The 286850-nt window shown below is 40.4% G+C and overlaps 3 protein-coding genes across 12 annotated transcripts; 1 reads left to right on the top strand and 2 right to left on the bottom strand.

The window, feature by feature from the left end:
* Nucleotides 1-62962: 62962 nt before the first annotated feature.
* On the top strand, nucleotides 62963-198568 carry LRCH1 (leucine rich repeats and calponin homology domain containing 1). 8 transcript variants are annotated; one of them, XR_004409085.2, is made up of 22 exons: nucleotides 62963-63326; nucleotides 128951-129095; nucleotides 132240-132366; nucleotides 139300-139405; nucleotides 139899-140035; nucleotides 141249-141376; nucleotides 143374-143458; nucleotides 147990-148095; nucleotides 149385-149497; nucleotides 153268-153335; nucleotides 154382-154468; nucleotides 157273-157362; nucleotides 157474-157510; nucleotides 158204-158317; nucleotides 160499-160546; nucleotides 161751-161823; nucleotides 167049-167153; nucleotides 172010-172119; nucleotides 176799-176936; nucleotides 178162-178239; nucleotides 186119-186376; nucleotides 195942-196146. XR_004409085.2 is itself a non-coding variant. In XM_033006641.2 (21 exons), exons 1-21 carry the CDS (start codon nucleotides 63077-63079, stop codon nucleotides 196053-196055), a joined length of 2262 nt encoding a protein of 753 aa, XP_032862532.2. In that variant the 5' UTR covers nucleotides 62966-63076; the 3' UTR covers nucleotides 196056-198568. The 8 variants fall into 8 exon arrangements, 3 of the variants coding, with proteins under 3 accessions (XP_032862532.2, XP_032862536.2, XP_032862534.2); XR_004409084.2 differs by having other exon boundaries at nucleotides 167046-167153; XR_004409086.2 differs by lacking the exon at nucleotides 157273-157362 and having other exon boundaries at nucleotides 62965-63326; nucleotides 167046-167153.
* ESD (esterase D) lies at nucleotides 190595-214420 on the bottom strand. 3 transcript variants are annotated; one of them, XR_006166809.1, is made up of 10 exons: nucleotides 214225-214420; nucleotides 213124-213199; nucleotides 212099-212187; nucleotides 210241-210339; nucleotides 207413-207537; nucleotides 206278-206397; nucleotides 204712-204810; nucleotides 203033-203200; nucleotides 199754-201954; nucleotides 190595-194064 (listed from the first exon to the last, which is right to left on the bottom strand). XR_006166809.1 is itself a non-coding variant. In XM_042806229.1 (9 exons), exons 2-9 carry the CDS (start codon nucleotides 213189-213191, stop codon nucleotides 201874-201876), a joined length of 849 nt encoding a protein of 282 aa, XP_042662163.1. In that variant the 5' UTR covers nucleotides 213192-213199; nucleotides 214106-214165; the 3' UTR covers nucleotides 201732-201873. The 3 variants fall into 3 exon arrangements, 2 of the variants coding, with proteins under 2 accessions (XP_042662163.1, XP_042662162.1); XM_042806229.1 differs by lacking the exons at nucleotides 190595-194064; nucleotides 214225-214420 and adding an exon at nucleotides 214106-214165 and having other exon boundaries at nucleotides 201732-201954; XM_042806228.1 differs by lacking the exons at nucleotides 190595-194064; nucleotides 214225-214420 and adding an exon at nucleotides 213759-213941 and having other exon boundaries at nucleotides 201732-201954.
* Nucleotides 214421-229939: 15519 nt separating this feature from the next.
* On the bottom strand, nucleotides 229940-259095 carry HTR2A (5-hydroxytryptamine receptor 2A). The gene is made up of 3 exons (XM_009966287.3): nucleotides 258396-259095; nucleotides 253191-253391; nucleotides 229940-231376 (listed from the first exon to the last, which is right to left on the bottom strand). The coding sequence occupies exons 1-3, from the start codon at nucleotides 258808-258810 to the stop codon at nucleotides 230577-230579; spliced, it is 1416 nt and encodes a 471-aa protein (XP_009964589.2). The 5' UTR covers nucleotides 258811-259095; the 3' UTR covers nucleotides 229940-230576.
* Nucleotides 259096-286850: the final 27755 nt, after the last annotated feature.

Genomic DNA, 286850 nt, shown 5'->3' with positions numbered 1-286850 from the left:
AGTAGAGCTGGACTCGGGAGCTCAAGAAAAGAAAAGTGAAAAGACCTTGTAGTTTTCCATTATAATCAGGCTGTAAAGGCTTTCCAGTATTGTCCATTTCAAGGCAGATGGGAGAACTTCGCATTCTGGGAAAAGGTTAATCCTTGTAGCTATGAACTAAACATCAGAAACAGTTGAAAAAGCATCGCTTTTGGATATTTTTAATAGTAAACTCTGTACTAACACAACTGCTGAGGCAAGGATTATACAGTGTCTTTAAAGTCAGTAAAATACCATATGTACATGCATATTTAAGTAACTTCTGTTTTTAACATGTTGCGTAGCTCAGGATGCAACTATTCCTTATAACTTAAAAAAACCCAGTAATTTAGAAACATGATTTGCATAGTAATTTTGGAAATGAAGTATGGGGAGAAGCATGGATTAAGTAGAAAAAGGGAGAAGAGTGAATCACACGGGAGGTTGAAAACACAGGAAATTAAGACATTTAAGAACTCACTCTCAACTGCGTTAAGTCCTCTTTACGTGGGGTAAAGAGTTGACCTCACACACTGCTTGCTGATGATGGTGGAGTTTCTTGGCATGAACGTGTGAGAGAGAGAACAGATACTGTTAACAGATACTGTGGACTGTATTTTTCTATGCACCACCTGGGTAGATACAGAATATATTTTCCCAGACGGCAAAACTGGTCTTGCTGCCACCTATCTCATCTCATAGCTGTGTGTTCCCACGTCTACTCTGCAGCTTATTGCTCCTTCAGTTGTCAGTGCCACTGTAATTCAGACTATACACTAAATGGAAAAAAAATTAAAGAGATAATGTAGCTTATTATTAAATTTCATTATTTGGCAATCCAGTGTACAGCACAGCTCCACAAGACTGATACAGATGAGGAAGCAGAATTGAGAAAAGTGACATCAGACTACAAAATACAGAATTGTAGGCTCAGAATACCAGGTTGGAAGGGGCCTCAAGGATCATCTGGTCCAACCTTTCTTGGCAAGAGAGAAACGTTGAGAAAATACTTTCAGCTGCTTCAAGATACTTGCCTCTGTCATCAAGCTTCTAGGTCATTATCTTCATGGAAAAGTACACAAAATGTGTACCAGTTCAACAAAAAAGTTATTTTTTTCCTCCAAGCATTTTGTTTTCACAGTAGATGGTAAAGTAGTTACAGTCGGTACATTTCATCGCGGTTAATGATGTTGATGGAAATGCAGATGTTCGCAGTTCAGCATCTTTGAAACAGATGACTAGTCATTCACTTACTTCTGCCTTCCATTTTTAAACAGGAGTTCTGCTATTTAGACATCCACTGTCCTTTCAACTGTAACATGAACCAGTCCAAATGCTGAGATTATTTTATTAACTTCTGCTTTTCAGTATTTGCAACACTAAATAGTTTAACTAAACAAATCTTGCAAAAGCAGTTGAACGGTACGTACAGGACAGGCTTGCATTTGTTTAATTAGACTCACTTACAAACTGGTGTGGCATTTGTATTGCAGACAGAGCCAAAAGTCTTATTTTTGGAATAGCATTCACATGCAAAGAGTCCCCAGGAAACCGTGAGCAGTGAAGGGAGGCACAGCTGTCCCACCTAGGCAAACCCAGCAGGAGCAACCCAGTCTAAGGCTCCTTCCTGGAGAGGTTTTCTTGTTGTGATGGAACAGTCTTATTCATATAATGAATATATTCTGCTCACACACTGTTCTGGTGACAGAGAACACTGAAATGTCAAGATGCGCTTTCAGAGAAGGAGAGATTGAACTGTCAAGTGCTTAAAAGAGAGGCAATTCCTACAGTGAAAGGTAATATCTTTTATTAGACCAGATGGTGCAGTGGTGAAGAACAGTCTGGCTTTCAGAAAGACAAGAAGCCCTTCATCTTATTGAGGTTGATGGCCCAATTCGTGGAGCCTGAATTCCATCCAAGGCCACAGTTCCACGAGATGAGAAACTGGGTCCTAGAGCACAAAGCACTGGATCAAAACCACTGCAGTTACTTGGCACAAAGTAGTACAAACTTGTAATGCCAGCTGAAGCATAATATATATTTTGCAGAGAGCATTTTGTCCAAGCAGATTTTATGGTGGATCAGGTATCATCTGCCAGCCACCCAGGACCACAACACTAGTGTAAACACCATTTCCTATGCTCTAACATGACAGAAGTGGTATTCTGTGCTCGCACTTCACATGGATGAAATTTATACTCTTAGGTGATGCTGTAGCACAAATCCGGTACCAATGAATGAGAAAACACACTCCAAACCAAAAGTGCTTGTTTTCAATCACCTGGAATTTATGAAAGGTTTTCCATTCTAAACATAGATAAAACGGGCACACACACTCTGGAATCCTTTGATACTTCTCAGTGAAGTGCTGGTTAAAAAATAATAATCTGTCAGTATTATACTGATTCTTTGTAGTTCCAACTCAAAATGGAAAAACCACCTTCGGAAAATCATTGACTTTAGTAATGATGGAGAAAGCTGGTCTTTGGCATGAAACAAAAGAAACACTTTTAGTGAAATTCATGTCTGATACTGATACTTTCCTACATGGGAAAAATTATCAGAACATCCAAACTGGCCTGTTAGTTCAAATACAGAGGGGAAAATGCAGTAGAATAGTGTTATTAGCGTTGTTACAGAGCTAACTTCCCTCCACATAGACACAGTCATGAGATCTAGGCTAATGAATGTGCTCCTGTCTGCCTGGAATGACAATGAAATGCTGCTGGAGGAGAAAAAGAAAAAAAAATCCCAAATTATCAAGGAATTCAGAATTCCTGCAGTTAAGGTTTTTCAGCCTTACTTCCACTCCAGGCTGTATTTTTACCAGTGGGAGAGGGGTAGAATTTGCTAGCTCCCGTCACAGGAAAAACTGCTCCACCCACATGGTTTCAATCACGGGGATTCATTAATAATTGGTCATTGTTTTATTAATGTCACATAATCGCGTGACGATCAGTGCGCTACAGGTGCGGGATCAGTAGCAGCAATACAACAGATAACCCAGAAGGCGAACAAACACCTAGAGGTGCCTGAACACCCTTCTATGAATAATCCCCCAAATTCCAACCCCCTCCCACACGCACAGGCACCCTCAACTCATGCCCCCCATGCCGATGGGGTGACGTCTTGTGCTGTCAGGCTGTGCTTCTCTTCCCCCTCACCATGGATTTGTATGCTTTGTTTAGACGTCTTTTGAAGCTGACATTTTTTTTTTTTTTTTTCCCCCCAGAAGCCTGTTGGTAATTTCCTGGTTACTGTTTAATCCAGTTGATGGCCATCTCTTAAGCAAACGTCATTATTGTTATTTTCCTCTTTAGCGTGACCCGCTTTGGGGCAAACGCCCTTGCGGGCAGTTTTGGGGAGTCTGTTCACTCACACTTTTCCCGCCCGCATCCTGTCACATCAGCGGCTCTTACCCACCCCACAGCACCGAGGTGGGGTCCGTGTGCACTGACCCTGTCTCCCAGGTGAAGAGCCAGACGTTTCACCCAACACCTTCATCCCCGCCGGTCATCCTCAGCCAGGATCAGCTCATGCACATCTAGGCTGCGATTCAGCTCCTCCTAAGGGGAAACAGCTAAGAGGGATCAGAAACTCGCACTGTAGGCATCTAAATTAGGGTCCCAGCTCCAGCCTTTAAAGAATGTATGCTTTGTTTAAAACATTTTACTAAATGGGAAAGTAGAAATGAAGCTGGCTTGACTTGTCACGCATGGATAAAGCTAATTGCAAGAAGCGTGTAAGCTGCAGGCTTTATGCTGTCCCTCCCTTACCAAGATACATCATGAGAATTTCCCTTCCTGAAGTCACTTACGTGGTGACCTAACGTCACCAAATTTAGTTACAACTCTGATTTCCTCCCACTCTTCTCTATGTGGCTCAAGGACTTCTGTAACAGCAATGTGAGGGATTTGGGGTTTGGCCTTAAAGCGCCCTGCACATGGTTGAGCCTGCGCCAGAGGTTTCTAAGCCAGCATTTGTTCGCACGCTATTGTGGCTCCCGTCATTTCCTTGCAACGCGTAGAGCGTCAGACCCTGCTTTCACATTTGGCGGTAGCGCCGCCTAAGCTGCTTTACCAGCTCCAGTCTCGCCTCCCCGTTCATGACGACTTCTTCCCATCGCCTCCCAGAACCACCCTGGCAGCAGCTTGCGCAGCGAGGTGGTGAACCAAGTGGTGGGATGGGGGCAGCTTGGAATAATTCAGAAAAAAAAGAGGTTGTTTTCCAGCCAGGACGGTTCACCGTGAGGCTGCAGACACACACCTGAATTTGCCTCATGAGAATTTGCAAGAGGAATGGGAGCTCCGTAAGACACTCTTGGCATCCAAAACAGTATCTGCGTAACCATGTCCTCCAAGGCCATCAATTAACTAAAATAAATGAGAAAATCTTGCTAGGGAGATCTCTCAGGTGCTGCATACCTGGTACTGAAGCTCCAGCTGTGCCTGCAGGATGAACTGCACAGTATTTTTCAACTCCTGAACATTTGGAAGGGCCACTGGAAAGGTCTGGCCCTGCATGGCTCTTGAGCTTCTCAGGCCCACTGCTGTCACGAGGAGCTGAGATTCTGCGGCACTTCACAGATGGTGACTCTCTTCTCCGGGCTCAGATGCTAAAATAAATCCTGGGAGTACACAGCCACTGGGTAGCATGCTGCACACCCGGTTCATGTGCTCTGGAACAAGACCATGTATGTAGCAAACAGCCTTTGCAGCAGCCACACGCTTGAGTGGGCAACCCAGCGCCTGAGCATTTATTGTTTAACTGCTTCTTCCAATATGTAGTTTATAACTGTTTCCCAGGTATTTACTCTTGTTTAACCCCATTAAATCCATTGGAGAGCTGAGCTGTAACTCAAAATCATCACACGCCCTGTAAAAGGTAGATCACTTTTTTTACGTATCACTGACGCTTTCTCTTAAATTCAGAGCTAAAAGTGGATAAATATTTAGCAGCAGCAGCAGCCTTCTGCTTTCCCCCCTTAAATACATATAACATCCCCCCTTAAATACTTATAACATTTTGTTGCTAATTCAAGCAAGTCAGAGTAATTTTCCATATATATTATTTTCTGTCAAAAATGCTCCCTGACAAAACATTTCAATGAAATTATGGCAATTTTTCTAACAAATTACTTGCCTTTTTTTGTTGAAGGAAAAAGCAAGACAAGGAATGTCAAAATTTCAGTTTAGCAGTATTAGAATTGCATATTAGGTACAACTGTACATAGTACCACATCAAATTATTTTATTTTTCTTGTACTGTGTAAATGAGAATATCAGCTGTTTCTAATATCGTTGCATGAGGCTGCATTACTTTTCCAAGATATTAAAACCAGCTGGTTTTCAGGCCTGGTCTGTAGCTGAAAAATTTTGCTGAAACATTAGATGGGTACAGTTAAACTGAAAAAAAAATTCCTACTGTGCATGCAGCTTACACCAGTGAAACCAAATCTTAGCACACACCACCTATTTCAGACTCTCAAAATCACAGAACTGTTTACATACCAACGTGGAACAAACTAAATACAAGAATTTAAGAAGTAAGGTTTCAGTCTAGCCCACCCTAGTGTGTATTTTCACTCTGTGTTAAACCATGTGAGTCCCGCGAGATATCACTGCAGTATCTCCTACTGCTCTCCACGGCTGCTTCAAGGCACCTTTCTGGGCAGCTTTTCAAAATCACCAGCAGAAACCTGTGCTCGCAGGACTTCAGCTGGCAAAATCCTTCAGTCCAGATAAAATCTAAAGTGCCTCTGTAAGATGTAGGGCAACCGGTTATGAGAAAGGCAGTTTCTTTCACAACACAGAAAGGAGAATCCAGGTGTCTACTTCGTTATTTGTCAATTAGAAACCAATTTGTAAATCCACAGTAGGCGGTGGGTGGCAGAAGTTGGAAGAGTAAAATACCAGGTGTGCCCAGGTTGCCAGATGAGTTTGGGTTTGAAGTTGTTTCCAAGTACAGACTTGTTACTGAGCTTGACTGTGTGCACATAAGTACGGAGTTTATCCTGGCTTTGGAGTCTGCTGGAAACAGAATTTAAATAGATCCAAACTCCCATTAATAAGATCTATGCAAATGGCCAAAAGCCAGACCAAATAGGCACTTCATTTCACAGTGTCCACCAGCAGTCAGGCTGAGTTTCATCTGATGGTGGCTGGGGGGACACCTACAAAAAAAAAATGGATAAGGAACAGCTGATAGCTCTACAGGGGGAAACTTCATTCAGTCTTGCAGCCTGGTTCTCCCCTTAGTTACACAAGCTTGAGGCAGGTATGGGTTCACTGAGAAAGCTAGAACTGTAAGGGCTGTAGTACTGTAAAGCAATGCTGCTAAAGTGGGAAGAAAGCTTTATGAAGGAGGGCTTGAGATTGTGTTTATTTTCAGAGTATTTAACATTTAGAGCATGTGAATTACGTTGGAGCTTGGGCTACTGGTGGGATTTTGTAGAATCACAGAATGGTTTGGGTCAGAATTGACTTTTAAAGATCATCTAGTTCCAACCCCCCTGCCATGGGCAGGGACACCTTTGACTAGAGCAGGTTGCTCAAAGCCCCGTCCAGCCTGGCCTTGAACCCTCCCAGGGAGGGGACAGCCACAACTTTCAGGGCAACCTGTGCCAGTGTCTCACCACACTCATTATAAATTTTTTTTTCCTTATGTCCAATCTAAACCTACCCTCTTTCAGTTTAAAACTGTTGCCCCTTGTCCTGTCACTACAGGCCCTGGTGAAAAGCCTCTCTCTCAACTTCCTATAAGCCCCTTTTATATATTGAAAGGCAGACATAAGGTCTCCCGGGAGCTTTCTCTTCTCCAGGCTGAACAACCCCAACTCTCAGCCTTTCCTGGTAGGGGAGGTGCTCCAGCCCCTTCATCATCTTCATGTCCTTTCTCCAGACCCATTCCAACAGGTCCATATCTTTCTTGTGCTGGGGGCCCTAGAGCTGGCCACAGCACCACAGAGGGGCAGAATCCCCTGCCTTGACCTGCTGGCCATGCTGCTTTTCATGCAGCCCAGGACACGGTTGGCTTTCTGGGCTGTGAGCGCACATTGCCGGCTCATGTCCGATTTTCCATCCAGCAGCACCCCTAAGTCCTTCTCCTCAGGGCTGCTCTCAATCCATCCATCTCCCAGTCTGTATCGATACTGGGGAATGCCCCAGTCGATATGCAGGACCTTGGACTTGGCCTTGTTGACCCTTAAGAGGTTCACACGGGCCCACTCCTTGCCCTGACTTTAGTCTTCCATCGAATTTAGTGAAGTTTTCACAGAATTCTTAAAAAACAGTTCATAATGAAGGTAAAGTACTGCACTAAATAACAGAAGCTATTTACTGGGGACGGAGGGAACACCACCTCTCTATGCAGGTTGTGGTTATATTTGAAACTTAACAGTGTATTCTCTAAAATGATCTGTTAGCAGCTACTAAAAAGTTCCAAATTTTGGAAGAGGCAGAGTTGAATGGAGGGGCAAGTTTCCATTAGCTGGAGAGAAAACAGGCAACCTTTTGCATCTGCAGTCTTTTATCGGTTCTTAGAAATTCACTGCAACACCTATGTATTGAATACATTAACCACGAGTGGTTTTGTGTCAGTAACTGAAATATTTGAATCTAGAAATTCACAGCTAATTGACACCTGGGTAGGAATATTTGAAAAAGTCAGTTTTCATTTGGCTGCCCATCTGAACAGCTGAAAAAACAAGAGCAACAGTCATACCTTTTTTGTCCAAATCATGAATGTTAATAATTCAGGTTTGCTTTGCTTTTTCCCCCACCCTGGGAACTGGAGAAAATGCTACCTTTCAGTTGCAGGGAAGCAAAGAGCCAGGCTTTCTGAAAGAGGCCGTGTTCTCAGCTACAGTTCCCACTGAGAAGGCTGGGGTTTTGGTGGGTGCAGTTCCTTCCTCCTTGTGAGAGGTCTCACACACTGTTCTTAGCTTGGAGTGGAGGGCCTTCAGCACCAGGGCCTGGGTTTCTCTGACCTGCGTGTGCGTGGTTTCCTTCTAAATTAAGAGGTAATGTGAAATAAAAATTTTCTGTAAACCCCAAAACACAACAAGTTGATTCTGTAGCTTAGCAGTCGGGCCATTCACGTATGGAAGGGGCTACTGGGAGCCAGCCTTGCTTTGAACCCTACACAGTATAAAGTACTTTTGCAAAGAAATCCTCTGTCGCAGATGTGTTGGCCTCTGTTGTATTAATGACTGAACAGAGGAGAGACAACAGACGTCCTCAGTTACCACAGGGGTGTTACACTCTGGACTGGGAGCCCAGGGAGTTGTAAAGGTTCTGTGATCCCTTTGGGTTAAATTAAGGTGAAACACCACCAAACAACTAGTTAAAATGTTTTACTTGCAGTAGAAACAAATTAAACTTGGAAAAGGATAGTAAGCGATGTGATCTCTTATTGATAAATATATAAGAAAGGAAAGAAAAAGAAAGGAGAGAAAGAGAGTCGAAGTATCCAGATCACCACCCCAGGTTCCAGCGTTGTCTCAGGTCCGGTAATCTTGGGTGGTGGGTGCACACCCAGCAAAGTTTTCTGTTGCCTTTTAAGTTCATCTGATCATCCGATAAGCATGCTGGACAAAGAGGCAGGTATTCCATGAACTCTTTTCCATGAGAGACAAGGGAAAGGCGGAGCACGGGTCCTGTGTGTGCACTGAGAGGGGGACAGGATGCACCAACCCCCTCATCCAATTGAGTCGGTGGTCATGCTCCCTCCTACCGCCTTTACTTTTTTCTCAGTGTTTGCTTCTTCGGTAATTGTCCAGCCTTTAGGTTATCCTTAGCCCTTCTTCAAGGGTACAGCCATAAATTATAGTATAGGCATTAACCCCACATCTGGTTTCACTCAGTCTATGTCTCCCCCCGTTTGGGCCTAATCTAAGGAATTTGGCAAAGGAGTGAAGATGTTCTCCCTTCAATACACTCCATGCTCCCTTGGGCAGCGTTCCTTAGACTAATCACAAAGGCCACAGCTTCTCAAAGTTTTCTGCGTTGATGAATGTTTGAGACATTAATTCCTTCAGTTCCTTATAAGGGGGTATTAATCTGACAGTGAAGGATGCAGCATTCAACCATTAATTTGGTGAAATCCAGTGATAGGACCCGTTTGACATATCCTAGTATTCTGTCTTCTTTATAATGCTGACCTAATAGTACAGCTACCTCTCTTCATTCATCTTTCCCTCTCTGTCTCATTCCAGTTTTGTTTTGCTTTGCTTTTTCTTCCTAATTATGAGTGCAGTGCTTTTGAACTGTTCTGATATGCAGGCATCCTACGCTTTTTTTCAAAGGGAAATTAGTGATCTAGTTTGAATGCAAAGATCTTGATATTCATAAATGAGCCTAAAGACTTGACTTACCTGTGAAGAGAGAAGCTACTTGGTTTTGTTAAGACTTCAGTGAAGTCCTTGAAGCTGCATGAAGCCCTGGCAGATGGCTGTGTTGCTTGAAGAGACAGGCACTGTGGTAGTGTCAGAAACATGGGAGGATTTCACAGGTCACCAAACACCCCTGAAGAAACCACAGTATGATAGAAAAATCATCAGTAGGCAGGAGCTATGAAAGTGAGAAGTAGTGAATTTTCAGTATGGAGGGGTTATTCCAGATGGAAAACAGATATCCTTTCCTGCAATCTCACAGGCATCAAGCCAAGTTGTGATTCTCCTCTCAATGAAATCCGTGGAATTTTTTTCTCTATTTGAATACCACAAATAAATGCAGTGTTTGTTCTTTTGCTTCAGGCATACAGTGTCTGTTACATCCTCTTTTGCCTATTTTTTTCTATTCATTTCCCCCTCCCTATCTATATGATTTATATTTGTTTTCTTTCTTTGCTTTGCTTGACGTTTCGATTCCTTTTTATAAAAGCTAATGTCATATGGGAGCATACAAAAGAGTCGCTCTGACTTTATGGGATCTGAGCCTTGGGTTACAAATCTTGCCGTACTGAATGAAATGAGTATTCTGCAGAGTGCTGCCGAGGTCGGCCTCATGGGGCGGTTTGGTAACCCCGCTCTTGGCCAGGGGCTCCTGCTATTTTGGTACTTCTGCAGCAGTGAACCAGCCACAGCAGATCGGTATTTGAGGAAATGAAGCTAACGTATATTGAGATAAAAGAGACCAACCTCTTGGCTGCCCTGCCTGTTCAAATGTCAGCCCTTGCTCCTACCTCCTACCCTGTGGAAAAACCCCACTCTCGTGGCTCCATGACAGCTACCTCAGGCTACCCCAACACCTGCTGGCTTCTCTGATCTCCTCTGCACCCCCATACGTTGTCACTGATGGCCAAAGATGGAAAGGCTCATAGGCTCCATGGGAACAAAAGCCATCATGCAACACTGAATGGATATCATTATCAGCTGAGAAGCAAATGAAGCAAATCACTGGGAGTAATTAATAACATCATAAAATGAGTGCAGAGTCCCCCCCATCAATTCTCAGCATTGCTTAGCAGCAGTGCGGTAACGTGTTAATAGCTGACAAAGAATGTGCTAGATTTAGAGTTGATAATTAAGGTGTTTTAGGCATTTATAGCAGTGAAAGGAGGAATTAATCTTTGAACATTAAAATGAACTAGATAGCTATTTAAAATAGGATTTCCAATTATTGCTTTCCCAGAAAAAGGGTAATGAGTCCGTCGAAAGGCTTTTCTGTTTTTATTTTTGACAACACTCACTTTGTACAGGTCAATTGACTTAGGTGATCTAATCATTCTGTGCAATAAAAGGCTCTGGGATCTTGAGAATAGAAAATATGCCAGTGTTTCCGATTTTATTTAGGAAAAGTACTAATTTAATCAGCACATAAGGGGAGCGTTGTACAGCTCTTTACCCTGTAGTTGCAGATAAGTTGGTTGTAGCTGCAGAATGCCTGGTGTCCATGGGATTAGTGTGAGATCATTAGACTGTCCACACAAAAAAGCATAAAAACAAATTGTGCAAGAGCACTGCCAAAACATCACAAAGACTTTCCTTAGGGCTTCTGTGTCTTGAGGAGGGGATCATATTTGTTTTTGTAAAGCTAGTGTGTAGCTCCCAATGCAATCTGATTTCTTTCAGTGTTAGAAAGAAAAACAGTTTGTAGCTCCTGAAAAAACAGGTAATGAATGCTGAAAGTACAATTGGTGTATGTCATAGTATGCCTCTGGTTTTGCTACAGTCTCCCAGTTTAACAGGCTGGCTGAAATAACTTCAGTCTGTTGTTGGAAGGCGGGGGACATGGTAGTAGTATAATATTCAGTATGCCCAAAGGCTGCTCCAGGGCCATCTCTAAACTAAACTGGTGTCCTCAGACTCAGCTGGGGGACAGATATCAGCTTCTGGGAGGGGAGGAAAAGAGGCAGATGACTGTTGTAGCCTCAGATGAGACAGAACTAAGCCGTCATGGAACGGTCGCTTTTTATTTCTCGTTGTGTCTGCTTGCTTTGGCGGGTGCACGGCTGGGAGTGCGTGGCTGTGGGATCTGGCCCCATGTCATGTCTGGGCACAGACTTCCCGAAATTGGAGTTTCGAGGTTGAGAAAGGGGAAACATCTACGGAGGAATCCTCATGCAGAAATCTTTGTTTACAGGTTATTAAATAACAGCACATGCTTTCAGTTCCAGCAGCACACTCAAAGAGTTCAGTACTTCACAGTATTTTATTTGTTGTAATGCGTTTCATGCATTACATTTTAGGAGGACAACTTTTGTTTTGATCGAAAATATTGGCCTCTGCGTTTTCAAAAATGGACATCGGGTATTAATTTTCCCCAGAGCAGCTGCTGGAATTAAGATGCTGATTGTACTTGTGTTGGTGTTACACAGCTGCCCATGGCTGGCGAGTGGGGTGCTGGAGCCAGCAGCTCTGCGTTAGGTTTACGCCACAGTTAGTTACACGAGAATCAGAGGTAGTGCAGTGACCTGTGCACTGAAAACAAAACAAAACAAAACAAAACAAAACAACCCAGCTTGTATTGTATCCTCAGGTGCTTATGGCATCACTCGCACGTCTTAGGAGCGAGGAGATTTGCATTACGTTTTCCCCACACCCGAACACCCAGAAATACGCACAACCGGAGCGTAACCACCTCCTTCCCCGCACTGGAGGGCCGGAGGAGGAACCCTAAAACATTCCGCAGGTCCCTGAAGCCGCACGGTGCCAGCGCCTGCCTCCCGCTGCGGAGCAGGCCGCAGCCAGGACGCCAGGACGATGGCCGGGCCGGGCCGGGCCGGGCCGCGCCGGCCGCGGGAGAGCGCCCAGCAGGGGGAGGCAGAGCCCGCCCGAGGCCGGGCCCCGAAATGGGCGGGAACGCGCTGCTGTGGGGAAGGGCTGCGGCGCCTCAGGCGCTCCCAGGAGAGGCCCCGCTCGGTCAGCACCGGCGTTCCGCCGCACCGTCGCTCCCTCTCGGGGGTGGCCCCGGGCTAAAGGGGGGGATTTGAGGGATTGCCGCGGTTGGCGAGATGCCGTCGCGCCCCGAGAGGCAGCCTGTCCTCGAAATGTGGGGGCTTGGGCGCCGGCCTCCTCCGGCGGTGGGCCGAGACCCCGCAGGTCTGCTTAAACCATCGCGGAGACCTTTTCTGATGCTTGAGAAGGAGGGATGGATGTGTTTGCCCATCCTCGGTGTGGCCAGCCAATACGTAAACCATGTTGTCTTGTGCCAGCTTTGCGTATTTCATTATACACAGAGATCTGCACAAAGCCACTCATCCCCGGACGTTCTGAATCCAAGTACTGCCATCTGTGAGACAAGAAAAGAGAGACTCATAATACCTGTGCTTTTTAGAGGCCAGCTAATGGCCTTTTTTCTCTTTGAAGAAGAAGAGGAGGTACTAAGATCAAGATTCAGTATTAATATGGTCTGATACTACAAGAGTGAATATACAAAAGCTCATAAGTAAGCAGAGGAATAATGAGCCATTGTGCTGATATTGCTGTCAGGTAGGAAAGAAATTAGGTCACCTGTGTCTCTTACCTGCCCTGGCACAGCTTGCTGGCACCCTTGCCTGTTCTCAGTTAAAGTTGCCATTTTCATATAAAACTGGGATGTTTGCAGAAAAAAAAAAGTTGCTCTCTCTAAATTTAGACTGTTTATCTTAACAAAAAGTGTAGGAGATTTTGTTTCAGTCACGAGTATGTTAAACTACCTCATGATGTCAGCCTTATCAATACTGAATTTCAGGGGAAAACAAGTTCAAGCAGAATTCATGTGCAGTAAAGAACATCCATAGGTAAATAGCAGATAAATACTTCTCTGAGCTGACAATGGTGTGATAAAAAAATCTTGTCAAATAAGGAGAGTATTTCCCTGTATTATGGGGAGGTATAAGGACAGACTCAACAAGCAGCATTCATATCTTTCAAATCTGGTGCCTGTATTAAGCTCAAGGCTTAAAAATGATGCACTTGACCCCAGCACGGAGATCCAGAACTCCTTATTTAGACTTATAGCCTCCCTTTTACTGTTAATGGAAGACAACAGGTACCTCTGAAGCAGTATCTAGAATGCTCATGTGTGGAGAGGACCCAAAGGAAAAGAATAGCTGGTAGGAAACACTCATCACATCCCCTTTCTGCAATGTAAGAATCTAAGTTTTGGTGTCCCTTTGAGGAAGGTTTTCTCCTTTAAACAAAAAGAGCAAGATACATAGAGAGAGAGATGCAGGTGGTGGCTGAAGATGTTGCCTGACTAGTCTGAGAGTAAACATCCATTTTAAGAAGTTCCCCTCCTGCCTAAATACAGTACCCAGGGTTATCTGCTAATGTTCACGGTAATGCTCAACAGGGTAAAGCAACCAAGCTCAGCCTCAGTTGAAAAAAGGCAGAGAAAGTTTGGCTTTGGGCCAGTAATAATTTAAGGACTGCTTGCACACAGTGTCTCAGCCCCTTGCTTGGGTTGGATGGGACTGTGGTTAAAATAGCCCACTCTCCTCAAGGTAGCCACAAATTCAAGTAGAAATACAGTTTAAGCATCTGCCTCAGGCCAGTGTCATTTAACTTCCTCAGGGTAAGACACACCTTGAGTCAAAATAGTTAAATTGGCATAAAAACTATGTGTGGGGTGGGCTGTGCTGTAGATCCAACTTAGAAATTTGCTTTGGCTCAGACTCAGGTGCAGTGGCTACAGTGAAGTTTTCAGGCAAATCAGAAAGTGACCATCCTTTAGTTAATCTTTGGTGCCTTGTTCATATGAACAGAGTTAGCTGGGTTCAATAAAGTATTTAACAAGCTCAGCTATGTTGTGACTGGTAAAAAAGGCACTTTTTAACATGTTCTGTGGGAAATAAATACATTAATCATTCTTAGATTCATGGAAAGTAAACAGGGATAAAGACCAGTACGTTTATCTCTGTGCCTCTCTCACCTATGAAAAATTATTCCCTATGCTGCGTTTTGATTATTTAATCCAGTCTTTGTTGAATATAAGAAATGCAGGCTATTTCTCATGCAAGATAGTGCATAATCCTGCACATTTTGCTGTTCTTATTTAATGTAAAATTTTAATTCTTTAGTCTCCCTTCACTGCCTCGAGTTACACCTGTTCCCACCACTGAGAAATCCCAAACCATCCCGTGCTTCCATGGTATGGTGTATATGTATAGTACATTTATTTACATGTTCATGTGTCCCTCTAGTGACTAACCTTTGGATGGTTCAGCTGACATCCATGAAAATGCTGAGCTGTGTGAGAAATCTAAACTGAGTCACATTTGTCTTGGTTTTCACAGCTGAAGCTGAGGAGTGAGAAGTCTCTGATCGTAGAGGAGCTGGGTAGAGCAGGAGCGGTAGGTCCATGCAATACACTAAGGTTTATGAGCTTGACTAAGCATGCTCTCCACAGTGTTGTACCAAGATGCCCGAGCTCATTTCTCACAGAGCTTGTTCCTCAGTGCAGCATGGTTTATCAGCTAAGCTTTACACTAAAGCATCTGTATGTCTTCCACATCCACAAAGAGCTACATTGGCAGGTGCTGTTGTGCACCTAAACCATTAAAGCTCTACCTGAGCTGTCGATGCATGCAATCAAGTGCAGTTAATCCTTGAACCAGGTAAATTACTCAGAGATGCACAACAGCTGAGGACTTCTAGTATTAAGACTAACAGCTAAATAGGCACTTCTTTAGTTTAAACTAGTTTTTGTATGCAAGCTTTCATCTCCACCAGCGCTTTCTGCACCACACGCTGTTCAGCCAATGCAATTAGTGGGCCCCAGACCATTTCCTTCCAGCTGTGACCTAAATGAACTGTTCTCTTCTTTCAGTAGTCACGCAGGTCCTGCCTCTCCCTGCTCTGCCCCTCTGTGTCCCAACATCCGACATCAATCCTGTTTTAGTACTTCTGAGTATGGTATTACATAGAGGAGGTCTGGGTGAGAGCTGCTCCTTCTCCCTACTCCCTTCTCCTCTTTGCCATTTCCATAGGCTGCCTCAAAGACAGCAGAAAGTTTTAAGAGCACCTCTGGGCCAGATACTCAAGCACTTGAGCCTAAGACCAGCATAATCAAGCATGGGGTCCTACTGCCTTTATAGATCCATTAAAATAGAAGCCACCAGTGCCAAATAGCCATGAGTCTTCCAGTAGGGTCTCCTTCAAAAAATGCTAAGTCTTTTTCAAAATGTGGGCTTGATTTAGGTGCTTAATTCTGATTATTGAGCTTAATTTCAGACGTGAGAATGTTGATGAGGTAATTTTTTCTTTGCAGTCTTTACATGGGGAAAAGTATTGCTTTGCTTCCTGTAAGTTAAGGTCAGCATAAATATTTACACAGTCCCTGGTACATTATCTCACAAATTCAGTGGTGTGTCCGTGTTTCAGCGGGTATAAATTCACACTGCTGCCTGACCAAGCGGTGTACAGCTCAGTATTAATGGCCAAGGAGCCCTGTACCTGTTGGAATATCCAGGTCATGCTACAGGAACCTGGTAGGAGAACGGGGCTGTATTTCAATGTACAGTTCCACAGTTGCAATTTCCCTTCCTGACACAGTGTATGTCTGCCCTCTCCATTGAGCAATGCAACAGGTTGTATGGCTGGACTGCAGAGTGGATTACTGACATGATTTAAGCTAAAGAATTAAAAAAAAAAAAAAAAGTCTATTTTTAAACCGAGATCATTGAACTGATCCTGTTTGCAGCACAGTCCTCAAAGCAGCTGCCTCAGCACAACTGAGGGGAGCTTCAGCTGCAGCGTATGGGTGGGAGGGAAGGGGTGGAAATGAAGAAAGGAGCAACATTTTTAACCAGTTACCCACTGGCAGAGATGGCTTTCCAGACCAAGTCCCTCAGCTTCTAAGGGGTCAACCGTCTGCTCTGCACTGATGCCTCTAAACTCTCCCCCCACAAACTTGATTATTGTGAATTTGAGGAGACTTGCTGAATGGTGCAGTGCTACCAGAACAAGCCATTGCTGTCTTTTCTGGAAGAGGAGCATTCTGAAGGGAGGGCTGAAGAGAAAGGTGACCTGAGCTGCTGAATTCCAGTTATTCTCAGCTGTTGCAGTGGCCTTGATGGGGGCTGCAGGGGGGCAGGGGTGCGGCAGCTCTCTGCAGCTGAACAGAAGTCATTGGAGAGCTGAGATGGTGATTTATGCACTGGTGACACTGGAGGCAGTCCAAGGGAGAAGAAAAAGGCTGTAAAGCCCTGCCTGTTCCTTGCCTCCTGTTCTGTTCTTGACACAACTGATTTTAAAAACCGGACAGGCCCTTAGAAAACCTTGTGTTCACTTTCCTTAACTAAAGGAAAAGCAACTCTGCTGTAATTGTGCCACATGTTATCCCTCAGCCTAGCCTTTTCAGAGCACTACAAGATGGTCTCACAGCGTAGAAGGGCAATGGCTGAACAGGGAATTACAAATAAAGAGAGGATCAAGCTATGTGCGCTAAATCCTGAATGCTCAGGCTAAACACATTTTTCCTTAAATGGATCTCATCTGACTTTGCTGCCTGCAGGCACAGTTCTGAGCGTGAAATTAAGATATTAGGCAAAGTCTAGGACGCAACAATAAACTTTTTGTTCATGTTAGTGAGAATCATGTGGTTAAGCCACTCTCCAAAGTCACCCTCAGTAATTAAGAAACATACTTAGCTCGTAATGGCGAGTTAATGGATTAAAGTGATGCCTTATTGCACAGTGGTTTGACTGTGCATGGCAGCTTTCATCCTAAAATACTTCAAAATCGCTGGGCTCGGGCTTGTGGCTGTTGCAATCAGTGCTGAAATTGTGACTGAGTGTCCATCAGCCTTGCAGAGAGACCTCATGCTGCCCAGCATCGCCGAAGGGACCTCCCTCCCCCCAGCCCCACCAGAGCTTGTGCCTGAATGAAGAGTGGTACTTCCATGCCAGTCCTTGTTCCACAGGCAGTTCACCTGTTTTGCATTCATCTGCATAAACTGCCCTTGAAATAGGGATTAAACCAGTTTTTTTCCTTCCCGGGTGAGTCCCTTAACCCTTGGACAACAGCTGTGCTCATCTGTGTATGGCCTCTGTTGCTGTCCCCTGCAAGCTTTTAGTCTTTGCTGCAAAGTAGGACAGCTTCACAGGGCAAAGCAGGGTCTTCCCACCAGCTGTGGTGGGGAGATGTGGATCTGAACTCTCTGGCTCTGCTCCTGTTGGAGGGAGATTGGGCTCAGAATTCAGGACTGTGCTTTCTTCTCCGAGGCCCAGGCTCCTATAGACAAGGTGTCAAAGCACTGAACATCAGAGCACCCAAGGGCCATTGTGGATCTTGCTCCAGGTTAGTAGGGGCTTTGTCATCCTCATCTTCTGTCTTTTCTGAACTAATCCCCAAAGCACACTGTGACGCAGGAGTCCACATCATCTGATAATGAATTGAGATGACTTCTACTTGAAGGCATAGCTCCAAAAAATCTGCATCATAATTAAGCCTTGCTACAAATAAAAAACCAAAAAGACAGAGCACAAAGCAAATGAATATTTTTAGGCTAAGAAATCTGGGTGTTCCAACTTTATCTGCTGTTGAGCAAGTCTGTAAGAGGAAGATTCAATGTGCCATTGCCTTAAAACAGGCAAACACTGTTATTGTTCTATATTTATTACTCTGTCTATATTTAACATTCATGTATAAATTAATTTTACAAAGCTCTGGATTAATAAGAAGTTTGGAATTCTGCAATGTTCACAGAAGCCCTCAACCCCTTCTGAAAATGAGCATAAATTAAAATTAACAGCTCAGTATTATTTATCCATTTTGAATGAGACTTAACGTGGGGACAATGGAACTGTAAACTAGATGGTTACACAGGACATTCCCTGGTTTTCTTTCATTTTGCAAGTTAGCTTCCAGGCCTGTGTGCCTCCATCCACATTTCTGAAGCAGAACAGAAATGCTTGGAAGGCTCGGCCTAGGACTCTTGACCAAGGGCTTGCCCTGTTGAGGAGGACAAGAAAAAAATGTATAATTTATTCATGCTCAAGCACAGGCTATAGTTTCGAATGCAATTTACTTCGTGATCTGAAAGACTTCTGTGCAGAAGTTTATTGTCATTAATTAAACTTCAAAGGCTTTGATAGGTCAGCAAACTGCTCTGCAGCGATACGACCCCAGTGGTAGCCAAAACGTATTAATAATGGAATTCAGTAATGCAGAAATGGAATAGCCAAGTCTCGTTCTGATTTACTAGTCTCCTGGTAAAGTTTTTCACCAGTTAATTTATACATTATCAACTGAATCATTTGAAGTCTCACTAGACACAAATGCACACAGACGTACAATATGTCCTCCTCTACCAGTTTAATAAATTGTCATTCAGAAATCCTAGTTTTAAAATGTCTCTTACTTCCCTCGTAGAAGAAATAGGATTCTCACAAAGGATTTGCACACAGCTTTACATATTTTTGTGTTATTTCTCCTTCACCTTTTCTTTCACAATGAAATCAAGAAATACTACACATCGAGGGAACAGGGTAATTCTAAACTTACCGGATCACTTTGGCTGTTTGCTGCTGCTGTCATTCATGAAAAAATAGTACTTTGATGCATGGATGGTGCCACTGGATTCAATGAAGCTAGTGATTTGGGGCAATAAGATACTGCAGGGGCGCGTGGCAGGCTTTACCCAGGGATTGTATGCATTTCAGGACAGAGAAAACGTCTAGCTAGACAGCACATACAGTCTCCATCTCAGCTGGCAACTCCGGGCACAGCTGTAATACATATTAATAACAATTTTGTTGAAAGGTCTTATTGTAGTCTTTGATTTGCTTTGGCCCAGCCACGTGAAAGGACATCCAAGTAAGAACAAAGAGTACAGACCGTGGCCAGGGACAGAGTCAGCTAGTTAGGAGCATCTGGGGCCAAGAGCTGAGGGCCCCAGTAAACCGGTCTGGCATCTGATCTGCATGGCTCATTTGAAAAAGGCTGTTAAAAACGGCAGAGAGAAGAGTCGAAGAAATTTTAAGGAAACGAAAAGAAGACCTGAAATAAGGCAAACGGATGACTTATTTTTTTAGCATCTCAAGAATAAAATTAAGAGATGAGAATGTTGTACTGCATAAGTACTGTGATTGAGATAAAATGCAGGAATCTTTAGGAGAGCAAGGCTTAACAGAAACAGGTGGCTGTAATTTAACTAATTTAAACCAACAAAGTTTAAAAAAGCGGCAGGGATTTTTACGTGAGGGTCTCTTGAAGTGAAGTCTAAAGTGTGAATTGTTTGTCTTTTATGATACCCAAAACACTTTCCAGGATTTCAAACATAAAGTTGAAAATAGATTCAGACAAGGGGTCTTTTATGTTTTGTGTTTTAGTGTGTTACGTGCACTATCCCACAGATCTGTGAGTTATTTTACAGTGGAAGCTCTTTCTTGTTTTGCCCACAAAGGCCTTTCCAGAAATAAGGGTCTTCGTGACTGAAATTTCACTGAAACAGAAAGTTTTCATGAAAAGGTTAGACAAATTGACGTTTTTTTAATTTAAAAACAGAACAAAACCAAATCTTAATTGAAAAGTTCCCAACCAGCTCTAATGAAATAATCTCATCTCAACAACTTACATTTTCAGTCAGGAAGCACAATGAAGCAGATTTTGTAATAATTTATGTTTTGTGTGTTTTTCCACTAACATTACTTGTGTACTAAATGACATCTTGATGTACCACGTGGGCTCTCAGAGTTATATTCAACAGCTTGACTTTTCTAACTTGCTTGATTTAAGTCTGAAGTTCCTGCTAATTCTCCAGTGCACGAGAGTGGAATGTTAGCTGAAGTTCTCTTCTTACCTTTGTGCAGAATTTGAATCAGGAAAAGTATGCAATATTTTGCTTACCTTTCGGAGATACCAGAAAAATCCCCCTCCTCAGAAAGACAGTATAGAAGGAGGATGAAAGGTGATGAATTTTGTTGGAAGAGGTATTGAGCAATGCCTACAAGAGGAGCGTTGCTTTTCAGCAGCTGCAGTGGCAAGGCTACAGGAACTGTACAGCTGGGAGACGACTGAAATTGCAGTAATCCATCAGCTTGTTGTGGTTTCACAGACAGGCCATTTCCCACAGGACCCGACTGATCAGCCCTGCTCGATGGCTTGTCTGCAGAGATAGAAAAGGATTCCCACCAGCCCCTGACCTCTACAGTCACACAGGGGCCAAGCTCCAGCGATCACAGAGCAGGGACTCCATATGAAAATGTTGAACTAAAAATACTCTGGGAAACCACGGGGAATAAGCAGCTGAACTGAAGTGTGATGCTGTGAATAAAAAGCCTGATACATGTATGTAGTACATACACTTAGGGCAACATTATGTAAGAGCAAGGAGGTTGTTTTCCCTTGAACTGATCCCACTACAATCATTACTGTTCTTGGCTTGACCCATCAGGTAGAAGGTGAGTGGGCACTAAACTGTAAAAAAAGTTGTCATTTTGAGAAACAACAAGTCCCAAGCTGATTTTAATAGCTAGTAAATGTCAATCTAACTGAAGACATCTTTTAGGCTATCCTGACTTACTGTGGTGACAAGGAGGTTTTGTATTTTAATTGCTTGTGTGGTACATTTTGATCCAAGTGTGTTTGGAGCAGGGCAGCTCCAGATGCAGAGTCACAGGTCTGGGGATATGGAATAAGAATCACTCCAGGGGGCACCATGTCATTCAGAAGAAATGGTCACAGCGGTCTTAGATGTCATTACTGCCGGGTGTTGATAACCTGTCTTTTCTGTGGCTGTTATGGTCATGCCTCTTCCTGCACATCTGTGGTGTTTCTTTGGGAAAAGGTGGTGCTGCAGCATGACCCTACCCTGTGCAGGCATCTTCTAAAACGAGGATCCCACCCTCAGCACTGTGGTGGAGCCATCTAAGATTGCATAGATAAGAAAAGGCCAAGGTTACAAATTATGAGGACTATTAGGGAAAAAAAAAAAAAAAAAAAAAAACACAAAAGGAAATTGTAAATTATACCAGTTCTGTTTAAATCATGTCAATTAATTTTAGCAAGTGGAGAAACACCATGAGGATAATGTCAGAAGCATATTATATTTGCACTCCCTGGCTGAAGGGAGGCAACACACACATAATATATGTGGTATGTAGCTTGAGAGATATAAATCTTAGATATAAATCATGTTTGGTGGGCTGTTCAGTGCAGAGCAGCCTTTCTGACAGACACGTTGATAGAGTTTATCTACAATCAGGAAGATGTCCCCAGGCAACCCCTCCACAGGTCTCTCCTTCGTTCTGAAAAAAATTTAAAAAAGAGTCCTCTCATTTTGCCAACTGAAGGAAGAGAATCTGGGTTAAATCTTTCTCTGAGAATATTCAGCATGTCTTTGCATTTTAATTAACTTAACCTCTTTCAGGTTTCTCTCAGATGGGAGGATGAGGCTGCAGGTTGGAGCCAGGTGAAGGATATGAAGCATTTGGCTCCTTCATCAACATTTTATTCTGGTTCCTGGCAATGCTCTTGAAAATGCCTTCCCTGAGCCAGAGTCTGATGAGGTGCTGCATAAGATGGCTGCATAGCTGCCTCATAGCTATATAAATGTACTTAAATGTCCTTGGTGGCTGGGATGGTGGAAAATCCAGAAAAGTTGATTCCTAAAGCAATTTCTGCTGGGTTTTCCTGATTTGTTCTGTGTGAGTTTTCTGCTGCACTGGGGATTTGAACTGCCTGGACTGGGGGTGATGTGAGAGGCAGAACTAATGCAGGGATGGGACAGGAGCGTGCATTGCGTGTGGTCTGGGTAGGCATTGTGTGTTGGTGCAAGTGGGCACGTGGGTGTGCGAGGTGAGTGGGGAAGGAAGAGCAGGACCAGCCCTTTTGGCACTGGTGAGCCCAGCTGGCTGGTGAATACTCCCTTGGGAAGGTGCCTCTGCCAGAACGAGCGGAGAATCTCCCACCACTCCAGGTAATGCACCCACTGTGGGCTGCTGCAAGGGACTGCGCTGAAGACAGGACAACCCTGAAAACAAATCAGTATCCACGTTCTATATCTTAGACTACTGTATAACCAAAGACTAGGCTAACTTAACTAAGCAAGGACACCTTTTAAGTTCTTTGCACGTTTTCCCCAATTGTATTTTAGAATTGCAGCAGCTTCTGGAGCACAAAATCTGGTATTTCTGTATTTATAGTAGTGTAATCACTATCTATTAGAACAGCTTTCATTGAAGCTTCTCCAACCCTTTCACTGGACTGAAATATAAAACTGAGTAACGTGACTGACTGTAAAATCATTTTAGCTATCGGTGTTTGTAAGATGTGCCTATCTTTCAGCTTGTGTGTACCCTCAGCACATTTGCTGTGTGATGTGGTTGACACGCTGGAGGGAAGGGATGTCATTCAGAGGGGCCTTTGCAGGCTGGAGAGGTGGGGCTGTGCAAACCTCATGACGTTCAACAAGGCCAAGTGCAAGGTCCTGCACATGGGTCGGGGCAATCCCAAGCATAAATACAGGCTGGACAGTGAATGGATTGAGAGCAGCCCTGAGGAGAAGGAATTGAGGGTATTAGTGGATGGAAAACTGACTATCGATGAGCCAGCAGTGTGCGCTCACAGCCCAGAAAGCCAACCGTGTCCTGGGCTGCATCAAGAGAAATGTGGCCAGCAGGCTGAGGGAGGGGATTATCTCCCTCTACCCTGCTCTTGTGAGACCCCCCCTGCAGTGCTGTGTCCAGCTCTGGGGCCCCCAGTGTAAGAAGGACATGGACCTGCTTGAGTAGTTCCAGAGGAGGCCACGAAGATGGTTGGGGGGCTGGAGCAGCTCCCCTGGGAGGCCGGGCTGAGAGAGTTGGGGGGGTTCAGCCTGGAGAGGAGAAGGCTCCGGGGAGACCTTATGGTGGCCTTCCAGTGCTTAAAGGGGGCCCACGGGAAAGGTGGGGAGGGTCTCTATCAGGGAGTATAAGTGGCAATGGTTTTAAACTGAAAGAGGGTAGATTTAGATTAGATATAAGGAAAAAATTTTTTCCTGTGAGGGTGGTGAGGTGCTGGCCCAGGGTGCCCAGAGCAGCTGTGGCTGCCCCCTCCCTGGAAGGGTTCAAGGCCAGGTTGGACGGGGCTGGGAGCCCCCTGGGCTGGGGGAAGGGGGCCCTGCCATGGCAGGGGGGTCAGAACTAGGTGATCTTTAATGTCCCTTCCAACCCAGACCATTCTATGATTCTATGTTTTGTGCCAGGGCTATATATATCACTAATTATACCAGCATTAATATGCAGTCACAAGCAATTAGGGCTGTAGATGTTCTAGGTCCACATCAACATCCACAACCACAGAAAAGGCTGTGAAAGGTATCAGCAGCATCCTGATTGATTTAGGATTCTCATAGAAACTGAATTTCCTGTGAATTTTAATTTCTTATTGTTTCTCAAGTATTTCACTGGTCGCTTGTGATACTAAAGCAGGCATGCCAGCATTAGAATGATTTATATCTCCTATGATTTTCGTAGCACCTGGTTACGTATAGATCATGCCATATACATAAAACTGAGGAAAAAAAATATGAGGAAAACAACATCCTGATGTAACAGAGTTACAGCAAGAAATATTATGATTGTAAATGGAATGAGGCGTGGAAGCTTGTTTTATTGTGTCAGTGAGATGTGAGCTTTTATCAGGTTTGGATACTGAGCGTTTAATCTGCCCAAGGCAAGGGGCATTTATAAATATATTGGCAGACACTAACCATGAGGTGAAGGAATATTTTTCTCACACACCACCAGCGTAAACATCAGGATGGCAGATCTATTTAACATCATGCCCAAAGGGAGAACTAGTTTATTCTGCTTTGACTCACTTCAGATGGTCTGATTTCAGCCCTCAGTTTATATAGTCACGACTCCGCTGAAGGAAACGCAAATGTGTAAGTGTACCTTGAGGACAGACCACAGATCATCATCTCATCATTAAAATGACCTGGTGAGGTCACCTGGTCTGCAAAACCATTTGGGGCAGCTGAAAACAGTCAGATTCCTCTTTCTCACATCATTTAAGAGAGGACCATCACTCTACTGAGAGAGTCCCTGCAATAAGAAATTGCTTTCCCTTCTTATTACCACTTTCTTTTCTTTTGCTGCATCACCGGTTTGTGGCTTCTCTCCTATGGTCTGGTTATGTATAAACCAACGTTTTCTTGCTACTGCTGCTTTGTCTCTGAGGACAACAGATCTAGCCCAAAGCCAGGGCTGGCCCTAGCTCCTTCATGGTCCCAGGCAGCCCCCATGGGGCTAATCCCTCAGCTGCAGTCCCAGGAAGGCAGCGCACTGCTTGGTCAGCAAGACTTGCATGCACGTCTGTGTTACTGATGAGCTAAAAATGTCCCTGCTGATTTTTTGGGGGGGATAGGTAGGGGGAATCTGTGTGGTTGGCAGCTAGCCAAGCCACGTTGCATCTTTGGGAATGCTTCCCTCTAATTTGTCTGTCCCAGGCAGGTGCCGAATTTGCTCACAGAATGGATCTAGTCCTCTTGCCCCTTTCAGTTGTATCACTCGTGGCTGTGAAGGCTCCTGCATCTCCGCCCTGGGGGTCTGCCAAGCCCCCTCTGGAGAGGGGGGCACACATCTGTCTGGAGCCCGCACATCTGGCCAGTGGCACTTCTTTGCAGCTGTGTTTGTAGCCAGCAGAGCACACACCAACACCTCTTGGGGAGTCTGAGCAGCTGTGGATATCCCAGGTGATCATCCATCCACAGAGAGACCACACCAGATTTCATTCCTCTGCTGCCTGCATCCACTGAGCCTTGACAGATCTTAACACCCAGTTATATCTTTTGTAAATTTATAAATACATATTTATGTCCCTGTGACTTTGCTGTTGGAGCTATATTACAGGGTGGGATCCCACTTGATGAAAACTAGTCATACCAAAATAACCACAAAAGTTCCTTCTGTCAGGTTATCCTGAGGCGGTACAGGATGAAACATGTGAAACAGAAACCATGGATGAGGCTGCCTGCTAGAGACATTGCCTAGTAAGATGCAATGCTCCTCTTTTTTCATTTGTAACCCAGGAAAGAAATGGCCTGCAAGGGAGAAGGCTTTGGATGGGTCACTGTGAGCTGTATAAGCAGCACACGCACAGTGCACAGGGTAAGGCTTTAAACCACGGTGTTGAGAGACTTTTTTCTAGCATGGCCTGGAGGTGTCAAAGCTGAGGTCTCAGCAGAGGTCCTGGAAATGCTCCTCCAGCTTCAGCAGTCAGGGGTTTGAGTGTGCTGTGCCAAGGGCTCTGCGATGCTAAGGTGGTCAGCGGAAGAATAAAACTCCCAGATGATCCCATCATGGGAAAGCAAGTGTTTCCTTCTGAGTTTAGGGCAAGGATTGGGTAAGAATTTTACAGAAGAACTGAGACAGAAAAACCCTTTCAAAAAACTGGACTGAGGATGCCTGCAGTTCCCGTGGTTTGCAGATGGAAATACCTGGCCTGGATAGGTAACCTGCTGGGAAAAATGAACCGAAGAACCAAGTGTACTCACTTCTTCAGCGGGACTTCTGAATGAATGACCCTGACCTATCTTTGCTGGAATTCACCTCATTTCCCCCCAAACTCTCCTGTTGTAGATCCATGCATGTTAACTCAAACATATATTCATGTTTAATCAGTACATATAAAACCAAACGGTCCTATGTTTCTTTCCAGTCTTCACAGAATCATGGAGCCACAGAATAGTTTGTGTTGGAAGGGACCTTAAAGATCATCTAGTTCCAACCTCCCTTCCACTAGATCAGGAAGGTAACCTTATTGCCCTGCCTTTTAGTATCTAGAGTTAATTTATACTTTGAAATAATTAGGGGATCTATACTGGGCTGCACGAGGCACAGCATGTGGTATTGATCCGACAGGCATAGGGTATAGAGCAGATAATGGTTATAACCAGCCACAGACAGAAAGAAGACTGAGAGCAAGGAGATCTGATCACAGAGGAATTATTAATGGGAGAAATTATTGAAATATTTTTCTTGCTAACAGTGCAGTAGCCGCTGCTGGTACTACAGCAGCATTAGCCATGGTTAACCAGGCAGATCAGCCTGTCATGGCTGCAACTTAAATAATATTGGTTCCAAGGCTGGCCAGGAGCTAATATGATGCATTTTGGTAGGATGAAAGTTTTCTGTGTTGTCCACAGATTTAAGCTTCCTTTTCACTGGAAAACAAAACAGCGGAGATGTGGTTGAATGCAGCAAACGTTTCTAGGGTTTCAACTAAAAAAGGTCAGATAGTATCCCATAGTTATTCGATATTGCACAGGTATGAAAGGTAACCCATCATGTTGTTTATTATTTTCACGGTAGTGATAAAACTGCACAAGGAATATCTGAAAATGCAAAAAGTTAACTAAATGAAAATCATTTTAATTCGGACAATGTGCCATCAATAGCTTCTGATAATGCAGATGTTAACTTTGGAAGATGCCTTTCTGGTTGCAGATTAGCAGAAAAGAAAATAGTATTTTCTTCTAACTGTTCCAACCCCTCATAAAATATTATAAAGCAAAGTAATTTGATTTTAAAAGCAGTTTAACAACATCTACAAAACCCTTTTCTTAGTTCCCAAGAATTTTAGAACTGCAGGAGAGATTTAATTTTTGTTAACTTTGGACATAAGGAAATATCAAGGTATATCTCCGGATGACAGTTATCTCCATACAGTTGCATTAAAATAATTTTTAAAATAGTTTCTAGATCTTTAAACAAATAAAGAAATTATTTCTTCATCTCTTTGAATGTTAGATAAAGATTTCCCAGCTGCGCTTTTAAATACTTGAAAGATCACTTAGATATGGTTGACAGAGGGGCATTATCAAAAAATTAACATTTCTTTCACAATGTGCCACAAGATTTTTTTTTTTATGATAACCTTAAAATTAAGTGGCGTTATGATGCATGTGCTGAAGTTAATTATATCATACATGCATTGAGAGGTAAGTCACAAGACAGATTTGGTAGTTCCTCATCATAAGTATAGCTTTTATCTAAAACCCTTCTTAGTGAAGAAAAAAAGGAGAATTTCATTTCACACCCAAATACTTGACTTTACATTTTAATTTCAGTCCTGAGTCTGACTAAGATGCTTTCTCTGACAGAAACATTGACTTTCAGAACACTGTAAGTTCTCCTGAGTGGATTCAATCCTATGGAAAGCTGGATATGGATTATTTGCATAAGGCTTATTGTATACTGAGAGGCTTAGAATAGCTGCTTGAATGTGTTTCAGGAGCATTGCATTAGGAAATAGGCTGAATCCTGCTTCTCTCACGGTCTTAAACCGCTCAGAACTCATGATGCCATTCCTACTTCAGACACAGAGCCACACCGAATATTTTTCATGTGAAAAACCTGTTAAAAACTGTATTAGCGTAATGCTTCAAACTAAAGTAATTTCAGTTACGTTAACTGATTTCAAGACACACCAGATAAGCTGAAATGTCTCAAAAGAGGTTGTTGTCAATTATGAGAAAATAAATGATGCTCTGACAGTCATGGTAATTTAGTTGGGTAGTGGAGGGTATTTGAAGTGAACGCTTGAGAGACACATCCATGGTCAAAGGGAAAATACAATCTCCTTAAGGTATCCCATATCGGGCACGGTTTGTTCACAGGAGGTGACTACCTGTGCCATGAAAGACCTGCACTCATCCACCTCCCGGTGAGCCCTGCCCCAAATGGGGTCCCACCGTGGCCCCATTCCCCTCACCTGCCTCCCATGGAGCCTGTCCGAGCCCCAAAACCTCCTGCGAAGCTCTAATCTCTGCTGCTCTCTGCTCATTTTCATGGCAGTTTCTTGCCGGAAAGGGTTAAAGGAGGAGAAGGGTTGCGGCAAAGGTTGGATGAACTCCTCTGGCAGGATGCGGGTGGCCCAAAGCCACGATGTGGGACCTCGAGGAGGCTGGCGGGAGCGCCGGCTCGCTGCTGATGTCGTGCTGCTCGCTGAGCTGCAGCGATGCAACTGCTTGCCACTGTCAGAGCAGAGCCTAAAATAAAAAGAGAAGCGAGGCTTTTTTAGTGTGCTTGTGCAGTGTAGGGTGGCGTTTGGTGTGCAGCCGGGTTCTCCGCTGCGTGCAGTTGGCTTCCGCCCTGTGCAAGCAGATTTTTCTCGTAAGGAGGGTGAAGGAAAATAAAAAGATATCAGTAAATTGCTATTTCTAAACAAAGCTTGGCAAGGTTTTCAGGATAAGGTACAGTGCTGCACTTAATCTTTTTTCCAAAAGAATGGATTTGAAGTTAATGACCTCTGAAGCACATTTATTGGCTCCGTAGGAGCAAGCAAAACATCCTCACTTTTTTCTTTACATGGGGACAAGAAGGGAGGTTTGCAGCACCGTTTACTTCTATTTTACCTCTTGAAGGACAATTCTGTGATTCACAGGAGAATATTTACATGATTTTCCTGACTTAGGAAATATACTTTGGGCCGCAGGGGCAGGAAGCAACTACTGCAAATATTTTAGCAGAAGCTGTCGGTTGTTGGCATTGCCACAAGCACAGGTCTGTCTACAGGCAAGGGCTGTGCTGTTTTCAGTATGACTTTGTCTTGATGTTGACATGTGACCTGTCCGGCCAAGCCAAAGCGTGATAAGACTCGCAACGTGATTTAGCAGTGCAGGAAGAGGAAAAACAATGATTGTTTTTGAGAGTGTCAGGAAAAGAAATCCCGCTCTGCTCAACTTTTTTTTTTTTTTTTTTGTAAATTGTTTTCCAGAGTAACTCAAGCTTTTAAAAAAAAAAAAAAAGAGCTTGTTCTCAGTATGAATTTTTCCTGTGGGTAATTATCTGGACATACATAAAACTAGGTCAGTGGTTCCCACCCTTTCCAAGCCATGTTTGCAGTTACTGGATTTCTGCCAAACTTTTCAACATCCCTCATTGCCTTCAAGTGGAAGAGCTGTGGCAAATCAGACCTGTATAGCTCTGTCACTCCCAGCAGCAGTCACGGTGCAAACACAACTGTCTCGGTGACTACTCAGATAGTTTTTACTGATCTCCAGCTGCTGAGACATGGCTGGAAGCTTGGCCTCCAATCTTTACATCTGTCAGGGTGATTTAAAAATATATGTATAGTCAAAGCTATGAATGCTAAGCGATGGGTACTCACGGAACCCAGCGAACGGTCAGAATAAAATGTTGATACCTCTTTATGCTGACAGATCTTGTCACTCAATGACCTTGGAATGCATTGATGAAATATTTTGAGGCTTCTACAGCAATACACTCCACTGCGGTTCAGGGACATTTTGTTAATATTTCTCTGAACACAAAGAATAGTTTTTCTACCCAACACTGGTCATACTTGTTGCCAGCTGACATTGTGATCATTTCTGTTAACACTCTTTGGGTTCATTACACCCCAGGAAAGATGGGCAACATTCACAAGAAAAAACACTTTCCAAAGGACAAAGTCATCTCAGCAACAGCGTTGTTGCAAAAACAAGTCATAAGAGTGTCTATCGATGTGTATGTATGTATCTGTCTAACGAGGAGATATCTATAACTGCTAACAACATTGGAGAATAACAGCAGGTATATCACAGCCTATACAACTGAACTTCGTAAGCATTTCCCCTGACAAAACCAGTATCATTTTAGGGGAAAAAGAAAGCAGTTTGGGAAAATGTACGTTCCACACCAGCTCTTGGATCAGCTCTCCCATCAGTGATGTGTCATTCCTCCACGTGCCCTCTGTTCTTGCTCATTCAACAAGGTCAGCCAAATAAGATGGTGCACCCATATTATATCTTCTGTAACATGAAACAGCCTTGGAAAGACAAATAAAATTCGACTTTTTACAACTGTTCCCATGGCCTTTTCCCAACTCTGGCAGCACACAGACTCCCCTGCAGAGGATCAGTCCCTTGTCTTGTGTGTGCCATTGACTTCATATACAGGGCAAAGTCAGATTCCCATTGCTCCCCAGCATAACCTATCGCTCACGTGCAAGTATTGGGCTCGTTGCTCTTCAGACAGACACAGAGCTTCCTATAAACCTTTAAAGTCGTGCTCTGAAACATAATGCTGGCAGCAAAAGCCAGGATGTGGGAAGCAGGACCATGGGATGCAGGCACCCTGCTCCTCTGTTTAACCAGTAGGTCACTTCCTCTTAACAGTGGGGTTACCTCCTACAGGCAAAGCCATAAATTGTGCTGCCCAGCAGCCACCAACTTGAGAAAGCCACCTCTGAATTTAGAAATTGTGTCTTGAGCTATGCCACCTATTGCTTCATGCCCTATTCATTAAGCTTGAATCTGTGGAATTTGTGGGTTTTTAGCCCAGCTCATAAAAATAATGTCCTGGATGATCAAAGCTCTACTTTGATCTGCAAACCTCTTCCTTTGTCTTGAGGCACTAGCCTCAAACACCTCAAGGACATCTGTTAATGAGCCCAAAATGAGTCTGTCCTTCTCTGTGCAGAGCAGAGCTAGATGGACGAGAACAAGCAGCCCTCAAGCTAGTTTGTGCAGTAGCACGCTGGACAGTTTTCCATTTGCCTTAACCACAGCAAGGGCTCTCGGGTGTTGCAAGACATCTTGCCTCCAACCTGGTCTATCTGAAAGACAACCATTTGTTCCAGGATTTCATCAGCTGTCTTCAGTTCAGTTCTGACTGAAAACTCCAATTACTGTGATAGGTGATGGCTCAGAAATCTTGGAAAACCATCTTCATTAGGGCCAGACTCACCTCAGACTGTTCTCTTTCCCAAGAGAGATCTTGGTGGTACTCGGGCACGGATTTCCACTAATCTTCAGCTTGGTCTGATGGGGAGAGCTCAGACTTTGTCAAACCTTTAACAAGCACCAGGGTATACCCCTGCATGTATGGATGCTCTGGGAATGCTCTGTCTTAGCTACTCCTATTGCTGTCCTGGCACATGGTGGTGGGAAAGACACGGTCTTTCCAGGAAGCATCCTGACATGGTCTACAAGGGATAACTAGGATTTGTAGATACCTTAATCTGAGTGGTCTTTTGCATGTGGGTCCTTGCTGCTAAGCCTGATGCACACTATGAGTGTGCATGGACTGGGTGTGAGGAAGAACACCAGGTTTTTCTGGCTTGGCCAGCTCAACTTGGGTTTAGGTTTGCCAAAAACTACTGGGCCTTGCTGCAACCTGTCACCACCCCAATATCTGCCTGTGACGGCCTGAAGAGCACGTGGTCCTCAGGAAGAACTGACTTGTCAAAGAGGTGAGGGCTGCTCTATAGAAATGACTGGGTGAAGGAAAGAACCCAAACTATGTGAAATTCTCACTCTATTTAATGCTGTAAGTAATAAGCAGGCTTGTGCTGTAGCTGTGTAGGACAGGAGCAGAGGGGTGGAGAGTTGTATGACTGGTAAGTTCCCAAACTTGCAACATTAATGAGTTTGAGAACTTGAATTAGGAAATAAAACTGAAGCTCAGAAGAAAACAAGAAGTAGAATTCTGTGTCTATAATTTGGGGGGGGGGGTTGGTGCACAGGCTAAAAAAAAGCACCACCTGGGATCTTAGAGACTGAAATGTCCTGAGCTTTCGCAGGGAACAAATGCATGGTCTTATGGAACAGTGCCCATGCACAGACATGTGGCCATCAGTGTGGCAGCAAATTAGTAGGGTACATATGTCACATAAAGAGGTGAACATCAGACAGATTCCATGATTCCTGGAGTTCCCAAACAGGCCATGATCAAGACAGTAAATGGAAGAGAAAAGATTGAGGTCAAATTCAAGGTCAAAGGCCAAAGTCAATATCAAACACAACACCATTTTGATGCAGAGACAGATATTTCAGTGCACAGCAGAGAAACAGCTGAAGACTCAGTACTCAGTCACCAAGTCCAAGGGTTTCCAGTCCTTCGCTCCCCCATGTCTAATGTTGGCTCAGTACCAGTGAGTGGTGGTTTGGACACAAGGATGTGTAGCATTTAGGCACAAATATCTGTAGCATGTTATCAGGCCTCAGTAACTAAGATTTACATAACTTTCTGACTTTCCCCCAAATGTTAGGGGTGCCACAGATGGGAGAGTTTTGCTGAGAAGGGAAACCTGGATTTAAGCCCAGGCTAAACACATGACTTGGATATGCGCAGTATTCCTGCTACATTTACAAGCAGTTTACTTGACTCTTTCATGGATTAAAGACAATGGTTTTGACCAGTCTGTGTGCCAATCCATTAATTTAATCCTATTAATTTTGAAATGAGCATATCTCTGTGTGTGCATTTATACTCCACTGAGTAGTGGCTTCAACTCCTCCTGGACACTGGTTGCTTGAGTCACATTCAATCCATGTACAGATCCCAAGACTGGCTGCTGGAACCCAACTTTTTAATGTTTGAGTGGTTAGGTGGTGTTAGGAAACAGGTAAAAGGCCCAGTGGATATCGGCAGCTTTCCTCCAATGACATATTTAATGCTTAGAGGGGAAATTATCATAAGATTGGAGATACCCAAATCTGATGAATAAAACAATATAGGACCAGTTTCTACACATACATACATAAATATACACACATATACATACAGGTCCTATATTATCGGGGGTTTATATATATGTACATATGTATACATCTATATGTGTGCATGTGTATATGTATATACATATATGGGGGAGTGTCTCTGTATTTGTTCTACTGATGCTGTTAGGTTGGGGTTGGTGAGCAAGCGCAGCTTCTGGAGCACCCCAGCCCGTGGGATTGGGGAGGGGGGTGCCCCGCTAAGGAAGCTGGCCCGCTCTGCCGTGGCCCCAGCCTGCAGCTGGGCAGCTGCAAGCGCAAGCGGGTCAAGCGCCGTCTGTTCGATGCGGCCTCTGAGGCATGCCCTGAGCTGCAGCATCTGAAGGGCCTGGTGATTTCTGTTTCTAAAAAGCTCATAGGGCAGAACCCAGATGTCTCCGCTGGAATTAGGTCCCCCTCCAGCCGGCCTAGAGCAATGGGCACTCCGATGGCACAATTTCTGACCTGTCTTAGGGTGAGATGACTCACTCTCCATAAGCATGTGGTTCTCACCACTGAATAAACGGGAAGTGAGGGTGACTAGCTCAAACGGTGACTACTTACATTTACTTTGGATTTGTCTACGTTTAATCAGATTATAGAGAAGTCTGCGGTGTTCCGTAAACAACCACTGGCTTTCTGCAGAGATGTGTCTGGGGAGAACAGCTGGAGCAGAGCATTGTCATTTTGGGGTGCACAACAGATAAAGCCAGCCTGACCATTTCATCTTTGCATCCACAGAATTACATATTTTTAACCAGAAATTAAGCATTTTATGTTTAATTCTATTCTTCATTCATATACATAATCCAGTGGTAGACAGGCTCTTCTAATCCTCTTGTCTTCGAGAGCTTTGTAGGGTTTGTGTTCTCTAAGATGATATATCCTAGCAACACCAGAATTAAACTAACTGCAGTGAAACAGGGAAGCTGCAGGAATGTCCAAGGTATTAGACATTTGCTGTCATCTGATTAATACAGCTGCTCTCCGTGAAGTTTCAAACAGCTCAGTGGCCCAGTGATGCATCCTAACAGTGGCATCATCAAACGAGGTATAGATCATTTCTTACAGCCACGTTTTCAGATCCCTAAAATCCCCTTTGATGTTATGCTAATTGGTGGAAACACTGTAACATGGTTACACGGGTAGCTCTCAAACTCAGAGGGAGAGTATGTGAGTATCTAGCAGGGAGAGATGGCACTGCTTCTATTTCTCTGAAGGTGAAGAAGTCGTCCACCCTCCTATGCTGTTGCTGGGTATCTCCTGGCATGTGACCTCACAGAGGAAGTTTTCATTTTAATAACAGCACTTCTCTCCATTTTTAATTTTTCTTGATCTGTTTTTATTGAAGCTGAATCAGCTAAAAAAGGAAAACCAGAGTCCTGCTACAAAAACCATATCTGATATGATGCAGCAGCTGGGGCGGCACTTTGATCTACAGTATATCTGGATTAGCTTCTGCATATGTTCCTGTGTGATACTGAAAGATGTCAGTGAAGAATAAAGTCCATAAAAATTCCCCTATTTTTAACCAACCAACCAACCACCACCACCACAAGCCAGCAGAGAAAGGTTCTTGCCTCTGATGTTGAAGACTCCCTGTTGAGCTGCAGCTCAGGTGGAAGGCACCTTTCCCAGCACTTAGTCCCTGTTTCACCTTTATGTCCTGAACTTCTGGGAGGAAAAACTTTCATCCTGCCACAAACGATTTAAATCTCCTTCATCTCACTCATTTCGCAAACAGACCATGTAACTCGGCTGTCTCCTTTAATGCCAGCCCAGTTTTAAAGAAGGGCAGACAGGCTGGCACACTTCCCAGTGTGACATTCAGTTCTGTTCACTGCTAACCCCCCAGGCATCCCTCTAAGAACATGTGTCACAGTCCAGGTCTCCTGGTGCCTCCTTTCTTCTGACTGTTATCAGCCCTCCTTCATCCCCAGGGCATTGTAGGAGGGAGCTTGCCCTCCCTTACCCAAGGGATTTTGGTGCACCCCGGTTTGCCCTCTTGCTCTGCCATCCTCCCACCAACGCTGGTGACTCCACTGCCCTTTCGCCCGCTCTCTCTTTCCTTCCCTTCTCCTTGGCATTTTCATTCATTCCTAGTCTGTAAAAATGATGCCAACGTCATCTGGGGCTGTGGCCAGAGCTGAGTTTAGGTAGAAGTACCCATCTGCTGGGAGGCAATAACTCCACCACCAGTGATCTGCTTTAAAGCTGATAGTTAGGGTCAGAGGGTATCATGTCACATGGCATTTATCTCCTATTCCTTTCTAGCTCTCTGATTGCTCCCTAAATCGATGGGCTGTGCCCATGGTTACCTGTAAGACACCACATGATTCTGGAATTGATTGACTTCTTCAGCATCCTCATATGGCTGCACTGGGGCAGAGACTTGTCCTGTAATTGAACAAAGGGGTTGGCTTTTCTTTGAAAAAAAACAAAGCCAAACAAAAATGGAAATGTTTCTTCTGAAACATGAAAAAAAAAAACCCCAAACCATTCAAGATTAGTTGCTTGCTTATTAGACAATATTTCCCAGAGGTCTGTAAGACAAGCAGGCTGAGTTCACACAATATTCCCTACATAAATGCTCCAACCCCTGCCTGATACCTTCTTGAAGGGAGGCTCAAAGTGAAATCAATGAATTTTTAAAAAAGGCCATATGAGAAGTTCAGCAGATCAGTGTAACTGTTCTTTAGCATGTGATTAACTCCCAAATTTCAGAATACTAGGGATCTGTGCATACATCAATACAGTCAGTTTTCTTGATAGATTACTGCCATATCTGCAACATTACCAGACCACACTTACAGCACATATACAGCACATACAATAGCACCCTGGTCAACAACATATAAAAATGATTGATGCAATCACTCTGTTAATTACTTGTTCTTTATCAGAAAATTGTTACTAAATTTAGCTTGCTAATTTATCACTACTATCACCGTATTTGGCACTTTGCCACTACTTGGAATGATTTGGTTCTGAGACAATCAGAACTTTTATTTAAAGAGATAATTTTAAAAGGCTTGAACCATTATGCAGGGAGACATGAAAACGCAAATTAAATAGGCCCTAAAGATCCAGAAACCAGGAGGCAAATTGAAAGAGCTTATGTTCACTTAAAAAACGAACAAACAAACAAACACACAAAACTAAAAACCAAACAAAGAAAAACTTCATGGTTTTCAAGCCGGATTCCTACTACTCAAGGTTGTGATACATGTGGTTTAAAATCCTGAGCCTGACAATGTTGCTAAACTCAAAAAACTCCTCAGAAGTAGAAACCTTCTGACATACTCCTTCACTGAGCTCCTGCCTGCTCCATGCTGGGCAACATATTTTTTTTTTTTTCCAGAAGTGTCCCGGCTCCCTGTGACAGCATGATGCTTTTCTCAGTTTCTCTCCTCACTTCTCTTTCCCAGCAATGTGAGATGCTGAGCGCTCCCACTGCTCCTAACTCCTTCCCATTCGCTTCGCGCTTGCTTTTTTGTTTCTACTCTTGTTTGCTTGGACTTCTCCGCAGGACGCAGCTGCGAACAAACAGCCAGTTGCAGAATTATGCTAAGGCAGCCCAAAGGGGGAAGGGATGCCGCCACCAGCCCGGAGATCCTGCGTAGCTGCTGTGGCATTACAGGCAATCCCCAGTGCCTTTACCAGCTCCTCCTTCCCTGCCGCAGCGGCTGCCACCTCCTTTTCTTCAGCTCTTTGCGCTATTACCTGCCCCGCAGGGCCTCAGGGACAAGGTGGGCAGCCCCCCTCCCAGCCCCATCATGCTGCTGGAGGGGTTGGCATGTCGGAGAGGAGGGCTAGGGGATTGAAGACCACCACCACCACCACCCCCCCCCCCCCGCCCCCGGGAAGCAATGCTGGGGCAGCTGTCCTTCTCGTGTTGCCCACACTGGTTGTAACCTACATCACGTCTCCTCCTGCCTTCCCCACTCCCCATCCCCTCGCCCCCCCAGCAGGCAGAGCCACCTCCCCTCTCCCTGGCTCCCAAGCTTTCACCTCCTCGTCTTGTTTGATGACAGCGCCAAAAGCAAATGCTTAGACAGACAGAAGGTCAGGTGTAGGTAACTAATCCAACACACCTGTAAATATTTGTCTTCGTTTTCTGAGGGAGGGGCTTTGGCCATAACAAGGTCCCTTTCTGTAACCAGTTAAACTGCACTGGCAAAAAAAATGTTCAGAGAGGTGGGAAGAGGTGCTGGCCCTGCGTGACAAGCTCTATCACCCTCAGTGCTGCCAGAATTTTAATTTGATAGACGCTGTGAATCTAATTGCTGTGGTACTGCACTGGCTTCTTAAAGCCTTTGTTGCAAGTTTTACAGCAGTGTTCCTGCCAGCATATGCTTATCACCGAAATGCTGCTTTCTTCTGATTTTCTGCTTTTCAAAGGAGGGCAAGAATGTCCTGCTGTCAGTGGGAGCAGGCATGAAAAGCCCCAGATTACTTCCTGAAATGAGGTTTGAGGATAAAATCAGATCTGACTACTCCTTATGGTGGTGCTGGCTTCTTAGCACAAGATTTCCACAACTAAGCATACCAAGCACTCTTTGTAAGGCCAGGATGAAGGTAGTCTTAAGGCGATACTGTTTAAAAGCACATTCCCACTGTTCCAAACACAATCCAGTTCAAATAAATTGCACCACACAGCAGTCAGCAGTAAGGAAGGTCGGAAATGCATGTTCATCTTATATTCAAATAGAAGTCCACTGCTACTTCCATTTCGGGGCTTGAAAAACATCTGAATTACTCACTGGTATATTCAGTGTGGGACACTGGAGACCTAAAAAAAGACCTTTGATAAATGCTTCCATGCTCATTGCCCATAGTAACAAAAAATGTTCAGTCATCTCTACAAACCTCGACCTGAGATGAACTGTTGCACTCCACTCCCCCCGCCCTCAGCTCAGCCCCCCACTCTCGCTCGGCTCAGGGGTGCTGGCTCCAAGCACCCCTACCTGTTTCATCCAGACCTGGAAGATCTGGTATATTTTGGTAAGACTAGCGTATCTGTATTGCGCTAATTTTTCTTTCCCGTGTCTTTTCCTGAAAGGCAGGTCATTGTTTAGCTGCTGATCGCCACACCAGGAGGAGCCTCACCTCAGTGGTGGGAAGTTTTCTCCCTGGGTATTGAGCAGAGTACTTTGAAATCTCTGGAAGTTAAAGGCACCAACCGACTACAGTGTTATTCTCTAACTAAAATGCATGAAAGGAACTAAAATATCATCTCTCTCTGCACTGCAGATCTATTTAATATTCCTCCCTTACCAGCAAGCAGAACTTCTACTGACATTAACTGGAGCTTTATATGCAAAATACAGTAAATAGCAGAGTCCTCGATGCAAATGGAGGAGGGAAACAAAGAAATATCAAACACAAGAGGAAAAACTTGCCTGGTAGGCACCCAGGATCAGGGGTCACCTCTGAAAGCTTTGGATGCGATCTTCCTGTGCATTGATTTCTTCCTGTGACTAGGGTTTGCAGTACCATATGGATAAATTAGTTTAAATTAATTTGAACGTCTGGTTCATCCAGATATAATAGAGCATCATATAATGGCTTGTGAATACACGCATAAGCTTATCCTAATAGAAGGTCCCAACAGATAGCGTTCTGAATGCACGCCTAGCACTCAAAAGAGCATCCCATGTGATTTTGCTTGCGTTGACTCATGCTCTAGTCGCGTATGCACATATATGGGGAAAGATGTCAGGTCATGGTAGTGTGTATCATGCACCCCAGCGCACAACCGGCACGACTGCTGTGTGTAAAAATAGCAGGAAAACATGAATCTGCTTGTGAGCAAATGAATCAGGAGCTGTGTGCGAGGGGGGCGGGGAAGTGGCTGTGCTGGGGTGCCACGTTGGGATTGTTTTGGGGACCCCTGAGCTGCGCTGGAGGAGGGCCTTCAAGGCACTGATGTGTTCCTGGAGGCAGCTCTGCAATCGCTGGCTGTCGAACACCTCTGACATGTTGAAGCAAACTCCTCTGGGCGAAATGTAGACAGACTCCGTGTCACTCTTAGCAAAAGATGATAAGAGGTGTTCTGGTAGGTGCATTAGCGGGGAGCACCAAAACCCCTCCCTTAAATGGCAATCCTGGCTTCCTCTCTTGCCCTGAGCTGGAAGGAGCAAGGCTGTTAATCCTGAGCCCTCAGCAGCATGTGCTGGGTAGGGGGGAGAGGAATTATGTTTATTCTTGTAGCAGATTGCCACGGGGTCATTTTCTCTCTCTCTCTCTGTGCATCACCAACTCTCAGACTTCGCCCTTGAAATCCAGCAGCCCTTCCTGGTGAGCCCCTGCCCGCTGACTGCACGGTGAGCCGTGGTGAGGGTGGGCAGCTGCTGTCCCTCTCGCCCTGTCTCCCCTACATGGTCATTTCTGCCAGGCATGTGTGCAGGGGAAGAGGGGCTCCAGCTGGGCGTACAGGCTCAAACACAGCAGGTCTGAAAGCTACACCATGGAGAACCACCAGCCCATGGTCCAGATGCAGCCCGAGTACACTGGGGATATTTCTGAGATGTTATGTCCTTCCCTGGGATGGAGGAGTTGCGATAATGCAGCCACAGCCATTTGCAGTGTATGTTTTGTTCTGGTTGATTAAATAGGCCATTTTACCTTTATCCCTTTTGGTGGAGGACCTACGCTGCGACTGCGGTGGGGTGACACCTGCAGAGCTGATCCTTTCTGACAAACGAGCAGTGCCGCAGTCACGGCGGCCTGTCTCCAAGAAAATTGCCTGGAAGCCTTCCAGTAACTCCTAATCCTGTCCTCTATCCCAGCAACCAGCACAGCCCTAATCTGATCAGAGAAGCAGGTTCTGCAACTATGGGGTAGTGAGGACATGCTTGGAGTGGTTGTGTTCTTGTCCAGGAAACCCCACGATTGCTGATGAGTACATCCTTCTTTATTTGGGAGGAAAATAATAGGGAGAGAAAGCCAACTTTTTTTTTTTTTTTTTTTTTTTTTCTGTTAGTTTCATAAGATTGCTCAGGGGTGAAGGAAGCACCTTTTTTTCTGGGATAAGAAGATCGGCAGGAATAGTCTTTAGAGGGACACACAGAGTAAGTCAAGAGGATGTTGGGGTAGGACTAGACAATCTGTAAAGGTCCCTTCCGACCCAAAGCACTCAGTGGTTCAGTCAGGATTTCCCTAACCAGACCATTCTGGTTCAGCCTGGGCGAGATAAAGGTTTGCTTTGAAATAGGCTGTAAAGCTACAGAAAAATCCCACTTTCTACAGGGAAGACTCCCATTGGCTTCAGACAGAGTTTTGCTTAAATGTAGGCACCAGGATATGGTCTAAATAAGATGAAAGCTGTGTGCAAACAAATTGTGTAGCAGCTGTGAGACCCAGAAAGGCTTTCTCCTACCCTGTGACAGACATGGTACCTGCCCAGCAGAACGTGAAGACCCACGGTTCGCCAGCTTATGTGACAGGTCATGCTAAAACGCCTGCTGCAATTATCGTGCTTCTGATGGGAATGTAACAAAACTGGAAGATCCAGATCAAAATCTGCCAGCTCCAGGGAGCCATGAGTCCCTGGGATCGTGGAGCACGGGGAGAAGCAGCTCAGGAGGAAGTGTGGCGCCGATGGAGGATAAGGGCAGGGGAAGCGGGGAAGTGCCCTGATTTCAGTGCCGACTCCGAGGGCAAACCTGGGCCCTGTGATGCTCAACATGTCAGCTCCGAGATGCACGAGCTCAGGATGGCTGCGTAGAGGTGTTTGTGGTGGCGAAGGACTGATGGGGTGGTCTAGCTCCTGGCATCACCCCACTGAAGTCGGTACCCGACCACTACGGGATGGGGCATCCAAAAGGTCTCTGGGAAGGGCCGAATTTCCCCACCCCTCCCTTGCCAGGGGACATCTGTGGTGTCCAAATACATACAAGCCCCGCACCATTGCCTCAGCGAAGACCACAGCTCTTCCCACTGATTCACAGCCATTTCTGTAAAAGGCACCTTTTCTACCTGATCCAAGACCACGTAGTGCCAGTACTCAACGGAGGGGAAGATAAAATATTTAAATAGCTCTGAGGATCGCTTAGTGTCGAATACATTTTTGACCCTGTTGGAGGAAACACCCTTCCCACAGCTTTCCATCACCCTGCTCTCCTCCTGGCCTGTCTGTGGTGGGGGGTGAGTGCTGCCCCCCGAACACTGCCATGAGGAGGGACAGCAGAGACCCACTGGAAGCCCAAAGCAATCTTCCTCCCTGTCCTGTCATAGGTGGTCCTCGCTACTCCCCTTCCCCTTCATCACCTTATTTGGGAAGAAGGAAAGAAGCCGAAAACGCCTCTTAGATGCTTCCTTTGGCTTGGAAGGGGGAGCAGCTGGCTGTGACACTGTGGTTGCCCTCTTGTCCCTTTGCCAGCCCTGGGGCAGAAGGTGCAGAGCCCCAGGAGCCATGGAGATGAACTGGGTGATGCGGGCTCGACGGGGTGTAGAGTTCACGTTGGGGCAAAACCATTCCATGGAGTTGCTGGTTGTGTGTGAGCCGCTGCCAGGGCTGGGGTGGAGAAAGTGGGGGTACAGCACAGGGTGTTGGGAGGGTGGATTTGGGAGGGCTTGGAGAGAAGAGCGGATATTGGGACGAGCGTATTAGGTGACTGGGAAAACAGGCTCCTTTCGGGCTTTGTGTCAATTCCTTACTGGGCTCTTAAAATTAATTACGAGGTGGGAGAGTGAGCCAATGTAGGGCCAGTAATGTGCCAAGCCCTTCATACACATGTACACATGCATTTTTTCCCAGCCACTTTAGCAACAGCCTGGCAGTACAAACCCCTCTCATCTCTCATTTCTCATTTACAACCGACCCTCAATAGATGTGGTGGGCTTAACAGGCAAAGGCAAGAGCTTGTCTTGCAATTTCATCCAATACACTGCTCCAGACGGGAGATACAAATGTAAGGTGGGGAGGGATGATCTGGGAAGGGAGTGACAAAAGACACCCTCACAAGTTGAAAAACAGGTTGTCAGCACCTGCTCAAAACACAACTGGCTCTCACTAGACATCTGTAGCTGCAGAAGGGATAAAATCCAGCAAGACAAAAAACTTCAAAGAGTGAAGGGATGTAGGACTATAAGAATGGTGGGGTAGGACAGGTGGCACTGGAAGCTATCAGGAAATACTTGGACCTTTCTAATGGGCAGCAGGTATAAGGAGGTTGTTTCAGGATGTATTATTTGATGTTCTTACCATGATCAGTATTGGGCCCTGTGTGCAAGCGGGGAAACCTGGAAGCTCTGGCTACCCTGCTAGGCAGATCTAAAGGGATGGTGAGAGCTAGAGAGATAGTGAGAGAACTGGGACGAAGCAGATGGCAGCATATAAAATTAGATCATCTGTGTCTTAGAAGTGCGTTATTTTCTCCTTTGCTTATAGGGATGCCACTTCAGATACAGACATCTCTCCATAAAGATGTCAAGTCAGATGCCGTTGGTTTGTCCCCAGTCTCTCGTGTGCTCCCAGACACAGAGCTAGGTGTGGCCCTGGTCTTGCAACAAAGACCCACCAAAAGCTTCTGCCTTGTTTTTGGCGTACACAGGCTACTGGCTGCTGCTGTGTCCCTGCCATGTCCCTGCCATTGCTGGACAGACTGTTTGGTTGCTTGTTTGGTTGCATTCGCTTCCAATGCCCTTTCAGGTGAAGCATGTCAGGCTTTAACAGGAAAGGCCTATTTATGAAAATTTTTAAGGTAGTTTTGGCTGAATTAACAATCTCATGGGCAGTTCATCCATCTGGTGTATGCACCAAGCTGAGAAAGCAGGGAGAAAATGCAATGAGAGTGTTCACTTGGGGTCCGGGCTCCGCAAAGGACCTGAAATACTTGGCCAGTATTTTAAAGAAAGCAGCATCTCCGTTATGTTTAGCATGGAAGGCCACCCCACAAGCTCATGTCAGCAGCAGTGCAAGGAGGACTTTCATCCCCAGCTGCTCACGAGGCTCGGGGGAAGTCCCTGCTCCAGGATGGTGGGTGTTCTCCGTGTTCAGCCCGGCCAAAATGCACTGCCGCTGCTCACATGCAGATGCAACATTTCAGTCAGCCAAGGAAGTTCTGAAATTGCAAACAACCTCTATAAACTGGGATCCTCCCAGGGTGAGTGGGGACTGACCAGTTTTTTCCATCATTGTTGCTCTGGGTTCGGGTGAAACAGGCCAGTTTTAGACATCTGTGTCTCCCCTGGATCTGTCATTTGGTGGATACAGAATGACGCAATATGAGGGAGCCCAGCCTTTGTGTTCTGCTCCTATTCTCCATCAATGGCCCCATTTTCAATTTCTGTGTGTTTGCCAAGCAGATGAGAACATGTTTCTGCAGTAGCTTGCAAAATTTAGGGGGTTTCAATAAGCAAATCTTAATTTGTACTGAGCTAAGATTAGATAAGATTAGATCTGTGCTGTTTTGCCACTTAACGAATGTAAAGACAGACCCAAATTCTTGAGCTTTAGCCCATACGTAGCTAACAGTGGGAAAAAAAAGTGAGTTCTTGAAGAGTGAACTTCAGGAGCATTTTAGTACAAAGACAGTATCTACGTAAAACAGCCAAAAGCACTGGGATTTAAAAGAAGGGGTTGGACAATAATTAGTTTTATTATCTATGATCTGGCATTTCTTTATGTCATTTTTCACTATATCTCACAGACTGGAGTATGTTTTCAGTGGCCTCTAAACTTGCACACTTCAATGGTGGAGCTCCTGAGGGTGAAGAAATAATGATGACCAATACAGGCTATCAGAAAGGTGGCTTTCAGTGGATGAGCTGGGACGTGACCTGTTGTAACCAGCAGAACCCTCTGCTAAGAATATTATAGATCCAGTTTAGTTTCCATCTATAGTAATGTACATTCACGGAGATGAGTGGAGTTCAGTTAGTGGAAGTGAAGGGAGAACTGAGCCCTTTAAGTATCCTACATCTAGACAGTCCTTTTATCTGACAGAGGCATAATAATATCACGGCACTTTCTCACTTTTTTTGTCTTTGTTGATCAGATGATAATACGTTCCCATAGCAGCCTGCAAAATTTAGGTATGAACCCTTGATTCAGCTTCAACAGAGACTGAAGTTGTTTCGACATGGATATATAATGATTTAATAAGCAGATTGGTACATCTCAGCTTGTTGAATTAACTTATGGTTGACTTTAGAGAGGCAGGGCGAGGGGCAAGGAAAAGGCAAAATTATCTGTCATACCACATCATTTTTCACTGAACCACTGCTTTGAACCAATATCTAGATATGAGTTTTTAGTCCTGGTTTCAGTTCTGGTTCAAAAAAGACAAAAAAAAAGAAAAAAGAATAAATCAGGTTGAAATGCAGCTTGAGAAAACTTCAAGCTTTTTTTTTTTTTGATCAGCTTACAGCTCAAGTTTCTCAGTTCTGAGATTTTATTGCTATGCAATATATAAATTATATAGATATAATTTAAACATTTAAATTATATGTATCTGTAATTTTAATATAGAAATTAATATTTATATATGCCAAACACACAAGAACTACCCTCTTTTTGGCAGTGCCAACACACTGCAAGGAACCATCTTTCATTTCCCATCCAATGCATTGCCTGTGAGGGACAGCTTGCTGCTGGAAGTGGTCTCAGTGCTTGGAGCTGGAAACATCCTGGGGCCTGGCGAGAAATCTTCTGGCCTGAGACCCCAGAGGCTGAAGTATAGCCCAGCCTCCATGCACTGCTGCCCACCCCTCCAGCCCCACTGAGCTCGGGGGGAGCTTTTGCAAGGTCGCTTCTCCCTGACTGGCAGTAGCTCCCATGTGTAATTGTAAACGTCGTAGAGTTCAGAAATGTTTCAATAAAATGAAGTTCTGGTTCTCTTTTGTTACTTGTTGCATGGTGGAGTTTGTTTGTTTGTTTGTTTTGTTTGTTTGCTTTTGTTTTTGTTTTTGTTTTTTTTTTTTGTTGTTGTTGTTGTTGTTTTTTCTTTAAACAGAGGGTGAACAAGGCTCAGCAAGTCTTTCAGGGCTGGTCTGGGCATCCTTACTGCAGCGAAAGTGATGCTTCCTCCTGTCTGTTAGCAAATGTTTACAGGGCAGCATTCAACCAGAGGCAGTCCTTAGCCAAAATTCAGCCAGTTGAAGTGTCCTGGGTTGAGTGAGTGGTGGAGCTATTCTAAGCAGCATCGTTTTAATTTGAACAGAAAAGCTGAAAATTTATTGGAAAACTGAAGCCAAACAGAAAACTAAGGATTAGATACATTTGAGGCAATGGTTGGGAATAAAAATAGGCTACCAAGGGTTGAAATGAAACGCAGAAATAATTTCCTTATGGCACAAGTGTACACAGCAAACCAAGAAAATTCAGAGTAAAGAATCAACTTATCAGAAAACAACCTAAACAAAACATGGTACCAAGGCACCTAATCAATCTTACCTTTGTCCTTATAGCAGAACTTGGCACTCCTTGTGCTTATGAATTATAAATGCAGCAATGTTTGCTACAGAACAGTGCCTTTGGTCCAAGAAACATTAAACTAGCTGTTAATCAAAACAGACTGTTCCTCTCTTTCTTTGTGTCCTGTATATACAATTCTAAAAGAAGGCAGTTTTAACTAGTCATTTGGAGATTTTAATGTGTTATAAAAATCCAGATTAAAAAAATTCCCAAACTTTGCTGATAAAATGAATCTGTTAGGGGGGCCTACAAGGTATTCCAGACAGCAACGTTGGTTTCTTGCATGGCATCAGTGTGTGTGGAGGTGCTAGGCCGGCAGCAGCTTTCTCATCCAGCCTGCTAGATCTTTGTTATTCCCTAAACCATTTTTCTCAATCTTCTCCTCCAGTCCAAACACCCACTGTTTGGACTGACTTCCTCACTTCTAAAGTGAAAAAAAAAAAAAAAAAAAAAAAAAATTACTATAAACTTCAATCCATTTCCTTGTGTGGTTCACTGCATGGCTGCACAGATAACAGTGGGGGGTGGCAGAATAAATGGGACAGAGTAAACTGGCACTGGCACTGGAAGGAGCTGCTCTTCGAATCGCTCTGTCACTGTAATGACTCTTTTCAGCACTACTGCTAAAAGCAATAACTACAGGCTCTAAGTCTGGAAAGTAACGGGGATTCCCCTGTCCCTTGGTGATGTTTGCTGTGCCTCGCGTTCAATACAGAAAATCACATCGCATGGCTGCAGCCTTGCTGTATGTCTGCCTGAGGGATGAGCTTTACTGCTCTTCCTCCCCGTGAGTTATCAGGTGAGCCTTGAGAGGCTGTAGATGAGGAATACCCGGGGGGAATGATTTGGGAAAACACTGTTTAAACTCCAGCCACCCCTAGAGTCCTTACATTAGTTGCTGAAAAGCTGAAGGTTGACAGGACCCTTCCTCACACAAACATCTTATTTGCTTCTCAGTCCTGCAGCTCCTGCCTTGAGAGCTGCCCTGAGCACCCTAATTCCCAGAAGTTAGGAGGTGCACCATGGCTCAGGCTCAGCTCCACAGAGGGCAAAGCGTCCTGCTTTCCTTACGGCTGACTTGCATTGCGACACTCGAAAGGTAATAAAACACCAATCTGCTGCCGCGCATCGGAGGCAGGCAAGGCTGGCCTATGGTCCTGGTGTAAGAAAGATAAAGAGTTAGCGAGCTGCCTGCAACTGCAAGACGTGGGGAGGCAGAAGGACTCGAAGCGTCTCTGCTGCTTTCTGGCAGTGCTTGACTCGTGTAGCGTGTGGCAAGTTTTCCATGGATGCATTGTGTTCTAGGGGAACCTCACCCAGATTTCTACTTCATGACTAAGCCCTTTAGTTCTCTTTAAATTTATAATTTCCTTCCTTAAAGTTCTTTACTGCTTGCGTCTGATCCTAGTGGGGAGGTATTTTATGTGCCTTGCATGTTTGCTACACTTAGGGTTTTGGAGACCCATAAACTACTGAAACTATTGCTTCCGGAGTGCCTTTAAGCTTAAATTTCAAGCTAATCTTTTTGTGCAATATGGAGATCATCACAAAAAGCAAGTTTATGGCTGTCTCGGACCTTGAAAAATGTGCTGAGTAATAATGAAAATAACCCTTTTATGGCCTTTCCCCATCCTACAGGCTGTTGTACAAAAAAATAAAAAAAATTACGTTCTTTATTAATGAGGGTTATTGAACCACTGTTATCTTTTGCATAGACAGGAATATGGAAATTATATTCTAGGTCTCAGAGCTGGAAGCAATATTGTTGATTCTGGACAACAATGGCATCAACATTATTTTCTCTGTCTATTTCTTGCTTGTGTCTACCCCACATTTCCACCGGAGACAAATAAAAATTAGATATTTTTCTCAAAGCACCTGACAGCTAGTACTTTAAGGAAATTTTTGTTGGTGGTAACGTGTAAAGAAGAGCCTAATCAGTCGCACCTCATAACTTTGAAATAATAGTACTAATTAAAAATACATAGATCCAAGCATCCAAAGGATGATAGAAATGACTGCTTCTAAACTGCATATTTTCTGCCATAATTTTCAAATTCTAACGCATTCAGCTATTACCAAGCATGCACATAATCCATCTTTTGCAAGATGCTAAATGTTGGAACATCTATTTCTATTACATCTTTTAAACTGCCTCATTGGAAATAAATGTGTTCTGAGTCATTTTCATTGAGGAATTAAATGCTATGTTGCTGTCTCTGTTAAAAATTAACAAGAGATTATCAGTACCCAGGCTCACATTTCTATTGTTCTGAATCTATCTGCATTCATAATCTCCATTACTGATAAAAGGCCCAGACGCTGGAATTAAATGTTACGGAAATACAAATGTTAAACATTGTTTCCATGTGTTTTGGCAGTAATGACTCAAAGCTAAACTGCTGTCTCTAGATGTCTCCTTGCTCGTGTGCTGTCCCTGCGGCTCTGCTGTGTTCAAAGTCCTGCTCTCCCACCCCTCTTTTCTGCAGAAGGCGTTCAGCTCACGGACATCCACGCTGCTGGGACGGGTGGGACGTCACCGGCCCCAGGAGCGCCGGAGGCAGAAATGTAACGGGGAAGGAGTTGGTACTGCAGGGAGGGATGCTGTGGGCTATCATGTCCTTGTGTCACTGGGGGGGCCAAGTAGTGGAAGAGCACCACCTGATACCAGGGGTTGTCTTGCAGTCCTGGTAAACAGTGACTCTGCAAGGGGACTGATCTGTATAGACACATTCGGCAAACCAGGGTATCGCTACAGACTTGTCCCTGTTTTTTTCTTTTTTTTTTTTTTTTTTTCTTCAGACTAGACCTTTGCCCTTTGCTAATAGCTGCGCATTGAATTCCTAAAGTTTCAGACTGATTCCTAAAGTTTTACCTAAAAATAATTGCTCTGGGACTACATGAAGCACAAATCTCTTTGAACTAGTATTGCACAGACTTTGCTATGGGACTTTAATACCTCCTATTTGTGCTTAAAGGTTCTCATTTTAAGTGTCAAAATGCACCGAGAGTCTTAAGGCAGCAGATTAGATCCTAAGCATAATTGCTGCACGATTTAGCTTTCATCATCTTGCGATGACCCACTTTTAGAACATATGCCTACACTGCATTCAGTGCCGTAAGTACAATGCAAATGCACCGAACTGACCTTGAATAGAAGTGCTGAAGTGCTAAGAATAGCTTAGGTGCCTGCAATCACCCAGCTACGCAGCAGCCAGCCTAAGCCAGATCACTTTGATCCTTGAGTGGGATTTGCAGATCCTGCTGAGTGGCTGCAGTAGAGTTGGGCAGGGAAGAGCTTTCTCCTTCCAGGAAGGAGAAAATTTACTTTCTAACATTCAATATAAGATGCTCTTCACCACAGAGCATCTTCTCACCGGTGATGTGAGAGATTGGGCTCAATCCCTTGATTCTGACTCGAGCACAGTAGAGTCCCAACTGTTGTTTCAAGCTGAGCTATTTGACCACCTTGGTCCAGCTCTTCTGAAGCAGTCTGAACTGCAATTGTTTTTTTTTTTTTCCTTGCCACACTCCTTTCTTTCCTGAGGAAAAGATTTTGCTTTTGACAAATCAACACTCTTTCACAAGAGGTTTCTTCCCAAACATTCCTGAAGCTGAGCACTCTCAAACACTGTCAGTCTGTGTGGAAATGCAGTGTCAGGATGCTTCCAACTGAGTATGCTTTAAAGGAAGCCGGTCACTACATTAGAGTGGAACACCCCAGAGCTGCGTTCTGCCACTTATTCTGTGTCTTTGGGCAAGTCATTTCAGGACAGAGAGAATAAAATACAGAAATGATTGCTTAATTCCTGCTTAAGGCCTCCTACTACAGGATCTTTGTCTTACTCTTCCAGATTCCTGTCTATAAAATGAGACTTCCCATCCTCACTGTGTTGCTATCAAGAGCTCAAATATTATGGCGTGGAGTAGGGGAAAAAAAGGTAGCTGAATTCCTAAGGTAGATAAATATAGTAAGTAAAATCAGGACAAAACTAACCTGATAAGTATTCTTGAGATTCTGACTGCCTGAGAAGGTGCTTCAGCTCTAGAGATTTGTATTTCGTTTAGGCAGTAATTTTACAAGGGAGGAACAATAACATGCATAGAATCTGATACTTTTGAATAACCAGCCTAGATCTATAATGAGAGGTGGTTCAGTCCATGGGAGGAAACAGAGAGCCCTGCTGGGTATGGTGTTAGAAAACAACAACCCCAAACAGTGGAAGAAACCTTTACTAAAATCTCCTGTAAAAGAGAGTAGAAATGCTACTGTACACGCTGGCAAATATTCCCGTAACCTTTATGATTCTCTGCTCAGGAGACCAAGGGGCTTTGGACATGCAACAATAAGGCTGAATCAGGGGGATCACTGTTTGCTGCTGATATCTGATGAGCGGAGAGACCCTTGCTGCGAGGTTGCTGTTTAGCAATAGATTCTTAATTTCTAGCTCTTATCAAAATATAGGACTGGCTTTACTAGGTTAGGCCTCAGGTCCATCTGGGTCACTGTCTCATCTCCACCAATGTCTGTCAGTAGATGCCTGGGAGAAAATGTAAGAACAGGGCAAACATAAATGATATTTCTTGTCAGTAATCTTCTAGCCATTTCCAACTCGGAGACTTCCTGATAGGGAAGGCTTAATATATTACGTGCATAATAATATTTTTAAAATAAATATGTTTTTCATAACTGTTGGTAGATTTCTATTCCATGACTTTATCCAGCCATTTTCAGACAAAAAAATACAAGAGAGAGCTTGATTAATAGCTCACTTTCAGATTTTCATACTGAAAGAATTTGCTAAAAGTACCTTTGGTCTTCTGAAAGAGTAACCGAGCTTCTAAGAGGAGAAAAGGTTTAAAAGAAGTAAAAAGTGTTTCCAAAGAGACAGGCAGAAGAATCAGTGACATTGTGTGAGCTTTTTATTGCTGTTGTTTAGGATTTGGGAAAGAGGGCATCTGCAGTTGGGAAAAAAAAAAAAAAAAAATGCCACTTGTGCTCAGCCTGCACAAAATGGGGCCAGGGCTGCACTTGGCCATGAGTGCTGGAATTCTCAACTGGCTGAAGGAACCCAGCACCAATGCACTTGAGCACGTAAGAGAACCATATTGGTGCACATCTGCTGCAACTTAATGCTCTTATTATTTAGTGATTACTGGAACATAGAAAGTGAACTTCTCATCCCTCCTTTTCTTCTCAATGCTGGATTTCTGTCCATCTGTGTAATTACTTTAGGGTACAATGATTTGTCCCAAGTTGATAATTTCTACAAGTTTCTCTTGTTTTCTATTCCCTGTTTACTCTTTTTGTTCATAACCTTACAGTATTCTCATTGTTAATAATTTTCTTATATGCATTAAAAATAGATTCTCAGTTACCATAGTGGGGGGTGATATATATATATAACTCAACTAAAAGGTATTGAGGTTTTACTTCCTGGTGCATTTTATCTTTTCTTTAAGTATTTTTTAATTAGTAAGTTCCATTTCATAGCATCCTATCTGTTATTACAAAGCTGCCTCCAAAAGATCCTCGGCTTGTTTTCATCTCAGCAGTTGGTTTGCACTTTATTGGTGCTATTGGCTCTCATCGATTCCCCAGAGCTTTCAGTCAAATGTCCATGTAAATGCAGTAGAAAAGAGAAGTAAAGCGAATCCTTTGCATACTTAATGAAGATTTTATGGGAAATCTAAAAATAAAAAGCTTTATATTACTTGTGGAACTGTCTGTTGTTGTTTGTCCGATGCTTTCCATGGTGAGCTCCTGTTCTCTGTTGCTTATAACTTTGCCAAATGGTAACAATTGGGAATAAAAATGTCCCTGCTGGGCATCTGCTCATTTAGCTGAAATTTAAGTGTATAAATAAAACAGTTCAGTCATTTCCAAGAATGTGGCTAGAAAATATGTATTGTTTTGAAGATACTAATTTCTTCTTTTATTCGGAAACTGTAGTGGGCCCCCATGCTTTGTAGGAGGGATGTGAAACTGACTGTAGATGACTTTTGTGTATTATGTATCTCCAGAAAAATGAACCCAAATATGGTCAAGTTATAGACCTTTTACAGAAAAAAAAAAAAAAAAAAAAGCATTTTACACATACTTTGTAGATCTCTGCTGCAGCTCTGAGCTATATACCTTAGAGACTCTGACTGAGCTGGACACCATTCCTTCTGGACTGTGTAATTGCAACTCTGGGCTACCAAGGCGTTGGGTCCTGTTTTTTGTGGCCTCTCCACATCCCTCTTTTTCTGGCTGGTGGTAGTGAGGAGAGAGAAGCTGTTTGTTTTAAATTTAGGACAGATCAGAGCTAGAGCTTGGAGATGTGTGAGCAATTTTGGAAAAGGATAGAGGAGGGGAAGAATGGGGGAATGAGGGGATGTTTGGGTTGGGTGAGAAAACGTAGGAGGCTGCAACTGGACAAGGAGCCAGGAATGGGAACTGATGAGGGTGGGAGGGCGAGGGGCAGAAGAGGTCAAATTTGAGCAGGGCTGGGGAGGAAAATGTGTGGCCACTCACATGTGATCCACTGCAAAGCCCAGGTGTAATCCATGAGAGGGGCCATAGATTTTGTATAGTCTGTGGATAGTTTTATCTCTCACCTGTCCTCTCTAGAACAGGGTCACTGAGAAGACAACCGCCTGCCAAACACTCCACAGTGTCCTACAGACCTCTGCCACTCGGTGACCCAATCAGCTCCAGCCCTGGCACTGAACCTGCCCGGTGAAGGCTAAATTAGGGGGCAGAGAATCAGTATTTTCTGGGGTTTTAAAAAATAAAAAATAGAGAAACAAGTTCTCTGCTCTCCTACCTCCTGCCCTAAGCATTATTTCAGAAGAACTTGTTGGTTTTGTTTTGTTTTGGTGTTTGGTTTTTTTTTTTTTTTTGTTTTGTTTTGTTTTGTTTTGTTTTGTTTTTCAATACCAGACATTCAAGAGGTAGGAACTCCTGAAGTTAATATAATCTCTGTGACTTCAATTTAGCTGTTGGTTCAGGCTTAATGTTACAGTCTCTGTTCATAAAAAAAAAATTAATGGTACACTGGTAAGCTTTGGTTGCCTCAGGGCCAATGATCGTGATCTGATTACATTCAATAGGGGCAAAAACTGCACACCGGCCACCAATAGTGTATGTGTATTGTTTGTCCTGAAAATTAATTTTCTGAAGCAGGGCTAAATTATGAGAAAAGTGCATAGGAGGAAAAAGATAGATAGAAAATCGAAAATAAACATGAGAATTTATTTCAGAGAAGTTTATTTAGATGGAAAAATGTCAGATTTTCCCCTGTGTCAAGGAGGAACTAAACATCAGTCATGATTTAGTAGCAGAAGGAAATCAGCTGTTGAAAGACATAATTTCTATAGTGAACAAAAAAGAAAAATCCATATAAGTAGAAATTATTAAGTGTTGAAAATAGATAAATAAAGATTTCAGGAAAAAAAATCTGCAAATGATAGCCAAGGATAATGTGATAGCATTCAATTATTGGGCATAATGATGACAGTTTTAGGCCCATCACTAGAAGCAGCAGACAAAACTGATATCAGTGGTGCAGAACAGGCAGAAATATTCAAAAAGTATTATGTTATTCAGAATAGAGCAGGTTTTGTGTTTGCATCCTAGCAGAGTCATACACAACTTTCAACACATCATCAATTAAAGGTGCTTGGAAAACACCTTGAAATCAGAAACAAATTCCAGAAGACTGGGAAAATACTGAGTCCGTGCCAGAATTCAGAGGGTGTGATGAGCCGCTAATTATAGGCTTGTTAGCCTGACATCAGTTGTAGGCAAAATGTCAGAAAAATGACATGAGGCTTCAAAGGAGCTGGCATCTACAAATATAATTATTACCCGTCAATATAAATTAATGAAAATTAGTTATTGTAAAGCAAGCCTGGTTCCATACTTGAAGAATTTGTATAGTTGGCTGATAAAAGTACTGTAATATATTTAGCTTTATTCAGACTTTTGACTTTATACTGGATGGTGTTGTTAAACCATGGGTGCTAGCCAATTTTCAGAGTTTTTATTGCAGATATGTTGCAAATGTGAGATGCACCTGGTAATTAGCCTTTAAATATATGCTTGTCTTGAAGTCAACCTTCTTCACTTATCTGGTTAAATAACCATGGCCTGTCCAAAGTCAGCATGTGAGGCACTAGGTAATTTGGAGAAGCTGTGAATGAAAGACGCAGTGTTGCTGTGAATATAAGTGCCCAGCATATCTAGATAAGCACTTCCAACACAGCTCAGGAAAGGCATTTTATAAGTTTGCCGTGTATTTTTTTCCCTCCCTGAATTTTAACAAACTGCAGTGACCAAAATGAGGCATGCTTGGCATAATTGCCCACATAAAGGCAATCCAGAGAGGTCCTACGGGGGGTGTAGAAGTTTGCCCCATAGAAGCCAAACCCACCTGGGGACTGGACCAAAAATTCCCTGTGCTCCAGCGCTTGCTGGGAGAGATGTGGAGCCGCACGGCTTGCCATGTAGGAGATGCTGCTGCAGTAGGACTTGCTGGCCCAAAGGACAACTAAGTGGCCATAGATGAAAGGTGTGAGGAGCTCGCTGCTGGTTTGTGTGACCTAGAGCTGTCCTGTGTATACACAAAGAAAGGTGATTTATGACTTCAGAACAAAACTTAAATGGTTTATGAAACATGCCTCACTGATGTGGACTGTAATTACAGAGAGGGGAATCTCGTCAGAGCAGAAGGTATTTGCATTACAGTTGCAATCGTCCTAATAATTTCCCAGCCTAATATATTGGAAAAATCAATTTCTTCTTTGCAAGCACAGAGAATGGAGAATGTTTTGCAGACAAACAAAAAAAAATATCAGTAAAGCCCTGGTTGCAATCTCTAATTTCTATTTCCATTTTTTTTTCTGTAAAAATAATCTCTATTCCCTGTCTATCTGTCATGCAAGGGCTTTCCCTGACCATCACTTTCCTCCTTACTTTTTTTTTTTCTCCTTCAGAGTACTAAGAACATTTGTTTTACTTTGTTTGCTAGCTGTTTTCATCCTTTCTAAAGAGCTCTCTAGGCTCCCATGAAACAGATAAAGGATATACCCTTGCCATCTATATGCCCAAATGAATTCAGGGAAAGGAAGCAACATCCCTGAAAGGTTTTTCTCAGGGACTTCTGCTGTTTCTCTTTCATTTATTAGAACCACCGAGGACTAGTAATCTGCATTACTGCCTGGGTGTTTTAGTAATAGCAGTGTTTTCAGTGCTATACACAACGCATGGAAAGAACATCTCTATTCTGCTACATGTAATGTAGGCTGTACAGGCTGCTCTGTGTTTTACATATTAAGAGAGATGTACAGATCACAGACAGGGGGATGGAGGGAAAATTGCTTTTCCTTCCCCTTTTCCCTGTGTACGCTTCTTTACTTAGCTCTGCCATTTCAGTGTTCTGCTCCTATTGTTAAAAGTAGAGCATTAATTCTAGGAAAGCACTTGAAGGCGCAAGGTGAGGGAGATGGCTCAAAAAAACCTGGGGGGGGAACAGAAAAGGACATTCAGGTGGGTGTCCTTAAATGGGTGCACGTTGAGAATACAAGGACTTGTGCCCTTACGGATGGATTCTGTGTAAAGGTGAGCACCCTCCACTCCCGTCAGCTTCTGCAGCAAGGGAGGACCTCCTGGCACCCCCCGGGAGCTAAACTGTTGTGAGAAATTGGACAGAACCCTACCCATCCCTGGGCACCTTCCTGGCCTCCGCTACATGCAGGTTATGAAACTCCACAGCTAACTGGCTCGCCTTTGCTTCGCCAAGCCCCAGAGCAGGCTGTGACCCCTCCTGCCAGCAAGCAGGGAAGCCGGCCTGGAGGGTGTGCACTGCCCAGTCCGACAGTGTGCATCTGGAGGAAGAGGAGGAGATAAAGGGAGGAGTGCTGCCAGAACCTGGACCTACCCCATGTCAACAATTTTTGAGCTGTCGTTTGCCGTCAGCCTTACTAGGAACACTGCATACTATTTCTTTCCAAGAGGAATCTATTATTTCCAGTGTGCTCCTTGATATTATGCCTCTTACTTCACTATATATACTCAGTTGCTAAACATGCAAGCCTGCATGTGTAAAATATGATTTGATACTTAAAATGCAAGAGATTCTGGACAGTAGCTGTCTTCCTGCACAGTGTGGTGCAGAGCAATGAGGTCTTCATTTGATGGGGATCTTCATCACTTTTTGCTTTAACAAAAATGAGAGGAACTTGCCCTAAACAACAATCAGTTACTTTGGTTCTTGTAAGTATCTTCTTTGGCAAAGATTGAGATGCTGTCATGTAACAGTGTGGTTTGGAAAGGGACAGGGACAAGGGACAAGTCAGGTGATGGGGTTTGGAGGGAGGCTGCAGAGGAGGGTGCTACGTTTCTAGCAGGGTTCATCTGAGCACAAGTCCTGCCTGTGGCTCCCACTTGGCTCCTGTCGTGTCTGCTCAGTGGTACCTAGCACATGAAGTTTTAGAGCAGTGGAGGGTTCGCAGCCCCATATTGTGACTGTAGGATCCAGACCTCACTGGAAGGCAGCAGGAGTCTGCTGTGTGAGGATCCTGCTCACCTCCCAGAGCTGGGAAGTGCTTTCTACCGCCGGTGGAGAAACAAGCCCACACCTGGAAGAGCAGTTCTCATCTCCTCTTCTCAGGCCCCCCCTCAGCATACCCTCTGCATCCCAGTCCACCCTGTACTGGTCTCCAGTGATCCAGTTCACAAGCTGGGAACTAATGTTAAGTGACTGTTCACAGGATGGAGTCTTTGTTATGGGCTGGAAGAAGATGACTGCTCTAAAACAAGTGGTGTATTCTGTAGCTAACTGGGAGTAAAATGCCTCTAAAATATTGCTTATAAGCTTAATTGTTACAGAGTTACTATAGTTAATGTAGATGTGTTAGTGGCTTATGATGAAACATGCCGAGTCTGTTTTTCTCTCAAATAAACCAGCAAGTGTTATGTTTCTTGGTAGCTATGTCAAAATTATTGTTGTTGGCATGTTTAATACGAATTGCTGAATGCCCTGATCTTTATGGAAGGGGTGAAGACACTTAGATCATAAACTGTGATGTTGACTTTTTGCTGCTCTTTTTTAAGAGCTGTCCCATGGTACTTGCAGCATAGCAGACAAAGGGCAAATATGGATTTAAGTTATTTTTGAGCACTCGAGGACCCGCAAGACACTATCAACCAGTGTGGCATCATGTATGAACTAGAAAAGAACTGAAGGCTCCTGTTAGACATGCTTTTTCTTTGTAAGTCATACAGCCCATATTTCTTGACATATGGAGTATACTGGGCATCCCCTTCCTAGTCCAGCACTTCCCTGGGCTGTGTACCAAGGCAACATTCCCCCATGGGCCAGAACTCGTCTCCGTAACACATACAGCTTCACTTCCATGAAAAGTGTTTGAAACTAAGTGATTAAAACTGAGAGTCCATGTGACTTGCTCTTCAACAAAATGTTGTATATCGTTGTATATTGGCATCCTTGCTGACATTTGGGGGCTGTTAGGACATGCAAGGGAGAGGTTATGCTTTTCTAGTAAAAGCCTTATTCTGCTGGTGCTGTTATTACAAACAACTCTTGGTTCATTGGACCTGGACACCAGTTGGAAAGCACAGATACCCCTTACGGGTGAAATACATTCTCACTGAAGAAGTGCTGTTGGTTACAGGGATCCCTACTTGTGTGCGTTATCAAAGCATTGTATCTAGATAATCTCATGTTCTGGGATACAATTCCCCATTCAGGAATGCCATTCATGCTTTTTTATTCCCTCCCCAGTGGCATGTATTTGAATGCCCTCTTTGCAATTTTACCTTCACACTTATTGCTGCCAGTCAACTGGTATCAACAACCTGGTTGGATGGAGAGGCATATACACAGCGCCGGTCAACTAAGATTAGTTACCTGACTCAAGTCATTTGAGTGGTTTGCAATCACCAGGCTGGTGCTGGTTCATGGCTCTTACTGAGTTCCCAGGTGTCTCAAGAACTTGTTTATACCAGAGAGTTGGTTTGTGTGGTTTGCTGGGCAAATATTTGGGCTTGCGTTCAGGCAGAGTTGTTCTTCCATTTCCACTGCTGCTTTTGGCTTTGAGGCCTTCATTTATTTATCCTCACTATGCATCACAACTGCTTACTAGGCAGTAGTTCTTTTTGGTCTCAGTGGTTTTGCTGTTCATAATAGGGTTATGAAGCATTTTACCTGCTGCTTTTCCCATAATCACGAACATGGGTCTTACAAAATCTTTGCCTTGTGTGCTCCACCTAGAAACCAGAGTTCAACTGCTTGGCTGATGTTTTCTATCTTCTTGCATTTTCTGGATTTTGCAATAGACTGAGGACACTCTAGTTCTGTTTCAATTCCATGTCTCTGTGCTAATAGTCTGCTGCAGGTAGGAAATCAGGTTTGTGTGGTTTTTGTGAAACAGATGTATAAACTGGAGTATTTCAACAGCATACACTGCTAGTGACAATAACCAATTGTCTTCCCTATTTTTATTAGAAGACAGGTTATTTCTTACTCTGATGGCTTCTTCCCCTACTAGATGCTGTTTCAAATTTTCACAAAGGCAAACTCCTGCAAGACATTCCTTTCCCAACTTAGGCATGTCTTTGTTCTACTGACCTGTGCTGCAAAAACCTACCGCTCTTCCTGTTTCAAAAGCCAGGCTTTCACCGCGGTTACAGTCCCCTGAATCTCCACTGAATCTCTGTTGAAGTTCTATTTCAGCAGCAGAGTCAAGGTAAGCCTGGACGTAGTTACCACTCTATCACATTGCATATTTCAAGGTCATCTGAGAAACTTGGAACAAACTCCTCCAGTTTACAACTGCTAATGGTCTTTGAACTAAATTAGTACTTCAGGTACGGGCATGTTACTATGTTGCCTTTGAATGTTTAGTCAGGTCAAGTGTTTCAGGGATTCTAAGTTTCATTTTGATTTTAGTTTGCCCTTAGGTCAATTTTCAGGACCTCTTACCTGAGAGCTGAGCTTTTGGTCATGATCTCTTGCAGCTTCTGCCCTGTTGCATCTGTGTTTGTACAGCAGCATTGCTACCATCACAGTGAGCCTTGCCAACACACCTAGTGCACGTGGTGCTGTTTGGATTGATTTTGCTGCAGTTGACCCCCGCCAACTAACACTCTGTGTGTGTTTTGAGCCTGCCCATCCACTGGGTCTCAGGACACAGAGAGGGAGATGCTTTCCTGAGCTCCCAGTGCTTGACATGATCAGTCACTGGGACCAAGAAGTGCTTCTTTGTCTGTAGCCATTAAATAATTCTGACCCTTATGTAGTGAATTTGATCAGATCTATGTGAGGATGAACCTTGTCTGTCTTCTGAGCTGTGATCATAGTGCTTACCTACCTTCTGAGCTCATGCTTTATATATAAGCTTCCCCTCATCTTCTGCATCCTAGCAATTAATTGCTCGCTTTTTTTTCACCCCCTTTTTTTTCCCTAAGAATTCTGTGAGGCAGGTGCTATATAGATGGATTTTTCTGAGCTATTTCCTGATACAGCTTCCCCGCCCTTCAAAATCTCTGCACCAGCTTTGCTGCAAATAATCTGCAGCATGTTGTCTGCTCCGTGTAGGATACTCATTCTTCTGGTGTGTCTGCTACGAACCTCTTGTCTTAGGCATGCTGTGAGCAGTTCGGGAGTCCCTGCTTTAATTGAAATCTGCATCTTTTAATCTGTGCCACCCGAAGCTCCAGTCTGTATGTTTTTTCTCTCAGGATTCATCTAATTACTTCCCTTGTTCTGATGCCATTACAGTCATGCTACCATGTATAGGATGTATAACGTGGCCTTTCTGAGTTGTGACTGCTGTTTTATGTAGCACGGAGCAGAGGAGTGATGCCCACTTTCTGTTTGGCATTTGCCTTAGTGTTTGTGTGTTGTTTCTGCTCCTCACCCAACAGCTTGTCCACCTGGGGCATTCACCTGAAGAAAGCCTTGGCATACCCTGTGTATGAGCTACTCCTTGTTATTGCCTCTTCAGGATTTTCTTAGAGCGCATGAAACGTGAGGTAAATATCTGGATGTTGAAGTAAAGGGAGACTCTCACACTCCCTGCTGTGAAAGTCCCGTGTCTAGTACAGGACAGGTACTCCACACTGAGGTCACACACTACCTTGTGAGGCACCAGCTCCCTTCACCTAATCCCTCACCCAACTCTGATTTTCATGAGCCACGTGGGCCTTGTTATTTGTGTCTTTTATGCCAGTTTAATTAGTCATAGAAATTCACTCTGAGGCTCTAAGGCTCATGGTCTCCATCAGCTATGGCACTTTCTGTGCATCTTTGATAGGACTTTTCTTGTCACAGCATTATGTGTGACCCAATTTGTAGAACGGTCACCTCTGCAACCTCATCCTTCTGCTACACCCATCAGTCTTCCTTCTGCATTCCTTCTCTCCTCTACTACACTGAAGAGCATCCACTGTTTGGTTTGTTTGTGTGTTTGTTTGTTTTTTTCCCTTATAGAGTTAATTTTTAAGCTGCTCTAGGTCTCATTAAAGAGTCAGACAAATGCAGATACTGTCATATAGGAACTGGGGACATTACATAGCTCTGGGCAAGGAATGGAAGGGCTGCTTGCAATGACATCTTGCCACTAGCTCAGTTTAGCTATTGTGACAGGCTGTGCCCACTTTGTAATCTTCCAAAGTCTATATATGGAGTGTAACCTTTTATATACATGCATGCATAGGAAACTGATGCTGCTGTGATTGATCTTTTCTTTTTTTCTGTAGCGTTTCCAATTCCTAATCCTTTGTATCTATAGGAACAGAGTTAGATCTGGCACAGCACTCAGGCAGAGAAGAGAGAAAGTCAAGGCAATACAGCTTCAGTGCTATATATTTTTTTCCTCCACAATCCTGAGAACGTTAGCAACCTTCAAAGTACTTCCAGGGGTTTCTACACCCTATCTGATAAGCACAGGTCATGCCTGCATTGCACCTCAGCCGCTCAGATCAAAAAGCAGTTTAAAAGAGACTTGCTCCCTGATTACTGGTGTGTGCCTTTGCATTGCTACAAGGGGGAACCTGAATCTTTAACCCCTGCTAGACCATGTACCAGGGTAGTCCCAGCCTCTCTATAGCCTAGCTGTCCTGATGTTGGGTGTCCTAAGGGGGAATGCTGTGCCGACTTGTCTGTCTCTGCCAGCCACAGGCCCTTGGTGTGAGCCCAGTGGGGCAGCCAAGGTGGGCACCCTGTGCCTGCCCACAAGCAGGGGAGCCTGACGCCTCCTTGGCACCTGGGGTGCCTCCTGCAAAGGAGGATGAGTTGTCCTTCAAATGAGGATGAGAAAGATGTTGCTGCTGGCCTCCCTTATGCGAGATGCTTTAAATCCAATCCCAGAATTAGCAATACAGTGTGAAGACAACGAAGAGCAAAAAAGCCTTTTTGTTTTTATCAAAATCAGCACAAGAAATCATTTTGTCTTACTGGAAGTGGGAGAGGAAGGAACATGGTGTCCCATTGGTGGGAAAACTTACCAAGCTTCACCAAAAGACAGGCCTGCTACCTGATTTAAAGAGCTGATGCTGGAAGATGAATTTTGCAGATACGCTGTCTGAATGTTTAATTCTATATTAGTTGTTTCAAAATAAAGTTCCGTGATGTTGGGGAATTTAATACACAGGAAATCTCCTGCACAAAGCCATTTACTGAGTTATAAAACTTACGATATTTCAGACTTCTCTAAGTGTAAACGAATATAGTATCTAGTTCATTAAACTTGCATTTTAAAAACTTTCCATTATAGGGGAAGCCTAGCAGTTGCTCTTATTCACAGTTTACTCAGTTTGAACTACTGTTCATCAACACTTTTCTTTAAATCACCGAGACGATGTAGCTATTCATCTGTTTCTTTATGTTTTCCAACAGCAGTGCAAAGATTGCATGCAAGCTGGAATTAAGCCTTTTAACAAATCCAAAACATGCTGTGACTAGTGGAAATTTGTGGGAAAGACTATCTTAAAAACCCACCAACAAGCTTTGTCAAAAGTAATGTGATATCTGGGCACAACCATTGATGTGGTTAACTGTTGATTTCCTCTTCAGCTAGGGGTTGTTCCAAGGAATGGTGTCAGGAATCACTCTCTGGTGCACCCAAAATTCCTTCAAACTGGTAGGACATTGAATTTGTCATCCTGAAACCCAAGATCTCTGCATCAGACATGAAGAATTGGCAATTGTGGCTATGAGGGGAGTTTGGACTGCAATTTAAGCTCAGGGCCTATATTTAGATGCAATATAAATGTACTTACAGTAAAATAATCCCCCTCCTAGTCATCTAACCTTACAGCTCTTTCCTTAATGTAAGTCAGCCTCTTTAAAAACGCTGCTGTGCTGCCTGCAACACTTCTACAGTGATGCAATGTAAATAAAACTACCATGAAAAATGCTGATACTGAGAGCGTACCTTAATTATAAAGAACAAGTTTTTAATGGATATTATTATGCTATTATGGGAAAAGACCTACCTCTAACACTCTTTCTCCCTTTTAACCAGTGCTGTTTCTTGCTGGGACTGCTGAAGTTGCTACGATCTCTCCTGTTTTTCAGAAACTGAGAGTTATTTCCTTGTGGCAATTCGGTCATCTTTGTCCCTGTAGCACTCAGTGGCTGAACTTCCTGGAGCTGGGAAGGCTTTGGTTTAATGTCAGCCATTGATCACAACACAGGCCGAGTGAAATGTAATGGCCTGTAAAATACAGGTCATGGGTGATGATGTACGAGTCCTTTTTTAGCTTTGAGCTTTGTAAACCCTGTGGAAACACTCGGCTTTGCTTCTCTCCCACTCCCGGGCTCAGTTTTGCAAAGCTGCAGAAAGGGAGGGAGAAATAAACCAAAACTAACACGCTCACCCTCTCAGAAATGTAATTCCACTGAAAACTGAACTGATCATGGTTCCTGTGTGTGGTTTGTCACTCTGAATCACACCTTTGAGGGTCTCTATTTGGCAGACTGTCCCCGGGGACCACGCGCACGTGTGAACCAGCCCCTGCGGGCGCAGCAGGTCACAGAAAAGCCTTCTGCAGGGCAGATGCTCCCCAGGGCCAAATTCAGTGGCAAGAGCCACTGCAGCTTTTAATTTTCAAATGAGGCCTGCCGCCCCAGCACTTGCATGCGCGCACGGGCGGTTTCACGCGGGTTGCTGCGCACCCAGCCCCCGAGCCGGCCGGCGCGGCGGACGCGCTCCGGCGGAGGCTGGGAGAAGGGGACAAAGGAAGCGGTTGGGCAGACGCCCCCCGCCCTGGGGGCCAGCCTTTAAACGGGGAGGCGGTGGGGGCTGTCGTGACAAAAACAAACCAAAACAAAACAAAAACCACAAGGCAGAACTTGCGCGCTGTTGCCTTTGCGGGGGCATTTTGCAGGGGGGGGGGGCAGCGGCGGCGGCGGCGGCAGCTGCAGGGGCGGCGCAGGCCGCTAGGTGGCGCCGCAGTGCCCCACCCCGCGCAGCGCCCGCGGGCGCGGTGTCTGGGGGGGGGGGGGGGGGGGGGGAAAGGGGGGCGGTTGTGGGGCCGGGCATGCGCAGTGCGGCGCGCCTCGCCCGTTCGCCTCCGCCTCCTCCCTGCGCTGCCGCTCCCCCTCCCCCTCACGGCGGCGGCGCCGCCACCACCTCAGCGAGCGGGAGGAGGAGGAGGAGGAGGAGGAGGAAGGGAAAGAGGGAGGGAGGCAGGTCCGGTGGCTCTCTCGGGTACCCCCAGCGGCGAGGGAAAAAGATGGCGACGCTGGGAGGCGAGTCGCAGCCCTTCCCCGCCGCTGCTCTGGCGGTGGCAGCGGCCGGGGTGGGCGGCGGCGGCGGCGGCGGCGGGTCGCTGGGTTTGCAGGCGCCGCTGAACCGCGGTCTGGAGCGGGCGCTGGAGGAGGCGGCGCACTCCGGGGGGCTCAACCTGAGCGGCAGGAAGCTGAAGGAGTTCCCGCGCAGCGCCGCAGCCCTCAGCCACGACCTCTCCGATACGGTGCGGGCAGGTGAGGCCGAGCGACGAGCCGGGGGTGCGGAGGGAAGGGGCGGCCGGCGGCGGGCATCTGCCCGAGGGGGCGGGGAGCGGGGTAGGAAGGTGGGTCCCCCGGCGATTTAATCGCGATTTAATCGCTGGGGGACACACACACACCCCTTCCTCCCCTCGCCCCGCATCCTAGTGTCCCCCCAACCTCCCTGTGAGGAGGACGCCCGCTCCCCACCTTTTCACTCAACCTCCGCGGCATGAGGCATTCGCCCTCTCCACGGGCCCGTCCCCACACGGAAACTGAGTCAGCTCCCAGCTCTCCGTGGAGACCCTATGCTTTCTTTATTCCCCCCCCCCCCGCCTTTCTGTATGAGGTAGGTGTTTGCTCCCATATGGCTGGATCGCTGCACGCTCTCCCCCCCACTCCCCACCTCGTCGTGTCCCCCCCCCGCATTTGGTGAGGCAGATCTGGCTCTCCCGCGGCACACTGGGGGGGGTGTGTGTGGGGAGATTCTTGCTCGCACCTGTCTTCTTCCTCCTCTGGGGACTCTGTGTCTCCGTGCCACCCTTCCCTGACTGCTGAGGTTTGAGGTGGCAGCCAGCCCACCTTTGAATAGGTTTCGTGAGGAACGCCTGCCAGGTTGGATACCCGCTCCTTCCATCCTGCTGTATGTAGGTGTACCCACCCGGCACGAATGGAAGGCATGTCTGTACGGAACCACGTTAGGACACTCATGTGCCTCTGAACATCTCACCTATTTGCACGTCGCAGACGGAGACGTGACCATAGGGACACTTTTGCTCTGCAGCTACCCCGAAGAGCATGCTGCCTCTCACTAATGCCACTTGTCTGACACTGGGGTTTGCATCCACCCTTGTATCCTTACAGTCATGTAGTCGTAGTTCCACCTCTGTATGCAATACTATCTTCCAAGGAGTGTGGAGAGAAATCCTGGTCTTCACAGGCACTGTATGTATTCTACAGTGAGGAACACCATCATTACATAAATCTGCAGCGGGGACAGCCCTGCAGGCAGGAGTGGGGAGGGAAGGTGTATCCACTCTGCATTTACTTTGCTCTCACACACTTCTTCCAACAAGAAGAAAGGCACACTTGTTTCTCACCTAAGGAGACAGATCCCCACAAAAGGTCCTGTCTGTTTACCTGCCCCTATTTGTGCCCGGGATTGGAACCCAATCCATTCTTTACATAGTGTCACTAGGTAGAACAGTGCAAATCCACACTGGAAGAATGTCTTAGTGTATTCTGAAGATCTTCAGTGTACTGCCTCCGCATGCACTTTTGTGTCCCCATCTGCCTGCTGAGGATTGTTGTGTTGTAACAGCAGAAGAGCAGACAAGCAGTCACTTGTCCTTGTCACACAAAATAGCAGGTGCTATACCTCCATGCAGACATGTGATAACACGAACCTAAATTCTCAACTACTCCTGCACATGAGGGTATTTATGCCTTCCTATATGTTGAGACGTACGTGCTGACTGCATCGTTTTATCTATCCCAGCAATAAGGAACAGAGTAATGTCTTAGATGTGTGGTAGGCGTAACATGTAATTGTTATTTAGCTCTGTTACTTCTTTGCTGTTGCTGAATGGATTTCGCAGCAGTTCATAGGAACACCTCTATCACCATATCAATAAAAGAGAAACATGAAGAAAGCTTGATGAATGAAACTGCCATGAATTGGTAGCATGAATTGCCGTGCTAATCATTAACTGACTTGGTAAGAGATGTGATAGTGAAAGGGATAAGGCATGATAGTGGAACTGAATGCAGTTAGAAGAATGACTTTCAGCTTGTCTTCATAAGCAAGATGTTTTATCTGTTTTCTTTTTTAAAGTTGTAGTCTAATAAAGACATGCTGTGATACAAGATAAGTAGTTTGGAAATCCAGAGTTAGCTCGTTTGGTTTGACGTAATATCGATCCAAACTGTTGGAAAACAAAATTATGTACTGGAAAAAATTCTTTGATTGGCAGTGATTACATGTTTGTATTTGTATATTGTGGAAGTATGTTCTGTACAAGCCTGAGCTGCGTGTTGTATGTATAGGCAGTACATGCTTGTTACATGCTTACTTGTTCTAATAATTTTTCTATTCAAAGGAGAGCTCAGGAAAAAAAGTAGTCCTTCAAGCAGTAATGTGATTTTTGTCAGAGTTTACACGGAAGACATTCAATATGAAATTAAATGTAGAATGGGATTTTTGTTCTCTGTTTGGTATAAACAGCAGTGTAGCACAGCCCATGTCCCAGTCTTGTAACAGCAGCAGCCCTTTTTTCATTGTCCCTTTTTAGGAGAACCATGTGTTAATCTAGAGTTACTTTGTGTTTGTTGTTTGTAACAGCATGTTGTAACTGTTTAATGGGAATTGTTTGCCTTGTGAGTTAAGTCCTGTGTCAATGTATTTCAGAAAAATCTGTGTTCCTTTTCACTTGTTACATTACATACATAGAATATATAAACAGAAGAGATGCTTGGCTTAAGTCCAGATTTCTGAAGCTCTTGGGTCAAACTCTTGATGGGAATTTTCTCTCTCACTTCCTCTCCATAAATGTGCATAGTATAAAACCAGTACTTTATTGTACTACTTGGAATATGGCCTTGCAAGGAGTGACTTTTACTTTTGGATTCGATGTGCTGATATGTCTCTGAAGGCCTGAAACTTTGGTGTTTGGGGTAGGGGTAGCTTTTCAATGTTAAAGCATTTTTGCTGGAGAGGGCCAATCTCGCTGAAGAACACAGTCAGTCCTTGATTTAGAGAAGACTAGTCTGGGGGATTGAGTTTAGAGATCTGAGGAGCAGGGAATTTCCAGAAAACCGAAACCATGTCTGCGTCTTGACAGTGTTTTAGTGTGAGATACTGACAGTATTTTTCAATTCAGAAAATGATGGTCTACAGTTACTCTCAAATAAAGTATTAACAAGCTTAGCTTGTTTTCTAGAAAAGTTCTGAGTGCCTTAGGTAGGTCTGAAGAAGACAGGAGTGTTAAACTTTAAATTTTCTGTTCATGCATTGATTTTTTTCCTGAAGTTAGATGTTGGATTTTATATAGCAGTTGATATACTTATGAAAGGGACATAGCTTGTTTGTCTTTAATAGCTGGGACTGAATGATTTGACTTTTCTAGTTCTTACTGCAGTTACATTCCATAGTAACTGTAGAGGCTTAACTATACTTTTCGCTTTCAGTTTGTGCAACTTCTTGGTATGCTTTTGCTTCTGTGACTTTGCACTGAATACCTCTTGCTTATAGAGACATGACAGGATGTTTCTTCTTCAATCTTTAGAAGTTTTGCCCAAGAGCTGAGTGACCCCGTCAGATGAACTTTCAGGCAGTATCGTTGCACACAGAAGGGAGTTTGCGTGGTGTGCAGTCCTGTTAGAAGAAAATAAAACCTGTATATAAAGTATCTTGAGTTTAGTCAGATGTTCTAAACCACATCAGTGTGGATGCATTGCAAAAAACCATTTCAAAAATAATAAATGCTATTCTTATCACTATTATTACAGGCTGGGTTATGAGAAGACAGTGGCGCAGTAATCACATAGCTCTTAAGTAACAGTATGCAATTATAGTCCTCAAAACCACTGGGAATGCTGGAAGCATGTTAGTTTATAAAAGAGGATGAAAAAGCCCCAAAGCTGTTACTTAAATGTGTAACCATGGCTGCCTGTATCGCTTCAACATCTTTCTGTAGGCTTTGGCTGTATTTCTGAAGACAGATCCTCTGAATCTTTTCTGGTGAATACCTGTTTCATCCGTTTCTGTCGTGAGCTAAGCACACGAGCTAAGGATTACTTGCTGCTGCTTGTGATGACATGGGAGAGAAGCAATTTTTTTTTTAATCATGAATTAGATTGATAAGAAATACAAATTGTAGTATTTAATTGCTAGGAAATTCTGGAAGGAATATGTATTTATTTTTTGTGCTTTAGAATGATCACTAGACAAAATAACTCCTACTTATTGTTGTTTAAATGTTTATAAATGGACTGTGCTTGCTAGACAATGCTGTGTTGAAGACACCTTAGCCTGTCAGCGTCTTTGAAATAGTTGTTTGAACTTTATAACTACGGATTTGTTTTCAAGATGGTCCAAAAATCACAGTATCACCTGCGGAGTTTTGTTTTTAGCTTTTGGGGCACTTCAGCTTGAGTTTTGACACCTTCCCATGGAGGCATGTAAAGGGGGGAGGGGGGAGAGGGAGGGAAGTTACAAGCTGCCTTCCATCACAGCTGAGTCCAAGAAAGCCTTTGCTTGTACCCAACAGTTGGAAGTTCTTTCTGCTTGTCTTTCTGAAAAAAAATTATTGTTTGGGGGATTGGTACTGGTTCAGGTGAAATATGCTCATTTTAGTCCTCTTTGATAAAATAATACATCTTCCCATTTTTTTTTTTTTAAAAACAACCAGCTATGTGGATGGTGCTCTGAGCAGCCTGATCTAGTTCAAGGTGTCCCTGTTTACTGCAGGGGGATTGGACTAGATGACCTTTAAAAGGTCCCTTCCAATCCCAACTATTCTGTGATTCTGTGTATATTAGATCGCCATCATTTATTCTTGCTGATTTTTCTCCAGCTCCTTTATTAATGTAATTCTTCCTTCACTTCTGAGAATTCTCCTAATTATTGCAGCAGATATGCGGTTGATTTTGCTTACTATAAATACAGGTTGTTCTGGGAAGGACGTCACAGATATAGACTAGTTTGTTTGTGCTACTACAAACTTTCATGAATCAAAAATGCCTGCCAAACAGGCTGTTGTTTAGAATTTGATTAATATTTGCTCACTAGGGAAAAAAAGAGATTCGATATGCCCCTCTCCTTTTAAGAATTTTCTCTGATAATTACTGCTTTGCATCATTCATCATCTTGAATTCATATTTTGTTTACATTGTAGGGTTTTTTTTGGATGAGGCTTTTTGAGAACCTTTCATTTTGCTCATTTTACCCAAACTCATATCAATAAAAATAACATCTTTAATTATAAAGCTGAAAAAAGGAATAAAACTCTGATTCCTCTTTACGTTCAATAGTCAGTCCCTTTGTACAACCTTCCTGTGTTTATTTGAAGATTTCTAACCTTACTTACTCTGTCTCTTACACAAATAATATTCTAAGTGTATTAGGACAGAGAGAGAGAGGAAATATGTTTGTTTATTCTCACAAATGAATATTACCCTACAGCCAAAACTTTTGTTTTGGGATGTAACTCTTTTTTGAGATTACCGCATAATGTGTCTTTATATCAAGGCTAAAATATGAAGATAAATCTATTTTGTTTTCATTATTATTTATCCAACAGTATATGTAACATTATTGTGTATCCAACACAACTTCATAATGTGGTCTGTCTGGATATCTCTGTGTTAACATATTGTAGTTTATTTTTTTTTTCAGATAAGCAATGCGTCATGAAAGAGCTTTATCAGACTAAATGGATTCTTTAGAAACATAGACATGCTTAGCAATTCATAGCTGCAGAATGCCCTTTAAAGCCCTTTGGTCCTTTTTTTCTTCCCCAAGTCTGAGTATGTCCTTGCTTATGGGTCATATAAACATTAAGGCTATTGACTCCTGTTGAAAAGAATCTATTAGTTCTCTTGCTACATAGTTTAGTCAGTTGTGCTTTTGAAAGTTACCTCTTTTGTCTGGAGATTTATGCCCCCATAGCTGAAATGCAGTCAGTGACTGCAGGTGCTGTTAGGCTCTTCTCAGCACAAAATAAAGTGAATTAGCTCAGAGTGCCTTTTGTTTCATGAAACAAATTAGGAGTACTCAATTGCCTGGCTACTGTCGCAGAACGTGGCTTGAACAGACTAATGGCTTTCTACCGCTGATTCAGTGTGTGTGAGTATGTGTGTGTGCCCATCTCCTTACCCAGTGTGGGTTTTTTTTTTGTTTGTTTCTTTTTTGACTAGCTTGCTTTGTTTGCAGAGAGGCTTCAAAACTAGCGCAAGGGCTAAGTGGTGGGAGAGACGACATCCTTAAAAATCACATGATAGGAGGGAGGGTGAAACCTCTCAATTTCAGAAGGCGTAAGCTCAGCTGTTTATTGAACCTTTACCCTTAAAGTTAACTTCCAGTTTAGGGTGGCCGTTTAAAAAACAGCTCTACCTAGATTTTCCAAAGCCATGTTTGGCCACGCTGTGCGCATAAGTGGATGAAAACTGCTTCTGTAAGAGTGATATTACTTTTTGTTCCCTTGGCCCATCTGCCTTGGTGTATTGGCTTTACATGACAAGGTTTTGATAGTGGGGGGGCTACAGGGGTGGCTTCTATGAGAAGCTGCCAGAAACTCCCCCCATGTCCCACAGAGCCAATGCAGCCGGCTCCAAGATGGACCTGCCACTGGGCAAGGCTGAACCCATCAGCAATGGTGGTAGTGCCGCTGTGATAACATATTTAAGAAGGGGGGGGGGGGAAAAAAACAAAACAGCTGTGTAATAGAAACTGCTGCTGGAGCGAGGAGTGAGAATATGTGAGAGCAACAACTGCAGGCACCAGGGTCAGTGAAGGAGGAGGGGGGAGGAGGTGCTCCAGGCACCGGAGCAGAGGTTCCCCTGCAGCCCCTGGTGAAGACCACGGTGAGGCAGGCTGTGCCCCTGCAGCCCGTGGGGGTCCGTGGTGGAGCAGATCCCCACCTGCAGCCCGTGGAGGACCCCACGCTGGAGCGGGGGGATGCACCCAAAGGAGGTTGTGACCCTGTGGGAAGCCCACGCTGGAGCAGGCTCCTGGCAGGACCCGTGGAGAGAGGAGCCCACGCTGGAGCAGGTTTGCTGGCAGGAGCTGTGACCCCGGGGGGGACCCACGCTGGAGCAGCCTGTTCCTGAAGGGCTGCACCCCGTGGGAGGGACCCACGCTGGAGCAGTTCATGAAGAGCTGCAGCCCGTGGGAAGGACTCATGTTGGAGAAGTCCATGGAGGACTGTCTCCCGTGGGAGGGACCCCACGCTGGAGCAGGGGAAGAGTGTGAGGAGGAAGGAGCTGCAGAGACAATGTGCGATTAGCTGACCGAAACCCTCATTCCCCATCCCCCTTCACCACTGGAGGGGGGAGGAGGTAAGGAAAATCAGGAATAAAGTTAAGCCCAAGAAGAAGGGAGGGGTGGGAGGAAAGTGTTTTTAATATTTGGTTTTATTTCTCATTACCTTTCTCTGATTTGATTGGCAATAAATTAATTTCCCCAAATTGAGTCTGGTTTGCTGGTGACAGTAATTTCTGAGTGCTCCCTCTCTGTCCTTACCTCGACCCGTGAGCCTCTGTTATATTCCCTCTCCCCTGTCCAGCTGAGGAGGGGAGAGATAGAGCGGCTTTGGTGGGCACCTGGTACCCAGCCAGGGTCAACCCGCCACACTTGGAAAAGACTGACTCAGAGCTCCAAAAGTGCTATTACAGTAGTAAAGGTGCCACAGGCTCCTTTTCAGATGTTTCTAGCTAATCAACTTTGTTTTTGAAGATCCACCGGCATGTGATCACATGCCTTGTGGGAGGTAGAAGCCAAATATCCCTATGTGGTTTGTGAGCCTCATTTTCTTCCTTCCCCTGGTCTATTTCTCTTGTGTCTTCATCATAAAAGACATCTTGATTTAGACATCTGTAAATCAGGAAAGACTGTGAATCTTAATACAGTTACTCTATGCAGAGTTCTGAAAACATTGAATACTTTTGAGAGGGAAAGAGACCAAGGTAGAATCTGCTATGACAAAGTAGAACGACTGCCCCGTAAAACTGTAACTTGGAAGAGGAAGGGGGCAAATGCCAGTGTAGTATAGGTTTGAACAAGAAAATGGATAGAAAGAAGATACTATTTAAAGGCTGAAGTGTTATACAAAGTGAGTGAAAATATATGAAGTAGTGAGTGAAGGTGTATGTAAGCGGTGCGAGTGAAAGAAGGGAAAGGATTATAAAGTGGGGTGAGTTTTATATTCTTGCTTGAGTGCAATGGCTTGAGATACTTTTCTGATATTTGCAAAACTGAGAAAAAATGCATTTCTTGAGTAGTTACATTAATGATTATGTTTAGAATTTTTGTGAACAGAGAATTAGGTAAACATGCAGAAAATTTTTTGACTCTTCATGACATTTACAGGCTTTATGCTACAAATCGTAGTTGAAAATTCATACTTTAAAAGATTAACTGTTGAATTTTAGTTTGGGAAGCTTATCATCCATTTGCCTGCAGAAGGACAAGCCAGTGATATTTTTGCTGCTTACAGAGTTGCAGGAGCAACCAAGACAGAGGGACTGATGCTCTGCATAGCAGAATGACCATCTGAGTGAGGATGAGTAACTTCCCCAGGCCACTGACTGTTCATTCTGCCTGCCCTGTTCTTGCTGGCTCTGTTAGTAAGCATTTACTAGACTTGTGAACATTCCCAAGCTCCAAGCTGATTAGATCCTTAATTCACAATTAAAGTCAGTACAATTACAATAATTTAAATGGCACTTCTGAAAACAGAGAGGTATCCATAACATGTTCTGTTGAAACCAGAATTATGAAAATAGCATACCCATTTATTGTTCTCCCTTGTGTAAAACTGAAAGAGCCAGAAATGTTATCACCCTATTCAGCGTGCAGATCGCTTTCAAAAGTGGAAATTGGTGTTATGTCTCCTGGCTTCTGACTGCTGTCTGCTGGCCATATTTTGCAAAACCTAACACACACATCAGCGTAGTTCTTTGGAAAGGTACCGAGGAGTTAAGCCTCTGGAGGAATAATTGCTTTCCGCTAAATTTGTGGGTAGAGGCATCCTTGTGGGAGGAGTTCAGATCTAAAATTCTAAGGCTTCTCCCCAGGCTCTTTCCCCTAAGGGTGTCTTGCTGGCCAGCTTGCCTTTTTATCCATTTCTTTCCTTGTATGGTACAGAACACTAATATCTGTAAACCTCCTAACTATTTAAAAATAGAAATAACAATAACAGCCTTTCGTCCTTCTATCCTGGTCTGTAGGAGAAGTATTTTTAAAGGAGAAAAAAAAAAAAAAAAGTCAAAACTTGTGAGATGATGATCTTGGCAGAGCCAAATGAGGGTTAGTTTTGCATTTAATTTAGAGCTTGAGGTTTGTATTTACTTTTGAAGCTGCATGAAATGTTTCATGTCAAGCTGAGCTTGTGGGAATTCTGACTTCTCTAGTTAAAAACTAGGTGATAATTTCATGATGCCAATGTGAGGTAGGTCTTTGAGGTATGGTTAGAGAAGTTACTGGAAGTAGCTGGAAGTTTTGAATATCAGAATAGAGTTCCTGAATGGATCTTTATGAGAAGCAGAACAAGAGCAAAACAGGTGAGCACCGTGTTAACAGTGACCTGTGCTGCTGAATGGATAAGGTTTTTATGTTGTTTTTTTGTAGCCGGGTGATTTTATTCCTTGGCCTGAGTTGCAGTAGTTGTAATATTGAGTCTGGAGGATGCGAACATGTACAGGTAGTTTTATTTTTCTTGGTTTGGAAATACTCTTAGTGGAATGGAGGAAATTACTTGTACTAAAAAAAAAAGGAAACTATGTCAGAAAATACTTGTCTGTTACCTATTCTGTTTTTCAATAGATAAATTTATTGAAATACACCAACTGCTTGCATATATAAATCGCAAATGTTGTAAAGATTATAAACGTTTTGTGTCTCCCTACAATTGTTCCTGCACTTTTTTTGATAATCCTTCCTTTTTGAAGTGGGTGTTGCCAATATCAAGGTAGGCTTGAAACACCTGCTTTAAAAACAGAACTTTTATTTCTTTCCAAAACTGCAGTGTTGTAAAATGCAAGATAGGTAACAGATTGAATTTCTAGTTTTTGGATTTAACTATATAGACTAGTTAGGTGTTTTTTTACTAATGCTGCCCTATAAATATTTCTTTCTGGTAGAAAGACAAACTGCTGGGACAGCCAGCATTAATATGTGGGTGGAGGATTTAAAGTAAATAATTTTTTGAATTAAACTAAATTCAGCAAAAACCATCTTGGAAGCGTATTTAAACATGGCATGTGCCTTGATTTCTGTATACTGTAGACTGTATTATAAAGTATTATGTTTCGAAAGTAGCAAAATAACTACAAATGACAATTTCACTTTGATTTATCGTGTATATACAGCCATGTCAGGTTTTTTGAACATCTAAAGTCTGCATCTTTGGCTGCATTATTTGCGGTGGCATCACTCCTTTGTAGCACTACATTAGACAGTCAAAAAGTAAAAATTAAAAAATCAGATGAGAAATAAAAAAGCCTTCACGTTTATATATGAAAAGAAAAGCATGAATGACAAGTTAGATCTGTTGTTTGGTGAACAGAAAGAGGTTCATAAAACTTGTGCGCAAAGATAAATTGGTCATCACTGAAAGTGATGGAGAAGTTTTGGAAAATGGGAAAGAAATGGGGTAGGAGAAGAAAATTGAATCGGAGATTAATTAAAGGAAAGACATGGAGCAGGATACACCCTTGGATGAGGCATAGAGGAAGTAAGGCCAGATACCAAAAATACAAATGTAACAGTTCATTTATAGTAAGAACCTTGTGTCAGAATTTAAACATTGTTCAACAGCTATCATGGTAAGTGAAGTTACTATTAAAATGACTTTAAAAAAAAACCCAAAACCCAACTGTTTGAACTTTTAACTGTTTATAAATTTAGGGACAGGAGAAATAGGCAGTAAAACTATTGAATACTTGACAGGTTGTATCATTGCCATTGTTAGATTACTGTATTTTGAGAATAGTGAGGCCTAGCTCTATTTATTCCGTTCGGCCTTTTTAAGGTATGGCAAGTGTAGTAACAACAAAACTGTTTGTTTACTTGGTGGGGAAGGAGGAAGAATGTAGTGTCATTCATATGTTATATAATTAAAAAATACAGACAGTGGTGAAGATTTCTAGGATGGGATTTCTGGTTAAAGATGAAAGGAGCCTTCTCAGCTGTCGAGGTGGAGGGAGGATGCCCTGATTACTAAACAGCAGCTGTGATCGGTTAAGGGGAGAAACTTAAACCCAGGTTTCCCATGCTTGTTGTGTTGCTAGGGTTTATTTTTAATTTTTTTGGAGTTCATCTCAGTTCAAGAAAACTGTATTCCACTATGTACAATGTCGTTTCCCTCCTCAGTAAGTTTTGCCTGTGATCCCTGTTCCAAGATTTGAATTTCAGTCTGGCTGAATGCCTACTCTTTGCCTGTCTTTCGTTTCCCAGCCAGTTCAGATTGCTTTGCGTTAGTGACTTGTTTTTTTTTCCCCTACTCACATACGTTCTATCACTTGCAAGTTTTACCAGACGTGGTATTTTCCCCTGCTTGGTAGTGTTTTTGAAGAAAGAAGTATGACCAAGAATTTGTTTGTGGGGTCCACCTAAAATATTTTTTGTGTTTCCATGCTTGGTTTTATTTTAAGATTTATCAGTACCAGTACCTAGTTTGTATACAACATCAACATGCTTTGTCACTTTGTGTAGTTTTTTATTATTTTTTTTAATCTGAGCTACATCATGAGCAGATGATGTAGTTCATTAGTCAAAATGTCTAGAAACTAAGAGAGTGCTTTACTGAATTATAGCTGTATTTTAATGGATGTTTCCATTCTTTAATTGAACTCCTAAATTTGATGGAAAACTACCATGTGACAAGATGCAGTTTCATCCATTATTTTTTCTGAGGTATTTTGGGGTGATGAAAGAGGCTTCTGAATCTGAAATTGCTTGTTTTTCTTAAAAAAAAAAAAAAGGCACATTTCTTCTCTGTCTTTGGAACTGCCCTCTTTTTTTCCATGTGCTTACTTAAATTCGTCATGAAAAGTGAACATGATCCATGACACATTCTTAAAAAAAGTCTTTGATGCAAGTAGTATGGTTCTTATAAACTGACTGAAAAGATGAGCTAATCTAATATAAAATATATAATAACTTCAACTTGCTAAAGTTTTTGCCAGGGAATTTAGAGATAAGACAGCCACTCTCTTGGTATATTTTTTTGTCATGGTATTGCAGCTATTACTGTCATGTTAGTGTGCTGTGTGTAACTTTGACAATCAGCCAACTGATCACGAGCTTCTAAGGATAGAGAAAATAGTCTTGAATTTCTTGTTTTTTTTTGATAATTACATAAAAGGCTTTTAAAATGTATATTGAGTGTTAATATCATGACTTTAAGAGCTGATATCTAGCTTTAGTTAGTCCTATCATAGACCTTGTTCTATGTTTCTGATAAAAATTAATCTTGCAAACTTTGCTTTTCTCAGTGAATTATTTCACTGTTGTATGATGCAGGTTATCCCTGGTTTTGCAGATTAGAAAAACTGAGGAACAGAAATTTTGAATGGCTTAATCCCGATCTCAGAACAGTTCAAGGACAAAACTATGAAAGGAATCCACCTTTGGTGCTCTGGCTTTTATTTTTACGTTACAATCAAGACACTGTAACATATCTCGAAGAATGGTGTTGAGGCATTTAAACTGAAGCTTTATTCTGGAAGATGTTGGGACAGCAGTAAAGATGTAAACCTTGAAGCTTTCATGATGGTGTTAAATCCTGGGAGTGGTTTTAAATGTATTAACACAATGCAGAAAGGCAGAGCTCCCTTTAGTGTAGCATATAGCACAGAAGTATGATTCAAAACTAATCAGGCTCTAAAAGAATATCACTATAGATTTGCAATCAGCTAAGAATCAGGTAATATGACAGAGTATTAACCTTACAAAAAAAAAAAAAAAGTATTTTGGTAACAAGTGCTGTACTCTTTCTGTCAGTTTTCATATCTTTGTACATTTGGCTTCCTAGAGGACTGAAAAGGTTATTTTTGGTCTAGTGCCCAAGGCTAAAAATGGCTTCTGGAATCTTATAGCTCAGTTTGGTGTTGAACAGTTCTGTGCAGTAGTAACATAACTGCAGTAATTGGTAGTCTCACTGAAGCATTTTAGTTATGCACTTAAATGTTAAGCTGTGGGAGTTGTGGCCATGTGATCCTTCCAACATCCAGTTTATCAGAAAAATTTAAGCCATGTTTATCTATGAAGCAATCATAGCCTGAAAAAAAAAAAAAAAAAAAAAAAAAAGAGGTTTTTCTACATGTACTCATTAAAGACAAGTAAGAATGAGTGTAAGATTTAGCTTCTACAGGAAAAAGCTGTAAAATGAAGAAATAAATCATGGTATTGTTACGGGAATAGTGAAGCACGAGTGTTGCAGTTAAGACTATACATGTGGGGAATAGAACAAGTCCGTGAAGTTCCCTTTTTGTTTCTGTGCAGTGTAGTAGGATTTACCTTTAAAAGTGGGGAAAAAAAAAAAAAGCAAACCCACACACTGTGCCTTCTCTGCTGAATGATTTCTGAATCATTTGGAGTAGTCAGGAGAATAATGAGATGCTAACTATTTAAATCTGAGAAGTCTTATAACAGTAAAAGGTCTGAAAAGGAGAAGGTTTATGAAGAGGCTGGTTATTTCTTCCTTCTACATCCCTCCCAACTCTGTTAGCTTTTTCCCCAAAATTTTTATTGGAACAAGTGGGAATAATGCATTGTGATGCAAGAGAAGTAAAGCTTTTCTGACTAGACTTTGTAAAAAATGCAATTATATTCACTTTTTTGTGGGTGAAGTCATCATGGACAAATTCTATCTGAGAATCAGTGTTGCTTTAGACATAGCTCATAAACATCCATGAAACACTCATTCTAAAATCTCCTAAGAAATCGGTATTGTTTTTTTTTGTGTTCTAAATTTGCAGTGTAAGGCTTTGTTAACACAGCAGTCTGGAAATACGACCAAAATAAAATGAGTTCTGATGAACTTTGTGATCACACAAATCTGAGATGGCCAGACTAGTGAATGACTTTGCAAAGACTATTAATTCTGTATCAGCCCTAATGTTTGAGAGCTACCTAACTCCAAAATTACTGTTTCTAAAATACAAATACTGTTGTTCTATTTATGAAAAAGAATCATTCCGGATCAGCTTCTGTGAGATACCTGTACTCAATCTGCAGAAAGGATGAATTTTGCTTACCTGATCTAATCGGAAACCTTGTCAGATGTCCTAAATACAGCTGTCCCTCTAAGATTGAATCTTTTGTTACATGTTTTGATGGCTAAGTAGACTAAGCTGTTCACATTTCTTGCTTACAACCTCTAGACCAATAGCTTTATAGGATGTTTGCTATTTAAAAAAAAAATTGTTTAATATGGTACTTATTGAAGTTAAATGACCCTTTCAGTTAACCGTATTTGAAGGAATTAGACTGTCTGAAAATTTTTCTTCTTTGTCTCTAATGAAGCCATCTTATTTTCCAATGTTCTCATCACAAAAAGATTAAATTATTTGCAGTTAGACGGTATTCTTCTGCCTGTAATTGATTCAGCTTGGAAAAAACCCAGGTATCTTTTGTTCTCAGTCTTAGTGCATTTACATTGTGCCATTGTGTGTGTATTAAATATATGGAATGCATTATATATTTGAAAAAAAGTTTCACCTGCTCTATGCATGATACAATTCTACTCTTTCATATGTTTCTAAATCCTTCCTTGATGCATGAAATAAGTATAGCCCAAAGACAGCCCAATCAAAATGTGTGAGAAAAGTGAGGACATAGGGAGAAATACATTACTTTATTGATAATTATTATGGTTAAGTTATTAAGGTTATGTGAGCATAACCACTATATGTCTTTCCCGTGGAATAGTATAATTAAATCCGTGGGAAATAGTGTTACAAAAAAGAAAATGGTAGAGAGCAATAAGCTGTTAAGTTTTTTTTTCTTTATTAAAAGAAGCCGCTCACTTTTCAAGGAATTTCTCTAATACTTAAAGAATATTTAGTCACTTCTGTCATTCTTTACCAGCTCACCTTATTTCATGCTGCTGTTTTCAGTCTGGGGCTACTGGACTGTACTTGTTGAAGCATGGAATAATTGATATCTCTTAATACTAAAAGAGACTTCTGTGCTGATACAGCTTGACCCTCTGCCTAATAGTGGTGATAAATTTTCCTGAGTCTTTATATCTAGATCAGAAATTTATGGCTTATATGTGCTGTCTTGATTTTAAAGTAGACCAGTGATAATAGTATGGTAAATTATGTATTTCCTTTGGAAATAAAGAAATTATGTACACTGTTTTGTATTTTAGCTTCAACTTCTGGTCATTTGTTCTTTTTTCTTTAACAAGTAGGTCAGCTAATCCACTATATCAGACAATTCACTGTTCTGCAGTTGTTTCTAAATTAATTTTTACCTGTGTCTGTAATAAAGTAAGAGCTTTGATTAATGAGGGGTAATTCCTGTTACTCGAAAGATGCTACTGCAGTTGTCCATCTAGCTTCCGACTGAAAGGTACTGCCCATCTGACTAGGGTGAGAAGACTAAATGATGATGAAGGTGGATTTAAACAAACAGGACAGGCTCTGGGTTGTGGTGTTGAGGAGCGGGCACATGATTCCGCTTGCTGTCCCTGTTGTAGGGAAGGTGACTGCCAACCGAGGCGCAGAGGGCAGAGTTGGGGCTGCTAATACCTTACGTTGCTGTAGTGAATGTTGCAATGGCTTGTGAGTCAGTCCTAAACAGGCAAACCTTTGGTCTTCTGCTGTGAAATATGATTTCAGATCCCAAATCTTACGATTTTATGAAACCTCATAGGTTTTTGGGTGCTTTAACCTTTTTATTGTCTTTCATTTAGTTATTAACTCAACAACTGGATACAGCAATTTGTGGTGCTTTGCAAAGACTGTCAGTGGGGTAATTTGTGTTCAGTTTACTGGTCAATAGTTGCTGTTAATGCACTCAACTTTCATGACGGTCATGTGCCTTGGATTTGGTGGGAGTTTGTGATTGTCATCACTCCAAGCTTACTCTGTCACTTCCAAAGGCTACGATTGCATTCTCCATGTTGTATTTTGAAGTTTTCATATTACAGGGTTAAGTATGATCTTGATTGTGTCTAACCTACTGTGTGCTCCAGGCCATCATATATCTGTAACTTGGCCTTGCTGTTATTTATAGCACCATTAACATCAATCACTTGCAGATTTTATCAGCAATGACTTTGTATTCTGGGGGGGAAAGACTCAAGAATCTTGACTGATGTTGGGTTGTGAAGAAATGCATCTAAAAATTTTCTCTCATGAGATGCTTAATGACTTTCTTGAGGATGTTGTTTAGTTTCTCTGAGTAGATGTTGGATTAACACTCTACAACCAAATCAAAATGACTGATGTTTTGGTATGAACAAACCAAAAAGGCTCTTCCTAGTAGACAGTATACTCATATGAGATTATAGATTATGTTTTGTTTTAGTAGGATACATGTTTTAGCTTCTGATGTTTTGTTTTCTTTTTTTTTTTTAAATATCACACTATTTTTTTTTTCTTTACAATAATTTTACGCTTGTGTCTTCCTTTGGTGTTTTGCTATGTGCATTAGTGACATAAAAATGAAGATTACTTCTAATGTAGAAGAAAGTTTTAAATGAAATACAGGAAAAGTTGCTTTTTAATTATGAATTCCTCCTTGAGTATCCATTCTAGGATGGATTGCTTGACAATTCTGTTTATAGAAGCAGGATGTTTTGGTTTTATGAAATGTGGATTTCTTGGGAACTCATTTTGAGAAAGTGTTTGTGTGCCTCCACCCTTGGTGGAATGCAGATGACATCAGGTTTTTTTATGTACTGGTGCTACAGCCAGTACACAAAGACCAGCTTTAGGAGTGTCAGTGACATAAAAGGAATTGCATGCTAAACAGTCTTACTATTTAAGGTGAATTGGTGGTATCGATGTCCAGGTGATCATATCTAAGGCAATAAAAATAGAGTAGTAGGTGGCTTGGCATTTTACCTATATCATTTAAAATATTCTAAATGATTGCGGTATCGGTTCCACCTTAGATCATTTTGTGATCTTTCTAAAACATACCCCTTCAGCTGTCCTTCTTGGATGGCAAAGCTGAGTTGTTGTTCACTTTTGGATCTCATCTCTGTGGTTTTCTCTCATTTGTGATAATTTTGGTTCAACTGGCATTTGATTTTAGTGGCAACTTCTCCCTTTGAAAACTTTTGGTTAAGATCTAATTACTTCGCAAAACCAGCTTCTTTAAACAGAATATTTGTTTGTAAATAAAAAGGCAAATATCAGTTAAAATATGCAGTTAATTTAATTTAAGCCTTATTCTAACTTTCCATCTAAATTTTATGGAATCGTAGAATAACTCAGGATGGAAGGGACCCCTGAAGGTTATCTAGTCTAACCATCTGTGCAGAGCTGGGTCAGGTATGAACCTGTTCAGTCTGTTCTTGCCAGCTGCATCATATTTCATTTAGTTGAGGCATTCCCAAGTTCTTGCATTCTCTGGTATTATTCCTGTTGTGAATTCCCAACATTTTCTGGGTGAAAAAATATCCAAGGTGATTAACTTTTGTTTACAGCCTTGATTTGCATCTACGCAAAATATACTACTCAGACACCTTTTGTCTGCCGACATATTTACCCATAAACCTACTGGGAGAGTTTTGCTTCAGCTGTGTATTGACATAAATTCTGACGTACGTTGCGTCTATTACCAAATGCAGACTCTCATTCTTAGTCTTTCTAGGGAATACTAAAGAAAGTACTTAGGTTAATGCATTTTGGAATTGCTTTTACAACACTTTAAAAGAAAATATGGTGGTCTTGGTTATAATTTTAAACCCTATTCTGAATACATTGGGGTTTTCTCCATTGGAAAGATGTTCATAAGGAACTTGTAGCACTCAGAACTGAAATGCGTTGTAAGACTATTAGGAGACGTAGATTTCTTTTTAGGTTGAGATAGTGGTGTTTTTGTTTTGTTTTCTTTACGTTCTGATGGCAACAGTGGAATGCCTGTGTTTAAAATTACAAAACTAAATAGTATGTTGGTAATTTTTACTAATTTGTTCTGGGTTAACCCTATTAGGCAGCTGAGCCACACACAGCTGCTCAGTCGCTCCTCCCCAGTGGGATAAAGAGAATTGGAAGGGTAAAAGTGAGCAAACAGGTGGATTGAGATAAAGACAGTTTAATAGGTAAAGAAAAAGCTGCCTGCACAAGCAAAGCAAAAGAAGTTGTGTTTTTTGTTTTGTTTTTTTGTTGTTTGTGTTGTGTTTTTTTTTTTTTTTTTTTTTTTGACAATTTGGTGCTCAAATGCAGGTAGGGTGAAAGGCAGGCGTAACTGAAGTTATTGGCAAAATACCTTCTGATGGATGTATGTGGGATTTTCCCTGTTCTGAATTTCCAAAACAAATGATACTTTATAGGATGAGGTTATAGCAGCGTAAAGTAGCTTACTGCCTTTTATCTGCATAAACCTCAGCACAGGTTTATTCAACCGATTTTCTTGGCAAGATCTCCTGTCACACTGCTTTATTTAGGCAGCTGTCAGCATCCGAGTTTAGTTTTTCTGTTTACAATATCACTGTAGTAGTATAGGGGTCCGTATACAGTGTGACTGTAGTACTTTACACGTCTGTAAACAATGTGACTTTGCAATTATAGCTGTTGAAAGAATTATTCTTACTCACTAGCTAGTGTGTATGGTCTTGCATGTTATGCCCTGGTTTTAATTCTTACTTTCAGACTGTCTTGGGGAAGCTAGCACTATATCAGCAGTAATGGAAATAATAAAATATTAGGATAATTTCTTCTTATATTCTAGTATCTGCATGTTAGAAAATTATATCCTGATATTTATATTAACTGCAATGTATTTTTATTATATGTAGTGTCACTACCATATAACTTCATTAAACATGGTTTTAGTATGTGAAAGTTCTCTTCCCGCCCGGGTAGAGGAACAGAGTGTATGATAGAGGACAAATAGTTGTTTTCTTTTATGTTTATTCTCTTTGGTTTCTTCTCTTTAGTTTCTTTAGCAAATCTCCAGAAACTGTAGCTGTTAAAAGCAAGACAGTTAAAACCTGTTTTCTGAATTTAATCAGATTAAAATCTGCAGGAGAACTCATCTGTGACAAAATGATACCAGGCTACTTTTATGATTCAGCCATGTATTTAATGTAAAATGATTTAGGTAATGAAATACCCCAGGGGCTGTTCTCTTCATCATCACTACTGCTATTGGGAATTTGTTTCTTCTTCTGTATGGAATGACTAGCTTGAAGGGCAGTAACATATTTAATCAAGCAATGTCATAGAATGTAATTCTCACAAAACTCTTCTATTAATTGAATTTTCCATTCTGAAATGTGGTTACCAGTGTGTTTTCTACCTCATAAAATATTAATGCAACGTTTAACGGTATTTCTGATTTTTTATTTATTCCCATAATACCCAGCAAAGGCTATAAACTTTCTGAATGGTAGATTTCAACTAGTGAGAACCTTCGTGTTATAACTCGAGAAGTTGATGAGGAGTGGAACAGGCAGCACGTATGTTGGGACATGACAGATTTCTAAGTAATGTTTAAATAATACTAACCCTCCAAGTGCAAATTTTTTTGTGCTTTCTGTTAGCCTTTATGGCTAAAGGATTAGAAACAAGGAATAACTGTGATATATTAGGCCACTGGCAAAACTGTAGCAAATAGTTACGGTTTTACTGTTTTAGCTGCATGGAATGGTTTTGAACATGAGTATGGTTAAATCTCCTTTAACTGTTTCTTGTATTGTCCTTATAAATATAGCAAGCTATAAGTTTTAAAGAATGAGGAAGTACAGTGAGGATAGTCATTTAGTTTATACCCTAGTATACTGTATTTATAGTTTGGTAGCAGGTATTTTCCTTGGGGTATTGCTCCATGTTCCTTAATTTTCATTTAAAATGTTTGTCAGTCAGTGTACCTGGCAGTAAATAAAGTGGAGGAAGTCAGTGTTTAAATAATATCATTTGACTGCATCATCCTTAATGTTTTCAGGGGTTTTCCACTGGATTACCACTGTGGTAATAGGTATTTTTTAGACAGTTGCTACTATGTAAACACTGAAGTACAGATACAAATTTTGCTCCAAATTAATAAACTGCAGTAAAAATGGCTGAAGTTCCAAGTTAAATAGCATGCATATGTTGTTTTGCACACTGTTTTAGTAGTCAATACATCTGTACTGTACGTGAGAGTAAGATGGAAAGGCTAAATCTTAGGACACCTCTTAGAAATTTGTTCCTCCCCCCTTTTGCTTTAACCTCTGTTTTACAGTAATGAAACTAGCTAATTCACAGAAGACTTGAGTCTTGATGCAGCACTTTCTCTTTTTTTTTTTTTTTTTTTTTTTTTTTTTTTAGAAAAACAAATTCTGAGATGTAAAGCCTTGAAAAGGGGATTGTCCAAGAATTTTGCCTTTTTTTTTCTCAGTTGTGCAAGAAAGTGGATATGAAATTCAGAATGGTTATTTAATAAAGGAAAGTTTATGAAAATAAATGTATGATTACCTTATTTTCATCAACTTTGTTTTCAGTGTCCTGTGTTACTTGGAAGTGAAACTTGAAAAAACAGTTTTTAATACCAAACAGTAACTTTCAGCTCCTAACAGACAGACATCACATTGCACACTTAAATACCTTATTGCTTGTGACTGAATCTATTCATTTATAACTGCATAGAAAAATCTTTTGCTGTCTTTATGTAACTTTTTTGTATGGAGAAATTCAAATGATCTGTAATTGCCTGCCTGATATCTTGCTTCAAGTGAATGAGATAAATATGAAAAGCGAAGATGAACTAATTCAAGTTAGCAAAATAAATACAAACAGGCTTATGTGGGATACCATAACCCCCGTATCTCTCTGACCGATAATTTACAATATTGCATACTTTTAGCAAATGGCAAAAGTAGTTGTGTAATCATATTTCCCAGAATGCTAATTTTCATTTAAGAATAAATTAATAGGCCTACATGTGCTTATTTTTTTATTACAGTGAAAGCTTACTTTGTGAGGGCTAGTTGAGTCAAAATTGCTGAAGGTTACAAGATCAGTATTCCTTGCTTCGGTGAGACTGTCTGACCATATGTGCTTCATATTTGTTTATATGACTTTGAGGAAAATTTAATTTATAGATCACTGTTACTTTTTATCCTTGTTTGTTTTGTGTGGGTATATATTTATCTTACTCAAGTATAGGCACCTCTAAGCCTTTGTAGGGGAGTTAGTGTAATTATTTGCCAGAAAAAGCCACAGTTAAGCCATGAGAATGTATTTCCTCAACAGACTATTCCCTGGGGTAACTATTCACATAAAAACACATTTGTTTTTAGTTTCATAAGTATATGCAGGCAAAATATTTCAAATTATACTGGCTATTGAAATTACTGCTTACCTGAGTTTTCTATAAAGCGGTTTCTCAAGCAAGGATGTACTTGAATAAAGAACTGCTTCAATCATTGTGTATGGTAATCTCTCATTTGCAGGGGTGTGCAAGCACATGTCCCTAGACATGTGAGAGAACTATGCATGCACATACACACACTTCAGGCATATGGACTTAAAATTTGGATTTTCATTTTCTTGTAGCTGGGGGAAAAAAAAGGCATGTTTTTATGTCCATAATTTGAAAATTAGAGGTCATTCTAGTGTAGTTATGGGAGCTTTTCAGGATCAGTTTTAAGAACAAAGTTTGTGATTTATGGAGTTTATTCAAAGTTGTGTATACATTTCATTCTGAGTTTGATTGTTATCCAGAATACATATGTATGGAAATATGTTATTTTTACAGTAATTTCTGAGTGGTCACACTTTTATGTGTTTAGGTAGTAATGTAGCATTAGCTATTTTGTTATATAGTTATGTATGTTATATGGTAATCCTATGTAAAATATGCAGTTGACTACTGATTTAAAATCCCTATTCACCGTTTTTACAGAAAAAGTAAATACTGGCAGAGTATGAGCACCTCAAAATTCTAACCTAATATTTTTAATTTTGTTTTCATCCTTGTGCAGTTGTTTTTGTAAATACGTCTGGCTACAGTTTAGCAAGAAAAAATACATTTTGCGTTTCACTCATGATTTTATGATTTCTGTAGCTAATTCCACATAAGTTTTAATGTTGTGCATATCATGATTTCCAAGATTGCTAAGGGACTGAGAGAAGTTACCCATCTTAAGCATATGTGCTGAGATATTTATGACTGTATTGTTGCCTGTTTTCTGATTCCTTTTTGATATAATTTTTTCCTTTCTTAGGCAAAGGAAATGTCTTTGTATTTCAAATACTTGATTGCATTCTGTTCCTCTGTGTGATGAGCAATGCTAAAAGACAGTATTTTAAGTGGATTTAATACATTTGAGTGCTTTTAATGCATATAAACTCTAGTGAAAAAATTTTGTGCCTTCTCTGGGATGTTTTTATATCATAATTGCGTTCCTTAAAAACCAGACTCCAGCCACTAATTCCTCCTCTTAGATGTCAGTGGATTAGTGTCAATATGTTACTTGAAGCAAGATGTGTTAATCCTTTATTCAAGGTTTAAATCTATGAATCCTATAGAAAAACTGCTTAGAAGCTGAAGCAGTCCTGTCATCTGTTAAATTTCAGGTCTAACAGGCAGTTTTACTGTAGGTTGGTTTGTTTGTTTTTTTGGTGGATTTTTTAAAAATTTTTTTTAAGCATTAAACCCTGAGACAGGTGTAATGGATGAAATTACCAGTGAAGGTTGACTTAGTTGTACAATTACTGTTTTTTCATATGGATAGAACTGTATCAGTTAGAGATTTGTCTGTCTATACACTGACAATTAGCACAATTGGTAAGGGTGGACCTTGAAAGCAAAACAGTTGGTGCTGGAGCCCCAGTCACTTATTGTTACAAATTCAAAGGGATGTTATTTTTGATTTGTTCAGATCTCATAGACTGACTGTCCTTTTAGGAGTGTATTTTCAAGTTTTGTTGCCTCTAAAAGTTGATGTGCTCTCTGCTGTGCATTATAGCATGGTAAATGGTGATCATAAGGGGATCTGATCTATAAAAGATGCTACAAAGTGTTGTGTCAAGAGTACAAAACCAAAAAAAAATCACTTCCTATTCTGCTGAAACAGGAGATTAATATCTCTGTCGGTGCTTTGAGGGACAGAATGCCTTCAGTAATTCTGATTGTATATTGCACTTTAAAAGATCTGGATCTAATACTTTCAGAGTTGCACTTAAGTGGCTTACACTTGGCCATTGTCCAAATTTTGTTTTAATAACTAGTGCTGATTGGGGTGACTTTCTCTCCTTGTTGTACACGATTTCATAAAGAGGTAATAAGATTTTTTTTTCAGCTCAGAAGACTTTAAATAAGGCTGATCTTGTTTTGAAAGTTGACAGGATAAGATAAATTAACATTTGATTATTTAATATGATTCCCAAAATATTATATTAGCTAGTGACTTAAATTTTTGTAATTTATATTTAGAAACTGGACATAGGTGAAAAGCTAGTTTACATTAGCAAATTTATAATGCAAAATTAAATTGTATCATAATCAGCTTTTTTAAAGGTAATATTTGGAGCATAGCTGTGGCTTTAAAAAGATAGATGTACTTCTAATTCATGTAATTTTGGAGGGATGAATTTTTGGTCTGATGCTGTGTAGAAATCTATGTTAGGAGTTAGCTGATATGTTGCAAGAACATTCTAATTAACATCTCTTTTTAGCATAGCTGTGCCTCCATTTTTTTTTTTTTTTTTTAGATGATGTGATAAAAACTCAGCTGTAGCCTCACGGAGGAGCACAGAGAGATAGTACAAGAGCAGGACCCCAAATAATAACCTGCCCCAGCTACTACAGGCCCATCACAGGAGCCATCAGCCCATCAAAGGTCCGTGCCCACAAGCCCAGAGGAGCTCAGAGGCACAAGAGCAGGCGAGGAACACAGATTAAAGATTTGGAAGAGATGCTCTCCCAGGAAGCCTGAGCCCCGTTATGCAGGTGTGAGACCCGTCAGCATGAGTCAAGGCTGAAGCACCTTTTAGACTGAGAGGGGCCCTGCCCTGGGGTACGGGGCACACTCTGGGCTGCAGTAGGGCATTTGGGGTTTGCACAGGATTTATTGTGGCGTGCTTTGGAGGTGAGCCAGAAATGGGGAAAGGGAGTGATATAAGTGGTTTGAGGAACATGTATGGGGAAAATTGGGGTATTTAGAGGATAAGAAAGGCCAGTCCCTTGAAATAATTTGCTGGTCAGTACACTTATCTGACGGTGCCTTGCCCCTGATCAGTCCAATCTGATTTATTTTATTAAATTCCTTCTTAACTTATTTCCCGGGTGAGGGACTCCCTGTTCCGTGCACGTGGGGCTGAGTGTGGGCCTGGGTGCCAGCAACTGGAGTTGGACCATGAGTTGGAGGGCCTGTTGTCTGTGTGTGTGGTGCCAGCAAATGGAGAGAAAGGTCTGAATGGATTTAAGTGCCAGCAATCGGAATGGGATTGCAGGTTCCAGGGTCTGTGGTGCCAGGGGCTGGGGGGGCTGGCATGAGTGAAACCGAGTGCTGGTCACTGGAGTGGGACCAGGGCTCAGAGGCTCGTGTGTCTGTGGTGCCAGTGCCTGGAGAGTGTGTGGGGCGTGTGGATGTATGAGTGCTGGCAAAGATCAACCCAGACGAGCCAGTGAGTAGGTAAAGTGGTGAGTGTGCCGTGAGGGGGGGGGGGGGGGGGGGGTGTTTAAGGGCAAGACTATGGGAGCAGCTGCCTGTCGAAGGATCAAGGAAGTCCTGGCCAGCTGCCGAAGAGACTGGAGGGTCTGGTGTCTCTAGGGATGAGACCTGTGTATGTGTGCGCCTCTGATGGGGACCAGGGGAGTCCTGGCCAGCTCTGTGTGTGTGTGTGCGTGCACACATGGTGCCTCAGGGCCTCTTCTGTCCACTTGCCAGCAACTGGGGAGACCGAGCCTCTGAACTCTGTTGCTGGAGGGATCCACATCATGCATGTGTGTCTATGTAGGGGTGTGTATACATATATATATATATATATATATATATATATAAAAAAATAATTCTCACTAGCAGACTTCCATCCCATTCGGTCAGAAGGGGGGAGCAGGATGAGACTGTTAGTGCTGCCTGTGATTGTGTGAGTGCTCTGTGCATGTGTCGTGATTATCTGTGTGGCCAGTTATGTGTAGATGCATATGTGATGCTTTGTGTGCGCCTGTCTGCTGGGAAGACATTTTCCACCTGGCTACTGGTTGGACCCAGGGGCATGGGGCTGCAGCAGTAGCTTCTCTTTTCTCAGGTTGTCCAATCTGACTGGATATTTTCCCCTAATACCTTTTCATTATGGCACACTGATTTTAATGTTTCACTATCAATGCTTTTTAAGGTATCTTAATATGGAAATTGGAGAATATTTGTTATTACAGATACAAGGTATTTGATGGATCCTCTTCTATATTAGCATTTATTTAAAAAAGCAAGTCTTCTGCAGTAATTGAGTGAAAACAGTGCCCTGCATAGACACCCCACACTTGTAATATAGTTCAGGCATAGGTCATTGTCTTAACATGGAAAATTACCCAGTGTGAAGAGACTTTGATTTTGCTAACATCTGTTACCCACTGAATTTGAAGTGATTAATTTCATTAAAAAAAAAAAGTGATGTTGCGTCTTCAGTAGTACAGCACTGTTTTCAGTAAGCAAGAAGCAGGAGCCTGAATTCTCTCTTGTGTTTTAAAGCAGGAGAAAAACAATGTCACTTGAGTATGTGACATCTTTGACTATCACTACAGTGTTTTAAAACTGGATTGTATATTTGTGACAGAATATATCAGAGAAAAATTCTGCCTTTCCAGGGCTGTCCCTTAATTATGTACCTTTCCGCCTCCATTTTTAAACTATCATTTAACAAAGTCTAACAGAGGTTACTGAAAATCAGGGTAACATAATGCTGACACAGGTGTGTCCCTAACTATGGTGGCTGTATATACTTAAGGTCTCTTTAGACAGTCCTGATGTTTCGGAGCTGCAGGGATAGGGACCACTGCAATAGCTAGGGTATCCTCATGGCTTTGTAAAATCAAGATGTATGTATGCTATGCAACTTGAAATGAAAGCTTTTGGTGTGCATTAAGGTAGACAAAACATGAAGCCATTTTATTGGGTATGTAACATTCAAGGGTGTGTAAAAGTTCACTCAGGTATTCCTTATAAATTCTTACTGAAACAAAGGTATAGAAAATCTTTCCCTCTGAACTTACATTGCTGAACCTTCCATGTCAGATACTTTCTCTAAGTGTTTTGGATACACTGGAATTGGAGGTGTAAGAGTTCTTGCACTGATTTTTCACTTTGGACAGTTTCATTATGACTATAGTTACCAAACTGAAAAATATTAATTACATAAACTCTTGAAAGTGCTATTCCACTCAAACTGTTTACAGATCCTTGACATGAAACCTGGGGATTTCCTGAAAGAGCATCCTCTTTCCCTTACGACTACTAAAAATACAAGCAGCAGCCAGAAACAAAACCAAACTCTGAGTGCTAAGCAGTTTTGCAAGGGAGAGCTGGACTGCCTAATCCAGAGATTCTAGAATGACAATTTTTGTTTAAGAAAATAACTTCACCTTTTCTCAGTCTTTCCCATTTCAGATGGTCTTCACAGATGAATGTAAAGGCCCTGGGTACAGGAAAATTAAGTTTAGCCAGGCAGAATTGTAGAAGGAGGAAGTTTTTATGAGAGTTACATGAGCAAATATTAAAGTAGTCAATTTACAGTTTTTAAAGAAGAGTTAGACTTGGTAGGAGCTCTGCAGACTTCTACTTAAAATACATACTTTGTTCAGAAAATTTGTGCTCTTTTTGTAGGAGCTGAAAAACTGTGAGCACCTTGACTGTATACAGCTTTATTCCTTCTTACGTACGTTTGGTTTAAAGCATCTGAGGAGGAGTGCTTCTCTGTATTCATTTAGGATTACAGTTTTCCCTTCTTACTGTGCAAGAGCGATTATTGTAGGGTTGTGCAAGGCTTGCTTCCTGCAGAATTGCAGCTGAACTTCCAACGAGATAAGATTGTGGAAAGCATGTACAAGAGAGAGGTAGTAAGCAAGCAAATAATTTCTAGAAGTGAAAGACAGCAATCAATTTAAAGGTGGGAGGTGTTAATATAGGTTCACTGTGGTCCACAGATGAGGAACATGACACATAACTACCTGTTTTTTGTAACTGATGAAAGATGTCGCTTTCATAAAGACAATTCCTGTGAACGATTGGTTCTGAGAATGATTGTCTCTGCAGTGGTGGTTGAACCTTCCTAAAAATGCCTCAAGCCTCTGGTAGTGTCAGCTTCAAAAAAATCTGGAACACCTTTTGTTGCAGTGGCTGTTTTTGCAGTCTGTTACCCTACCAATACCTGAATGTAATTTGTGTGTAAATGAAGTTATATGAATTCTATCTGGAATACCAGTGGTAGTGTTTGTCCCTGCTAGAATGTTATGGCTTCCTTTAAGTTCCTAATCAATGGCTAAGAATCAGTTAATATAGCTGCCTTTTTTGTATGTTGAGAATTTGAAGGCTACGGTTGTATCTTGGACTTGAGAGTTGACAGAACTTTTCATTAACCTCAGAACTTGTGTGACCTGTTTATTATTCCTAGTAACAGAAGACGATAAATTCATATCGCAGTAAGCAAGCTTGAGGGAGGCACATGGCTTTTGTGAGAGAAACAGGAGGAACCTGGGAGGCATAACGTAACCAGATTAATTTAACCAAGGATGGTTTTAAAATAGGGGGTTTGTTTTTAAAGTGGAGATAAGGAAATCAAATAGATTAGTACAACTCTTCTGTGTTAGAAGGAATTTAAGGAACTTGCTGTCCGGGACTATGAGATGGAGTACTGAGTTGTGACGAGCTTTTGAATTGCGTAAGTGATCTTTTACATATGTGTATTTCTACACATTGGGAGCAGTTTTCTCTTACAGCATGAGGTACTATTGTTTTTTAAGCAAAAAGCAACATATTTTTCTTTTGTAATTCTGAATATTTTCACAGCTCATAAGCATTTTTATTGGTGTGATTAAATGTTATAAATTTGTTTTTTTTTTTTCCTGTCAATGGAGTCTTGTCCACTAAAATTCTCTGCACATGTGTAAAAGCAACCAATTGTTATAAATCTTACACTGTATAAATGTGTTTTCAGATCATTACTTTCAGTTTATTTTATCACTTTGGACAAAACTCAGAATATCTGCTAGGGTGTTTGTCTGGCATAATATCCTACAGGATCTTCTCACGGTTAAACAAAATGGTAAGCCATTTTACTGTTGGCTTGACTTTCTGTAACCTAAGTGTATCAAAATCTCCCTGGCAGGTCCTCAGTTTTGAAGTGGTTTTAAACAAATCTATTCATCTTGTTGTCACCAGGGAATATGTTATTAATGTTCCATAAATATAGTAGTGAACAGTGGTACTTTCAAAAATACCTATATTTTTGAGGTAGCAAATTTTAGATAAATAAGCTTGATTTCAAAACTGCAAGTTATTTTATGGCTGGTGATAATAACTGAAGCATATTGAGCAGAGTAGTTATTCACCTGAAAGGTTTAGATAGTTTCTTTTAGTAAAGGTATTTTATTTATTGTGAAAATGATTTCATTTGACTGTGTAGAAAGAGGAGTGTCTGGGTACCACCATATTGTTAATGTAACAGCTTTATTTGTCTGGGTAATTTTTTTACTCTTTATATGAATATTCTAGACTCTCAGAAAAGATACTTGATTAAATATTTGTTTTATATTCAAGTTCACAATTACTCTGTGTTAAATTAGAAGTAGAGTACATTTTTACAGTATGTTTGGAAATATTTCAGATGGACTGTTTATTTGAAAATGGGAAGCAAGTTTAAAATAATTTTCTTTTTTTTTTTTTTTTTTTTTGATCACGGCTTGTCAGAACTTTGTCTGTCCCTTGACAGTTCAGATTCATAGTTTGCAAGGTTTTCAACAAAAGGAAGGTAGGGAGGAAGGTAGGTTCCTAAGGGTTATGCTGAGGTCCCTGACTGTGACAGTGCTTGTGGTTTCCTTGTGGAATTTTCTGAAATGAATGTGAATGAAGATGGGACCACTGGGGAAAGAGAAAAAAGCAAACAAAGGCGTACATTAAAGGAAACAACAAAACCTTCAAATAACATAGCAAATGAGTATCCTGTGGCTGGCCATAATGAATGGACTAACCACAGTATAGAAACTGTTTCTGGATGATGTTGATAGCCCAGGCTAAAATAAACCCCTTTTTTTTGATATGCATTTATTCTGTGTGATATCTAAATTCTCAGTAGAAATGAGCCTTTTTTATTATTGAATGTAGTTGCCATCTAAGAGCACACCAGAAAAGCAGAGAAAAAAGCATTTTGACAAATGAATGCCTAGTATTTGCTTATATATAAAGCAATGCAAGTCACTTTTTAATTCTGAAAGAAATAGCGAATAAAATATAATTACCTTAAAACTTCTTTGCGTCATTTAAAAATGGGGTGAAATTTCTCTGTTGGAACTAATAGTGAGAGCTAAGCAAGGATATTTTTGTCCGTTCCCTAACTTTGTATATCGTTAGACATAGCAAAAGTATCTATATTATCACTAGTTTATGATCTACACTGTTACTATTGTTAATCCACTGGCCCCAGTACAAACTAGGAATCTGAATTTTGCCAGTGTAGGCATATTTTCTGAATCTTAATGATTACATTTAGTAAATGCTTGGCAATGTAACTCTTCAGTCTGCTGCAAAAACAAAAATAAACTGAAAGTGTCTTGGATTCTTCAGGCAAAAGCTGGCTTCCGTTCTTGGTGTTTAGAACAGTGTTTGTGTGTGGTAGAGACAGGGAGATTCTTTGACTCTCTTTTTCACCCCTTTGTGCACTTTTTTCCTCCTCTGAATCCTTTTACAGCCTCTTTGATAATTTTCTATTGAGAAAATGTCATCTTAGAACGTATTTCTGAGGTAAGACAGACAAATCTGGATTTCCCCTATTACTCTGGCTTTGCTGGCTTGTATTACTTATTCAATGTGAATAATACAACTTCCTGTGCACTTGAAGCAAATAATGTGTGGTATCTTTGAAAAACTAATTTCAAGTCAGCCAGATAGTTGCTGTGTCTCCAATCCCTGTCTTGTAAAATAGACATAACAGTAATTTCTACCTGGTAAGAGTGGCTACGCAATCAACTCAGGACTCATGAAGATGTGTCAACAAGATACAAGAACAAGTGCTAGAATGAATAGGGAAAGATGGAATAAAGGTTGTAACTAGGAGTGGGGGAAAGATGGGTTATATTATAGCAGGAAAGAATAGCATTGCCCTGCACCACCAGTTGTTTTAACAGTTGGGTGTAATTTGCAGCTACATTAAGCTGTCATTAAATTTTTCTGTTCACCTCATTTTTTATTTTTTTTTTAATGACTACAGTATACTGAAAATGTATTTATTTAATCATGCTTAAATGCTTTTAAATAGAAAATAGAACTAAATAATACAATAAAAAAGCTAAAATGTTGGTGAAATAATAACTAAACTGTCTCAAAAGCTTGTTGGTTTTTGAGATCATATGTGTAAGGTTATCTGGCTAATGGCTATTGAGATAGTCAGATAACAACCAGAGGAATAATGATAAGGTAGAGAATTGAGCCATCTTAATCTGTCTGAATCAGCTGCTCCTAAAACCAGCAGAGGTGACCCATGAAGCCATTATTCCTGTTGCAAAACCTGCTGAGGTGATTCACTGGAAGAAACTCTGTGGAATGCCAGGCAAACTGGGGAGGGGGAGCTGTTGAATAAAGGTGCATAGGATGTGTTGAAGTGCTGGAGGGGTGGATTGGGGACTGAACAGAAGAATTTTCAGGTTGTACAGATCTGTTAGGGGATGTTTAAGGCAAGGACAAGAGGTGGAGAAGAGAAGGACCAAAACAAAGTTGGGAGGAGGAGAGAAGGGATAAAAGGGGCCAGATGCATTTAAGCAGGCAGCTGATTAGAATATTTGCCTGGTGAAGCCCTGTTGCTTGATCACCATGGCTTATCCTATCCTATTGAGGGCTTTTTTTTTTTTTTTTTTTTTTGTTCCTCCTGTGAATGTCTTTCTGGAATGTATGCGTGATCTGCTAGCAGACTTCAAGCCGGACTAACCAGCAAGCAGGATGAGGGTTTGAGAGATAGACGGTATAGAGGAACTGACGTTCTGGGAGGTAGCTATTACAGACACTGGTGAAGGCTTTTTTATCTCTGAGCATTGATCCGTAGGAACAGGGTGGACCTATCCGTGTTTGTATGGTCATTCAATGCAGTACTGTTCTCTTCTATTCATCTGTGTGTGTTTGTGGTGAGCTGTATTATCTACAATGTGTCTCTGTCCCTTTGGAACTATTGCTCCACCTTGCTATTTGGAAAGGTGTTGGGGAGCAGCAGCTTTTATTGACCAGACCAGGAGAGAAGGGAATCCGTGAGTCCCTCAGTATACCATATTTGGCCACCCCTAGGAAATAAGTTTTTTGCTTCTTCAGTTAGTTACCGGTGAGGGATCCTTTGCAGTGTTTGACACTGCCCTCAAAGCTAGTTTTCTTTTTTCAGGATTGTACCCTGTAGCGCAGAACAAAATTTTCCATTTTGTTGGCCTGGTATTCAAAAAATGGTTAACACCCTGAACTCTGGTGGACTTTGATATGCTCTTTGGGTGATTATCACCTCTGAAAGTTTGGGTACTTTCACTTTTGGGTTTTAATGCTTCAGAGTCCTAACGACTTTATGAATAAACACTGTTACTGATTTAAGTGTACACTGTACCTTTTAGCACAACAGCTAAGTATTCAGAGTTTTGTTGTTTTTTTTTTTTTTTTAATAGTAGTCCTATGTTATTGCTGTAAAATTACTTCATAGAAACGAATAGAAAGTGATAACGGGGGAGAGGGGTAGAATGATTTTTAGGCAAGAGCTTATGAGAAACTATTGCAAAACTAATTTAACACAAACACTGGTAAATGTGTAAACATGAACAGGTAAGAAGTGCTTCTTAGGGTTACTCCCCTTCCTAGCCCTTCCTTCTTAACTGTTTCCAGCAGTGCTGTTAGTATAAAACTTGTTTTCTGATGAAAACTGCAGAAAACAAGTTTTCTGTTGGGTACGTGTATCTTCTTTGCAATCCCAGTTCAGTTGTCCCTTCACCATATGGAGGCCAACTGATGAAATCAGCCATCCAGAGGGACTAACCTGCTATGCAGCTGATTTATGAAGCACCACATATGTGAGGGGAAAGAAAATCTGTGGGATGTAATTGGATATGAGGTTTTTTTTTTTTGTGATTTTCATGGTTTTATAGTTGGATTCTTCAGGGGCAACTCTGAAAATCAGTTTTATCTGAAGAGGAAATAGCAGTGATAATTTCATATTTTTTACATTTATTTTGTTGTAAACAGTTCTGAAAATAAGAGAAATTCTTCATGTGAGAAGAGCTTGTCTTCACACTACAGGATGTGATTATAGGTAGTGTAGCATGCATTTCAGAAGGCATTGCTGCTTATTATGTTATGGTTTTATTTTAACAAAACTTACCTGGTAGATTTATGGTTGTAATTAATTTTGTTAAACCCAGTGGCTGAAGTAGAGAGCTTCTATAACATGATTTTTATCTCAAAAGTTTGGACAGTTTGTTTTCTACAAGCTTTTGCAAACCAGTATTCTTAGAAAGCTGGTTCTGAATTCTTAGAATACTTAGTTGTTAGTCACCTGCTCCTCCTCCAGCTTAAAATGTAATGCTCTCCTGCACCATTTTACTGTTTACTTTCTCTGTGTTGGATGAGTGTTGGGTTATCATGCTCTAATGAAGAGAGATTAACTTCTATGTCATCTCCAGATTCATTTTTGTTGTATACTGTGACTGGATAATATATGTGGCACCAGGCTGCTTCCTCTGGTTTCAGATGCTCTTTAACAAAGTGATTCAACTTTGCCAAGAACTACTGCAAGACAAGAGTTTTACCAGCTCTAGTTAAGACAAAACATTGTTTGTTATGGATTTGACAGAGAGTAAACATGATCTATAAACATTGCAGAAGTATCTGACTGCCAAGATACATAACCTCTTCCTTGTACCTGTTGATTTAAGACAACTCCTCCTAACAGCAATGGCATATTTTACAATAATTTGCCACTTGCAGCTCAAAGCAAAGACTTTCGAAGTACTTGTTTGGAACCACTCTTGATGGATGGTTGTGTTCTATTTTGTATCTGTGAGAGTATCCTTGTACAGTCCTGTAGCAATTTTAAGGGGTTTGTGAAATAGAAATAGAAAAAGAAGCAGTAAGAAACTTGGTGTTAGTATAAAATAGGTTGAAATTATCAGTGTTCCTGCAGTTCTGTATCAGACAAAACTTCATTATTTGGGTACATTTTACCAGCAATAAGGATGATTATTTTTTCCTAGGCCTGTATTGCATACTGTCCTTATTCCTGCATGATGAAGAAAAGGATTTATTACCCAATGCTAGTAATGACTTTGAAAGACTGCGTGTGACTGCAGGTATTTACAAAAAAAAAAAAAAAAAAAAAAAAAAAAGCTGGAGGGATTGTGTAGCCTACCACTTCTACACTTGTTAAAATATTTCTGTTGTGTGACAGCTGGACCATTTGAAGTTGTTAGGTTGAGAAGTTCAATTGCTTGCTTTTAACTTGCTTTATAAAGAGTGTGGAAAATTTACTAGTAGTCAAAGATATAAAATTCTCAGGCCTCAAAAAGACCATTATATAAGCCATAGGATCAGCAATAAGGCAGTAGATGCAGCAGTTTTTATCGGCACCCAAAACATAATCCTTACGTTAGGAAACGGATGATGGAAGACAATGTGTGGTGGTTCAGTTACCCTGGAAGTGACTGCCATCCGGGCAGCTGGCTGAAAAAAAGAGGGCCCAAAAAGACAATGAGGAAAAAAGAAAATTTAAATCAAGCTGACACTTGTTGCCATATTTAGTAAAAACCTCTTAACAAAAATGAACTTGACTTTTGACCGGGTTCTCCCACAGCTGTGTTAGCTGTTGGCACTAACAGCAGCGGACTAATTCTAGCTGTTTCTTTTCTTTTCTTTTCCTGAAAGATGCACTCATCAGCGCATGCTTTTACCTGAAACTGCAATTTAAGCTTCCCATAGTTTGTGCAGTTACACTGCACTTCGTGAACTTCACTTCATGAGCAGGTAGTTCATGAGTTTCAGCCTCACCTTAAGTTTTTCGCTCTGGAATTTCTTACTTTCTAGCAGGTTCATAAGCCCAAAGTTTGATCTCATTTCTGAGTAGTACTGGCCACCTTTTTTGAAGCATTTGCCAGGTATAAAGCAGTTCTTGGACAATATTCCATAACAGTAAAGTGCTGTTGGTTTATTCCAAAGACAGTGTTTTCAGTTTGGCCAGGTGAAGTGAATCCGTGTCAGCTGAAGGAACATATTTCTGGGACTTCTGTCCTCTTTTTGATAAGTTTGAAATAGAAATTGTTTTTAGGAAAATTAGAAAAAGATGAGGAGATCCTCTCTTAGTTTTACTGCACACGTGTGCTGTTTTGACAACTGCATAATTGTTATATGGATTAATGGATCTTCTGTTTAACGAAGTACATTAAAGGTCATGTAGTATTCAGGTGTGTAGTAGTTACTGACTTTTTAAATAATGTCAAGGGATAAGCTTTCGGAAGGGTTGAAATGGTGACTGTGCAGTTTTATCTAAACTATTTTTACTAAAAAGAATTGGGCATTCATAGAAGAGAAATCATATGGGAACATAAATCCCACCCTTGGTTTGTGATAATTGCATCTGCCTAAACTATCTTGAATCTGGTATGCTTTGAGTGAAGTGGCTGTTATTAAAATACTAAAAAGCCATTTTATTAATAATCAAATTTATTGTTAATAACACCGGAACTATTATTAATAAGCAGCTATATAAAAGCAATATTAAGCATACTACACAAAGTTGTACTTGATCATTTGCTTTAAACCCTTATTTACTATAGGGCTGTTACATGTCTAATAATAATAACATTTCTTATCAAAGAAACCTAAATATAGCTTTTGGGTGGATGCTTTGGGTAGATAGTTTTTAAAGGAGAAAACAGATCAGAGATTACAAAATCTGCAGTCTGTGAGAAAATGTATAGTGACTAACTGTTTTAATTCTATAATTTTTTGTTTGTTTTGATCCTGGACTTTTTAGAAGGAAGGGTTTTACTTCCCAGTCTAATCCACAAATTGTCTCTCTTAATACCATAGTCTCTTGCAAGAGCTCTGGAAGGGGCTTTCCTGGATCCAGTTCAAAGATCACCATGAGTTCCAATGTGCATATTGTTGTGTTGCATTTGTGTTTGTTCTTAGTTTCTCCCTACAGCATCCCAGTTTATCTGCGCTGCAGTTATGGGGCATTTATGGATTTAGGGTAAACAAGGAAATATACAAAATATTCACCCCCCTTTTGCTCTAAAATGAGTTGAGAATCCAAGTATATGAATTTGCTTAAAGGAAATGAATTATAGTAGTTCATAATGAAATTACTTTTAAATATTTTTTTCACATATTCCGCACATTCTTTGGTGGTTTCAGAATAGTAGGTGTTTAAGACTAAGGTGTTATATTTGGCCATCCTTTTCCAGATATTAGGTAATCTTGATATTCAGTCATTTGTTTGAATTGCAGCCAACAAAAATAAAATAATGTAGACACATCAGAAACATGATGTGTGCTGTTGCTTCAAAGGAAGACAGTGTTTTTCTTCATTATGTTGTACCACTTGTGATGTAAAGGCTGGAAGTTTTCCAAAACTAAGTTTTCTCCCATTAATACCCCATTTTGAGATGGAGAAAGGAATGCTACTGTCATATACTACAGGTAAATGGAGGAACTCAAATTATGCTTGTGTGTTCATGAACAAAAATGTTTGAAATTAATAAGTTAATTTTTTAATGTGCTGTCAGTGTTTATGTAGCATTTTTTGGAAGTCCACAGTATTGCAATACCAGCATTGCCTTAAGGCTCTGCCAGATCTTCCAAAGTTTTTCATAATTGTAAGACAGGAAAAAAAAGTGCCTGTTTCTAAAGTGCAAAGTCTGATGTCTTTTCAGATGGAAGAAAATTTAAGAGTCCATAGAAATGACTGTGGAATGGAAAATTTGTGTATTCCCTGAGTTAAGTATGTTGCTTGTATTATGAGATTATTGAATAGCTTAACGCAACTAAACTGTGGGTAGAGTGAGTTTGAACTAGTGTAGAGAGGCAAGCCTGTTAGTGTAACTAGTGTGATTGATGGTCTTACTTACCTAAGTGATTTAATATTGGGTTTGCAGAGATAGCTGCAAAATATAAAGAATTAGGCAATTTGTTTCCCATTGGCGTTCCTGAGGGTATGTTGCATATATTGCATTTTATTGCTTACATTATGCCTTTAATGCATGCAACATGTTTTCTTTATTGAATAGTTAACAAAGACAGAGTAATGGAACAAGTGACCCTATTGACCTCTTAAAAATAAATTTTGTGCGCGTATTGTAGCTTGCTCAGTTGTACTCTGAAAATACTTAAAATTCTGATGAATGACTGACTGGTTTTCCTGCCACAGTGATCCTTTGTGTAATATTCCCCATGTTTTTGGAATAGTCATACTGTTATGTTATCTTTTTTACTTAGCAAAATAGAAGTCTGTTGACTCAGTTGGAATATCAGAGTCAGAATTTACTGGCACAAAAATCTAAATTTTATTTTGTTAGAATGTAGTTTGTTTTACTTTTGTATGCTCCAGATTTTTAGAAGTATATTATAATTTGATCAAAACAAAGCCATAACCACTTTTTCATTAGAAATAAAGAAAAAGCACAACATCCACAACCCATAGGGCACCCTAGAAACTACTGGCTCGATCATTTTGTGCTATGTAAATAGTACATTTCTATGGCATACCAGAGATTCTTTCTGATTTTTCTCTCTAATGGGGAGATTAAACGGGGAATTTCTAAGGAATTGCAAAAAATAGTTTTCAGAATAGCTACAGATCGTCTCAGATTTTTAAGAAATTAGTTTTACAGAAATTTCTTCATAACAGTAGTAAAAGTTTCAGTCTGCAGGACTGTTTTGCAATGTATAATGATTTTTAAGAGCTCTCTGTACAGTAAATCTTAGGGTTTTTTGTTTTTTTTTTTTTTTTTTTTTTTTTCCTGCTTTTTGATGTTTATTTTTTCCCTATGGAAATTCTAGGACACTATCTTCTGCAACTGGCAAGAGCCATTTGTCTTTAACTTCCGGGACTGAAAAGGGAAATCACTACTGAATTTGATTCCTATTTAATATATGGCATGCAGCTATTTTTAATGTGGTTTGAAAAATACTTGTGAATCTTTGCAGTACTATATGTATATATATATATATTTTTAAATAATTTATTTGATTTTGTTTAGAGTTCTGTTAACTGCAGTCGTTCTGCTGTGGTACAAGAATTCCACAACTTAATTACATTCCTCAGGAAATGAGAATCTTTTACTTGCAATGAGGTCAAATACAAAAGAATTAAATCACGACTTTCATCAACTTCTTCTTTTACCTTGCACAAATCCTAGAATTCCAAAGCCTTAAAGAACTTTTTTTTACAGCTATATATGAGCATGAAGAAATGGGTTTAGTTTGGGTTTTTTTAACTAGCACTGGCACTGAGGCTGTTTGGTTTAAGTTCAAAGTTTGCAGGGAGCCAGTTGCACTAGTTGAAAAGAGTTGAAGGCAAAAGTCAAGATTTTTAGGTGTGCAAGTCATACCCCAACTGTAAAACATAAAATATTGCATATGTTTTAATTCATTATACACCTAGATTTTATGTGCTTCTTACAGATTTGCATAGTGGTTATATGTTTTCAAATTATATACCACACTTTTTGTGCAGTATCAATTACTTTCTGTGTTTTTTCTCAACTAATTTCTTACTCCAGTAATTATTTCAAAATCCAAATTTGTAAACTGTTAATAGCTTATGGTGACTGTTTACTTTCTTTTTGTTTCTTTAGTTTAACCAATCTAATGTAAAACTTGGAAATATCTCCTTACTTCTGCCTTGAATTCTTTCGTCCACCTGTCCTTCAGTCTTCATGTTAGAAATTGAGGTATTGCCTTTTCTGAAATGAGTTTGAAACAGCTGAGCTTGGAGGATTGTAATGTTGGACGTACTGAGAGGGAATTCAGAAGGGAGTTGGGCTGTTATTCAAGTCTCATGAATTTAAATTTTTTGAATCGGAGAAATGATTAGAGAGCTTCTTGTTAAAGGAGTATGACTTTTGCCTCTGAGATTAGAAAAAATTGTATGTATCAAAGAAACTGCCTTGCTGGGATATGAGGTGGGGTTGAGCACTGTACTTGAACCAGAAGATACAAAGCCAATAGTAAACCTGGGCTTATTTATTCTTCTACTACTTTAGTTTTATTTGCAAGATGGACCACACAATACAAAGTGCAAAGAACATTGATGACTTCTGTAATAACATGGTCACCTACCAACTCTTTGTTTAGATGAGGATTTGTTCCTGTACGTGAGTCGTGACGTTTTTTTGCATATAGTTTTGGTATAATTTTGAATTCTCTCTGTTTCTGCCAGACAATTCTGAGACAGGTGACTGTGAGAAACAAAGCTTTGTGTGATCTGGGAGGTGTGGATTTTGCAACAGCCTGCCTTGCTTGCATTGCCAAGTTTCCATTTACGAAGGTGATAATTGGGTAAAGGTGATGTTAAGTATCATATATAATTTTTCTACATAATTGAATTATTTTCATGATTAATTCTCTTCTGACATTATGTATGTAATAAAGTAGTTCTTCAAGGGAGAGACATTTTGATTCAGGAGACCTGGAGGCATCTGGCCAGACTGAGGCTTTGTTTTCACAATTAAAAGAGAAAAATAGAGTGGCGTAGGTTTGGATTTTTTTAACCATGGTAACTGTGCGTAGGCAGTGCTGGCAAAACAGTGAGGACAAGGTATTTCTGTTTTGCTGAGGTAAACTTGCTGAGGCAAGACCTGTATCTCTGTTTGAGACTGACCTTGTGTTTAGTTTCCCTAGAGGTAAAAATTTTTTTACCGTACTCAGCAGTGCTGAACAAACCTGAAAACTTGTGGCTGTAAAACCAGCTTGGAACTAACTTGTTAAAATGCAAGTATTTTTAATCTTGCCTGTTCCTTCTTTCTCTCTATGAGATGTTATTCTGCAGTGTGAAGCAAAGTTACATGGCTGTTGTCTAGTAATTTTCAATATATTTTTCCCTTTCTTTTAGATGTTTCTAATTAACATGCATATGTGTGGGATTTCTGAATATGCTGGATATAATGTCATCCTGTGAAAGCAGGCTAGCGTAAGATTTTAAAAGATTTAGCTGATGGAGAGGTCCACTTCAAATTTGATCAGAGGTGAAGGAAGTTGGAGAGTTCATAAAGGTACTGAATGCCTCTTTAGGGTCATTTTCCTCAGTCTAAGTCTTGTTAAAAGATGTGTTTTTTAAGTTAAATAGGTGCAACTGAATAATGAATCGTCTCCAAGGAAATGTGTTTGGTTTTGGTGTTTTGTGGTTTTTTTTTTCCTACAAAATGTTTGTTCTGCTTTATCTGTGCGTAACTGCTCAGGAACATTATAAATTAATGTAGAGATTGATATATTCAAAGACTCATATTGTTGACTATCAGGGATAAACTACGCAGATTATGTAGTTTAAACCACAAAAAGCAATTTATTGATTTATTAATGTGATGTAATTGGCAATCAGGGAACTATATGTTTAGGACTGCTATCAGGAATAGAACAGATAAACGAGAGTGTTGGACCATTACAAAATTGAAGAAACATCTACAAATATCTAAACACTTGTCATAACTAGTCATGAAAAGTTCTAATCCCCCTCTTTTCCCCCAAACTTACTGGCACACGAGCTCTGTGGGCAGTGCGGGTTACAAGCAACGCTTCCTCTTCCAGGACTCCGCGGTCACCTAATTGCACACACCTCTTCCTGGAGATATGGATGTTCCAGTTTCTTTACCAGGGCCACTCCCTACAATCTGCTGATCTGCAGGCCGGGGGTCGAGTTGTCCGTCTGTCCCTCCATCCACCTGAGCCGTGGATCCCCCCCACCCCCCCCACCCAGCTGCCGCTGTGCCGGCTGGAGCGCGGCTGCCCCTGTCACCCGGTGGGGATGCTGCTCCCCAAGGCAGCACCTCGGAGGAGGTGGCGATGCCAGTGGGGTGATTTCTCCAGTCAGGCTTTTGGTCACTGCTCTGTTGCCATCCCGAGGTTCCTCCTCCATTATAAGCAAAGCATGAATGCTTGCTCTTCTTTTCAAGCTGACTCCTCCTTCGTTTCAAAAGTCTCTTTGTAGTTCCCCAGTTTGACTGTTCAGTCCTTCTCAGAGTTGTCTTCCAGTTTTCTGACAAAACACTCCAATAGTTTTGGGTGTTCCAGTCGCATGCCGTTTTACACTTATGCTTCTCATTTTCCAAGTGGTGTCATCCAGGCCATCTGCTAAGGGTGGGCCATATGGGTGCCCTCTTGTTGATACTAATCTCAGCATAATTTTGTCTGCATGGAACATTATTATATTATCTATTTATCCATTAGATTATTAATGCTGTGTCTTTTCTTGTTTAGCCTTCTGTGCTTAAGTGATTATTTTGCTTTAAATACACTAATTTGTAAATTTGTGGTGCATCCTTAATAGTTTCCTGTGTATATTTTACAATTTAACTCTGTTGAAAGCATTATGTTCAGAGAAAGAAGGTTATTTTATAATTTTACCTGTCTGAGGCCGGTTATAGCTGTGGTAGTTGAACCATACTCATAGTTTTCCAGCTGCAGTTAGGAGTAACATCTTCATTTGTAGTGCTGTTCTGAGACCTTATCTGTTGGCATGTTAAATGGGTTGGCTTCTAAGTTACTATATTTCAAGTTACTTGTGGATAGTGTAGGTCTCTCTTCCTGTGGTTATTTTATACACAAGTTTTCCAATAATGTAAAATCTGGGGCATGGTTTTGCCTCTGTTAAAATGGTTTAGTCCACTTTGCTCCTCCATAAATGCACTTATAGCAAATTGATTTGAGAACCTCTTAATTAAGCACACAGCTTTTGTGTCCTTCTTTTGACATTGTAGTTTGGGAATGAAATATTGAACTGATCTACTGGGGCTTCTATTTCCCTGTGTCTTAATATGTAAAGTATTTGTACATGATGAGTTAAATACAAATTGATGCGATTTGAAAGCCTTTTGGAGTGCTGTTTATATTGTATTTGCTTATACATGTAGGTAGACTGTTTTCAAAGCACCAAATATCCTTTTCCAGTAATCTTAGGCTTTGAAATCACTGTAGGTGGACCTTGGGTCTCCTAAAGTACCTCGGCCCAGATCTTCAGATGTTTTGGCACTGATTAAAATTAGCACACTACGTGTCTATCTGTTTAACGAATTTTCAGGACTTGAAAATTTTTCAGAAACTTTTGAACCTGTTGTGTTGTCAAGATAACTGATTGAATAAAACTTTTTCCATCCTTTGGAGGCAACCTGTTTGTAGCCTGTAAGTTTACTTGGGTTTGACCACTGTATATATTGTTTCATGCTACTGTTCCAGTGGTTTAAGGCTTTGTCTCAGTGCCCAGAGACAGGGGTATTTTGGGTTGGTTGAGGAAAGTGTTTGTATTTCACACTTAAGTTGCTTCTGTGTTGATTTTGATTAATAGAGGAGAAATACTGACGTGTTGGAGTGAGTCTTGAGGGCTACCAGATGGCTTGGTGAGCTCAAGTCCATTAGGTATGAGGAGAAGGTGAGAGAATGGGGTTTCTACAGACTTCACAAGAGAAGGCTGGGGCAGGGGATCATATTGCTGTCCACATCTACTTAAATGTGGAATACAAAGAGACAGAGACACCCTCTTCTCAGAGGTGTACAGTGAGGGGGCAAGAGGTACATGAACACAAGTTGCAATGAGAAATTCCAGTGGCTGTGAGGGCAGTGAGTCACTGGAGCAGGTAGCCCCGTGATACTGCGATAACGCGATACCTCTGTCCTTGGAGATACTCAAAACACTGTAGCTCAGGGCCCTGTACAATATAATATAGTTGGCCTCGCTTTAAGATGGAGATTGGACCAGGTGATTCCAGAGGTCCTTTCCAATCTAAATTAGTCACTGATTTTGTGCAAAACATGGGTGTGATATATATGAAATCCAGTCTTTGTTTAATGTTATGCCATGTTTATAAGTGGGTTTGAGATAGTTGCATTTCACCTAAACCCATAGTCTACTTATTTCTAGAAAATGTTTTATTTGTACTGTCTTTATATGCGATATACTTTCTTTTTACATCTTTTAGGCAGCACCATGTGTTTTGTGAGTAAAAAGACAATTGACATCTGGTTTGGAGTTGTGCTTTCCAGATTGATCAAGCTGCATGCCAGATAGACTTAGTTTTACTCTAAGTGTTTTCTTCTGTCCATCTGCAGTAATGTCATTCAGTATAAAACTATGTATTATAGATACATGCTAGGCAACATTTTGCCTAAAAATAGATTTGGCAACAATTGCATTTTAATTATTTCAGACCTTGTCAGTAGGTGACCTTGCTGAAAACTGTTCCTTATTTTACTGCTTTAAATTTTTACCAACCCTTTTCTCTTGAAAAGCTTTACAAAAATTCATCAGTCTTTATATAGCTATTGTGAGGTTTATGTTTTTGTTGCTTATTGCTGGAAAAAATACTGCAGGGGATCGGTCAACTTTGCCCAAGGTTATCAGGCAAGTAGTCTTCTGTCAAACCAATTTGTTGTATTTAGGTCATGATTCCCTCAGACAAAAGAGCATCCTGTGACTAAATTATCATAATGTTTGAGCCAAAGGAGGAAGCAAATGGCAAGTTACACTTGAGTGCTCTTGTGCTTGCAGAATGTTGAATATATGTCCTAATGTGGTCGTAGTGAAATATAGTCAGTGAGAGTCAAATCTCAGACATAATGAAGTCAATGCACCTTTCCTTCTTCACAGGAGTTCAGATTTAATCTGTTAAATTCACTGTCAGCATTGTGCTTGAAAACCAGTGCCCCTTTAAGTGTTAGATGCAGGTTCGTCATCTTCATAGGTGCAATTGCTGGCTTAATTGAATAAAATGTGTTTTGCATTATCACATGTAATTTAAGGAGAATTTTGGAGAAAGCATCCCAACAGCTCATCCAGAGATTCAAGCAATGTAAACGCTTTTTTGTCTTGACTGCAGTCCTATGCTGGAATACCACGAAACTGGGAATTTTAGCATATGACTTCATGTATTGTCAGATGTTTTGAACAGACATCCTGTCGGAAAGTTGTCTTATTTAGCGCTTTTTATTGTTTGCCCTTTGTTACCTGGTGGAAAAAATAATTCTAACTGAGATCTTCCAGCTTTGTGAAGAAAGGTAGGTGGGTCACATTTTGTTCTTTTGATATGGTTCTAGTTTTTTGCTTGTAAATCCATTATTGTGTAACATAATGACATTCTGAGTGGAATGCTGGAGGATGATGATTTATTATTGGAAAGCAGCGTTCGTGTATAATTTAGTAAGGTCTGCTAGAGAACTGTGCCTGTCAACTTCTGCATGTTACACACTTCCTATGTGTTGTTGCCTACCTTTAGATTTAAGAACTTTTCAGAGAAGAGATGATTGTTCTCTGTGTAACACGTTAGTTATTCATATAAAGTTAACAATTCTTCTATATGTGGATATAGCTTTTTTTATACTGATGTGCCTCTAAAACAATACACTGTTTATTATCTTATTACATGAACATATTGCTGGGATATGAAGAAGTTGTTTTTCCAGACTATTTTTATGAGACTGCATATATATTCCATTCAACCCATAAGCTATCATGTTGACAGAGTGGCTGCAACCATTTTCCATTAGAATTCCTGCTTCTTTTCATTTATCTGTCATCTTAAAATATCAAGCTGTCGCACATATGAAACTTAATGTGTTAAAAGTCTTGAAGTATCCTGAGGCCTCTTAAATGCCTACTTTAAACTTGAAATAATTTTGACGTTAAATTAAAAAATACTGTATACCAGGTTTGCTGTGCAGATGGCACAGTGAAATGGCAAAAATATGGTAGCAGCTCTGCTTTCCATTGTTATGTGGCTAAGGGACTATGGTAAATCACTGAACTTTAGTCCGTAATCATAAGGTACTACTGTCAATTGGCAGTTTTAACAAATCCTTTGCCCTGAATTTTTTCAGGCTTTAACTTCATGTGAGCTTTTTATATACTGATGAAAGAGAAGAGCTTGCAGCAGTAGCTGTTGCTTAGCCCAGTAGCCTGTCTCAGTAGTCCATAGTGTGTGCCTAGGAAAGAGTACCAACCAGTTTAATGTGTGTTCTCACCTCCCCAGAACACATAGCTAGTTTCAGAAATTCTGCAACTGAGGGACTTCATGAAAGTGTCACCTTTGTTTTTAAGTCCTCAGTGGGTATTTCTTTCAGAAAGTTTGTGTAGCTCCTTTTTGAATCCCAGCAAACTCTTGTAAGGAGTTCTTTTTTTTTTTTTTTTTTTTTTTTTTTTTTCTCTCCCCTTTTTATTAGAGACAGTTGTGTTTTCATTCTCTACTGACTATATTGTTTCCAGTCCTGACTTGGACTCTCATATTCCTTCCACCAGGTTATCTTCAGCCTGAAGAATCTCAAACAACTCAATTTTGCTTTTTATGGAAATTGTTCCAAAGCTTTTATTTTTTTTTTTTTTTGCTGCTCTTTGGCTTTTTTAGTTCTGGCCATATTCTTTTGATAAAGGGGTTGTCAGATCCACATGCAGTCTTCAAAACAGAATGCTTCATGGATTTACATGGTGGCATAGTTTTTTGCTGTTAAGTCCATTCATGCTTCCTTCCTTGCTTGCTTTTCTGAATGTTTCAATTACTTTTACAGTTGATATTGAACACTGTGCTGCTCCTTCATAAACCTATTATAACTCAAAATCTCTATCTTCTCAAGTAACATACAATTCAGGAAAAGAGGGGAAAAGAGTCATCCAACTTTGCTTACTGAATGCCTCTTTAGGATATGGAAAAGCATTAAGCATACTGCAAACAGTGCAAATATTCTAACAATACTTTCATTTTTTCTGGGAACTTTATATTCCTCTCTTACCCTGCACTGCTGGATCAAGGTTTTATATTCCCATGCCTTAAAATCCGTTATTTGTTACGTTAAATCAGATTCCTACCCACCGTATGCATTATTTCAATGCTTCATTCATCTTCCCGTGCAGCACTGGTTGCTCAGTGCCACAATGTTGTTTGGCAACACTTAACTTGGCCTTTGCCTGTGGAGCCATGAGAAGTGTAGTAGTATCAACTGTGTAGCTGTAATGCTTAACTAGGTCATGATCTAGCAGGCCACTATTTGACTTAAATTATGCAAAAAGCATTATTGACTTACCAAGAATATAGATGGAAATATATATATATATATATATATATATGTACTGTTGAACAGCTGCTCTTAAGTTCTCCCTTTGATCAGGTAGAATAACTTTACAGCTTGCAAAATAAACGTTAATAGCTGAGCTCATTTAGGAAGATAAAAGCTTCTAAAACCTCTTGGATCTGACCCTGATAATTTTATCATAACTCCTCATTCAACTCATGCCCTTTTTTCATCTTGTAGTTCTAGAGGAATAAAGCTGAAGGCCTAGTGATCTGCTCTTATTGGCTTGCATGCACGCACAAAATTCTCTTACCAATTTTGAATGATTAATTTCAAATAAGAGGAATGTTGAGGCAATACTGACTTTTCACTGTTCTGGATCTACCTTCATGGTGGATAAATAAACTTTAATATAGTGGTAAAAGACATTGCTGGAAATGATGTAGGTGGGAACTTTTCAATTGTAAGATTAGACTGATCTGGAATGATAAGAAAAAGCAATGCTATGTGCAGTTTCTTCTCATAATGTTTTTAAAGTCTGTTTTGTTTCTTAGTTTAGATTCTTAAACCTGTGCAGAACAATTTATATTGGATTTCTGTGATATTTTTAGTTTCAGTACTGTATAAGTAAAGTTTCAGCTTTACATAGAGAATACAGTAACTCAAATGTTCTGTTTGGGACTCAGTTAAAACAGCTAAGATGGTTGGGCATATTTGATGCTAATATAGTTTGAACTCATTCTGCTGGGTTTAGCTGTAATAGGTACTATGTTTAAATAAATTAACGCCTCTTGCCTGCAAGGGTAGGGACACTGAAGTTTGTTTTCTATAGGGAATAAATAGTACATTACAGGTTTTATTATGAAGTTCTTCATTCAGTGTAGAGTAAAAAGCAGTATGTTTTGGATATACATAGTACACGTTACTAAATGAACTTCTAGCACTGTTGAAACAGTGGTATAAAAATAAAGCTAAACTTCTGTTGCATATTATTAAGTTCCAGATGTTTGTTTTGTTTTGTGTGTTTGTGTTTTTTTTTTTTGTTTTTTTTTTTTTTCTTGTTGTTATTACTTTGCCTGTACTGAATTTAAGCAGTGTCGGGAACTTCTAACTTCTTTACTTGAGTTGTTGATTTGCTCTAAGTGTTTGCTATAGATTGGCTGCTTAAGCATTCAAAGCAGCAGCTGAGACAGTGCAATTGTCTGTGAATAAATGTATTTACAGTATTACTTATAACAGCATAGTTAATATTTTTCCCACATAAACTCCTTTGAATAGACTTGCAGAAGAAGTTTAGAAGTTTGAGTTGAAAACTATATATCATAACAATCTTGTTTTCGTTCCTGTATATCAGGTACTGATTGTGATCTGAAGTGAAGGCATTTAAACTCCTTCCACACTTTGTACATTGTGTTCATATGGGCACTCACTTTCATCTGTATATGCTTTAGCTGCTCCTGAAGCCATAAAATAGCAAATTTGTGAAGTTTTATTTTTACTGATAAAAAGTGGACAAAAAGAGGCTGAATTTATTTATTTATTTATTTATTTTTTAATATTTTATTTTAAGCAGCTTTCCTGGTCTTCAGACTTAGTTTGCATTGTTCTAGGAAAATATTAATGGACTATGTTGCTCTATATAAAATGTCTGGATAATCAGTGGTGAGTTAGAAAACAGTCCTGAAGAGGAATCAGTCAGTGCAGTGCTGTAGTCTGTAGTCCTGTATATGTCAAAATTCAGATTTTGCTTATGCCAAGAGTGGAATGAAAAGTCCTTTGACCTCTTGCCCTGAAATGTATGTCCCCGCATGGTAGGGGGATATCAGAGTTCCAGACCAAATTACACAGTATGAAAAATAAATTCTGTGAGCCCTACACGTCGGTCTTGAAGCGGACACGTTAATCTTTACAATTCCCAGGCCTTTCCAAAGCACTTCAGTTATTTGTTTGTTTTTTTTTTGGTTTTTTTTTTTTTTTTTTGTCCTGGACAGAGGATAACCACCACTTAATCCATATCATGCAAGCAGGGTAATAATTTAGACCCCAGTCTAAAATCAGGAGTATTTTTCCCCTTGTTTCACAAGTTTTTGATTGATCTCTTCATCCGAGTACTGTATGGATTGCCTGTCAATCTGTGTGATCCTTTTCATGTTAATATTACCTAGATAGTGATTTGGTTAACTGTTTAGTGAACTTCACAGTTCACTGAGCATTACAATAGAGTTAGGGATCTTTACAGTTCATTAAACTTAGGGCACTGAAAACTTATGATTTGTAAGCAGTATGTAACTTACTTGAACACTATTTTCACAATTCAGTGCAAGATTAGTCATGTTGCAAAGTCAGTATTTAAAACCCATGTGAAAGCAAGGGGTAGAGTTCCTTGTTCAGCTGGATTTTCTTGGAAGTACTTAAGACAGGAAAGCTTCTAGAAACACCTAAAAATTTTTGTATAAAAGTCTGGAAATAAATTTGAAGTGATTTGACAAACTTTCACCGGCTGCCTTTGTAGTGCAGAGTCTAATGCATAGAAACTGTAGGCACGAGTTCATTTATCACTTACAAGTTTTTTATTATAATACCTTTAAAAATCAATGTATTACTTGCTTAAAATATATGAAGGACTCATGGAAATCTCAAAGGGCACTCTGAAGTACTGCTCAATTACTTTTTAAGTGAATTTAAAGGCTTAAAAGAGACTTCTTGTCTGTCAGAATTGGGCTGTGAAAGCTGCTGAAGAACAGTGAGTGAAGGCTACTGAGTTCTTTGCTTTGTTGGCTGTCAAAGAAAGGTTGTATTTCTTATTTGTTACACCTTTTAATGACTGGGAGAGAGGTTTGGGGAGTTTAGTTGTGGTTTTGCAAGATACTGTTGCTTAGTGGCCAAGTTTGAATAAGATGTACTGAAAGTTGTTACATGCTGGTGCAAAACAGTAAGGGCCAAAGAGCAGCTGGAAATGACATGAGTCTACCACATGCAAATAATTTGACAATCTGTATACAGAGAATGCAGAAACAATTTAAAAAATGTAGACTGCTCCTGCTGGCAATAAATTCCCTTGTCTACAACTAGAAGCAGCTTGAGGCAACTCAGTGATATGTTTTTTTATCAGTTGCTTTATGTTCATATGCCAAAAGAAAAGAAATTAAATATATATTAACAGAGACTTCATGTAATTATTTCTGTGCTTACGGAGATTTCTTTCCTGTGTTCACTTACATACATATAATATTGCTGTAATAATGATGCTTCGAATATTATAGTCTAAAGAGTTAGTTGTGTTAGTGACACTGGTGCTTTTGAGAGGGGTTTTCTACCCCTGTTTGTTTATACGTGTAGAGTATGAAAGGACTGAGATTTCCTCCCCCTTATTTTTGTGTTCCAGACAGTGAAGAAATGTTGTAGCAGTCATGTAATACCTGAATTGAAATTTACTTTCTCTTAAAGAAAACCAAAGCAGTTTGGGTGTATTTAGGTTATGGTAATGTCTACTGTAGAAGTAGTATAATAATTAAAAGGACTGAAAAAAAACCCCTCACCTTAGACCAACCTTTTTATAGCAGTTTAAAATAATGCAGTCTTATTTGTAGAAGGAGTTCTGTTTTTTCTAAAACATACCTGTGTTTTGTAATGTTAATTTGTTCGGGTTTCCCCTATAACAGATGTAGTTTATGCTGTGATCCTAGGCCACCATATTACTAATCCAGGAGAAGAAAATACTACTTTCAGCTTTAAGACATCATCTTCCAGCATTTAAAACTCTTTAACCTACTGAAATGGAAGAAAGTCTGTATGTATTGCACACCTGAAGTAGAACTGAATTCAGTGGACAAAATGATCCTGCTCTGCTATTGTCTCTGAGGCTTTTTTCCAATTTTTTCAAATGAAAAAATGAAACTATGTTTTTATGTCCTTGGAAAGAAATGGAGACAAGTGAGTTGATGAGTACTGGCTGCATTGAACATTCTTCTGCTGAAGGAGAAGACGCAGGACCCGGACTCTGCCTTCCCATTCTTTCTGTCAAATCTGGTGATCTCACAGATCTGTTAATAACTCCACTTGAGTCATTGCTTGATCCATGGCTCTGAAATCTTTTAAAGTGTTGTGTCCTACATGCTGCTGAAGATTACTTGTTCACTGAAGCTAAGCAAATAGAGGTTTTCCCCCTCTCATTGAGTGCTGTTATTCCCTCTTCCTACTTTGTGTCTTTAACACGTGCAAACGTGGATTGCAGCAAGACTTCACTGTAATTTTTTGTTAAAAGATGCAGTGTCCTGCAACAAGTTTTGCAAGGGGATGCTGGTCCAGGTCTGTGTCAACCTGTTTCTTCTCCTTTTTGCTAGACAGTATGTTCAGTGAATTGCTAGCGTGTCCATATTGCCTGGTTTCTGTGCTGCAGCCTCTGAAGAGGCTACACTCATCATGTCTGAAGGAAAAGCTAAATTCCCTCCTTCCTCTGTGCATGCTAGAATTTGTTCCCCTGTTTGAAAAAATATTTGCATATAAATTCAGTCTATATAAATTGTTAATAAATAACATTATTGGAACTTGGCTACAATGTCCAGACTCATAACTTATTTGCTTTCTTGCTGTTTTTTGTTTTTTTTTTTTTTAATTTCTCAGTAAAAACGAATAGTGGGATACCAAATGAGTCTTCTCTGACGGAAGTTGTTGAGGTTGGTTGTGTGGATTCTGTTGCGTTGGAAGGGATGCAACATGAAATGGAAATGCTAGTGCATACCTCCTTGAGTCATTGATGTCAGCTGGGAGTTGTTGACAAATGACTGATGTAGTTTCACATCAGAAGATTATCCCACAAATGTAGTGCCCACATACTTTATTAAAGTAAGTTTAATCTGTCCATACTTGGTTCAGGAGTTTTTAGGTGTAAATGAGGTTTAAATGATACCTCTTTTTAGAAGTTTAGTAACCTTAAAATAAGCCTAAATAACCTCTTTTTTTTTTAGGGGTTTATTTAATTGCTAAAAAGAGCTTTGCTAGTGGAAAATGTAAAGAACTGGGGTTTGTGTTCATGATTAAGATATGGCTGATTTATTAGTGTCAAGGAAGGATGTGGGCAAGAGCCTCTTCAGATGCTTGATGAAAGCAGAGCTAGGAAAACTTGGTAACAAATGGCAATAATCATGTTTCCAAATAATCCATTGGTAAAGGTGGTCTCGTTATTGGCTTAATTTACAGAAGTGTCATGGCTTTTATCTTTGGAATTACAATTGAGAGCTATAATGCCAGATACTCTTAAGATTGTGTAACAGTTTACTATTATAACCTGTAATAGAAATTGCTATTGCTCACAGTTTTCTTGTGAGCAAGAACTTGTTTGGGGGGTTTTTGGTGGTGGTTGTTTCTCTGATTTCTTGAATTTCAGCTGAAGTAGGTAACCTATTTCTGAGGCAGAAAAGTTTGTTATAGAGACAAAGTATTTTCTAGTGTCAGGTTTTTATGTGTGTTGTTTTTTTTTTTTTGTTCGTTTGCTTGTTTTTTTTCACCCAGTGTTGTGTTTCTTGAGCACTCATTTCTTTTTGGTGAGAACACAGACTTATGACAACAGTCAGGATATGTTTAATGTTGGGAACATTCATTGCTCTATGAAGAAACGTCCAGAAGAAAGGCAGATGAAAATTTAAAGAGTCAATAAACAGAGTGTCTGTTCTAAGTCGTGGGTTCATCACTTGTAATTAGTAAAGGGAGAAAACCTGGCTGTGACACTTGTAAGATAGTCACAAGCCTCCAGTATGACAAATCTTAAACATCTGGTTTTGTCCTGGGTCTGTATCAGAAGATGTATTTCAATAGGGACTAGAAATTCTAATGATGCTATGCATGGCAGTGGTGTAATATAATGCTCCTACGACTGTTATGTCTCATTCATGTTCAAGGGAGATGACTTGAGACTGAAACAGGTGCAGAAAAGGTCTACTTGGATGGTCAGGAAAACTGTAAGAGAAGGAAACCAGAAGAATCTAGCTTGTTTATTAGTCTTGCAGAAGAACGATTGAGAGAAGATATTGTTCCCACTAATATATCACAGGAAAAAAGGCTGGGGGAGGACAATCTTTGTCCTTAGCCTTACATATTCATGTGGTTGGTTATATAGAAAGCGGGCTGCAGAATAAGAAAAAAGCCTCTTGCATGTAAGGCACTGCAGAGAGGGCTATAGGAGAATTTGTTATCTACAAATGTTTCTGGCAAAAGATTTCAGATGATATATCAGACCTTGACAGAATGTATCTTAAGCTTGCTGGCATTTTAAAATCTTGAGGTATTTGATTCAAATGCATAAACTAACCTTTTAACAAAGTTTTACCAACCTTTTAACCTTTTCCATTTTTTAGAAGAGCATAGTACATAATAGATATTTCTGTTCTCAGTCAGTGGTTAAAATTAGCTATGAAATCAAATACTGTTGTATACAGAAAACAGATCAAGTGATAATTTACAGCATATTAGTTGTGTAGTATCTTGCACAGTGTATATAGCTTTGTGATAATGTAGTCTTTTGAATAATGCTCTTAGTATATCTGCAGGTGTGCTGGCAGAGGGCTCAGCATGAGCCACATTAGAAGCTTTCTGTGTTAGAGTTGATTTTCTATCTATGTCAATCTTGAATAAACAAACTTCAGAGATGAGACTTTCATTAAATAATCATAGGAAACACATTGGGGGTATGTGGTAATGGCAACTCCAGAGAAGGGATTACTGATTGAAATGATTCATAATCATTTGCAATCATATTGCTTGTATTATGTGGAAAATAAATTGTAACCTGAGCAGAATGCCATGCAATTTTCTGATTAAAACCACAGTTCTCTCATTGGGTATAACCTCTTCTTACTGGGCATGACTAAAGTAGTTGGCAGTCAGATACCAAGTCATGAGAATGCACTTGATAAGAGTCAGTGTCCTGATAGGAATAGTTTTAATGTTGTCGTAAAGGTGATAAAATCAGCTAAATCACCGGTGGATCACTCTAACTACCTGTGTATTAATGAACTAGTTGAGGGTACAATTAAACAATATTAGTCAGAATGTTTTGGGAGTACAGTTAAAAGTGTCCATTATTGAATCAGTGAGTTTTGCAGTGCATTACTGACTTAAAAATTGAATTAACTCAGAAGAATTGCTGACCTGAAGTTCACAGTATCAGTGAAATTTTAGCCACCGAGTAATAGCAGTGGTAGTATAAGGTTAGCAGGTTCAGCACCCCCACTGGTGGAAAACTGTTAAAAATGAACAATTCATCTCAATAAAGATTTTTAAATGTATATGCTGGATAAACAGACCAAGCCAAGAAGTACTTTATAAAAATCTTTTGCACTTTCTACTGCTATAGTTGAAGGTGTACTCTCCAAATCTCCAAGTTCTAGGCCAGAAGCTTTTAGCTTTATTCCTCTTTTCACAAAACCTGACCTGGATTGCAGCAGCATGTGTATCAAACTGCTTGTCACTGATTTGATCAGGTTCACAGCTTGTACTGCAAAGACTTTTTTTCTTCTGACAAGGGTAATTTAACCCCAACTGATTCATTAAGGCATTATTCAATTTTATCAGCAGGAAGAAAGCAGACGGAGTAAAAAAAAAAAAAAAAAAAACAAAACAAAAAAAAAAAAAAAACCAAAAAAAACCAAAGCAACAGTAGTGTACACTGCAGTTACTGGGCTTCTTAAATCTAAGATTTAATACATCTGGCTTACACTTTCCTTCTACCCATCAGGCTACGATAACTGAAGGGAAGTAATGCCATCCGTCTGCTCTTCACAGGGTCCGTATTATCTACCTGTAGGGGTCTGATTTGGGCCTGAATGAACAAGCAGTTATAGCCTCTTTGGGATTAGACCTTGGAGCAGGTAATTGTTTAAATTTTGTTTTAATTATTGATGAAGAGGGCATAGTGAATTAGCACTTTCCTGTCCCTTTCCTGCTTTATACACAACCTGTTCTGTGTCTGTGCTAACCCACTGTTGCTACGTAGAGAACACATTAGCCATCAAGCAAAGAGGAAGATGCAAAGTAAGAGACACATAAAAGCAGAACAGAATTCCTTCAGAAAGGGAACTCAGTCCGAAGTGATTCTTATAGAAAAGTATCGCTGTAATACTTCGCATGTAAGATGGAAATTAGACCTCCTGAAAGGTAGTTTGAAAAGAAAACAAAAAAGGAAACAGAAATGAATGTGCACCAGAATCAGGAATTGTAGGGCAGGCTCAGTAGGCTATATAGATAAGCATTAGACATTTTATGCATTTCAGAAGACTGTCTGTGAAGTGTGCGTATCCCCCCTCCAAAATAAAACAAAAAGAAGGAAATTAGACCAGAAGGAAGCATTCTTTTGTCCCTTCAAAATGCAGTTGTTGCATACCACCAACACTTAAGGTTTACCTGTGGTTGCAGACTGGCCCACAAGTGCCATCAACGCCTGCTGGCTTGTTCCCACCTGTGTCCCCCAGCGAGTATTATGGCAAGTGTAAGGTGGTTTCTGCCTGCCCAGTCACAGGGACTAGATTGTTTAGAAGTAGAGGGTGTGTGCGTGTTTTACTTCCCCTCCACACTGTCTTTTTTGCAATCTGTCTCTGATGTCTCTCACCTTATAAAGACGTTAGATTAAAATCCTGCTGTAAACCAGGACTTGTTAAAACACGTTTAAAAAAAACCCCAAAGTTGCATGTGTTATCCATCAAACGCAGCCCCTCCCCTGACTGACAAGCATCATATTGGATGAGATCTCTTCTGGGTTTGTTTTCCCCAAAGAAGGCAAGGTTCTTTGATTCTGAAGGAAAGAAAAACAAGAAGGCTGAGGAACATTGTCACAAACTAAAGAAAAAGCCATGGGAACAGTTACATAGGATAGAGACCTTGGTACAGAATTTACGGGTCTATAGGTCTGGTGGGTTTTAGTTTGTTTGGGTTTTTTAATGATAGTGACAGTATGTACTGTGTTTATTTTGCTTTCTGTTCAAGGAATTATTTCTATTATTTCCTTTTCTTCCTCCCCCTACCCCTCCCCTCCACCCCACCCCCCCCAGCCCCAAACCAAGAATTAGCCATCTGATTTTTGGTTATTTATTATAATTTAATTTGTTTATTCCAGGATTTTCTTTCTTGGTGCCTCAGTCTCTGATAATGTTTTCAGGGATTCCTGTTTTGCTTAGAAGTTTGAAGTATTTCTTAGCCATTTGTTTCAAACGTTGTACCTCCTATGTAATAGCCATATAATCAGTTAATTGTTTAAGGATGTGCTCAATAGCGTAAGTCAGCTTGTATGGTACAAAACAGATTTGTGTTGATAAACTGGTACAATTATATTGTGCTGACTTCAGGAACCATTGCGGAGAAGTACATGAATAATGTAGATAAGGTAGATTAACCCTGGCATCTGTGGGAGATGGGCAGACAGAAAGGGAAGTTGTTAGGTGACTAATACTCTGCTTTCCGTGTCACTATAAATTAGCATCAGGTAGCTTTTTCATGGTTTTGCCCCCATGCCTTTTCTATACCCAGTGATCAAATAACTCCTGTTCATTTCACTGTTCATAGCAAATTTTCCTACAGAAGGTGAAGCAGTTCATGTATAAAGATGAATTCAAGATGAACAAATCTAGTATTTTAGTCTGTCAGGTGTGAAAAATGCTCATCTTCAGAGCATGGGCAAGTGAGCTATTTCACAGAAACTGGTTTATGTGCTACTTCTACCAGATGGTTAATGTGAGGTAAGTCCTCTTTGAGCAGGTCACCGAGGCAGATAACGGATAGCATAAATAGCGTCCTCTCTTCACAGCCTGGGGAATAATAATAGTAATAGCCATTAAAATAGAGAATGAAGTGACAAACAAACGTCGACATTGCATTCAGCTGGTTCCTTCTAGTATTGTTGTCTGTGGGCTGGAAAAGGTTATAGACCACCACCTTACAGCCTGCTGGGTTTGGGTGCATCATGTAGAATTCCCTCATGGAAGTGGAAACTGTTGGTTTCTTTAAGCTATTCTATTTCTTTAAGAAATGAGATCTCTGTGGCTGAAACAAGAGATTTGTAATAGAAGACTCTAGAGTACATCTGTGCGGGAATCCACCACCATCTTTAGGATACAATGTAATTCGTGTTTTTGTTTCGCATCCTTCATTGTCCTCCAATAAGTGGAAGTTAGTTGCTTGACTGAAATAAGGTGGTGTGCCTGTGTGTTTGTATATATACATATGCAGTTTATACCTTCTTGAACTTTTGTTTTGAATTTGGTGAAAGCTGCGGTCTCTATTCTTCTTTCAGAGAAGAATTTAATAATCCAAGTCCTAGTCCTGTGAGAAGTCTCTAATATACCTCTAAGTCCTCTTATAACCCACAGTTTACCTGATCTCATAGCATTCCATGGTAATAATGAAAGTGCATCTGTGATCGCTGAAGCTAATCTCAAAGACTTCTCAGTATCAAGGTATACTTTCAGTTTTTGTTTCTGCAGAGGAGCCAGGGAAGGTCCTGCTCTCATGTGGGTGGGTGTTCACTGTCAGATTTTCTTTCATGTGCCAGTATGAACAGTTTAGGCAGACAACTGAAATGTAGTTTGATACAGTAAAGGTGTTCAGCTGGATGGTGTTTGATGTGAACGTGGCAGTTTTTGTTCCTCCAGTGATCTCCATCAACCTACTATAAAGGCAGAAGATGGTGAAAAACAGTTTTTAGAGTTTTTAGTTGAGTGAATATTTCTTCCTCCTGCTACTGTGTCTGAGAAAACACCTGAAATATTTAAGTCCTGCTGAGGCTGACTAGTATAATACTGGAATGATACAATCCATTGATACTTCTTAGGCTTGGTTGTTTATTAAGGAGTGAAAATTAATGACTTGTATCCTCAGTCTTGTGCGGAAGGCGTGCGAGAGGGAGGAATGCTTCATGGCCCATGAACTGAGTTTCATACCCCATGTTATTAAATGTTATTCTGTTGAGGGAAGGTATTTTCTGTCTGATATTGTTTCCCATCTCATGATACAACTGTTTGGGTGCCTGTATTGGGTTTATGTGGCAGGATTTTGGTAATGGGGGCTGCAGGCGGAGCTTCTGCAAAAAGACACCAGAAGCTGCCCCCCTGTCAGGCAAAGCCAGTTCCAGCTGGTTCCAAGTCCACCACTGGCCAAAGCTGAGCCCGTCAGCAATGCTGGTCGTGTCTCTGTGATAACAGTTAAGCAAAGGTAAAAAATGCTTCCTCACGTGGCAGCAGCAGACCACGGTGAAGCAGGCTGTGCCCCTGCAGCCCGCGGAGGACCCCGCATTTCAACAGGTAAACGTGCACTGAAGGAGGCTGCAGCCCATGGAGAGCCTACGCTACACATCAGGTTCTGGGCAGGGACTGTGGCTTGTGAAGAGTCCACGCTGGAGCAGGTTTTCTGGCAGGACCTGTGACCCTGTGGGGGACCCACACTGGAGCAGTTCTTGAAGAACCGCAGCCCATGGGAAGGACCCGTGTTGGAGAAATTCATGAAGGACTATAACCCCTGGGAGGGCCCCACGCTGGAGTAGAGGAAGAGTGTGAGGAGTCCTCCCCCTGAGGAGGAAGGAGCAGCAGAGATGAAGTGTTTATGGACTGACCACAGCTTCTATTCCCTGTTCCCCTGTGCTGCTGGGGAGGAAGTAGTAGAGTTATGAGTCAAGTTGAGTCTGGGAAAAGGGATATGGGGGGAAGGTGGTTTTAGTTTTGTTATTATTTCTCACTATCCTACTCTGTTAATTGGCAATAAATCCATTTCCCCAAGTCTGTGTTGCCTGTGACAGTAACTGATGAGTGATCTCCCTGTCCTTATCCTTGACCCATGAGCTTTTTCTTTGTATTTTCTCCCCCTGTCCTGCTGAGGAGGGGGAGTGATAAAGTAGCTAGGTGGGGACCTGGTGGCCAGACAAGATCAACTTATCACAGTCCCAAATCTGTTTGTACCTACATGGAGATGGGCAGGAAGAATCGTGTTGTTTCATATTATGTTTTTAGGGAGTCTCATGCATTTTCACACCAGATTCATCTTCAGTATGTAAACAGAGCCCCCTCTGGAACCATTTTTTTCTGCCAGCCTTAACCCCAAACTGTTGTCCTAAAGAAGAGGAAACAAAAGATAAGGGAGAAATTCAAATGTCTTATGTTGCCCTTTATCAGGGTTGTGGTACTGTTTTGAGCATGTTTCTTTCAGAGACATTTCCTTTCTCTCCTTGGAATTGGAGTGTGTCACGGAGCTAATAATGAGAATGTTACCCTTTTGCTCCCTCTTTCCGCCACCCTTACTTCACATAGAGGAAGCAGAAGACCCTGAAGTGATGTTTGTTCAAAGTTTTGTTGTCTGGGAGAGCTAGCTTATGCTGTTGGATTGCTTCAGGCTAGTTGATGCACTATCCAAGAAGAAATGTATGATGCACATTTCTTACAGTTGGCTGTGAATTATTGGGAGGTTACAGGGCACTGTGGAAAAGTAAGCTATGTATTCCATAACAGAGTGATGGATGAAATATAGAGTAGATGAGGGTTGTTGGGGTGGAGCGAGTTTGCAACTAGAGTCTTTGTCAAATGTATCATAGAATTATAGAATGATCTGGGTTGGAAGGGAGCTTAAAGATGATCTAGTTCCAACCCCCCTGCCCCGGGCAGGGCCCCCTTCCCCCAGCCCAGGGGGCTCCCAGCCCCGTCCAACCTGGCCTTGAACCCTTCCAGGGAGGGGGCAGCCACAGCTGCTCTGGGCACCCTGGGCCAGCGCCTCACCTCACTCACAGTAAAGAATTTCTTCTGTACATCTAATCTAAACCTACCCTTTTTCTGTTTAAAACAGTGACCCCTCTTCCTATCACTACGCTCCCTGACAAAGAGTCCCTCCCCATCTTCCCTGTAGCCCCCTTTAAGCACTGGAAGATCACCATAAGGTCTCCCCGGAGCCTTCTCTTCTCCAGGCTGAACAATCCCAACTCTCTGAGCCTGGCCTCATCGGGGAGGTGCTCCAGCCCCCTCATCATCTTTGTGGCCTCCTCTGGACAAACTTGAGCAGGTCCATGTCCTTCTTATGTTGGGGACCCCAGAGCAGAACACAGCACTGCAGGGGGGTCTCACAAGAGCAGGGTAGAGGGGGAGAATCCCCTCCCTCAGCCTGCTGGCCACACTTCTCTTGATGCAGCTCAGGATCTAACTTCTAATTCCATTTTTGCTGTACTGCAGAGAGCTCAGGTATACCTCAGAAAGAAATTAGTGTATGTATTTGAAAATAATTAGAAATCAGCGTATATGTTTGCTTCCTGCAGTAATGGTTGCAAGCGTGTAGCCTCATTTTTCATATTTTGAAAACTCTGGTGCGCGCTAGGTTCATAGGAGTTCCAGGGAGGGTTATAAAGTGTACCTTCCTATTTCTGTCCTTTTCATAGTCGGTGGATGGTCTCTAAAAGAAGGAAACGGTTACAGAAACACCGTTACAGGGTGTTGGCCAAATCTGTGAGATCAGGCCCCCCTCTAGTGGTGACACCTCCACCAGACTCTGAGATGTTCTTAGCCCATTATGGTCCCTCGCTTCGGGTTGTTTTGTTTTGTTTTTCTCCCTCTAAACCCCACATTTAGGTCCCCTCTAATAACTGTTGTAAATATGTACGGTAACTAGCACAGTTGTTACTTTGACAGGTAATAAATTTGGTTCGTTCTGACCATCAGTAACACAGAGAAGACAGTGTTGTGTTGTATATCACTAATGTTAGCTCTTTAATTTGCCTGCATATTATAATGCTATGTCAAGACATGGAATAAGAAAGAATCAGAGAACTCACATACACAGTGGCAAAGGAGAAACTTTTAATATGTGAAATCATAGTAATGATAAGAAAAGTGGATACAAAAGTACATGTATCATCACTTTGAAATTTGCTACACCTGTAGTGTAAGCTTAATTTGTCTGTGGCTTTGAGGTGGAGAATTTTAATGTTAATTCTTAAATTAACAATGGGAGACAGATGGAAAAGGAAAATATGCTGACAGCACTCCAAAAAGTAGTGCTTAGCAAGTGTGTGAAACAGCAGAGTTGCTTCATAATCTGTTCAAAATATTTTTCTTGCAACGTCGGTACATTTTTATGTCCAACTGCCTGGGATAGATGCACTTTCTACATGTTTTAAGTCAGCAATCATACATCTAGACTCATTAGTGTTGATCAGTGTCTAGCTGCTGTTATGTTACTGTGTCAGTAATGATGGCTTTCTCAGGAGTCAGCATTAGAGTTACTTTTTTCTCAATCTGTTACAAGCTGCGGTTTCAGAATGAAAAACCTTGAGTCCATGCACTCTTATGTTCTATGTATTCTTATATGGAAGCAGAATTGTTTTTACTTTATTTGGCATTCTTTGTCTTCTGTTACTTGTTCTTCTGTCTGCTAAATAACTTAAATAGAAATGTCTCTTAGTGAAGAAATGCCATGCATTCCTGTGGCATAATTGTCATGAGCAAAGCAGGATCCATTTGATGCCAGAGTCAGTAGAGGTCTTTGCTGCCTCCTTATTTTTTTTGTGTAGTATTGCTGTCAGTAGAAGTTGCTGATTACAGTAAAAACTGGCTGTACATCCAGGACGTTATTCATTGATACTGGCAGACAAAGAGGGCAGGTAGTTGTGACAAAGTATGCCGCTGTGTGAGATAATGACAAATTGTAGGGCATGTCTTAAAAGCATAAAGCACTTCCTAATTGCATTACGGTGTTTACATGACTAATACATAGCATTTGTCTATAGAATGATGCATTCTCCTACCATTTAGGGGGCAAAATTGGGTAAAGGCTAGAAGGAAGTAATTGCTTCATTAGAGCATTGACTATTTGGTATTCTGATAGGCGCAATTACATTGGTGATGAATCACCTGCCTTCCTCGCCAAGGCGAGTGTGGGTGGGATACAGCGTTGCCAAAGGTCTGAAGAGCACTTCAGTAGATATTTCAAAAATTGTCTGAGATACAATGCCACCAATTTGTGGTTTCAGATGCCAATTAAGATGTACCTGTGGAAATACAGGCTTCCAAGAAGCCTAATAAAAATATGAGTAGCTTACAGTATAGAAGGTAAAGCTCCATACAGTTGTGTCATATTGTATATAGACTTCTTTATGTATTTCCTAGCATTCTTATTTGCATAATTTTCCCGTGAAATTAGGGTTGAAGTTACTATTTTTTTTTAGGCTCTTGCAGTGAATTGCTGGCATTCTTTGTCAAATCCAATTTAGATGTCTCATTTGAATACCTTGAATGGTATCTTAATACAAATGCAAATAGGTTCTTCAAAATAATTCCTGTCTTTTATTCAGTAAGTGTTGAAGTCTACAAAAATAGGAACTTGGTGGGCTGCAGTTAAGGTTGTTTGGGTGAATTTTTACCTTGTAATTTCTTGATTTCAGAACTCCATATCAAATACAAATATTTCTTAGCTATATAAATATATATATATATATATATAAATTCCCTGTTCAACTGTGAATAGATGCTTACTTACATAATTCTAACTTTTGTCTGTTGTAGGTTTTTCTGTTGGAAGTATAAATTTATAGTGAATTTTTCTATAATCTGAAAACTGTAAACCACTGCTTTTTAATAAACTGCTTTCATTAAAAGATTTGTAATGTAGTAGTGCATATGCATATTTATTTAATGAATTACTGTTCTTATTGTTTATTGTTTAAATTGTTTAGGTCTCCCGTGAATAGTCTGCAATTTTTATTTAATAATGTATTAATAACCAGTGTTTAACAATGTGATAATAACAGGAAGGTATGAAAATTGGAGCACTTTGGTAACTTTACTGAAAGAAATGTAACTATGTGACTTCTAGTATTATTTGGGTTATTTTGACAATGCCATTTTGGTTTCTGTGGTGGCAGTGTTTTACACTATGCATATGCACATGGTGGCAGTTGGTAATCTGCCTTTAAAGCATGAAGTTAGACAGGTCCTAGTTCGGTGGTGGTGATTCATTGTGGTGGGCATACTCAGATCTGTGGGAATTGAAAGATTTTGCCCCAAGGATGGGATCAGTGATCACCGGTGTGATGGCAACGTGGACCCTGACCACGCAGTGTGCCAGCTAGCAAACAAGGCTTGGAGTCTTCTGTTAAATGCTTGCTTACCAGTCTGAACTTTTTGCTCTTTATTGTTTGCTCCCAGCTAAGGAAGTGCTTATTTTGTGTAGTTCCTGTCTAGCTTCCAACATAGTAATGTTTCTCATACAAAAGCCATGTCATTGTGCCAGAATTGTGCTGACTCTTTTAAAGACCAAGATTCCATCTAATATTTTTCTAAACTGGCTTGCTTATTTTTCTGTGTTCTGTTACTTTATTTTGGACTTTTAACAAACTTGTTCTTGGCAGGAAAAGGTGAAGCAAAGCCAGATGTGGTTTGAAAATGTCTTGATGTCACAGATACTGAATGAATAGTGTATTTCATTTAAAACAAAAAGATCACTTCAGTGCGTAATGCCCGCCCTCCCACCATTTCCCCCTTCCCCTTATCTGTTGATATTTGTGTCACCTATTTCATAATGAAGGTTACAGGAAATAGTCACCTCAGGTGAAACCTACCTATACTGGCTTGGTGACCATGAAATATCATTCTGCCATCAGAGTCATTAATTCGTTAGAACTCCTTTGTGTTATACAATATAAGCGAATTAATTAAAATTCCTTTAAACACCGGCAAATTCCATCCCTCTGATTTCCATTTCTGTGGAAAAACCTAATCTGCACAGTAACCTCATTATTATTATTAATTATTCTCAAGCGCTATTCTTCAAAGTAATGAAGCAAGGGGGATGTGCAGCTTAGTGATTTGGGAAGCGCGTAGTTAAAAAATTACAGTAAGGAAGTAAAGGTTTGCCGACCAATTATTTCTGTATTTTAAAAATATTTTCAGAAGTTGTTTAAAATTTTAGTTTCTGCATTTTTCTTTTTCCGTAAATAGTGAACCCAAGAGGGCCTTTGCAAAGTATTTTTCAGAAAGTTTATGAATTGTGACAAAACCAAGATACATGCATACTGTTTTTTCTCAGTGTGTTCAAAAGGTTCTGCAGTTTTGTTAAAGCTTAACCCTTGTATTTTATTCTAGAACTTCACTATCTGAGTAAACCTGAAATACATACAGAATGATTGTAAGATGCAGTAAATTGAGGCAAAAGTACCCGTGTATAATGTAGTATCAGAATAATTATGTAAGCTTCAGAGGTTATTGTACATGTATATATATGGTTTTAAGGTACGGTATAAAATTGTTACGCAGGCTGTTTTAATTTCTGAAGATGTGCGCTTTTCTGTATGGAATTTTCAGAGACATCTGAAAGCTGCTGGGCGTTCTTCACAGCTGCGTTATGTTCAGAGGCTTACATTCATTCTAGGATTGAATAAAAACAATCTCTTCTCTTTTGCTTCCATTTGATCAGGGAGGTCTGTTTTTTGGCAAAAATCATTGCCACTAGTTAAAAGATGTGATGAGCATTCTGTATGTCAGATCCCATTCCAGAACTCTGTTTCTCAAAGACATTTTGATTTGATATTAATGATAACCCTTATCAGTAAATTATAGTAGCAAATTTCCGCTTTTTCTATTAAATTATGTTACAATGACATTAAATAAAATGTATAGTTTTTATTCCTGTGCTGCGATTTTTTTTTTTTTTTAATTATTAGGAAGCAATAATTGATTCAGGTGTTGAAATGATCTTAAACTATGATAACTGGACAATAACAAATAATTGACTTCCTTTGTTGTAAATTAATTCTTGAATTACTTTGTTGTGTACGTAGCATGCCCTCTAACCCATGGTCCTGACAGTGACAGGAAGGAATTTGTCTGTTATCTGCACATTTTTTGTTCTGTCCGTCTTCAGAGTAACAGTTAAAGCCCTTGAGAACAAAGAGTAGTAACAGAATTAAAAAAAAAAAAAAAAAAAAAAAAAAAGGCACTTTGTCATAGTAATGTCCCTTATAGGAGCAGGGTTAACTAGTTGCTGTTCCAATTTTTTGAGGTACTAGAATTTTTCAAGGCCAAGTCAAATGTTGTGGCAACAGTCCCTTTTATTCAGTGCGAAGGTAAATGAAAACAGGCATGAAGATGGAGTTAAGGTGGCAGGCTGCAGTTTTATTAGCTTGAGAAGGAATAAGATTTTTCTGTTCCCAGGTTCTGTTCTGTATATCACTTGAGAAGGCTCAGAAGAAGGATGAGGCGTTGCTTTCCACGTACCATCCAGTGCCATGCAGGTTGTTTTCAGCCTAGGCCTAAAGTTCAGTTCACTCCTCCGGATCTTGCTGCTCCTTCCCCTTTAAAGGAGGAAACAAGCAGCATGTGCGAGGCAATGTCACTGCAGAAAACTGTGCTTTAAAAAAAAAAGTCAAGGTTTTCTTTGTGGTTGTACTGTAAAATATGAAGGTCCCCTGTACGATTCAAAAAGTTACAGCATGGCAGTCCTCTGTTAATACCTGATAATAAACATAGCTAGGAAGACAGCAGGAGGGGGAACCTGGGGTAATTTTTTTGGAATGCCATGTTAGTGAACAAGTGCTCTCCTGATAAATAGGAAACAGTAGAGGATTAAAGCACTAAAACAGGGGAACATTGAGGAGTTTTCTTCCACTTTGAAGCAGTTAATAACATTCATTCAAATAGGGAATGCTCTGATTTGATGACAGAAGTGAAGGAAAGGAGAAGCTGAGGTACTGCTGCCTCTAACTGCCATCGAAACCTGGTAAGAGAAAGCAGAGCAGTTGTAGAGTAACTTAGACGTGAATAATTTTGGTTGGGGTGCTCAATTCAACCGTACTGCCATTTGGGTCAGCAGGGCTGCTCTCAGTTACTGCACTCATAGGCCATTGCTGTTGTCTTGATAGAGGATGCAATAATGAAACCAACTTCTTGTTGGAAGCAATGAGGTGAAGCAAAGTGGAAGCTGACAAGGGGAATAGAGCACACTAAATTTCAGCTTGCATTGCAGGAAACAGGAACAAAAATAAAAATGATCAAACTTTCCTACTGATGACAGTTTTGAACTTAAGCTGTGCCTCTGCACAGCAAACTGATGAGTCTAGAACTGTGAAGGAAGTTAAAAAGATCTTCAGGCTTCTGCCTGTTTGTTCATAAAAGCGAAGAATTGCTTTATGGCCCTAAAGAGAGGAGTCAGATCGTTGGTGCTCTGGAAATATATCTGCTATACTTTGGCTGCTTTTCCCTCTATGTGGTTTAAGGAAGTAAGCTTCAACATAAGCTTTGAAGGATCATGGAGGAGGTTTAAAATAGCAGCAGTGAAGAAGTGAGAAGATCATTAAGTTCCGTTTCCTCCATGTATCCTTGCCATCAGTCATCTCACTTTCAGCCTGGGTACATTCCTCTTCCTTCCACTTAAAACAGGTGACCGTTCCTCAGGTCAGGTTGTCCGTCTGCTGGTACGAGTAGATGGCATTTGTGCGGTTTCTGATGATAAGAGATGTTTGTTCTGCAATGCTGTTTAAACATTTCTCTGAACTCCATTAATTCGGTTGAACACTGGCATGTATTATTATTTTATGACTCGAGCTCACATTAGTATTACAATACCCCATTTTTCATACTGTGGTAGTTAAGGAACAAAGCTCAGTAACATTACTTCCTACTGATTTTACTTTGTGTCTGTGTGCTTAAAATGAGAAATAAAGAATAACTGGTCAAAAATCAAAAGCTTTTGTTCTGTGGGTACAAGCACTCACTTGGGAGATTGGAATCCATCATTGTTATCTTATATGTACTCATATCAAATCCATTCCTGAAGTCTTCATCATTTTTATAGGCAACATTCTCTTATGATTGATTGAGATCTAGGAAATACAGCTCAGTTTGAAGTTACCCAAAGAACTTTTTTTTTTTTTTTTTTGTTTAAAGAAATTAAAATATAATCCTTGTTGGTTGTTTCCTCTAAACACTATGATCATTTGCAGATGTCTAGCTGTGTATCAGCTGGATCTCTGAGTGTATTAGATGAGCTTTGGAATCTGTACTTGGTTCTGTTTGTAAGTATTTCCTCAGCATATTGAGTCCTGCAAATAATTACTTTTTATTAGACCAAATAAATTTTACTTGAATGTTTGCTCTTTTATACGCAGTCTGTTCCATTTTAAGATTCTAAAGGTTAGCACTAGTTTTATTTTGCATAATAAAAACATTGGCTTAATTTGCTGTCTCACTGTAGGATTACATTTATTCATTTATTTTAATAAAGACGTGTAGCTTTTCAAAGTAATCTTTCTGATGGTTCAAAAAAATGTACCTTTTCTTTTTCTCTTCTCAGATTTATCCAAGAATAGATTAACAGAGGTTCCTACGGAGTTGTGCCATTTTGTGTCACTGGAAACACTAAATTTATACCACAATTGTATTAAAATTATACCAGATGCCATAGTAAACTTGCAAATGCTAACTTACTTAAATTTGAGGTAAGTTTAACTCTGCACATTTTTTGTTTATTTGCAAATGTGTAAAACTTTTTTGTCTGCACTTTATGTGTTCCTGGAACAACTGATTACATTCTTCATTTTATTGGAAGCGGTAATGCAAAACCTCATTGGCTGGAGATACAGCTCTGTATGAAGGCATTGTGAAGGCCAAAATGTAAAACTAATTATTTAAAGAAAGCAAGTAATATGAATCCCCTTATTTCCCTTTTTCTCCTAGCAAATTCAAAATGATAATCATATCAGCACAGTTGGATTCTTTTAATTCCCTTCTGATAATAAATTTTATGAAACTTGCCATACTTTTTGTAGTTAAAAAGATGGAGGGACAGAGACAGAGGATCAATGTTTTATTTTTTTTCATGAGGAATGGAGAGGAAAAGCATGATACTTTATCCACTTGTATCCTCTCATGCAAGAAGTATAGGAAGAAGGGGCAAGGAATTAGGCAACTTTGTCTCTTTTCAATGAAAAGTGTGTGTGAATGCTAATTTGTAAAGAGAGTTGCTACTGGTTAAAGTGCAGGTGAACTCATATTTGCTTTTTAGAGAGGGCACGTCACTACTTTTTCAGTTGAGACAAGGTGTGGAGGTTTCTTTGCAGGTGAGTATGTAAAAACTGTAATAATGAAGATATAATGATCTGGTCTTTTCAAGAATGAGGTTTGAGCATGGGCAAAGTGGCTCTTGGGCTTTTAAATTCAATGTATGAAGGCTTGATCGTCAATTTTGTAAACAAGCCTTCCTGAATTGTTACTGTACTGCAGTTTTGTCCACCATGGAACAGTAACTTTGGCTCTGCAAATTGAAACAGAATAAGTGTCGCCTGAGTATTTGCACACATGTAGGGAATAGGACTTGAAATTTTGAAATAGTGTTTTTTAGATATACATAAAGTAATTAACACTGGAATGAATTATTAAATTAACAAAACATCGTAGTAAATTTAGGAATTAGAATGAACTCAGAACTCAATGTAGTGAACTAGTGAATTAGTTCTCAATGTAGTGATGGGATTTGTGTGACTCATCACAAAAGCAGAATAGTTACAGAGTTAATAATCACGTATCACAGTAAATTAGACAAAATAAAAGGAAATTTGTCAAGTTTAAGTAATGTCATTTCCCTCAGTTTAAGATCTCTGGATGTGCCCTTCCCCCACGGTAAATCAACAGTAAGTCTGTAGAAGAAGGAAATATATCCTTGACTTTCTAACCACGATGCTTCTTGGCAAGAAAAATATCATAGATTTAAAATACATATTTTTCTGCCTGTTACCAGCAGATCCTGTGTGCTAAACAACATTAGAAAGTCATGCCAAGAGATATACGTAGTCTCTGGGCCTTGGTGGATACTGTTCGTGTTTTATTTAAAGAAATGCCTTTTAAAATAATGAGGATTTATTACTCACTCTGGTTATGTGCTGTTCCTTATCTCCTAGCGGGTTGCTTCAGAGTTCTGTAGAACTTAAAAATTATTTTTACTTGTTGTTTTTTTTTTTTTTTTTTTTTTTTTGCATTTGATCTGATGCATAGGGTAACTTTTTTAGATTCTAGACTTCCTCAGTTTGAATTCCTGAGAACGTTAAAATATTTCTACTTATTTTTTAAGATTAAGTTGGTTTTTGGCCCTTCTGTAAGGGGACTAGAATTGAGAATCCTGGCTCCACAATATTCATTGATTCTTTTTTTTCAACTGCTGCTGGTTAGTAGTTGCATTTCTCATTTTAAATATCCTTGGGTTTGTGATTTGACACTTGTCTGTCTCCCAGCCTGTGTAAGGGATATGGTGATAGTTTTATTTGTAAAATGTTTTGAGACTGTTTTGTGGAGCAAGAATATACGTCTTTATACGGAGCATTGTAGCAGACCACTGGATTGGCAGTTGAAGAAGAAATGTTTTGAGACTTATGGAATTTTGATTTTTGTTTCCTTTTAGTTCAATTGAACGTTGCAGCTCTTACTGAAATTACACAGGACAATTTTTGCCATCTGTTTTCAGAGTTCAGTCATGCATATTTCTTCTTCAGAGCCTTAACAATCATACAGAAGCTAACTAGAATGGTTTTTACTGGGATGCCACTTTAAGTTACTGTTCATTGTATTCTTACAGGTTAATACCCATAAAAAAAGAAAAAGTAATATTTAAAAAAAACCTTCAAATATTCTAAGAAAGACGGTAGTTAATAAATTGTTCTGTTGAGCTTAAAGTTTATTCTGGGAATTGATCCACAAGTCACATGAAATTAATACTTTTAATCATCACAAAGGGTTATGACATTTGTCGTCTTTAAGTTCTAGCATCTTGACTAATTGTTACTAAAATGAGAACCTAAATCTCTTGAAAGTTTTCTACCAAATTTTGCCTTTCATTGCAAATCCTCTTCATGAAAATCTTCTCGCTACTTTTTTTTTTCCCTTCTTTTTTTTTTTTTCCCCCAGAAATGTGGCATGAAAAATAACATGGCCCATGTCAGTCATTTAAAAAAATTGTTTTAGCAATTTTAGGAAAAAGTAATAAACAGAGATAAAATGGCTCAATATGAGTCTTGGAAAGAAATGAACCATTGATGGTCCCAGAATTTTTTTCTGTAGTTACCTGGGTTAATATCACAGAATCATAGAACAACAAGTGCCAAGTAATCTTCAACTATAAGTGTGCTTTAAAGGAATTGAGAAAATAACCATTTTATCTCTAATTTATTTATTTGTGTTTCAGTTGGAACAAAAGACATCCACTATACTGTGCCATAAAACTGTAGGAATGTTTAAATACTTGCTTAAAAACTTGTCTCAGTTGACTTTCCTGTATTCATTAGGAGGGGAAACAGCCGTTCTAGGTGACAACCAGACTTGTTACAATATTATTAAACTGATATAATGCATTTTTTCCAAAACGGTAAATTCCACAATACCATTCAGTCCGTAATGCAGATATTTTTGATGTGCGAGTGTTTTCTTCAAGATTGCCATTTGAAAATTTTAAATTTATCTGCATAAAATCTGACCCATGAAAACAAAGGAATTTTACAACTCTCAGACTTTATGTGAGTATGCAGTAGAACGCCACTGGTGGTTTTAATGGTTGTTTTTTTTGTTTTTTTTTGTTTTGTTTTGTTTTGTTGCAGTCGAAATCAGCTTTCTTCTTTGCCAGCTTGCCTGTGTGGTCTTCCTCTAAAAGTCTTAATTGCAAGTAACAATAAGCTAGGTTCCCTTCCAGAAGAGATAGGTCAGCTAAAACAGTTGATGGAACTGGTATGTTACTGATCTTTTTTTATTTTGACTTCATTTGTGTTTAACTAGAAACACTAAAATTCACTTTGCAAATATATTTGAACAAATGCCTAAGACTATAATGTGGGTTAAAAAATTAACTTTTGAACGTCTCAAGTATGTTGGGTAGTAATACAAGAATAGTTTCCTTTGTGTTCTTCAAGACCCTTCTAAACATCATCACAGCCCTTGGTTCATTCACAACTCAGCTTCCAAGTTCGTCATCTACCAGTTTTACTCACTGCCTGCACTGGCTCCCTGTTTTGCTGTATCAGATTCATAGTTTTGGCATCAGGCTCTGCAAATCTGTATCCCCCTCTGTAGCTCCTTCCCCTCCTGCTTCCTTTCTCTCAGTTATTACTATGTATTTATCACATTGCATTCCACTAGTGGTATCAATACCAATCAGTATTGGTCTTATTGGTATATTTCCATCTTACTTCAGTATTTTTTATCATGAAACCTTCCTTTCCTAAACACCCATCTAAATAGATTTACAAAATTTTTATATTCCTCTTGTTTTCCAAGCTGTCCACGCAACCACTGCTTCCGCAAGCAGTAGATAATCTATACTGTCTAGTAAATGAGAATCTGAAAAGGCAAAAATTATTTGGGTACTTAGTTACTTTGGTACCTTAACTTAAAATGAATTTAATTGCATATGTGTTTTTGAAGTTTGTGTGTGGGAAATGTATATAAGAGAATGCTTCCCCTTCTCTCCTTTTATCTTCCTCTTTTGTGTATTGTAGGCTGAGCCTCTGAATTCTCTATGGCATATGTGTTATGTCTTCTGGTCATTTCTGTTCAGCTTGACCTCTTAAGATACAAATTGACAAATAAACTACATTTTGACACTGTTAATTTATGCATAGTAAAACAATGGTATATGAACTTTCTTCCAACTGCTGATACCTCCATTGACAGCATTTATCTTGCACACCTTTTTGGTATCTGAAAGTCCCAGCTTATCATATTATTATTTTTATAATAATAGTTTCTCTATTAAATTATGTTACAGGAACTGACCTGACCTTGCTTTAGGCCCCAGTCCTGCTACTGGTTCTTCATCTGTGGAGTGAAGTGGCAACTGTAGGGCTTTTTTCCTTCTAGTATTCTTTTTGTACAGCACCTTGTGCTGTCAGGCTTCTGTTATTTATTACAACTGATCTGGTTGTTGATGAGGATGGAGGCTAGCTCCCTTTCCTTTTTGGAAAAAAAAGAGCTCAAGACTAGCAAGTTTGTTTTGTTTTATTTGGTGAGCATTATTAATTTATCTTATCAAATTTTTTATTTTTTTTTGTGTGTGTGATTGGGTATAATTAGATTACTGAAATGATTTTGATTTAATTAACCTTCAAAGAAACCCATGTTAGGCTATAACATTGTTTCTGTTGTGCTCAAAATAGAATCAGTAAAAGATTATGGTTCCAGTTTTATATATAATTAAAGTTGAACAGTATTAAACACATCCTAATTTCAGGGATAGGATGACTGAATAGGTAAGAAACAATGAACCTGTTAGGTCTTGATTGCTTCTAGTTTAAATGTAGCCTAGCCTAGTGATAGGGGGCTTGTGAAATAATTGAAAGACTTGGCCTGAATCTGTTTGGTCAAAATCACCTGATTTTTTTGTATTAACTGAGGTCTATTACAATATTTTCAGTAAAGAGCTGCTGAAGTTCTTTCATATCTAATTAACCCACTCAGTAAGGTGAACTAACATTGCTGATGCTGGAAGTGTTTCATTTGTTAGTAAGAGTTTGTATATGGCTTAATAGTAGTCTATATCTTTACTTTGAAATTTGGAAAAGTTAAAAACTACAAGATTGAAAATCAATGTAGATTATACTCAAAGGAGATAGGGTTTGTTTGTGTTTTTTTTAAAAAACAAATCATATGTTTAAATTAACTTTTGGAATACTGGAAGTTTCATATTGCTTTCTGGTTACAGTATAATTTCAGTGTTACTCTGTCATGAAGACCACAACAATTCCTGCTCTAAAAATATTTCAAATGAGAGGCTGTAGCAACATGTCACTTGGATAACCTTAGAAGAATTATGAAAGCTGAAGAAGGTCTGATGCTAGTTCTTTGTGATTAGAAAGGGGGGAGTGGAATAACAAGTTTATGTTAAATTGGGCGTGATTCTGTTCAGATGATTACTTAGTTTGATGAAATGTACCACCATGAGTGTTTGGTACATTTCCAGTGAAATGAGTTGCATTGTTTTTCTGGAAATGACTAAACTGTGATGTATTGGGAGAAGCAAATAGTGGTAGAATTGAGAGCCAGGATCTGTATTGGCGCATATAATATAACACAGTTTAGATAATAAGGTGATCTTCGTTCTCAAATGAGTAAAACAAACAAACAGAAAAAGAAAACAACAACAAAAAAATTACTGCAGTTGTTACACAAAACATTGGGCTGTGTGAGAGCAATTGCAGGCTGAGTAGCACGTGGCCTCCAAGCAATGCCATCACGCAGCCCTCTGGCAGGGCGTGCGCTTGTTTGAGGGCGGACGCGGTGCTGGTGCTGAGCTGGCCCCGGGGATCGACCCTGGGAGGTGACAGATGCCACCTGGCCGCATGCAGTTCTTGCATTGCTAGGACTTTGCCAAGCACCCTCAGGTTCCCAAAATGTTTCACAAGCTGGATGCAGTAAAATCTAAGTGTACGCAGCAAATTAATTTTTTTTTTTTTTTTTTTTTTTTTTTATCTAGCTTCTTGAAACAAATTTTACCTCTATAGTCACTTTAGAACAATATAAGCGTAGTTTCCTGCAATTTAGGTCAGATCTTTCCAACTAACTCTGCTTTTTTCCCCTCTCTTCTCTAAAATGGGAAAATGGGGTAGGCAGTTCTTTTTCTATTACATGTATATATTTATATAAATGTCATACTTGTGGCATAGAATGACTTAGATATTACATGCAGTAAATTTTCAGGTTTTCTTTTAAATTTTAGCGTTCTGGGTTATATAGATCTGACAGCTACCTTACAAACATCAAAATAACATGTAAATTATTCTCCCTGCAGGATACATTACAATTATTTGCAAAAATTTGGTTGGGAAACTTACTTTTATTTGCAGCTGTGTAACTCAGTCATACCTCTACTGTCAGCCAGGAGGATGAGTGCAAAACGGGTGTGAAGATAATCTGAAACTTAATTGCCATCAAGGAAAAGTAATTGGGCAGAGATGGCTCTTTAATTTGTACCCAAAACTGTAAGATGTACGGTGAAATTCTGTTCTTCATCCATCAGGCAGTATTGCACTTTTAGCTTCTTCAGGTAATAGCCTCCTCCCTTCCTTGGATGCTCATGTCTCACGTTGGAAGCCTTTAAATCTCTCAACTGGGATTTAGGTCCTTCACCTCATTCATCTAATCTGGGCCAGCAGCCCAACCAAGCAGCACCTGCTGCCTTCTGTTGCCTAAAATGATCCACATGCTCATGTACCGTGTATCTGCCTTTAATCGTTCCGTATGGCTGTTATGTCACAAACTCTGACAGAATCCATGTGCTTAGGAGTGACAGCTCACTCAGGAGTCCCAAGTTTTAGAATGGATGTAAGGAGGAGGTTTACTTCAGTTTGGATGATTTGGATAAACTCCTCTCTGTATGTCAATAAAGATGTTAATAGCGAGTCAGAGCACCGTATTTGTTTTTCTGTTTATATTACACTGAATTTTATTGGTTTAAAACCATTCAAACTTTACCATAAATAAAAGAAGAATGTTGATGATTTTATTTGTTTTCATGACATTGAGCTTCATGCCACAGAGATTAATGTTAAATTTAAATATTCCTTACCTTTCTCTAATCTTGATAAATTTTGTTGTCATGGCAGAACGTGGCATAACCGGTGAGAACAGAATAGAATTAATGCAAGAAGTCTGACCTTCAGCAAACACTAGCCCCTTGGAGCTTGAGTAGGTGTTTGCACCTCACTTGGCTGCAGATGTCCATGAAGTGAAGTTCCAAACTGCTGGTTGCATAGTTCCTTTAAAAAGTTATTAGCTTGAAAACCACAGGCATTTGATTTTGATAGTATTGCTTCCGTTACTGCCAAGGTAATGGGAAAGATAAACACTGTCTCTGTCACATACACACCCATGAAGTCTAATAATAGTCAAGAGCATAACTAGAAATGATGTTATAGGTCTTTGTTTTCCACAGCTATTCAAACAGAGTAATTGAAAAAAAAAAAAAAGGTTGGACTGCAGTGTTTAGTAGAATAAAGGATACGGCTTCTCTAGAGATCTTGTGAATGCTGACATGCTGTCGTAGCAGATCAGTCTTACTGAGGATGTTTTGAAACGTTGTAAGTGGACTTTAGTTTTGAGGCTACACACTGCCAGGCTTTTTTGGGTTTGGTCTGGTTGTTTTTTTGTTTTGTCTTGTTTTATTGTTATTCTTATTTTTCTTTTTGTTTGTTTCTGTTTGTTTTGGTTTTTTTTTGTTGTTTGTTTGTTTGTTGTTTTTTTTTTTCCTCTTCCTTTAAAATTCTCTGTCTTTTTCCCTGACTTGTTCTGATGTGCATCCATAAGAGCACTTGGTGTAGAGTTTCTCTGCCACAAGGTGACTTTAAATTTAAATTCCGTGCTCTAAAAACTGAGTATGCAATTATGAAGTTGTTTCAAGTCTGTAAATTAAAAATGGGACAGTAAAGCTTTAAAAATAAATGATGTGGGAACAGTGCAATTAACCATACTTTGTAGTAACTTGGGCAAAAGATTCACTCATTAACTGGGATTTTTAATTTCCTTGTTTAAAAGCTAAAATACTTTCTGGACTGTGTTTTGACAAGGGAAGGAAGCTTTGACAGCAGTGAGATTTTGTTCCAAGAGGAAACTTGTCTGATACAGTGAGCAGCATTGCCAGACCACATTTTGCTTTTACTGTCATGTTTTGTTAACTAGTTTTTAGACTTGAAGACAGAGAGTTCATGTAATGCTTTTGACTAGTATTAATGTGTCATGATTTGAGCTCAGAGGGCAGCTGAGCACCACACGGCTGCTCACTGCCCCTTCCCCCTGCAGCGCTGAGAAGGAGAAAACAAGCAAAAGCTTGAGATTTGAGATAGGACAGGGAGGGATAAATCACCCACTATGGTCATGGGCAAAAGGCAGACTTGTTAGGGGAAGAAAAAAAGAACACAAACTTATTAGAAGAACTAACAACAGCAACACTTAACCGACAGAGTAGGACAGTGAGAAGCATTGCCACACCTTGAGAACACCTTCCCCCCACCCCTCCCTTCTTCCCGGGCTCAGCTCTGCTCCCCATATCTCTACCTCCTCCCCCAGTGGCACAGGGGCAGGGAATGGGGGGTGCAGGCAGTGCTGCCGCTTCTGCCATCTCAGAGTGTGGGGAGAAACTTCTAGAACTTCCTCCCCCTGCTCCATCGTCGTCCCCCCCTCACAGCAGACAGTCCTTCACCAACTTTCTCCAACTGGATTCTCTCACACGGCTGCAGCCCTTCCCGAGCTGCTCCGGCGTGGGACACCCCCGCGTGCTGCAATCCTCCCAGCGCTGAATTACAACAGTGTGGGGGCTGCTTCTTCCCCACAGGGTCTTGGCAACTATCTTCAAAGAGATGACTTGGAAATCTGACTGACTTCTAGAGGTTTTGTAGCATAAGAGCTCCCAGTTACTGTATTAATCCATTTGAAACAATCAAGAGAGTGGAAGTGAACGTCCTAAAAGTATTCCATTGGCTATTCGGGAAAATTTGGCATTACCCCGCTTAGCTGTTGTACTGTGAAATATGGTTTCATTTTTTTAATGCAGAAATGGAAGTACAATTGGGACGTTACTTAGATTTGAAGGTTGACTGGAACGTAAGCAGAGGTTTTAATGTCCATTTGATTTCACATTGAGTATAGACTGTTGTGCAGCAAAAATGATGGGTTGTGTCTGAAAACTATCTCATTTTTAGAGTGACTTAATCCAAGAAGTTGATCTTTAGTGCACTTCCATAGCAGTTTCTTGTTAGCAGTAGTGTTAAAGTATGATATTTATTACAATAAGACTACCGTTTTTAAACTTGTGGCTTGAAACTCACAGAATCACAGAATGGGTTGGGTTGGAAGGGACCTTAAAGATCATCTAGTTCCAACCCCCCTGCCCTGGGCAGGGACACCTTCTGCTCGACCAAGTTGCTCAGAGCAATTATGCTCAGTATAGCTAGAACCTATACTTTCAACTCAACTTTACATCCTTTAGGAATGCTAAAATGAGGATGGGTTCCAATCTCATCCAGATTATTAAGCCAGTTGTATTTAGTCATCAAATTCAGACCTACTTAGAACCTATCTAGGCAGTTTTACAATAATATGTTGAATATCTGTGTAATACTAAGCAAGACCTGTCCTATTATGGCCTGTGTGATGTGATAATCAAATATATGCCTTTCCTGAGCATCCTTACAGAAGAACATTATTGCTGTTTCCACTCCTTTTTTTTTTTATTTTAATTGTGCATAAGTATTCCCTCCAGAAGAACAAGAACCTTTTTAAAAAATCAGATCCAAGCACTAGCAGTTTTACATTCCATCTAAACATACTTGGTTATATAATCATGGTACTGAGTTCTTCACATGAATAAAACTTAAGAACAATAGGGTAGAACATCTCATGCAAATGGTTTTAAATGTTTCTGTATAAATTAAATTACCTTTCAAAATTAACTTGTTCCCCAAATAAAACCCAGAGCGAATTCTTAAGTAATGTGTAAACATTTTCGCACGTATATAGTTTTGCATTGTGAAGGCGGGACATAGATGGTTGCATGTTTTCAGGGTCATAAAATGTTACAATGGTAATAACAAATTAACCACGATTTCACATCTGTGTCATTTTACATTCAGGAGACAAAAGTTCATTGTTTCTATTATTACTATTTTGCTGTAGGATGTCAGCTGTAATGAAATCACAGCTTTGCCTCAGCAGATAGGCCAGCTGAAATCTTTAAAAGAACTGAATGTCAGAAGAAATTACCTCGAAGTTTTACCCCAAGGTAAAAACAAACAAACAAATCCCGGTACCTTTATGGTAGCACTTTTTATTAGCTTTTTTAATCATGTAAGTAAATATGAATAAAAAGTAGTAATTACTTTGCCTTCAAATTTATTCCATTTGAGTTTGTGGAATATAGCATTCACTGGTACTCACTAAGTAACAGTCTGTGAGGGTTTTTTAATGATTCTTTGTGATTCTAGGCAGCTTTTAAATTGCATAGCTGCTTGCTTGTGAATGCAGTATGGGAACGGTCAGCTGACTTTTAGGAAAAAAAAAAGAAACTTCAAAGTATTTCTTTTAAAATTTATTGTCACTTGTGTAACTATAACACTTCCATTTCCCAGTATAGAATTGAGTAAATGTTGATCATATTCCTGCCTGAATTTCTATTTTTTCTGAATGCAAAAGTAGGTTTATTCAGAAATATTTTATTATTTTGTGGCAAAAATAAATACAGATATAACACTGCCTCTCTTTTTTGTTACTTTTAGAACTAGTACAGCTTCCCCTGGTAAAGTTCGACTTTTCCTGCAATAAAGTGCTTGTGATTCCAATTTGTTTTAGAAAGATGGTGCAGTTACAAGTATTACTGCTTGAGAATAATCCTTTGCAGTCTCCACCAGCACAAGTAAGTAACATCTATAATTTAAATTGTGCCTTAATATCAGGTGGACGATAACAAATTATGGTCTATGAGATGTCACCTTCTGTAACTGCAAGCTTCTGAGCTTCAGTCATCACAGACACTAGTTGTTGATATATGAAATGAGGCATAGAAAATATCCTATAGTCTGTGTATGAGTCTGTGCACCACTTGAACCAACATGAGTCTACAAGATTTCCATTCTGTTAGCTGCCTGTTTATTTTTGTCATTCCTATCAGCACATGAAACTTCATGTTGGATTATGTATATAATTTTGAAAAAGAGAAGTGAGAAACTTCCTGGATACATTTTCTGTCTGTTAATAAGAACCCAGTACTAGAAGGTTCTACAGTGATCTAGTATTCACTTAAAAAATGTGCAGATGGTCTAGAATGTAATACATGTGAAATTTAATTTACTTTATAGATTGTGATACACAAAGAAATCAAACTTCTGAACTGTAGGACATGCTGAGAAATTACATTAATAAATGAATGGAACCTGTGCTTTCTGCTTAAGGACAACTTCATTGTTTATTGATAGCAGATTCAAACTACATCTCTGAAAGCTACAATTGTTCTAGATCAACAGCTGTTGAAATACTTGATAGATTTTACTGCATTAGAGAAATGCTTTTCATAACCAGTGATGATGCTGATCCTAAACTCAAAAAATGCAGAGCAAGTTTCAGGAAGCACTTGAGCTAGAAGTGTGCAGTGAAAGAAGGGAAATTCTAAAATGCAGGTGAAATGCATCATAAAGATACTTGGACACTAATAAAATCAAGGTGACTAAGAGTATAAAGGACATGGTGATTAATTAAATGTCATTATTGACTAGTTTTGGAAAATTTTTCAATTTATGGTTAGTAATAGGCCATACAATGTATTTTATTGCAATTCTTTTTAAGTGGAAAGCTCATTCAGATTTTTTTTTTTTTAAATAGAATACATTATTTTCTTCTTTTCTGTCTTACTCTCTGAGGAGGTTTGTACTAGTACACACAAATGATTGATTGACTAATTGAAGTTGTTCTTAGTAATTTTAAAAAAACTAATAAAATTCATTTTAATTTATGTGGTATCTATTACGACAATATGAGTTGGTTTTCAGGGAGTTTCATGCTAAGTGACATTTGGAATAAATTATTTCTTTCATTCTAGTTATAAAGCTAACTTTTTTTTTCTTGTCTAACAGATTTGTACAAAGGGTAAGGTGCATATATTCAAATATCTGACTGTACAGGCCTGTCAGATTAAAACAGCAGACTCACTGTATCTTAATGCCATAGAACAACAGCATTTGCCACAACCCGTGGAAGAGAGGTATGTATGAAAACATCACCTAGTTTTTTCACGTAACCCTTAGAAACAAAGTGAAATAAATCTATCTTTAGCTTCCAGAGTGTCATTTATTTAGATGCTCTTTAGAGTGTACTTTTTTGAACAGAGATTTGTTTTGCTTTAATGTATTTTACTGTGGTTAAATAAGAGCTTAGAACAAAATATTTTTAACAATCAGTTCTGATTAAAGTCAGCAGCACATTAGGAAAGAACTTAGAAGTAAATCTTAGTTTAAATATAACCTCTTACTAGTAGACTACTGGAATATGTTGAAAATAATTGAGATGGTAGTGTCATTAGGTGTTGGACCTTTCTTGTAAATCTATTAACACATTAAAAAGTTTGAATTTCTTGTGTTTTGTGATTTATATGTTCTTGTACATTTGTCACATAGTTTTAAGCTTTTTTTATTCATCCAGAAGCTCATCCATCCAGCAAAAAGAGCTGCATGAATGCCGAGACACTTTTAAAGTGAAATGTACTTATTTGTTAGCAAAATGAAAGATGAAGTCTTTAATGTCTTGCATCAAACATCTAGGAAATGTCATCTTGTATCATGATCTAAAACCAGGAACTAGATATGAAACAACTCCTTTCTACGAGAATCTCCATAACTAATTGGAAACCAGCTTTTAGCCAGCTCTTTCTTTGCTAACATGGAAAGTATGATTTAGCCAACAAAAGAAAGTACGATAATGCCTTATTTTTGGAGAGTAGTTGTCAATAAAAACAAAGTGTTGACGTAAATAAAAATGGAGATGTTGCTGCTAACATCCTGGGGAAAAAAAAAAAAAAAAAGAGCTGTTAGAATCTCCCTTTCATTCATCTAGATAATGTTTCAAGCAAATTGTTTTCCTCCATGTATGTTTGGAGACACCTCTGTGAATTTCTATCAGATAAATGCCAAAGGTGGGAAGAATCCAGGATGAAGGGTTAGTTTTCTGTTTGGGAAACACCTACTGGTTTTCTGTTTTGTTCTTTTAGTATATAAGAAAATTGACAGGAATGTCATGTCTTATATGACGCTTTGGGCATAGAAGAGCATACAGGTTAGGGTAAGGGAATAGTGCAGAGTATCTGCCAGTTGGTAACTAACAGCCTAATGCTCTGTCACATAATAATTACCAAATTTTTATTTTAGAGAATAATTTCATACTTCTAAAGAAAAATCATAACTCGGTTAGGATTTCCATAGGCACTTTCTACACAAAATCATTAGTGTTTACTGATAAGAGATAATTAAAGATTAGGATTAATCAGGTACGTTATTCATGTGAAGACTGATGAAATTCTTTTTTAGATTGCTGTGTCAATCTAAATTCAGGACTGCAGTTTTCAGGATTGCAAATTAGGGGATAATAAAGTGTGTTTAAAAAAAAAAAGTTAGGTCATGTGAGTATTATATTTAATAATGTACTTTAAGATGAGTGGATGTCATATTAGGTAATGAAACCAGAAGAGAGAGCAGTTTCCATTATTATAGTAATTTTCTTAAAAACCTAAATTTCAAAGCCTATTTTAAAGCACCAGAATGAGGTTTCTGTGTTAATAATTACTTCAAGCCCCAGGGAGATACCAGTTAATTTTTAATATATCAGTAGTTACAAGTAAATCAGTTGACTCCAGTTTGAGTTCAACTAGTTTAGTTGCTTATCCCACAGCTAGATGACTTCAGTCAGACTCCTGTGCTACTTAGCTAGTAATTAAGCATATTTACCTAGTGTATAGTCAGAAGCAAGCTTTATAGAAGATTATTTCTGTTGTTTTCGTTAATCCCCAAGCTAACCAGCCATTCCATCTGATCTGTTTTATCACCAGACTGCAAATTTGTAGTTTTAAACCATACTAGGCTACTTCACCCTTCACCATCAGGACTGGTAGGAACTTTGCTTTAAGTGAAACCAGGACAGAATTCTAACGGTAAATGTTATGTTAGCTTTTTATTGCTGATTTTGTTTTTTATTATTATTTATATCTAGCATTGATGACATCTACCCAAGTAAAAAGGATTCTGATTCAGGTGTTGGTAGCGATAATGGCGATAAACGTTTGTCAGCAACAGAGGTAGGTTGCCTGAACTGTGTGTCCAGCTCCCCTTCCAGCACCCATATTTTTACTATGTTTGAAGTTGGGTAACAATTTGAGTACATTTTTAGCCATCAAAACTGTAACCACATCCTTGACATGAATTTCTTGCTAGGAAATGTCTAAAACGAAGATGAAAGGAGACTGGGATTTTTTTTTTTTTTTTTTCTTTTATTGTCTGTACACTTTCTGTAGAGGGCAGTCAGATACTTGCCTACAAATGGACAGCAGCCTACTAATAGTGAAAATTAACAGTTTTCAGTCAGTTTACACAATCTAGAGAATGAAGACTAAACCAGAATCCATGCGGGCTATTTCCAACAAAGTAAATGTCCTACCAGGTTACATGACTGGCTGCATCTCAAGTGTTTTCTCTGACTGATGACTCTTTCCTGTCAGGAATTAACAGGAGTTCAGTGTGCTGAGTCCCGATATATTCTGTGGTGTTCTGGTTACAGCAGTTTGCTGTAGTGTAGGAACTTTAGAAACTGTGCGGATCTTAGTACGTATATGTGCTCTGACAGTTAGGCAGTGCTGGAAATAAACCTTCATATTTTTTTCTGAACTATGTTGTCTGACTGAGCAAAGAGAAAGGATGGCTTTCTGACACTAGTGCTTGTCCTAAGCGGTTCAAGCTGACTTTCCTAGACCTATTTTCTGAGGTGCTGTATAGATGAACAGGTCGCTAAATCTAGTTGAACCGAATAAATAATGATAAATAAGTAAATAATTTGCAGTATAATTCAGTGATGATCATTCTGAAATGTACAAATAATGGGATTTGTGGTCTGACCTAATAGGAAATACTTAGGTCACAACAGAAGAATGAGCTTCTTGCTACTTAAAATAATTTTACACTGATTCTTTAGTGTTTCTCTCTTCCTTTGAGGAAAAGAGATTCTGTTGCTTTTGAAACAAACGTATAAAGAATCAAGCTTAGGTACTGAATTTGTAGTTATTAAAAAGCAAATTGAAAACTAATCCACTTACACACTGATTGGTCTTTTAAATACAAAAGCACATAAAAAAAAAAAAAAAAAAAAACACGTGGATTCCAGGTATTTGGGCAAGTTCCTTACTAGATAGAAACGAAGCAGAATTACCGCTCTATCTAGCCATACATCGTATCGTTTGTCTCTAGTTGTAAGAGCATGCAGTCCATTCAGAGACACTTAACAAACTGTGTTGCCATTCTTACGCTTCCTGAAGCAGAGTTAGCATGTTAATGAAATTGTTATTCCAGAATTTCCTCTTTAGCTATAATTAACACCTTTAGAATATAGATCATCGTTTCCTGTAATCAAAATGTAGCAATTGGAATGCTGCAAAAAATGTTTTAAAGACAACCAACAGTGAACCAATATATTTTTATTAGTACAAAGGCTTTTTATATGAGAACTAATTTATTTATTCCATCCCTGCCTGACTACTGCTCTACTATTAAAGAGAAAATAGATGCTGACATCAGTAATCCCAAAGGGATTTGGTAGTAAATTCACCGCTCGCTTTTCCTTCTGATGCGACCTTTAATACCTGTGTTACACATGAGAATTGTGCAAGAAATATTAGCATGTTTAGAATAAAGATTCACATATATTGTTAATTACAATCAGAAATCTACATACCAAACATTCGATAAACATTAAATGACCAGACATAAAGTGATCATTGAAACACGTTTTTGGGGGGGTTTGATAAATACATCAGGCATGATATCAAACTACAGTTTAGTCTGAAGGCTAGTGTTGAGTTTCAGCTCTTTTACAGAAAGTACTACAATGTCATTTTGCATTTGTGTAATTTAAAAATGGTAACTTAAACAAATCACTTGTTTGAATGCTAATGTATTTTTGAGGAAGCTTGCTAATTAGCTTTGGATCCATACACATAGGAGGGATTACTTTTTGAAATTAATGATTTATCTATTCCTGTCTAGCTTGTTGGTGGGGTCATTTCAGGGTCAGTTCTTCAGACACATAGTCACCTCGGGCATTTCAAGTGAAAGATACCTGGTAGTGTGGCTGTAAAATTAATCATGGCAACTTGAATGCAAATTCTGCTTTAAGGTAGTGCACTCATGTACCTCATCTTTTGGGAACAGTGTAGCGTTTTGATTAGTTTTCCACCTCACTTTGACCTAATTTTTCCCTTAGTTAAGATTTGTTAGAACAAGAGGGTACTTCTTAAGATCCAGATGGTGTCCCTGCTTTATTACCCCTAAGAGTGATGCATTTGTACCAGCAAGAATGTATATGAAAATTCTTTCAAAATGCACCATCTGAATTGAGTGTTGGAATTATGTTAGGTATTTTTGATTCTAAGTCTATTGTCTTCTGTTGCTATCTGAATAAAAGTAAAACTCTGGATGAAGGAAGTGAGATACAGTACTTCACCTATGAAGGAGCAATACTTTTGTATTATTGCAGGCTGCTTTGGATAGTTCCTGTTTCATGGTATGCTGGCAGGAACCACCTGGAAAATCAATTGTAGAAATCTGTAGGCCCTGAAAGTAAGACATAGCCTGTTAAAGGAATAATTTTCTGTTTTCAAATTGAATGGCCCATGACTCTTTTGACACCAGCACTCCAAAATATTTTCTTAAAAGCTGTGTGACTCTGCTAAGAAAAAAATTATGCCTGTTTTAGTATTTAGTACTTGTAATAATGCATATAAGAACATTTTATTGTAATATTTTCAAATGATAGTTGCAAAATTAACTAAACATGAATCTTTGATCTGGAATAACTAAATTTAATGCTTAAATGTCACATGAGATACAATCTGAAAGAAAGAGAAGGAAATTCACTGTAACCTTGGTTGTCTGAATGAATTTATACTGTGCATGTCTTTTTTTTTTTTTTTAAAGCTGTTGGGTTGTCATTCAGATCTAAAAGAACTAGTGACTTTTGTGCTTGGAATACTTGGAGTGCGGTTTGTTTATTTTCTGTTTGAGATACTATATTGTTTATTTTTAAAAACTGACGAATAGGTATAGTACTGCAATGTTAGTTCATTTCATTAGAAAGTTTCATCATTTTGATAAGGCTTTATCAAGTCCCTGAACATCCTCTCGAATTTTTTCTCTTTGGAATTTTTGCTCTTTAAGCATAAGAATACAGCCAGTGAATTGACAGAGTTGTTAACGTGCTGTTTATTCATAAAGAAGAACATTTGTGGTGCACCACATTTACAAAATGTATTAAGTCTAGGGTATTCTTGACACATGGAAATAACCATATGTGTCTCTGATACACTTTTTTTTGGAGCAAAGCAGATTTGCCCCATTCCTTATAGTCAACCGTAGCTTCAGGACTTAAAAAAATATTTTCTACATAGAATGTCAACATGTAAAGGTAGCAAGAATGGCATAATTCTACTAGAAGCTAGTGACTGTGCAATTGAGTAACTGATTGTATGTGACAATCTCCTATTCTACTGCAGATCTTAGGGTACAATGGACTGAACTGATAAACAGGAAAACACCATTTCCTTAAAAATACATATTCTTAAAGGATGTGGAACAAGCTGGTATATATGTATTATAGCAGTTACAATTACACAGCACATGCATGGAATATGTGTGCGCAGAGTAGCAAATTACAGAAACACAGAGCACTGAAAAAATGAGCAACGCCAGTGGCTTTGCTGGGAAATAGATTTGCAAAGCTCTGAGAGACTGTTGAAGTGGTAAGCTCTCTATCTCAGGAGAGCAAGCATGAAAACTTGGCCTCCTCTGCAGACTTTTTTTTTTCTGTAGTTCACTTTGGGCAAGAATGTGAGCAAGTCCCTCTGAGCAGGTCAGTGCCGGTCCTGCAGAACGCCAGAGTCTGAGTGGCATGGGACAGAAGTGAAGGCTAGTGTGCCAGAGCTTCTCTGTGTAGCCACTATCTTTAAAGTCATAGACAGGATAAGCTTGTAGGTAAAAGCAATGTGTTCTAGTTCAGCTGAAACACATGAATGAGCTTGTAAGTCAGTGAAGAGAATACAATGTACTATAGTGTTGATGCTTCTATTCAGGTCTACCAGTTAATCTAATAAAAGATATGGCCTTAGCCTACAAAGTTAATCTCGTTTGCTTTAGGTATTCAGTTGATAAGCTGCGTGGTAAAGCGGGGGAGAAGAGCCTTGGAGGGCAAGAAAAAAGTACTGTGATAAAAGGCTCAGTTTTTCTACAGACTTTGGTGGCTACAGGGAGGGTCTATTTTCAGCTGTGCCAGGAAAGCGCCCAGAGAGCAGCACGGTGCAGTGGTGTCATGGCAAGGAGAGGACTAGGGCAGTGAGGAAGACAGGAAGAGACGACAGATGAATTGTACTGCTTGGCGAGCGTCTTGGGAGGATGTTTTCAGCATGACCACAGCTTCCTGCAACGGGATTTGGTCATGTTAGAGGCTCTGGTATCCCTTCCCGTTGATGTTAGTTTGCCACTCTGTAGTGAGCACTATTCTTAATACATACGTCTCTATCACTCCGGGTTTGAGCTGAGAACAGTGTTTCTCTTATTTCTTTTTAGCCATCTGATGAAGATACTATCAGCTTTAATGTTCCAATGTCAGACATCTTGGAAGAAGATCAGGTTGTGAAGGAAGATTCAGGTCACCATGGAAACTCAAGAAAAGGTTGGAATGTAAAAAAAGTGGAAGTTAAATACAGGGAAATTCTGTCGGTAATTCCATGTATAAGACTGTAAATCAATCACAGCCCAACAAGCATCAACCTTTCAGGGGTCTACAAACATCATCTTTAAATGAGATCCATGTTATTAACTGCTATGTCTTCTTGGAATTTTCAATGTTTAATTTTGCACTGGACAAATGCTTAATTAAATTGATTTTTCTTGCTGATATTCCAGTTGAACAGCAGATCTATGTGTGTTAAGTTTTTTGTCATAAATGCCTACCTACCCAAAAGGCTTTGAGCATGCATATGCAGTCATGTAAAAAAGAAAAAAACATGTGCCACTTGGAACATTTTTAACTATATTACGACGACTGATAGTCATTTTCCATAGCAATCCCACCGAACTTGTTAACCTTTTCTCAGGAGTTAAGTTCTGGTTCTTACTGAGGGAAGAAAAGTAAGAGTCGGTTTAAATCATGCTTCCCAACCAGTAATATCAATGCGTAAAAACTTATCAAATGCTAACTTGGATTCTCAGTTAGCAATGTACCAACGCAGAGTCCATTTCTGTAGTTGGACTTTATGCACATATAAAGCTTTATTAATAAAAATCAGCATTACCTCTGGAAAACAAGTAAATCTTCAGGTTTTGTGAGAAGGTTGAGATACTCATCAGAATTGAGTAGAATGCGAAGTGATATAGTAAGACCATTGCATCCTGCAGTGTTTATTAGCAAACTGGAGTGGGTAAGTTATAGGATCAGACCACTTCAAACAGAGGAGAAAATTATTACCACATTATACCCCTGGAAATAGTCTGTGTAAACAGGAGATTGACATAGGCTCTGAATCATTTTGATTGAGTTCTGTTAAGAGTTTGAGTGTTTGTTACAGCCTGATAACTCTGAAGCGGCATTAAACAGCCATTGTCTGAAACATTTGAATGTCTTAAAATACTCGGCAGCTGTCCAGCTGTGTTCTTATGCCAGTACTGGTAAGGCATGCTTGGTGTAGTTCCAAACTGACTCCATCAATGCCTGTTGTGGTGCTTCTCATTTACAACTGTATAAGCCTGGGGTATTGATTTATTACAACTTTAAAATGAATTGGCATCACTCACTCGTTAAAAGGCAAAGGTCTTAACAACTTTGAAGTTTTTAGTATGCTTCAAATTTAAACTTTGCTTGGTTTTGAGCTGTATAATTTAATACACTTCAGTTATGTTGAGTAACAAATGTTATACTGAACAAGAAATCATTCTTCTGTCTGTCTTTATTGTTGTTATTAGTGGAATTCCATCAAGGATCTTCGCACTTGATCGTCAATGATGAGTCAAGAGAAACAGGAAACCAGTTTGATGAATCGGATACTCTTACTACTGAATTTATGAGTTATATTAAGGCAAGTTTATGACAATTTTAAGTGGGGGGAAGTATCTTCAGAGCAAATAGGAATGACGAACTGCTGACATTTTAACGAATAAGAAACCGCAATTGATTTTCATTGTCATTAAAGATACAGAAGGCAAAAAATAAGCAGACAGGTTTAAAGGGATTATAATTAATCTAGGAGGTCAATTGACCCATAACTCTCTCTCTAGTATATGTGAGAGTTATCCTTTAACTATGTTCAAGCCTTTAAGAAAAAGTGGCAGTTATGTTCTGTACTATTTGCTTTATATTTTGAATTGAGCAATTTTTGTATTTGTTGCATTAGTAAAATGAAAGAAGACTTTCAGTATTAGCTGTGGTGGCTAAAGTTATGAAGTAATGTTATGGTACTACAATAAGTTTTCTCAAGTGTTTTAAAATTATGGTAGAAATTGAGAGATCAGTAAAGACAAATGATATCAAATCTAAAATAAAATTTATTATTCTAGGAACCTACCTCTTACAAGATTTGGCAACTTCCTTTCTTGATGGATTTAAGGAGTATACACTGACTCTGTTATGAACTTTGTAGTTTTTATAGGTGATGGGAAAGTGCATTTGGATAATTATGTGTATATTTGTGTGCATAGCAAAACATATGTGTGTATTTAATAACATATGTAAGAAAACACAGGTTATCCACAATAAGAAACTTTGAGATTTTACCCATCAGTCTTTTTTGCATGTAGAGGTCTGGATGCCACCTGAGTTTCCTTAAGCTGTTCCTTTCTGAACTCTAGTGCTCTGGATTACTGTTTACACGTGTCATAATTAGTTGCTTAATCCATTTGAAAGTATTAGCTCTTGTCTTTCTGTCATGGTTAATGAGTACTTGCTTATCAGTCATGTGGCATCTCCCTGGCATATGACTTCTTGCCAAGGAACTATCAAATGTGCTTTCTTTTTGAACTGTTTTTCATAATGAATGGCTTTTTAGAAGTTGTTCTGTTGTGCCTTTTTGTCTGTTTTCAGTTGTATTTTCCGCATTCATATTTTTATTTACTAATTCTTTTCTATTTGTGGCATTAGGATTAGTGGAATATGTCTACACATGTGTCTGAGAAAGCAGACATAGAAATGTACTACAAATCTTTAGTGATTGCTGTTGTGTGGTAACTCATGAAATTCACTTGCTTTATTATATAGCAAGAACTGCCTGATGAATGTGTAAGTTAAATATAGTTAGGCAGGCTAAGAAATTTTTGAAAGCCTCTAGAGAAATTTCGAGTAAGTTGTTTTCTTTCTGTGAAAATTTATTTCCTGGATACTTTTGGTAGATCCTTTGTAATACAAAGATATTTGAGAAGCCAGTAGTATTTTGTAGCGTTCCTGTGGATGTGATGTCTCCTCTTAATTTACAGGACAGAAACTATTATCTAGTATGGATATTTTTAGACTTATTTTCTCCTTCTGTGGAGATTCTTAAGGGGTGCAAAGTGGCATTGTATCACTTCCACCTTCCATCTGTTATAGGAAAAAATGTGCTGGGAGGTAATAGCGGAAAGAGAAAGGATATATGGCCTTTCACCTTCTTGGAAACAGACTTCTAGTTCTGCTAAAGATCTTTTTATTTGAGCAACCTTTTTGTTTTTTCTAGCAACAAAACTCTGGCAGATCTTTTTCAGCTAGTTGCAGAGTCTCTGAGTTGGCAGCCACAGAAGACTAGCATTTAAAAACAAAGGAGGGGGGAAAAAAAAACAACAAACTTTTCCCTTTCATAGTTACTGAAGACATGTAGTTATCAGAAAACTTTATTTACGTAGTAAATACATGTTGGCTATTATTTTTTGTTATTTAGAAATACAAATGTGAATTTGGTATTATTGATTATTAGGAAGCGTTATCTATAGTTGCTGAAAATTTAGGACACTACAGGTTATTTTATATTGGCTTGTTCTCTTGTGACTTTTATACTAAAAAAAGTTTGAGGGATTTTTTTTTTTCTTAGCTATTTCAAATGTTATTGTAAGAAGTAGTTTTAGATAGTTAAAATCTTAATAAATGATCATAGGTTTCCTGCATACAAATTTTTAGCACGTGTGCACATCGGAGGCATATGAACTAGGTACAAGGGGATAAAATACTTTTATCCTCCCCTGACAAAGGGGTGCACACATCTGAAGATGACTGTACGTTATATTATGGATCTACTTTGTATTTCCTCATTCTTTGCACTTCATCACCTTGATTTTCAGTAATTTACCATCTGAAGACTATTTGCTTGGGAATGTCCTGTAACATAATAAGATACTATTATGTCAAATAATGTATTGCAGACACTGGTTCACTAAAATACAGGTTACAATACTGAGTTTCAGTATAAGGATACTGCTAGAGTAAGCAGTTTAATTTCTTTTAATTTTGATATCATCTTAACATTATGGCAGTTCAGATCAGCAGCTGGTAACTTGAACAGGTAGTATAGGATTTTGAACTCAGGGCATTTTCCTTCTTGTGCAGATTTCTGCGTCTGTTGTGTTCTTTGGTTTGTATTTAGTCATGTTTTAGAATGCCTTTTGGGACAGTAGGGGTCTTCTGAAATTGAAATTCTGGTTAACCAAACCATACATAAAATCAGTACAACTTGAAGTGCAAAAGAGGAGTTTAGACTTGGAGGGTTTTGTAATTTTTCAAATGTTAGTTCTAATTTCTGTGGCTTTATTTCTTACCAATACAGTTATGTCCAGAGATTGAGGATCACCTTCTAGAATAAGTGCTGCATTTTTGTCATCTTATGATACGTGCCCTTCTTATGGGAAAAATCACATACTTCATTCTTGTAAGGAGAAGAAAAAGAAAAAAGAATGGATTTATTTGTTCTACTGGGGATTGGCACTGGGAAGTGGGCCATCTTTGGGGAATGTTAGAGAAGCTGGTATAATCTCCAGCGACACATCTAGCAGAGTTGGATAGCATTTATTAGTACAGGGTGATGTGACGGATGTGCCAAACACGACACAAAAGAGGATAAGCCTCTCTGTTGCTGTTCATTCTTTACTAGTACAAATGAACATCCATTCAGAGAGCTTCTGTCTTTACTGGCAGCTGAACTACTTCAGTGTTCCTGCCTGTCTGAGATGGAAGAGAAAAGAAAATTGCAAAGTGCTAAATGGAAGGATAAAAGAAAGAGTCAAGTTTTCTAATAGGTAGGACAGTGAGAGCTCTAATTTATGCCTACACTGAACCCAAAATAACTGGCTGGCTGATATGAATTCTTGCATGCAGTTTTTGCTCTGGTTTGTTTTTTTTAAAAAAATATGTATTCATGGCTGTTAAAATTGTCAAGTAGGAATCCTGTTAGTAATTATGGATGAAGTACGTAATTGCTACTGTTTGCAGATTTGGAATTTCCTTGCTTTGTAAACAAATCTGGCTGTGACAGGAGACCAGGTAGAAAGGAGAGTTAGGGTCATGCTTAATTGGAGGATTCTTTGCATACCCCAGCAAGGCACAAATTAAATTGGGGACATAGAATAAAGAATTCTCATGCTGCTTGACTTTCTTTTTACTGTTAAAGGAGGGTAAGGGCTGTTAACCTCAATAAAACCTGAACAGTGAATAGAAGATCTTGTAATAAGTATCTTAAAAGGGGGCAGAGTGAAGAGTGGAGCTGAAGTGTTGGATTGCTTCAAGTAGCCACCCTAAACTGTTACATAAATTAGGTCAGCGCTGAGACTGAAAGCAAAATTCATCTGCCTCCTTAATTGCAAAGCTCAGTTCTCAATATCACTTTGCTTACAGAGCAGAGCAGCAGAGTGTGATGAATTATTGAGAATAGAAGAGGACACACAATGGCAAACAGACGAAATGTAAGTATTTTTTATGTATCTATAAGCAGTTAGCTGTGTCATTTCATTAGATTGACCAGAACTGGCATTATCTTAGCAGTTAATAACTTTGTAGACTTGGAGGCATGACAGAAGCACAGCCTTGCGCTTTCTGTGTGCTCAAGGCTTTAGACATTATTGCTGAATAGAGTGGATGTTCTGTTACAACTAATTAATTTGTATGCACCAGTAATGCTGTAATATTTTTTACCTATGTAGAATGCAAGCTTTTTAATTAGGTATTTTGATATTTAGTCTGTTAATGACATTGGTAAAAAAGGATTTCATCAAAACTTGTAAGATCTAAATTTAATGCATGTTTAAAAAAAAAAAAATGGAAAAAAGCACTCAGTCTTTTCTTATTCTGTCATAATTTTAACCCTGAAGCAGTCATTAATTCATAGACATTAATTCAAGAGCAGAGCAAGGGAACATCAGTTGCTGAGGCAAGTGTGTAAGAAAAGAGGACTTAACATGACAGTGTGCCGTGAAGTTGTCACTTATCAGAACAGTGGAGTCTTGTGTGATTTAAAAAGAAAAACTGAAGGAAGGGAAGAATAAGTACTTTCCGAAAGAGCCACAGAAGATTGTGTTTCTAGCCCCCCAAAAGAATTACAAATGTTGAAAGGCAAAATAAAGCAGGGTGGTCCATTAAAATAATTGTTGTATTTAGTACCTGTGTTAAGAAAATACTCGTGATGAGTGCAGTTAATGAGTCAAATGTTGGTAAATGAGTTTTCAATTTTAGAAGTCAGTCTGTTTAATTGAATGTTAAAAGTTTCAGTTCATCACATTTGCTTATGTATGAATTAGGTTGGGGAGCTTTAAGGGCAAAGTGCAGGGGAATTTTTTCAGAAGAAAATCTTTCCATAAATTCAGCATATACTAGTGTGCACAGAGTCTTTTTTTTCCCCTCTATAGTGTTTGCATGTCAGTTGAAAGATAGAGCTCACAAATTGAAATTCAGACTACCCTTGATAATTGCTGTTACACCTCTTTTTTGTGAATGCTTTTGTTTTCTGTTGTAGAATAAATTTATCAGAAGAACAAACTATTGATATGGTAATGATAGAACAACTAAGAGAAGCAGTAGATTTATTACAGGATTCCAACAGGTATGCTTACAATAGCTGATGTGTTAATGTAATGTATTTAAAATTTTTGTGAGTGACTTTAGAGTTCTTTTTTAAATGATAATTGAAAGTTATCTGCAGTGTTGAAGTATTTTGTTAGCAAGCTGCTGTTTTTCAGGAAACACTTAGATAGTTAAGAAGGAAACTTGAATTCTCTCTCTGAGTATCTACACAAAATTCCCAGTAAATTAAGAAGGATTTCAGGTATAAAAGAAACCTAAAATTAGAGGCGGAGACACGGCTTAACCATTCATTTTGTGTACACTACTGTGATTTTCTGGAATTTTGTCTAGGATTGTCACATTTCTTCTAAGGTCTATAAACTCTCCTGGCTTGGTGTATTTTGTGGGAATGGAAAAGGTCGTCTGGCCCAGCTTCATCCCAGTTTGGTGGAGCACATAAACAAGGTGTCTGAGTTAGTGGTGGAGTTTCTGTAGTCTGCCCCTGAAATCAAAAGGAGAAAGAGGAAAAGGCAGTTAGAGAAAGTTATTTAGGTTTACCCTGAGTACAGAAGGCAAGGTTTTGTTATTTAGCTGCCTGTTTTACGTGGCCGAAGTCAGGTGGAATAACTATGGATTTGTGAATAAATGAAGGAGTAAGTATTTAAAAGAAAATAAATGTTTGTCCTGCTGAAAGGGACTGACAGGAGTGGTGCAGGTAGTTCTGTCCATATGCTTGCTCTAAGTTTTCTTTGTGTAATCACCTTCAGAAATTGATTAAGATCATTTCAAGAGTAGGTAACTAATTTTTCTTCATTACTTCTATGAGGTAGCTGGTTACAGATTCATTTCTCTGAAGACTAGAAACCTCCTTGACACTTCCAGCTTTAAGTATCCTTGTTTCTCCTTCCTCCCTTGGCCAGTTCACTGTAGCTGTTTGTTCTTGCGACTATACTGTTCTTCAGTTTAAATGCCTATTTTGATACTGCTTTTTCACCTAGCAGACCTTTGTACTTTTTAGGACAGAAATTCACTCCTGTTAGAACTTCTAGAGTTATCTGGATTTATTTTGATTCGTATAAAGATAACCTGAATTCTTGAATCATATACTGAAGACTTGAATCACAAGTATTTTTGCTTTATAAAAAAGTAATAGAAATTAGGAAAGCTTTTTAGTTTCTGTGAGATAGAATACCATTGCTTCTGTACCTTATATGAGGCCTATTACTTTGTGGGAGAAGTGTTCCAATTAAAAAAGGAGAAAGTCTAGTTTGGAAAAAAGCGACATTAAAAAAATTTCAGTTGTTAGCCTTATACATTTTGTCATTTTGTTTTTTGGTTTTGGGTTTTTTTTAATATGTTGCCCCAATATTTTCTACATATTTAGTTTTTCTTAGGAAATTAAAAAGAGCAATAAAATACAGAAAACTAATCTGTTTCTACATGCATATTCAGATGTGTTTTCATTACTAACACTACAGTGTTGCTGAAGAAATGTGTCTTTTAAAAATAGCTAATCTTGTCATGCATGTCTGCATTTTTCTACTGACTTTTTACATAGTGTTGGTTGTTTGTTTTATTGTGACTGCAGTTCCTTTATCTAACTTTAAAATATGAGTAATAATGAGTATTTTTAATTTACTGAGCACTATGTAGGCATTTCAATGTACAATTCCTGTATGCTAACATCCAGACTTACCCAGCAAGATACACCTGGCTGCGTAATACTTGCCAAATGATGGCAAATGACTTTCAGTCCTCTGGGCCATGGGTGGTTCATCATTTCTTTCGTGATCACTGGGTTACACGGCAGTTTGTTATATACTTGCATTATATAAAGCAGTGTGAGGAAAATTTTGGTTTTCATACTGAATAGTTTTTGTGTCTTTATCCAGATCCACAAAGGAATTTAAATGCTTCCATTGCTCCTTAAGGATGCACAAAAGCTTTCACGTGCTTTTAACTTCAACCTAGAGCATGTAAAAAATGATAACTTTCCCCAAAGAGGTTTCTTTTGTGCATCAGTATAACTCTAACCACCTAGTCAGGATAACCTAGTTGAAATAACTAACTCTAGCCACAATTAGCCCTTTCTCACACCGAACGCCACTTAGGAGTTAGAAAGAGAAACCACTGTAGGGGCTGAAACAGTAGGTGATGCTGACACACCTAACATGCACTGGCTGGAGTTCAGTGTAGAGTATGTCAGGTGGAGCTATTTTTGCTAACAGATATGACTGTTAAACTTGAAAAACACTTGTCCAGTTACTGTTGTCCTAGTGTTCTGCAAATTTTCAAATCTGTACACCCTACGTGCACATAAGCAGCATTTCAGTTCTGGAAAGGAAAAAGATTTCAGACTCAACCTTTTTCAGTATTTTCCGATTCCTGTATTCCCTTTCCTGTACTCACTGCTTTCTTTCAGATCATTGTCTGTTGTGAATTTATCATTGCACTGCTTTATTTTCATCCACTGTAAATCAAACTAGAATATCTAGCCAGGGCTGTGGCTTCTATTTGAACACAGGGAGCTATGTGTTGGATATAGAAATGTACAGTTTTCTAGATAATGGCATGGTCGTTGATAGTAAACAGGTCCTTTTGTTTTGATATAAGTCATTGCTCAGGGTGACATTTTGCAGATAAAAGCATTAATGTTGATTTGACTGAACCGGTGACAGTAAAACAACAGGAGGCGTTTCAAAAAGTTGAGAGAGAGAACACTGAGCAGGTTAAAACCATGACTATAAAAGTGTTTCATATATCCATTTGTTTGAAATTAAATACTGAACGGAATGGTTACCAAAGCTATATCCCAGTGCAATGTTTTTATTTCAAACCTTACAGATTAAGCATGGATATTTCAGAGAGCAGTGGTGTGAATCTGTATCCCATGGAACCAGCAAGAGCTTTAGAATTTCAGGAGTCTACAGTAAAGTGTGTTTATCTACCTTTTTTAGAAAAAAAGTAACGCATTTGTTAGATTCATCCTATTCACATTTCTACACAATGAATTACATATTTGCATTTGTTTATCTTTATACATAGCGGTCAAATGCAGATGGAGATGTCTTCCCTGGGTCAGGTATGTTAATGAGTGTATTACAAAATATCTGGGGGGGGAAGACAGGAAATGAGACAACAGTTTAATCAACTATTAATCTACCAAGTAGGGAAGGGAAAAATTTAGTAGGCTGGAGGACAAAACTAATTATTTTTTTGACATTTTTATGGAATGGGTCTTAATTTTTTATATATGTATATATAAATTTTTTTCTGGGTTTATCAGTTACTTTTTTCATCTTAGTTTTTTTTCCACCTGCATGCACCTTTCATGTATGCCAGTTCATATCTCAGCTATGCATACTTGTTGACCATCCCACCCCACTATGTCCTTGTGCTAGTGTAGGAAAACATTACATTCATTAAGAATAACCCCAAAATATTTTGTAAACTAAAAATCAGTGCTTTCCCAGAACTGTGTCACTATAGTTACAGAGAGTATATAAAGTATGATTTGAAGTTTTACAGTGTGATATGTGCTGCTTATTATTTGATCTCTATCTCGACTAGTGAACTGGTATTCTTTATGAAGTACTTTTAGATTTACATTATTTACCTGTTAGCACTGGAACTGCAAGTATATAGTATCTGCTTACCTGTTTGTTCACTTTTCATCATAGTATTTGTAAGAAATACTTCTGAGGTAATGTTATGCAAAAAAAGACATAGTTCTATTTCCAGTGATACACAGTCTGAAGTGTTATTTATCTTACAGGGAGAAAATGCTGAAGAGGAGCTAGAATTTCAGAGAAGGAGAGAGTTGATTATGGAGAAAACAAAGCCTGAAGTGAGAACTTGTGAACAGGGCGAAAAATGGTCATTGAGTCAGGTATGGAGGTATCTGGATGCAATAAATGTGGAAGCATTTGGAATGGGTCCTTGCATTCTGTCAATTTGTGCGTGGAGATCACAGTGGGTTTAGGCCCATGGGCTTTGTTTTAGGGTTTTTTTTTGCCTTAGCATGAGTCTCAAGGTTTGGCTGTAAATGGGAAGTTGATTAAGACCTATCTCTCAGGAAAACAATGATATAATTAATAAAAGTCTTTTTTTTTTTTTTCCAATAAAAACTATAGTAGTTTCAGTGATAGCGTTCCCCTGGAAAAAATAAGTCACTTCAAAGTTAGATCTTCAATAAAATGAAGCACCTGATTCCTCTTTCCCTTCACCCCAAATACTCTTGTAGTTTATATAAGCTGCTAAGTTTTTGTTAACAGCAGTATTTTTAATGTGGTTAATATTGCAAACAGAGTGAATATAGGTTGAGAGGATAGTTTTAAAGTTTCAAAAGTATTTTAAGTTTTGTATAGATTGCAGTGATCCAGAAATAAAAGAACTATGAAAAAGTCTAATTTAAATATTTGGTGCATATGTTATTCCTTCAGAACTTGTTCGTATAGGGATTTTGGGACTGCTCTTGCAAGAAGATTCTGAGAACAAAATTATATAACCTTCTGTCTGGTAGTACCTTAATACGGTCTATTTTATCCAAATATAGATTGAATCTGGTTTATCTTGATGCTTTTCAAATATTTGTTAGTATAATCATCATTACCATCAAATATTCCTATGATATCCCAGTGACTTTGTTAGTCTTAATTTTGTCTTTGTGTTTTCTTTAAAATATCAAATTCTAAAAAAATGAGTTGGTTCATCTCTTTTGTTATATTGCTGTACATCGGGGTTACCACACTCTACTTGGAACAGTTCTTACTATATTGTTGAGATTAACAGACAAGGCTAATTCAGTGTCAAAATGTGTGTTCTCTGTATTTTGGTGAACCATTTAATGAGGACATTGCTGATTCACTTTTAAGAACCTTTTAAAAAGAATAAATAAATCTTCCTAAACACTTGTGGAGGGCCTGGTCTGGACTGTATTATGCAGGTGAAAGCACTGGGCACATTCTGTGAAATGGAAACATCTTGCAAGAGCACGTTTTTAATCATACTATGTTCTGTGTAGGTACAGGAAGCTCTTGTGTTACTACTTGTGTTACTAAATTAATTCAATTTAGCATAAATTCAAAACTCTGACTAGTTACCTGCATGGGGTGAGAGAGATTAGACCTGCAACATAGGCATAACTAGCAGGTCTGTCACAAGACCATAGTCCCTGAGCACAGGAGGGCTCAAGAGTGCAAATCCCTACGTAGAACTGGCTGGGATCAGATGAGTAAGATTTCTTCCTGATTATTCTAGGTAATACAGTGGTCGAGGTAATTTTATGAAGGATGCTAAAGCTTAAGATTTTTTTTTTTTTTTTTTAAGCTTGAAAAGTAGCACAGAAAGGTCATGAAGCAAAACGGGTGTGTGATCTTCCTTCCCATCTTGCTAACTTTTGGAAAGCTCTGTGACTGTTGAGACCAAGTGTTCCAAGTGCTGTCTTTTATTTTTGTTGTCATTTTTTATTGATTACAAAAAATTGGCCCTAAGGAAATTGTATTTAATTGAATTATAATTTGGTTTTACTTACGTCTGTCGTATTTCTATTGAGTTAGGATTGATGCAGATCTAATGATTGTATTTCATATTTATTAACATGATTTACATGTTTCCGATTTACTATAGCAAAAGTGATAATGAAAGGTATGTTATATTGCAATTATAAAATTAAGTGCTTGTGCAATACTTCTCTCTTCAAATCCATATTAATCTATGTTTGCATATTAAGCTCTTGGTGATAGCTTAATTACAAAATACGTGAAACAAAATTAGATACTGAATTTGAACCAACAAACATTAAAATCTTATAAATGCAGTTATCACTTATGATTGAAATTAAAAAAATGAATAACAAATCTGTTTGCATAATTTCCACAAGTTTTTTTAAAATATTGTTCAATTAGCAATGAGAGTATTTATTATTGATGAAAATTGCGTCAGTGAAAAAAAAGAATTAAGTATTAATGTGTATCTGAGTATCATGAGTAAAATATCCTGTTGAGGTGTATCACTAATACAGTTGCTGAAATAGTTGTGGCTGTTTTTTTTTATCTTTCCAAACACACAGAACGATCTAATTGTTTGGAATACAAGTGGGCAGACCTCTCACAATGAGGTAAGATGCCAGTGCCATTTGTTAGTCTCTTATATGTTTTAGATGAGTAGTTCATATGCTAAAAGAAACATGTAAGTGAACATCACAGAAAATATGACTGAGCTAATCAGTAATGGCCATGTGGTTTATTTGACCTGTGTTTTATCCTTGTTGTCTTAAGGATTTACTAGAGTATAGAAGTATAATTTCTGATAAGCTTGTTTCTGAGTTATGTAGGTTAGTATAAAACATTTAATTTTTTTACTATTTCTTTGTTCTGTCACATTTTCTTTTTTTGACTCTTCCTCGTTCCACGAGAGTTTCTGTTGATTTCAATGCAATTACTTTTTGCGCAGTTGTGTCATGTCTTTGATTAGTTTTCAGAGAAGAATCCGATTTTATTGATCCTGTCGCTCTCACAGTGTGAATCTCAGCAGCAGGTCAACAAGGGAAACTGCTGGGAGCACCTCGTGGGGATTTTTCCCTTCGTATTTTCTGTGCAGAAATAGGGTTTCTCCTTCTACATTGCACTGTGTATGAGTATCTTGCAAATTCACGAGCACCCAGCCACCTTCCACAAAGCTTGGTGATGGGACTCCCATAGTTCCTGGCTCCCTGAAGAATTACTTTTTAAATAGGATTCCCATTATGGGGTTTGGTTATAGGACTCTTTCTGTGTTACCGTTGGTGGTATAACGGTTATACCTCATCTTCTGTATGCTGCTACTCCATTCCTCCTGCTGCAACTGTTCAGGGTCAAGGGCAGTCCTTCTCTGAGGTGTATGATTAACTTCCTCTTTCCTGCTTTTTAGGCAAAATTCAGTGTTGCATGGAAAATACCATGCCGAATGGTACTTAATTATGTGAAAGGAACAAACGTAACTAAGGAAAAAACATGTCTTTATTTTGCTAAATGCATTTAAAAAAACCTAATATTTGATGGAACCAAGTGATTACATGGGAAAAAAATGAGAGATAATTGAGCTTATTTTATAGCTAGGGCAAATATCTTGCAGTCTTTGGTCGGAAACTCATCTTTTCCAGCAAAGGAATAGGACACAATAAAAAGGGGAGATTATCATAGGCTTGAGGCTATATTGTGATCAGATCATGGTGGAATAGTTGTAGCATGCTGTATTGTTAACTTTTGCATTTTATACAGTCAGTTGTGCTGAGATATTCTGGATGTCATTCTGACTTAGATTTATGTTCTTGAATTACACAGAACAAGGATAAAAGTCCAACAATGTCTCCTACTACAAATGCCACAATTCCTTTTGGCCTGAAGCCACGATCAGGTAATGTGGGAAACTTAATCAATTCGTGTGTACTTTTTCTTTTTTCTTTTACATCTGTGTTATTAATAGATGTCTGTATTTTTTACCCTTAAGAAAGCAGTGATAAAACATTTTCTGTACAAGTTAGAAGATTAGAACACTTTTAGGTTATAGATTTGAATTAAGATTGAATTTGTAACAAGTATGTATTTGGCATATTATGTATTTTAATCACGAATAAATTAAGCGTTTTATGAAAGTATATGTGTGTATGTTTAAAAAATATGTGTTTATGTATATAAATACATATTTTGTACATGTATACATATGTCATCTGTCCTGATGTACTAATGGAAATATGATTTTTGTTTAATTGCTATGTACTGATACAGTTTAGATTTTGTTGAATAATACTTGTGAATAATTAGGCTTCTTTGGAAAATGCTTATGCATTGCAATGAGTCTTTCAGTAATCATGCTTGTGTAAGAATCAAACATTATAGCGAGATTAGATATTTGCTTTAGCCAGCAGCTGAGTTTAATCTGTTTGCAATGCACTAAATCTACAGAACCATCAATCTTTTAACAAGCAGCAGTTTATTTATGAAAAAAAAAACCCACAACACACCCCACCCCCCCTCAAAAAAGCCCTATTTGATGTATTTGAGGGCTTCCTTTAAAAACAGAATTATCTACAGGATTAAACTCAGTTTTTATCTTCTCCATGCTGAGGTAGTGAATATTGGTAAGTCATCTCACATCACCTCTAAAGAATAACTGTAGGTTTTTCAATATGTTTCAGCGTCCTAAGACTAGTTCTGGTTTCTTGCATTCACCACAAATGCTTTTAATCAAATGCTGGTAAACCACTACAAGCTTGTACTTTCCATAACAAAATATCTTTGCAATAATGACAGCAGTTTCACATTTGGATGTTTAAGAAATTGTACCCATAGATTTCTGTGGTTTTTTTAAAAAAAAAGTTTTAAAAAGCAAAGAAAATAGTGTTGAACCAACCTTGTTTCATGAAGAGGATATTTTAAATTTCTCATGTTATGATACACGGTTTGACAGATCTATTCAGTTGCATTTCTTAGTTTGTTGGACTGTTAAACTCTGGCTCTATTCCTGATGCTTTACAGATGTTGCTATTTCTCTATATATTTGAAGTATGGGTTAAATGATGAGCAAATGGATCCTTTTAGGATTTGGAAAATATAAAACACTGAATAACGTTGCACAGTCCAGTGACAACATTATGATAACACTGTTAGGAGAAAGATGTGTGAAGGCAAACAGGCCCGTGCTGTGCTGCTGCTTTCATGGGATGCAGCCTGTGTTCTGCTGAGCTGCCCGTGAAATCTGTGGCCGGGGACTGGAAGCAGTGTTGTGGGAGGGAACGCAAGACAAGTGACTCCTTGTTCCAGTGTTAGTTTAACGTGTCCTTTCCGAATCTTGGTAGATCAGTGTGCCGAGATGTCCTATACTTAATGCCTGTAATAGGTCAGGACAAAATAGCCTAGTGAATCTTTTTTTAGAGGATTTCTAGGACAACTGGATTGCAATGGTTGCTGTCCTTTGCAACAAATCCAAGTCGCACGATGGAAGACCAGATGTGCACAACTCCTGCAGTTCTTCCCCTGAATGCATTGCAGCTGTATATAACCTCGTTGAATACCAAAGTCAGTTGGTTATAATCTGTTGATTTTTCTGCACTGTGCCAATTCAAATTCATATATTTGAATCACTTGAATTATGCCAGTGCTATAGTGTCTTTTGGTCACAGCCATGGGTTGCAGAAAACTTGGTGATCTGAATTTATTTTTCCGTCCATACCGTACGCTACAGACTCACCAAGCTAGAGCCATTGCTGCACAGTCTTTCACCTCATCGCGTCCAGTTTCAGTCATGTTACTTGAAATTTACACCATGGTACGGCAGGGGAATTTAACAATAGCAAAACTTTAGGTCCAACTTCAGATAAAAGGACAGTATATTAGCTATGTAGCACAATATAACAAAATTAAATCTTGCAAAGGAGTAGTGAAGCTGCATATTGTTTCTGCTATTGCTCCCACCCTAGCATTACTCTAAAAAGAGTTAAAGTTTGTTTTGCTAACACATAAGAATAATTTACAGATAGACGTAGCACATGACTGAAACTACTGGCATGTTTGTGAGCCCTGTGCGTCTTTCCTGTTAAAGCTGGTTAGCTTGCCATGTCTCTAGTTCTTCACCGTATTTCCTTTAAAACTTTGTGCAAGTTTTGTGTGAGTTTGAATTTGTGCTTGTTAATTTTAGACTGCCCTAGAGCTGAGCTACTTTAGTGATCCAGTAATTCTGTGATCCAGGAAAGTTTTTCAGCTCAGTTTGTAGTTTTTTGTAATAGCTTTTTTCATTTAATTTCTTCATGGCCTTAGGGGAAATCTTAAAACTCATTGGAAATGAGTGTAGCTATTTAACATCAATAGAGCTTACATTTGAATTACTTGCTTCTATAAGTCTTTTAAATCTGAGTTTAAGATTAAAAGAACATTAGTGTTCTAACTAAAATGTGTACATCATGCTCTGGAAAAAAGTGGCAAACTTTCAATGAAAATATATGCAACCATACCCTTCTGAAATTTGAGATTTCATTTTCACTGTGTTTATTTTCATCTACTTTAGATGAATGTTGCTTTCGTTGACTCCCCCTTTCCCCCATCTTTTCATCATGATTTATGACTCTTGGAAAGGTGAAAGTAAACTGTTCTAGACTTCTGGTAAGGATTCCAGTTTTTCGAAGGACACACAGACATGGAAGTGCTTCCAGAGGATAAACCACAGTGGCGTAAACTTCTGTGTTAGTACATACTGATACGTGTTCAGGACTGAAGGTCCTTTTATTCTTTCATTTTAAAGTTAGGCCAAACATTGGGAAAATTCATGTCTGATGGCTGACATAGTACCCAAAGAAAATGTTTTGAAATGTAATTAATGTGTTTTGACTCCTTGACAGATTCTTTTCAAGGGTCAGATGTTTACAGAGACGGTAAAAAGAGAGAAGATTTTTAATTTTTTTGTTATATTTCCTCCTGTATTTTAAATATTTTCATAGAGAATGGGCTTCCCAAGTTCACATTGATTTTGAAAACCTTAAAATTTACTGTTGAAAAGAACCAACAATTACAAGCTTTCTTAGAACCATAGTTTTGCTTCTGGGAAGTGCTTTTGCTCTCTGAAAAGGAATCACTCAAAACAGTTAATAAATTCAAACTCCCTTTGCTTGATTCATGAATTGATTAAAGTGTTTAGAGGTGTACTAATTGTCAAAACTGAGTGTTGGAAAGTTCTTGTCACATCTTTAATATGCCTGAACATCTACTAATACATCTTGCAGTACTCAAGAATATTTTTTGCTCTGTGCCATTTTGAAGTCAGTGTGTTGCATAGTTTCTGCTGAGCAAGGTGACAGCAACACAGACAAGCAAAAAAAAAAAAAGTGTTCCTTCAGAGGCTAAAAGAAGCACTTTTAGGTGAAGTTTTATACAACACTGTCTGAATTATCATGTTAATACAGGTTCTAGAACTGTGGGAAGGAAAAAGTCTATGTGATTAAGTTCCTTATGATTATTAATCTGAAATGGTATAGGGACTTCCTGTGCTTGATGGAACCTTACCTTGGACTTTCTTCTAATATTAAATGGTTTTAGCTGCTTTTTGATCTACACAGTAATCTGAAATTGATTTTGGGTTATGGTTTAGCATTTAGAGTGGAGGTAATTTATAATCTCCAGTTTAGTTTAAGGAGCATGAGTATTGCTTGTGTGTGGGATTCAGTAGATAAAACATGGAAATATATGTAGGAAACCAAGAAATGAGTGAGTTCATAATTTTGTGGCAGAAGTTATAAGGAACATTGTGATCAGATATAGGGAAAGCTTGTTGAGTGACATTGTTGTGAAGGGAGAGATTTAAATTCTGTGTCAGAAAACTAGTGGGAAGCTTTGAAAGGATGGATGACGTGCTGAAGATAGTCAGGGAGGAGGTATTTTAAGGATGTCAGTGTCCATTTCTGAAACAGTACAGAATGGAGGTTTGGGGAAAGCTGGGGCAGAAATCCTTGCCACAATCAAGACAGGAGACAGAAGTGCAGAGTGAATATGGTAGGGAAGGAATAAAAATGTCGGTTGAAGGATTTGAGGAACAAATAAGAGTTGTTGACATGAGTAGTTGAAGGAGAGAAGATAGAATGTATGGAGAGTAGGGACTTTATTGCTGTACAAGTTTAACTCCGTAATGAGTTGATGGGTGGTCATGAACTGTAGGTAGAACATGCATTTACAGTCATCTCCAGGCTCTGTTGCAACTTCCGTGGAAACGTGCAATTTTTCATGCTTTATGGAGCCCAATTGGATCATTACTGAATTTGTTTGTTAGAAATCTGTCTACAGTGCAGGTTTGCCAAGGCATGTGGTGCAAACTCAGGATCACCCCTTGGAGGTATTCCACGTCTGCTCTTGTCCCTGGAAAGTCTGCAAAAGGTGCAGAGGACCAAAACCTTCCTAGGGGGGTGGGCCCATTATAGGTGTGGACTTATCGCTGGGGGGAATCGGCCAGAAATAAAAGTAGTGTTGCATGTACTATTTAGTGAATAAAAGGAAAACATCTGTCATGCATATACTTACAGAACATATTTCAACCGAATGAGAATCCAAGGGATGATGTAGTTGCTGCTTATCAAAATCAGCTAGGAAATTGTCATGTAATAATATTTTCATGCAGATGTGTAAATTGTCTTTGGGAGAAGAAGTGCTCTTAGTTACAAAAAAATACCAAAATTCTTATCCTCTGAACTTTTCGTTGCTGAAACTTCACAGCTGATATATTTACCATCTAATTCATAGAGTCAAGGTTTTTGTCAGCCTATAATGTAAAATCTATGGGTGCTTTTTCTTAAAAGTTGGTTTTAAACAAGTCGTGTGAAGTGCTATGGTTACAATGATCTTGCTAAGCTTAACAGCCTTAACTGCGCATATAATGTATGATTTGCAAGTACTAACATATAACTTCTCGTTCTTTTTATTCTGCACCATCTTTCATTCTTTTCTCAAAAATGACGCATTTTTTATTAATCACCTTTGAATTACATCTTCGTCATTACCATACAATCCTAATGCCATATATGAAATGCTGCTGCCCCTATTTATCCCCACTCCGGTCCTTATGCCACCATGGTTGGACTGGCTATCACTCCCTTCCAGCAGACCCATCCCTCAGTCTTCCTCCTATCTCCTTCAACACACTTACACAGGCACAAACATGGGACAACTTTAGCTACAGTATCCCATCTGAAGGAGACAGTGACAATGGTAGGTGGTCCATATATAATTTACTTCATTTTGTGTTTTCAGAAACCTGAATATATGGCAAATGCCCCATGTGGCTAAGGAGGAAAGGCAGTACTCTTGAGGTGCTGTTTAGAAGACTAAATACCTCAGATGATACATGATAATTTACTGTGGAATATGTAATATCAAAAGTAAATAGGTGAAGAGTGTCACTGTTTTCAAGTCTGGCAAAACAGCCTTTCCCACGATACCCACTCCACGACTATTTCCAGGATAGGTTTATGTACGTGCTTTGCTTTCAAGCATTTACAGAAGTTGTACTCAAACAGCAATTAATTTTGCTACTGTCTTTTCTGCATTTTTTTTATTTATTATTTTATTGATAGATACTGACTGTTAATGAAAATAGCCTGCTCCCATCTACAGTTATTGATGCAGGTGCATAACTAAATTAGAAGAGGAATCCATGAAGAAACAAAGCTGAAACAATGAGCTAAGCAGAAGTAGTGATTTCTGTCCAACGGAAACTGTTAGTAAGCTGTTAAAGTTCTCTCTGTGTAGTGAAGGCCAGGTACATTAGTGGACTTTGTTACTGCCGCTTTTGTTTTGTTTTTCTGCAGGGTGTTATTGTCATAGTACATTGAGTCATGGCACTAATATGAAAAGTTGGCCATGTTTGGGCTATCAGGGTCTTATACTACATTAACAGTTAAATATCCAATGGAAAAAACAGAACCTAGACCTTAAACTGTTTATAGATATTTAATAAGCAGATGTATTTTTTAAAGACTAGGACTGTTGGTCCTCTAGTTGCCCTAAATTAGAAGGATGTTTAGATATTAGAAGGCAGTGAAACTGTCAAAAGCATCAGTTTGTTACCAAGACTACAAATTTTCAATTATAGATGCCAACATTTAGTTTAGAATGCCCGCATTCTTTGTTCAGTTCATTACTTGACAATACTCACTATTGCCACTGTGTTCTTCATTATGAAAAACATAAAAGACAGCGTACGTAGGAAATCAGCTCTGTAAAGTTGTTGTTGTTGTCGTCCTTTGCTTGTGCTATTCCTCGAGCAATCCTTAGACATTCTGTAGGAGAGAGGTGGCTTTGCACCGAAAGGAACGGTACCAGGGAGCAACAACCTTAACAGTGTTGATGTGTGCAGGCTAGTGCTGAGGATCCATGCTCCAGCCCTGTGTAGCTTGCTAGTAGGGGTGTAGCCTTTGATAGAAATGCTGTGCATCAGTGTCGCATCTTAATTCTTCATATCATCTTTAACGTAGCTATCTGGCAACAGCTCTGTAACAGAGGAGGCCGAGTCCAGAATTCCTGGGAGGTGATGAGGCTTGGAACAGAGAGGTCTCCCGGGACCTATGTCCATACCATCATGGAGGCTTTGGTTTAGCAAATGTCTCTGTAACAACTTCACTGTTACTTCAGTTTGGACCGAATAAATCAATCAAAGAGAAATCTAACTGTAAACTTTTAGCCTGATTTCATCTCTGCCTGTCATTAGTCCAACCTTCTTTTTGTCTATTATTTTGAGAACCAGATGAAATAATTTTGTTGTTTACCTGAAGGATAATGTTGTCAAACTAAGTACTCAGGACACTGAATTCCTTGATGAGCTATAAATAGTACACCTATGTGCATTGTAGCTCAGTGCGAAAATTAAAAATTTCACATGGAAGCTTGTCCTGGACTGTGGGATGTCGAATATATAGTGTGTTATTAACTGTTACCCATTTAACTTGTTGAGACTTGTACAAAACACTTTTCTAAAAAAGTTATTGCCTCAACCATTACATAATAACCTTGGTTGACCATGGGTTCAGAAAGGAGAAACTCACTCTTGGAAAGAGTGAAAAATAGACCTTCAGGTGTGTGAGAGATACGGGCTCCTCTTTCTGGAAAACGTGTGTAATACAGAGGACCAAGCAATACTCAGGGCTGCCAAAACTTCCTGTATTACAACATTTTTCTTTAAATTTAGTATATAAATGAAACTTTTATAACTAATGCTTTTGAGTGTGTGGGTTTTCTGCTTTGTGTTGGGTTTTAATTAATTAAACTTACTTTATTATTTTATTTAGGAACTTTTATTTGTAGTTCCCCACTGCCTTGAGATTAGCCTGCCTTTTTCCTCATGATGAAATGCATGTCTCATTCATCAATAGAAGTGAATAAGTAATGTTGATATTTACTTTTCATTAACAGATGCTTGTAGTCTGAAATAGGAAGGAAGTAGATCTTGGGACATTCATATTGACTTAGCAAAGGCCTAAACAGAGATAGCTGTGGCTAGGCTGAGTGAGGTCCATGATAATACTCTGACACTTGCAAAATTGAACATAAATATGAAGTAATGCTTTTGTAGAGAATATTTTGAAATGTTGCTGCTGCTAATAACGCTGCAGTTGCATTTAAATACCATTTAAATATGTTATTACTCTTCAGACATGGTTTTATCTAGGTGTTTCATCTGTGAGAGGCAGCAAAGCTCAGTTACTAGAGTTGTACAATGAAGTATTTCTAAAATAAAAACCTTAGAAATTGCAACTACAGTTTTTAATAAATGTGATAACAGGTTTTTATTTCACCTAAAAATTTAGGATAAATTTGATAATTGTCCAATAAATTGTTACAGAGTTACTAATGCAGAAATTTATACGTATGCCTCTCTACAATATATTGAGAAGCACCTGTCTGCTGATACAGTGTGCTTTGGAAATAGTGTTCTATCCCAAGCTTGCAGTTTGCCTTCTACAAATGCAAAGATTAAAGTCAATTCAGCTCTGGACCTATTGCACCTGAAGGCTACATCTCTGCTACTCTCATGTTAGGCGTGGGAGGTCAGCATAATGAATGTTTTTGATGTGTGCAGCTGTGTGTAGATCTTTGATTGGTGACACTGGTGAAGCTACGTAGTCCACCTGGAGAAGGTAGCTGACCTGCGGTCAGTATCTGTAGTTCTCAGTCCTGCACGTTCTCTACAGGACACTCTCCCACCCTGCCAGTGGGATTTCTGCTGACATTAAAAAGGCTAGAGTTTATTAACATAAAACTGTAATATTTAGGTGTTCTATTTAAAAGCAGTTTTGTTTAACAAATAGCCTTTAATATGGCATTTCCTAAAATTACTGATTTAATAGCGGTGTAGAAAATTTCATTTGCTGGTGAAAAATTAAAACTGTGACTGTGCAAGTCAAGTAGTGTAAGGAAGCAAATTTGGTAACTGGCTGTAGTTTATTCCGTCTTGATCCCTCAGATAAGTAGGCGAAGGACATGTAAGGAGTTTGCTGCCTTAAGCTCTGTTTTTTGGTAAATAAAGGAAAGTACTATTTCCTGTTAACTTTCATAGGTGGTATCTGTCTGTCCCTTTGGCTGGAGAAGTAGTTTTGGTTCATTAACAAAATTAATAACCTACAGTACAGTTGGGAGATTCCTGATGACTGGATTTGTCTGAGATTTCAAATTATTTCTTGTGCAGAAACTCTGTCTTGTTTATCCAATCCCTAAATGTCAGTGGGTACGGTTTTCAATGTTGACCCTGAACTGATTTGGAGGACTTCATTAACAGTTTACTTTTGGTCAGCATGCAGATGAAATTTCCTTCTACCAAGGGTTCAAAGTTTTATTTCGTTAGATAGTGTGAGGACTGATTTTTAAAATTCAGCCTCTTGTGCAAATCACAACCTCAATAAAATGACTGACGTGCCACAATTTTTAATGGAACTTCCGAATTACTGTGATTTAAACCCATGTGTACCTTTCTTAGTCAGGAGTAGTTCATCCTTTTTTACTCCTCTAGTAGGTACTAGTGGCAATTCATATACTTAGACTTCTGTGATGTGCCTTTTTGGAAACAGAAGGCTCCTCTCTTCTATTGTTACTTATTGACCCAGAAATTATCCTCTCTCTTTAACGGCCCTAAATTAACAACATTGAGACTTGAGCAGTAGCTGTATGTAAAAACAGTGGTTTCTAGGCTTTCTACTTTCCACCCCATTAACTCACAGGTTTCTTAGGGTTTCACGTTGCATTCAGGAGAGAGATGGGAAAGTAATAATACAAAACTTCCTTCTTTTAAGCAGTATCATCTTCCGTAACAATCAAGTTGGCCTATAATGTGCGTGGCAAACAGATGACAGTTGCGTTTTGAGCTTACATCTGCTTGTTCTTCTGAATCATTCGAAACAGGCATTGATCACACAAAAAAGGAAGTCTAGGGGTGCATATATGCAGAGGTTTCATGTAATTATTTCAGTGAACTATACGTGGGCAGTGATACAGTTGAGAGGATTGGTGGGGGGGAGTACTGTGAAGAGTTCCTATGCAATACAACCTTTTAATATAGGCAGACTTACTGAATGGCTAAGTCTGCCTACATTAGTCTTTCTTTGGTGGGTGGATTTTTATTTTCTTTTAATATAACCTTATCCAGTAAGCAGTTTGTCCTTTGTAGGAAGGTGCTTGTCACATCTTGTTACACAATTCAGCATCCTTTAAGTAGAACCCTCTCTTACAAGTGTAAGAGGTGTTTCCTGCCATGTTAAATACAGTTCTGTAGAGATCAGAATCTCTAAGGGACAGTGCTGGTGCTTAATCGTCTGACAAAATTTGCCTGCTGAGATTAGGATTCGGTTGAAAAATTATCTACTCTGTTGATGGTGCAGGATGCTGTTCAGAACCACATCCAAAAAATATCCACTTCTGATTGTAAGCCAAGATCAGATTTTCCTGTCCTCTTGAGGACAGAGAAATTTTCTAACCATTTTTGCTGGAGGCAGTGCCTAAGGATTTTGCTTCATCTAGAAATTAATAAATCAAGGTGTTTATTTTTAAACTAAAATCTATCTTTTTTAAAATCATAGTGTTCTTAAGACCACAAAGAAATTTGGAATCAATAGACCCACAATTTACAATTCGAAGGAAAATGGAGCAGATGAGAGAAGAGAGAGAGCTTGTGGAACAGCTACGTGAGGTATGTGAGTGTTTGTAGAATTAGTTTGTGCTAATGGATTGTATTTTTAAATTTTTCTTTGGGAAAGTTGTCTAAGAAGGATAATATTAAAAAGGTTAAATGAGGCAATATTACTTCTTCAAATCGCATTGATAGGACTATTCCTGAAGTGCTTTATCACGGTCAGATTTCTGTAGTTCAGGAAAAGTTTTGTCAAAATGGGAAATAATAATGAGAGTTACCTGAATGACATATGATAAAACAGCATGCCTTGCACTGGTGGAATTAATTTGATTTCATCAGAAAGGATGAAGTGATCACTTAAGAGATAGAGAGGCCTAGAAACTATTTCCTAACAGCTGGAGAAGTGTTCCATCTAGTAAGTAAAAGTCATAATGAAATTAATTAAATCTGTTAGTTAAAGCTGAAGTTAGAAGCTTTTTTTTAAAAAAGCAAATAGCTAATGCTTGAAACATCTTTCTTAGAAATTAAATTAACATTTCATGACTTGAAGATCTGAATATACAAGATGGTTTCCAGATATATTGTCTTGAATATAGAAGCTACACCCTGATGTGAAAATTGCTGCATGTGGTTGCATAGGGTCTGGGTTGCACAGCTCATACATAGGTAGCACTGCTTGTGACACCTATTTGTATTGGGGAAAGAAAAAAAAAAAAAAAAAAAAAGGTGGCAACCTCTGCTGCGAGAAGTGCTGTGAGCCTGAGCCTGTCAAGGTTTCCAGTCATATCATGTATCATGTTACCAACAGAAGAGATGGCATTGATGCACTCCTTAAACTGAGTGCAAGTCCTGGAAGTGTGGTAGGTGACTGATATTGCAACTGTATTACAAGATTATTTGTTCCTATGTCATTAGCTTTATGGGATGAGTAATTCCAGAGTTATTCGTTTATTTTAAATAACGTGTCTTGTATTATTTAATTTTAAACAAGAGGGTTTACGTATTTTCTCTTTACAAAATGGTATTTATAAGGCGGCTTGTTTAATGTTGAACTATGAGGACTTTTAGATCTTCATTCTCTTACCTCGTGCCCTCACCTGTTTTAAGTCTGGACTAATCTTCCTTTGTCTCGCTGAATCTTTGAACAGAACAGATCTTGCTGAAGATTCAGCATAATTGATTGAATGTAGTAGATTGGTAATTCTAAACTTGGATGATGCCAAAAGGATGAGATGCAGGTATTAGATGAGACTCACTCCCTGGAAGTGGAGAAAATGGAAGTAGCAGTAATAAACTGAACTAGAGTGTAGTTCTTCTGAGCATAGTCTAGTCAGCAGCATCAATGCAGGTTTTTACATTTCTTTTAACAGTTACCACAAGTATGTAGTAAGTACCCAGGTAACTGTTTCTAAAAAATAGTGTCCTCAAGGTTCCTGCTTTGTGCATTAGTTGGGGTAATCCTCACAGTGAAAAGCAGAAGAAGGTTATTCACCATATCAGGCATGATCATGGAGACTTAATAAGGCTTTCTCCACACTGTATTAATATTAGGTATTAGCAGTAATACTGGTTTAATGTGTTATTGACCTTCAGTTCCATGCACGGTTGTTCTTTGCACTCACCCTGAAGCACTGTATCCTGAAATGAAAATTGGGTTGTCTCTTGTGAGAAACTTGATTACAAGTCAAGGAGTGGTGACAGAATCTAGAAGATTGGCCCTGTTTGGAAGCACACAGTGAGATTTTTCATACTAATAAAGTTTACTCTGGTATACTGGGTACTTTAGTGAGAGAAGTTACCTCCAGACCATCTCATTATGTACTGTACAAGAAAAAAGGCCAGAACATGTAAGTCACTAAGTTTATACTTACTGAATAAACATATCTATTAGTATACTTTGCTTTTCAGTTGTTCCATGGTATGCTAGAATTTAGGGAGACTCCACAGAACCTGCCGCCTTAACCAGGCTGGGCACTAAACAAGAAGGAACAACTATTACAGGACTCAGGTTCCTTATTTAGAAATCTAGATGCAGTTACCTTTAGTTCAACCACTTCACCTGGGCCACATATTGTGAGAACGCTGGTGTTTCTTCCATACATTACCCCCTTTTCTTTAGTATGGTGTGTTTTTACAGAAACTGTTCCATTTCATAAAACTTCTCGCTGCAGAGACATGCTTACTTTTCCGATTTGGTTTCATATACATCCATGGTCACTTCAGACAGTTGTCATCTCAGGAGTGTTTTGCCACTTACACGTGAGCAATAGAGTCTAGCAAGAAATACTGGTTGATTTTTGTCACTCAAAGGGTAAACATTTAATAGTTTTGACGTGCTAAGTGGAACAAATTGTCTGCTGCTGTAGTATGGATGATTTTTGAAAAAGAGAGCAGTTCTTCATTGGTGTCAAAATTGAAAGAGAATTGATCCACTTCTTGAAGTCTTTAATTTTAATTAAATCTAGTCTCAAGCCATGAACTCCAACAGAAAATGGCATTGAATTAGTGTTGTAGGTGTGCTGTGCTCATAAAAAAAAAAATGCACCTTGTGTTGTGATTTGGGCCTGATCGGCAACCAACCCCTGCAGCTAATGACCCTCCCTTCCCCCTCCCCACCTGGGAATGGGGCAGGGGATTGGAGGGGTGAAGGGAGACTCGCAGGCTGAGATAAGAACAGTTTCATAATGGCAATAAAATGAGAAAAATAACGATGATAGGGGGAAAACAAAAAGAAATAACCAGGCAATGTACAGCGTAATTGCTCCCCACCCGCTGACCAATACCTGGCCCGTTCCCGGCCAGTGACCCCGAGATACCAAGATCCCACAATCACAATTCTGGAAGCAAGAGAGAGAGCTCCTTCCCAGCCACCCCTCCTCTGTATAGTGAGCATGACGTTCCATGATATGGAATATTTCACTGGCCAGTTTGGGTCTGGTGCTCTGTCCGTGCTCCCCCCCTGCTCCCAGTGCCCTTGCCCACGGGCAGGACATGGGGAGTCGGAGAGTCCTTGAAGTCTCAGTAGCAGCTGAAAACACCAGTGTGCTATCAGCATTCTTCTCATACCAAACCCAATGCTGAATCTAAAACACAGCACTCATCTAGTCCCTGAAAAGGAATATTAACTCTATTTCAGCCCAAAGTAAGACACCTTGATCGATACTGAACAGTCTTCCAACAGGCAAATCAGTGTTTTAAGAGAAATTAATTAATTTATATAAACCTGTTTGTAACAGATTTGGAAAAAAGTCTCAAAATGTATTCTTTCTGTACGTATCTCATATACCAAAAGTGGTTTTGAATTTATTAATTAATTCAAGATGAAAGCAAAATATTATATTAGTGCACGTGATGCACTCCCCCATTTGGCACTGGTGATCCCATACATGTGAGTACTCGAGTTGTGCGTCTAATCAAAGAAGACTGGGAAAATATAATGAAGACTCAGAGTGAGTTCAGTGGAAGCAGCTTCATGGTGAGGGCACCCAAACAAAGGATGTGTGAAGAACGTAAAAGCTGGATTTCTTCAGCTTGGAGAAGACAGTGCTGAGGATATCATCTGACTGTCCTCAGCTGCCTGAAGGGTAGTAATAGTGAAGATAAAGCCAGGCTTTTCAAAGATGCCTAGTGAAAGAATGAGAGGCATTGGCACAAATTGCAGAGAAAGAAAATTCAAGTAGCTATAAGGAGAAAATTCTTTGCGGTAAGGGTGGTGAAACACTGAACAAGGTTACCTGAAGATTTTGTGGGATTTCCTTCCTTGCAGATATCCAGAACTTAACTAATCAAGGCTCTGATTTCACTTCAAATTTGTTAGACCAGGTGACCTTCAGAAATCCCTTCCAACCTAGACTCTCATTTGATTCTAAAGGGAATAATCTATTTTCATCTAAAATACCCAGTATAGATGGAGGTAATGTATTAATAGAGAGTAATGACTTTAAGGATGTTCAACTAAGAGTAAGAAGTATCTATTTTAAGAGAATGGAATTATCTCTGAGAATTAATCTAACAGTTCTAAATGTAGCGTTGGAAAGGTTTTAAGATCAGAGCGCAATTTAGGAAACTCATCATATGTAACAGTCTTATTGTAGGTTTTTTTTTTTTTTTTTCTGGAACATTCTAAAATATTTTCATAGTATTGTATTTTACAATATCAAATTCTTTTCAGTGAGACTTCAGTTCTACTTAACAGGTATCCAAAAATACTCTTTTAAATCTGAATGTTTTGCCTTGCCTTACCTGTCTTTCTGATCACTAATGATTCTTATTTAACTTTTAAGCTGCTAGGGAAAGATCGCCTTTTACTCTCTGCTTGTACAGTGATTAACACAATGTAGTTCTGATTTGAAGTGCTGATGATAAAGAAAATTTGAGATGGATAAGTAGAAGACTTGGGGGAATGGTGAAAGGAAGGAGCCACATGTAGTGCAATCACTTGGCTAAGTACATGCATATGTGTTTTTATATGCATATATAAAAATAAACGCACCTTATGACAGCAGCATTTGAAGTGTTGCATTTTTAAAAGAAGTTCATGTGATTTCAGTGACCAACATAGGAAAGAAGAGGATGGTTTTTAGGTTTTAAAGAATTAGTTGCATAAAGGAAGTGTGTTTCTTGGTAAACCAAAAATGGCTGTGTGTCTATAGCATAGAAGATGAGGATATATATTCCTTTTTTCCCCCCCTTCATCCATTTCTATATTAAAGTGTGCATGTATTCTCCATTCGCAGAACATTGAAACAAGACTAAAGATTTGTTTACCTGAAGACTTGGGGTCTGCTCTGATGGATGGTGTAGTTCTCTGCCATTTAGTAAATCACGTTCGTCCTCGGTCTGTAGGAAGTATTCATGTACCTTCACCAGCAGTAGTAAGTTGGATGTTTCTTGTTGCGTTGGGGTGGGTGGGGGAGGAATATTTAAAAAATTACTGGTTTATTGCCAAATGATATTTGGCTACATAAACCACGTTGCTGTTCAATTAATGTTCTTTACAATTAGGGGCAACATTGACACGATTACAAATTCAAATGTTCATTAATTTTGTATATATACACATATCTATAAGTGAGTAAAATTATCCCTGTTTCTGATCTAGCAACAGATCAGATTTTTTTTCATACTGGCCTTTTTGTTCAGTACATTATGAAATTCTATGATTATAAGACTTTGTTCCAGGAGACCCTTTTTAAAAGAAAATTAGCCCCTTGTTTGTTGATTGAAAAAAAATATGAGTTCACTTTAGCAATGTCTGGTTTAGCAAATGTCATGTTACTAAAGCACTTAGAGCACCTATTAGCATATTCTTCCTATTCAGTTAAATGTAGAAATTTATTTCTTTTACCTGCAGACGGAATGGAATAGAAACATGCACTGTAGTGGTTTAGTATTGGCTTGCAAAATCTAAGGACCTGAAGATTGCAGGACACAAAATTGTTGTAATCTCTGTATGCATTTCTTGAAACATAATTTTCTTAGCGTTTTCTCTGTTTATTGATGCCGCCTTCTGGGATAGATCGTTGTTCCAGATTTCTGATACCAGTCGGGTTCTGAGGAGGTTTCGTATGTTTTTAGACTGTCTGCATTTTTTTTTTTTTTTTTAATATACACGTTGGTAAAAGTTTGCCGTGTAAAGGCTGGTACTCAATTCTGAGAATAGTATGTGGATTTCAGAGGCAATTTCTAAGAACTTCCAAGAAGATAGATCTTAAGAAAAAGACATTTTCTGTGAGGGGCTAGTGGAGTTTCTTTTGCTGTTGCTTGAATTTTAATTACTTCTGTCCTTAGTAAAAGTATGACATTGCCGAAATGCAAACTTGAATTTCTGGGACAAAAACTAAAGTTTTGTTGCTGATTTATTTTATTTTTCTTAAGATAACATCTGGTGGTGATCTCTATAAGGACAAGCAAGTATTTTAAATACATTTTCATTTTGATGACCTATTTTGATAATATATCAATATTGATATATTGATGATGTTTTCTTGCTTGAAACAGCCTTCAAATTACTTTAACAGTATCAGTGCAATAGGTGAATTGACTGAATGGATGTTTTTGCCTTCTTTTGCCATAAACTATTATTTCTTGTTTTCACAGCCTAAACTTAGCATGGCCAAATGCAGGAGAAATGTGGAAAACTTTCTGGATGCATGTAGAAAACTAGGGATACCAGAGGTAATTTAATTAAGTCTGTCATTTCTAGATGACCAAAAATGCAAAACACATTAAATGCTTTAAAGCTGATTGATAACTTTATGAAATACAGTTTTTCAGCAATAGAGACATATAATTTAAAAAAATGATCTAAGTAATGTGATTTAATACTAATTTAGTGCATTTAAGTGGCTTATGTCATAGTACCTAAAAATGGCAACTTCTGTCTTAAATTATTAATTCAGTATTATCCCCTATACCTCCTTATCTTTGCCATGAAAATTAAATAAGGAATATGGTAATTAGGTAATACATAATATGTAATTAGACCAAAGTTAACCGATTTTTTTCGTTTTACAACATAACTGCATTTTTACCTATGGCTTTTAGAATATGGACTTAATTCTTTTTAACTATTGATTTTCCTTTTTTTACAATTTTAAGTACTCTATCGTATGCATTGTAAAAGTGACTAATAACACACTCATCTCTTGTACTGAAACACTTCTGGAGTGATGTGACAAAAACCATTGCATGTTATGTATGGAATGTACGTATGAGTAAGGTTCTAGAATGTCGATGTAAGTGTTCCAGAAGTTGGAAATAGGGAAATTGCAGTGCTTGGATGTTTTCTGCTTTTCATTTAAGAATGGTAGCATTCATCATGTAATTTATTCTTATATTAATAAGGAAAAATATTTTTATAACTACTAATATAATAAATTCTGGAGTTGCATTGGGAATATGTCAAAGATTCTCTTATGGTCTAGAAGTACCTGTTAAGAAAAAGTTACTTTCAAATACATGACCCTCGACAGAAGGTAAAAGTGTTATACAAGGTCTTTTTAATGTGAACACGTGGAAATTGCGTGATGTATTTTCACCGTTGCCTACATATGACAGTATAATGAAGACAGAGTTCTTTTTGGTCTGTGTTGCAAGAATGCTGAAACAAAAGGATATTTTGTGTGTATCTCCCCCCACCACAACCTTGGGGAGCAGTTGGTAATGCAACGATTTCACATTGGGAATGAATCCAGTTTGAATTCTTTATATTTTATCTGTGCTTTAGCACTTGATTTAGAGGACAGCAAAATAACAGATCGTTTTTGCTATTTGTAGGAATTTTGAGGGGGAGCCTTTATCTTGCAGCTCCAATGAATGGCTCACCATAAGTTTAATTTGAGAATACGGTGTAATGGGCTGGGTCTCTAAGTCGTGCTGGTTGATCTAGTTGTTGTAATTATGTAATTTATTATGTGGATCTCACACGTAGTGTTTGTTAAGCTGCCCCAAAATTGATTGTCTTATGATGCATCATAAATTATTCAGTGAAGTGGAATACAAGTCGGGTTTTTCTGGATATAGCCTACTGGGAAGGAAAAGGCCAAGCTCTGTTTTCACTGTTGTCAAGAGAACTTTCAGAAGTAGAAACAGAAGAGAAATATTTAAAAGATCCTTGCAGTGACATATTACTGATGTCCCTTACGCAGAGGTTTTTATTTTGGATTTCTAGAAGTAAGCTTTCTGGAAAAATACCGTTATGTTTTTTGTGAATAGACATTTTCATATATTTATTACCTCCCCCCCCCTTTAATTCCATAGAAATTAGTGTAGAATTTTTTAGGATTTTTTTTTTTCTAATTATTATTTTATTAAAGTACCTTTGTTGCAGAGTTGCACAGAGCCTTAAGCGCACGGCCAGATCTTACCAATCTGATTTATGAACTAAGGGTCCTTATGAATCTAAATAAGCATTCTCTTGAGGGAAAAATCTCCTTCACTTAAACTTTAAATGAATGGCTTGCAATTGTAAAATTATGATGGTTTTTAAGTACACTGAGGATATTCTTTTTGATTACCTGTCGGTAATTTGCAAATATGTATGTTTATATTGTGAGAATCCATCGTGTTGCAGAGCTAGCTGGCAGATGATAGAACTTCGCTGTGTGTTGGAGGGATGTGTATTAGGAATACAAAGTTGTACGATAGCAAGTATGACAGTCAACTGTCAGAGTTTTTAAAGAACTACAGATGGTGTGTTTAATGCTGCTTCGGGTCGGTGAGTTGAATGTTGCCCAACTCTCTCTGGACAAACCAGTAAAAGGAATGCAGTGAATTATTTCCTTTTTAAAAAGCAAGCATCTTAGGGAAAGTGATAGGTTCCACTTATACCCATAGGTGTTATGCTTTTCCGTGATACCTATGTCCACCTCTAGTTCCTGAGAATTAACGTGAAATTCTGCTACATGTTTGGTTGTTTTTTTTTTTTTTTTTTTTTTAAGGATTTAAAATCGTCATAGTTCCTGTTGGTTTGCTTTCAGTTACTTATGGAATGAAACAGAGTATATGCTATTTCCTGAACTCCACATGCTTAGAATAATATCCTGTCAAATCATGTAAAATGAAAACAAGAAAATAGCTAAGTAATTACTGTTATGCTGGTGTGCATGGTCTCTTATTTCTTTGGCTTTCAGCATTCAGATCTTGGGTCAAAATTGCTTTCCCCAGAATGATCCTGCAAGACTTCATCCAAGCGCAGAAAAATGCAGTTGACATCCATGTCCCAATGTGTCATAATAACCATCGGGAGATGGTCTCTTGACCAAAGAATCACAAATACAAAATTCAGGAACGTGAACATCTTATAATGACCTGGCATGTAGGTGATTCTGAAAACCATTACCTGCCAGATGAGAGTTTCAGTCCAATGGGTGACCTGTTGAAATCCCTTTCTGTTAATGGCCATATGATGCTCCTGGTCATATGCAGAAGGGACATGCTGGATCATATGCAAAAGGGATGTTTTAAGCGTATGGCTCTGAACCTTTAATAAGAAAATAATTAGCAAGGCGCTTACTGCACCAGTAGACTATCAAAAGTGTGAGAATTGTTGGACGATCAACTCATGTCCAGTTTTGCCACTGACTTTTCCCGTAGAGCCTTATCAGAGATCTTGGTAAATGATCATTTCCTGACACAAACCAAAATTTTTGTTTGCTGTAAGAAAAGGATGGTGGCAGGTAAGCATCTGAAAGCCTGAAGAGTCAGAAAATGTGTGCCGTGCCCCTCAGGAGGTATAGAACAGAAAAGGTACAATTTTTGTCACCTAGGTCCAAAAGAAGGACTAATTTTACACTATGAATTAAAAACTGCCAAATTGCCTCATCTCCTCTGCAATAGCGATAGAATGACAAACACTTCCACTTCTTGGCTGATCCAGATTGAATAAGCAAGTGGCAGGAGATGTGTGAGGAGCAGGGGGGGCCTCTCCTACTGCATTTTTCGGGGTGGCACACAGTGCCCGCGCGGCGCTGTTCACTGGAGCGGATTGGTAAGGCCCCGTGGACCCGCTACTGGTGCCACCTGTCTCTAATGCTCTGCCCAGGCCCCCTGTATCGCCCCCACCCTCTCACAGATTTTTGGATTTAAAGAAGAAAGCTAGCGGGAGTTTATTTTTCTTGGTGTGTAAGTGTGGCCTCCAAAGTGTCAAACACACCAGTTCTAATGCAATTTTACTCTTCTTGGTGACATCTCATGCCAGAGGTATGAGAAATGATCAGGAGAGTCTGAATTATCATCACATGAGTATGTATGTAAAGTTATGGAAGTATTTTGGTTTCAGCTGCTCTTTCATAAAACCAGTAACAATATATGTAAATAAATACAAAGATATTCAAACACATTTCTTCAATTTGTCAGTTGCCACATTCGAATCAGCATTGATACTCGTAGCGAAGAAGACTTTCCCATTTTGAACTGCAAATCAGTAACTTAAGCTTTAGCTTTCATTCTTGGTAGCTGTTTTTCTTGGTGATCCATATTACAGAGCATTTTTTCGTATGCACTTTCAGTAATGTTAACAAATATTCCTGTCAAAAGGAAAAAATAACTGATCTGTGGTGAGCTGAATGGTAGATGCTTCATTACAAGTGAGATTCAGACCAAAAAAAAGCTGTAAATGCAATATGTTGTTTGAAAGGTCAAGTGACAAGTTTGGTCTGCATTTCTTCTAGTCCTCAATTATGAACAAATATGACGCATCAGAAGTGGGACCTTCTAAGCATTTTGTCAAAAAAGAACTGAACAGAGTATTTTCGATGTTGGTGTGGCAAAATGCAGAAGTTATCTTTTTACAAAGCCGCAAATTAATTTTTATGATCTGCAACTTACATTAATGTAATATCCTGACAGTTTAGGCACTTGAGCATCTTTCGGCCCTTTATGAGACTTCTTCAGGTCAAAGAAATTGGATGGGGTTATTTTTAAAAACAGAAAGAAATGCTTTCCCCGCGTACACAGATACACCTTGTCAATTTTCCTATAGATTGAAGAAAAGATAGACTTAAGTTATCGTGATTAATACTAAAAGTGTAATTTCTGTTGGTAAAAGGTAGCGATAAAATGAAATTTTTCAGAGCCAGTTGTAACAGCAGGTTGTTTGAGCTTCTCTGCTCCGACACGTCAGTAGTGGTGCAGCACGGCTTAGCAGGACAAGCTACTTCTTGGGTGGGGATGAGAGACCTCTGCCATGTCGCTCAACTTTTCAGTCAACCACTTGGTGTGCACATACTGAAGAGAAAGGAGTGTGATGGTAAGAAGTGGCTTGTTGGATCTTTTATGAAGGTTCAGACTCCAAAATGCTTAGCTGTGCCTCTTCCTGTGACTTTTGAATCCTGCAAACGGGAGGTGTTACTGCCTCTCACCTCCTCTGCTGAGAACTAGGGCCACTACGTTGCAGTGTCAGCCAAAATTATTCTAAAAATCAATATGATTAGTGTAGGAATTGCTAATTAAGTAAAACAAAACAAAACAAAAAAAAAAATGGAGACTTTTGTATGATGAAACTGGCAGAACAAAGTAAAAGAAGCAACCAGGCAGAGTGTATCAAGTGTTTTATCTTCCCTCCACCTCTCAGTTGTTCAACCGGTAATTATGTTTCTCAGTGTAATTCAAGGTATATTTTCCTTACCACTTTTGCTTGTTTTCTGATCGATTCACATTCTCAGTTACTTCTCCCTAGTTTCATCATGAGGCATCCACGAGGTTGCAGTCAGCTGTATCAGGTATGACTCCTTTCTCCACCCGTCCGTTCTGGGCTCGGTGGCACACGATTTGGCCCACACTGTGGAATTAAGCGGCTCGGTATGATGTCAGCTGGAGTCCTGAAAGCGTAACTCTGAGATCCCTTTCACCTGTGTTTTGAGTAGAGTGCGTACGCACTACAGACTTCGTTCTTTAATGCACTTCTGCAAACTCACTCTGGACTTTTTTTTTGCCAGAGGCGAAACTGGAGGAGGTTGGTTTTGAAATGCTCTCCGTTTTCGCCGCAGGAGCGCGTGGAGCGAGGCTGCTTTGTGCACACAAACAGCTGGTTATGCTGCTGCCGCCCCAGTTCTCCCCCAGTGTTTATTCTGCGTGCAATATTTTGGCAGCTGTACGATTTAATCATGTAGCTTCCCAGACATAAAAAGTCAGTCCACAAATGTAACGATTAAGTTTATATTTCTTTTTAGTTCTTACTAGTAATAATTCCAGTCTCCTAAATGAAAAGGATACCGCTTGCGATGGATGTGTGGTTGGTTGGTTGTCTCTGAGACTTTCAGTGGGGTCACGTACTTTTTCACTGTTTCATGATGTCATGTTTTAGCTTGGTATTTTCACTTCACAGAATCTGTAAAATTCTGATAACTTAAGTGGAAATACATTCACCACCATTACTGAAAAGCTGGTTTTTTTTTTTTAACATAGAGTTACATTACAGAAGTTTAAAACACATACAATATAAACATTTACTTAATAAGGTGTGAATGTAACACCAAATTATCTGTTGTCACAGAATACATAAAAATAAGCAAAAGTGATCAGATATTTCTCAGGCTTCCCCAGATTTCACTGAAATTCAGCATGGCAGTTCTCATGGGAAGTTTCTTCTGCATGTGTTGGCTGGTTTTGTATGCTTTGGCTTCTCCTGTATACAGCTTGGTATGTTAATCTCTGGTTAGAAAGTTCTTCAGTTTCTCTGTAAAAATTCAACCTATTACCAGCTCTCATTCTCTAACTCTGAAATTACTTCCTTCTCCGTTTGAGTGCAGTAGGGATTGCTGGGGGGGGGGGGGGGGGGGGGGGGGGGGGTTGAGGCAAAAAATTATTTTAAAAGTCCTTGCTTTAAAGTTCTGTCATTTTTTTTAATATAAATTTAAGTTCAATGTATCTTAGGTATTTATTTTTGAGATATATTTGCTACAAGTAGGAATTGAGTTGTGTATGCTATTTTAAAATTAATCCAGCATTTTCTGGTTTTATTGGTGTCTTTGGTAAAAATGCAATATATTACATAGCTGATAGTCACGAGTAGTTAGTTTGCCCTAAAACTAGTTTCTCTGGTAAGCAGCTTGTGGATGTAAGTGTTCTCAAATACAGCATTAGTCCTATCCCATTTTTAAACAAGATCAGCATGTTTTATTGTGTCTGTGAGCTTTCATCCTTTAGAAAAAGCCAGATACAATTGCACTGCAGTAGATTATCGCACTAGAATTTTCAGTTGAAAACATTCTGAGAAATGACTGTAAAAATAGCAGTGTTTGTTACTAGGCAGAGCGGTTTTCCCTCTCTGTGTATGTGCTGGCCTAAGTAACAAAATCAAAATTCTGCAGCTTTTAAAGTAACAAAATCAAAATTCTGCAGCTTTTAACTCCTGTGAAAGCTAGAACCGGTCATGGTAAGCAAAAAAGAAAGCAGAAAAAAAAAAAAAAAAAAAAGTCACTTTTTCCTTCCTGTATGAATGACAGTTCAGACTTCCAGTTCCACTAGTCACTCTTCAGGATAGAAGGGCCTCTTAAATATTTCAAAGTTTAATTTATTGCCAATTAGACCCTGAAACTTTTTACTAACAGAAAGCAGACATCTGAACTTCCGTGTCTTCATTTATCGGGTGTGCTGTCATTTCATTGAGCAAGCGAGACTGTAAAGCTGCTTAAGAAATGTAGCGTTCCTCTGAAACAGGCAATCTCTTTCATACTTTGTATAATTTTATTCAGTAAGTATTCACCATCTTTGTTTCTAGTAAGGCTTCGTTTCCAGTGTAAAATGGTATATCTTAGATTGCATTTTGAATATACTAGTTGTTGCTTGGTTTGCTTTTAATGTTAAATATTGTGTGTGCATATTGATATTATTATTACATATTATCCCTCCTGTGGTATAGCTAGTCTGGAGTAAATTGCTACATGAAGTCATTGATGCTTCCCCAAAAATGTATGGGAATCTAACCTGCTAATGACTTAAAATGCTACATAAGGAATTTAGCATCAAATTCTTACGTTTAGAAACCTTATTAAAGTTAAGTATAGTTAGCACTACATTGACTTTTTCAATTCCATCCCAGGGTACCATTTGAGATGATATTGGAATACCAGGTTTTAGATTACTATGTTAGAGAATTTTGCATACTTCTAACAATTTCTTTAAGTACTTTTTCTTGAGACTTCGTATTGCTGCTGCTTGTTCTTTTAACAGCTTTCTAACCCACTGCTGTTATATAAGTTAGCTTTTACAACTGGCTCTATTTAAGCACTTTAACAAGGCCCCGATGGGCAGAGGTGTGCAGATCTCAATGGAAGAAGTGGATCACGTGCACCTCCTCACCCTTGTGAATCTGGGCATGATTTTGGAAGAATTTTAAGGTCGTAACACTCAGATATGATATGATAGTTTTAGTATTTAGAGGAAATAAAAGAAAGCGGGGATGCCTAGTGACTAAGGAAATACTAGGAAGAAACTATTCCTACATGTTCATGCTAGAATATTGTGCTAATTTATTTATCAATATCTTTCTATTTTTGTATTTTTAATTTTATGCACTGTTTTTTTCTGTTCTAATGGCTGCCCTTCGGGATAGGCTGACCTCTGCTCTCCGTATGACATCCTGCAGTCGGATATTCGTCACATTCGAAAGACTGTTGACACTCTGCTCGCCCTCGGGGAGAAAACCCCACAATCAACTTCTACCTTTCGCTCCTGGGATCTAATAGGCTTTTGTCTTTTCCACATACTTTTTATAGTCTTGATGTATATAACTTATCACTGGAATGTGCTAACAGCATAACCTGTTCGCATGTGCACACAAACTTTCTGCTTTGTCTCTGACAAATTACAGGTACTTAATTTCCTTCCTTTGCCTTACGAACTTCTCCCTTTCCCTCGCTTCCCTTCCTTGTAATATCTTTATTAATATCTTGACATAGGGGAGAGAGGGAGTAGCATCTTGAAGGCAAGTTCCATTTCTTCTCTCCCCTCTAGCTCTAGCTTAAGAACTTATGTACCTCTTTATTTATAGTTTGTTTTCTTTTATGTTGCCTAGACTACACACTAAATGTGTTAAAGCAGTGAAGCTACTCTTATCCCACTTTTGGGTGTAGGCTAGATGTGTGTAACAAGCTAAACGGAACTGTGCATCTTTCTTTTTGTGAAAATCCAAGAATGCCACAGATATCGAAGCAACTGAGGTGGCACTTCACCAGGTGATAGTATTTTCTGAGTTGGTGCCAGTTATCTCCACATCCATTGTGTTAAGAGCACTTAGAGAACTATCTTTTAAATTACTGTTTCTTTTTAATCCTTTAGATTAACAAGAGTACTGTAACTTTAAAGATTGTTGGTCATCTCTACTGTTCCGATTAAATTCCGTAACGGAGTAGTTATGTTTTCCTACTTATATTTTGTTTTCCTCCAGATTCCATAGAATAATCTTTTCCTATTGTCGCACAAAGCTCCGTTGAACTGCTTTTAAATACTTGCTATGTTACACCCCAAAGATGACTGAAAATCAGTAGTGGGTATGAGCAACCCATAACGTGCAGGGGACTTCAGAACGTTTCAGGGTGAAGATGGTGGAGTTAGAGTGTGATGCAATAAGATAGTTTGAGAATAAGCTGTGAGATTTCTGTATCTGCCGTTCTTACGTGTGACATCAAGCAAGTCATGTCACTATCTTGTCTCTGTTCTGTCACCTGTGAAAATGCAGGTAATGTTTGTTTGTGTAACGAATGTAACAAAAAGAAATTTAGCTAGGAAGACAGATCATCTGGGAAGACTCTAGATTTTCCTTCTTAGGAGGTTTTAAGGGATAGTTTAGACAAACATTAGCCAGGGGGCATTTTGGTATTTGAACCCTGCCCATGATTATGCCTGTGCTGGACCAATGACCTCCATCTCCCTTCTAGTTCTGTGTTCTGTTCGTTCATCTGTTGTAAAACTTAAGACAAATCTTTTTGTTTTACTCCTTATCAACATGAACGGTACAAATTAAAATTGATTGAAAACTATAAAACCTCAAATAGAAACCTATATCGACATTGAGATATTGGCCTAGATGCCGTGGTCTAAATTTGCAGTTCAGTCTCAGGCTAGCTAACCAAAGGCCCTCTCATGTCTATGAAATAAAATTAATTTCTCACTGCCAAGTATATAAAAAAAATTACCTGTAGGCTTTTAGAGGATAACTTATATGTTACTGATTATTCTGGCCATATGGTTATGATTTAGTGCTACACTTATAAATATTACCGTTCCATAGATACTTGTAAAATTTTATTGAAAAACTTCTAAATGCAGTTCTGTTCCTGGTTTTCATGGCTCAAATATATGCATACATATATAAAAGGGATTAAATATATAATTAAATATGACTTTTAAGGTGGAAAAATTCATTTCAGATGAGGGCTAAATCCAATTTTTTTTGAAGGGTTTAGTGTCTAGCAGCTTCCAGTGCGTGCATATAACTCCTTTATAAAGACTGTCTTCTGTGACCAGGCATGAGTTCAGTGAGTGCTTCTAGGCTCCCGATGCTTGAGGAAAAGGGACTGGTTATTTAGGGGGGTAGCTACAGACTTGGGCCCTCATCCTGCACAGGCCTGTCTTTTAACTCCGTGCCTGCTTTCGGTGATTCCAACACGGGACACTTGCTTCCTCAGAGTCAGAGCTTGGCGTTTAAGCTTCCACTTCCAGCAGATCTTTGTCTTGATTTTGGTTGTCTTGTTTTAACGGTGTTGCTTCTCTAGTGAAACCGAGAAAGTGACGTAAAGCTTAAATCAGTTCAGAATCTATTAATTGTGTGATTCTTTATAATCCAGTGTCGGTATTTGAGACCAAAGCGATGTCTGCTCTAGGGCTGGGGTTTTACTCCTGCTCCCATAAGTGGCAAACAGGTCTCCTGTCCACGCTTTGTGTTGTGCGCTACTGATGCAGTACCGTCTCACATGTGTGTTTGAACATTTTTTTGAAATTAGAAAACCGGGTGGTGGAAGCTGTTGCTACCATCCTACAGTGCACATCTGTCCCATTGTCTGACATGATGTCTGCTTACCCACTGTACCCAGTTGCTCTGGGAGGGAGGTGAGTGGTAGATGAGCGTGCTTCAGGAGTGGAAGTTCATGTCTTCAGTGGTTTTGAGTTTTACCAGGCGAGACACTGGGTGAGAAATTGAACTGCTGTTGTGTCAGTGTAGACCAGCTGAACATACCCCAGTCATAATGACACGGAACTCTCAAACTTGTCCAGTGTTTTAACTTTACGTATGCTTACCTTGCAAGCAGAGTTCTCTTTTAGTTACTTAGAGTACATTTGCTCACTCTTCTCAACGATGGCAATATTCAGTAATTAAAGTGTAACGTTACAAGTACTTTCTTAGAGAGTTGAAGCCACCTCAAACCTGACTGTGAAAAATGAACATACTTGCTTCATGACAAGCACAGCCTTGCACGAAGCTTACCCAATTTTGTATTGTTTCAGGTTGTTCTTGATAACACTTTCAAATACGCATAAATCTTGCAGGGAAAGGTATAATAAAACACACCCTTACATTTCTCTAAGTGTGCCTATAGTAAGGTTTCTCAGAATATATTTCAAACACAATGCAAATGTGCAGAATACCTGTCTGCCCATCCCTGAAGCCAGTGCTCCCACTTAAATGGGGAGGTGGAAACTGAAACGTAGATGTAGCTCATTAATCTTACTCCCGTGGGTGCTTTGCTAAATTCAGAGTCCCGGTTCTGTGCTGCTGTTCCTGTGGCTTTAGGACTTGGGAAATCAACAGTTCAACTGGCTGGTGGTTCTTCATTTTTAAGGATATCCCAATACTGAGAGATTCAGCTATATACAATTGGTGCTTCCTGCTCACAGCCAGTCACAGGGTTAAGCTGATGACCTCAGGTTTCAAACCAATGTACGTTGTAGTTCACCCACGTATTTGCTGGTAACATGAATCATATTTGCTCCCCCATTTCTTTCCCTATTCAGTTTTTTTTTTTTCCATTGCAATCAATGTTCATCAGAGATTTTCAAACCGTGATTTATTCTTAAATTGGTCTGCTGCAATCTGCACGGTGCCCATCATACTGATTTCTCATTTATCCTGTGGAGGTCATCTCATCCATACTGCAATAAATAATAAATACAAATTGGAGTGGATAGACACGCAGGTAAAATGGGTTTGCACTGGAATACAAGTGGCGTTTTGATGTGAGGATTTGGCTTTCTTTTTCCTTGAGCCAGAAAACGAAAATATTTTCAAGTGCAGTGTAATGCAGTGTAGTAGTCCTTCAGATGCCTCTTGTATATTAACAAGCTTTTACAGCTGGAAGCTGTGTACGGATCCCGTTGTGTTCCCAATAAGTTTTCTGAAAGTTGCACTTAACGTGAATGGGGATTGAATGAGACCTGAGCAAACATTCATTCCAGTTTCCTACTCCATATACATTAATAAATTTCCAAATTATTGCCACGTAATTGTTTTTTTGGACAAAAAGAGGTATCCTTAGCGTTTTCCTCCCGTTACCGAAAAATGAAAGCAGTCATATCTGCAGGGTTATTAAAAATGGTAGAGCAGGATGTATGAACCTTTGCTGTTTCTTTCGTTTCTAGCACAGAAGCTGCATTATGCAGAAAGAGCAGTATAAAAATACCTTAAGATAATGACCCATTCTACTTTGATGACATACATTCCTTCACCTTATCTCTCAGAATTTAATGTCTCAGGTTATGGTATAATAGATATTTTCCCTGTAAGTATACATTTTCTCTTACTGTTCCGTGTCTGTCTGTCTGTATTAAGTTTTGTTCCTTCCAGTTTCAGGTCACTGTTTTCTTAGCATATTAGAATGAAACCCTGAGGCATCTCGGCAAAATATTTGGGCTACTTCTAAAATTTTATGGCTCAAGGCCCTAATTTGTAAAAGGGTCTGAAGCCCACCATCTGCAAATACAGTTTTGTAAATATTTTCAAGTTATTACATGTTCAGAAGATGCACATACTTAGACATCTAACTGGCAATGACTCCGAATACGGAATTGCAGCTGCAGTATTGAAGGTTTGGGGTTTGGTTTTTTTTTTTTTGTTTTTTTTTTTTTTGTTTGTTTTTTTTTTTTTGCTTTGGCAAATCTGGTCATAAGTGTATACTTTACAAAACATACTAATCTTTCCATTGGAAATTAAAAGCAAAAATTATTAAGTATACCTGTAGTCCGAATTACTGTGCTTTTTTTATCTACTACTCTTTTCTTTTGTACTTCAAATGGTATTTTCAGGGCATTCGGACACATACAGACATCAACAGTAATAGTAAATAAGGAAAATATATTTTGCATAATTTCAAATTGTCTTAGATATATGAAAAAATAAATATTTGCTGTAGTTTTTTCAACTCATCATGAAGAAAACTTGGCCTTGACCTAACAAAATTTCAAGGTTTTGTATGTTTGACAGAAGTTTGCTTAAACGTAAGGCCCTGATGTTTCTTTTTGTGACTTTCCCTTTCATAGTAGTTGGCTCCAGACATTAAACGATGAGCATTACATGGCCTTACTTTTTCAATTTGTCCTTGGAGAAACTACACATTCCGGTATTTCATTGTTCTATGAACATTTTATTTTTTTCCCTGTAGATCTGAAATCTCATATTCTACAAATACAAGGGAGAAAGGGAAAGGCTCTTGCCAAATTGTAGAATTCCATTGCTCTGTGTTTTTGCTAACAAATACAGTTAGGCCCTGCTCTTGTCGTGCCGTGGCCATTTCACTACATGCCCGTATGATATAATGGCAACAGTTACTTTTTTTTTTTTGAGAAATACTTACTGAATCTGAATTGCCAAGCTGCTTGCCCTAGCATAAACCGACTCAAACACTTGTCTTGACTTTGAAGTCACCCGATGTCAAAGAAAACAGAGAAGTGTGTGTCGTGTGTCACGGATCCTTGTGGGATTAGTGTCCTCGTGTGTCCCTGGTTTCCTTCTACACTTCTAACTCAGATGTTTTGCTCCAGGATTAGAAGCTTGCTCTGGCAAGCACATGCACGCGTGTGTGTCTGTGGGTGCACCTGTTGTACTGTCTTTTTGTGTTGCTTTGTGACTCAGCCTCCTGGCTCCTGCCTCCTTTTTGTGCCTCTTTTTTTTTGTTTTTTTTTTTTTTTTTTTTCTTCCCTCGTCAAAAGGAGCTTATTCCTCTGCTTCGTGATGAGTTTGAAAACCTCTTTATCCACTCAAAATGGCTATGTGACTGTAGACAGTGGTTGCTTGCAACTAGTAATTAAGTTCCTCTGTGTCCTTTGGGAGACAAGATGCGTACAAAATTTAGATCTTCAGTTTTGTAGTAGATAAAGAAGTGCGAGGTTTGTGCTGCTGTGGGTGGAGTGGCAGCCCTTCCCTCCACAATCGTTTGTAAAGATTTTTAGACTGGTCTTGAGAATTTAGTAGCCCGTTCTTCTGTCTGTCTTTCTGGGTTTTGTTCAGTGATGGTTTCGACAGGGGTATTTTTAGAGAGGTGATTCAGCCTACTGTATTGAAGTGTTCTGGGCTTAATGCTAATGTAAAAGGGACAGAAATCTTACCAGAAGTGGGGAGAAGTGGCTGAAGTTGAGTTTCCTCAGAGTCGTGGGCGAGTTGTTCTCTTGGTTGGTCAGGCATATTGTCTCAAAATGCCAGAATGTAAGAAGAGTTTTGAAATCTTCATGGCTCGGGGCTTCACAGCTGTCCCAGCAGTGGCTTCCCGATCGCAGCTGGGGCTGGTTAGAGGGAGGCAGAGGATGGAGAAGGGGCCGAGCTGCAGGACAGGACTGAGACACCTGGGATCTTGGCCCAAGGTAACTGCTGGTTACCGGGCAGAAAGCGGAGCGGATGGTCCCCGTGCTCTGGATTCCATCCTTGGCAGGATTGGATCTTTCTTATTCAGTGAAGAAGGCCATATATGACTCCAAAGCTGTGGTTTGGAAAGTGCGTGAGGCAGGGTCAACGAAAGCCATTTACAAAGCTTTGAAGATAGTGATTAGGGCTTGGGTAAGAGAATTGATTCGTGACACATGAAATTTGTAATTCTTAGGAGATGGCTTAGGCCGCCTTGTCGGTTTTTCTTATTCCTGGAACACAGTTACACAGTCCTTGTTATAGACCTCCCTAAATAGATTTCCTTGTATGCATCTTGTAAATGCAGCAGGGGGGGAGAGGTTGCCCTATACAAGCTGGATTGCTATACTGTATTTAAAAGAAAATGCATTGTCTCTAAAAGGAGACAAATTATATTGGATGAGGTTTTATATGGAATGGGGCATGCCCTCCTTTATGCTGTCAGTGAAAATGTAGCTGATAAACAGTTGCAAAGTTCCGATCAAGAATGCATGACAAAATAGTTATCCGAGTGATAGAAAGTGCTGTGAAAATGGTAAGTTTAGAATTTAATTTCTTCTAAAGGAAACGACCTGAACTGTGACTTTTTCAGCAAATTTGGCCTCAATAGAAAAATTGAGAATATTCTCAAACATAAACGTCTAGCAAGGTCAGTTGTTTTGGGGCTGGGTTTTTGGACTCAATCCCTGCCCTTCAGCCTTGCAACACTAATCACTTCAATTTTCAGATATTGGATTCAGCAGGCATTATTACTTAATGCCTTTTTGTCTGGTATGGAAAACTAATGAAAAATTGGCATGTTGTGGGCCACCAAAGCTGTGAGACGAGTCTGCTGTGCAAGGGCACCGGAAAGAAGTAGAAGAGAGTGGAGGGAATAACATTTCACTTCTGAGGTCTGATTTGCATTCTCAGCAAGCGAAATGAATAGAGTTTTTTTGAGAATGATCAGAATCAGAGTATTGTAGATTTTTGTAGTGTGGACTGCGGTCCCAAACCATTAGATTGGCAAAATATTTTTAACAAAAATCATACATTTGAGCTAGAAATGTTATGTTGGTTTTGTTTTCCCTTTTATTTGATATCACTCTCTCTACCTTCCTTTGTAGCTACTCTGGTGCTAATCAGGTGTCGATTTAGGAGATTGCATCCTAAGATATATTTATGTATTTTTCTGGAAAAAGACCTTCCAGAGGAATAATAGTTGGGGAGAGCTGTCTCTGACAGCTTTCGGGTCAGTATCTCAGTCAGAAGAACAAACAAGAGCGAACTGTGGAACTCGGTGTCTTAAATGACCAATTTGTAGGGCAGGTTTGGAATGGAAATCCGGGTGAGGAACTGGAATGGCTGCAAGGCGGGGGATGTTCCTTTGTGCTGGCTGGGCAAGCAGCTCTGTCAGAGAGGAGCCGGGAGCCGGCAGGAGTGGGAGGCAGTTGTCGCAGCCCTTTGGTCAACGTCAGTCAGAATCCACAAACTCAAGGGAAGTAGAAACTCAGCAAAAGGCCGGAACGTCGCAGCATCTTCCACGTGGAGAAATGTGTGTCGTCTGTCTCTTGCAGACCTACTCGTGTCAAACTCCTCGAAAATTGCCCGTTTGAACTTGTTTCTTGGGTCTGTGTGTGCAGAAGGAATCCACACTATTTGTTCTGGTGTTCTGGGCTACAGCCACAAACCTTAAAAAAAATTAATTACAAATTAAGTTTTAAAAAAAAAAATATCTTCTAAACATAATAGATATTAAAACATCTTAAGTTTTAAATGTCAAATGTAAACATAAAGTATAGAGAAATTAGTTATCAGGATCAGATGCTGTGAATAAAGCTTGGCTTTCCGTTTTTAGGTTCAGCAAGTTAGCAGTTTTTCTCTCGTTGAGGTTGGAACGGGGGGGCGGGGAACTTCACAAAAATTTAAGCAAGCCAAGTGTTGGTTGTGCATAAAGGAAAGACTCGTTAACAAAAGAAAGTCATAAACCTCAGAAGCAGCCGAGAGGCTGTTTAATACTGGTGCTATTCCGATGGGGCTGTGGCCCACTGGAGGAGATTTCCTGAGCAAAGACTGGACAACAGTGGAGTCAGATAAAAGCATTTAAACAAAGGTTCATAACGTGATAAAAACGGTGTTAATTGTTCTCGTAGGTACCAGTTCCAGCTCCATCATCCTGAATAATCAGTTTTAAGGGATCCTAGGGGTCAAGGAAGGGACTAGAGCTGAACAGAATGTGTCATGAGAAGAGAGGTGGAAGGGATTACTGATGTTTAAATTGCAGAGGCGATCAGTGTGAATGTGAGGAAGTGTGACAAAGGACCATGAACTGCAAAAAGGGAAGATAAGAGACCCTTAGCTGACATTACAGAGGGAAGAAGAATATTCCAGAGAAGACAGGCAGTTAACTAAAATATAATCTCAAATGCATCAGCAGTTTTAGAAGCTGGGAGGTTGTTGAACAGCTAAGAGGTTCAATGCTGAGAAGAACAATGCTCTCTTTCTAAAATAATCAGTAATCCCATGTTTGCTGATGGTCATGTACGGAAGGAGCAGAAGGTTAGGTGACAGAAATGGTGCCTTTTCCAACTTACAGCGATCTGATGCGCAGAGTTTGCGGACTCCATCAGCCAGACCCTGGATCCGTGTGTGTGTGTGTAATAGCGTTGTTTGGGGGGTTGTTGTTTTTGTTTTGTTTTGTTGTTTTTTTTCTATCTGTATATTTTTGTCATCTCACACTTTTGGCTTCTGTGTTGTGGCAGTAAGTCTCACAGTTGTAGTTATGGTTTATGTGATGTAGTCTAGCCTTTCCAGTTATTTTTGATAAACCTGCTGCCCGATTGCATAATTCCATGGATTTCCTTGACAGGAATACCCAGTTACGTGACGACTGGGGGTGTTTCTTGTTGCCTGTAGGGGATACAGTGTTTACTGCTTGACTGCCTTCTGGTGTAACAGCCTCTGTGGACAGGTTTCACCCTGGCCACGATTGCTGTGTCCTTACGGCGAAGAAAGTTGATTCCTGGATATTTCAAAATAAGCCGCTAATTATTCAGGGACGAAACGCTTTGCCGGTTGAACGCACAACATGACACGCACGTTTCTGTAAATGCTCATGAGTGGCTTCCAAGGTGCGTATCCTGGGACCGAGACCTACCAGTCTAGAGCTCAGTGGTAGAACTTTTTTTTGGACTGACAAAACCAGCCTTCCGTCCCTGAACTCGCTCACAGGGAGGAACGGGCCGATGCCACGTTACCTCACATCGTGGGTGAAGGCTCGGCGTGTACTGGTGGGGCCTCGCTCTTAGTTAAAACGTTTCCATACCGTAATGACCACAAAACCTGTTGGTTTCTGAGGCCCAGAATATTTCCAGATCTCTCAGTAATTCCTAGGTATAATGACAGCAAAATCAGAGACTTACTGTCCAAATCACAAGAAGTTCTGAGTTAAAATAGGAATGGGTTGTCGCTTGTTGGGCTTTGTTTTCCAACTGTGATCCTGTGAAGTGAGGTTTTGCAGCGAGTACTGACTATCCTAACCTTTACTCCTTTGTTTGTCTTTTTCTAGGAGAAGCTCTGCCTACCACATCACATCCTAGAAGAAAAGGGCTTGGTAAAAGTGAGCGTAACAGTTCAAGCATTACTAGATGTAACCACAGTGAAACAAGCTTTATTCACATGAAACTACTAATCTCTGCTGTTCCCAGCTCCACTGTGCCATCAAAGAATCAAAATACTGCCCATCTTTCCAAACTGCATTGGGGGGGGGGGGGGGGGGAAAAAAAAAAAAAAAAAAGCAGCAGTGTTTCAAGAGCATTCTTATACTTCTGATTTAAAAAATAATCTTTCAGACTGTACGTGTGCGTCGAACTACAAACCAGAAACTAAACAGAAACATTTTCTAGAGCAAATGGGCGCTTCACTGCTTTTGTAGCTCACTTTGTACAGTACTTACTGAACCAGCCACCTCTCTGCCACTCAAAAACGTGTGGAGTGCACAGCCGTCTTGCAGCAAGATACCTTCGTATTATTAAACTCAGAATCATTGTAATCGTTTGGGGGGGGAGGCAGGGAGAGTAAATATCAGACTTCTACCATCTTAGGGGGGTTTTTTTCTGCAGTTGCTTCAGGCTATTGCCTTTTAAAAATATCCAGACGTAAAATATTTATATAAATATTATTTATTAGTGAGTTGTTATTCATCCTTTGGATGCAAACTGTAAATTAGGAAACTGTATTTTATTACTGCTTTTTTGTGGTTAAACACTTTATTTTAATATAAATATTTAGTTATTTTTTATTCTACTTGGTGTGCAGTAGCTCTAGGTCTCCGTAAATTGTATTTTCTAATATGGAAGATAAAAAGCAAACAAAATAGGTGCTTTTATTAAAAGAACAGCTAGCTGGAATGGCATTCTTTATTTCTTGAATTTGTGGAACATTGGTAAAAATCTGTCTGCATTCCATTGAGTTTCCTACATTCCAGTAGCACCTTTCCCCCCACTAGACTCAATTGGCTGAAACCGAGAGCACACCCATTTTATTTGTATATAGCTGTTTAAAATAAAAATGAAAGATGTAAACTTGAAAAACAAATGTGAACAAATATTTTTGATTGCTTATTTTACTATGCACAAGACATTTAACTTTTGCCACAACAAAATGCGTGATGTGCGTTAGGATCATGTGTCTTGAACTATAATTTTGCACTGTAACTTGATTTCTTTGAAAGACTACAGCACTACAGAACAAAGAATAAAAAAAATAGCACAAGAACATTAACGAGATTTACCAGGTAGCCAAAAGATTTTAATTGTTTTCTTTAGGGATTCCTTCAAGAGGAGATGGCATTATTCAGATTGCCAGAGGCAGTCTTGGAGAGCTGATCTTCCAGGCCCAACCTGCTGGCTACCGTGCTTCTCCTTCTAGTCTCCATCGTTTTCCCACAGAATTAAGCACAATGTTCCGCAGTAAACGCTTGCAGGAGCAGACCTCTCATCCCACGTCAGCAATAGGAAATAAGGTTCTTTTTCTTATCACTACTTTAAAGAGATTTCCTTTTTTTTTTTTTTTTTTTTTTTGTGTTTTTGAAAGCATCATTTATTATTAAACCATCCCACGTTTTGGATCAAAAAGTTCCAGCCCAGCGATTCTCGCGGTACGTGGAACATCCATTTTTCTTTCAGAGGAGAAGCTAGTGATGGAACTTTGGGAAGCAGGACGGGAAAGCTGCAGGTGGTGAAGAGGCAAGGGGTCCGTGGTGCACACAGGCAGGTCGTTGGAAATGCGTAATGACAAAAAAAGAGGCAATGGGGTGGGAGGACTAAATATTTAAGGAAGAGGAGGCGGAGAGAACTATTGCGTAAAGACTTTGGGGAAGGCTGATGCAAAGTTGCAAGTAGTACATCGCCAGGCAGAGCTACACGCGCGTGCACACAGATGCTGCGTCGAGAACCACCAGTACTGCAATAGCACATTTTTAATGGTTAATGCAGTATTTGAATGCAGACTATGCGCTGTTATACCACAAATTGCCAAGGTGCTGGTATGTGCCGGCGGCGGCAGCATGTCAGGAGGAGGACAGTGGAGACAGTGAGACATACGGTGTGCGTGGAGTAGCCAGTTACTTCAACCAAAGCAAAAGCGTTTATTTTGTAGAGGGAACATTGACTCAAATTGTAATTTCCGATTGGCAGCTAGCATATTGTTTCCTACAAAATGTACTGTGCACTTTAACACTAAATTAAAAAAATGTATTTTAATATTTCACAGAGCTGCACAAATATCTGTTTTGTCGAAAAGCACGAGCAATGTAAAGAAAGTAAGTTTTCAAGTCAGAGTTTATCAAATTTTAAAAGCGTTCAAAGATCGAGTATAAAAAATAGGAATATTGATTTCTGCATCTTGAGGGATAAAATGCAGGTTTCCTGAGTATTTTTTTACAATGTATATATGGTAACATGAAGCTTTGTAATTATTATTTTGACAAATCTTGTTTTTTCATAATTAAAATTTTGGTTTTCTCCTGATAGTGTCTTTCAGTATTTGCTTGAAGTTGGCTGTAAATAAATAGCTCTAAGTATTTTGTAATACAGCTTTTTTTTATGCAGTCTTAACCTGTACGGCTAAAAAGAGAATCTTCATGAATCTTTGTACACTATTTATATGTGCAATAAAACATGCATGGCAAACCTATGATACCCTAAGAAGTGAACATAATGTCTATAGAAAATCTTGACGGTCGTTACAACTAAACTGTATCGTTTGTAGAAACCCTTGCAGGACTGCCCCTTGCCCGCCAGCTCCTTGTCAAAGACGTGGTGTTTGGCGAGCGTTCGGCATGACGCCGTGAGGCGAATAAAGGGATTTTACAGCTCCAGCTGGTGACTGTTGAGTTGCCGCTTCCCGCAGCTTTGCTGCTCCCCTTGCTCGAGCTCTCCCGCCGCTCCTTCAGGCAACAGGCGGCGCTGGAAGGAACTTCCAGGGCTGGGTGAGCCCCGGGGGGCTCAGCTCAGGGAGGAGGGCAGCTCCACCTACGCGGTGTCCCGATTCCCACTTCTCTGCACCGTGCAGCTGCTTTTTATTTATTTATTTTTTTAAAACCCCTCCCTGCCCTTCTTCTGAAATGCAGAGCTGCTTCCGCAAGCTTTTCCTTCAGCAACCAAAAGCTGATGATTTCTTATTGCCTGGATTGACCAGGATAAACGCGGCAGCGCTTCCTGGCCCCGGGGGGGACAGGGCTGGGCCAAGCTGCTTTGCCCTTCTCCTGTCTCTGCAGAAACACGTGGTAGGGACTACTGCTTGTACATCCCATCATACAGCCTTCTCCTTCCCGTGCAGCTTCTGAAGTCATTTAAGTGCAGATGCTGCTGTTTTACCAATTTCTCTAAACGAAATTTCTCTAAACGAAGCATCTTTACCTTAACCGGGTGGTTTTATGGCTGTATTTGTTCACTTGTAGTAGTAGATTGTGGAAGGAGAGGACCTTGCTGCAGTAACCTCCTGGGGAGATCCTGCCAAGGAAGCGTGAGCGCCCAGCCCGCTGCGTCCGAATCGGCGCGATTTCGGGCGGAGGAGTCCTGCAGCCCTCCTCGGGCCGGAGCCCGCCCAGCACCAACAGCCTCCCGGGTTTCAAACCGAGGTGGCGCGGGGACGCTCGGCGCCTGCACGACCCCGTCAGGCGAGCCCAGGGCCATCACCTCGGGGGTCGGCGTCGTCCCGCACCTGCAGCCTGTGGGCAAGGGCAGTTCAAGGGCCTCTTTCCTGCTCAAGCCTCTGGCACCAGTTTTCTAAGAACTCGGGGCAGTTTCTATAAAGCCCTGAGGTTGCTGACTTCCTGAAGCAAGGCCGGGGACTCACGAGAGCCTGTTAGATGCTTACCCGAATCTGCTGCCGCGCACAAGCCGAGGCAGCTGAAGTCCCTCTCAAGGAGGAAGGCAGCGGTGGATGTAAATACTCGGCTTTATCAAGAAAGCAACCAGGGTGGGAGGACAGTCAGTTCTCAGGAGCGCCAAGCGGACGACGGGACAGGTATTTTCAGCTCCCAAATTGTACCTGGGCAGTTGTTTGGGGAAGCTGATATAACTGATCTCCTGCTAGACTGTAAATTAAAGAGAACGGGCAATAAAGCTCCCCACAACCACCCACAGTATAATGAGAAACTCAGAAGTTTGCCATGTAAATTTATCATGTAGGAAAGAGGGTGTTTCCCCCCCACTTTCTACCATTAACCCAGCAGCTTTAAAATGGCAAATTACAGGGTTAAACCTGCTTTCTCCTCTCCTCTAATATAACACGTAGGTGCATAGAATCCCGTCAGGGAATGAAAAAAAACAGCATGCCCCCCTTGCCCTTACCTACAATTTTCAGAATGCACTGGGCAAAAAAAAAAAAAACCATTCCTAGCTTTGACAAGATAACAAATGGAAATGTTTAGCATTAGAAGTACCTGCGGCAAGCGGAACACCCCGACTCCACTGCTACGCTGTTTGTAGTACTGGGCACAAGGCTGCAGTACCAGCACAGCACGCTTCTGCTCCAGCCCAGTGCTGCCTACAGCCCACTAATTAATTTTCCCCCGGCTGCTGAGGAAGTAGGAGAGGAACAGTTAGAAGCTGCCACACATTAAAACAAGCTTTTGAGCCGATTTTACTGTTGTGGGAGCGGGAAAATCAAAATGTTTAACAATTGTGGCTTAAAATTTTTATGTCAGTGCCCCGCTTTATAAGAAAGGAAGAGTTGGGGTCTGTTGGAAATCCAGTGTGGAAAAAGTGCTGTCAGCATTTCAGAGAACTCTTGCAAGTCGTATCTTCCCAGCCTCCTAAGCTTGCTTCAGAAATCGGTAGGTGCAAGATTGGTAACAGTCAGTACAGAATTTAAGCCTGTCACCAGCAACAGAGACCTAAGTTCCCAGCATCGATCTCCCTGCAGCCAGGAATTTCGGAGGGGCCGGAGAAACAGGAGAGTGTTCAGCATTGCTTAGGAAAGCAAACAATCCTACAGCTACCCTCCTATTTCCTCTGGCAAGAGCGAGTCAAGGTCTGAGCAACGATGCAGGTTCAGCTGACCCAAGGGAAAGCAGATTTTACAAGCGATGGCTTGAACAGAAGATAAGCAGCTCCCTGGGACAACCTGTGGTTTTGCCCCACACAAGGTAGCTGGCAGAATTACACCAATGGGAACTTGGAGATCTACAACTGACAGGCCTAAATTCTGCCAGCTTCTGTAGAACTGGCGCGCGAGTTTTCAACAACGCGACGTCAGATCACCGATCGACAGGGATTGCTTTTTTTCCCGATCTATTTATCAGTTCCCCCTCAGTCCTGTTAAGTCCGAGAAACCCAGAAACACAGCATAAACCTTTCACACTCAGCAACGATCAAAGGCAAGTGGAGAGAAAAAACCCACCTCCTTTACTAGCGCCTGCTTCCTTCACGTGGTTTACTCCAGATTATTCGTTTGATGTTAATAGCGCACAGGACAGCAAACCGCTCCGCACGTCTGTGTTCTCCACCACGCTTTGTCCTTGGAATGTATTCTGGCAGGCCAAGGAAAAACACCACAACCACCTCAGATTAATTAAGTAGCTTGATTGGTTGTGCCACCAACCACTTCCTTCAGCATCCGGTGACGAAACGAACCCCGGTATTTAATTAGCTGAAGAGGCACGCTGTTGCTATTCACAGTCTGCACTAAGAACCATCCTGAGGTCCCAAGGACATACCGACCTTCACCGTCTGAAACAAACTCATCTGCTAATTTTCACTTTGACCTAGAATGCTGCATGCACCCTCACGGTGTTGGGAGTGTTTCTGAAGCACGCAGGGATGTTCAAAATACTTACTCTAAAGCACGCACATCAAATTAAGTGGGACCTTTATTTTTCTTAGCGGTACAACCAGAAGAGCTCCATTTTACAGATGCTACCTCAGCGAATGATTTTTCAGTTCACCTCTATCCCTTGATTCATATTGGACAGACGACTGTCACCTCCAAATGGGTCAAGCGTTGAGGTATTTTGCATGGTGTTTGATGTGGTCATTAATAAACGTAGCAATGAAAAAATAGCTGTGATCATAACCCTGGAAAAGAACAACAAAAAAAGAAATCAGCAAATACATATAGTTCATGATAAAGCAACCATGCTGAGGTCTTTTCTAGGAAAGTTAATGACTCTTCTGGTTTGAGCTGGTTTAAGAGATCGAAAATACCTGCACTATATATAAAAACTGTAAAGGATACATAACTAACAGGTTAAGTACAGGAGGCTAAGCAAACAAAGTACCTTAACTTGCCCTAATCTGGGCATTTAATTAGAGATGGGGAACAGCAAGTGTCAGCTGCAGCGCGGGACGCGGTCGGAGAAGCCTTCCCCTCCCTGGCACTGCCCGACTGGTCACGCCCAGGGTGTACGGGGAACACAGCCCGGGGCCCAGTTCCTGCCCCAGCCCTGTGCTACAATCACACGTAAACCTCTGCACTACTCTGTCAGCACGGACTGAATCTTCTCACGCGGGGTTTATGGTGAATTAGAGAGGAGAATCCCTCGTTCCCCACGGCCAGGCTCCTCCCCTGGGCTTGGCTTGAAGTTGTCAGTCACTTGCAAAGACCCCGGGTGCTCTCCGGCCAGCGCTGCGCCGGGTCACCGCGCTGCAGCAAAGGGCAATCCTTCTGCCTGGTCTTTCACTGAACCGAAGATCTGAGGTAGTTCCACACCTTTCCCCAGTTACACAAATGCGTACAAACTAAATCACAAAGTTTTAGGCTAACCACAATCCCCATGGTACAGAGAAGGAATCCAGCAAAAGTACATCCCTTCGCTTGTACAGTGACTGTGATGCTTATTAAGAAATGATTAATGCTCCTTCCTCAGCTGACCACCCGCAGCTTGAGTTACCAGCAACAGATGAATCTGTTAAAACTAAAATCATCACCCCCATCTAGTGGCGAAATGCAGCTGAACCCGATGGGTACTGCACTCCTTGGCAGCTGACATGAAGGAAAATGTCACTTCTCACCCTCTTCCCCACCCGGCCACGGACAGACTCACAGGTAAGTGAGAGCCACCCCATGAAGTGACACTCTCTTCACGACCTGCCACAAAGACCCCAAAATCACCAAGCAACAACCCAACACTCACGGATTGCAGAAGCAACTTGCCTGCTGCAGTCGAAAGACGACTGGGATTTTCTGCTCTGTGCAGGCAGCGATGAAGTTATCAGGCAGTAACTGGCCCGCTGAGAGGAACTGGTCATCTTTGCCTTGATCAATCAAGATATCCAGGCGAGAGTCTGGATAGGACTTCACAAGCTGTGTAGCATCGTATGCCTGCAGGAATAAAAGCGAAACAACATTCAGTTACGTGCGTTAGCCTGGGTCAGATTTGCCGACCGCAAGGAAAGAATGGCACAGGTGGAATAGTGGATGATACCGCTCAGGACACCAAATCGCACTTCGGAAAAGCGAAAAACTGGGCAAATTCCAGACAACTGAGAAGTAATACCCATGTTCTGAAAAGAGCAAATGGTATGATCTTAAGTAATTACCAAGTTGGCAGTTTGACATCATTTCTAGACCAAACAAAACATCAAGCCCGGGGCTAAATTCATACAGAATCGAAGAACGGCAACATAATCCAGTGCCAATTCACACGCTTGTACAGAAACCAGATCCTGCCAAAATAACTTGGTATCTTGATGTAACTTTTTTGGCAGCTAAAGTTCAAAACACCGCTGTAACACACGGCAATTTTAAGCGGAAATAATGGAAATCAGAGGTTGTATATCTGTGCAAAGGCAGGTCTAAGTCTATTCCTGATGCCTGGTCTACTGGACTGTGCTTGGAGAAGAGCTCCAAAGCAAGTTAAGGGGCCAGAAAACATTTTTTTTTTTTTTTTTCCAAACTAAATTGATTAGGTAAAGTGTAAGCAAGCTTAACTGGTGATTTTTAAGTATACAAACTATTAATAGCTGTGAAAGCAGCTAGAGCTCTCCATTCCTGTAATATTTTATTCAGACCTGGATGTCTTCCGAAGAGATAATTTAATCCAATTTACAAGGGATTTAGCTGCAGCTTGTGTTTACTTGCAAGGAAATCAGAGTACCTTGGGCACAATGATCCCTTCTAACCTCGTTCTAGGGATATGGTGCAATGTGCAGTGTTGAAGGGCTGAGATTAAAAATACAGAAGGGCTGCCCAAGTAATGCAGCAACATGCACGCAAAGATTTTTCTATCTTAAACCATTCACCTGTGACTACTTATATTTCAAAATGAGGGTCTTGGAGCTAAAACCTAACCTTCCCTAGTTTATTATCCTGTTCTATGGGATACCAATTTCCAAGGATCCAATGCGCTCCTCTGCTAGCTGCCTCCAACAGGCAGCCCAGCAGATGCCATGAGGCTCATCAGTCTCTGATCAGCTTGTAGCAGTCTCTCTTTTCGGGCTACTACAAAACCCAGCTGTTTTGTATACTGAGAACTGAGATTTTGAGAAACAGGCCAGAGCCTAACTCTCTTTTAAACCGCTCACTGCTTCCGTGCAGTGGAGAAAGTCTCAGACTGCTCATAATTCTTCTTAGCCCAGATTTAAAGATCTTCATAAAAAAGGGAGTCAATTTGATGAGAGCCTTCTATCTCATTACATGTGTTACAAGCACCATCAGGCAACAGCAAGTCATACCCACCAGACACACACAGTGCTTATCCACGCTTAGGGATATAGTGAAACAGCAGCACCAGCTCAGGAGCACCCCAGAGTTTTGTTCCAGACTCCCACAGCAACGTATCTACAGGTCACTTATTTGTGAGTTTTTAGAGGACTGTGAGTTGCAACACGTACCTCCCATTTGCTCACATCTGATCCCAGATATCCACCGAGGGCTTTCTTCCCCCACTGACACTGCATAGGGTTGCAGATAGGAGCAAATGCTGATACAGACTGTTTGGAAAGAAAGCAAGGAAAAAAAAAAGGTAGGCATGCATTAAGAGAAGTGATTTCTGCTAAGTAACAAGCAAACTAAAAGCCTTTTCAAAAATTGTTTTAAAGTTACTGCCAGAACCCAGGACTCCCCCAACAACCCTCTGAGGTGCCCTAACCATTACCCTACTTCCCTCTTATTTGTTCTTTCTAGCCCCACAGTTTTGCTTTCCTTTTTGCACATCAGCCAAGGCAGGGCTAGATGCTCCGTTCCTTTCCTTGTTGGGAGATGTTGGCTTGAATTCCCCTAGGCAGCAGAGAAGGGTCTCAAGTCTACTGTTGCCTCAGCAGGGTCAGAACGTGAGACCATTTCACCTCCAACTGGATTTTGGCAGAGCACAACAAAAGCCTGAGGCATGGGGCTGCTCTGACAGCCTAAGCATGCAAGAGCATCTCATGAACTTAGGTACCGCCAGGATTAGGGGTTAAGAAAAGTGAATTTCAGATCACAACTCCAGGTACTGGTGTCGAAGTCCAAGCCCTATTCTTACATTCTTCTTTTGGATCTGACTCTGGGAAATCAGTATTCCCACGCTTGTGTCTTGCAAAAAAGAGCAACAAACCATCTAAACCACTGCCAGTTCTTCTGGATTTTGGTATTTTCGATTTAATGTTTAATTCTTTTAGATGATACAGTTCACAGTTAAGTGCCAACAGTAAAAATGGAAATGTTTGAACTACTCGCTCCAGAAGATAAAACGGAGAGAGAAAAATAAAGCTTTATCTTACATTCGGCTCAATTATAACATCAAGCTAATGACACTAAGCAAACATTAGGCTCTTTTCAAAAATGCAGTTCCCTTTTTGCAGCAGCTGACCAAAAAGTGTGCGCAGGGCCAGGACAGCCCATAAAGCACTGATCCACAAAGGCAGAGCCCCTTATCTCTCAAACACCAGTGCCTGATTCTCCCTCAGAAATGCATTTTACACAAGCGTATCTCCAAAGAGAACAACGAAATTCATCTCAGCCTTCATGAGTATAAAGGAAAGGCAAAGCAGTTCCATCGTGTTTGGTTGAGATTCAAGCAGAATACAAATTAACGCAACTTCAGCTACCTCAGATACTCCAAAAATCAATCTTTAGGAAAGCTGACATGCAAACCTCGGCAGGGGGGAAAAGAAGCCGGGGGGGGGGGGGGGGGGGATGTCCTCCAAACAAAAAGCTGTAGCATCATTTAAAAGAAACTGAACTTTTTTAAACTTCTAAAATTCGCAGATTTTTTTTTTTAATTTCACTGATACTCACATTCCAGAGTGGTGTTTCTGGCAGTTTTCCATATTCTAACTAGGTATCAATGAACTGCTACAACTACAACTATTTATACATTTAATGCTATAACAGAACTTGGTATTGTGTTTTCTTTCTTCACTTCTATAGAAATCTGTATAAGCCTTAGTATACCTTATATAAGCTGTATTATATCTTACTTTGTATTTTCCAGGATTCTTTAGAGCAAGAATAAGAGCTCCATGTCCTCCCATGGAATGCCCAAAAATAGACATCCGTTCAGGGTCAGTTGGAAAATTGGCATTTATTAGTTTAGGCAGCTGTAAAGGAACAACAGTGTAATAAAAACGTTAAAGCACCTTCAGAATGTTTAGGAAGAATAGCACACAAATAACTAATGTGTTTTAATGCCAGGAAGCCACTGAAACCAAAGGAACATCTTTGGTTCTAGCCCGAAATTTGTGATCATGGCACGAAAGCAATTGGAATGAGACTGTAAAATCAAAAGAAAACAATTAATCTGATAATAAGTAACTCAAAGTACCTCTATAGAAACCTAGCATAAAACTGTAACAAAAGATGTGGGAATTTCCTAATAAACATAGTCTTCTTTTAATAGATACATAAATATGTATATGCTCCTGTAAGTGACCAGAAGGGCAAATTGTCCATGGGAGATGACTTGCTCCCCATATTCCCATCAATTTCAGATTTAATCCAGACCACAAGAACCACATGCAGAGCACGCTGGACACTCACCTTTCCACTATGTATCTCAAGGGTCTACTTTTACATCCAGTTAAAGAAAACAGAAACAAAACTACCACCCCGCTCTCCCAAGACAGGCAGTGAGAACAGTCTAACCGAGCAATACAGCTCAAGTACTGGCGCAGTGAAACGCAGCGGGTTGTTTCAGAAGCAGAAGAGCAGAGATTTTACAAGAGCAGAGACTGCACAACTAACAAATCAAGATTAGAAGCGCAGGCCATGCCCGTGGCATCTCTGGCAGGAAAGCAGACTCAAGGAGCTCCTGCTTAAGCCCTGCCAGGTGTTATTATCTCTGTGCTGTGATTCACTCCCTCCTCAGTTCTACGACGGTAACTGCTTGGTGAGGGAAGGCCTAAAAGCTAGATAAATCCAAGCACTGAAATAATCCAGGATTTTAAAAGAAATAATAAATTATTTTTATAAGGGAGGAAAGCAAGAAAACGACAAACCATCTATAGGCTATTAAGATCACCTTAAGTAAGCTTTGGTGCTAGGAACAAAGAACATGACTGAACCCCACCCCTTATCTTACCCAACACCACCAGGAGAACCCAGCAGCAAAGTTACCTCATCCTTTATGTAGGAATACATCCTATAGTTTGTTTTCCAAGGATCTTCAGTGGCATCCACATAAAAACCAGCACCGGTGCCAAAATCCCAGCTTTCATCTTCCCCTTCGATATTGCAGCCACCTACCATGAAAATTCTTTCTATAGTTACTGTAAGCCTTTCCTTCACTACATGTTCAGAATTGAAGAGCCTGCCATACAAATCAGCGACTCGGGACGTGAGCTTCTCAATCAACAAGTCTCTATGACGATTCAGATTTTCATTCATTAGTACAGTGCTTTCAAGTGCTATTTCAACAATGCTTTCAAAATGCCACTTACGTGTTACCTACAGATACATCCGACTGACAACTTGTTTCAGTATCCCTTCATAAATAAACATAACATACAGATCTCTCCTAAACTAAATCTGTAAAGCTTTGTCCGATTTACCCAAGGACTTATTCAAAAGCCGGCACTTGTAATTGCTGCTATCAGCTTAATTCAGTTACTAGACCTCATCCTGTCAAGTACAAGAAATTATGTGAGAAACAGAAACCGTGCAAAATTTTCTTTCCCCCAAGACAGAACCACATATCACCAAATGGTGTGTCCAGAGCAGTTTATGTGCTTCAAATAATGTCTGCTACACCTCCTTTTTTCAGATTCAACGGCATAATAACATTTACTGTTCCTATCATTTTTAAGTTTAGAACTCTACTTTTTCTGCAATTCATTTCATTGCTCCCACCTATAACTCCCCACAAAACTTCAGTAATGTCTTCTTTGAGTAACTGCAGGGTTGTATCCTCTTTTCCAAGGCTACACTTTCAAACTAAATTTGCAGATGTCTCCTTGAAAGTCAATACATCACATCCAGTGCTCTCTTACTCTTCCTTTGATTAGCCTGTGATTTACCGGCTCGGTTTGGAGAACAGAATGTAATATTTCAAGGTATATGTGACAGGAAATAATGGCCTTCCTTTCTTCAAAACTTCTTAGTTTCTGCAATCCAAAATTACATGGGCTTTCACCACCATCAGATTACACTGCAAACCCATGTGTAATTTGGCAGTCCCCGAAAATTTGTGCAGATACCTGCCACCCTATCACAGTGTGAAATCAGATTTTAACAAGGATCAAAGTTGAGTTTGCTCCAGTGACGTGGCCTTGGACACTGAGTGATTTTGTTACTTAACAGTCCAAAAGTCACAAGGACTGGGGTTGCTTACCCAACAAGTTGGATATAAAGTCTACTTCCAGTCCCTCAGAGATACACAAAAACTCAGAAAGTTCTGCCAGGCAATGAAGGCAATGCCGATTCTGCTAAAAGAAACTTAAAGAAAGCCTTGAAAAAAGAAACTTGAAAAGGAACCTGCAAAGTTCTGCTCAACACATCTGCCTGGAAAAGCAAACCCCTACAAAGAGGGAAAAGTAAAGTCTATCAGGGCCTGATAGAGGGTCTGTAATGACAGGTATTTCATATTTTCATGCAGTCTTTTCCCCTGTCCAGATACATCCCCTAGCTCCTGGAAGACAATTCTCATGTAGTCGTAACTATATGTTTAAAAAATAGATATAAGCCTTTTCACTACCCATGCTTAGATCTCTTAGTTTGTGATTACATTTGAACCGCTCTTCACTTGTTTCTCCAGACAGCTCAAAGAGATTTAAGGACATTTGGGGTCTCTGAGCTAAAGTCTAAGAGTATAATATGAAACACATACTGAAGTTCATCTAAATAGCAGAGCAATCCTGATCACCTGTTAGACTAAAAAGCAAGAGAGAAGCTGCAAAGAGGGTTTTTACAGAAAATGGACAAAGCAATGAACTATGCAAATGCAGTTACACACCGGGAGAGACAGCTTACACAGACAACACTAAAAACAAGTCCCAGCAAAATTACCCAATGGGCATAATGCAAAGACTAGTTGCCCATCTGTAGTCTGCAGCAAACAGCAACAATGAAGTGTAAAGTTCATTAATACAGAAGTTTTGCTCTTCTGTTCCTCTTCTTCACTAGAAACATGCGTCTGTTCTTCGACCTGACACAACTTTCAAAACCTAGATCTGAAAAATATTTTCTGGAAAGAACATCGCTTCATTCCCATATTACTTCTGTTCAGATCTGACCCACTACAGCCTGGGAAATATTAGAAGACTGCCACTTTTGTATACAGCACCCATGAGACTTTAGAAGAATCCAGCAAATTCTAAACATAATACACTGAATCCCCAAAAGACTGTCTTTCCAGTAACTGCAGACCCACCATTTTCAGGTTTCCCATACCACACACAAGCTCAACCTTATACAAATAACAGCACATCATTTTAAAAAACTGTTCATCAGTAGTCTATTGCAGCTGCAGGGAGGGGGGAAGGATTTCTGGATTGCTTTTCTAAGTATTAGAATCCCCTGGAGACATGTATTTAATTGGCTTTAGAAGACAGAATACAACAAAGAATAAACATTACATTGCCATGTGACAACACCGTTCTGCAGATTTTGTAAAGTCTCAGCAAGCCACAAAGTGTAGGCAAGTGTCTCTGATGGCACGTGCCTCTTGTTGTCCTTTTCTTCCCTCTGCTCCTTCATGCTGAACTCAGTGGCCCCTTTGTTCTAGTTTTAGTGCCATGACAGCAAGAGTTTCAGATGTCAAACCTTCACTACCACATTATTCAGAATACAGACAATATAATCTAGCAAACAATGCAAGATACAGAGGTGAGGTCACATTCTGACTCCAGTGGGCAACACACTGTAGCAAACTGCAGCACTCTGTTCTTTGAGGATAAAGGCAGTGTACTTCAGCGTAACGACCGTTATCGTGTCTTGTTAAAACTTACGTGGGCTTGTGTCTGGCGCAACTACAATAAGGCCATGTTCAGCTGCAGCTTGGTGAAAACCAGCTTTCGTTATAAAATTCTGTTCTGTGCAAGTTAACCCTAGAGAAATACAAATATCACTGGTTACACATTGCTCACAGCACACCAGTTTCAAAACCTCTTTGACAGAAAAGGTTTTGAATAAACAAGAGGGATTCCCATCTCCATGAAGGTGGAAAAGTCTTTTCAACAAGACTTAATAATCCACAGAAACACAGTTGCACTTTCACATCTAGTCAGGCTAACATTTAATCAAAACCAAGTCACTATGTATCCTGTACCCCCCTGAGCACCTACCCATGTGGCATATCGAGTTTCCTCAAGTACTGTGTATTTAAATCCACCGACTACAGGCACTGCTGCTAAGGTTAACATCGTTAACTTCTGATCTAACCCTGAAACTGCATTTCGATCTCCACCACCGTTTCAGCCGTTTGCATTACAGAATTATACATGTGGTCTGACAAATCCTACATCCTTCAGACAGGATAAAGGGCCGTAAGCACTCTGGCTCCAAAACCCACAGCAATCCATTTTCTTTTGTACTGTGGCAGGCCCAACTGAAGTCCAATTGCAAATAAATGATACTACACACCAATATCTCAATTTTTCTTCACTGTGCTATTTGAGAGGGGTTAATGATTCTAGTTTTCCCTCAGGACAAGTTCCAAATAACCTAATTTGACTGACACGCTAGCCAAGACAGCATAGTTTAGATTCAAAAAATAAATGTGCTGCATGACCCAAAGCTCTTCACATGATTTTGATGCTTCCAACTTCAAGGGTAAACACTTTTACCCAGTTCAGTGTCATTCCACAAATCAGACCTATTAGCTATTTTGTGAAATGAATACATACAAGGAATATAGTCTCCACACTACCCGTCAGTTCTCCAACTTTCTTAACACAAGTCTCAATAAAACAACTCCTAAAATTACAGGACCGAGCTTCTGCTTTTCATTTTGAATAATAGGAAAAAAAAAAAAAAATCCTGGAGCCATCACAAACATAAATCTGACCACTTTGAAAGCAATGCTTAACATTATTTATCCACTTTTGATTCAAGACCCAGCTCTGTGGGAGATGGCAGGAATGGGCTGGAGGAACAAAGCCAGGATAACTGGGAACACATGTTTGCCCGTAGTCTCGTCCCAGCTTGCCTTACATCCAGCAAGACAGCAGCTGGACAGGACACCGCAGGGGCTGGAGAGATGAAGAAACGATGCTGTGGATGGGATAACTTCACTCCTGCCACACAACCCTCTTCAGCCCCTGGCCCTTTCTGATCCCACAGGGTTACCTCACTCCAGATGTGCTTGTGCCAGCGCAGCTAACAGCACCGCCCTTTCCAAGTTCACCAGTTGCTCGCCGCAAAATAGCACTCAGAATAATGTGGGGCCCAGAGGACAAACTTGCTGGCTCCCATGGGCTGGATTTTACCCCCTATCCTGTTAGCTGAAGCAGTCTGTCATAGACAGAGGGAAGCAGGTGGTGTCCCAATGGGAAGGCCTTGCAGGAAACCCTTTAAATATATATGTTTTAGAACAAAAAGTATGTACATTTTAGAAAGAAAGGGTAGAACATTTTGAACATTGAGTATTTTAGAACACAGGCTGGTAGGCTACCCCCTCTGGCCATCTGCATTCAACTTTACCACAACACACTCAAAAGTAAACGTGTATTCCAGAAGATAATCTTTTGTAGGATGCAAGAGCTGCCACTGTAGTACCTCTACATCAAGTTTTCAGTAACTGTAGAGCAGTAGTTTAAACATGCTTAAAATTCTATTTTTTAAGTTACTAAAACTCATGTTACTTACCTGAGAGCCAATACAGCACAGGACACTTTCCAGTTTCTGCTTTTGGAGGCAAGTAGATTCCAAATTTCATTTTGCATTTTAGCTCTGCACTGTATTAATAAAATACTCCTTGTTATCACCAGTACTTAATTAGCAAGGTCATTAACGTTAAAAAAAGAAAATTAAATTTCGTTCAAAGGGAGACTTGGTCAGTGAATTATAACATCTAAGTTAAATAAAGTCAAAAGCTATTGCAAAACTCAGCTTTAGCCTCTTGAATTGACAACAGCTAACCTTCCCACCTTGTTCTGAATACACTTAAAACAGACACAAATAAGCCACACTTTTGCAGAGCTGCTATCCAGGAACAGTTTGAAAATTGAATTTTGAACCCCAGAAATATTAATCTTGAGCTTTGTCTATTAAATTGGAAAGTAATTTTTACTGAAGAACACATCCACATAACTTCCAGAACATGCTGCACAGTGTGCACCAGCAAGAGACGTTTTCATTCTGCTAAGTCTACAGACTAACCGATTGTCCAATTAATACTAAAGCCTAAAATTGTCAATAAAAGCTTATGTAAGCATAACTAGTGATTTTTTTTTTCCTTTGGATCAAATGACAAAAAACAAATGTTTTTCTGTTTACCTTCCTCACACAAAAAACTATCTACTGGGTCTGTCTGCTCACAGAGTTTTATGAGTGTATGGAATTGAAATGTCCAGCAGAGTGAATGGAACTTTGTACAGACGGCATTTCTCTGTGCTGCAAACAGGACAACCCAAAGTAATGGAGCTTCACCTTCAAAGGTAAAAATACTGGCTTCCCATCCCAGATCTGCAGCACTAAGTTTACTAAACACGTTAAACATTAACACAGAAATACAAGAACACAGCCAAAGCAGCACCAGACAGCATTCCTTAGTGAAATATATATATTAGTGAGATCACACCATTTTTCTGCAAACTGAGAACACTGGTAGCAATGACAGCATGGATTCACTGCCCCATGTTAAGCATCTGTGTTGTTTTTGTAGTGTTTACCTGTCATGTTCAAATACCTTCTGGAAACCCTCAAAGCATCTGTTGCTTGAAACCTGCTTCAGCGCCATGGTTTTAACTGCAACAAAAAGAAGCAAGTTAAATTTGAAAATAAAACATTCCTGGACTTATAGCAAGTTACGAGAACAGAAAAGTCAAATACAACTTAAAGCATGTTTGTTTAATGCCACAATGCTTCAGAAGAAAGAACCTCCTGCAAACATTCTGATCTTTCACGAAGTTTCTATTGCCCCAAAGAAATGGAGGGGAGGGGGAAACAACTCCTGCAAGCAGAACTGCCAATGCCTTCCTGCTTTCCTGCAGACCCAAATCTCCTAATCACCTCTGCCTCTGCAGTAACCACAGCTCACGCTTTGTCTACCCCAAAGTCACGGAGTCCTGGGAGTTTTAAAACAGCTGGGAGTGGACTCATAGCAAATGTAGCAAAAAAAAAAAAAAAGGTAAGGAAACTCAGGGCAGCTGACACCAATGCTGTCAGGTTGCACGGACAGGTAGGCAGCCAAAAGGGGTAGAGGCCTGATAGGTCGGCACACAAGAAAATCCCGAGGAGAAACCAGGTCACCTCGGGCCAGGTAACAAACGTTCAAAATGAAAACGCTTCCCTCCCCACCTCGTACCTCTGCGCTCCTCGGCTGCGCCGGGCAAGAAAACCCCCGCACCACGGACGGCCCTCAGGGCCTGTTGGTTGTCTTCGACCGCCCCCGTGGGGCTGCAGCCGAGGGGCGCCCACGCAGCGCTGCGTTAACACGGCAGCGCCCACCCAGGGGCCGCGGGAGCAGCGCCGAGGGCCCCGCCGCGGCTCGGCTCCCCCCCACCCCCGCCTCCCGCCATTTTTGTTTCCACACAACCAGCCCCGCCCGCTGCAACCACAGCGCTCTCCCGTACCTCCACCCTCACCCTCCCGCCTCCGGGCCTACCCCCCCCACACACACACACAAACACACAGGCAGCGATCGCTCCCCACCTCGGCCGCCCGCTGGCTGGGCCCGCAGGGGCCGCCGCCGCCCCGCTCTCCCCGCAGCCAGGCCGCGGCCCGCCCCGCGCTCCCCGCCCCGCCGCCCTTCCCTTCCCCCGTTCCCTCACCCGCCCCGGCCCAGCTCAACGGCCCGGCCCCCGCGGGGAGCTGGGGGTGCGGGTGTGCCGGGACTGTGGGAGCCGCGGGTGCTGCCTTCCTCCCTTCCTCCTCCGCTTCTCCAGCTCTTCCGCCCAGGGCCGGAGGGGAGCGGCAGCGTGCCTGCGGCCTTGGCGCCTTCCCGCCCCGCTGCTGCCGGAGGCCGCCTCCCCCGCTCCGAAGGAGAAAATCTGAACTCTAAAATGAAGAAAGAAAGAGCAACTTAATCCAGAGAATCTGGTAACAGTGAGCCAGCCGAAGCAGCAAGTATTTGTTAGGATTGTTCTTCCTCGACCACCAAGACCTCAAGAAAGTTGCTGAAGCGGCCAGAACTTGGACCCCCATATCATTACATTTTTAATGTTTTACCTCCCCTCAGCATTTTAGTGTTCTTCATAGCAGCTGCCACACGATGGACTCCTGATTTTATTGTAAAACCGAATCTAGTTTAGGTAGTTTTTGGCATAACGGCTCACTTGGGAGATCACAAAGCAAAGAAGATACTTGTCAATGTTTTTATCTTATTCATAGCCCAAATTCTTCCCACTTCCTGCTGTTAAAGGGTCTTTTTTTTTTTTTTTTTTTCTCCTTAAATTTTGCAGTTAAACATGCCCATTGGTTGCCAAAAAAGTGTCTGCAGTAAAGCACTCTCCCTCTTTTTAGTCTCGTACCATGTACTGCTTTAGCAGTAACTATTTTTGCCCATAATGTTTTGCAGTCTGATCATCTGCTACTTTGCCGAAGTGACAATAGTTCATTTCTATTTTCAATCCCTAGTTCGAGCAAGGCACGGTACCGACAACTTTGTCCCTCCGTTACTTTCTACTCTTTCCCAGCAGGTGCATTTGGACTGCAGCTGCTGGACGCTGGACCTGGGCCACCCATCCTGCCTTCCAGAGCAGCTTTCTTACCCTTCTCTACTTGGATATAGCTGGCACAAGTAGTCTGTCTCTGAGCTGTTTAAACTTTCTTATAGCACTTTTTGTTTTGCAAGCCTGGCATAATTTGCCATTAATCAAATTAAAATCTGTTTCTTCACTAATATTTCTCAAACACTCTTCAGGTTGCTCTTTACGTTTCTATCTGCGCGTTTTGTAGCTCTCTTAATGTCCTACTCTCACTAGCAAGATACTGCCCAGTTAGTTTGTTATTTGATCTAAACTTCATCCAGCCAGTTTTCTCTCTTATATATGTGTTCAGCTGTCATTGCACACGTCTCATTTTCCATGGTATCTGCAATTGTTTTTAGCTGTTTCTCTCTTGTCAGTATAAAACCTGCCAACCTCAGCACTGATGCTGATGAGATTTTGATGTGTTCCAGGTCTTCTTATCCAAGTTCCTTAGATAGCCTCTGTCCAATTCACTCCCATTTCTGTGTGACCTAGTCAGACGGATCCAACTGGCAGCCTGATGATGAGTTTACATGGCCTCCCTCCATCTCCATGACATCAAGATACAAGTATTATTTTTTATGTCTGACTGAACTAAATGCGTAGGTAAATAATGTGAGACTTGTGTTGCAGTCTTTCAGAGAGCTGTTTTCGTGGCACACAGCTGAGTGTGTGTTGCATATAGGAATGTATGAAGTGGAAAACACACCGAGATAGTGTCAACGGCAGCGTAACGTAGAGGCAGCCAAGCCGGTACAGTCTCTTCTGTGCTGTGGTATAGATCTTTCTAGTATCTTTGGCTATGCATATTTGTTTCACCTTAATGCCATTTCTGTGTCCTTTGAGACAGTGTCTGCATCTGTCACCAGTGAATTCATTTTGGTATCATTCTGCATACCGTTTTAAATTATCTGTAAAAAAACAGATGTGTAATGGGCTTCCTATCCTTCAGCATTAAATGGCTTCTCTTTAGATGGTGCAGCAGGGCAACCAGTAGAAACTATATTAAAAGAAAAGAACGACAGGTACTTGCTTTGGAAAATCTCTTGGTTTACATACTATTGCCTTGCATATTACTTTATTGTTGTATTCCAAGTAGAATGCATACTTCTCCAAGACTCTCTGTATCTTCCTCCTACACGGACAGTACTTTCAACTATTTTACTGCCGATTTAATCCAGTGGTGAGATATGTTTTCACATCATCTACCTAGCATCTCTTTTGGCATCTATAAGAATGGCTTTGTATTCTGTCAGAAGGGTTTTTTGCCTTTTCACTACATTTTCACCATACTTTCTGTACTTGGGGGGAACATACCATTGGTGTCAACCCACTCATACACATTTGTCCTAAAGCTTCCAGCAAGAAACTTCCACATTGTAGGCAAGCAACCTGTATGTCTTAAGCTTATAGTACCAAATTCTTCCTTTCCCGTTTTCTTTCAGTAAGAACAGTCCTTCCCTCAGCCATGCATCTGGGTGTATCCTTTTCCAATGTTTTTGTTGTGATAGTCTGAATTAAGGATGGTAGTTGCTGGCCTCTTCTACTTAATAGCTGTGGATTCCACCTCCTGCTAGTTCTTCTCAGTCATTTTTTCTCAAATTTTTGTATGTGATCTCATCTTCGCTTTGGTTATTCAAAACACTGAATTCACACTTCACTGTCTACTTTGCCAGGAGATTATTTATATGTTGTTCTTTTCTGTTAAGAACATTTCCAGTGTTCTTTATAGTAATTTTTCATAATTTAGTCACTTATGATTCTAATGTCATATTTGTCCAAATTGTCTTAAACTCTCTTATACCACGCTATTGGTCATTTCCAAGCAACATACGTGGCTGCTAACAGTACTATCCATCCCTCAGTATATTTCATGCTGACTGTATTGACACAATGTGCTTCAAGTCTTTAGCTTTCAAGGGAGAAACTTTACATGAGGAGAAAAAGAATTTTCTGCCTCTTTATTGTTATGGATTTATTTTTCTATTTATTTCCCCTTCTTTACCACATCCATCTATCTTACGTTTTGTCTTAGATGGAAGTTAGATCTTTGAAAGTTTCTTTTTTTCCTTTTCCTTTTCCTTTTCCTTTTCCTTTTCCTTTTCCTTTTCCTTTTCCTTTTCCTTTTCCTTTTCCTTTTCCTTTTCCTTTTCCTTTTCCTTTTCCTTTTCCTTTTCCTTTTCCTTTTCCTTTTCCTTTTCCTTTTCTTTTTCCTTTTCCTTTTCCTTTTCCTTCCATACTGTCAAGATTTCACTTGGGTGCAACTTGTCATGTCATTAACTGCTGTCCCTTCAAGGCAGTTCTTTACTTTTTCCACAACTTGCCCAAAGTGCTTTTTAGCCAACAGAACCCATGGCTGAGGCTAGAGACAACACACCGTCACTTATTTTATCTGCCTACATTGAGCTATTTTCTTTTTTGCTCCAATTCTTGCTTTCCTTATTTTTGTTTGTTACAAACTTAGTGTGTCATTTGAGTCCATAGGTCTTTTGGGGAAACAGCATTGTCTTTTGGTCTTGCTTGCACTGTAATGCAGGTGATGCTAGCTGTTTCCTCTTTTTGTGTTCTTTACAAGTTTTCTAATTCTATAGGAAAAAATATCCAGTCTGTAGTAAGAACATAATTTGATTAAACAGATCAGCAAATGGAGAAGTTTCCCTCAGCAGCTTTGTGAATTTGTCTTTGATCAACTTACACAATCTCTTCTGTGGGCAGAGATGATTTCTAGATCAGCAGTTGTCTTTCATCATTCTGCTTATCAGTCTAGCTCCCTTGGCTTCTCTTTAATTTGGCCATATCTTGTATTGGTGTTTCTGCAGCACTGATGATCTGAAATGGCCTCAATAGCTCTGAGCTGCTATGAAGTTGGGTATGTTCATGAATCCTCTTTGTGAAGAGACTGCAGGAAATACATACACACAAGGTTTGCAGTTTCAGAAATAAGCCATTTGTGATAAGAAATTAGAAAAAGTGGGTTTTGAAAAAAATTATTTGTCTCTGTCGTGGTTTGAGCCTGGTCGGTAGCCAACCACTGCAGCCGCTCACCCACCCTTCCCACTCCCCACCTGGGAATGGGGGAGGTAATTGGAGGGGTAAAGGGAGACTCGCAGGCTGAGATAGGAACAGTTTAATAATGGTAATAAAATGAGAACAATGACAATAATAGGAAGAAAAATATAAACGGGCAACGCACAGTGTAATTGCTCACGACCCGTTGACCAATACCCGGCCCATTCCTGGCCAGTGATCCTGAAATACCAAGATCCCGCAATCGCAATTCGGGAAGCGAGAGAGAGAGAGAGAGAGAGCTCCTTCCCGACCACCCCTCCTCTGTATAGTGAGCATGACGTTCCATGATATGGAATATTTCACTGGCCAGTTTGGGTCTGGTGCTCTGTCCGTGCTCCCTCCCTGCTCCCTGTGCCCTTGCGCACGGGCAGGACATGGGGAGTCGGAGAGTCCTTGAAGTCTCGGTAGCAGCAGAAAACACCAGTGTGCTATCAGCATTCTTCTCATACCAAACCCAAAGCTAAATCCAAAACACAGCACTCTTCTAGTTACCAAAAAGGAACATTAACTCTATTCCAGCCCAAACCAGGACAGTTTCTGGAGCACTTAAAGCACTGAAAACTTTTCCAGGGAAAAAAAACAAGCATGCTTCTTTTATTACAGTAATATGAGTAAGAAATATTAGTTATACTTTCTTATCATTTTAGAAAATGAAAAATTAAGCACATATTACAACTGATACTAAATCCAGTGAGGTATATGTGTCTGGTAATTCTGAGAGGAGGTATTTTCCTCTCAATGCTTTACAATTAAAAATGAAGCAGTCTAGCTTTTTTTATGGTAAATTCATTGCACGTATTTGTAGCATGTCTTTTGTTTTCTATTTCTTTCTAGTACAGATTAATTTTGAATTTACCAGGAGTCTGCTTGTTTGGGAAATTTTTCCACATACAGTTTTAAATTCTTCATATTGGATTTACTGAGCTTTTGAATTCAGATATCCAACTAAAATTTGAGGTATAATTGCAGCTAAAGAAAGATACTGGCTGATAGGAATGTGATAGTTAAGATCTAATTTAGAGAATACCAAAGCACAAATTTAAATTTCATTTCAGCCAATAAATAATTTAGTAGAACATTAGGGCTTGACCTAACGGGAGTCTCAAGGAGAGGTGGAGACATAGATGCCATTTGTTTAAGCTTATGGTTGTCTTTCCCCAGAAGACAGAGTTTTCTTTAGGTCCGAGGGAATAAGTTACGATCAGCAATACCAGCTGGCATTCCTAGGATTTCTTGATCCATACGTGAGCCTTGAAGTAATCCTAGTACAGTGGACCTTCTTGGTCTTGGGGTCCAATTCAGGCCCCAGACTTGAAGTCATTCATCATATTTAGGATCAAAATAGCAGAAGGAAGCTTCAAATTGTTTATCATAAACTCTTCTTGTAAGGACTATTTATTATCTGCAAGGATTTAAGGCAAAGAGTCGTACAAAATTACAATACACGAGGTTGCTTCTGCTCTTTACCTAAAAGATTATTTTAAAGAGTGTGGCTTTTTAAAATGTGGAGGAAAAGGCACTATTTTATTGTTGTCAAACTCTGAGTATGGTTACATGCCTAGATGGCTTTTGGAACAACTGATAGGATCCTCAGCGGGAAGAACGTTTATTTCAATAATATGTATGTTTCCTACGGGAAGTACAGGCAGTGGAAGAATCAGAAAATTCCCAATGCCAATTAAGGTGAAAAAGTAAAAATAGATGGTCACATTGCCCCAAGACAAATAGCAAAAAAACTTGACTGATCTGATTTTTAACAAGAGATAGCGTTCTTCTGAGTGTCTTCATTTAATTTGATTCCAGCTGAGTAACTTAAATCACAGAAAAGAATAAACCTTGAAGAGAACAAGTTTTCACTCACTAATATGTGGGATTGCTTAGTTGTGATTAGTGTCTAAAAGTGAGTAAAACAAATACAGTCACAGCTCTGAGCTTCAGGACAGCAAATAGGGGTTATTGGCAAGATCCAATGGGAGACTGACCTGGCAAAGGAGAGCCCAGGAGAGCAGTTTGACCTTCAAGGACAACCTCTTCAAAACACAAAAAGGGTCCATTAACTTTTCAGAAAATTGAGCACGGACTGGCTGGATGACTAAAAGACTTCTGAGTGTGCCAAGTGCAAAAAGGAAGCCTACAGAAGGTGGAAGGAGGGATGGGCTCTCTGAGGAGACTATAGAAACATCTCTAGAGAATGCAAGGATGGGGTTGGGAAAGCCGAAGCTCAGCTGAGACTGCATTGAAGTGATGTGAAGGATAACAAGAAAGGTTTTTTTATGTACATTGACAGCAAAAAGAGGGCTAAGGAAAATGTGGGCCAACTGCTCAATGGAGCAGGAGAGCTACTGACAAGAAACATGGAAAAGAACAAGGTACTAAGTGTTTTGTTTTGGTTTTTTCCTCAATTTTCACCAATAAAGTTGTCCTGTCAGATGAGTATTAGTCAAAACAGAGCACAGCGTTTGAGAGCACTTAACTCGTGTGAATACGCACAAGTCTATGGGACCAGATGTGATGCATTTGATGGCGCTGAGGGAATTGGCCAATGTCATTGCAAGGCCATTTTCTATCATATTTAAAAGGTCTGGACAATCCAGAAGGTCTTACTGATGTTTGGGAAAAGGTAGATGTGACACCCACCTTCGACAAGGCCCTGAAGGAGGATCAAGGAAACTAAAGGCAGGTCAGCCTTACCATCGTGCCTGGGAAAGTAATGGAACAAATCCTCCTGCAAGCCATTTCCAGGCACACAAACAACAAGAAGGTGATTGGGAATAGCCAGGTTGGATTTATCAAGAGCACAGCACCCCTGACCAGTCTTAATTGCCTTCTGATGAGAAGTCTGCCTCAATGGACAAAACAAGAGCAGTGGAAGTTTTATACCTTGGCTTTAGCATGAGCTTTGCAACAACTTCTCTTAGTTTCCTTGGCTCCTTTTAGCGAGATTGGTGAAATATGGACTCTATTAGTGGACAGTAAAATGGGTGGAAAATTGCCTGGATTGCTGGGTTCAGAGAGTATTGATCAGCAGTACAGAGTCCAGCTGGCAGAGCAACACCCCTTGGGGATCGATTTAAAGGACAAGACTGTTTAGTGTCTGTATTAATGACCTGCATGATGAGATGGAGTACAACCTGAGATATATACCTAAGAAGAAAACAGATTATTGTATTCCCTGCAGTAACAGAGATAAAGAAAGAAGGATAATAGATCTTTGTGGAAAGAAAAGGCTTCAGTTCAGAAACCTATTCTGGAGTTTAGAAAAAAATCTAAGTTGCAATAAGGAAGGGATATGCTATTCTGCACTATTGATACTATAGGTCATTTAAAAAAAAAAGGAAAGAACGTACCGTCATTGACAGTGACCAGGTTCACAGTGCAAAGCACTGTACAAAAACCTTTTGAAGCAAACCTTCTGACTCGAAGAGTTCACTGTCTACAAGATGAAAAGGAGAAAGAAATATTTTCTACACTTCATATGTGGAGAACGGAGATAGAGATTTCCCAAGTCCAGCCATGATGAGTACCGCTCATGTGGAAACTTCATCCATGACTTTATGTATAGTTATATGCAGCAATTCAGAATACTTTGGTGGGTTATCTGTTGGACTAGTCTGATTCTAAATCCTGCGATTTTTCCACCTTCATTTGACCCTGAATAGTTCCATCTCTTTCACAGGCTGATTTCTGAAGCAGATTGATTTTCAGGCCCCTGCATACTGCTTCCCAAGTGACTACCATTTCTTTCTCATGAGAGATATCAAAGAGGACCTTTGGGATAATCTGTCTTTCTTTGGGTCATTCAGGGTCTCATAACTGCTGTAATTCCACTCAGAGAGTGCCTTTATAAACTGCTTTGCTTCCTACTTTTGCTGGTTCCTCAAACTTAAAGTAGACCTGACTCATTTCAAACATGCAAGTCTCGACTGCATTGCTAGGAATGTTTTTTTTTTTTTTTTTCCTTGTGTCAGTAAGAACTGCAGATTCCCAGATGTCTTCTGGAAATCTCTGCTGCCTCAGCGTTGGGAAGCAGAGGCTTACAGGGAGGGAAACCTCACCCGTGTCTTTTAAGTTCTGGGTTCTGCTCCTGGCTCACTGAGTGGCTTCTTTGGCTGATTTTATCTCACTGTACCTCAGTTGCCCATCAGCAAATAGGTCCCAGCAGTAGTTGCCTTTTTCTCAGAAGAATTGTAAGGATAAATAAATATGAACGTAGTCGGACAGTGACTGCAGTAATATGTTTCCCCCTTTTTTTCCTTAGATGTAAGTCTGCAAAGTGAAAACTCACTTAAAATGGCAACGTGTGCTCCTCTTTCATCAGCCACCTGCTTCTGGGTCAGATCAGATGATGGCACAGTTCAGTCTTTTCACCTTCTGCCAGGTGATTGTTGCTCAAAAGACCCATTCAGCAAATAGTCTGTGTTCTCCTTCAGGGGCCCCAAATGTGACTCTTAATAGTCCTCTTGCAGTGGGAAATGTATCCCTATACCACATCTCTAGGCTTAGCCTTAGCCCCATCAGCTGCAAGTATTTAGTTTTGAAAAGCAATGTTAGGTGGCTACATCACAGCTGCCGTTAGTTGTGAATGAAGCTATTTTATACTCATGGGATTTGAAGGCTGGGATTTTCTCCAGTAGGTAATTCCAAAGGGTGATTCTTTCCACTTGCTTTAAAAACTCATTTTAGGCTGCCTCTCTTTCTCCGTTGCCTTTGGAGCTGGGTCAACTGGCTTAGACCTGAACACTTAACCAGCAGATCCTGAGCAGTTCCCAGACTAAATGACTCGATGAAAAATGAGTTTTTCAACTCACACCCCTTTTGCTTTTTCTGCAAAGAGTCAGAGATCACCCAAACATCTTTGTCATTTTAAATTATTCAGCAACAGGGACTTTACAAATCAAGTGTGCTGTAAATTTGCTTGGAAACTCAGCAACCATAATTTTAACTACTGTTTTCTTTGCTTCCATTTCCTGCAGCAGTTGTGTGGTTCTATGAACATAATTTTTATTACTGGGTTCCTGAGAGCAGTGAATAAGTGTTTAAGGATTTTCAGACTAGCAATCTTTTCTCTTGCTACAGAACACTTATAACAGGAAGAATAAGAGTGAGCTCACAAAATACTAATATTTGTATTGTCAGTGAATTGTGACCTAAGAATTTACAAATTAAGTCCTTGAAATTTTTTAGGTCAATTGCAAATGGACTTGAAGAAATATTTATGGAAGAGCAGGAACAAAAAAAATGTGGTATTGCTTACTTAAATTCATATGCAGATCTCTTCTGTGTTTGAAATCTAACAGAAGAGCAGCTGTAGTTGTGCAGACCGAAGGTCCATTCAGCTCAACACCCTGTTTTGAAGATGAGCCGTAGCACGAACTGGTGGAAGGAAGAGCACGAGCATTTGTCAAGCAGCTCCAGAGAGCACGTGCTAGCATCTAGCAGTCTGAGGTCCCTTCAGTTCTTGCTAGAAATGTCTATCATCTGTATGTTAAGGAGCTCTCTGGCTTCATGAATTTGCCCAATCTTTTCAGAGTCCTAATCTATTGAGAAGTTTACCTGTACAGAAGCCATCCTGTAATTTTGATTGACCTTGTTGCCCTTCTCTGTACCCTTTACAGGTATCTTTAAATACTTTTTAAACTACTGCTAATCATTTTTTTTTTTCACAATACCATAACACAAAGATTTCATTCCCATGTAGTGACAGTCAGTTCAGAGCATATTATTTTGTATGTAAAGCTGGAGTTGATTTTTTTACCCCAAAAATGCATCACCTAACTTTTTTCTACTTTGAATGTCACCTGCCATTTCCAGAGCAATCACAAAATATCATGTGTTCTTTGCAATCAGTTCTCCACTATGCACTCCATCACTTTTGATGTAATTTTTCTAGAGGCCCCTGTAGGACTCATGGGTGTCTTGCCTCCGTGGTGGAGACTGATTATTCCGTCTTGCCTGTTTCCTTCTATCTCTCAGGGGTTCTTTTACCATTCAAGAACCTTCTGTCTTAACTTGTGGTTAGTTTCTCTCAGGCCTTTGATGAGAGACCATGTTGATGCACGTGCATGCTGACTCCCTTAAGGGAATACATCCATAGGTTGATTTATGTCCTCTACATAATGTCTGTATGGTTTTCTCCTTATATTTCATTATCTTTTTACTGACAATTTGATTTGAGGCAAATCTTCTGACAGATGATTGTAAGGAAGTCTTCTAACACGGGATCATTCCCAAGTGTCCCCAGTGTGAACACAGATTAAAAAAAAAAAAAATAAAAAGAAGGAGAAAGTTTTTCTGCTTATATATTAATAGCTCCTAAGGAGAGATTCCAGGTCTTATTTTCTGCACACTCTTTTCATACCCAGCTTGGCAAAGTAGTCATATTTAAAATATATTACCTTGCACATTTTAGATAAAACCCAAGCAAATCCAGCCCTTGAAAAATTACAGTGCCTGGCCATGATGAACTGTAATGTTTCTCCACAACCACCTTAAATTCTTTGCTTGCATTAGTTTTTAATTTTCCATTCTGATAGGAATTCAGTAGTTAAAATATTAACACAACTATAATCATCACCCATTTTGTATAGCTTTGTACTAGTTACACTGTGATATAACCCAAGCAATTTAGATGTAGTTACTCCCAAATGATGTCCTTCAAACACTAAGAATATGAGTAACTACACATGTAAACTGACACAGTAAATTTGAATAAAACTATTGAGTTTGTCAGCTTTTCTTTATCCTAAAATGAAGATTTCAATCTGACTGAAAAATGTTAACCTTTTGTGTATTGTTATAACTTTGGACATAATTAATTATGCTTTGGAGAACCATTGTTATAACTGTTTTCAGGGTCAGATACCATGGTATGTCTGCAATTAAATTACATCAAACACAATAAGATTCAATCAAGAACGCTTTTGAATTGCTGTGCCTATTTGCCAGGTCTTACGTGTCAATGCTGCAAGTATCTTATATAACTTTTTATATAACTTCACTGCATTACATAAAATTTCCAAAACCCCTTTTGCCATATTTCAAGGAGTGTCCTCAGAAGATTATACTATAAAATCTGAAGACCAAGTATCTTCTTTTCCAAACACCTTTGCTTTTATGGCTTGAAGTGCCAGGTGGATAAGCCAAATGTATTCTCCTTCAAAGGTCAGTGCAAAGTATGTCAAAACGGGTAGATCTAGCAAGGCATTTTCCAAAGAACATAAGAAATTATGATACCCTGGAGCCTACGTACAGAAGTCTGGTACTACAGCAGTGAAACTGAGTGGGTTTTCAATTCAGGGATCTTATCTGAAACATTTCACCCTACGGTGCCTTGCAGGTTTCTAGCTGAAACAATCTGTTTCTCTTTGTTTGATAACTTCTGAAAAATACGCCTTTCTATGTTTTTCTCTATGTGTTACAAAGCTTGATGAAACCTTAAGATTACAGCAAGGTTTTGAGGGGACTTCTTGTTAACAGCTGTACTACTTGGATATGCGTTGCAATTGTAAACAAGAGCGTGTATGCTGTAAGGTCAGTTGCAGGAATATATTTGGGTTTTAAGATGGAGAAAACAAAAAAAGTGGTAAAATCCATTTTAGTTTCTTATTTTAATATTCTTTGTGAAAGGAAATACTAACAATAGATGGCACTATGGTTCTGTGATTCAGGTGTTACTGATGTTTGTGCAGCTGTGCAATACTGTTTATTTATGCTGCTTATTAATTTTAGTCTTATAGTGCTACTTCTTAGTGAAATTAATTTAATTGGCTTATTACTATTGCAAGTACATTGTTTCTGAGACTGAAATGTTTTAAGCTATACGTACTTAGGAAAGGGTATACCTTTTCAGTAGAAGAATGGCTGTCCTTAGAAAAAGAGAATGATTGCAATGGCTCATTTTGGACCAGTTTACTGAGACAGTTAAATTCTGCAACAAGCTCTTTCTCTTTGTCCAGCAAGAGATTTAAAATTACTTTAGCCATCAACAGACATTGTAGTGTGAATATGTATGGGAGAAATTAAACCAAACCCAAAAAAACTATTTAAGACAAACCTCCAGTTTATAAAACAACTTATGGCATTTAAATATTTTAATCTGCTTTACTAGCAGTGGGATCTGACAAAACAATAAAGCATTGGAACACCATTTTACATTAACATTACAAAATACAGCAAACCTTTTTATGTATTTACATAAGCAAACATATAGGTATTCAAAATAGAATGCATCTCACCATCTGGCAATAATTACATAAGTACAGTGCATGATTGGCTGGATGGAATAGATACATAGGATTTTTTACCCTGAAGTTTATAAAGGATGCACACCAGCTTAGGAGATACATGGTGAGCTTCATGTCTTTGGACATTTTTCAGCTGCAGTCTTAACAGTAATAAAATGTCAATCTACTTGAAAAATTGTTGATTAAAACATTTTTTCAGGCAAGGTGGGTTTTTTGGATGCAGATATGACAGACTGACTCAGCATGCTCTTCCTGTAAGGTAGGGGAAGGCCCTAACCTCTGATCAAGTCTGCGTGAATGTCTTCTTTTTTTTTTGCCTGGAAAATTACAAAAGTTTCCATTCCAGTCGGATGCATAATGAAAACACTCACATTTTTTTTGCAAGATGGAGGTGTTGCTCTGAAGCTGGACATACTAAACTATTGTGTTCATCCCAAGCATGGGCCCAGTGCTATAAATTCCGGTTTAAAACAGCTGAACTTTGTCATCTGTCTGCAGTATAATGACTCTTAATTGCTATCTACTGATGAATGACCTCCCGCAGATCTGGTATGGTGGGTAGAACAAATTCAGACACTGACTCTGTCATCCTCACTAAGGCAAACCACACAAAAATCTGTTAACATTTTGGTGCAAGGTGGCAGAATCAGGCCTTGTTAAACTGTCAAAGACGTCTGTAAAGAGCTGGAGATACTGGTCTTTATCAGCTGTACATTCTTGGCTTTGAGAAGCTTCTTAGGCTAAAGCTGCTGATCACTCAATAAAACCACCTATCTGAGTGCTCACAGGATTCAAATGTCAGGCATCAGATATCCCTGCTTCTAAGCAAAAAATGTTATGTTACCTCTAGCTGCCAATTAGGAAATGCTGTCAAGTCTCTTAGGTCCAGAACATAGATTTTATTTTAATAAGCTGGGGAAAAAATTATTGTTCGGAGTCATCTTCTAATGGAACATCAAGCAAGTAATTGAAACCCTCTCTGTAGTGAAACATTCCCCGTCAGTATTTGCAACCTGAGCAATTTGACACTGTGAAAAAGGAACAGAAGGTGAAATGAAGGAGAAACAAGGCTGGGAGGTGGGGTGTGTGTGTGTGTGTGTGTGCTGATTTGCTCTGTCACGTGGGCGAAATGCAGACAGTAAGTGGAGAGCATAAGCAGTGAACGTTAAATGCTCAGTAACAGTTTATCAAGCGCAAGCTGGTGAAGGAGACTGCGGAGACCAGCAGCCGGGCCCTCAGGAGTTTCAGGAGGAAGAAGTGCAGGGTGCCGTGTACATCGTACAGTGTGCAGGCAGGCTCTGCTCCCCGGCACGAATGGGCAGTAGGACCCCAGCTGTCTGCTTCTTTCTCTTGCAAGGCCAGAGGCACTTGCATCAAGATGGGCACAAACGGCACAAACCATAGCAATTCCCTCCACTGGTAGAAGCATCCATGTTTCCTTTCCCCTCACACGCAGGGTTAGAGACCTTCAATCCAGTATGCATCATATAAAGGCAACCTGGTTTGGTGGCAGATCCTGAGCCTCAGACCTCTACTCACAAAAGATCTTTGGTTTTATTACTGCCTACTTCTTCCCTGGGGTACCTGTTCCCAAGGCCGAATCCTCAAAACTATCACTCCAGTTGTGGAGTGGAAATATCTGGACGCCAGGAGGTACCTGAATACCCTGTTTCGTGGGATGCCCTGGACCACTTGTGCTCCATCAGTGCTCCATCCCGTGCCTGGCTGGCCTGGGTGGTCTGAGCTGGCCATTGTCCTTAGCTCAAACCAACTGATTTAGGATCTATGTCAGACTTGTCAGGGAACAGTGGAAAGTCACTGCTCCCACCTACTACTGCAGTGGTCCTCACGCCCAGATGCGTTTAGCAGATTCCCCCCCAAATGTCTTCTGTGCCCGTGTGGCACCCCTCACACGGCACTACGTGGGAGCAGGGCATGCATGGGGAGGCAGGAGCAGTGACTTCATTTTTCCTTCTGCTGAAGCTGTTCAGTTTGACTGTGGTGATCAAGTGTACCCAGAGCCAGAGAGACCACACGGACCACCTCAGTGAGCACAGCATTTATACCATTTGACTTATCAGGTGATCCTTAATTTCCGCTTTTTTGGGGGGGAAACAGTTACTGGCCATGAGCCGATGGATGACATGCATGGCATCACCGCAACAGGGCTACAGCACAACACTTTGACCCAGGTGTGGAGGCTGAGGGCTGCGGAGGGAGTCAGTGTCACCATGTGCACGCAGAGCTCCTGTGTGACCTGTGCACGGTGGCTCTGACCTATCCCACGTTGGAGGGAATAGCTCATAAAACTGGAAGATTTAGTTCTCATAACAGCAAGAGAAAAATAAAAGCAGTTTCCTGGAGATCAGCCAAACACCCAGACAAGTTTTAAGTCCTCTTCTACCACAGATCAGTATTTTAAGCTAAGTCTTCCTCTTCCAAAGACCCCCAGCTGGTAGGCTAGAATTGGATTCAGTTTCTCTCTGTCTCTCTTATTCTTTGCCTTAGTAGAAATTTAATTGGTCTGAGAAAACTGAACAACTTCAAGAGAAGGACTGATGTAGGCATTGGAGTTTGTCTTCTGGGTAGGCAGTGTTTTTTTCAGAGTGGGCAGGATCTGAAACTGGAATACATCCTGCTTCTCATGATTATGGCTGCAAAACTCATGAAATGAATCAAATCCTTGGATTTAGGTTTTGCAGGTGGATACAACATTTCTATTTCTGCTCTCCAGCAGAGTCCCACTGTCTTCAGTGAAATTGTCTATGATGCTCAAAAGGAAACAGTTTCATGACTGGGCGTTTCTGTCAAGCAATGTATTTGATGTTCTTTATGTAATGTATTCTGCCCTTGGAGCTATGCAGGTGAAATGCAGTGCTGCTTATAAATCCTGTTATTTTTCAGGTGGGCCCCATTTGCCCATACTTATTTCATTAAGGCTGAGTCCTAATAGTGCAAGCTACCTACCATTCCTGAGCAATCTACCATGACAGCAAAACAGCGAAACCAGGGAAAACAATGTTGAGCAGCTAACAGTTTTCTAATAATTCTTGGTCTACAACCCCTAAAACAAAACCAGGACATTCTTCATAATGGCCTTTTTAACCCAAGAGAAATGATGAGAGAGGATCTGCTGCAACCTTTTACTGAAGGCTTTACTCATGCAAAACTTCCGTTGACTTTACTTGTATCAGGCTCTGTTGGAATTGAACGGAGGCATGGATGTTGAATCTTTCCTGAAATTATTTATCAATGTTGTGCCTGATTTTCTACTCTTCTCTCACTTCACTTCCCTGTGAACACTGGTGGGAAGGAGCAAGGAACCAAGCCGAATAATTACTCTTGAAAAAATTACTTTCCATTTTTAAGATGAACGGAGGAAATTTTTTGGATGAAAATAAAGTACAAGACATGAAATAAAGATTACAAATGGTAGTAGAACCAAATGATCATTCAAGTATAATTTACCCTTGAAGACTGCTAACTTGAACTATAGAACAAATGGCAGAAAAGCCCAGTAACATTCCAGAATGGCCACTCAGAAGAAAAAAATAGCCATAAAAACACTGTTACCAAAATGTCTGTATAATTAATCTATACAGGTTTTAATAGATTTTTCTTTAATACTTTAAAATTTATTTTAAATATATATTAGCAAATTAACCATAATTTTATTTAAAATTCTGTAAAGTGCTCATTCAGTTAATGATAACAAAATTCCATTGTAGCAAGACAAACTAGCTGGAGCCTACTCTGCAAGAACATCAAAGGACAGCTTAGCTTTCATTTGCAAAGAGAAAAGAAATGCGTAGGTTTCTTCACAGCCCATGTTATAATACCAGAAATTGCATTTTTTTTCTTTAAGAAATATATCCTTTAGAATATTAAAAAAATAAGTTTAATAAAGCCTGTGCTTAAAACAGCCAAAGTACTGTATGAAAAAAAATTGCACATTTGATACCATTTCAACCCTGCTTTTCATCCACAGGATAATATGAGGAGTGTGTGATGTTATTGGAGGGTCTCTTGAACAGGGTTGATTATCCTAAGCTATCAGAGCTCCTCACAGCCACATGAAATTTTCAGTGTACGCACGGTGGTTGTCATGGCAGCTGCCGACTGTCACACACCGCTAACCTTTTCATTCGCTGGGCTGATACTTCCCTTGGAGGTACCATCCAAATGATGTATTCCTATCGTGACCATGGAATAATCTTTAGCCATCATTTTTGCTTCTTTTTTCAAACTCTTCATTTGTGCTATCTGGAGTTGGCTGGAATTATATGCAAGTGCTGGGATAGTGTTCACTAAAATCAGCTGGAAAGGTTTCTTCTCCTCCTTGTAGCGACACTGAATGTAACGAGAGAAAGCTGAGCGGTAGGTTTTATTGAACAACGTATATACGAGTGGGTTGACAGCCGAAGAAAGGTAGCCAATCCAAACAAATACGTTAAGTAGTCCTCCAATGACTTCTTGATTGCATGACTCCTTGCAAATTACGGCCATCACATTGGTGATGAAAAACGGGCACCACATCACAACAAACAGAAAGAAGACAATGCCAAGAACCTTGGAAGCCTTCTGCTCGTTGCTGATGGATTGCATGGTTCTCCTCCCAGAAGTCCCCACGTCTCTGTTCAAAGAGCGCTGAAAGAGTTTCTCTGAGGACAGGGAACTCTGAGGGAGGAAGCTAAATGAAGCAAACTTGGTCTTTGGGCCAGTGTCATTCACGCACAGCATAGCTTCCTTCTGCAGCGACTTGATAGTTAAAAAGTAGGTGACCACCATGATGGTTAGAGGGATGAAGAATGACACAAAAGAGCCTACTAGGACAAAATTGTCGTCCACAAGTAAGCAGCTGCCTTTCTTAAACACTTTGGAGTCATCTTGTAGTCCAAAGACAGGTATAGGCATGGAGATACCTGACAGTGGATTAGAGAAAGAAGAGGTTAAACACAATAATAAAAACACCATTTCAAATCACCAAGAAAAAATAAACAAAATACTCTCAGCTATACGCAGACAATTTCTCAAAGAATAAATGGCTGTAAGACACAAATGAACACTAACAGAGCCACAACTGATAGACATCCCAAAGCAAACTGACTTTACACAGGAGAAGGAAAAATATTGCCTGATGTTTCAGCAGCAGCACGATTCTAGTCCTCTTCTTGTGACATTTTACTGGGGCTACACTAAGAAAAGATGCTGTGTGAACGGTTGGTCTTGCAGATGTTGAATTTCAGGAATTAAGCTGTGGTCTGCCAGGCTCTGGCATTTATGCTGCCACCACCTTTATGGGGTCCCAGCAGAGAAGGGCAGGGGAAGAGCAGCACTGGTGTTACACAGGATTTTGCAGTTGCTCTAAACTGAATTCCCTCTCTCCTTCAATAAAACCTCAGCCACAGGTAGAACACATTTGCTTCTCTCCGACTGTCCCATGACACCTGGTAGAAGCAAAAGCATAAGTCCTTATATTCTTGGATCTTGGGACCCCTGTAATGATCTCCAGACTTGCCCCTTTATTCCTGCCACCTTGGCAAAGGCTTTTATCAACTATGATCAAGATGATACCATGTCTTTCTTTTCTGGGGTGGCTTAAGAGTGATCTTGGGCTGTTTTTCATAAGAGGATTAAAAGTGTTCTGACTAGGCTGTGAAATGCAGATTTTAGGAGGAAATATACATTTTTATCCTAGTTCTGAGAGTAATCTTTCGTTGGGTCTTTTCCTTTTCTTCCTGTAATCTCCATACAGCCAACATGGTCTAAATGCTAAAAAAACATTCCATGGCAATGGCCAGAGGAAGGATGGGGACAAATGAAGCACTGAGAGACACCGATATGCAGCACCCTGGGATGTGGTTCACCCTCTGGGACTGCAAAGGTCCCTTCATGGTATTGCCAGCTGCTACCAGCTGCCGTCCCAACGCACATCCCCGCAGGCAACGGCGGTCCTGAAAACTTTATCTTCCCCTGGAGCATGTGCTACATCCTTTCCCTGTCATGAACGGCAAGGCCAGGCGAGGAAGTCCGTTCTCCTTGGGCTGCTCTGTCTGATTCAAGCCCACTCAGCCATTTTCTCAGGGACCTCTGCAAATGCTGCTAGTGCCTACGCAAAATCAAACAGCTGCTGTTTCTTTGGTTGTTGGTTTTGGGTTTCTTTTCAATATTTGTCTCCTCCCCTCCCCCCAAATGGATGCTGTCTCTCCGAGAGAGGCAGTGTTCAGACAGCAAAAGGGACGATGTGCTGTGAAGACAGCAAAAGTGAAGTTGCAGGGAGCGATAAGGCAGTCCTGTTTGGATAAAAGCACCTAGGAGTCTGACTCCTGTGGAAAGTTAGCATCATCCGGGAGCTTCAGTCCCCTTTGCATCTTTGAAGAGGAGTCCCAGACACTGAATTTGGCCTCTGAGGAAGCAAAAATTAATTAGAGAATAATTTCTTCTTATATGAGGAAGATGCTGTGCTCTACCTTGACCTCTGCGGGCCCAAGAATGTCCTTACTGGTTCACAGATGAGTCCTGAAACTCATCCTCTCAACATCAGGATTTCAGTGGTACCTCCCTCTACCTCCCTTCCTTTCCCTTCTTCCCACTCCGGTGCTTAGATTGGGAGCCCTTTAAAAGCACAGGTTGTCTCTTCCTTTCACACATTGCCAGTGCCCAGTGTAACAGCTCCAGGCCTAGAGGGAATCCGTGGAGTCCAGCCACAGTACAAGACAATAACAGTAATAATAATATTAGACTATTATTCTCTTCAACTGTTCCATTGTTCTGGTGCTTCTGGAGCTTCCACAAAGCTACAAAGTTTTGTTTTGTTTTGTTTTGTTTTCTTTTTTAACATCACTGCTCTTTATTTTTCTAACATTGTAGCTTATTTTATCTGCACAGTTTTGAACTGAGTCATGGCAATGCCTTGGGCCAGTTTACAAAAGCCCTGTTCTTATCTGCCCAGGGCAGAAGCTGCTGGAGAGCCTGCGGTATCGTCCTTTCTGTTTCTGCTGCACAAGCTCTAAATGCTTCAGTCTGGGCTGTGAGAAGCCAGGGGGTGAGGTGGAAACTCATGCAGTGTGTGGCAGCTCCTGGGTGGAGCTGATGGAAACCTCCAGTCACTCCAGGAAAGCTGCTGCCGAGAAAGGTCCAAGTCAGTCCAACCGACGGCAACGCAGGGAGAGGTCAGCTGCAGGAGCCACATTGTCCAGCCTCGGCTGAGTAATCTGGGGTGCCAAACACCTCCAAGGAAATGGGGAATGCTTTGAAGTTCCTTTCTTTTTTTGGATTAGTTGAAGAGATACTGAAGGCACCCAGCACCTCCCAGCATTACACTTCAGCTGCGTGAAGACACAGCACCAGTCAGGGCAATACCACAAGCTTCCCGTCCAGTTCTGCCCTGTGCTGATAACAGCTGGGCTGTTTTTTCATTTAATTCAAAGACCTAGTGTGAGTCCCAAAGATAAAATAAACAATGGTATTGGCAGAGTAAAAAGATGCCTTTCATTACTACAGGCCTTAGGGTTCAGCTGCATCAGGAAGCATGGGAGGAGAGGCAGCAGCATTAGAAAGAGGAAAATTTTAGCATAATTGCAAGCTTTTTCAAGTAGAAGGCCAACATCAGTTACAACTCCTCACCTGAAATACATGGACTGCAATTCCCCACCTGCTTTGTTTTGTTGTTACAGGCTTCTGGAGAGTGGCATCTAAATTCAGATTTCTGGCTTTAAAAAATGGAAATGAGCTTCAGCCTGTATCTGGAGTTTCCACATTTTCTTGTCATTCCTTTAATAAGTGCAAAAGTGCTGTTCACAGCAGAGCTGTAGCAGGCACTGCTAGACATATAAGTTTTTCTGAATGACTGTTCAAGGCATCTTTCCCCTAGAGCCATGGGCAACTGGCCTGTATATGGTTTTAAAATACCAGAGGTACCACGGTTTGGTAGGATGGGACACAGGCAGCTGTAACCTGCTTTTTGAGTACACCTGAGTCCAGCTGATGCAGAGGACCCCACAAATGATGTTCTGGCATTCCTGCATGAAATAAATTAACTTCCAGCCTAATTGTCCCTTTTCATGTCTCTACAGGTGCTAAACTTATTACTCCCCTCCCCACGGGAACAGTGTTTGTCCCTCTTCAAGAGGGAGCTTCTGGCTTGTGTAGCATGAGGATCGAAAATCCCAGTGAAGACCCAGAGACTAAATTCAAAGGCAGTAATGTATAAACTGTAATTAAAGGAGCTTTCAGGTGCAACCCAGGTCCACTATTTTGATTTTCGGTAAGCATCACACGTGGCCAAGAATGTCTCCCATACATCACTTGGGTTTCATCAAGATCAGGCTTGTCCTACAGACACATAACTAGAGGTCCCTCTCTGAGCTGTGTTAGCATTATTGCAGCTGACTGAATTAATTCTTTAAAGATCAAAGCTGAGCAGTCTGTTTCTCTTTGATGAATCAGATATATAATTTCTTGCTGGTTTTATGTCCTTGCTTTCCAGCTTCCTGCTTTTGGTGACTGTGGATGTTTAAGAAGACACAGGCTGTGCCTGTGTATTCAAACGTCAAGAGAAGAAAATCAGCTTCACAAGAAAGGATCATGCAGAGCTACCAGGTAGGGATGAGCAGGCATTTGGGAAATGAACCACGTGCAAACGGTAGATCTGGAGGAAACAACCTGGCAGGGCTGTAACAGAACAGCTGTTCCACACCTTGCCCGTTCCACGTCCCTGGCTCCCACTAGCTCAAGGTCAGTCTGGAAAAAGTCCTGATATCCCCTGAGTGCTTTTTTTATGGTTTATCTTATTCCTCATCCAAATCAAATTAAACTGAGATGAAGGAAGCACTCAGCATAGAACGGGAGCATCCGTTCAAGCACTGGATGTACACAAGCCTCTGCATTTCCAGCTGACATTCCCACTTATATCAGAACATTTTCCCTTATGGAGAACCCTAAATATTATGTCCCCCTGTAGAAGGTAGTTTATTTGTATAGCTTGATTTATACACAGGTGGCTGCTTCAAACTCTATGGACTTCAATAAACCACAAAACAGAACCGAAACAATAAAGATGAGTAATAAATCCTGCATTAAACCTCAAACATTTGGGCACAACTTCAGAATGACAAAAGGATCTTGAAAAAAAACAAAGCTTAAGAAGTAAAGCAATAGCATTCTTGTTCTCTCAAAAAGCCTGGTAAAACCGACAAAGGCTGATTTAGTGGTACATATTGCTGGCTTGCAAATCTTCAGAGATATACAGCGGCCATAAAACCACTTTAACTCGACAGGTAAACTGAGTTTGCAACTGCCTTGAGCTGCTGAGACTATCAGTGAATCAAAGCCAAAATTTACAATATGCCCTGGAGGGTGGTATACTTGGGCTACTTAGGATGAGGAGAAGGAGGGGAGGGGGAGTAAACTGATAAAGTCAAGGTTCCTTCCATGAAGTCTCCTTCAGTCAGAAACTGTCAGCCACATGCTTTCATCTCACATATATCCATTTCAATCGATTTGAATACAAATGAGCATTACTACGTGCCTTAATAAATGTCCAAGGGATAGGAAATACCTTTTAGAAATGTCATTACAGTTTCTCAACGGAATTCAGCACCTTTGTTCACCTTTGCATGACAAATAAAAAAGTCTCCCCAGCTCAAGTTTTAGCAGTCTCATTGATTCAGATATACTCAGATTGTGGACCAGATCATGCGCCGTGACACTGGAGACCTCTGAAGGGATTGCTGCTTAGAGGCCAGTCTGGTCTTCAAGCAGCTCAGTGTGGCAATACTGTCTCATTTCTTCAGAAAAGCCCGTGCCTGGCATCTGGTGCTTTTCTGTACTTGGAGGATGTCCTCCCTTGGTACCTCTGCACAAGCAAACAGCAAACAGCCATCCTTGTTCACTTACATGGTACGTCCCAAGGCATACGACACATGCTCTCAGTTTCACGTTGCATAAAAATTGCCTTGGCGCACCATAGCCATTACGTTATTTTCAATATTTTGGGCTGAAATAAGAACACAAAAGAGTATTTATTCCTTTGGGCTACCATGGTGCCCGGGGTGGATGTCTGCATGTTCTAGGAACACAGACTACAGTGAGCCACTTCTGGGGGGACCATGGAACATATCTTCCTCTGTGTATCAAGGATGCAAATATGTCTGGAGCTTGTATCAGGGGCTGGGATTTAGCAGCAGCTAGCTGTGTGCTTTCACTTAAACATCCGCAGGGAGGCTGCTCAGTCTGGCTTCATGTCTCTGCCTGGCTTGTGGCACTCACTGTTACTGGAGTCATCATTACCCCAGACCTGCAAACACTTAACTGATTTCTGTATGCACCTGAAAATGTTATTTCCCAGCTGACTCATTTACAGTCATGACAAACCTTTCATGTTATATTTTTGTTGCTACCCAAATAGAGCCAGCCACATTGCCAATAGCAAGGTTGTGCAGTTTGCTGGTGTGTGGCAGTGCAGAAGCAGAAATGTCCACCTGGGGACAGGGGTTGTTCAAAAGCTCTGGGTGGTTTGGGAGCCACCTCTGAGGCTGCATCTAGTTAGCATGAATGTTAAAATACTTCTGCCTTTCCTAGTCAGCATGACAGCGTCCCCAGAGTCTGGGCTAGAATTTCTCCTCTTCCCTAGCAGCAGGTACGAATGGTGGTGGGGGCAGGAGTGGGCGAGGAGCTTTCTCTCACAAATCCCCATGTAACATTTGTTTTCAGATGGATTTCCTCAAGAGCTAAGTGAGTCGCAGTGCTGGTGGAGAATCATCTCCTTTCTGCATTCCAAGATGCTATCCTCAGGACTGGAGTCAGAGTGGGTCCAGACATTTTCCTTATAGCTGTCTATAGGCCCAATCTAGTTTTTTATTCAAGGGCACACATGGAGCTGGTTTTCTGTAGCTTTCTCTTGGAACATTTTATTTGGTCACACATGTTCTATTTAATACAACTGAAAGAAAAACTACTTTATATTTAACTTCACATAGGGGGTGCCAGGTAATACTTGGATTATTCTACAAATTTTGAAATGGCTTTGTTCCTGGCAGCTCAGAAAATCTCTAAGGAAACATATTATTTCGCCTAGTAGGAGATATATTCAATTCTTTTTCTGTGAGAAAACTATTGTAAATGATCATTTATAATAATATAATGCCATTAGTGGTCTATTTCGCTTCAGAAAAACAAAATCAAGAAAGTCTCAGTGTCTTCCTGATACATTTCTCATTTATGTTCTCAGTCCTGAAGCCTGTTTCTTACAAGTACAGAGATGTGTCTGTGCAAATTAATTTGTAGGACTGTGATAATAAATTAAATAGAAACAGAGTTAGAAGAGCATTACAGGGAGGACAGAGCAAGAAAAGAAGGACAGTTGCCCCTTTTTGACTCAACTGATTAGAGACCCAGGGCTCGAGGGTGGGCTGAGTTATGAGAGGAAAGCACTGATGGAGTCACTTGCTGCTTTGGTATAATCCCATTCCCTTACAAAACATGCATGCAACCCAATTTCCTAGAGGCAGAAAGAATCCTACAGCAGGAAGCAGTTTCTTTGCTCTCAGCTTTAAGTGCCATTCCTGCCTATACACACCTCAAATTCCCTTTCTTAGCTGTGTTGCAGGATTTGTTTACAGCAGTTCTGTGTCCTTCATGTCTTGTTTCCTTCTTAGATTTTCCAGTCATTCAGAGCATAGGAGGAAGGCACAAGCTTTTGCACAGCAATTTTCAGTGGAACTTCTCCACCAATACAGTCTTTGCTTTTCAACTAGTGTCATTATCTTTGGTTTGGGCAGAGTGGGTGTCATGGTTTGAGCCTGGTCAGCATGCAAGCACCACGCAGCCGCTCACTCCTCCCTTCTCTTCCAGTGATGAGAAGGGATAGATGAGCCAGGCTTGGGATTCGAGATGGGAATGGGAGGGGAAGATCACCCATTATGGTCATGGACAAAAGGCAGACTTGTTAGGGGAAGAAAAAAAAGAACATAGATTTATTACAGACACTAACAACATGTAGCAGAGTAGGACAGTGAGAAGCATTGACACATCTTGAGAACACCTTCCCCCCACCCCTCCCTTCTTCCCGGGCTCAGCTCTGCTCCCGATATCTCTACCTCCTTCCCCCAGCAGCGCAGGGGCAGGGAATGGGGGGTGCAGTCAGTACTGCTGCTTCTTCCATCTTTGGTGGTGGGAGCTGCTGGAACTTCTTCCCCCCTGCTCCATCATGGTCCCCCTCTCACAGGAGACAGTCCTCCACAAACTTTCTTCGACAGGAGTCCCTCCCACGGCTGCAGCCCTTCCCGAGCTGCTCTGGCATGGGACTCCCTCGCATGCTGCAATCCTCCTGGTGCTAAATTACAGCAGTGGGGCTGCCTTTTCCCACAAGACCACGGCCTTCTTCAGGCACAGCACCTTGATGATCCATGTGAAAACCACAGGCCATAAATCATTGTCTGCTCCACCGTAGATCTCCATGGGTGGCAGGGGGGGCCGCCCTGCTGTCTCACCACAGGATACAGGGGGGGTCTCTGCTCCGGCACACCTCCCCCCTCCTTTCTTCCTCCGTTCCTCCACTGAACTTGGTGTTCAAGCAGCTGCAGCAAATCCTCCTCACCAGTCCCACTGCTCCTCACCACGTCCCTTCTTAAATACGTTATCGCAGAGGCGCAGCTGATTGGCTCAGTTTTGGTGCAGAAGTGGAGCTGACTTGGAGCTGGGGGAGCTTCAAGAAGCTTCTCACAGGGGGACGCCCCTATAGCCCCCTCCCCTGCTACCAAAAAAATCCCACCACTCACTCAAATCCAGGACAGTGGGCACCTTGTGCCAAGGTGCCTATTTGCTTCTCACAGATACCTCAAATGAGGAAAAGTTGTTACCCCACTGTGTAATATGATTACCCAGTCACTAAAGGGACTAATAGAGGCATATAGAAGTCTACACTTACCAAATAGCTAGAAAGAAAGAAAGAAAGACTTATAGATGTCCCGAAGAAAGTTAGTTTGAAAAAGGATTTGGGAACTGGGGATTTCAGGTTAGTCCATTCACGTATGCAGCAAGAAGCAATGGTGAACAGAACCCAGCGGTTTCAACTGAACAAGCTGAAATAGAGAATATTGCTATTGCAACCAAACTTTCTTAGTTTAATGCCAGCACAAGTCTGTCTGCATGGACTGCCTTCACCTTCTGCTGGCTGCAGTGTGTAGAAGGGACGCCTCCAAGGGGTAAGAAATTGCTGGAGGAAGCTGTACTGCCTGGTCTGGTCTTTCATAAGCAGGGAGGCAGTCACACTTCCCAAAGCTAGTCTTGGTATCCATTTGAATATTACTTTTTTTTTTTTAATTATTTCCTGATCTGCTTGTAGTTATTCCCAGGTAATGACCTCCTAAGCCCATGACTGCAAGTTGCCTCATTTTAATTGAAGGTCTGCAGTGCTTCTGTCTTTGTAGAGTAAAAGTATTTCTGCTTGGAGTTAGCACACTGGTGACTGTGTCAGGACACCCGGAGGTAAAAACTTGCAGCTCTAGGGCCAGCAAATAGAAAGAGTATGTTCTTGATCAGTAGAAAGCTCAGAAAATTAAAAGACTATCAATTTATGCAGAAACTTTCTTTTTAGATCATTGTGTTGGGGTTGTATCTGGCGGGGCTTTGGCAATGTGACAGAGGATGCAGAGGTGGCTCCTGCAAGAAGCTTCTTAAAGTTTCCCCGTCTCCAAGTCGCACCCACCTCTGGCCAGGGTCGAGCCGATTAGTGATGGTGGCTGCACCTCTGTGATAGCGTATTTAAGAAGGGGAACCTGGGAGTAAGAGGAGTTGTGAGGGAGACAACTCTGTAAACACCGAGGCCAGTTGAAGAAAGGAGATGGGGGGTGGTGGTGGTGCACCGGAGCAGAGACACCCCACCTGCAGCCCCACCCATGGAGGTTGCTGGTGTTCAAATTAAGTTGATGTTCTTTTTCTTCCCCTAACGAGTCTGTCTTTTGTCTGTGACCATAATGGGTGAGTCATCCCTCCCTGTCCCTGTCTCGACCCTGGAGCCTTTTGTTTTATATTCTGCCCCCCATCCCTGAGGGGGAAGGAGTGAGCAAGCGGTGCTCAGTTGCCCTCTGGGCTTAAACCAGGACAATGGCTGTTTGTTTACTGTAACCTATACTATATTTTCATCTGTTTGTTTACTGTAACCTATACTATAACTGAGGTACAGAACTTTTCCTAAATAAATAAGAAATACTAAACTGCCCAGTAAATACATTTTTTGCACAATATGGCTAAAGGACAAAATAATATGTACCACATGCTAGATTCTTCTACAGGTCTTCCATCGATTAGATGAATCTCCCTTTTGCTGTGATCTCACAATCTGATTCTGAATATTTTAGTAATGTTAAGCCTGGACAAAGATGTCAAAAGTCCCCAGCCCTAGGCTCGGTAGGTGTATCAGCTTTTAGATAAAAAGTAAATCTCTTTGCCTTGTGTAGATTACTGTGCAAATACAGGTCATCATAAATGCATCTGCAGAGAAGAAGAGGGAGGCAAGAAGGCATCTGAGCCTGCTTTTGTGGCAGAAGGCTGGACAGAGCTGTTTAGCTCCAGGATGTCTGGGAGGTTGAAAGCCAATAACAGAGAAAGCCTAAAAATCCTTTTTCTCTTTACTACTCCAGAGGAACCCACTCAACCTGATTTCCAGTGAGGAGTGTGCCATCCTGCCTTGTAGAGCAACCTTGTTCACCTGAGAAAGCACCATTCCTGTGTTCCCCACGTGAAAACTTAGCCCATCCTTGGAGAAGGAGCAAAGAAATGTTTATGGGAGTGTTTCAGCAGTGTTTTGGCACCACATTGCCACATCACGGCCAAGATGAAATTGTTCTTCCTTTGCCCTGCTCAGGCCCATGGTTCCCAGATGATGCTGAGAGTGCATGGACAGCTAGCATCAGCATGGCAGTGCTGAAGGAGCACTGAAAGAAGAGCAAGCCCCACTACATACAGGACATCTGTATGGATGTCGTAATTTTCTTCTGCCGGGAGCTGGACTAGGTTAAATTTGTGTCTGGCAAGAGGCTCCTCTTTCTCATTAGCCCCCCCGCCCCAGGCCAGCTATTCTCACAGGGAAGTGCCTGAAGAAGGAAAGGTCAGGGAGACCTGCCTGCAATCTCAGATGCATTTTAAAATCTGAGAGTATGAAACATGACAAGGAGTGGAAAGCCCTGGGTGTTTTATATCCTCCTCAGCTCAGAGGTATGTGGATCCCATAACATGTCACGTTAAAAGAAGCAGGGCTGAGAATAAGCACTCATTTCACAGACACACACCCATCTGCATGTGCACACATACCTGCTCAACTAAGATTGTCAGCTTTTCTAAGTAACATAACTACAAGCTGTGTTTTCGTGATCTGAAGTCATGCATTTGGCAATGCATCAGTGCTGCCCTATCCATTAGCTCAAAGGGAACATCCTGCCAGCTCTCAAGTGCACAGGGTAGAAAGGATATAGGGTAGCAGTGGATATACTTGCAAGTTTTGTAGCCCTGTAGTTTGTCAATAGCATTTATATTTTCCTGTGGGTCTGGTGAAGACTGCTGGGAGGAGTCCTCGGCCTGCACATCATCCCGGTCTCTATTCCAGCACTCCCAGCTGGGACGGTGACGTTATATTTCAAGTGAAGTTAACGGCACACAGCCCCTTGTGCTAGCCCTTCTACGAGGACTCCAGCTTGTTCTGTACATCTGCCTGCACTTTTATCCCTGTGTCCCACCGAGTAAGGCCTGTGAGGAGGGGGAGAGGACGGTGTGTTGCACTGCACAGTGCCTAGAGGCGATCAAACCGCAGCTGCAAAAATCTGGGGGTAGGGGGAAGGTTTCTAATGTAACAAAAAAAAAGGCTTTTCAGACCTCCCACCCTGTAATTTAATTGCGTTATTATTTACAGTAAAAATTTATTTGCAGTCTGATCTTTGATGAGATTGAGATTGGTCACGATCACCGAGCCTGGAAAGAGTAGAGAGTAAGGAGGTGCCTGGCTGGGCACGGACAGGAGGCCAAGGGAGTTGCTTGCCTGGGGGGTGCTGGCTGAGCAGAGCAGAGGTTCAAGGTAGCCACAGAGCAGCTACAGCCCCGCTGTCAGCTGGGAGTCAGGACGGAGCTGGGCTTAATGTTTCCCTCCAGGGGCCATAGGCTGATGATGTCTGTGTAACCATTTCATCCATGGTGATTAGAGTTGATCAGAACTGACTGACTCTATGATAAAGAGCTGAATATTTAGCGTGAAGAATTGCAAGAGGTGCCACAGGTCTCCAGCCTCGCTCTGTGCAGAAGGACAAGGTGCTACTCATTCTTATTTAAAGCTCCTGGATGGACAAACCTGCTACTTCTATGGCTCTCAAAATGCAGCCGAGCAAGTCAAACACCTTTTTTCCTTTTTGTGTACTCAGTTAATGCTGTTTAAATTGTGTTGGTGTTTTTAAGCTCCCTGTAGCAATGGTTTAATTTCTACTCAAAAGAGGTTATGAATTTGTGGATGTCACTGGCTTAGGCAAATATGTTAATTTGAAAATGAAAAAAGCCTGCAAGTAGAATCAACTCCAGCCACTTGTGATATCCCTCCTGTTTAGCACAGGACCTTTTTGTATTCCATGTCAGATGGCTTCACAATGTTCTCTGTTGCAGGTCCCCAGGAGAATATATTTGAGGATAACTGTGCTTTGAGAAAGAAAAGAATACCATATGTTTGTAACAGGATCTTCCCAGATCACATGTTATCAGTCTCCCTTTTTAGCCATGAAGCTCTTGAAGGCTCCTCAGGTCTAACTTATTATATGCTATACATGCTACATACACAGTAATGCAATATATAGTAATATATATTGCAATATAATAACAATATATAGTAGCAATAAACTAGAAATTATGGAAAGATCTTAGATATTCCACTATCATAAGCAATTAATGTAAAGGCTCCTGGAGCAGTCTAGGTGACAACACCCTCTACTATCCCAGGTTTTATACTTCCGGGCTTTTAATTATTACTTGGTGTGATTTACTGAATGCTGGTAATTTACTTAACTCTGTCTTAATCCTCCACTGAACTGAATAGAGATTTCTATTGGTATTTCTCTTGAGTTTTCTCCAGCAGTGCTACTTGACCTCATTGTGTAGTTTAAAAGGAGACTGAATGTAACTGTCAGACAAGTTGTTTAATTATTTTTTTAGCAAAAATTTTTGCACTGAATCTGAAAGGCACAGGCGACCAAAACTGTAATTCTTCTAGATCTCAGACCAGGTCCCACTTTAATCCAGATCTTTGTCTTATCTCTCTGTGCCTCCTTTTGTGGTTGCTTGCAGATGCTGCTGATTAAGCAAATGGTCAGCTTCTTACTAGTTGTACAAGGAGTCTGCACCAGTGGCTGGACTGTTACTGGGGTAGATGTCTGTACATGGTGGATAATTTGGAAGGAAAAACAGGATAAAAAGCAGCTTAGAGACCTGCACTGGTCTGAACAAAATGATTCAGGATCCTGTGCTTCACTGCCCACCCAGTGGATAATGCCCTTCGCCCTGGCTGAACTGCTCTTCTGTTAAATCAGTCAGTGCCCAGGCCACATTTAGAAGATGGCAGGGTTGAAGAAGGGATGAAAAAGCAGTAGATCATATCTGCCCATATTTACCACCTACAGGTGTCTATGTAGGCGCTATGGGGTAATCCCTAGGTTTACCTAGGCTAAATGTCACAAACCACCTTGAAAATGAAAAATAAATACATGAACTGCCCTTGCAACAAGAAATGGCTACTCTGAGTGCTGGAGGGACCTCCTCATGTCCTGCAGTGGTATGCAAGGCAGGGCTGGTTTTACCCTGGAACATTCAACTTAAAACTTTTGGGCACTTTTATGCTTGTAAGGAGGAAGCTATACTACTGCTTACTCAGTGCACCTGAGACCTAAAACCACAAAGTGTTTATCTCAGGATACTCACAGTTCAGCTCAGCCTGTGATCCTAACAATAGTGGTCAATCTGACATTTCAAAACTCAGGTCAAATACAAAATCATAACGAGGGTTATGTTCTGCGTAAAGGAAACAAGTCTTCCCCATGAGTGTGATTTACTTGCAACATAAATCCAGTAAATGCAGTACTGAATGCTGTGAAATACACAGCTCCAATTTTGATCAGCCAGCAAAGAGACCCTTTATTGCGATGCCTCAGCCTGCTTTCAGGACATCATAGGAGTCTGACAGACTATTTTCCATCAGTGACTCTGGAGGACATCATAGGAAAAATCAGCTGACAGGTATTTCTAAATTTGTTGTAGGTAATTAGGAATACATTGTCTCAGCTCTGACAAAACCCCTGACTTTTATTAGCTGAGCTTCTGCTTAGAAATGCTGCCAATGGCACGGGCCAGGAAATGCGTGGGGAAAGTTAATTGCAGCCTGAATGTGCAAGAGTTTGCAATGTTCCTGCTAATTGGGGTAAATGTAAGGATTTAATTTTAAAGCAGAATTCTGTGATACGTTTCTCTTTAACATTATAAAATCTGGCTTAAATTAAATTTAGTTGTTTAAGATACATAAAAGAGGCTGTGAAATTGCTCTGTATAATTTTAAAATTAATGAAAATTTCTTTGTTGTTGACATTTTCTTTTATGCAATACAGTGATACTTCAACAACACTATTTTTAATTTAGACGGTAATTAAATGCAATTAGAGTATACAGATGACAGAGTTTATAAATCCCAACATGATTCCTTGGGCACTTCTTTTCTGCTCATTTATATTGCATGTAGCTTCTGCTATGCATAAATCCCAGTTCCTGAGAGTAGAGATGCTCAAGTAATTTCTTGGTCAATAAAGGATCCCCTTTTGAGCATGCACTATTGTAGAGACCCACTGGAGAAAGATCAGAGCAGGCCTGTAAACATGTAATTTCTGCGTTTTGCAACACCTCACAGAGCACTTTCTGCAGAAAAGGGTATCCTGAGGTAGGATCTAGGCACATCCTTCCCCCTCTGGATGGGGAATCCATTCTGTATTGTATGTATTGCATGCTGTTCTGGGTGTACAACTGGCTGAAAAATACAGCCTTGAAGAGAAGGAGAAATAACTTATAATAGGCACTGTACTGTTACTGCCTTTTTTCTTAAAACATTCCTTTTACTCTGACATATCCTACAAAGAGAGACTGGCTGATTATAGGTCATACTGGCAGCCGCTAACAGTTAACTTATTCAAAGAAACATGATAATATGACCAGCCTGGTCCAACTGAACTTAATGCTTTTTATCCGATAGGTTCAAGTGGAAGAAGAACACGGTCCTTACGGTCCTCAAAGCAGACACAAGTTATAAAAAGAAAAAAAAAAGACAATGAACTAATTCTGTCATCAGTACCTTGACCAAGCAGGTTCTTTTCACATATCACTGTGATTAAAAATACAGCTCTATTGTTTGAAACTTGCCCTTCAACATAAAATCAAAGCAGAAAGAAGAGCCACACATTAATGCTGTGACCACTCCTCATTCCTTTCTCCGCCTGTAAAGCAGAATGTATCTTGCAAAAGAGGTGATCATAAAATGGATATGTACATTATTCATAAGCAAAAACCTTCTTCTCCTCCTGATATTCAGGTATTTACACAAAGAAAATGGTAAATGTATACATAATAATAATTCTTCATTTTACAATACATATGTGCTGGTATAATGTATTTTTCCCCCTCCAGATGTATGTCAGATTGCTTAATGCCTCTGGTTTGGAAATGTGGCCCTAGGGATTTCTATATTGTTTCTTTATATCTGTGTTTCCAGATTTGGAGAATTTAGAAAGCAGTTCAATCATTACCATTCCTTTGAGCATTTTTTCATAAAGAAAAGTATAAGGTTAGTAACACCTTGTCAAGTAATGAAAAAAACATGTACAAGTTCAAAATACAAGTTTTTTTAACCCTCACAGTAATGAGAGGGAGATATATGTGGTAATCTCTTGGTCTTTTGGGTGAGATGTGTCCACTCTTCTGGGAAGAACAAATCAAGCAAAGGATTCTGTTATATGGGAATAATTTACATCAATGAGGAAAGTAAATATATTTGTGTGTCTTTCTCAGAATCATTCTAGAGTAATCTCTCATAATCAGATTACATGTGCTAGCCATCCCAGAAACATGCATCACAGCATTGAATGTTAACTTTCCTCAGACAACCTACACATGAAGTGCTCATTTACACATTATTTGTCACTGCTGGTGGAGTCATTAGTATGGCAGTGAACTTTCTACCAACATAACTGTTGCTTGCTACTAAGCCCCATACATTGTGTCTCTATAAAATAATACAATGAATATCCACTTTCTGTGACATGGTGATGAAGCTCTAATAATTTATGAAATTTTGTGCCATGGCCCTTCATTATAGTTAATGCAGATTTCTCTATATGTTGTGTCACAATTTTTGACAACATCTTTGTGGCATTTTATTTTTGTGGTGGCATCTACATCCACAAATGGAAAAGGTCCCAGCGGATTGCTAAAACTCAAAGCCTACAATGTTTGCCTTTGAGATACTCCATCAGGAAAGAAGAACAGTATGTTCACTCTCTGGGAGACGATTTCATGAGTATGATAAATAATAATAAAAAAAAAATAAGTTCACTAAGGTAATGATTATAAATACTGCTAAGAATGCGAAGCCAAAAGAAGAAATGGGAGTGAAGTGAACGCATGGTAAAGAGAGTAGTGTAGCATATATTTCAAGTTTAGCTCAAGCACTTCCAAATTTAGGTGCTCAACTTTATATTGTTGGAGTATAGTGCTGTGTGTAATTATTTGCAATTTTATGTGTTTTGGCAGTATATTCCATGTTATAACAAGTGGTCTTTTCCTGTGCCAAACCATCCCTAAATTAGACTTAAACGAACTGGCAAATTATGTCATCTGGAAGAAATGAAGGTTGTGGTGGATCCGGAACAGGGGTTCTCAACCTACAGCCCCTTGGCTATTTGTGCCTTTTGAAAACAGTGAGCGAAAGCTGTCCTTGGCAGAAGGAGGAGTGAGCTGAAGGAGGCCAAAGCTGTTAACAAACCACAATCCAGAGACACTGGTAGTTACACTCTCCTAATCCCAGCTGCTGCCCTGGCCCTTCGTACTCTGTAGGACAGCAAGAATTCACACAGAGAAATTGTGGGCTGCAGGAAGGAGGTGTAAGCCTCTATGTCGGCATAAAGCTTCACATTGCCAAATTATCAGAGGGCTCAGTTGCACGGGGCTTGTTTTGTACACCTGGACATAACTTTCTGCACTCTGCACTTTGGGGCATGTTGCTTCGCATTCTACAGTATTTCTGTATTTTTGAAGCCTCAAAAGCAGTGGCAAAATTTTAAGAGTCTTATGTGATGGGAGATATTTCACCAGCTTCATCCAACTCCACTTTGGACTTTTTTTCTGCACGAAAAGTAGTGAATAAATCTAAGTTGTTAGTGACTGGGGAGAGAAGAGACTGCCTGAAGGCAGTGAACAGATGTGTAGGCTGAGTGAGAAATTATAAAAGAAGAGAAAACTCAGCTAAGAGGATTTGGGCTTCATCAAACTTCACATTACTTGGACCATTAACAGAGGAATAGAGAGAAATAAGGACTGAGGAGTGATATATATAAGGGCTTAACATTCATGACTAATTCTTTTATGTGGACCTTTCAAGGATTTTTAAATGAGAGAATGATGCCTTGTAGGCCTCTTACAGAGCAATATATTTCTTAGGCCCACTTAGGACTCAAAGGTGCATTACCTGTATTTTTCAGCATAGGCTGTTTACAATTCTATATATTCCAGTTAAACACTATTCAAAATTCAACTCTAATTTTTCTAGGAAGGGGAAATGCTTAGGCTTTTTACACCTGTTCTCAGTAATGACCTCTGTGCTTTAAAACAAATGGAATAATTTTCAGGGCTTAATGGGCTTTTGCCTTCAACAGCTACAAATAATCTAATTATCTAGCCACTCTGGGTACCGGGTGATTTAAGAATTAAAGACACGATTAGAATCTGTTACAGTAATTAGAATCCATTTTAAACCAATTGCCTGTGGCATTACATGGTCTAGTGAAAGAAAGGCTGATGGCTAAATCCTCTTCTTCCACTAAATGCAAACCCAAATGTAAGTATAATATTTTTTTTAACTAGGAAAGTCAAGATATCAGAAGTAAATAATTTTTTTTTTATTCTGTTTTTAAATACTTTATATATCACTGAAGCCAATGGAAGGAAGACCAATAATTGATTGGTCTTTGGATCAAATTCACTGAATACATTTGTGAATTTAGTGAATAACAGAAAAATTACTAATTTAGTGACTGAAAGTGTTATTAGTTAGGTAAATTAGAAGTCATAGTGAAAGAGACGTGGGCAAATTGAGAAGCACTAGGAAAACTTCTGCATACCCCACAAATCAGCTAGAAGCCATGCCCCACAAACCAGTTAGATATATTTTCAGGAGTCAGTCAGCAGGTGGATAAGGGTGATCCAGCTGATATAACATTCGTGGATTTCCAGAAAGCTCTGACAACACTGTTTTGTCAGATGCTGTTAAAGAAATTAAACTCTAATGGCAGAAGAAGAAATGTTCTCTTGTAGGAAAAGGATGGGTTGAAAGACAGAAAACAAGGGATAGGATTAAATGGTTTGTTTCCACTGCGTGGGCAGTAGAAGGTAGTGTCCAACAGCCCTCTGTGTCCATGAGTGCTGTTCAGCCCACCCGTGACCTGTCTGTGTGGACACTGGAACTGAGTAGAAGTGCTGGTGACAGGCAGCTGTTGGCTGTACAGAATTGCAGAAGGCCCTCATAAATCTCAGCTAATGGACAGCAAAGTAGCAGACAAAATTCTGTGCTAAGAAGCAAAGGGTTGTACATTAGTTGAGGGGGAACCCTATCTAAATAGGCAAAACTATTTGTTGTTACTCAGGAAAGAGAAGAGGGCCATGAAAATGGTCAGAGGGCTGGAACAACCCCCCTATGAAGAAGGACTGAAATAGTTGTGGTTTAGCCTATGGAAGAGAAGGCTCCAGGGAGACCTTATTGAAGCCTTTCAATGTATAAGCGGGGGCTTATAAGAAAGATGGAGAAAAACTTTTTTCCAGGGCCCGGAGTGACAGGACAAGGGGCAAGAGCTTTAAACTGGAAGAGGGTAGATTTAGACTGGACATAAGGAAGAAATTTTTTCACTCTGAGGGTGGTGAGACACTGGCACAAGTTGCCCAGAGAAGTTGTGGATGCCCCATCGTTGGAAGTGTTCAAGGTCAAGTCGGATGGGACTTTGAGCAGCCTGATTTACTGATAGACGTCCCTGCCCATGGCAGGGGGCTTGGACTAGATGATCTTTAACAGTCCCTTCCAACCCAAACCATTATGTGATTCCATGATTTTGGAGTCACTGAGCTCTGTGTGCAGGGATGGTCCTAAAGACTGAAAGAAAGGTAGGGCTTATTAAGGTGGGAATTGAGCATAAGGCAGAAACCATTACTACACCACGTGAATTCATGGCGTGTCCATGTCTTGAATATTGTGGTCTGTCCACTTATGTCTCCAAGAGGATGTAGAAGGACTAGAAAAGATTCAGAGAAGGGTACAAAGATGACCTGGGCATGCAATACTGCCACACAAACAGAGTCTACATAGATTGGGACTCAGCCTGCTAAAGCAATCATTCAAAGGGGCTATGTGAGAGGATGGACTAAGGATTTTGACAGTGAGAGAGCTATTCAGGGTCTCTGATCGGCAGGTTCCCCCCTCTTCCCTGGTTAAAATGAGCCTTTACACAGGGGAATATGACATCTTTCATTTCTTTCTCTTGCTTTTTACCCTCCGTCTGGTACATCATGAAAGTTCACAGGGTACCAGCTCAGCTGCAAACTGCAGGAGCAAGGGGAAGCCAAAGGATGTCTAACTGAGGCTGGAGGACAAAACCTCGGGAAACTCCTGCCTCTCCAAAGTTATCAGTGAGATGGCACCCACACCATACACTGCAGAGAGCCCACTGCCTGACACCGGCTCTGTCTGTGCTAGCTGTAGCTATGTAAAAATGCAAAGAATTAAATAATTTATAGCCCTGCCACTCTAAGTAGCACTGAGAGCCTGGAGAGTGGTAAATGATACACAGAGCACCTCTTTTTTTCAGAAACCATTTCCTATTAGTAAATGCTATAGAAAGCACCTCATTCTTCAGAAACCATTTCCTATCAATTCTGAGTTGGATCGTGGCAGATCAGGAGGATGGGGTCAACAACCGACTGACAGCAAGTTGCATGGGTGATCTTGGAACTATCAAGATTTCTTATAATACTGGCATTTTAATTTGTTCTACTAGTATAGCAATATGCCATGGTGCAAACTCAGTCCAGCCTGGCAGTGACTAGCTCAGGCAGCTTCTTTATAGCTTGCTGTGTGCTTGCTTCCCTGTCTGTCCTCTGGAGCATATCACATTTGCCAGAGCTCATTCATGACAGTTGCCAGGCTGGGAATGGACTCATTTTCCTTTGGCTCATTTGCCCAAGGCCCTTGCTATCATGGGACTAGCAAAAGAGCTCAGCACCACTTCATTCTTGCACATTTCAGTGCGCTTGCCTGAATTCATTGGTATCTATTTAACCTACTTGCTATTTTGATGACATGTGATGTGTGAATGAGATGGAGCTTACCCTATCAACCAAGTTATTTTCCTAACATCCACCATTCCCTTACATGTGTCCTTATCCAGCTGCAGCAAAGCAGAACTCTGTCCTCTTCACTCCTGCCACACTTCAGCGTTTTCCAATTAAATAAGGAGTTGTATTTTTCAGAGTTATATAAATAGGGACCTTGTTGCTATCACCTGCCATAGCAATAACAAATAACATCTGTGGCTTATCTGGTCATGGTTAAAAGAAAATTCTCTAGAAAGCAGAAAAGGTGTTTTTACAATGGGTAAGTTGTTATCAGTTATTACCACAAAGAATAGTCCTAACTTTTGAAATTAAATATCGAGATATCAAAGAACTAAACCCTCTTGCTACAGGACATAAACCACGTTTTAACTAATAGGGTTTAAATATTTTTTTTTTCTGGATTCATTTTAATAGTGAGCAAATTCAGATACTCTGGCAGTGAGCCACTGACTAGGAAAGGTGCTAAGCAATGTGGACCACTGGTTTGCCCCTGGAATGGTCATTCTGATAGTTTTGTGAATATATTTGTGTTTAAAAAGGACACTAATTTCACACACACTAAGTACAGGCATCACACACAAATGCAGACAAACACAGTGTGTAGAAATTTAAGGAATGCTTGACTTTTTTATGTTATATGGAGAATGCACCAGAAATGCTTGCACTTAGCAGTGTCCAAGATTGGGAAAACCGGACAGCGTAAGTAATATGTATTTTAATGTATTGATAAAAAAAAAAAAAAAGTGACTGTAAGGGAATAAAGTATGAGTCGTATAGTCTAAATGAAGACATCTGAGTTGCTTTAGGCTTCCTTTATAGTTGAGAGCTAGGTATTTTTAGGGTGGAGTTTACCTGGCCTGTGTGAGACATATACACCTGGTTATCTGAATGCACCCCAGAGCCATACATGATGCTGTTGAACCTCACCAGGCCTTGGAGAATGCAGAACTGTTCTTCTCTTGAGAGAGGGCTCCCACTATTTCTTGCTGTGCAGCAGAAGATATGGCTACTTTAAGTCATAAAAATCCTAGACTGCTTTTTCTCAGACTCTGGGCCAGCATCAAGAGGGAGGCCAGGAGACGATTCAGAGCTGCAGGCCAGCAGCAGTGTTAGACATCATCTGCTTTCCATCCCCTCGGAAGGATGGTAATGGATTACAGTTACCACTTGCAATAATTTGTATTAGTCAGGGAAGCAACTAATTACCTTTGATTGCTGGCAACACTCATTTCTTCCAGAGCAAGAGAATGACTTTTTTCCACTTCTGAATAAGTGAGCTGCTAATACTCAGGGGGTTCTACAAAATCAGATGAGCTGAAAGGGAACTGTGTTTTCAACATGTTTGAGAACCACCACCCCAGATGTGTGAGGAAATCCCTGATGGCCTCAAGACACCAAGCTCTTTCTACCTCTCTCACTGTGAAACTTCTCTGGACTAAGGGTGCTGCCACCACAGGAATGGAAAAGTAGCACTACTGTGCCTAGTTTCATGCCTCTGGGTTTTGCTGGTGCAAAGAGAGATTCATCTAGGGAGTCATTCAGGGCACCTATTTTAGGCTGCAACTCTGAACTGTCCTGTGGGGAAACTTCTCGCATTTATGGCGTACACAGAGTATCTAATGTCTCCTAAATAGGATGCATAAATACCCTACCCTACGCACCAAGAAAGGCAGAAAACATCTCTAAGCAAATTACCCTAATAAGAAGTTGGGAACAACTGACTTACATAAAATGAGGAAATGTTTCTTTCAGTTGAGGTAATTTTTTCTTTCCAGATGTTAGGGTAATGATGGATAATCAATTTCGGAAATACAGACATCTTTAAAACAAACTTGAAGCCAGTAGTCCTATCACTGATGTATATTCTTTCGGTGACAGTGCTGCTTAGTTCTCCTCCGTTTCCCATTGTCATTGTTGATTTCCATTGAATAATTACTACATTACAGCATTTTTTAGACTGATGCAAGCAAAATATTGCAGGCAGAAAATACAGTTTTAGACAGCAATATGTATGTCAAATCCTCTCAAAAGCTAGAAATCTGCAATTACATGCTGAAATATTGCCTCACTTACCAACTGATATGGTCCAAACAGCAATTATTTTTGCAAAAGCCTTAGTTCTTGAGTTAAACCGGCTGTGATGAATGGGGTTTCGAATGGCAATATAGCGATCCAGTGAGATGGCACAGAGGTGCATGATGGAGGCAGTGGAGAAAAGCACGTCCAAGTAGATCCAAATGGCACAGAGCTTTGTAGGTAGAGGCCATGTGTACCCTGTACAAGAGAAAGTTGACATCAGCTAAGAACATGACATACTCACATCTTTTGTTGTGACACATACGTCCTAGTGCATATATCCTTCATGATGCCTTCAATAAAAGCTGCCTGACACTGTTTCAAAAAACCTATTTTATTTACTTGTAACCTTCTAACTCTGTAGCTTTTGGGATTAACTCTGCTTCTTTCCCAGGCTACACAGCTGCTACATACAAGCTGCGTGTGTTTTTTTCTTTTTAATTCTATTTGCATAATGCTAGTGTTTGATGTTATAATTAACCATTTCTGGCAGCAAATCTATGGAAAGAGAAACAGGTTTGTCATTGTAAACCTGCAAGTTCTCAATTTTGTTGTAGGACTTTTTATTCACATAATTACTGTGTTATTAACACCTGCTGATATGCAAAGCCACCTAAATTCTGAAATTGAAACTTTAGATTTAGTGGCAACTGAAGAAAGAAATGTATTTTGTTGCATACCAGTGATACTTATCTCACTTGTCTTTAGGTACCTACCACATACTTAAATAAGGATATTCTCTATATCAATTAATACTGATAGGCTCTTCCAGAGAGAGCAATCCAAAGCAAATGTATTAGTGTTTACCAATATGGAACTTATATCTTCTTTGCTGCAAATTAAGCCTTCCCTTTTAACTTATTCTTTTCACTAGCCATGAAGAATAATTGATTGCTGTCCTTTCTGGAAACTATTGGAAGATGGCTATCATGTCTTGACTAGTTTGTTTTTTTTCTCTTCTAGACTAAGCAAAGCCAATTCCTTTATCTTTTGCTTACAGATGATGCTTTTTAAACTTCTGTGCTTCCTAATTCTCTGCCTTGGAAGCTATTTAATTTATTCACATCTTGCTTATCATTCAGTGACCAAAACACTACTCATACAAAGATCTCCTGACTGCTCAGTGAAGTACAGGATTGCTTCACAGGTCTTGCAGGAAATGTCTTTACTTACACAACCTGGAATAATGAGTGTCTTTTGTATAAAAACATCATACTAGTGACGCATGCTTAGCTTATGATCCATTTTGACAGCCAGATCTTGTTCAGCATTCTTGAAGTCTGGACAAATTTTCCCAGCAGTAGTTGGTTTGCTATCTTTTTCCTAAGTTGATATCTTTGCATTTATCCTCACTGAATGTTATTTGTTCATTTCAGACTTACTCTTCAGGGGTCCAGATGACTGTTGATGATTCTGATCCTGTCCCTCTGAGCACTTGTAACCTCTCCCAGCTTGGTGCTTTTGGAAAGCTGTGTAAGCTCACACTCTATACACCGTCCAAGTTGTTAGGAGCAGTGCTGAGCAGACTCAGGCTAAGTAGAGCCCTGCAGAACCCCCATTCAAAGGCCCTTCTAGTCCTGCAGGGAACCACTAATAACTCTTCTTGGAGCAAGTTTTGCAGTTATCCATGCCCTTATCTTGTGGTGATTTAATTTAGAGCATATTACCCAAGCTGCCCATCACAATGTGGCATGAGACAATGTCAAAGATGGTATTGTGAGAATACGTCAGTATTTTGGGGAGTGCCAGTCTGCTTTGGAGACATAGTACAAGATTTTCAACAACAGGAACAGAGGGAGAGGCAGAGGAGCTAGGTCTGTGCCTAATTAAATTTAGTCTCAGTAAGCACTGAGGAGACCTATTTCTTGGTGCTCTTGAACTGCTGTAATATGAGCTGACCCTGACAAGCCATACAACATTTATGGATATGTTTTATCTTGTTTTCTGGTCTTCCAATGAGGAATCTGGTCTCTGGGGTGTGCTACATGACGGCTGGCTTTCAGGGACATGTCTTCGCAGTAACATCTCTCTGTCAGGCCAGGATAGTTTACACAGGGAAAAGTGATAAAGTATTTTCACACTTGACAACGTGCACCTGTTCTCCTGCTTTAGTGGCCTTTGTGAACACGTTTGTCATATCCTTCTATATCTCTTGTCCTTGCTCTAAACCTGGATGGGCAGGGATAAAACAATATCCAACACATAAGGTACCTTGGAGATTACAGGGCCAAGGAAGGGAAAAGTACATGAGAGGAGCCAACTATAGATGCAGTAAGAGTCCCCAGGCAGGCCTTGGGACATTTTATGTGGTACACGGTGCAGGGCAGCTATGTCTTGTGCTGTGCTCTGGCCACTGTCCGATTCACACCTCCACATATCCAAGGGGAAATAAAACAAAACAACCATGGCTGCAATTTAAAGATTGGATAGGCAGGGAACATTTTACAAGGTCCAGGATTTCATGTGGTCCATGAGAGCTCATGTAGTCCAGGAGCTTATATCAGAGAGCCCTATCCAAGGGACAGGCAAGTGATGCTTGTGCATCTGTGGATTTTCAGGTTGAGAAGGAAGTCAAGTAAATGAGGTAAGATTTTCTTCCTGATGTAGTCAGTTAGTAGCATCCAGGAGATGAGAAATGCTTTCTCACAAGACCTTTCAGGTGAGGAGGCAAAGAAGTGACATGGGACAGGATGGCTGGGCTGCTGTTTGTTGATAACAAGAGGTCCAGGGAAACTGTTTTGAGTGAAAGGCTGATGAAATACTTCAAGGAAAGGGAGGGGGAGAGGGAGGGGGAGAGGGAGAGGGAGAGGGAGAGGGAGAGGGAGAGGGAGAGGGAGAGGGAGAGGGAGAGGGAGAGGGAGAGAAAGAAGGAGAGGGAGAGGGAGAGAAATAAGGAGAGGGAAAGGGAGAGGGAGAGGAAGAGGGAGAGGGAGAGGGAGAGGATGTATTGCAGATCCCACAGGCACAGGTTGTTGCTGAGGAGGCCAGATACACCATCCTGCCTTGTCAGAAGCACATCAGCCAAGACCATGTCTAAGGTCAGCACCCAGCTGGTCAGGAGCCCTTTGAAATGCCTGGTCCTTCCACTGCATCAGGGAGTTACACAGCACCTGCCAATAATCCTGACAGCTTCTCCATGCTGGCATGGGGCAAGTCTCTGAGGCAGAAGCAACAGGCATCTGGCACCCGATGAGTGTTTGGGTAGAAACCAACACTGCTGTTCAGCTCTGTGAATTTTCTGCTGTGTGGGCATGTCCACCTTGGCGAGTGTCTTTTTTTCTAGTGGAGAGTTGTGGTGTTGGGTGGATGGAGAAACCTGCCTGGCCCAAAGGGTACAGGCTGGGCAAACGTGTGGCTGGTGAGGCCAGGACACTTGAATGGGAATTGTCCACAGTGGCTGTAAAGCTCTTGAGAAGGAAATAATCTCACTTTTGAGCAAAACGGTCACAATCCCCGTTCAAGGGGCTGAGGGGTGTGTTGTGGAACAGCCTTGTTCCAGAGCCTCGGAGGTACCCCAGCAGAGTGAGGCGGATGCAGAGGCCCCCAGTTTGGGCTCAGGATTGTCAACATATCCGATGTGGCTGATGCTGGCTGCGTGCCGGCCTTTCCCAGGGCGGCTGAGGCCAAGCAAATGCTTCTGCGTAAGGGGAGCTTTCCCTCTGCACCATCACTGGTCATCCTGGAGGTTGATGGTGCAACATGTCAAGACAGCTCTTCTGGTACCTGCGCGCACCACCAGATGATTTTTCACCCAAAGTTACCCTGAAAAGGCCTCTCCTCCTTGACCTTGCAAGGGAAAAAGCAGGGAGAGAGGAGGCAAAGCCTGCACGTTCCCTCCCCTGTGGCTTTTGGTGCCCTGCTGCTCTTACAGTCTGGTGATTGCAAAGGAGGGTGATGCAGCCTTCCCCCCGTGACAAGGGTTTTGGCTCCTCTGCATGCAGGAAATCCCACGCCCCGACCTCCAAATTACTCCCAAGCCACAGATTTTGGGCACCTCTTTCCTCAGCAGCAGAGCCTGGCCAGCAGGAGTCCCTGTTGCATGTCTCAGGGAACCACGCAGGATTTAAAAGGGTTTTGCTAATCTCACACATCGGACAATTTCTGCTCCCACAGCTCTCTTTTACGATGTCTCCCCCACCAAAGGTAATTGCACCACTAGTACAGTAAATCACAATGTTACACCATCACTGATGCCAAATACATTCTGAAAATGTTACTAAAGTAGGAATACTGAAACTGGGAAATAAAGTTCCAGTTTTCTATATGAAATTTCTCTTAAGTCATAGGCTTATACTTTAGTCCCAAAATGGTGAGGCAATAGAAATTTTTGCAAACATCCTCACTTTCCTCCTGGCATTGTCTGGCTTCTCCTTGAACAGTAGTAATTCAGTTGTGGCACTGGAAAACTCATTTTTCGAAGTTTAGAGCTTATAACAGCCTGACAATATTGGTGCTGAACACATAGGCTGCTGCTTTTTTCTATGTGAGCTGTGCTGCAAGTGATTTTGGTGAAAAAGAGAAGAAAGATCTGCTATTAATCACCTACAAGGGTATGAACCGTGAGTCATTATTCACTTAAATCTTAAATAACTTCTCTTAAGAAATCATAGCTTTGCATTTGTAAATGTTACTAAAAATTAGGCAGAATTAATTCTCATCCATTTTTTAACTCCCACAATATTTATTCCAGCATTTGCTGATAAGTAGATGTCTAAGCAGGGTATTGTTATTAAGAAAATTATTTACAAATATATTACCTCATTAAAAAAAAATTAAAGGGGTTGGCTGCTTTGAATCTAAAGGTAGTCATTAGTGCTTTTGTGCATATTTGCAGAGCAAAATAACTGGCAGGACCCTACATTCTCATTAGGAATATTGAAAATTATAAGCCGGGGGGAAAAACTGAAAGAATAGAGAGAACAAAGCATCTTCATATACACTTTGAGACAATTCATCCAGCAAGTGAGTAATAAACTAATGTTCTGGACTGTGTTTAAAATGCCTGTATCTAGAAATATAAAGTAGGAAGAGATTCAAGTACTTCACCTATTCTTACATCCATAAACCAATTATATATGTTTCAATTTGTATGGAATGATTACAGTTTTTTTGTGGTAAGAGAATGAAATAACAACAACAACATATGCATGCAATGTTTAGAGCTTTTCAATACATGCAGTAGGTTACACAGCTAATACTCACCGTACAGTATGGTTAACATTGACACAGGCATGACAAGGAAACCCAGCAGCATATCAGCTATTGCAAGTGACATTAGAAAATAGTTAGTGGCATTCTGTAGTTTTTTCTCCAGTGACACAGCCATGATGACAAGAATATTTCCAGCAATGGTTAAAACAATCACTATCACTGTCAGCAAAGCTGGCCAGTTTTTCTGTGAAAGCTGAAACAGGGAAGAGTAGCACGGTGGACTCATGTTACTTTCACACGAAAGATTGGTTAGGTTTTCAGAGTCCACAGTCAAGTTAAAGAGATGTGATGTATTAATCTCTCCAGTTCCATAAACATTTCTGTAGAGTCTTCTCTCATGATTTATTTGTATTAAGGAGTTTGCAGTTGGGATCACAGAGCTCTCCTCATCACAAAGAATATCCATTGCTAAGTCCAAAATTGGTGAGATAAATAGTGAAAAATAGGAAATTTTCACCCTTTGTCACCATCAGGCTTTATATTCCTCAGCTGTCCGTGCCAGAAGTTGAGGGAGCACAATCTTTTGTCGACTGTGTTTGTGCCACTAGCGTGATGTAGAAAAACATACCAGAATTACTCCGAAAGCTGAAACGTTTTGTTTTCAGTTCCATAGGAAGTCCAGTGTTGTCATACATTGAAAATCCAGCTGAAAAGCAAAACCAAGCTGTAGGATAGGGAATGTGGACTTGAAGCTTCAGAGAGAAAAAATGTTGGAGAAATAAAAGAGGAAAACTTTTGCAACCACTAGGACTCCCCTCTGGAGCTACATCTTATTGCTATTGGTAACTGTAATCACACAATTTTAAACACAGCAGTATTAAAATAACTTGCTATACAAAACAGCAGAGCTCTCGCTTCCCTATTAAGAAAGTTGATTAAAGATTCCATCCAGCATCTTTCTCTTGAAATAATTAGATATGCTCTTATTTATAGTTCATCTTCCATAATATGGCTGATAGTCTCTGACTTCTGTTGTATTTCAGTATCATTTTCAGCCTCATATCAGAGATTACACATTCTGCTCCATGCTGATTTTTATAGATAATTGAACCTTTTGGCCTAGCCTGGCTTCAGAATGGAAATGAAACAACTAGATACTATGATAAAAAAAATACAATTTAAGGAAGACTTACATTGTACTTCAGAGCTCACTCTCAAACCGCAATTAGGTGCACTTTGTACCCTTATTTACCATATTCTTCACTGTGTTTAGCCAGTTTTGTGTCCTTTTTTCTTCTGCCTCCTCCAAAATGGTGGTATTTGGAATAGTTTTTTGACTTCTAAACTGCACACTTGAGTGAAGCCAGTTCCTGTGCTGCGAGGCTTGCTCTTTTCTTCTGAGAGATAGGCTGCTTGCCGACTCTTTCCTTGTGCATTTCCCCGCCCCAGGGCAAGCTATATTTAAAGTAATAATAATATCAGAGCCCTTCTGGAAGTGACACAAAAGAAAGCACGCACACACACATGAAAAAGCAGCCTGCACAGAGGAATTACTGATTTCAACAGGAATGGAATTTCTTGCTTGCTGCCTTGTTCGGTTTGTCAGACCTCCCACTATCTGGATGTCATAAACTGCAAGGTAGCAACAGCAGAGGAGGGCAGGGGAGGGCAGACCAAAGAGGGTCTTTTTGGTAAACCAGCAGCTTTTGCAGTGTGTATTTCGGAGGTCCTCTGCTTGGGTGCTTTTTCAATGCACACTTTCCATTTGCAGAGGATGGCTTGCAAACAGCTGCATGCAATTACAGTGTTTTACAGGATGCAGGCTTAAAAGAGACAAAATCTAAGGCTCGTGATGGTAGATACTAGTGAAAAATGTAAGTGTGAAGCTTTTCCATGTAAAAGGGAAATTATGCCAGCCTTAAAAGGAAGGTGTAATATTCAGTCCCCTTCAGTTTTAACTCCAGGTCTGTGCTGACATGTTAAACAAATTGGCAAGAGATATTTATAAAAAATTGAAGTCACTCTGATGTCACACTCATTTGTCAGGAGGTGGATGTAACAGTTAACCCCAGCAGCCTGTCCCAAGCAAGTGTGTCAAATGAACCAGTTCAGTAAAGCAAAATGGTATACAGCAGAGGGGAAACAAAACGGCCTTCCACTGTTTCTGACTTGTACCTCTGCTGCCAGGACACAGATGAATAAGTAGCCAAGTCTTCACTTTGCCATCTAACACAAAACCTACTCCCAGATTTTCTGAGATTTACAGTTGTCAAAATTTCAGCTGAGTGGGTCCACTTCTCCCCTGCCCGTCGTGAAATATATTGCAGATTTCCCTCATGTCGAAGGCAACAGCTTCATATGGGCAGGCTCAGTCAGTTTGCAGTGAGAGCTCAGAGAAGTGTGAGTGTCAACAGGCACCAGTGGGTCCCAGCGAGCCCACGGGAGCTGCAGTGTGTTCCCATAACTCAGCTCCATGGGCAGCACTGCTAACCCTGCTGCAGAACCCAGAGAGCTGCAAACACATGGACAGTTACTACAGCTCAGCTGACATGTGCTAATCTCTTCAGGCATCAAAACCTTATCAAAATGAGTCTCAGAGCACCCACCAAAGCCCATCCAGGTGATTGAGGCACTGTTACAGAAAGCCTTTCACAATAAAGCTCCTTTGGAGCCAGTTTTGCTCCCAGCTGAGCCCAGACCAACAGCTATCACAGAGCTTCAAGGCAGGAGCTCCTACTGATGTCTACACGGGAGGTGGAAATTAGACATCCCAGTACTTAAGTTTCCCAGTCCCATAGGTGAAGCCAGAAGACTATCAGGCAACACAAGCTGCTAAAAAAGGCCGATAAAGCTGAATTTAGCAAGAAATGTTTCAGCCCTGGCAGTCCGGTCCAGGAGCCAGAAAAGGGCCTTTCCTTCTCTCCTTTAATAGAATAACCAAATGGGTTACTGTGTTCACCAAGTGAATTCAACATCCATGCTCCAGAGGGTTCAACAGCAGTCCCCGTGAAGATGCCCTTGACATGAGAGTGCAGAGACTGGGCTCTGCTTCTGCCAAACACAGCTACTGTGCAAAACAGGGCACAAGACCCCTTGGCTAGGGCTACATACAATCTTTGGTGAGGATTCCAGCTTTCCCATTATTTTCTTAGAAGGCTCACTCTGGGCTTTAATGACTCATGTAACAGTCATGCGTGGGAGGTGCATTTTTGCAGATGAATACCCAAACCATGGGTCAGAGACTGTAGGTGCTAGCAAAGTCCAGTTTCACCAAGCAGAGCTGTGCACCTTTCTCCCATTCCCGGGATGGGATGGAGGTTTAGGCCCTGGTCTTCTACTTTGAATGAATACACTAAGAAATAAGCTGTGTATAAAAAGCTGGGGAATCCTGATTTCACATCTGCAGCTTCCTGTAGACCTGAAGCAGATGCCTAAAAGACCTTCCTGTTCCTTACAGAAATAGCTTCATCTCCCCTTCGCTGCAGTGGTATGACTTACACTCAGATACTTCATCCTTCCTCTGATCCAATGACTCATTTAAGACTGCAGCTCTACTCTGGACATCAGGAACATAAAAGGTAAGAGCAAATAGGCTGAATGGTGCCTTGTCTAAGACCTTTGCAGATACAGTCATAAGCTCTTCAGATAGGCACTGGACCATTTCCTTCCAGACCACAAGGTCTGAGGGCCTTCTGAACACTACTCTGTCCCCCTTGAATATTACTTGACATGTGTGAAACTGAGGCACAGGTAGATGAAATATCTTTTTTAGGTTTGCACATGAAGTGTGGATGAGTCAGAAACCAGATCTGTGTAGCCCGGTATGTCAGAAACAAATCCATGATCTTACAATGTCTTCTAGAAAAGTATGTTGGATGTGCTACTGAGCACAAGTCACTGCATTATTTATCTCAGGGGTTTTTTTTTGACTTCAAAACCTGCTACTCCCATCTCCCTCCAAGAACCTGAAAATTACTTCCCTTCCATATAGTATTATTATAGGGGTCAAGCAACAAAAAAGTATCCAACCTTAATGGGCTGAATCCAGTGGAAGGAGGGTACTAGGGCTTCCACAGGTGCTCTCGTCTCCTTGCAGAGCTGAGCATGCGCTCTGTCTTGAGAGAACAGCAAGGCACAAATCTTAGGTGATTAGCCATGTCTAAAGCCAGACGTGACCATTACTTTTCCTAAAGGTGAGTAGATCTGGAAAACTGTACGTCCCATGATCTTCCTTCCATTTCTAAACAAACAAGATTGCACCCCAAGAGTAGCAGAGCCTCACACACTGTGACCTGCAATCCCAGGCAGTGTGACTGCACTAAAAACAGACAGCTGCAGTCTGTCCCAGTCTATGTAAATTAAGTGAAAGCTTAGTTTAAAATGGCAATAATGTGGTCTGTATTAGACATAAAGCATTCTTTAGAAACACAGCTGGCACAGGAACAGTCTACGTATTGCTTTTAAATATCTGGAAGGCATCAACGTATCAGATTCATGAGAGCCCCTCCTCCGTTCCCTAGCCCTGCTCGGAAATGTTGTAGGACATTAATCTGTCCTCTTGGGCAGGGTTTTTATGCTTGGCATGGTACATATAACTTCTTCCTAGAAATGCTGCTTTTCAACAATTTAATCTGAAACAGGAGAAGTAAAAAATGTTTACGTAACTCAGTGTTTACGTAACTCAAATTTGGTGTTCTCAGGATTATTTCAGGTATAAAAATCCCCAGTTTCTGAGTTTTCCATTGCTCTCATTGAGGTTTTGAGTGGATTGCATAATCAGTAAATGCATGAACTGCAGAGGTTAATTGCTCACTCTGACATCTAGAAGTGAGGCAAGTGGAATGTGAATAATTTGTGTTGTGGTCAAGACTACTACTATTTGGTATTTCTGTTTACATTTATGAGGGGCTGTTGGAGCAGTTAATACTGTGGTGTCTCAAGGCATGAATCAAAGCCTAGATATTAAAAACCAGAACAAACAACTAAACAGCACTGCTCTCTTTTTGATGCATTCTCAGCAGCCGAGCTCATTCTGGATCTCTCGACCTTCTTGACCCATACCATTGCAGTGAGATGAGAACAGGTTGGCCCGACCTTTCCGAAATCCACACAGGAGCAGTGTCCCTCAACCTTGCTGCTGTGATGATCCCAAGCAAGCTGGGTGTTGCGGCACCTCCCATGGGCCACGGGTCCTGATGACTGAAAATCTCTGGTAAGTAACTGGTGTGTTGTTGTAGGGATCTTTGCTCTGAAAATGTCTGTCTGTCTGTCTGTCTGATTTGGTCCGGACTGCTTTTAAACAAGAATTGAATATTAGAAGTTGGGGCTGAAGGGGAAGCTAGAGTAACTCAGTTTGACTATAACTTCTAAGTGTAAAATATACTAAGCAATCTTCAATAAACAAATATATGTCATATATATATTAAAAAAACCTCCTGAAACTCTCTCAACTTTCATGTATATCCCACATGCAAATGCTAGTTTTAGTCTCTGTTCAATCCCAGGTGAAGCTGTGGTTTATCTCTTGCTTTTAAAAGCCTGATCGTCTCATTCATCCATGAGTTTTGGAAAGATGTACAGTATTCCTGGTGATATGTAGGGTGTCCTCTCTTCTAACCACGTTATTCTTTCAGGATCTGCAAGTCCCTTTGTATACTTATAGTCCCAACAAGGAGTTAAATGTGAGATAGAACTTTAAGGTACATCTTTTATGTGCCTAAACCTGTGTACTGAGATCCGTAACACTGCACCTGCAAACCCTTTCTTTTAGGTTGATATGATTCCAGTGAGATTCTGGTGGAGCTCTGTGGAATTGCTGTGGCATAAAACTGATATAATGATTAGTTGGCTGGAAATTAGAGCCATAATTTTTTTTTCTCATGCGTAATTTTGAATATTTAAACATTTATTTCCCCATATCAAAACTTTTTAATGGGAGGAAAAGTTCTGAAGAACTTCCATTTGGAAATATCCAAATGTTTTTCTTCAGTCTCATGATCTAAATGTAACATTTTAATATTGTTGAATTAAAAATATTTTCTTATGAGCCAGATAACTGGCTGAGATGCAAATTGTCTTATTTTCTTATTCTCCTGGACAATTTGTATCCACCATAACAGCAAGCTCAGAGGCAGTTTCAAGTTGAACTGAGTTGAAATAAAATATTCTTGATCAGTTAAAAAAATAAACTGAAATGTTTGATTTGGGTTAAGCCCATGTAGTGCAGGAAATATTTTGTTTTGATTTTCCCAAAGGAAACCTGAACGCTTTGGGCAAAATTAATTTTTTCTTGCATAAAAAGTTGATTCTGTGGAAACTTAATTTCCCACTAGAGGCAAAACTGCTGAGAAGTGCCTGTTAAGCTTTTGTACTGAAGCAATGAATGGCCTCTGATGATTTAAGGAGGAACTCTTCAGCCTTGTTTAAAGAAACCTCTCTAAAAATCTATGCTTTATTTTAGTGAAACCTGAAGGGACAGGTTCTTCTTCATGTCTTTCTCTCAGCTGTAAATATTAACTATTTATACACCTGACAATAGATTTTATATCACCAGAGGCCTCTGCAGACATTTCATTTACTAAAACACGTTTGGCTTCAGATATTTTCATTTCAGCTCCTCTAGAAAGAAGCTGGCCGTTTGGCTTGTTCTGAGACAATATTATGCTGTGTTCTGATCATCTGAGTTACAAATTGGCCAGTTCCTCTGTAGGTAAAATCTTATTTCATCCAGACACACATCAGCGCAAATCCCATGACATAAAGCTCTATATTCCAGCATTAGAACCAGAATCTCTTCCACTAATTTTTTCCTCGATTTAAACTGCCAAGCAGTAGTGAGCATTTTCCCCTTGATTTGCTTCAGTTTACTGCCTAAAGATGCACTTGCTGCCCACAATTAACACTGGTCATCATCCAAAGCCTATATCACCTCAGCTGTTATCCAGTGAAATAATGTCTTTTTGATGGGGTGATCAAAACCATACACCATATTGCAAAGGTGGCATTGTGGGAACTTTCTGTCAAGACAGCATCATCTGTGGGGAGTCTTACATGTCTATTACAAAGCTGTTTTATCCTTTTATCAGGCAACAGACACTGCACTTCATCCTTCCTTCCTTTCCCCTCCTCCAATAACTTTCATTGCTTTGTAGAAGATGACAAAGTTTTTATTTGTTTCCTGTATTCACTGCTGATGCTTACTTGTAAGTTTAGATCCCGCAGTATTCAAATTAGACTGTTTTTCTTTCTCAAGGTCAGTACAATACTACAAAAGGAAAACAAAAGCTGTTTCAATTTTTTGTGTTTCAGGCGCTGATTTGTCCTTATTTCTCCAGGCATTTTTTTTTTTCTTGTTTCTCTAGTAGCACATAAGCAGAAAAGCAAGAGTAAGCTGAATCCATGAGGACATTGCTACATTTATACTTGGACATTGATGGATGGAGAAGTATTTCAAAGAAAAAAAAATCAATATTGAATCCGAAGAGGTGGGCCACCTCTTCTTGTTTAGCAGCATTATCCAGTGGCAGGGAGTAACCCAGATATGTTTGTACTTCCCATCTCCCCAGAAGCTCATGGGTTCACCAGCGTATGGCAGACATTACCAGAGATCTGTGAAATAGGTGGGGATCTGGAAGACCAGCCGGAGTGAAGATTACAAATATTTTTTCTCTGCATACCTTTCTTGTTCTTTAAATATGGCAGAACCAAACAGCTGCATCTCTGGAGTGATGATCTTAAAGATATAAATATAGCTGCTATTTGTTACAGCTCTCTATTAAACTGGCAGGTGACTGCTGTTATGTTTTCCTTCTCTTATTCTTGGGATATCACATTTTCCAACTTGTTAAGTTACAGTATGTAATTTATAACCATCAAAGTGGAAAACATTATGCAGTGCATGAATTAGCATCAGTATGAATGTCTGCTATTGAATGTGTGCTATATTTCTAGAAATATACAGTTATTCCTCCTTGGCAAACCTAAGATTTTTACTATCAGGTTTTGCTTAATTATATTTAACTGATTAGATGAGCTTTAATGGATGCATGCAAGAGTTCTGTAAAGAACAGTTCCCAAGAGGTCTAATTTTGTGTGAAATTAGGCAAAGTTATTGTCTTCATGCAAACATAGTTCAGAATGAAATCAAGGTTTTTTGGGCAATGTGGACTGGCAAGAAGGTGCAAACTTGTACCACAGACACACTGGCTGATTGAGTTCCTTAAATATTAGTCATGATCTTGTGACTGTGTCTTGTCAACAGCGTTAGTTAGCATTATAGGCTGGGATCCAGTCTGCCTGTATGAGAGAAGATACCCACCTAAATTGTAGGTGCGTAGAAAAACAGTTGCCTTAATGGAAAGCCAACTGAGGGTCTCTGTTGAGAGTCAATAGAAAAGCTTCCATTGAGTCTGTGGCAGTAAATTTAGGGATGCTCATTCACTAGCCTGCTGTGCTGGATCCCACTCTCTAGTCATTTCATGTAAGATGGTGATTCACATGTCAAGCTACAAAGCGTGTCTTCGTAACATCTGGTTCTTAAACAGTGAAAGCTGAGACAGATCCACAGAGTATGTTAAAAGAATTTTATTACCTCCAGGTATATAGATAGTTTTTTACATCTAGGTGCAGCACTGTCTGAACTAGTTGACTCAGCACAACTGACTGTACTGAGACTTTGATGTTACTTCCAACATTTTAAATGCTGTATTTCTTGCAGAATAATTTTACTATGATTTAAGAGGTTCCAGAGGAAATGTAGCATCCTTTTGGCTTAGTGGTGCAACTAATTTCCACCTTCTTTTTTCAGACACAGTTTGTGAACAGGTACTCTCTACAGAGCCTGTAAAATTCTGCTGTGAAGATGCTGAGGAGATCACAAAAACTTACAACTTGATTTGTAAAAGAAGCTGTTATTATTTACCTAGTTCAATGGATACCATTTCATCTGTGCTCTAGTTCTTGAATATCACTGGAATCCAAATGTTTTTCTTTAGAACACTTGAGGCAATCAAAACTATTTATTTAGAGCACTGAATCACTTAAGGAAACAAGTGGAATACTACCAAAAGCTAAAATATTTTTCCAGTGGGGTTTGATATCTCTGTAAACATTTGGCTTTCATTTTCTTCCTGCTCATTTTTGTGTCCAAGGATCCAAACATAAGTTTCTATCAGTTTCCACAAGGGATGCAAGTACTGTAACTTGGAGTACAAGTGGAGAACCTGATCACTTTATGTAGTGGAATTTGTACCCTCCCACCCTAACAGATGGCTGGACACCACTGTATTGTGGAGTCCAATAAAAGACTGACTTATGCTATAGTCTTTTAGGAAAATCCACACTCACAGGGCATCTCCGTATCTTACACGCTGGTATTGTACAAACATGGGCTACAGCTGAACATCAGAGCCATGTGGGGCAGGCACAGGAATCCCTGAGGGCACCTTTGATCTGAAAGTTAGATTAGATTTATTGAAATATCTCTTTTAAATGAACTGAGCCTGATGTCTCTTTTGTACTGGTAAAAGGCTTCTTAAAGATGCTTCCTTGAAAGATGTTGATGAGAGGTAGGAATGAAGGAACAGTTATTACCATTAAGAGTATTAAAATGTTGAATGGTGAAAGTTATTGCCTTTCTTCCAGCCACAAGTTTTTTATAATATTTCTATTTTATAGTGTTTCTATTAATATAATATAGGGCACTGCAGATTTCTGTGGTACACGCAGAGCTGCTGAACTAATGCAAAGATCACCTTCTTGCACACCAATAAATGCCAGTTAGCTGCTGGTCTGCTCTGGTTGTCTGTGGAAGCCCTGAGAGACATGCTGGCATGACCCACTGCAAGCCAAATGTATGTTTCTAGGCATAGGACTTGGACTAGGGCAGAGCAGAGTACTTCCCACAGCGTGCATATCCCTCATGAGGATGGCTGCTAGCATATTATATAGCCTTGGCAGCTGTCCCATACGTGTCCTTGTGAGATACTGTCAAGGAAAGACTTCCTGAAGATTGCCAGTGCTACTGGCAGCAAGAGCAGGGAGGATGCATGAGCACCCTTGGGCTGCCCACAGGATGGATGGGGGGCACCTCTGGGCTGACAGTGTTCTGGCAGATATGGTGTGGTGATAGCCTCAGCGCACCAGTGACTAACTGGGACCTGTACCACAGCTCTCCCATGGAGAGCAGAGGCACGGGTGAAAAGGAAGGTACTTTTAATGCAGGTGTGAAAGTACCAGCTCCGGGTGATAAGGAAGAGGAGATACTAGGAGCAGGGGCTGCTACAAGGTGGCAGGACGTGCAGAAGGGGTGGTGAAGGTTGTATGGGAGGATGGAGAAGGATTTGATGTTTGATGATTGAAGGGAAGAAGGGAGGGAAGGAAGACCTATCAGTTATGGTATGCAGATTCATAAGAGTCAGGTGTCAGGTATGCAGAGTCAGATGAGTCTTTGACAAAAACTCTCTTCCATCTCCTGTGGCCAGCTAGATTCCTTTGTAATCCCAGGAATGACCCTTTCCCACATCCATGGTTTCAAGTTTGTTGCTTCAAATGGAAAAATTCGCAAAGTAAAAAAAAACCCTCAAGATTACATCTGTTTTCAAGAGTCTTTAGGGTCCTGGAGGGCTCTCTTTAAAGTTTTAATCCTTTCTTGGCTTTCATACACTGTCAAGTCCTTATTTTAATGTCCTTTTTATCCTTCAGTATTTCTTAAACTATTTATCTCCATGTGTTTGTTAGGCATGCTGTAGAAAGAAAAATTTATCCAAGAAACTTAGACCCATGTCCCTGTTTGGACTAAGAAAAGGAGAGCTTGTCAGGGGAATACAGTATCTTTCAAACTACTGTGATCAATGTAAATGTAAATCAATGTAAATGGAAAATCTCCTGTTTTCACTCCAGTATGTTTCCCTATGTGGAAGGGAAACAGCTTATCTGAGCCAGGTTCTGCAGTGGGGCAGAATCCGGTCCATAGATGTCTTCTTAGTGCTGTTTCCCAAGGTGCTATGACAGTACGCTTTGCTGTCTGAGACTGACTTTTAAGATACTGGAAATCCAGTGACAGTCTGAGAGAAAACAGCAGAGAACCTGCCTTGTAAAGGAAGGCTTGGAATGGACTGGTGAGCTTTCCGTAGAAACTATGTGTAGTCAAGAAGTCATAATTAGTTGCACGGGTTATAATGGGGAGAAAATTCAGAATAGGGATTTGTGATCTTTTGTTTGCAGAGTTAGGCTCCTCGTGCCACTGGAAGTCCCACTGTGGACTGCTTGGCAGAGGTTAGAGACTGTGTGTTTATATGTGTCTGGTTTTATTTATAGGGAGCTTTTGGATTGCACAATCCACAGGAGAAAAGGCAGTGGGAAAAGTGCATCTCCTTTCCTGGTTGCCTTGTAGGAAGAGTTATTATGAACACCAGTCATTTATTAGCAACATATTGTTTATTACAGTCAGGACTTGTGCGTAGGGCAGTTTGAAAGTGAAAAGGACAGAAGTGCCTACACTGTGTTGACTTTGCAAAGACAATTCTGCTGTAAGGAGGTCACTTCTGCCATTTGTGCCTTATATCTTGTCTCCAAGAAACACACCAGGAGGGGAGCAGAAATCAAACCGTTTTGTGGTGCTGGAAGATTTCAAGGCTACAAGACATACCTGACACATGTTAGACAAAATCAATACATCACACAGGAGAACGGCAAGCATTGCACTGAATTACTTACTTGATGCTCCGTGTGTAGTGTTTAATGTAACACATGGCATTAAAATGCAAGATTCAAGCCAGAAGTTTGCCTCTAAAAGTACAACAGGCATACACCCAAACGCCTGTCAGGAGATGAGCCTTGTATTGTTTTCTAATGGCCAAAAACCCTGGGCCTTGCCAGCCGGGCAGAATCCGAGTCCTGAGTCAAGGGCTGCTCAATGAATGCCTTTTTCCTGTAAATAAGTGCTTAAATATCAGGCCACTGAACTGGTGCATCCAGCTTGAATTATCCTGTGATAGGCTGGTGATAGGTGGATGAAGAAAATAGAGTAATCCAAGGCAAATAAAGGAAGACTTTGTAAAAACAAGAAGTTCTTTTTCATAACAGTGGATTCTCTGAAACTGATAGAGTTCCCACTAATGTGAAGTTCATGGAGAATCAAGCTCACACAAAATGTAAGCTGGAGTATGTGGGACAGAAGTTCCTGCATCAAAATGAATGAACTATCTCAGTGACCAAGTATTAAAAAGAAATGAACCAGGCCTATTTTATGGGCTGCACTCTGCAAAGTGCTTTCTGGCATGGGGACACAATACTTACTGGGACTTGTAGGTTGTTCTCCAAAATAAATGAATCAGTGCTACCCACCTCACTGTCCAGACTATGGAAAATTGATTATTATAGAGCATCATATAAACTAAAAATCAGCCTGGTGCTTTAGGAAGGCCTTTCCAGGAGGTCCTGAGCTCCAGGAAAATGCAAACATGAATCAGGAGGAGGTGGAGGTGCATCTCTCCTGCCTGCAGCTGTCTGGGATGGGGCTCCCCATTACGCCATCCTGCTGCTGCCGTTTAGATGTTTAGTTATGTTATTCCAAGTTCTATAATGTCCCTGGCATCCACATGTGCTGGAAGGTGAGAGCAGTTAGTTCTGTAATGTCCAAACCAACTAGCAAATCACTGCCTGAAATCTGCTTTCTGGGATGAGCCTCTGGGATGAGCTACCGGTCTGGGTTTACACACACCGTGTAGCTGCTGACTTTTATGAGATAAGCAGCTCAGTGCCTGCACCCTGTGTCTCACGCATACTACCTGGTAAAAAACAGGAATGAGCCATTAGATTCAAGATTTGAAAATTGGAAACGCTCCGGGGTGTATCATCAGCTGGAGAAAAATCCCATCATTACACTGCTACTAGAGCATCCAACCTTATTTGTGACTCCAACTCAAATGCATTAAACTTAATTACACAGTAGTACAACTCCAAGACAGATTTAACATACTGGGATAAGAAAAGCTTTAAAAAAAACACTCCTTCATTAATAATTGAAGTAGCGCTTGTTCTGGCAACAGAAGAAAGCAAAGTGATGCCAGCCTGTGGGACACAGTACAAAGAAGCAATCTTAAACTGTTTTAAGAAACACATACAAATCTTGAGTTTGTGGTCATTTAATCCACAACATGGAGTCAACAGATGGGAAAACCCATTAGGTCATCTGTCATGTGTCCCTGGCAGTGCAGGACTGCTGCAAGCAGTGTGCTTCTGTTGAACCAGTCTAGTTCTCCACACCCTGAGCAATGGGACACCCACTTCCTAGAATGTCTTCCTATGTAAAGACTTCTTGTTTTTTCCCCTCCACAATGGACAGTTTAAATTCTCCTTGTGATTTCATCCACCGTTCCTGACAGCATCCTTTCTGCTGAAGAAGGTAACTCCCCTTGGTGTTCAGACCCTTCAAATATTGATAAGAAAATTACTGTGTCCCTTTTCTTTTGCAGATGTGTTTAAGCCCAGTTCTATGCATATTTAGCCTTTTAAATCTTTCTTCCTGCAGCCCCCACATCCTTTTTGCTGCTCTGCTTTTACGATTTCCCACTGTACATATGTCTTAACATTTCAGGTCTGATGGTAATACAGCAGTCAGAACAGGTTTGCAAAACCCTTGCGTCCAAAGTGGAAGGTAATTAATCCTATTGTTCTTCCATTTTACAGTTAGAGATAGACAATTTTCTTTTGCTTGGACTCTCTTCCAACCACCTTCTGGGCTGGAACACATTGTCCCCTCCGGTGCAACTTCAGCCATTTTCTGTCCATAAAATTGTGTTTGCAGCATTTTCCCTTAAAAACACAGGGAGGTGGGAAAAGGAAGTGAATTAGGAGCTTTTGCTCATCCCATTTCACAGATCTTTTGTTCCATCATTAACCCTGCCAGTGCTAGAAAGGTTTGGGAATAGTCAGGCATGGGAGGAGGCTGGTGACAGGCAAAGGGGATAAGGCAAGGAAAATGCTTTGAAGGACTGATGAGCATCAGTGGAAAAAAAGGCACTTTTGAGCCAGATAGCTGGAGAGGGTATAGCAAGGATTACATTGCGAGGTTGAATTGGGGAGGCCAAGTAGGCAGGAGGTGGCAGGAGGAAGAGATACGGCAGAGGCAGCTAATGGAAAAGAGGGATAGCAGGAGAGAGGGAATTGGTGCAGTACCGCTGTCAACTATATTTATCGCCTCCTGGATGTGTAGGATGAGCAAAGCAGACTTCATGGTGCAGCAGAGAACATGGGAAAGCTGGATTTGTAACCTTGAAAAAGAGCTAATGCTCTGGGAGAACCTTCTGTACTGAGAGTATGTCTTGATGTAGGATGATGTGGAATGGTAAGATGGAGCAGAGTGAATAGGCATTAACATGGAGAAGTCTTCTGCCACCATGTGCTTGACGTAGCAGGGCACTGTAACAAAGAAGACTGGCAGAGGTAAGAGCTTTAACCATAAAACTCCCCTCAGGGGAGCAAGAAGACCCCAAACTTTAAGGGGAATCTCTATTCAAGGATTTCTCTTTTAGTTTATAGCACTAAAAGGGGAATATCCTGCTATTACAGAAACATCCCTCCAGAAGAGAAGCCCAGGGGTGTGCATCCGATGCGGTAGGAGCTACAATATTTAGATAAAGTTGCTAAAACAACCTCATCTTCATATATCATTCCTTTTCCTCCAGGATGACAGGTATTCTGAAAAATATTCACTGTTGCAATTAGCATAAGGAAGCCTTGTGTATCAGTTGGTTTTGGTTTTAGTTCTATGATGCTTAATGGTCACAGGAATTTCTCAGGGCACGACAGGCAGAGAAGCATCAAGCAACCTACTGGGGTTTGCAAGCAACCCACTGGAACAGATTAGCATGTAAAAATAATGGTGGTTTTGCTTTGCTTTATTTCTGAGCAAATTTTACACATTTCTTCAGCTGTGCTCTTATTCATAGGAACTTAGACACATGTCTGATTTTTTCTTCTTTAAATGTGCAACCCAGATTTTCCTGCTGGAAATAGTGTCCAGCAAACAAATATTAAAGTGTTAATCGAGCTTGACCCTTCCTATTTGAAGTCTTTGGCACTGCCACATCTATAGGCACCCAGGGCAAAAAGTGACTATAATTCCCCAAAGCATAATGATAGAATTTCCCAAACAGTAAGATAGCTTGAGGTAGGAAGTTCCTTTTCTGATTAATTAATGGCCTGCATTCATTAGTCATAGTGGTGTCACCATCTCTTGTTCCAGCTGCATGTGCTTGGGCAGGGTTTTGGATGGTGCAAGAAATCTCATTTGGCAAGATGCCTTGTGTTCACAGTCCAGTTGGAGGTTCCATGGTATATGGACAGGCATTTTCATATGGGTTAACTGCATGCCTCTTGAGCACAAGAGCAAGGGTTTGGGCAGTTCCTCCATGTGAAGCAATTCAGCGGTCAAAATTGAAGGTCTGTGTGTGGTTTCTGTGAACCAGCAAATATCCTCCTTCCTGTTACGGGCAGGAAAATATTTATAGGTGCTTACCCTGTCCTATACATACAAATAAATGAGCAAAACAAAGCAGGAGTGCCCCTGAATATAATTCTGACAGCTTGTTTATACCCCAGCACCTCAAGAAATGCCAAATTATTCTTGCCTTGTGAGAAGTCTGCAGGACAGACTTCCAGGGCAGATTTTGCCCAAAGGGTGCCTGGCCAGTGGCATGTGCTTATCTATATTGGATGCACTTGCAGATCACAGCCCTATCAGTATAGTTTATGAGTTGCTGAATGTGTTTTTCTTGCAGACATCTGTGCATTTGGCCACCCTAACTTGGATTCTTTTGTTCATTCACTTGCCATACTGGTTTTCTGATTGCATGTACTCTGCCACAGAAGTGTCTTGAGAAATTGCTTCTGAAAACTGATCTGAAATTGAAAGGAGTCCCATGTCTCTGCTTCCCAGATATCATTAAAAAATACTGTATCAGATCTGGTACTATATTTTACAAGCCACATTGGAACAGCTTAATTGTTTAAGCTTTGTCTTAACTAAGATAAAAAAAATCTCCTTTAAGTTTGAAAAAAAATCTCTTTTCTCAATTAAGATGAGGAGGAACTCTGTCTGCAGTGGTAACTGATTGAGCTACAGAGCTCTGATAGTAGCAGAAAACATTTTTTTTTTTTTTCCTGAAGTTTTATTTGGGAGGTAATCACTTTAACTGGATTCTGCTTAAGGTTTTAAAATTCCCAGTCTCTTCATTCTAGCATAGCATGATCTGAAAGATGTTAGATAGCAAACAGAAGCCAGGCTAGGAAGAGGCAGAACCCTCAGCTGTGACCTCTTTTGGCTGAAGCATTGTTGGAAAGAGAGGTACCACCTCATCCTCTCCCCATAGTGGTATTATCCAAGCAGTGGCCCACCCGGGAAGCCATGTAGAGATGACAGTGCTGCTCTTGAAGAAACACTGAGGAGGACACAAGACACTGAGAAACAGCAGTGATAAAGCAGCAAACATGCCCTGAGAGGGGATAGGTTAAGTGGATGCAATCTGAGGTGGATGCAATGAGAGGAGAGGTGGTGACTAGCTTATCCTTGCTGTATATTTGATGCAAAGGCACAGCGAGGCATTTTTTTTTCACTAAGCAAGTCCAGCATAGAGTGGTTGGGAATGAAGGGCATGGACAGAACGGCTTTAATTTTCATCTGCATAAAGATTCTTCTTACTGAAACTGAGAGCAGGGTGGGAATCATATAGATTTGAGGGCTGGTAGAGTTTTTTCACCCTGGTTTGGTTGAAATACTTGGGGGATTCTGTGTTTGGTTTCCATTCCTACCTGGTGAAGCAGTGTAGAGTGAAAATGGGGTATCCCTCTTCAGACAATTACTACTTTGGTGTTATTGTACAATGAAATCAGAACGTATCGGGACTCCAGAAAAGCAACAAGAAAGTGTAGGGGCTTAACAGGAAAGATTCAATTTAGTTGCTTATTAGTGGTGGTGGTATACAGGAAGGGGTGATAGAGACAGGAAGTATTTGTAGAATTCTACGCAGAAGAAATAGAAGTAACAAAGTCTAAGCAAGGGAAAGGGTGAAACAGAAACAGGTTGAAGCCAAGAGATAATTTTTCTTTCACTGTCTTACTTCATTCCCTTTCTGGAGAAATCCAGCACAGGGAACCTCATGAATGAGGATCTTAGAAAATACACAGATGACAGCAAATGTTTTGCATTGAATTATACTCAATGTCCACAGAGGTTTTTTTCTCATTTCAAGCATCCAGCTCTAGCTGTGACAGTCTAGAAGATGGATAAAAACCCCTAAATCCTGCTGTAATTTTTACTTGTACAGTCACAGTGAAACTTGTTCAGAACAATATTGATCTGAAGAAGAACAGAGAATACCAATTTCTGACATTTCTTATTCCATCAAAATCAGATGAAATGCTGAATTCCAAATAAATGTACCAATTACAGTATGAAGGTATGATATATAAAAACTACAGTATGGTCAGTGTAATGTCATACTCGTTTGCTAATGTACATGCCTAAATCAGCTGTATTTTGTACAACTCCATATCCTTATTTTCAGATTAAGTCCTTCAGAGTTTGTACCATTTCCAGCTGAAATATCATCCCCCTGGTTTAGAAGATTAAACTAATCTTCACCTCATAGCAACAGCTCTGGTTGGCATCCTAACACTGCTGTTGCTAAACGATTTTGTGATGTTACACATTCATATTAAGTTAAATTATCAGTAGGATTTGTGCACTGAAGTTACAGTACCTATCATCATCACAGAGTGGGAAATTGTTTGAAACAATTTCCTATTTAGCCACAGTGGGCAGCTCTTAAACTGTTCAGGGCTTTGCATGTGGGAAACATGCAAAGGAATTTAGGACTGAAAAACGAATACACTGATGACCATCCAGCATATAATGGCATTGCCAGTAGAGCAGGCAGCCCTGATGTGAATGGGGAAGGAGATGTGTAAGACTCAATGCATTAATCATTGCAGGTTCACTTGCTGGCATGGACAGAGAGGATGCTGTGGTGCAGTGGTACAGACTTCACAGTGTCTTGGCAGATTTGCTGCCTGGTCATAACTCTTTAGGCTTCAGCAGAACTAACCTGAATTACACAAGATCATATCTTGACCTTAAGTGATAATCACTTATACAATTAGTCATTGACATCTCTATTAGAGCTGTTTGGAAAAGAAAACATTCTTTAGAAAAATATTGAAATTTTATTGGAAACAAAAATGGTTAAGAAAAAGAAAGGTTTTTTTCTCAGAATCTGAAAGTGTTTGAAAATGAGCAAAGCTTTCTTCAGAAGGGTTTTAGGGTTTTGTTTAATAACCCCCCCTATTTTTGCCATTACTGCAATGTGTGAATGGAAAACACTAGGTGAGTCCCAGTGTTTGGCAGTGATGGTCTTATCAGACTTCTGTACTAGCAGAACCATAAGCTCCCTTCCCTCCAGTGTCTTTACTCAGGAACAGGCAATGAAAAGCTCACAACTGAGGACTTCAGATGCAGCAGCACGCATATATTTCTACCCACCAGAGAAGACAGTAGTTACCTTCATAAATGTGCTTTTGTGAATGTGGCTTAAAACAGCATTTACCTATTTTTATTTTCCCCACCTCTAAAGCTATTTCATTTGTGCACATTCATATCTAGACTGCTTTTTGTTTTAGAGGGAAGACTTTGTAATTGTAATTCATAGGGGCTCAGGACCTCACAATAGGTATTAAAAACATTTTTTTGACCTTTTAAATATTATATCAAATGCTGCTAAACAATTAAGGCAATAAATCTATGTAAACTGAAAGTATAATTCCTCTTAGGAATATAAATGTGAGAAAATTAAATGTCAACATATACCTTGGTGTTTACAAGTACATCCATAGAATGTGAATTCATCACCTTACCTGAATTCCAGTTTTGTATATATTGCTGTTAGAGGGATAGGTTTTTTTATTTTTTCAGTGAGTTCAGTTACATAATCTCTTTGGTAGTAGAATGTCCCACTTGTGACAGATTTTCTCTGACACGGTTTACTGCTGGTCCTGTAGAAGCAGGTACAAAAGCAACTTGCATGGTCTTAAGAGAAGCACAGTGTCAAAGACAGGGTCTTAGACACATTAGAGTAGATGGCAGTTCCCAGCTCTGGCAGTGAGCCACATCACTTCACCTCTCTTCGTTCTGTTTCCTTTTACAGTATTTCTTGTCTCATTGGCCTTAGAAAGTTTTGGAGGCAAGAACTGTGTCCTATTCTGCTTTTACACTGTATCTGGTGTCATCAGGGGACCACATACTTAGCCCCAGACTCAGCTGAGTCTTATACACGGTACATAAACACAAATGCTAATAATACACACTGACCACTCCTGTCTGCCAGTGCATTGGGAAGGAAAGGGGAGAGGAAGCGGGAGCATTTTTTGCGTTAAGGCACCATCTAGAATCTCCCACTGTTTGGAACTGAGATCACGATAGCTATGTGCTTCCCAATGACCCAAGAATTCACTGCAACTAAAAAAGATAAAGAAAAATCCTTCATTTGACATATCTTGTTGATAGAGTGCTGATTCCATCTCCAGACATGGTGATTTTAGGTTAAAAGGTTGTTATTGAGAGTTTTTGATTTGTTCCAGTCCTGGTTTTATAAATGCCTCCTCAAGTAGCTAGTCATACCAGAATACAGGAGGAGCTTCCTGTTATTTTAGTATAGACTAATCTGGTTGTTCTTCACTGTTTTACTGAATTTGCTCTACTTAGCATGGCGAAGGGAACTGACAATACTTCTGTGGACATCACTTCTGTCTCGTCTACCAGCTTGGGCTCAGGTGGATCAAGTGCCACAGTTTCATGAAGTTGACATTTCCTCACCAAAATGTGAAACTTTTCCCCTTTCATAGATTTTTTTTTCTTGACAGTTGAAGATACAGCCTGATGATCAAGACGTTGTCAGCGTAATGAACATGTCCATCATTTAAAACTGTGTTAAGAAGGGGACAGTTTGATTTTAACATTCAATTTTCTTGCATTGTTATGTTCCTAAAATAATAAAACTGCAGTGGATGCCACTGTTTCAGACTGACATCCTCAGAGAGAAATAACCTTTCTTCTGGTGCTAGCTGAAATGTAAGCAGGAATAGCATCTGTGAAGCCAAGTCAATAACCCCCCTTTCCTGAGTTTCAGGAAAATGGATTCACTCAAATCCAATTAAAAGAATAACTCTGTGAATTAATTAAATTGCCCTTCCACTCAAGTTGAGGCTTAAATAGTTTTCTGCATTTGACAGAAAAGCAAAATAAATTTTATGGAGTAAAGGTTGAACTGAAACAGAGTTTTTGCCTTTGAGGTAAGCTGGGAATTGAGTGTTCAGCTCACATTAAATGATAAACTTGACTATTTCCATGTAGTTCCTTGATGGGTTCATCTGTACTTGTAAGTACTTTCATGATTACCTTAGTCATCACCTACAGGGATGGATTGCTTCTGAGCAGATGTACATTGATAATCACCCTGCACACTTTTTAGAGGAGACCGTCTCTTTCCAGCAGACTTTGTGTTGGCCACATGTCAAGTTCCCCAAGTCCAGCTGTTGAATGCTGTGATGGGTTGACCTTTGTTAAGGCCTAAACACCCTCCCAGCCTCTGGCTCACTCCCCCTCCTGAACAAGACAGGGAGAGAAAATTGTGTGAAAAAGATTGTGGGTCAGGGTAAAGACAGGGAAATTGCTTATCAATTACCATAATGGGCAACTTGAGGAAAATCAATTTCATTCATTGCCAGTTAAAAATGGAATAGGATGGTAAGACTCAAAGACAAAAACCACCTTCCTTTCATCCTCTCCTTCTTCCCAGGCTCAACTTCACTCCTTCATTCCCAACTCCTCTGCCTCCTGCTTCCCAAAGTGGTGCAGGGGAAATGGGGAGTGTGTGGAGGTTTACAGTCAGGCCGTAACAGCTCCTCTCTGCCGCTCCTTCCTCCTCACACTTTTCCCCCGCTCCACCATGGGTCCTTCCAGGGGACAGCAGTCTTTCGGGATAAACCAGCTCCATCCTGGGATCCTCCACAGGCTGCAGTGTGAATATCTCCTCCGGTGTGGGATCGTCCATGGGCTGCGGTGTGGATATCTGCTTTGGTGTGGTTCTCTCCACGGGCTGCAAGGAAAAACCTGCTCCAGTGCCTGGAACGCCTCCTCCCCTTCTTCTTCTGATCTAGGTATTTGCGCTGCGGTTTCTCTCTTTTTTTTTTTTTTTTTTTTCTTTTTTTTTTTTTCTTTCCACTTCTCTGTGTCTGGCATTTTCTGCCCTTTTTATAACACACTTTCCCTGAGGCACCGCCACCTTGGCTGAGGGGCTCGGTGGTGCCCTGTGGCGGGTTGGATGGAACCGGTTGGAACCAGCTGTGTCCAGCTCAGGGCAGCCCCGGCCTCTCCTCACAGAGGCCGCCCCGGCAGCCCGTCTGCCAACACCTGGGCACTGGCACCATACATACAAATGCACAGAGAAAAACCTGCAATTCCAGCAGTTATTCTAGCAATATTCATGACTTCACACTGGCCAAAGTTCTTTAGGTGCCTTCCCAGCCTGATGACCAAAGCCAGTGTTGGGCTGGCACCACATTTTCCTCACTCATAGAACGTATCTCCTTCCCTATGCACAGTCTCATGAAACTTGGGGACACCCCAGTTTTGAATCTCTCTTCACTAGGGCATATTGCTTCTCTTCAGAAGTGATGAAATGTGCTGGGTTTGCTGGTGGTCGTCCCTCCTCCCAATCATAAGGTGCCCTGTGAAGACTACCAACAGGAAGGCAGTATAAGAATTTCACAGTGGGATAAAAGAGATACTCTCTTATAGTTTTAATATTCTACTAGAAACTAGCTATCATTTTATAAGCAGACTGTTGAAACCTTGTCAAGAGTTGATAATTAATAGGGACACTCCTGTGCACCAATATGTTGTTCCTTGTTCAAAGAACTATACTATAATTATCTGCACTCAAGACAATTGTCATGGTTTAACCCCAGCTGGCTACTAAGAACCGCACAATCACTCGCTCACTCCCCCTGCATCGGGATGGAGGAGAGAATCAGAAGAGTAAAAGTGAGAAAACCCGTGGGTTGAGATAAAGACAGTTTAATAGGTCAAGCAAAAGCTGTGCACGCAAGCAAAGGAAAACAGGGAACTCATTCACCACTTCCCACCAGCAGGCAGGTGTCCAGCCATCTCCAGGAAAGCAGGGCTCCAGCACATTTAACAGTGGCTTGGGAAGACAAAACACCATCACTCTGAACATCTCCCCCTTCCCTCTTCTTCCCCCCAGCTGTATATGCTGAGCATGACACCATATGGCATGGGATATCCCTTTGGTCAGCTGGGGGGGGGCAGCTGTCCCGGCTGTGTCCCCTCCCAACTCCTTGTGCACCCCCAGCCTGCTCGCTGGTGGGGTGGGGTGAGGAGCAGAAAAGCCCTTGGCTCTGCCTCAGCACTGCTCAGCATTAACTAAAACATCCCTGAATTATCAACACTGTTTCCAGCACAAACCCAAAACAGTCCCATACCAGCTACTATGAAAGAAACTAACTCAACCCTAGCCAAAGTCAGCACAACAATTTAGAGCTTCAGGTGTTGATGAAAACAAAGATAATTCTTACCTAGTTTATGCTGATTTACACTTTCCATAGTGCTGGTCAATTGCAATGCCCCTCAAAGTTAAAACCACACTTAATGTGCATCTAATCCTTTCATATTTTTTGCAACATTAAGTTTTAACACTAGTTTACACATCAAATGGGCTGTTATGGATACTCTCTGAATTTACTCTGAATTTTTTATTTATTATGAATAGCATATTTGTGCTTACTTCATATATATATGCAAAATATTTCTCAGTGGTTAACTTTGGAATTAGTGGCTCCGGGCAGTTTTTATCCTATCTTTGTAAGGATTTTATCCTTTTTTCTGTGTAACTGAGGTAGTCTTCTGTCTTAAGAGATATTATCCTAAGAATATAATTCCAACATGCGTTCAATGAGAAACTTAATTTAGGAATTCACGCAGACAAAAGAAAACTACCAGAGATAGAGTATGCAGGCACTGGTCAGTACCAGGAAGATGTTATGAAATCTCTACTTCTATGATTGAAGTCTTTATTTTAGAACTCGGTTGAAAGATGACTATACCAGCTTCTGTCCCTGCTTCTGTAAGGCAGTTGATCAGTTCTGACTCACAAAGAAAAGCCACTCGCTGAATCACCAGGTCACAGGTCCACGTGAGAATCAAAGCTGTGTTAGAGGCAGTTTGAAGAACTGACTGTTAATTTTAGCCAGTTCTTGGACTGACTGTCACCAGGTCCAAGAGGATCTCAGGCCTCCCTGCTGCTGGTGCTGCTCCACTCCCAAGAAAGGCAACACTAGTGCCTGGTTCAGTGGGTGGCTGTTCCTCTCTGATGTGCTCAGCCTTAGGCGTCAAATCCCTACTCCTGGATGTAGTCTTGTATCCTAGCATCTGGAACCAGACAGCATTTATTGGTCAGAAGATACTCCTGTTGGTAGTGGTCTAAGGTAGGTTGTTGGAAAAATGCTTAAGAGACTAATAGAGCTGAAAATAAATGTAAATTGAAAACTGATCCTCCAGACATAGTCCTACTAGGTCTTGGAAACCACATACAACTTCACTAGAGCATAGAAGTTGTGGGACCAAATTGCTTTTTATTAACTCATCACATAAGGTGCTAACAGTAGCTCAAGGGAGGTGCAGGTGTTTGCTCTTTTCTTTCCCTGCTAGCAAAGATTCCTGAATATATCTCTGGTTCCAGGAGATAGATAGCTGAAATCCTGTTGTATCTAGGAGAGCAAAAGTTCTTGAAGTGCTACCGTCTTCTCTGGGGAGGAATTACCATTCTTTATTACATGGTAAGAAAAAGCATGTACTTTACATTTTAACTGTAAACTTTTCAGTTTGAGAAGGTTTGGTGCAATATTCTAAAAAAGGAAAGCCTCTCAGCTTCCAAAATATTTCTCTCAGTTCTGTTTTCTGTCACAGCTAAAGAAGTACCACTAGTTTTCTGTTTTCTTTCCTGAAGTAAGAAGACAAATAGAAACTAAGATCTAATTCTTTAGAGGGCTTGAACCAATTCATGACACTTTTTAGGTTTAGCACTGTAATCATTTACTGTGACGAAGTCCTCTGCTTGTGTAAGTAGAAATGTAGCTGTCACCATGCAGTTTGCTGACACTGGCTAACTGAACATATGCCTGTGTTTTGGCAGGGAGATGGCAGATGTCATCCTGTGGGAAGCCCAGGGGAAAAGTGAAGACGTGACCTCAAACTGTACTTTTGCCTTCAGCCTGTCAGCCCAAACCTCCCTCTGTTACCCACCCCGCTATGTGTTGTGCCTAACACCTGCATTGCCCAATGGTATTGATGCTAGAGTCAGTGGGGAAAGTAAATAGACAGAGTTCATAGTTCAGTGGTTTTGTGCTCCCTGTCTTCATTGTACACTTGTCTGGTATTTTGAGTGGCTAGTGGAGACATAGGTTTCATGGGGAAAAGGACAGCAGGGAGTGTGTGTGGCCCTGTTGACAGGACATTCCCTGCTTTGTGATGTGGCCACAAACAGGTGGCCCTGTTAGCCACCCATCCTGAGATCAGTGGGGTTAAATTTCTGCCCTGCTCTCCTGAGGATGGACTCTTTGTTGACCTTTGCTCTTCCATGGGTTTGGAAGTTTTCATAGTGCAACCACTGAATGTACAGCACATCCAGTCTCACACACAGATGTGAATATGTTCTGATTCAGCAGAGCAGATGCAATTTCTGTGCATGTAGGGAAGTCAAATATCCCTCTGAAATACAGAGGCAAATTCCTTGGGGAAATGTGTCATGCTGCAAAGAGCTGAGGGCAAATTGGATTTGAGAAGAGAAACAGGTAGAGGGTAAATGCTGCATGAATATGTAAGGCAGGGGGATTTCTACAGAAGACATTATCGCAGACTCAGCTGTAATTAAACTGCCCACAGCAGCTGTTTCTCTGTCACCTTTGGAAGTGGAAGATGCTTTAACCAGCAGCAAAGTCAGAGGAAAACTTTAGGTATAACCTAAAATCTCAAGGTGCTCACTGTGACCTAAGGGAAAACCATTTTATTTTACCTTGCCACCTTACAGACATCCATGAGCAGAACTGAATAAACTGCTTTACTTTGGGAAGACTTTGGAGTAGATTGTCATGGAAATGTGGAAACACCCATCATGTCATATATGTATCTTGGCAGTTTATTTCCCTTCCCAGTGGGAAGGGAGAGGGTTTCAGGAGTTTTCAGAGTTTCTTTTATTTTCTTGCTCTCTATTTAAAAAATGTGCTTGTGAAAGAGAAAGGAAAGGAGGTGGAGAAAACAGAGAGACTGTTTAGAAGAATGGAAATTTGGGCAATTCTGCCATTCTTCCTATTCACTCTTTTTCCCTACTTCTTTCCACCAGAAGGAAAGAGAGATGGAAGGAACGGAAACAACTAAGTGAGGAAGGTGATGGCAAGGAATCCAAACATTGCAGATTTTGCTTTTAATAAGGCAAGTTATTTGCTCTTAAATTTTTGGTCAACATTTCCTAAGGAAATAATACTCTTTAAACCAGCTCTGCTTGTTACACATTGTTATTTGTGCATATTGCACTCTACATATCTGCAAGAAGACAAAACCATTCTGAAGCATTTGCCTCAGTGTGGACAGATGTGGCAAGAAGTCTAGCTTTAAGATACATTAATGGAAATGGATGCTGTTCAAAGAGAGACACCAGATAGGTCTCTCTTTGAGGTAAGAAGATAGGCAGAGCACTGTAATGCTGCAAAAACTATTTTGGAATATGCAGCCAACTCGTGAAGTGAAACTGAAGTTAACTCAGGGAAGCCCAAATTGAATTTCCAAAGTAACACTCAAAAGCACATCTGAGGAACAGAGTAAGTCTGCATATGTGAAAAAAAGAGCAAGGAATGCAGGTCTGAAGGCAGGAAATAAAAAGCAAATTGATAGCCATGCCGTAAAGGCTGAGGATATAAAGGACAAGCCTAGAACAGAAGGGAAGAAAGCACAGAGTATGACAGACCATTATCTTTAAAGGCAAGAATTGTAGAGCGTGATAAACTGGCTTTTGTGTCTTTTAAGGAAGTATTAGATGTAGGAAGACAAAACAATAACCCAAGGGAAAGTGTGTGCCCCAGGTTGCAGGCAACATTTCATACTAGCAGCGCAGTAAGCCCTTCAGTACTCTTCCAGTTCCAAACCAGTAAGGGTATAGTTCAGATGCAAGTTCCCAAATTGCTCTATGGTAAATTACACCAGTATAAAATACATTTGTGATATGGATATTTCTTAAAGACAGTCACAAGAACTGCATTGCTAAATGGCCACTCTTCTCTTGTAAGTGTTTTGCTTTTATCTGTCTTGTTCTATCTTATGAACTTCGAATGGGACAACTGGCATTTTATTGATTAAAGATATCAGGTCTGAACACAATGCTTGTAGGTTATTAACTTTATATCAGACTATTCTTCAAATGCCATACTTTGTTTCTTGAGGGATCCTGCAGCAAAGTGAGAGACTGTAAGGTATTAGAATTAAAGCTAATTAGGATTTATGAGACTTTGGAGGGAAAATAATTTGTATGTGAACACTACAGGTGATAAGGGGTTTCAGATGATGACTCCAGATCTCAGCTGAGCCTGGGTACCACAGTTTGACAAGATAAATCATTAGGAGTACATTGCACATTATTCTTCCATTTCATCTTATTCTCAGTCATAAGGCTAAGGCAGGGAAAATACCGTGCATGTGACACAATTTTGTGGACCACCTTTGTTGAAGTCTAGGCTGGGACTGAAGCAGCAATCAACACCTGCTTAAAAAGCATTTATTTTCAGTAAAGTTTCAGCTGCTGAAACAGCAGCTCCCCATTCAGATGTCCATCCGGCTTTCCTCTTAACACCTGAATCATATCACATCATGAGTAGGCATGTGCTTGCTAAGCGTTTACTAGGAACTCTGTCAGAGGAATATAAACCTGCTCTAGTGATTTTAGAGTAAGTGCTCTTGAGAACTCTTTGGACCATCCCACTAAATCCAAGACAGCTGTTCTGCTGTAAAAGTAAGCTCAACATATGGTTTATAGTGATGATATTTTTATATTGTATACAGTATAAAATAAAACAAAAGGTGCTTGAGTTCTATGAAGACAGCAAATTGCTATAAGGAGAAATGGAGAAAGAACAGTGATTATATACAGTCTGTACTAGACTAGCAGGAAACATTAGCAGTAAAAGGAGAGGAACCATGAAAGGGAGGACTTTGCTACTAGGACAGCTGTCTTCTTGGCAGCTAATACTGACAGATATTTGATGGATGAAATCTCTCTAGAAGACTCGGGTGAGAACAGTAAGATTATTTTGCATTTGGTGTGCTTTTTCCATGTTGGGGCAGCTTGGTGGGAGATTCTGAAAACTGATTGTGTAGAATTTCTGTTGTGCACATGTATGAGTTTATGAATTACAGATATTATTAATCCTGGGAGGAACTTGAAGAAGTCCTTTTAGCCATCTCCCTTCTCTGGGGAAGGATAAGTGTATGTCCTTGGTACTGCTTGTAGCCTTCTTAAAAGTGCTAAATACTCCTAAGATACATGTTTCCACATATCACTACCTTTAGAAGGGTTTTTTTTTCTATATTTGGATTATTTATCGCTTGTGACAAAGAACTTTCTGTTCCATACCTGGTGCAAAATGAAACCATTGAGTGCAATCCTCTTTCTGAAAACTCTTTTTATGTTGGAAGGTGTCTGGTGGACCTGGGAAAAATTTGACCTCTGTTTCTCTTTTAATAGTATTTTAATTAATGAGAGGTATGATGTCATGTTCTTCTTCAAGTCTCTCTATTCTAGATAGAAGAAACAAATTTATTGACAGCCCTTTCTCATCAGTCCGTTTTCTAAAACTCTCAGAAATAGTGTTACTCTCTTCTGGGATTTTCCCATTATTTTTTTATGTTTTTGTACTCCAGACGTGTTTTCAACACTGCTATGCAGTGCAGAAAAATTCCATTCTTTGCCACTTATGAAATCTCTGTTTGTACATACCACAATTGCATTAAAGCTACCTGCAGCAGTATGTTCTTGACTCATATGCACCTTCTAATCTATTATAACCTCCAGACATTTTTTTTTACTTTTCCTGTAATGTCCTTCCTTTGTTAGCAGAGACAGTGGCAGCTAGCAGGGCTACAGCCCAGAGGTACCAACAAGTGGTCTGTTTACAAGCTGCTCCCTAGTCTACATGCCTGTATATCCTGGTGTAATCTCAAGTCAGGATCTTAAAAGGCAAAACTATAATGAAGTCTCTAGGCTGGGAATGGGGATTCGTGCCACAGGAGACTCTAAAAGCTGCAAAGTAGCAAACAGAGGGAAATAATTCTGGAGTCAATTTTAAAAATATAAGGCTCACCAAGCCTCTAATTATACTTCTCATAGA

The sequence above is a fragment of the Tyto alba genome, unplaced genomic scaffold (genome assembly GCF_018691265.1).
Source record: "Tyto alba isolate M040663 unplaced genomic scaffold, T.alba_DEE_v4.0 Super-Scaffold_45, whole genome shotgun sequence".
Classification (NCBI taxonomy): Eukaryota; Metazoa; Chordata; class Aves; order Strigiformes; family Tytonidae; genus Tyto; species Tyto alba.
The sequence above is the reverse complement of the archived record's forward strand: the minus strand, read 5'-3'. Positions and strand labels throughout refer to the sequence as shown.

Coding starts and splice junctions, on each gene's coding strand:
- LRCH1 (XM_033006641.2), top strand. CDS start 63,077: ATGGCGACGCTGGGAGGCGAGTCGCAGCCCTTCCCCGCCGCTGCTCTG. Junction 140,036..141,248: donor TGCAGTCTCCACCAGCACAA/GTAAGTAACATC, acceptor CTTGTCTAACAG/ATTTGTACAAAGGGTAAGGT. Junction 148,096..149,384: donor CCATGGAAACTCAAGAAAAG/GTTGGAATGTAA, acceptor TGTTGTTATTAG/TGGAATTCCATCAAGGATCT.
- ESD (XM_042806229.1), bottom strand. CDS start 213,191: ATGGCGCTGAAGCAGGTTTCAAGCAACAGATGCTTTGAGGGTTTCCAG. Junction 206,398..207,412: donor ATTCCTACATAAAGGATGAG/GTAACTTTGCTG, acceptor GTTCCTTTACAG/CTGCCTAAACTAATAAATGC. Junction 201,955..203,032: donor TCGTCTTTCGACTGCAGCAG/GCAAGTTGCTTC, acceptor GTTCTTTTCCAG/GGTTATGATCACAGCTATTT.
- HTR2A (XM_009966287.3), bottom strand. CDS start 258,810: ATGGATATTCTTTGTGATGAGGAGAGCTCTGTGATCCCAACTGCAAAC. Junction 253,392..258,395: donor AATGTTAACCATACTGTACG/GTGAGTATTAGC, acceptor TCTCTTGTACAG/GGTACACATGGCCTCTACCT. Junction 231,377..253,190: donor TGTTTGGACCATATCAGTTG/GTAAGTGAGGCA, acceptor ATCCACTGTCAG/GTATCTCCATGCCTATACCT.